A 263,816-nucleotide genomic window follows, 5' to 3' on the forward strand; every position below is an offset into this window, starting at 1 on the left:
TAGACTTGGAGCCCTATGTGCTCTCATATTTTAAGGCTCTTCCTCTGGCATGTGAGGCTTTAGATTTCACAATTGACCTGTGCACAGACTGCCCAAAACTTCGTAATCTCCCGGCTACGGATGTTATAGTCCGGCTGCATTTCTTTAAGACAAAGAATGCCATAATGGGGGCGCTATGACAAAAGCAGAAAGTCCCTAAGGAGTTCCAAGTTCCAACACATTTCCCTGTTTGCTGATCACTCTGCCTACACACTCTCCGGGAGGAGAAGTTTTAAACCAGTCTTGGAATCCTTACAAAAAAACAAGATCCCCAATAAATGGGGTTGCCCCACAAAATTGTTGGTTGTGGTCAATGGCAATACGCATATGCTGCATTCTCCCTCGGAATGCTTAGAGAAACTGCATGCCTGGGGTGTTCAGTTGCCTGGCGATGGGACTCAGTGGATTTATCCTCGGACAGCTGTACTTTTATGTCCAGGATCTGTTTGTTTTTTTCTGGATGGTGGGGTTAACCCTGGGTCGGCTCGAAGATTGCCTCGCCATGGAACGTGGATATCCACGTGGAGTCATCGCGCCCTGGACAGCTGAGCATTCACTGGGCTACTGGTGATACTGTTCTGCTGGACATTGTTGTGGGGTTCCGTGGAATGGGAAAGCTGTTGTGATCGGTGACTGTGAGTTAATCTGCCTGATGGGTGTGTGGGTACATAGTGAGGTAAAGTCCTGCAAGCACTTTATACATACCTCAATTCGCTATGTTGGTTATTTCAGATACACCCGGTTTGGTTCTGTGTTCAAGGGGGAGGGTATGACCTTCCGGCTACCTTTATCCGAGCTGTTTTGGCCCTTTATTCCCTCCCTAGGACTAGGGTCTCATATTCTGGGTTTCACTCTGCCCCCTTTGTCATAACTAACGTTATGAGAAAGGGCTGCCTATTGTCTCCTCTTATTGTGTGTACTTGCTTTGGAACCCCTTGCCATCGCTATCAGGAGCTCCCCTGTCATACGCGGCTTTCGCACCAAATCTTTGGAGCATAAACTAGGGTTATTTGCTGACAACATTCTCTTAGCCATTTTTAACCCAGGCAAGGCCATCCTCCCCTTTCAGAAGTTGCTGGAGGACTATGGCTGGTGTTCTTATTACAAGAATAACACTACTAAAACGCAGGCTCTACCCATAGGGTTCCCTGCTGATGAGCTTGCTTCCCTTACAGCGACCTTCTCCTTTCAGAGGAGTAGTTCGCACAGGGCGCCAGAACACCTAAGGCCGGCTCTGTCTCCTTTGATTGGCAAAGGGAATCGATCCTGTATTCGCGCATTTATCTGACAAACTCCATGTAAAACCTAGTGCAGTATAACTATAAAAAATGATGGGCCAGTCTGCTGAAAGATATTTACAAATGAGGTAAATTTGAAATCTCATGGTGGGGGCATGTCGTCTCCCTAAAAAAAAAAACTATGACAGTAACAGTTCTGTGCTTTAACCATTAGCAGTGCCCTCTAGTGGTTTTATAACAGGCTGACAGGAGCATTTGCAGAAAAGTTATGGTTTCAACTCTCTCACTTAACCATACATTATAGTCAACCCTAAGCTAGGCTGTTAGTGAGATTTCCTACATTCTCCTTAAACACCAAATTATGTGTTACACAGGGCCATCTCAGAATTAGGTTAGGTAAAAGGCTTGAACTTGATAGACTTAAGTCTTTTTTCAACTGTGTTCCTATGAAAAAAGGTCTCCCTGTATAGGACCCAATCTTTCTAAGAAACCCTTGCAACGGCTCAACCGATCTGCTGGGATGTTGTCCTTCTCTTGTATATGTATAGCTGAAATCTGTTCCAGTGAACGTTCGGCCCAATTCAGAAACCTTGTACAAAGTCTGAGTAAAAGATGGTAGCCTGTACCTCCCTGTCTGTTAATATATATTATCTGATTAAATCTGCACTGCTCTTCCTTGCAGACTTTTTGCAAAGTGATTGAGAGCTTTCATTTCCCTGATGTTTGATGACATGACTTGGTTCCTGTGATCTTCTGATTCTCCATATGGGGAATCATATGGGGCCCCAGCCGAAAATGGATGGATCTGTGGGATGTAACAGGCTCTGCCCTCTTGTTAGGTTGTGGAGATCATCCACTATCTTAACCCTAAACAAACCTCTTGGGGAGTATGCATATCTGTGTCCAAGATGTTTTGTGATCTGTCCCACTGTAGTTATACCATCTCATATGCAGATAGGCCCATGGAACAGCTGGGATGGTGGAGGTGAGATAGTCCGGGATCCTCAATGTCCTGACTTTCTTAAGACCTTCAACTTTCTTTGAATTAGATATACTTTTGTCTTTGGTAACATGATTTCCATGCCTAGGGATTGAGTTTCTATGGCAGGATAGAGGCGAGATTTGGTATAATTTATCATCCAGCCATGACACTGTAAATCACTCTTTTTTTGGAATTTGCCTTGAGGAACCAGTCATCCAGATAAGGAATAATGAAAATTCCTTCCTGCCAGAATAGGGAGGCCAAGGTAACAATTAGTTTGGTGAATACCTAGGGTTCTGAGGAGAGGCCAAATTGTAGAGCTCTTGTTGTGTTGCAGACTATCGTCTGGTTTGCCAGACGCAGAATCTTCTGTTGTACTCCTGAATTGGTATGTGTAAATTGGCATCCTTTTGATCTAGAAGCACCATCCAGTTGTCCTTGTTTAGAATCTGGACCACAGATAAGATGGATTTCATTCAAACATTTTCTTTTGTCGCAAAGTGATTTACAAATCAGGGATCCAATACAGGTCTGAAATTTCCATCTGTCTTGGAAACCAGGAATGGCAGATAATAAGTACCTTGGAATTTCAACTCCTCTGGTACTGGTATATCTTCTGGTCTATTCATTGTTCTGTAAGAACAAACAAAATGTGCAATTCCAATACCTGTTCTATTTTTGTGGAAGGGCTTTCTCTCTGACAGATTCTTTAGGGGAGTATCTAGGTGGGATCGAAATAATTTCCTTTGTTCAGAAGGAATAGCACAGAAGCTGCTCTTTGGAGTACTGCTACCGTGGTAAGGCCTATATTCCTGGCTGCTAATTTCAATTCTTCAACCATAGGGTCACACATGAAATTGGAAGACATGAATCTCGGGTAGCATCTGAATACATTTTTCCCTAGGTGTCTTATTTTTTATTGCATCTTCCAGTAGATCAACCAAGATATTATTAGCTCTGGCAACAGTAGCTGCTGTAAGAAGCACTTTGCATTGGAAATCCGAAGCTAAATATGCTCATCTGCAGCCTTCTGCCCTTCAATCCATTGGAGCTTTTAGGCTAGAGGGATATTCTACTGGTATTGTAGTATGCTTCCCTAGTAAGGCAATATCTGTGTGATCCTTCGGTATAACACTCAGTTCTTCCTCTTCATTTCTTTCCAGGGGAAACAGCACCGGAAACTTCTTAGATAAACAAGGTGTTTTCTCAGGCTCTTTCCATCCCTCCTTCATAAGCCCCTTAAACACCGAGTGGACCGGAAAAGCTCTTCTATAATGTAACATAGGATCCCAAACAGACGATGTGACTAGGTACCTCAATCAATAGCTGCTTTTTAGCTCTTTAAAAAACTGTATAGGGGCACAGTCCAAAGCACAGACTCTCCAGTCACCCAAATCACTAGCCAAAGCTTAATGCAGGGTGAAGTATAAGAACTGTTTATTCAGCGTCACACATTGGGTTTTTAATACACGCATGGTGGAATACAATGGAGGGGAGGGATGGGGAAAGACTGATTTAAACAACACAACATCTTAGTTATGACGTACAATAAATAACTGCAAAACATCATCTGTGTTGGCAAAGTACAGGAGCAATCCCAAATCAATATCAGTGCTCCAAAGTCCTGAGAGCCTCTAATATTTAGGAAATATGGTTAAACCTTTACTGGGGAAATCAGTAGAAATTGACCCCCTGTACCTACACAAATACATTTTTACAAGGCCAGGGCCCATAGTCATTAGCATACCTGGGAACTCTCTGTGTTTGCCCAGAGATTGCCGGGTGAAGCACCACTTCTCCAGGTCAATACCCGAATCCTCTGGGACACGGGAGCGGGGTCTTGACATGCCCTGCTCACCGCCCATTTTCCCTTTAAATGGGGGTGTTTCCCGCTGCCGTCGGCAGGAACACCCCTGACGTCAGCGGGAACTCCCACTGACGTCAGTGGGCAGTCCTGGCCGAATCCCGCAAGCGAAGGCTCCGGGTAGCCAGAGCCCAGAAGTTCCCAGTTATGGTCATTAGGGAGGAGGCTGGCTCTCAGGCCTCTCCAGGGGCCCCAGTGATGGAGGGTTCCATCACAAATTCTTTTGAGCCTGATTCTTCCATAAACCTTTTTACTGCTTTTATCAGCTTAGGCACATCATCTAGTTGACAGACATTTCTTCCGGCTCTAGCTTCTAGCTCTTTCTCTTATGATCCCACGCAATCCAGTGCAATATAATCTTATTTTCAGGAACTTTGTTCCGAGGAGAACTCCTCCATGAATCCTTCATGGAAGTCCAAGAGTCCTTTTTGGAGTGCTGAGCATCCTGTAAAGTCCTTGGTATGCTGCCTTGTAGACAGGATACAAATTGCTTTGACCTCTGATTAACCATTTGAAGTTTCTCTAATGCAATTTGTATTTATCTGGCATGGGTTGTTCACATGCTTGACATACTAGATGTTTTGTTTTAACCAGCCTCTTCCTGTTACTGGAAGGTGGGGGCCAGGAGGAGGATTTTGAGCTTCAGACATTCTAAAAGAACAAATGTAGTCCATAAAACAAGAAACTTTTGTGCAAACGAGGTGTAGAAGCTGCATAACCAATGCAGATACCCAGGAGGCAAGAAATGTCAATGGACATACATAGTATGTGCAGAAAGCAATGTACCTGGACTTGCAGCAATCATCCAGCAGCTATGGATCAAAAAATACCACCAAACTGGTTTAACTTACCCCAGGTGCTTTAAATTGTTTAATTTCCCTCCAACGCTGAAACGTTGAACACGTCGTTGCATTGCAGCATGGATATCTGCATACCTGGGAACTTCTGGGCTCCGGCAACCCGGAGCCTTCCCTTGCGGGACGCTGCTAGAACTGCAAACCAACATCAGCGGGCGGTCCCGCTGATGTTAGCGGGCGGTCCCGCTGATGTTAGTGGGCGGTCCCGCTGATGTCAGGGGCATTCCAATCTAAAGGAAAAATGGGCAGGAGTGTGGCGGGTCAAGACCCTCCTCCGGCGAGTTCCCATGTATGGATTCTGACTTCCGTTCCTGAACCTCCGGTATTGCGTCTGACTCGCTGAAGTCTCTAGCAACTGCCAAACTCTTAAGCAGGCCCACAAGAAGCAGGACTGCCTCGCTGACACCCATCCTCCTCCTTGAATTCAAGTGTTTCAATCAGACACATTGCCACAGGTGTATAAAATCAAGCACCTAGCCATGCAGTTTGCATTTACAAACATTTCTATTTCTGCATATATTTTTAAAAGAGCTCATCAGTTCATGAAATGTCATCACTCCTAGATATTCCACGGTCAACTGAAACTGGTATTATTGGAAAGAGGCAGTGTTTAGGAATAGCAGCAACTCGAAGTAGAAGACCACATAAAGTCACAGTGCGTGGTCACCAAGTGCTGAGGTGCATGGTGCGTAAAAGTAATATCAGTATAAAAACTGTGCAGCATGAGCTTAATGGAATGGATTTCCATTGCCAAGCACCTGCATGCAAGTCTCATATCACCAAGTACAATGCCAAGCATTGGATCGAGTGGCGTAAAGCACACTACCACTGGACTCTGGATCAGTGGAAACGTGTTCTGTGGACTGATGAATCATACTAAATTTTTCAGGGCTTGGGCTAGGCCCCTTACTTCCAGTGAAGGAAAATCTTAATGCTTCAGCATATCTACCCTTCCTCTCCCTCAGTCCGTGCCGCCCCCCCCATTATCTACCCTTCCCCTCCCTATTACCCCCCCTGCCCTTGTACCTACCTTTCAGCAGTCCTGCGGCGAGTCTCGCTGTTCGGTCTCGGTGCCGGCTTGTAATCCTGAGCGCCGGGTAATCTTCCGGCACTCAGCATTACAAGCCGGCACCAAGACCGAACAGGGAGACTCGCCGCAGAGGAGAGAGAGACTGTTTCTCTCTCTTTCGCTTTAAAAAAAAAAAAAAGGGGTTGCCCCACTCGGCTCCATTGTCAGGCCGGCCCTGATTATATTTATTTAATGTTGTAGTGCTACCCTACCCAGCTATACCTACCTACATGCATTAGCATACCTAGTTTAGCTAAATTTGATGGGACAGGACTGGAAAAAAGCAGGACTGTCCCTGAAAAAGTTGGGTCTGATGGCAGGTATGTGGATGGAAAAATGTTATAGGGTGAAGTGTGAGTTATAGCGTTAATGCTAGTGAGTGTAGAAGTGAAGGCCAGGGCAAATAACAGGAGGAAAGATCCTTGTGATTTGTGAATTGTATGTGTGTGTTATGTGTTATATGTGTCATTGTGTGTGTTATGTTTGGTTGGTTGTGTATAAGACGGAAAAAATGAAATGGAAATGAAAAAGGCGAATGAGTGGGCAATTGGCGACCCACTCGGCCTTCCAGAGCTCAGACACTAGGCCCTAGCGTAAGCTGGCTACACCCGTGGAGGTAGCAGGCGTTGCCACACCGCAAACAGACGCAGCCAGGGGGGAGAAACTACCCTTACCATTAGGGACGTTTTGGGCATGACTGTAGCCAGGAAGCGAACTGACAGAGAAGAGACGCTGGCACCACTACCAGAATTGAAAAATGGAAAAGGCGAATGAGTGGGCAATTGGCGACCCACTCACCTGTTTCACCCCAGGGCAAAGCATCCAAACAACTGTCAGTCCTAGACGTTTGGCAGCGGACTTCCAGAGCTCAGACACTAGGCCCTACTCTGGCGGAGGTAGCAGGCGTTGCCACACTGCAAACAGATGCAGCCAGGGGGGGAGAAACTACCCTTACCATTAGGGACATTTTGGGCATGACTCTAGCCAAGAAGCGAACTGGCAGAGAAGAGACGCTGGCACCACCACCACCACCAGCATTGAAAAATGGAAAAGGCGAATGAGTGGGCAATTTGCGACCCGCTCACCTGTTTCACCCCAGGGCAAAGCATCCAAACACTGTCAGTCCTTGACGTTTGGCAGCAGACTTCCAGAGCTCAGACACTGGGCCCTAGCGTAAATTAGCTACACCGGCGGAGGTAGCAGACATTGCCACACCGCAAACAAGTGCAACCAGGGGGGAGAAACTACCTTGAAGATTTTGGACATTTGAGGCATGATTTCAGCCAGGAAGCGAACTGGCAAAAGATGCTGGCACCACCACCAGCAGCAGCATTGGGAAAGGCGAATGAGTGGGCAATTGACGACCCACTCATCCGTTTCACCCCAGGGCAAAGCATCCAAAGACTGTCAGTCCTAGACGTTTGGGAGCGGACTTCCAGAACTCAGACACTAGGCCCTAGCGTAAATTGGCTACACCGGCGGAGGTAGCAGGCGTTGCCACACCGCAAACACGTGCAACCAGGGGGTGAAACTACCTTGAACATTAGAGAAAGAAAATTAACTTTCCAAGCTAAGAGCTGGGTAACCCAACTTGGGCAGATTGAATTTAAGAAAGGCAATCTGCTCCATCAGATGAGGTGCCATGCGTGAGCGCTGTGAACTCAGTATGTTTCCAGTCATAGAAAACACGTGCTCACTTTGAACAGTGGACATGATAGTAGCTGCTGCGCAACCCATGAGAGTGCAGGCCACACACTCTTCTTTTCATCCCAGTAGCTAAGAGGATCAACATTAGGCGCAGAAGGAACTTCACAGAGGTAAAGTTTGACCATTTCAGCAGCACTACTCTCCTTTCTGCTGCTAGCTCTGTCAGATGGTCCAACTATACTCCCAAGTGCCTCTTCCCAAAACTCAGCTGTATTGTGCTGCTTGTGGTACTGCTGCGGATGCTGCTTCTAGGAGTTGCAGACCACATCATCTCTTCCTCCTCCTGCACCTCTCCCTCCTCGTACAGCATTCCCATTTTACGCTGCCAGTCACGCACCTTTTGAACCAATTGCTCCTGGTAGCTACTGAGAACATTGAATTTCATTGCTAGCTTTCCCTTAATCCTTGGATCGCAAAGGCACGCTACCATCATTTCGGGACTTTCTTCCATGCGTTTGCGAAGCATACTTTTAGCAGATCCTTCAGCTTCCTGACTATGGCTGCTACGTCAGGATCTAGAGTGCCACCTTGAACAGCCTCACGGTTTTCAAGGAACACATCCATCTTGCTGCCTAGATGGGAGAACACTGGGATTACCTGGGCCAGACTAGCAGTGTTTGAGCTTATATTTTCTGTGGCATCCCTGAATGATTTAAGGACTGCAACTAGCTGGGCGATCACTGTCCAATCCTCCCTATTCAATGGAGATGTAATCCCAATATTATGCTCTGAGGCAAGATTATGGATTGCCCTCTGCTGCTCCAAAATCCTCTCCAGCATCTCTAAAGTGGAGTTCCACCGCATACTGACATCCTGTCATAGGCGGTGTACGGGAAGACCTGCCCTCTCTTGCTCTTCCCTCAAAAGTTCGCTAGCCTTTACACTATGGTGAAAGTGCCCAGTGATCTTTCTGCATTGGGACAGAACTACTGCTGCTACATTAGTTCCTCCTGACATTGCTGCCTTCACTACAAGATGGATGATGTGGGCTGCACAGCGCACACCAACAATAAGACCATCTCGCAGTGCTTTCACCATATTGGCACCTCTGTCAGTTACCACAAAACCAACTTTAACATTGGTGCCCGCCTCTGCTCCCACCCAAAGGCTAAACATTTTCCTCATTACATGCAGAATATTTACGGAAAAGTGTGCTTTTGATCCATCACTTCTGCATGGAGAAGGAATGATCGGTAGCCTGCTGCAGCAGCTTCCTTAGACACACAGGGCTGCCACCAGTGTGCTGTCAAAGAAAGAAAGGCATGCTGCCCACTAGGTGCACTCTACAAATCTGTAGTGAAATGAACAGACTGACCAGCAGCCTTGGAAAGCTCCTCTTTCACTGCTGAAACACAGGACCGATACAATGAGGGGACAATGTTCCTACTGAAAGTGGAACGTGACGGATCTGTGTATTGTGGAGCCACAGCCGCCATCAACTGTTTGAAAGGCTCTCCTTCAATCATGGAGAAGGATGCCCCTCCAACAGCAATGAACTGACCAATAAGTCGCGTTACTTTATTGGCCTGCTGTTTGGGCATTGATCTCTTGGAGTGGAATGCCCCAAATTGTTCAAGGGTGGGCTGGACAAGCAGTGCTCCAACCTGCCTTGGTCTCTGGCTGCTGCTGCTATTGGCTCAGAAGCAGCTGTTGGGGTTTTTCCGCTCTCTCTGGAGATGGTACTAGTTGTTGTTGTAGTACCACGGCTACCAGCTATGCTGCCTGCACTACGTTTTTCTTCTGCATCTTTCCCCAATAGCACAGCCATGTGTTGAGTGCTGAGGTGATGCTCCATGCTAGCACTGGTAAAATGTCCAGACACTTTCCCTCTGCTTATTAGCTTCCCACAATGTTTGCACTTTCCATAGTGCCCTTCTTCGACATTTTCAAAGTGCTCCCCAATTGGGGCGCTACTGCTCGGGGTGGATGAACAGTGGCAGAACTAGTGGTGGTGGCACTGGTGGTACCAGTACTGGCCATAGTGGGACAGCTAATTGCTTTAACTCTATCAGATTTGGTAGGTTTTGCTGCTGGTGGTGGTGATGATCGTAGCGGAGAAGGTGGAGGCTCAGGGGAAAATTGTGCACTAGTCATTTGTACACTGCTCCCTGTGGAATCTGATTCCTGACCACTCATCTCCTCTACTTCCTCTGGCTCATAGTCTAGTTCTTCACTAGCCAGATCAAATGGAATTCCTGCTAGGCTGGAGCTAAGACTGATATCATGACTTGTAGTGCGAGCAGGAAGAACAGACTCTGCACTTGGCCTCTCAGTCTCAGGCTCCTCTGGTACCTCGCTTGGTGGAGTTCCACTATGTGTAGCCCTAACTCTAACTGTCTTTACAAAAATATTGTAAGGACTTGGTGGCTTGCTAGAGGTGCTAGGAGGACATGGCGTGGCAGTACCGGTGGGAACAGCAGGCGCAGTACTAGTGGTAGTAGAGGTGGGGGTGGTTTTTCTTACGAAGGAATGAGATCGCTTTGGTTTGGGAAAACCCCTCTGAGTCTTGCTGCTAATTTGGCTCTGCTTGGTACCTTGCATGCTGCTTGTGGATGGGGAAGATGCTGCTTGGGGCAAATGGCACTTCTTTTTACTCACTGGGCTAGTAGAAGTACTAGTTGTGCTACCCTTTAACTTTGAACGTGCTTCTGGTGCTTTAGGCTTTCAGTAAAAAACCATAGAGCTTGTGGGCCTAGCAGCACTACTACTGCCTGCTTTTAGTGCCGTTCCTTTACTTGATGATCCTTCAAGCAATGCTTCCCCATATGATAAGCGAGAGCTTGGCCTACTTGGCCGACTAGACTGACGCAAAGGCTGCATTTTAGAACTGGTGGTGGTGCTGCTGGTGGTGGTGGTAGATGGAACTTGTCCCTCCTTAGTCCCAAAAGGAGGATCCATTTCAAATTTTGTGTTGTGTGTGTAGTGTAATTAAAAAAAAAATTTAAAAAAAAGGAAAAAAAATTAAAGACAAAAAAATTAGCGGAAGTTTCTCTTCAGTGCTACTGTTGAAAAAGTAAAACTATGCACAACTGCACTGTGCTGTTGTGTGCAATCTGCCAAAGTGCTCAAGTTATTTAAATTATTAACTCAAGATTAACTATTTATATTAACTAGCAGTATTTTATTTTTAATTTGAAATTACACGGGCCTAAGAGCCCAGCCTACTATTAATTAAGAAAAATTGACTTGGTCTCTTGCTGTTGCGAAAACAAAGAACAAACTAAAGAGCTGCAGCACCAGTACTAATAAGATTAGCTGAACTAGAAAGGTATTAAATTATTAACTAAGTTATTATTATTAATTTGTACAGGAATCCATCGGGAGAATATCTCATCTCTTATAATGTGAAAGGCCCATGGCCTGAACAAAGACACTTCAATCTGCGTTAGAAGATGACAGCTCAGGTGCAAGAACATTTTTATAATATTAACAAGCAAATTGAGTCTTGGGGCATTGTTGTTACATAGGGTCCCTTGCAATGTATTAAAGGAGAACCTTTTTAATTTTTTATTCTTAATATCATTAAAAAAATATGTTTTCTAAAATATTGCTCTGTTTTCATTTTTTAAATCAGATGTTTTTTCCACATAAAATTATTAACAAACACCCAGACTCCTTATTATACTGCCTGAGGGAGGCAACAGAAGGACTCAGTCTTAATAACTCAGCTGGACACTCTGACTAATGAAAATCTATGGATAAATTGCATTGCTATGTATGGCATATAATTGTTTCCATTAAGATGGTTTCATGTCCAATTCTCCTTTTTTTGTAATTACTAATAAACACACCTGTCCTAAACCTATAGCAGGGTTCAGGCTGGTTTCAACATCCGTTACTATGTCCGTATGTAAGTTCTGGAAAACATAACAATTAATACATCACAGATGTCCAAGTCCACCCTGAGCCTCATAGCTAATCATACTTAACCATTTCTACATTGTGATCTCTGGTTAAACAGTCAATCTCAACTTCAGAGCAGGCCACACCATAACTAAAATAACTACTTACATTGCCTTCATTCTTCACAGGGTCATATCTAGTATCAAGAGTTCTGTAAGAGGCAACATCGGGAACAAAATTACCTCCATAACTTGCAGCTTGCAAAGAAGGGCTAGTAATGATCACAAAAGCAAGACCCTCTTCTCTTGTTTTAACGTTATGTCTTAATGTGTTAATCTTATTGCCAATTCTAGTTATATTGATAATTTTCACTCTTGCACATTGTAATTGCGCTACAGAATCTTGTACTTTATAAATAAAATGTAACTTAACTCTTATGTCAGGGACCTCATGTTAAGGGGAAGAAGGTTTGCCCACGAAGAACTCTATAAAAACCACATTCAATCTTTATGAAGACCATTGATGATTTTGATGGTCATCAAAGTTCTGGTGTAAAATATACTAATAACACATGGTCTAAAAGCAGAGAATACATTTTTTTGTATTTATTTATTTTTTTATTCTCAGATCCACATTTCTCTTTTTTTATTTTGAGATATTAATTACACAATGAGTGACTAGCAAACTGATGTTAACATACAAACGTATGCATTCTTGCTAACATAGAAACAAACATACACCTTCATGCTGTCACACACACAAACACACATACCCATGCTCACATACATTCACTCTCACACTAACATAATATACATACTCATTCACTCCCTCTCTCATCCCTTTACTTACCTGAAGCTTTATTTCCCACCACTCTCACAGTGCTCAAACTTTTACTGCAGGGTTGCAGTTCCAATTTTGGAACTCATAGCTTACCAAAAACATGCCTGAACTATGCATGTGAGGTATTGTTGTACTCAGGGGGATGTTGGTGAACACAACTCAGTGTTTTATAAATTATTCATGAAAAATGCGAAAAAGTGTCAACATTGCCCTAGCTGAACACCTTGACTGGTCTACTGTTTGTAAATATATACTTTTATGGGGGGTAATTTGAAATGGGGACTGCCAAACTGTCGCAAATGGGATATGGGCCCAGCAAACCAATTACTGAACATTCCAATTTTGAAAACTCATGTTCCAGTGGCATCATAGCTTCCCGAAGACATGGATGTAAGGCATCCTTGTAGGTGGGGGATGTTGGTAAACACAATTTGGTGTTCCACATACACCAATCAGCCATAACATTATGACCACTGACAGGTAAAGTGTGCAACACTGATAATCTTGTTATCATGCTGTTAGGGACCAGGAACCAGACAGACACAAAACGTATAGTGCAAAACACCTTTATTGTAAAAACCAAGCAAACAAATCGTGATTCAGAAGCAGATACCAAAAGACAAGCCAGGGCAAGAACCAAAGCGGGTAGTCAGCATGGGAACTCTCCAGGCTTGATTCGAGAGATCTCTGGGTGAAGCACCGGTTCACCGGTTCTCCAGGTCAAGAGTCAAATCCTCTGGGTCATGGGAGCAGGGTCTTTACACTCCCCATTTTCCCTTTAATTGAGGATTGTTTCCTGCTGACATCAGCAGGAACGCACCTGGCGTCAGCGGGACCGCCCACCGACATCGTCGGGAACATCCACCAACGTCATCGTGACTGCATCCCTCAAGGGAAGGCTCCGGGTAGCCAGAGCTCAAAAGTCATGTGAATGCCAGGATTTAGCAGCCAGGAGGGTAGTCACATGAAGCCAGGTCATACACACTTACAAAGGAATGGACTTGGTAGCAAACCACAAGGGCAAAGGAATAATGCAGAATAATAGGCCAGAGCAAGGTGAAGCTTTCAAAGAACCATCCACAACACACAGTGGAAAAGGCAGAGAGCTCACAACACTAGAGAAATCTCAAGTGGCTGTGAAACCATGACACATGGCACATGCCAGTGGGTGAGATATATTAGGGAGCAAATGAACAGTTTGTCCTCAAAGTTGATGTGCTCAAAGATTGACAAGGGCCAAATTGTAATGGCTAGCCAACTGGTTCTAAGCATCTTCAAAACTGCCGCTCTTGTGCGGTATTCCCAGTCTGCAGTGGTCAGTACATTTCGAAAGTGGTCCATGGATGGAAAAGCAGTGAACAGGCAACAGGGTCATGATGAACCTGGGGTGCGAAGGCTGGCCCGTGTGGCCAAATCTATCAAACAAGCTACCGTAGTTCAAATTGCTGAAAAAGTTAATGCTGGTTCTGATAGAAAGCTGTCAGAATACACAGTGCATCGCAGTTTGTTGCCTATGCTGATCCCTGTTCACTGCCAAAAGCGCCTAGAATGGGCACGTCAGCATAAAAACTGGACCACGGAGCCCGCTTACCTGGAGAACACATGGCACCAGGATGCATCCATGGAGTCCCCACCTCCGCAACTTACAGGATATAAAGGATCTGCTGCACACCTTCAGAAGTCTAGTGGAGTCCATGCCTCAATGGGTCAGGGCTGTTTTGGCATCAAAAGGGGGACCTATACAATATTGGGTAGGTCTTCATAATGTTGTGGCTGATCAGTGCATGATGTGCATGAAATTCAACACAACGTTTACAAATATGCAAAGTTAAAATAAAAAAGTGATATGTGCACTTTAGTGATACCGCTGATAAATCGGAACTTATACAATGTCTCAGCTGCATACTTAGCTTCTGCAATATGTAAACGAGGGAGAAGAACAATATAGTGTAGCAATCTTTGTAAATAATGGTGTCAGTAACCAGTATATATCATTAATAGATATCCTTACATTAAGTAGTAAAAACAGCAATAGACAGCTCTTCTACCAGACATGTCTAAGAGCTGCAATCTTCTACTTTAAATATCCAGTTTTTTCCAGTATCCCGTTATTCAAATTACTTCTGCATCAAGTCTCTTGCGAGAACTTAATTTCATCATGACGCAGATCTACAACTATAGCCGTGCCCTAAAATCCTCCTCTCTGGCAGCTGGTGAACATCTGGGCAATGCGTGGAGACAACCACCGCTGCTACCCAACATTTCAGCCACTGGAAGGAGCCCCTGCGTGATATGACCTTCCGGTGCTCAGTCATAGAAGCCCCGGCGGAAGTGTCGGGTAGCAGCGGAGGTTGTCTGCGAGCAGACGTCCACTGACTGCCCCCACTTGACACCAGGGAGTCTGGAGAATGGGGGACAAGTCTAGGGATGAATCAGTAAGTTGGGGGGCAAATGGGGAATAAAGCATATCTGGGGGGGGCATAGTGGCACATAGGGGGTATAAGGCATATCAGGGAGGCAGAGTGGCATATAGGGGGTATAAGGCATATCTGGGAGGCAGAATGGCATATAGGGGGTATAAGGCATATCTGGGGGGCAGATCAATCATAGTTTTTATTAAATATGAAAAAATAGTTTACATGTGAATTCATATTTACTAATAAAACTTGTTCTTATAGGGTAGTCTATATTCCTTTTTTTCTAAATTAATATTCAAATTTTGGGGGTCTCTTATAATCAGGGTGGTCTTATAATCAATCAAATATGGTACTTTTATTAAAAGAAGTGCAATATATGCAAAAAAATACCAAATGAACACAAAAAGGTAACAATTGGTGATAAAATGCGTGCCTGAAAAGTGTCATAATGGTCCTGGTGAAATACCCTGGAATACCCTGGTGAACTACTTTTTTTAGCAACACTACTGACAGCCTGGACTCCTTCTGTCAGCAGAAGCCAGCATCACAATCTCCCTGAAACATATTTCCATGCATACTAACTAAATATACAATTTATAAAAAAATATCTGTAGAAATATTCTTTCTACTAAGGTCTCTCAGCAGTTGTGAAAGACAATTCAGACCAAGTAGTATTGTGTTGTATCACATACTTAATGGTATACTGCGAAATAACAGTAACCATAGCTGTTACCTAACACAAGCAACTGTAACAGTATATTACTGTTTCAAAATTAACCACAAACATTGAGATGCAATAGCACAGAATGTATGTTTCATATGCTGATTTCCTATTTTAATAATCACCCGAATGTTGGTCACTATTACATATGAATGTGTTATTCATAAGTATGTGTGTAAAGCAACGCTTTGAGAAGAAGTGGTAAAAGTAATTGCTGATAAAGGGTTCCATATTGCATGAGACCAAACCTGCAGAGACATTTCTCAGAAAATGTCTAATGCACAAAACACTGTGACAAAGTGAACTGAAGCATCACATTCTAGACATACCGTATTTGCTCGATTATAAGACGAGGTTTTTTTCAGAGCAAATGCTCTGAAAAATACCCCTCGTCTTCTAATCGGGGTTGTCTTCTAATCAGACCTCAAATAGAGGTCTGATTATGAGACTAAGATCCAGATCCCCCGCACCACTGCAGGGGACCTGGATCCTCCTGCCCCCCCCCCATTTAACACCCCCCCACACACACACACTTACCGGTGCTTCCTGCTGTATTGCCGGGGCAGCGGGTTGACGTCTACGCAATCCGCGTAGACAACGTCCGCTGCAGCCGGAAGGAGGTGTGGCTAGCAGCGGGGGTTGTCTGCGTCCGTCGCACATACCTTCTGGTGCCGCACCGGTGCGGGGAACTCTGATCTCTGACAGCCGGGTAAGGTATGCGCGACGGGCGCAGACAAACCCCCGCTGCCAACTCCACCTCCTTCCGGCTGCAGCGGAAGGAGACGTCAACCCGCTGCCCAGCAATACAGCAGGAAATTGGAAGCACCGGTAAGTATGTGTGTGTGTGTGTTAAATCGGGGCATAGGGCATTTCTGGAATGCCTTATACCCCTATATGCCACTCTGGCACTTAGGGGGTTAAAAGGCATATTATGGGGCAGAGTGGCATATAGGGAGGTATAAGGCATTTCAGGAGGCAGAGTGGCGTTAATAGAGCACTCTGCCTCCTGAAATGCCTTATACCTCCCTATATGCCACTCTGCCCCATAATATGCCTTTTAACCCCCTAAATGCCAGAGTGGCATATAGGGGTATAAGGCATTTCTGGAGGCAGAGTGCTCTATACAATGCCTTTTAACTCCCTTAATGCCACTCTGCCTCCTGGAATGCCTTATACCTCCCTATATGCCACTCTGCCCCATAATATGCATTTTAACCCCCTAAATGCCAGAATGGGATATAGGGGTATAAGGCATTTCTGGAGGCAGAGTGGCACATGGGGGGTCAAAAGGCATACCATGGGGCACAGTGGCATATAGAGGATTAAAAGGCATATGATGGGCCACAGTGCCATATTGGTGTGGCAAGCCTGGGGGCAGATGTGCGTAACTGGGGGACAGGTTGGAAAATACAAGGAAATAAAACAAAAAAAATATTTTTCTCAATCATAGCTTTTATTAAAAAAAATAGTTTACATGAATTAACATTTACTGGTAAAACTTTTTTCCTTTAGGGTCGTCTTATATTCAGGCTTTTTTTTTTTTTCCTAAGTTAATATTCAGATTTTGGGGGGGTCATCTTATAATCGAGCAAATACGGTATATTTAGACCTTTTTATGTCAAATGGATGGTGTACCTCTCACCAAACAGTCACGTGAAAGCCCAGATCAGACCTTCTTTGAGGGCTCTGAAGCACATTGGGCTAGAGGATCAAGTTTTCCCTCTCTCATAGGCACTACATTTTATCTTAGGCAAAAGGCTACATATAATTCCCTCTTCTTTGCCCGATGATCACTCATGCATTATTAGTGACCTACGTAATACCTACCAGGTTCATTGGGATTTGTATTCATTGAGGCTGACAGGGGGCTTTATACAAAAATACAATACACTTTCAGCAACGGATGTGACACATTGGTTCCAACAGAGTACATTACTGAATCCAGCTACAAGTGGAAAAAGCACCCTGACATATATATTTACACACACATTCTCTCTAACACGCACTTATACACCAATGCTAACTTACACATACACGCTCATGTTAGCACACACTCATGCTAACACATGATTACACATACACAATTACTCTCACACTTGCACACATACAGTACGAGCACACATACTAATACCAGTACACACTTCTTCTAATACACATACACACTTATGCTAACACACACTCTAACATACCTGCATACATACGAACTCTTTCAGGCTCTTAACTTGCCAACACCTATTTTAATACCTGCTCACACATTGTGCAAGCAGCTAGACATTTACTGCAGGTATTAAAATGGGCCCTGGCCTTGGAAGGGGTTCTGTTATTTGTATGGTGGGCACAAGGGGTCCATTGGAACTACTTCTTTCCCTGGACAAGGTAGGACAAGATTCAGGGAGAGTGGATTAGTGAGTGTGTGAGAGTGATGGGTGTTATGCTGAATGTTTGTGAATGAGGGTTTCAGATAGCATGGATGTGTAAGTGTGGGGGATAGCATGGCATAGGGAGGCTGTAATCACATTCCTTTCATGCCCAGATTCCAGCATGTAGTGGCTGCCTAGGCCTGATAGGAGTGTGATTGCTGTCATCAATAATTTTTTTGGTCCACTTTTATTGGACAGAATAATTCAATAAAAGTATTAATAAATATATACCGTATTTGCTCGATTATAAGACGACCCCGATTATAAGACGACCCCCCAAAATCAAAATATTAATTTAGGAAAAAAACAAAAAGCCTGAATATAAGACGACCCTATAGGAAAAAAAGTTTTACCAGTAAATATTAATTCATGTAAATATATTTTTTAAATTTCCTTTTATTTGCCAACCTGCCCCCCCCCAGTTATGCCACTCTGCCCCCAGAAATGCTTTATACCCCTATTTGCCACTCTGCCCCATGATATGCCTTATACCCCTATATGCCACTCTGGCATATAGGGGGTTAAAAGGCATATCATGGGGCTGAGTGGCATATAGGGGGTTAAAATGCATTTCTGGAGGTATATATGCATATCATGGGGCTGAGTGGCATATAGGGGGTTAAAATGCATTTCTGGAGGTCCAGAAATGCATTTTAACCCCCTATATGCCACTCAGCCCCATGATATGCCTTTTAACCCAGCATGTACTGGCTGCCTTGGCTTGATAGGAGTGTGATTGCTGCTAACAGCAATCACACTCCTATCAAGCCAAGGCAGCCAGTACATGCTGGAACCTGGGGATGATAGTAGTGGGATTACAGCCTCCCTATGCCATGCTACAACCCCCACCCCCCTTACACATCCATGCTATCACACACAAACACACATTCACAAACATTTAAATACTCATTCATTCCATTAATCACACATACTTCACACATTAATCACACATACTTACCCAAAAACCCTCCCCCACCCCCTTACCTGAACTGCAGATCTCTCACTCGAAGACTTCTGCAGGGGACCGGCTGTACCAGCAACTTCTCTGGCCCCGCCCCCAGAGGAGGGAGGGGGAGATAGAGTTCTGTGAGGAAGCTACAAGCTTCCTGTCCTCCTGCTTCTAACGGAAGAGACGCTGCTCGCGACCGGTAAGCAGCATGGCCCCAGCCATTTTTTTGGGGTCTGATTAGAAGACGACCCCGATTATAAGACGAGGGGTATTTTTCAGAGCATTTGCTCTGGAAAAAACCTCGTCTTATAATCGAGCAAATACGTATATAATTGCAAACAGCAATCACACTCCTATCATGCTAAGTCAGCCAGCACATGCTAGAACCTGAGTATGATAGGATTATGATTGTTGTTATATATATATATATGTATGTATATATATATATATATATATATATATATATATATATATATATATTAATATTGTTATTGATTTTTTTGTCTAATTTTGGTGTTACTTTTAATAAAGTATTTTAAAGTTGTTGTTTTTTGGGGGTTTTTTCGGTTTTGGCCAAGTGAATGCTGAATTTTCAGTTTCAGTCCAGAATTTTCATTTCGGTGTATCCCTACTATATATTATGCCAGTCACTAAAGTCGTAAGCCTACATCAATGTTTGGCTTAGTATATAGTGATATGGGTTGTACTGCAGTATTGTCAGTGTCTGGCTCAATGTTTAGGCACACATTGACGGTGGTACCGCATAATCCCTAAGTATATAATGATAACAATTATGCTGTACCACTGTCAATGTTTGCCTAACCATAGAAACTATACTGTTTTAAAGTGTGTATGTGTGTGGGGGTGCCACATACAGGATCTGCCACAGGTGCCAAATACTCTTGGTACGCCCCTGCATCGTGCGGCAGTCAGACCCAATGGCCATGCCTCAGCTCTTCGTCCCACGTCTTAAAAGGGGTGGGATGAAGAGCTGAGGCACGGCCATTGGGCGGCGCAGTGCGTGCACGCCGGCCGCTTTAATTTCATTAGGCGCTGGTGGAGTGACTGCCGTATGGCGGTCGCTTTCAATGACGCTCACAGCCGCTTTGATGGCGCAATGGGCCAGTTGACTTGACTTGCCCCCAGGCCTTAGGCTGCCAGCCCTCCCCTGGACGCGGAGGAGAGAGAGGCGCCGAGCGGTTGCTGATGAATACGTTTTCAGCAACCATTCGGCACCTCTCACTGTTCCCCGCGAGGCCTCTGCCTTGGTCGCGGTGCCGGCATTTCAAGCTGAGCGCCAGAATATGATGTCATATTCAGCGCTCAGCAGTGAAGTCGCGCACACTGCGGTAGAACAGGGAGACGGAGGCCTCGCGATCCCACCACTGAACTTCTACAAGGTAAGTGAACTTCAAAGGGGGGAGAGGGTAGAAAGTTAGGAGGGGGTAGATAGAGAGTGAGAAGAGGTAGATAGGGAGTGAGAAGAGGTAGATAGGTTGTTGCTAACCCATTTTCCATTTGCGACGCTTCCAGACAGGCATGCAAGACTATATCCTTTCTGTGCCCCATTGTGGGGGACTTTGTATTCATTTTCTGAACAGGGTTGGATGGTGCACATTGAACATGTCGGTCATACTTGTCCTCTGTGCTGTAATGACCCTCCAGTGCTAGTTATTGACCTTCTTTATCTAGTGTTTGTGTAGTTGCTGAAGCAAGTACAATATATGTATCACTAGAGCAAAAGCTGATATTAGAGCCCCTTAGTGCAGGTCATACAAACTCTAAATTCTAAGAAGTAAACTCTAAATTCCCTAGATGGGAGGGAGGGAGAGAGGGTAGATAGGGAGAGAGGGTAGATAGGGAGGGAGGGAGGGAGGGAGGAAGGGAGGGAGGGAGAGGGGGTAGATAGGGAGGGAGGGAGAAGGGGGAAATAGGGAGGGAGGGAGAGGGGGTAGATAGGGAGAAGGGAGGGTGGCAAGAATATTGAAATAAAGAGTCAGGATGAGAGAGAGAATGAGTGGATTAATGTGTGGATGCATTAATGAATATGTGTAAATAATTTGTGTGAAAGAATAAATGATTGAATGAAAGTGAATTAGTGAGTGACTGTAAAAGTGTTTGTGTGAATCATAGCTGTATTATTGATTTGTCATAAAAGCAAAGGTGGTATAAGGGTGTTTAAGCACTGGGGACAAAGATGGCACAGGTAGTGTGTTTATGGGACAAACATGGCGTACGTTCAGCTGTTTGGGGACAATGTTGACTCATGCTGGGCTGTTTGGCGACAAATATGGCATGTCCTATGTATGTGTAATTTAGGTGCTGGTCAGGTTCTATGTGGGCAATGTGGATGCCAGGGTTGGCTTTGGGGTGTGCGACCAGTGATCTATGCCTGTAATTTAGGGGGGTTTATACCTTTTAATGCAGAGTTCACATGTAATTTCCAATTGATATATACCTGCAAAGCTGGGTTTTGTGTTATTCTGTTGATCTGTATCGGCTATGTTTCCATACATGTATGTCTTATTCAGTTGATCAATACCTGGAGTGCTGCTTCCATGTGTTGTTTATTTGATCTATACCTTCAGTGCTGAGGTTGTGTGTTCTGTTGGTTTATACCTGCAATGCTATGTTTCCATACATTATTTATGTATACCTGCAAATACAAGTTTTTTTTTATCTTATTCAGTTGCATGTGCTGTTTCCATGTGTTGTTTATTTGATCTATACCTGAACTACAGGGTGTAAGTAAAAGAGCGGTATGGTTTAGTGAATGAGGGGACAAAGGGACTCTGGGGATGATTACAGGGGAGAGGACCTCCCGGTGCAAGAATGACTCTCACAGTCTTCCCCTGATCTGCAGTCAGTGTGGCAAATATTTTTTTTTTGGTGTGGTAGCGGAGGGAGTGATTGCATGCAAGAGAGCGTTGAGCGGGGCCCAAGGAAATGCTTGGGTAGGGTCCAATTTTTTCACTATAAAATATATTGGCAACCGGGTGTAATATTTATATATATTGACAGCAGGGGCAAATATTTATATGTTTTGGCAGCAGGGGCTAATATTTTATATATTGGCAGCAGGGTCTAATATTAATATATATCAGCAGCAGGTGATAATATTAATATATATCAGCAGCAGGGGCTAATATATATATATATATATATATATTGGCAGCAAGAGCTAATATTAACATATATTGGCAGCAGGGGCTAATAATATTTATTGGCAGCAGGGTCTAGTATTTATATTCATATTGGCAGCAGGGGCTTCTATTTATATATATATATATATATCGGCAGCAGGGGCTAATATTAATATATATTGGCTGCAGGGGCTAATATTAATATATATTGGCTGCAGGGACTTATAATATATATATATCGGCAGTAGGGGCTAATATTAATATATATTGGCAGCAAGGTCAAATATTAGTATATATCGGAAGCAGGATATAATTTGTATGTATATCGGCAGCAGGGTATAATATAAGTATTTATCTGCAGCAGGGGCTAATATCAATATATATCCGCAGCAGGGGTTAATATTAATATATATCGGAAGCAGGGTGTAGTATTTCTATATATCGGCAGCAGGGTCTAATATTTATATATATATATATATATATATATATTGTCAGCACGGGCTAATATTAAAGATTATTAAAAATAACTAAGTACATATTATGTAGTTAAAAATGCATGTCTAACGTGTGTGTGTGTGTGTGTATATATCTATATATATTTATCTATCTATATCTATCTATATCTATCTATATATATATATATATATATATATATATATATATATATATATATAGTGTATATGTACCGTTTATAATCGGCCCCCCTACTTTGGTCCCTGGCCCCCCATGTCCCCCCCCTAAATATGAAAGCTGGAGACGCCACTGGCCCTACACAGCAAACATGAAAACAACCTACCTACCCGAATCACCCGAAGCACCCAAACAACGACTGCAGCACCCATAAAGTAACCTTTTTAGAAGACCGCACAGCACCCACATCCGCCGGCCAACTTATCAGCCGGCAGCTGGCACACCCCATGGACTGAATCAATCTCCAGCCCTAGAAAGCTAAAACAGGTAGTAGGCCCCTCCGTCTTATCCGGGGCCAACGGAATGCCAAAAGAGGCCGCCACCCCCTGCAATGTGCGCAACAGGCGCAAACACCCATCCAAATCCCCGGACCCCACGCACAGAAAGTGGCAGCCCACCCCTAGAATCAGACAGCACCAATGTTGAGGTGAAAACAGGTATGAGTTTTATTGAAAACACACCAGCATTTAAACAGTACAAGGGGGTAATTAACATACACAGCAAACCACACATAGTTCTCCATCAGGCTCTCCTTTGCACATGTCTCAGTATTTGCACTCGCCTCACCTCAGCCCAGTAGAGGGTTGCTATTTTAGTCTGTGGGAAAGATAGTAAACACGGGGGGTTTCCTGACTTCTGGCCGAAACCAGCTGGACATCAGATCTTGGTGGAAATACTGGCCATGGAGGTCTCTGTCCTGTAAGTCCTCACCGGATGGAGAGGAACACACCACACATAAAACTCTCTCCCAAAATGCAGATGCCCTACATCTGTCTGAGCGCTACAATCTTTGTACCGGGGGGGGGGGTAGTTCCAATGGCCCCTCAAAAACAGAAGCCTTTCCAAGGTCAGTGCCCATAGTCTGTAGGGAAGAGGCTGACCCCCAGGCCTCTCCAGGAGACCAGGGCACAGATGCTTCTATGACACATGGGTCTCATGCTGCCTGACTATAAAACTGTAACTTGCTGGATATACTTAGGCGCATGTACTTCATTTCATAGCCGGTGGCCTTGGGGTGCCAGGGCTCTTTAATCATCCCCAGTCCAGCCCAGGTCTATTTCAATTACCTACATCTTTTTGCCTTGCTTGCCTATTTTTTTTTTGATTTACGTTACTGTAAATATCCTAAAAATATTCTTAGTAATAGTTGGTATGGTAATTTATGACAAATTATCACCACACTTAATAATATTAGTAATATTTACTCACAAAGTAACTACCCCATTTTTGGGAGAAGTTAAAGTTGTGTCACTGTTTGATGACATGAGCCCAATGGGAAGTCAGTTTTTAGTTGAGTAATACTGACGGTTGAGGTTCATATATAAAAATGTGCAGAACCTCTGCTTTAGGATACAGTGCAAAGAGCCAAATGGAGCTGGTAGTGACAATCGTGTCACTACTCATGGCAGGCCATGTATATGGGGGTGAGTGTTTAAGTAAATAAAATTCAAAAAAATGATGTCTTCATAATAATTGAGGAAATTAATAAACCCCACAATAAAGTATTGCAGATACTACAAAATCAGTCAAGCAGAGTTCTGACAGGCATCTAGTCTATATTGTAAATGACAGATTGATGTTAATCATTCAAATACTAATTCACTTACCTGTACTCATGCAGAGACTTCATTCAATTCTGAGCTAACATTGACTGGTTTGCACAATTTCTGAAGATTTCTATGCATTGTAATATGCCTGTGATATTGTGGTTCTATTAGTTATGAATGCACTTTCTTTCTCAGGTTCCTTACGAACAGGAATTGTGGGTGGCAGAGAAGCTGTTCCTAATTCTCACCCTTACATAGCTTCCTTGCAATTGAGACGCCAGCACTTCTGCGGGGGGTCGCTGATTGCTCGTCAGTTTCTCATGACTGCTGCTCACTGCTTAAGTGAAATGTGAGTATGTCTACTTCACGGATGTGTGATGCTAGATAGTACTATGTAGTATGTGTAGTTTGTACCATGGTAAAGCAAATGTGGACCTCTAAAATTGCAATTTAAAAAAGACTAACACCTTCACAAATACCTATATATTTTGCTTTTTATTTTCAAATGGTACAACTGCCTTGGATTTATTTCGTTTTAGATTCTAGTTATATCCCAAAAGTTGCAACTCAACAAAATTGGAACAATAACAAATATTTTATGAACAATTATTTCACATTGTTGCTTATGTGGTATACATATAAGATGGGGTTCTAGTACCTGTATTAATTATTCTAAAGCAAATATCTTCACACAAATATCAAAGATATCAATTAATAATGTTTAACATCCTTAAAATATGACTGAAGTACCCTCAATCTCCGGGCCAGGCCCCCCCACCCAATTTACCTTAACCCAATAATGACAGACACATGACACTTGGGTTGAAAAAGCCAGAGCCTATTTTATTTATTAACAAGTCATTGCCACACAGCCTTAGGCTCGACACCTCATTGCGTTAACCGGGCAAGAACACATAAATATAACAAATAACATCAATAAACATAAATAATTAACAAAAAACATAAAGCCAACCAGGCAAACTAGTAACCACCACACAGGGCCAGACATACCAAGATGCCCAAACCTGAGGCTCCCAACACCACCTACCAGGAACCTCCCATCAAATGCTCTCCCCCAGTGCATTCACACCCCCTAAATGCCTGGTAAGATGCCCACCCGGCTGTGACAGCAGAAATATCCCAACAGAACACAATAAACAGGGAGGGAGGGTGGGACAAACAACACCGGGTAAGGTGACTACAAAATGTCCCTAAACCTCGTGTCACAGCCACATAAATAACCTACCCAAACTGGTGCCAAAGCCGCGCCCTACTCGGGAACCCATTCAGGGCCCATTCTGGCCATGCTGGCCCCCATGGGCATAGAAAAAAATGCAATAGCCTTTTCACAACAATTCATCAAGATTGCAAAAAGGAAACAATTAAGTAAACAGCTATACAGTCCAACAACAAGTGGGAGTTTTTTCCTTACTTTTTCACACCTACCATACTGCAAGTTAATTAATAGTTTCTTTTAGTGCAGAAAATATACTGTTGTGGAGTGGACTGCAGCAGACATTTTCCCCCTGTTCCTGTGCAGAGTTTTGACTGTCTTTACTCTGGTGGTACATTGTTTTCTAAATTTCTATAATATTGTGGTGGAAAATCAGCCCTGCCCCACCGGGCTGCATGCCCATATCATCTGCCAGTATATGCCTGCTCAGTGCTCTACTACTGCTGCACCCCTTTGCCCGTCCTTACTCCAGGGAAACCTTTTATTTATTTTTTTTAGTATCTGATATTGTGGAAATTCAGTCCTGCTCTGTGGGGTTGCATGTGCCTATCATAATTAATATAACAAATATTAATGATTGTATTTTTTAATAAAGTGTTTGTATTAACATTACCTATCTTATGTCACCATTTTTATTGTCTATGATTGTATGCTCAATCTTCTCCATTCTTTCTGTTGACTGATGTGCTCACAGAAACCCAACCTTGGTGACAGTAGTGTTGGGGGCTCATTCGCTTCAAAGCAATGAAGCATCCAAGCAAACCTATAGAATTGCACAAGTTTTTGAGAACGGCTTCAATCCCCAAACCTTAGAAAATGACATCCTTATACTAAAGGTGAGAAAATGAACTATTACATTTTATGCCTGGCCAGTCAGAGTTGCATATTGTTGTTCTTTCTTATGCTTGCTTGTATCTCCACAGCTTAACCGACCTGTCTCCATAAACAATCAAGTACAGATAGTCAGGCTACCTCGTGTCAATGAAACTGTCCCTGCAGGCACCCGGTGCATAACTGCAGGCTGGGGGCGGCTTGGCACCCAGAGTAGAATACCTGACCGTCTGCAAGAACTTAATGTCACGGTGACCAGCAGAGATTTGTGTCGTCCCAACAATATATGTACTGGTGTCTTCATGCGGCAGGCTGGAATTTGCTTTGTGAGTTAAGACCTCAACAGAGAGATTGTAGTATTTCAGAGGAAGGAAATGTACTTGCAATGTAGCATGCTGGGATAAAGGTTATGAAAACAAGTGCACATTTTATAATACATCTGTCAGAACCCTTTCCCAAAATGGTTGCAGAATTATCAATTATAGAGAACTGGAGGCTTACGAAATGGTGGCAAAATTCCCATAGGGATTAATGCTCCATCTTGATTTTTTACTTTTTTACATCTGCATGGAAGGGAAAATATCCAGATGTGAAGGCAATTTAGAATTCCCCTTACTTAGATTTACTAAAAAAAACAACCATCTGGATAAGTAATTAACTGAGGTGAGAATTTTTTTATAGATAAACAAAGGTGAGGGACACTTATGATTATGTAAACAACTTTTTATGTTACAAAATGATGGTGGACAGAAGATAAAAAAATATATATATTTAGTATCGAAATAGAAAAATGATTTGTTGCATGAAATGTATAGGCTATTACTAAGCTCTATGTGGGTGTTACAGAAATTCAGCAATGGGCCTACAGTGTCTTAGAGACATTAAGAGACTAGGTTGTAACAAAGTAAATACTGACTGATCATTTGGTAACAATAAGCTTTTTTTTTAGTAACTACTGAAATGCAATGTATTGATAATGTCTTTGTTTTCCCCAGGGTGATTCAGGTGGCCCTCTTGTGTGCAATGGGGTGATCCAGGGGATCTCATCCTTTATTATCCAGAGTTGTGGAAGTGGAGTGGCCCCCGATTTCTTTTCACGGGTTTCTCTGTTTCGAACCTTTATTGACAATGCACTTAACAACTGATAGAGAGGAGAGTGATTAACTGCTCAAATTCTTTCGGCGCCCTTTCACTTGCTTCCATAATAATCTTCATTAAACATTTACACATCCCTTCATAATCCTCATTCTTCATATCTGGGAACTTGCTGTATATCACACAGAGCTCCCATGTGAAGTTCTGCACCCTCATGGCTATGTTTATTCTCTGGGCAGTGGATTGGTCTATTGATAACACTCACTCCTCACCCAAGTTCCATCCACCTCAGCCTTTGAAAACTTAACTGGGACTAGCCCTGCCCCCTTATTGCAGCCACACTCCATGGTGAGAAGGAGCTCATGGCAGCCAACTCTGTGAAGTACCCATGCATGCTCACTTTTCATTAGGTTAAGAAATGCTGAGGCAAAATAAATTGTGGTCTACAACTTTTTGTTTTTTGTAGAAGTGAAATTCCTATACATTTTTATTCGCATACCTTCCAACATTACTGTTTCATTCTTTATCTCAGGTCTGTTCTCCAGCCAACTAGGCCAAAAGTTGCTTTTGACAAACACTTTATTACATTGGGACATAGGTCTCGTTAGGTAGGCAGGGCTTTCCATTTGAAGCCACCTCAAACCAACTGATACGGCTCTCTGTGATATATCTGGGTGCCTCACTTCAGTAGTCGCAAGATGGCAATATAGGAGCTGTAATGTAAGTCTGTACTACTAAAGAGCCTCTCCCCATTTGGTTTATGATTACCACTTACTGCAACAGCTTGGGAAGTATGTTTATGGAAGTTTAGATGAACACTTATAGTGTGAACACACAGAAATCAGAGACAGAAGTATAAATCAGGGGAGAGTCCCATAGGAAATCGGACATTTGTTTACCCTAGACCAAGCATCCTGGTCCATGGTTCTATAACGGGCTTAGCGCCCAAATTCCTCCAGTATTACAAAATATGACCCTATTATATAATACATAGTACTAACAGAGTGAAAACATAAAGTGAAAAGATTTTTATTCTGTTCTTCTATTCACTTTCTAATAAATCTGCTTCAGAAATAAAACCTTGTAGATCCAGTTTATTTTATTACAAGCTGAGTATTATTGAGTATTATATTATTATAGTATTTTTGTGTTATTGCAATGCATTTCACTCCATTGGATATTACTTGTGATCACATAGGTGGGGCAGTTGTGGTATGCAGAAGAGTTGTATTATAGATGGCCTCTTGTATCCATGTTTTGTAGGGAGCGATGCGTGTATAGATACCTGGCTTTTTGGCGTTGCCACACTTTCGATGTCCTCCAGACACAATTCCTTCGGCAATTCCATTACATACTAGAGGTCCCCCAGAGTCTCCCTAGCACACAATGAATTATTAGTAACAATTAATCTGAGTGATTGCACACATTTCATTTTGCCTCTACCATTTTTTTTCTGTTCCACTGTATCTTGCCCCTTCTAAAGCCACATAGCTAATACATTTCATAAAAAAAAGGTTTGTCTGTAAGCCTACAGCATTCATTCTAGTACGTATTACAAGGGGCTCGATGATAACAATACATTTCAATATCTGCACCCCTATGTTGGTATCCATTTCTCACCTCGCAGGAGTCTTTCTTGTTTTCCCCAGCGCACATCATAAATTCGGTAATCTCATCATCATAGTAATCACGCCGGTTACACCTCTCATTGCTTATCACAGGGACTTCCAACTCCTGCAACATGTCAGGTCTTTTGCCTGTGAGCTTGATCTGTCCCCAGCCAGCCACTAAGCAACGCGTACCCTCCGGAATATCAATGTCCTCCATCTGATAAGGCAGGGGTTTCACTGCATTGCTCAGGGGAATCGTTTGGGGGAGCTGGGAGTCAAAGAAAAAGGCAGTAATTCTCTCAGAATTCTTTTTTTTTCATCCAAAAATGACAAAATTGGATATTACTCTGCGTGGTATGCTTAGGAAAATAGGTTTGATATACACATAACAATCAAGTTTATCAATTTGCCTACTGCTTGAAACAAATGCATGCTTTAAATTCACAATATTATATGGAATTCCTACTATAAACAAGCATTTAAGTCATGTAATGATATTTTATATATATATACATATATAAAGCGTTTCTGTATATTGGGAACAAAAAGAAAGGAGAATGATAGAACACAAAAATACTTCAAGCACTGCTTAAAAATTGTCTTCTGATGTATAACATTTCTGGAAAACAGAATGGGGCAATCTATATATTAACACCCAGAATGGGGTGTTAATATATTTGATAGGTCTGCCCTTCTTACCTGCAGGAGCAATAGGTCATGTTTACGCGAACTGTTGTATAGTGGATAGACAATCTGGGTTTTGACATCATATTCCAGTTTGTATTTGCTGGATTCCTTTAGAGAGTTGGAGCCCAACATTACACGTAGTGTCTTATTACTAAAAATCAAGGGAAAGGAAATCAATTAATATGGATGGTAAACTAATCAAGCAGACTTTCCAAGGGAAACACCACTTGGTGTTTGCCTCTCTCATTCATTTCTCCTGTATGAGTATATATATATATGTTAACCTTATCTGCATGCGCCTACCCAGAATCCCTTGTGGTTGTGGAAGCACCATGAGATTTCTGAGGGAAAAACAAGCCTTCTGGCTTGTCTGGTGTCTGTGGATGAGTGTTTAATAATACTTCTACTACCCCTTAAATTTAAGTGAAAGGGTTTCCATCAGTGGCGGAACTACCGGGGTCGCAGGGGTCGCGACTGCGACCGGGCCCTGGAGTTCTGCCAGTCAGGGGGGCCCAAGGGGTGCCGAGCGGTTGCTGAAAACGACCGCTCGGCAACTCTTGGGCCCCCCTCACTGACAGAAATCCAGGATGCCTCCGCTCCCCGCCGCTGCCGCCGTCGCCGCTGCTGCCGCCGTCGCTGCCGCCTGCCTCAGCGCTGCCCAGAGTGCAGTGTTGGGAGCGTGAGGCGTTTGTCTTGGGTGCCGGCGAGACGGGGGCCCTTAACAGATTCTCGCACCGGAGCCCTGAGGTTTCTAGTTACGCCCCTGGTTTCCATCACCTTTTACCCACCATAACTTATGTAATGGTATATATATATATATATATATGTATATATATGTATGTATACACATTTTGAGTATCTGGGAAATTATCGCTGCTAGGAAATGAAGATCATGTACTTTAACCCTTGAAGATTTTCACTGCACAATAACTTCTCCAGGCCCACATTCTCACCTCAATCTATGCTTTGGAATTTGAGTATTTGCTATCTCATACCTGGGGTATACAAGTTAGGGATCTTGCTTAATCCTACCTGGGGGGTATACAAGTGTACAAGTGTATCTCGTGTATATGATTGTGAATGCTATCCAGTCTTTTATGAAAATGTATCTTTACCTGGGAGCAGCACAGTGTGCTGCGCTGAGTACCCACTGGTCAGAGATTAATAACCCACCACAGTGGTGGGCTCCATCCAGCTGCACAGATACCATGTACGGCCTGTCATTAGAAGAAGAATCCCTCCCTCCTAGGATACGACCTCGGGGGGCGCACTCTGAAAAACAAGAGATGACGCCAAATGTCTGATTTATCCACACAAACCTATACATGAATACACATGCTAAAATGTAAATTTGTAGTGTTTTGTAAAGGTAGATTTTTGCAAAATATGTAAAGTTTAACACTAAATTATGTGTAACAGTTGGATTTTTGTACTCTCAAAACAGCATATATATCCCAAAAGAACATTTAATTTTTGAGTGCCTAGTGAGTATAGGTGGTCAAGGCCTTAGTAAAACAAACCTTTGTGGTCTTGTAACAAGATTATATCTATTTCTGTAATTAATAAGGCATTTAGGAGGCAAATAATATGTTCTGCGACTGTACTGTACTGTACTGAAACTGGGCAAGATGTCTGGATTATTCTCAAAAGGACCTTTAGAAATATACATGTTAGTTGCAACATCAGTCATAAGACACAAAATGATACACATGCAGAGAAATGAGGAAGGAGAACAAACAACATTAAAAAAAAAAAAGAAAACCAATTATGCTTCAGTGAACTAAAATAATTCTTTAATCAGCTTAAGATAACGAGGTTACTGAATGGAATATCATCGCAAGAAACAACCAAGCTTTATCCTAAATTTTAGAGTTTGTTCTTTTATTAATGTGATGCAGACTTTTGAATGTATTCATTTGATAACGGATACTAGGGATCATGCCTGTGTGTAAAATAAACTTGATATTCCAGGGTCGTCATTAGGCAGAGAATGTCTAAAATTCATGGCCTGTTTATTTTAGGAGTTATTACATCATTCAACCAAGAGAAGGCAGCAAAGAACATCAGATGCAAGAATGAAAATTCAGTAACTTGTGATTGTCACTATTTTGATAATCAATTAAGGTGTAGTTCGGTATCCCTTTGTATGAGAGTTTTGTGTATGTGAGATCCTTTTCAGCAATTAAAGCAAACTTTGATAATCGTAAGCAAATATCTAAATATTTTCTAAAGACTTTACAGTCCAATATATCAATTTACATCTTGGGGAGCATGAACTGAGATATGCAGATATTAGATGATAGATTAAATAAAAAGCAACATGGTAGATAGTAATAGAAAGACAGTAAATAGATGGATGGTAGATAAATATGTAGTTTACTATATTTCTAAGGAACAATCATAAGAACTTTTTTCTGCAGTTATATAAGTATTATTATAAATTAATGTGGATAGGAAGATGTGGTGTTCGATCCACATTATTTAACAGTGGGAAAGTATACATCAATATCTGTTTTTTTCTCAAATTCAACATTTTTACTATATGATGGTAATATTTGTTTAGTGGGGATTTTTATAATGATGTTGATCATAGTAGATAAATTTAATGCAATTTAAAGCATATTTACTTGCTTTGAATTGAAATGTATCATGCAGTGGACTCCATATATGCTTAAAATAAAAAAAAATCTCTTAGATTTACCATATGTCAGTGTATATGCAATGCACTGCAATTTAGTTTAAGGTACCCTGATGCTTCACATCAAAATAGGCATTAACTATTTTTCTCTCTTTTTCTTTTTGTGTTGATATATGTTTTAAAAATGTAATAAAGAAATAATAATATAAAAACAAGAAGGTATCTCCAAGAAAGAAGAGGCTGTTTATAGCAATTATAATTTATGCTTTGTTGTCAATTAAATCCAGTAGAAAATTGGAAAAAAAAAAGGCATTAACTAAAACATTTTTTTACAAATAGCATAAATAACCACATTTAGAAGAGGCGATTTAGAAGCTATCAGACAATACATTGTAGCAATAGGAAAAATCTCTATATAAATTCACTCTCCTGTGTAACACTCACCAACAGCTATCACACTCAAAAACGCAAACAAGAGAGACCAAGGAGAAAGGACGTTCATGGTTTTGCTGATCTGTCTCATTCGCAACCCTTCTATAGTGTTTTGGAGAATTCTTTCAAATATATATCTGAAGCAGCTCCCCCAACGAAGCCAAGAGGCACATAATCCCCAATGTAAACAGGAAGAATAACAATAAGGTGGTTGATGGTTAAGAGAGGGGGAGTAAAGTTTTCCCAACAATTGGCAATGGCTCAGTTTCAAACCACATTACAGGAAAATATCATACAAATAATAGATTAACCCCTTCATGATCTAGGATAGTTTGTAGCTATGAAAACCTTCTGGCTAAAGTGGTAGAGGTTAACAAAGTGAGCGAAGAATGCATGGATTATATTATATATAGGACAAAACCACAAATAAGCCGCAGACTCTACAGGCGTCAAAACTTTTATTGTGTTTGTATTTCCTTGCTTCCTTAGTAAGTGTCTTGTGTTGCTAACAACAAATGGAATGTTAACATATGTTTAATCATGAGAGTTACACAGGGCTTTAATTTGCTGCACACCCTCTGACACTACAGGAATTACCGGTAAAATGCGTAAAGTGCATGCTATGATCCCTATCTCACAGCATTAACCTTTACAGCTCACAACCTTCTGTTCCTGAGAATTCTCTTTTATGGGATCAGCTTCAGTCTGCCTCAATCATGTCTGAAAATATGCTATTTTAATGCTCTCTCTCTTTTTTCCCTTTTGTTTTGAAACCAACAAAATAAAAAGGTTCGGTTCCACTTTGTGTTCATATTGTGTTTTTGCAGGATTTGGCAAATAATGGCAGTCTAAATCTCTGTACGATAGATCTGTACCTGTTGTGTATTATATTACTCAAAATTAGTATTTTCATTATTATAATACTTTAGATAATGCACAATAACGTTGCTTATTTATAAAAGTGAAGTGGAGGCGTAAATAGCATGCAGTATTGAAATACTTGGTACAACAGTGCCATATTTTATGCTGAAAAAAGCTTTACAGTATGAGAAATACCATAAAATTCACTGGAGTAAATAGAAAAAGATCTAGAGGCAAGTTGAAAATACTGTTTGTTTTACTTCTGTAGCATGTGATCTTGCATACAGCTATATTGTTTGGTATAATTTAGCGGCAGAACATTTCAATATATATATAAAATATATATCTTTAAAATCCAATCAGCTGGCGGTCTTTCAGAAAAGCCCTGGACTGGAATGTTCCGTCAGTACAGGAAACAGATACAGAAAATGTTCCATTTCATAAATTTTTTTGGCAGATATATGGCAGAGGCAGTGTTATGTAAGAGAGTTGCTTAGTTATTTCACCAATGCTTTATGCCACCACCATTGATAGTTTAGGGTATAAACACTTATGTGTGAGAGCATTGTTTTGTTATGTTCTTGGTGTGGCAGGGGGTCCCTCAGGGTCTGGCGTTAGTGCGGGAGTTGGCCATCTGAGGCATGGTAACTCGGGTGGCATTAGCCGGACGGCTACATGCAGGACACCCCATGGGATGGCCCTGGGGAGTTCGTATGGGTTTTGCTACCGTGCAGGGAGGACACTTGCGCCAGCATTCCCAAGGTATCCCGTCCTAGTAAGATAGGACGTTCATTGGTTACGCACTTAAATGAGGATGTGATTGGCTGAGGCTAATTGCGGGTTATGAGTATATGTTTACATGTTTGAATTTTACGTTTATGAATGTGGTAGGTGTTTAATAAAATCTGTGACCGTATTAAAATCCAGGTCTCTTTTTCTTTATTGGGTGATTGGTGATCGGCCATGCCCATGTCAAGGGATGGCACTTACCACTATATGGGGTTTATTTACTACAGCAGGAGTTTTCACAAGAGGTGCTTTTCTATGTTTTCACATTAACTATGCAATATAGCAACACCAATGGGCTCTTCTTATATGATTTACGTGGCCAATGAATAACTAAGAATATTGTGTTCTTTACAAGAAGAATATTATGTTTTATTGACACAAATTAAATATATTTATTGAATGAATCTTTTTGCACATTAAGGAATTTGCAGGAGCCAGCTTTGGTTTCCGTGTCACACTGCTGCATTATTTGAATGCCCAATCACCCAAGATAGTTTTTTGCAGGATTTGTGCCCTGTTAGAATAAACTGAATCAGCAGGAAACATCTGTTTAAACAAAACGTTTCTTGTCATTAAGTTTTCTTTTCTGTGCTGACTGTAGTTTCCATTGACATTTCCTTGTTTTGGGCCCACGTCTAAGGACTCATTGTCCTGTTGTCCTCATTTTGTTGGTAAATGTTTGTGTGCATCTCCCACTGCTTAATACTTAATGCTGTTTATTTCTGGTTTTATCTTTGTGACAGGGTCACTCTTTTTCAGGACTGCATCCATACATGGGTAACTTGAGAAACTTAAAATATTGTTTATGAGCCAATTACAAATATTATATGACAGGAACTTGATACTAATGGCAACCAAATAGTTCTATCGTTTGTCCTTATTACTTGTCAGATAAAGAGCTAAGTAAGCTGTATTCAAGATGGAATTTCAAGTAACCAGTGTGAAAAGCACCAACTGTGATGCCCAGATGACTGCTGAATACCGTATTTGCTTGATGATTATAAGACGACCCCCCAAATCTGAATATTAATTTAGGAAAAAAAGAAAAAGCCTGAATATAAGACGACCCTATAGGAAAAAAGTTTTACCAGTAAATGTTAATTCATCTAAACTATTTTTTTAATAAAAGCTATGATTGATAAAAATATTTTGGTTTTATTTCCTTCTATTTTCCAACCTGCCCCCACCCCCAGTTATGCACATCTGCCCCAGAAATGCCTTATACCCCCTATATGCCACTGTGCCCCATGATATGCCTTTTAACCCTCCAAATGCCACTGTGCCCCATGATATGCCTTTTAACCCTATATACCACTGTGCCCCATGATATGCCTTTTGACCCCCTATGTGCCACTCTGCCTCCAGAAATGCCTTATACCCCTATATGCCACTCTGGCATTAAGGGGGTTAAAAGGCATATTATGGGGCAGAGTGGCATATAGGGAGGTTTAAGGCATTTCAGGAGGCAGAGTGGCGTATAGAGAGTTAAAAAGGCATTTCTGGAAGCAAAGTGGCATTAAGGGGGTTAAAAGGCATTTCATAGAGCACTCCAGAAATGCCTTATGCCCCCCATTTAACCCCCCCCAAACTTACCGGTGCTTCTGAGTCCACCGTCATGTAGCCGGGGCAGCGTGTAGATGTTTACGCGATTCGCGTAGACAACTTACGCTGCAGCCGGAAGGAGGTGTGGCTAGCAGCGGGGGTTGTGTGTCCATCGCGCAGGCCTTCCCCGACTGTCAGAGAGAATTCCCCGCACCAGAACTCTGATCTCTGACAGCGGGGGAAGGTCTGCACGATGGACGCAGACAACCCCTGCTGCTAGCCACACCTCCTTCCGGCTGCAGCGTAAGTTGTCTACGCGAATCGAGTAGACATCTACACGCTGCCCCGGCTACACACCGGGGACTCAGAAGCACCGGTAAGTGTGTGTGGGGGGGGAGACAGGAGGATCCAGGTCCCCTGCAGCTGCGGGGGATCTGGATCTTAGTCATCTCATAGTCAGACCTATTTGAGGTCTGATTATAAGACGACACTGATTATAAGACGAGGGGTATTTTTCAGAGCATTTGCTCTGAAAAAAACCTTGTCTTATAATCGGGCAAATACGGTATTTCTTTTCAATATATCATAGCAGCAATGTCTATAATGTATGAAATGTACTGCAACGCAGCGCAGAAGCAAAATCATCATCAGTACAGACATTTGCAAAAGCTGAAATACTATAGGAACAGGGCTGTCTTTAATATTAACAGGACCACCCCACTCTCCCCAGCATGCAGTCACACCCTCCATCCAAACACCAAAAAAAAAAAACACAAAAAGAATGTACTGACTTTGCAGAGGAGACTGTCAAGAGTCAGTGCGGTTTTCTATCCTTCTGATCCTGGCGTGATTCCGGGTCAGGGGTCCTAACACCACACGTGCAGGGCAAGAGCACAATAATATGTTGATCGCTTAGTAAATGAATGGTGTGGGTCTGGAGTGACCCGAAACCGATGTACGAGTTGCCCTGTGGCATCCCGCATCATAGTGCCTTGGACCCCTACATCACTGTAGTTCAGGTATAGATCAAATAAGCAATACATGGAAACACAGCATTGCAGGCATAGATCAACTGAATAAGACACACAACCCCTTTATTTGCAGTATACATTAAATAAGTAACACATAAACCCAGCCTTGCAGGTATAGATCAATTGAAAAATCACATGCAAACGCAACATTGAAGGTATAGATCAAAATACAATCATGGAAAGCCTAAATTGCAGGCACATATCACAGAGCATACACCTTAAAGGCCAGCCCTGGCACCCAGATTGCACAGATATGACTTGCCCCAGCATCCAGGTTGCACACAGAGACAGGATTTACCCAGATTGCATTCACAGGATTTACCCAGCACCTAGATTACATCCACAGTGGTCTCTTTTCAGGGTCTCAGGTTTTCTCAGTCAGGGCTCTTCTCAGTCTGGCTCTTTTGCAGTGATGCTCCCTGAGCTCTCTGGAGTCTGTGCGCCAGGAGGTCACGTCAACCCCAACGATCTGACTTCCGCATAGGTGTGTGGAGGGCAAGAGGCCGCTTGCCTGCCCCCCCCCCAAGAGAGAAGGCTGGTGATGGGAAATTTGTTGACGTCACCTCTCAGGTGTTGTTGCTAGGGTTGCCATCTTTTCCCCCAAAAAGTACCAGCCTCTCAACCAGCAGGGCCACTCAATGTTACATGACCCTATGAGATTGAGCTTTAGGTTCCTCAGTGCAGATACTCCCTGATATATATTATATAGCGAACCAGACACAGACAGTGGAACAACGTGAATCATATTACTATATAATGATGCAGACAGTATAATTCCTGTCATTATGTAATGATCCAGACACTAACAGGAGTATAACTCCAATCTCCCATCATAAAACACACACTCTAATTCACTCGTACTAATGCTCTTGTATTCTTGGTCACTTTCTCACAGTAGCTTACTCCCTCTCTCTCTCAAAGTCTCCCTAAATTCTCCACAAAAAAATAATATCCCTGTCTCCTTTCTCACAGATCTGCTTCTTTTTTTGCCTCTTCTTCTTCTGTCTTCTTCTTTAAGGGTTCCCTTTTCTTTCTTTAGGGTTATCATTTGCACAGCCTCCATATATTAAATAGACCGTTTAGAGAGAACAAAGCTCTCCCCTGTAGCCAGCCCATTAAGCAGCGGGAGATCAGGGGTCCTGATCACCCATGAGGGTGATCTGCCCTCAGTTTTGCAGCAGGGTGACTGTCCCCCTAGGCCAGGATATGTCACTGGTGGTGACCACAAATCTGGTTTAACTCCCATTTTCTGGCTATCCAACTTTTCCCCCTTGAGTTGCCATGATCTGTCTCATTGCTGTATATGACACCTGACTTTAGGCTTGTTCACTTCTAGGGTGAAACTTTTTCTAAGAAGATTGTCAAAACCTGAACTTCAATACATAGGTTAATGAAAACTGGAGATAAAACCCGAATTATGGACATTGCATTTTATCTCTTTTTATATACAAAATGGTTTACATGTTTCCAATTAGAAAATCCAATGGAAAAAAAATTCTACTGGGGAGAAATCAGGGAACATTACCAGTGTATTTTTCAGTGCTAACAATGCCATTTTGTCTGGTATACAGGGATATAGAGAAACCACATCAACTGTAAACCACAAATAACTTGCTTGACATTTCTGATTTTTCAGAATTCGTAATCAACACTTAGTATCTCTAAGGTATCCTGGCAACTCTCCAGGGTAAATCAATGGGGGCCAGCATGGGCTATAGTGGGCCCTGACTGTTGTGCAGAGGAGAGGAAGGCTTTTTGATGGGAAATTTGCGGGTGGAGTTGGGGGTAGATTATTTAAGTGGCTGCTTTCCTGGGCTTAGGAACCATTCTTGTGGTTAGCTTACCTGGTTGTGTGTCCCACCCTCCCTCCTTTTATATTTGTATTTTGGGTTTGTGTTGTTTTGTCACAGTCTGTGGTGCGGCAGCTTGCCAGGTATACAGGGGGTTAATGTGGTGGTAAGTGAATTGTTGGTAACAAATGGTGGGAGCTTCTTGGCTGTAAGTGCTGGGAACCTCATGTCAGGGTGTTTATTGTATATATTTACATGTTTGTGTTTTGAGTCCTTGTCCTTGTTAACAAACCTATGTTTATTGTTTTCAGGTTTATTGTGATGAGTCTAATAAAAAAAATGCGCAAGCCATCGGCAAGCAGGAGATGTATTCTGTCAAGCGTAGGAGCTAGAGCGGGAAAAGAGGCAAATGCATAGTGTGTAGTCTGTTAAATCTTTCTATACATTTGCAATATGTCCCTTTAAAGAGTTAACTGTGAAAGATACAGTAAATTCTTTTTATCTTATCTCTAGAGATGGTCAGATATCAAAGCCCTTTTTATAACACTTTAGCAACACAGAAATTTCATAAACAAAAATGGCACTACACCGACCACTCATCTTGCTGGAGGCACTTTTATACTTATATACTTTTATAATTGAGTCCCACGAAGGTAGGCTGACAGGGTGTGCAACATATCCGGCTAGCTAAGCAGTATCAGGGGCACTTTTCTCACTGAGTGTCAGAGAATATTTCCTTAATATAGCTATTTTTCTTGCAGGACCATTAAATGATCGGATTATTGGTGGTCACGAAGTTGCCCCCCACTCCAAGCCTTGGATGGCATATATCACCTACACCAACGATGCTGGCGAGAGACTTGTGTGTGGTGGATTCCTAATCAGCAGGGATTTGGTGATGACAGCTGCACACTGTGCAGGAAGGTAAGAACATCTGCAGAGCCTGTTGATTGGAAGAGAAAAAAAAATGACAAACATTTAAGTACATAAAGAAATCTAACAAAGTACAGTAGGTTTATTTTTACTTTACTGAGAGGGTGGTAGATAAGTGTAATGACCACCAAGTGGTAGATGCTACAAATGTGAATTTAATCACACATGTGATAAGGCATAAGGCTCCTGAAACTAACATCAGGGAAACTGGTGGGCAGTCTAGATTCTTATCGTCCATCAAATTCTATGATTCTAAAAAGGGGGAACACACATTGCCCTGTCAGTGTCCAGGGAAACGGACCAGATGAGTACCATACAAAAAGAAGATAATGAGAGGTTTTTATGTCGTGCATATATTTTATGTACAGCTTGAAAATGTGTTAGTCGGTTTCCTAAACTTTCAGGAAGCAACTACATTCACATTTTTGTCATGTTTCTTTCTTTAGCAATATCAAGGTTTCTTTGGGACTGCATTATCTCAGGGATAGGAATGATCAGAACACATTCCCTGTATATAAAATCTACCGTCACAACAACTATGACAGCAAAACCCATGATAGTGACATCATGATACTACGGGTTAGTAAAGAAATATGACTCTTTGATGATGCCACCTGTTCTACATTCTAAACGCCATTCCCTGCCAATGTATGGTATAAGCAAACTGAATTTGTTTTAAATCCCTAAAAACACTCCTGCAAGCCTCCCTGATAACATCTGCTGTCACATGAATGTATGGGTATTACAAGGTCCTCCTAAGGGGAAGGGCTGCTGTTAAAAACGGGCAGCCTAGATGGGCTGAATGGTTCTTATCTGCCGTCAAATTCTGTTTCTATGTCAAACAATGCAGCATTATCTCACTGTTCTAGCACATCTCCATCTGTCACATCTTGTTTCCTCTTTTCACTTTATGTGCAAGATAGCAGACAAGCACCTTCCTTATCATTACTGTTCTCAAGAACCACATGGTAGTGTATTTTAATCGCTTTAAAGGGGAAATGTTGTAAAGCCTTTAAGCTTACTACATTATTTAACAAAAACAATGCCTGTGTTTTTTGTTTGTCCGTATGTATTACACTTATACTGTTTCAATATCCAAAATAAGTTCAGGCATTTGTTTCCGGCGGTGTCACACATTGGTAAACATAAGACAAGGTAAAAAGACCCTCTCTACAGACACCCTTCCTGATGATTACAAAAAAAGTGAAACAAAAATAGTAATGTATAAGACAAAACATGAAAAACCATAATGTCACTATGACCTCCTTTGAGGTACCTGCTAGTCATGTTACATTACTTTCTGATGAGGGCAGAAAAATTAAAATAAGGAATAAAAAGTGAAAAATAAAACAGTTTCTCAACCTCGCATTCCCCCTCATAGAATAAAAAATGGGCAAACTCCAAAAAATAGTCTTTAAACAAAAAATTGTGGGTTAAGGGAGTGTTTTGGTCCTCCCTAACATCCAAAAACATGTTTATTGCAGTTGTCTAGGAATATAACTTAACATAAATTGTGAATTTGTTCAGCAGCGGCTCCATTATTGTAGAAAAAAAAACCTTGCAAAGTGATAAAAAAAAAAAAAACTCCAAAAATAAAAAAATCCATAAGCATTAAAAACAGGTTGCATTTAGGTGGGAGCCTTCTAAACAGCTGACATTTGACTTTGATAAATCTATTTATATACAAATGTTAGAAAGTTTACCTTTAAATGTTTAAGACTCCTCCTTAAGGTAAGGGATGTGGCCACCAATTGGCATCTCTACTACACATAAAAAAAACTGTTTTCTACAATTGGTTTTAGTGATAGCAAACACTAGAACTCAGAGTGCCACCACATATGGGATGTGCTTGCTGTCCAGGGGTACACTTAACTAACCACATATCACATACTACCTATTCAGGAGAGCTGAAATAGACAGCTTTGTGTAAGTAATTTAACAAAAGAAAGGTGAGAAATTAATACAAGCATATTATCGTGAAGAAGTAAGTAAAAGGGACAGTTTAATGATATAATAATCATTATATTTCATTCATGGAAAGAGGCAGCCAAAGGAAGTTTTACACAAGCATGAGGGGCCGAGATTAGAGCTGAGGACAGGTAATGATCATCTGGGAATGATCAAAGAGGCTGGGAAGCTGTATATTTGGAGATAAGCGAAGAGATGTAGCTAGGGGATTTCCTATAAATAACTTTGTAGGTGAGTATCAGGATGTTTAATTGAATCCTGAAGTGTGCAATGAACCATTGAAGAGTTGACAGAGGAGCAAGGTATGAGTAAAGGGACTGGTATGGAAAAAAACTCTAGCAGTAGCATTCACAGTGGACTGTAAGGGGGCAGGATTGGTATAGGAGAGACCATTCTAGGTTGCAGTAGTAAAGATAGAAGATGTTGAGTGCATGAACAAGAGCTTTAGTTGTATCATGGGTTTTGTTTTTTTGGGGAAATAGTTAGACCCAATGTGAGGGGTGAATGAGATGACTGTAATCTCAGTTGGGATATAGCCCTGGGCCTTTGTGTTTTTGATACCTGCACTTGTTCTGCTCACCACCTGAGGGCTTGGTTTTCAGACTTACACTGTTGTAGTCAACCTTCTGTCTGTACCTAGATATCTGCTCTGGTGTTTCTAGTTCTTGTTATTCCGTTGTTATAAAACACCTCCTACCAGAACAATCTGCTGGGGCATTTCCCCTGCCCACCCATCTTTTGCTCTCAAGTGTTGCTCTCACTTCTCTGATTGTTCCCGATTCATTGACATTTATGTGGCTTGTCTATCCTGTGGTGCTCTCTCGTGCTCTGACCTTTGGCTTGTGACTCTAGCTTTGATACCTGCTGTTGCTCTTGGGTTCCTGTCTACCCATTATTAAAAAAGGCTACGACCCCTGTATGTTTCCACTCAAAGCCTGGGGCTCCACCCCTGGGGAGTGGGTTATCCTGTTCATGGTTCTATACCTGTTCCTGCACATCACACACATGAGCAGCAAGTGTTTGGGGCAGAGATAATGGTTGCTTTATTGGCATTAAGGAAGATTGTCAAATGAATGTTAGCAATGGAGGGAGGGGAAATAAAGCAAATTAGCCAAAGGTTAAAACTAGTTTGCCAAGGGAGGCAGTGTAAATAGAACAGAAGTGGGTCCTAGAACTGACCCCCCATGGTACACTGAGAAGGGAAGCAGATGAGTTTCTGGAGAAAACAGAAAGGGTGATCACGGCAAAAAATAATGTGAATGGCTTGAAGAAGAAGGTGGTTAATAGTGCCAAAAGAGGCACAAAGGTCTAGAAGGTTTGGCAAAAAGTAGTGACTCAGCGTGTAGACAGCAGAATTCAAATTGAAGGGGACCCAGTAAAATCAAGAAATCAAGAAAGTTAGCCAGTCATGTATATACATGTCTTCCAAGAAGCTTGGAGTAAGTAGAGAGATGGAGTGCATGCTAGAGAAAAGACTGTATCCGATGTTATCAGTGACTTTACTTGCAATATGCTTATCATCAAATCAGAGTGCCTGTATTTCATGGATGCTCACTTCACTAAAAATACCGGACATTTAGTAACAAATATGGCTCAGTCAAAGTCACTGATCAAGTATCAGTGAGGGTAAACCACTTTATACATTTTTTAAGAGAGAAAGGAAAGACTCAATGAAGAAGAGAAGTAGGACAGAGAAAATAGTAAAATAAGTATATTTACTGCATATAAGCTGCAATGCCAAGGACTTGTGTGGTGAATAAATACATTTCTTTTAAAAAATAATAAATACATAATAAAAAAATTGAAACAGAGGTCCCAGGAATGGAGAGCGTATGGGAGAGGGTTACAATTTATAAAAATACCCTAAAAGAGGCAAACACCCCAGTTTGGTCAGTCGAGTAAACCCTTAACTTGACTGACTGTTCAAACGTCTTAGTAGATAGGTCCAAATAAGGAGAGAAATGAGAGGAGAGTGAAAAGAGGTAGAATTTAGAGGAAAGATGAATGAGAGAGAAGAGAAATAAAAGAGAATAAATAAGCAAAGGGCAAAGTGATAAGAGATAAGCAAAACTAGAGCAGAAAAGACAAAGAAAGATCCTTTGAGAGTAATGGATTTTGAACAACACAGCAGCTGCATCACAAAAATAGAAAATGTACCTGTTAAAATTCTTGAAAAGTTTGGTACCTTACTTTGATTGTCTGGGTATTCAAAGTAAGGTACCAAAAAAAACAAAGTCTTTGTTCAAAAGATGTCTTACCTTAGGTATTGTTTTATTGTTTATTTCATGTAGATATAAATATGTGACTTACACATCTCTTACATTATCCTAGATAAACCAGGAGGTTACTTTAAGTGATGCCATTCAAGTCATTACTCTCCCAAAGAAGAACAAACGAGTGGCAGTGGGTACAGTGTGTAATGTTGCAGGCTGGGGGCAGGCAGGAGAAGATTCAATGTCTCAAGTTCTTATGGAAGTTAATGTGACCGTTGTGGGAAACAAGAAATGTGAAGAACTTCTGTCAGTGCCCATCAGCAGTGCCATGATGTGTGCAGGCCAGCCTGGCACCACAGGGGATGCCGCACAGGTCAGAAAATTCCCATACAGATCATTTTCAATTTCCTTTCCTTCCGAATTTCAGCCATTTCTAACACTGAACAAATGATATGATCGGCACAGTGTTTTCATGGTGAAATTATGAAATCAGTAGGTGTATTTTTTAAATGGTGTGCAGCATGCATGAGAAAAAGAACGCTGCACAAAACACGTTCCCTGTCTGGTTTCAAACCAGGGACCTTTTGCGTGTAAAGCAAATGGCATAACCGCTACACTACAGAAACCTGATATTACTCCTATTTTCACCTCTCTGACAGTACTCTTTATGTGGAAACTTAGCTCAAAAAATATAATAGATTTTGAGCCAAGGTGCCACTTTTGGAAAATAAACACTATGCCAATAATATTATATTATATATAAAAGGTGCCAACCATAGGTTTTCTTACATCCTAAAACTGTCTTGGTACCTCCCGCCTACAGGCACTTCCGTCTAGGTTGCCTGTATGGTAAGGCATGCTCTAAATAATTTAGGATGGGGCTAATCCAGAGGGGATATTTGCTATGCTGCACACGCACACACACAAAGTATCGCACCAAGAGTTGTGATAGAGAAGCATAGAGCAAATGTATTTACAATTGTCTCATATTTTTTTTTTATTTCAGGGTGACTCTGGATCCCCTCTGGTTTGTGGAGGCGTGCCCATAGGTATTGTGTCCTTTGGGCATGAGAAACCACCTGGGGCATACACCCATATCCCAAGCTTCTTGCCATGGATCAGAAAGATCATAGTACCGTTCTCCAAACCTGCTCTAACAAGCAAAGCTCATCTCTATTAATAAGAGGGTTCTCAGCTGCAAGGTACCTGCATTAGCCCAACAGTGGTGATAATCTTATCATACCCTAAACGGAACAAGGCAAGAGCATAGTATGCTTAACATATTTGTATCTGAATCATTTATTGCATGCCAGCACAGGCCATGTTCTGCAGAAACAGAAAGCTAACTCCCCTTGCTAAAAATATGTGTGTGTATATATATATATATATATATATATAATTTCTCTCCTTGTTTTTCTCAAACCTCCAATGACCTCCCTTGCCTCTACCCCCTAACCCTACTCACTCCCAAGAAAAATGCTACCTTATGTTGATTGTAAATTTATTGTTGATCCTTTCCTAACCCCTTTACTATTGAAAATCAATAAACATTGATTTACCAATAAAGAAAGCTAAATTTCTGCCTATGCTCTTCAACTGTCACCATTGGTCCTTTGGAGTTCAACGCCCAGTCACCAGCTTATGTAGCTTCCTGTATAGATAAAAGTCAATCAATTATTTATTGGCTATTATTTGATTTTATTTGATTTCCGTATGCATTTATTTATTCAAAATTAAAATTTTAACTTAAGTTGCAGGTAAGTGGCCTTTATGTGGAACCTGGACCTCTGTTATAAACTGAGGAGCATAGTACTTACAAAATATTACCAACACCATTCCACTTTTAAAATAACTCCTAGGTTATTGACAGTTCCCATAATATTTCATTTTGTTTTCTTTAACACAGTCTTGTGCTGGTTAGAAAAGAATGTTCTGTGACCTTTACAAACTTAACTTTAATTTAATCCTTTAATTGAAACTAGAGGAAAGTAGTGAATTATATATAGATACACTACCATTTACAAAATGGCTTTTTTAGAAACCTCTGGTCAAAGAATGTATACATAATAGACACTCTACACAGGGCCGCCTTTAATATTGATTGGACCCTGGGGAAGCATTTGTTTGGGGGCCCCTACTGTGCTGTATATATGGTTGAGGTCATTGCATATGTGGCAGTATAGTAGAATGGAAGAGGAAAACACAGAAGAAAATAGGAAAATAAGTCAATATACATATAGCAAAATAAACTGTACAAGAATCAAATACACAGAAAATGGACTTCTTGAAGGCTATTTTCCCTTTGTTTCTGTCTCTTCGATTCCTGCATGAGAACAAGGCAGAAAACCAGGGCCTCAAGTGAGATAAAGGACAGAAAATGGGAGTGGGGATTTAAAAAAAAAAACACCAAAAAAAAAAAACAAACACCAAAAAAAAAAAAAAACAAACACCAAAAAAAAAAGAAATTTTTTTTTTCCAGTGGTCCAAGTGTCAGACACCAGAATTCTTTGTGGCAGACACAGGTCCATGTAAGGACCTCTTCGTTAACATGTACCAGTCTGGAGGAGAGATGCTGAATTTATTTTCTTTGCAGATAAATCTTCAATAATCATGCTATTTTACAAATGAATGTAATAATTAATTTAGCAGTTTGATCAGTCATCACCGCTAATTAAAATGTATGAGCATACAACACCAGAACAATATACATCATCTGCTTCTCTAAGGTACAAAATGATTATAACCATAGTAACAGAACAACATTTGTGATACATAAGAGCAGGCTTTAAGATACATATATATGGTGTAAGAAAATAAAGTGATTAAATAACTATAATTTTAAAGCCACTTTCCATAAACAGTACATGTAAAAGGTGTGTTCTTTGCCGTGTTATTCTTGGTGAATGCAAAGCTATGTTGTTTTTTTTTTTTACGTCAAACCAAGAAAGATCAATAAATTAAAAATGCAACATCAATGCTAATAGAGTACACCACAGGCAGTGAAATGGTAGTATGCGGCAGCCCGCATACATTTGTTAGCCCCCTTTTTTAACTTCCATGTAACAACTGTACATCTTCTATTATAGAATATAGTAATCTATGGAATACTTATAGTAAAACCATGCAATCAATCTACACAGATTAAAGTTATAATTTGATAGGAAGCAGCTAGTAGAGAGGTGAAGAAATTCAACTCATCATAAGAACTTGGTTGCTCCCATCCTTTAAACCCAAGGTTCTTAACCTGTGGAGTAAGCCTCCCCTTCGGAGCTTTGCTCTCCAGGGGAGTTGTGAGTAGCATCTGGCCTATAAATTGTCTGACGCAAACTCATCATCCCAAGCTCCACAGTCCTTAGAGTTTCTGGCATTTGGGGAAAAAAAGCACTTTGGCAAAGGGGAAGTAGTCGTCCCAAGGGATCCCTTGCACCCACAGTCTAGGGCCCATAGTCTATAGGGAGGAGGCTGGCCCCCTCCAGGAGCCCAGTGCATGTAGGCTTCCGTGACAGTGGCTTCACAAGGGCACAGGGCTAGCTAGCTTTCTATGCAAGGATAGTCATGTGTGGGGCAGGATTAGCAGTGTACAGGGGTGGGGCTACTGCCAAACAACATTAAGTAGGAGGGAAAGTGGGTGGGGTTTAATGACACTCCACCTGGAGAAAGAGAGAAGTTACCCCGTAGACCGTTGGAAGCAGTGCTTCCCCAAGTTATACTTGTTTTGTTCCATTTACCCATTGTACAGCACTGCAGAATGAGATGGCACTATATAAATCAATAAACAATAACATTCACAATACAATCATTTGTACATGGCAGGCCTACATTTACCCTACAGGGGGTTTGTAAACAAAATAAACTTCTATCTTTCATGATCTGGCACACACACGTCTTTGCAGAATTCAATCCCTAACCCTGTTGCTAGGGGAGAATGCACTCATCGCATCTACAAATACTGCTCTCGCCTACCAGAAGACAGAAATCAGCTATCATTAAAACAAAGAAACGGTTTAACCGCTTAAGGACCAGAGTTATTTTATGATGTTTGCTCTAGGACCAGAGCAATTTCTTTGTTTTGCTTCTTCAACTGTAATTTCTCTCATTCTCAATTACAGTTTTCACACAAATTATATATTGTTTTTTTTCAGCACGAGTATGGCTTTCTTTTGAAACCAGATGTGTAATAAATTGTTTGGTGCAAATTAAACATGGGGAAAATCAAGAAGAAAAATAAAAAACCATCCTACATACCTAGTATTTTCATCTATTTTGACCATTATAGGGCAAAATATTACACATTTTTCAAATTGGCATGGTGGGCCTCTAACTGCAGGATCAAAACAACCCCATAAAAGTAGATATTGCTGAACATATAAGCGGCAATATTTTCACTAATCTCTGTCAAAGCTTGCGGTATCTATACTTTTTTATTTTTTATGCACACATTGAAATTATGGTTTGGATTATCTGCAACACATCAAAACCCCCTAAGTACAGAGATGGATCACATGCATATGGCTTGTTTTGGGGATGCTATGGAGCCAAAACTAGAACATGCAGTTTTCAAACGTGGAATTTTCAGAAATTAGTTTGCTCGGCCCATATCCCATTTTTGACAGTATAGCAGTCCCCCAATTCAAATTACCCCTTAAAAAGTACATGGTTACGAAGAGTAGACAACCCAAGGTATTGAAATAGGGTAATTTTTTACACTTTTCAGGCAGCCACTTCAACATCAATCTCCGCCAAGTTTTGCGGGAATTTTTTTTGTTGCTTTCTATGCATGAAATGCTTTCAAATAGTCCAAAAACCCACCAAGTTTTGTTCACTTACATAGGCCTGAGTTGATTTGGAAAAAGAAGGAACACAAACTAAATGAAATGTTCATTTTTGGTAAACTACAACTGTTTGGTACTCCTTAACCCCTTCAAGTCCCAGGGGTTTTTGGTACCTCAAGTCCTGGAGCAATTTTGTCATTTTTGCGGTATGTGGGTTCCCCTTTCCTGCAAATAGTGTACCCATATGTTATATATACCCATATATACTGTTTTTTCAAGAAGAGGGCTTTATTTTGATACCATAGTTAGATAATTAGCTGAAAACCTTAGTAAAAACTAGTGAAAATTAGAAAAGAATATATACATATTGTGACAGGCTGTTAGGGATATTAATGAGACAAAATAGGTAAAACCAATATTTTATCACACACGCAAAATAACGACGCTACCAAATATTGTAGTACCACATCCACAATATAAATTTAAGGAGATACCCTATATTTTATCTCCGATCCTAAATCCTTTCAGATCGCCGAAAATTATAATTCAAATTAGATATATATCACGAAGATAATCAATCAAAAATATTATTTATTGTGAATACAATTTATAAAATCTATATATAAGTCACACAGTGCAGAATACAAAATACAAAGTTCTTAAACATGTCAAATTGCAGTATCTCCAAATACGGTATATTATCGAAAGTTATCAATATGAATTAATACTTTATGAGTCTAACACACACAATTAATTTCCATCCCACTCAGCAACCAAAAATGATAATCAGGGCGGTAATAAAAAGATCACTAACTCTATTATATTAGTTTAACTAATATGACAATTAAAAATAATTTAATAATGTCTAAGAGTGTTTAGTGAAATTCCTAATAGATGCAAATAATGTCAAACTTCATCTACAGGTAAAAATACCTTTTCATTATTGTTATTATCACGGGTTATAAGCTGCAGTCTCACAAGCCGTCATATACAATAATGCAATATACTACTTCCCAGAAACAGGGAATTCTATATGAAGAAGACAAAATTCACCACTATTTAGAATAATAAAATTATATTTACCACCACTTGTTGCTGTTGTCCAACTGGTCCTTGTAGAAGTTAATCCAGGTTCAGTGGCAAGAAATTAAGTGGAAAGAAATATAACTTACTAAAAGTTATATAGGTTGGGACTCAAAGTAATTCTAAGAGTAAGATTATGGTGCCAGGATCTTGAGATTCCAATTCTTTGGGGTAAATTAAATGAGTCCGTCAGGGTCTGTCTGTTTCAGAGTGCGTTTCTCAGGTGAGCCCCTTTTTTTTTAAGGTGAGTCCCTAAATTATTAAAGACATAAGCTTTTAAAGACAGAGCTCATTATCATAGCCTCCACCTCTTGATTGGAATTCTCCAATCATAACAGTGGGTTTTACCCATTATAATTAGGACTTCTACTCATATTTACATCCTTGTAATTTCTTAATTTACCTGCGAGAGACGCTCTGGTCTAAGAAATAACTTAAGACCATTACATATGTGTTAGGAATTCATTCATGGTCACCCTTATCTTTAGATGTTACCTCCTATATAGTAAATCAGGTCTTTGTAGTCACCCATATCTCCAGATGTTGCCTCCTAGGTAGTAAATTAGGTTTTGGTGGTCTTACGACGTATCCCCCATTCCAATTTACATTCCTAAGGATATGCAGTGTGTACTCCTTAACTTTCTCATGGAAGATAACATTAATTGGATCATATATACGCTGAAACATCATTATACATGAATACTCCTTTGTTCTCAATTATAGAGGGAACAAGGACAAAAAGAAATAATCATTATATGATTAAATAAAATGGCTCTGACTCCATTTTGTGCTCATGTAAATACAGAATATATAGAATACATGTTTTCTAGCATAAAATATCTGACATAATCCCCCCTTTAGATTATGACAAAGCAAAATCCAGTTTGCTTTAGAATGATCTAAACAAGCGTCAGATACGTATTAACGACTTCAAATCATATTGTCCGACATGGGACTTGCAGGGGTATAATGCACAGATTGGAACACCTTTGCTCCTGTAAGAGAAGTCATTAATGAAAACTTTCTGTATTGACATTCATTTCAGTAATCATTTTACGAACGATGTCTCTGAAACAAAATATAAAGAATTGTGTCCTCTGGTTAAATCAGTCATTCCAGATTGCACTTCATCCAAAAATGAATTTGTGTGGAATATTATCGGGTCGTGCATAAACAAAAGTTCACGTTTGAATTGTTCATGACTTTGGTGCAGATTAATGGAGTGAGAGATTAATTTGGAATGCATATTTGTGGTTACAATGGTATCATTTACCATAACCATTAAATCGACTAAATACTCTCGTTGTCGTTCCATTTCCCGATGAATAGCATTGATTTCTCTTTTTAAGCCTCGAATTTCGTTCTCCAAAGTTTGAACAGAAACAGAGTTTGCGGCAGACATACCGGTTGCAACGACTGCACCTATGGCTGTACATACCAAGGCGACAATTAAGGCAACAAGGAATCTTTTAGCTCGATGATTCATTGTGATGGAGCTCGATACAAACGGCTTCCTGGCTTGTTCCAAAATTTCTTGAACGCGTCTTTGTGCTCTTTCAAGATGCATCTGGTACCAGGCCTTTAATTTAGGGAGCTGCATCGATGAAACGTTGTACTGTTTTTCGATGGAGATCTTCGGGTCTAAGCTGACAAACACACGTTGTGTTAGGATCCTCTTTTCTGTAAGGATGAATCCAGGAGTCTCTTGGATCATGATGCCAGAGGATGGTCCAGGCTCTGCGATCGGTTCCATCCGCATCTCGTGACACAGGAGTAATACGATCCAGATGATCGCCACATCCTTCTTGGACATCTTTCAGGACTTGAATCCTTGTCTTAATATTCAAAAAGAAGAATAGTATGAGTATACGTACTTGTAATATCACTTGACATTAAAACATAGCTATCCAATCTACCTATCAATCTTAAAATAGTTGCTGGATGGTATGGAAATCAATGATATGGATATACATTATCACATAACATAACCACATGTCAAGTTGTATACAATACCACATTGTTGACTTGGATATTCTGATTCCACACAGGTGTTCAGTCTTCTATTTCCGAATCATTATCTATAATTCTTAACTGAGATCTAGGATGACAAACACGCAACTGGTTAATGTGAACCCATTTTTCAACAAAATCACCATCTTTAGGAATCTTGATCTTATAGGCTACTGGTGAAATCTTGTCAATTATGACATATGGACCCTTCCAAGAAGGTAGAAACTTCTTTTCCTTCACTTGGTTTCGTGCAAAGTTATACAGATAAACTTGGTCGGAGATTTCATATTCTTTCTTAGTAGTCTTCAGATCATAGTAGGTTTTAGCACTGATCGCTGCTTTTCCTAGATTCTTTTGTGCAAAAGCAAATGCATGTTGAAGATGTTTACGTAGATTTTCAACATACTGATGGGTTGTTGCAGCGTTGATCAAATTATGATCAGATGTACGATATAGCAAATGTTGTGGTAAAACCATCTTCCTGCCTGTCATCGATTCAAAAGGTGACATCTTAGTAGCAGTACTAGGTGTAGCTCTAATAGCCATTAGAACTAAAGGCAATTTAACATCCCAGTCCTTGCCAGATTCTTTCACATACTTTTTGAGTATATTTACTATGGACTGGTTATAACGCTCTACCCCTCCGCTAGAAGCTGCACGGTAGGCGATATGTAACTTGCGTTTCACACCTAGGATTTTCCACATTTTTGTCATCACTTCACTTGTGAAATGACTTCCACGATCTGACTCGATTCTCTGAGGAAGGCCAAATCTGGAAAATACATGATTAATTAGTAATGCTGCACATACAGAACTAGTGTTCTCTCTGCATGGAATACATTCTACCCATTTGGTGAACATACATGTAACAGTTAACATATACTTGTTACCTCTTGAGGATCTAGTTACAGGTCCTATGAAATCGATTTGTATGTCAGACCAAGGTAGAGACATTCCTCGTTTTTGAAGTGGTGCACGATGAGTTGGAGCATGAGGTTGGAATTGCGGACAAATCAATCATCCTCGACAATAAGTTTGCACATCTCTTAGCATATGTGGCCAATAGGCATAATCACGCAATATTTCGTAGGTAATCTTATCCCCACGATGACCAGAAGTAGGTGCATCATGTGCGTGTTGCAACATTAGACCTCTAAAGGTGGTAGGAACTACCCATTGTTGTATGCCATGTTTGGATGTTCTGATCAGCAATCCATCCATCAAGTTGAATTGGACTTTATATCTCATCAAGATTCGCAAGTCTTCATTATCCTTACAATCATCATCAGTGATAGGATTGGCAATAGGATCTTTAATATATTCATAAAATCGACCAATAACGGGATCGTTCTTTTGACTAGTGATCAGATCCTCATTGGGAAATTCTTGACTCCATTGTGCAGTATTAAGGTCCACTTCATTTCTAGCTTGCTGTCTAGTTATGGCTTCAATCTGAATTGATCCAGTAAGATCATCAATGTCAAAAAGTTCTCCATTGATGGCTGCCTGTTTTGCTAATGAATCAGCCAAATCATTACCTTCTTTATCGATATTTTGTATCTTAGAATGGCCTTTGGTTTTCTTCCAGTAAATGGTCGAACCATGTTTGATTACCAATTCATCAATCTTACAAAACAGCTTACCATGTTTCACAGGTTTATTGTTACTTCTCAGCATTTGGTTACGTTTCCAGCTAGGCAGATACTCGACAAAACTGTTGCGCACGTAGTTAGAATCGGTTATGATAACAAATTCTTTAACACCATATTCAATTGCCATTTGAATGGTTTTATATACGGCACAAAGTTCAGCTATCTGACTGCTTTTAGGACCAATGCTGTATCCTACAGATATCTTTGGATAATCACCTGTCCAGGTGATTCCAATACCTGCAACCAATTTTCGTTCATTATCAACAGTGATATGATATGAACAACCATCTACATGATAGTGGTCGACAATATTCCTCGTCATAAGCTTTATACGGAGAAAGTAATTGTTCCTCTAGGAAATCATCTCCGGTAGAGTTATCATCCAGAGGTAGAGCAGCACAATCATGTAGATCTGCTAGTCCTTGGGCAACTACATTCCTCTTGTTTTGATTATAACGGACTTCTAACGGCCATCCCTGTAAGAATAAAGTCCATGCAGTAATTCTACTGTTAGAAAGATTACCGTCTCGTATCCTGTCGCTCTGCAAATATTGTAGAGGTTGGTGAGCAGTTTCTACAATAATCTTCTCGCCGTGGATATAGCTCCGAAAATTCTGTAATGCCCATACCGTAGACAATAAAGCTTTCTCACAGTTGTTGAATTTCATTTCAACCGGTGACAAGGTTTTGCTTGCATATGCGATGACCTTGTTCAGATTGTCCTGTTTTTGATACAAAACCGCACTTATGCTTAAGTTAGTAAATCCTGTTTCCAGATAGAAAGGCTTACCTCCCTCCGGATATGCCAAACAGGGTGCCTGAGTGAGTTTTCTCCTCAGCTCAGCTATGGCTTTGTCCTGGGCTTCCCCCCAGTTCCATCTTACATCTTTCTTAAGCAGCTGTAAAAGAGGTTTTGTTATTTCTGCATAGTTGTCAATAAACTTACGGGAATAATTAATCATTCCTAAGAACGATCTTAATTCTTTGACATTGGTAGGAGTTTTAGCATTCAGAACAGCTTCAACTTTCTTCTTCTGTGGACTTAATCCTTCAGAAGTTACCTCGTGTCCAAGGAAGTTGACTTTGGTACGACACCATTGGGCTTTCTGCAATGAGAGTTTAACTCCTGCCTCTCTTAATTGATTAAGAACATGTCGGATCTCCAGAATATGTTTATCAAAAGAAGTACTTTTGAGTAAAATATCATCCACGTAGGCCAAGGTTCCCCTTTCAAATGCACCAGGCATAACTTTATGCATGAATCCAGCAAATTCATGACCAGAATTTATGTAACCAAAAGGCATCCGGGTCCAAGTATACTGCTGTTTTCCAAATGTAAAGGCCAACTTGTATTGGTCCTCCTTGTGTACCGGAATAGTCCAGTATCCCTGGGCACAATCTAGGGCAGTGAATATTTTGGATCCTTGCATTTGTACCAAGTATTGGTCTATGTAGGGTACAGGCCATCCAGACATATACACACGTTTATTTAGCTGTCTTAAATCAGCACACAAACGCCATTGACCATTAGGCTTCAGAATTCCTAGGATGGGATTATTATACGAACTGTGTACAGAACGGATAATACCTCAGTCCTTTAAATTCCGAATGATATCCTGTAGCGCATCATAGGACGCTAAAGGTAGTCTATATTGCTTGATACATACGGGTGGAAGATCGGGATCAGTCTGGATCCTAGCGACATGAAGGTTAGTAAAACCGCAATCATAAGAATCTTTGGCAAAGATCTCTTGGAACTCCATTAGGATTTCCCTTAGCTGTTGACGTTCACTGTCATTAGCGCAAGCATCAGCCATGGATATCTGTTCTTCCACCCTTTCCTGAAATCCAGGAAAAACTTCAGGTTGACCTATTTCAAAGGATTCCTCAAGTTTAGAGGTTAGATCCTCTCGAGGTAGATTGATTTTCTTTTGGTCATGATATTCTTGTTCATCAATTAGGTGGTCAAAGACGATGGAGGATTCTTCAATCCTGCACGAACCTTCACCTATACTGAAAGGATAAACAGATTGGATAGTGAATAAACCTTCTGGAATAGAATTAAACGTTTGTTCCACTATTTGTTCTTCTGTCAGATATTCTTCAGGAATGAGACCTATAACATGATTTTGAAATCCAAAAGTATAATATTCTGAATCCAATGCCAAACCTACAACAGTACCTTTGGATAAGGTAATATTATGAGGTGCAATGTTGTTTATAACAACATAAATAGGGTTTCCATGAATATTTACCATTGGTGTAGGTGTTACCATGACACCGAGCTGCTGCATCCGGTTGGATAAACAGATAAATGCATTAGGATTTCTCAATCTCTGGCCTTTCTTAACCTGTATGGGTAGAAGAAAGTTACTGCTCCCTTGTGGAATGGTTACATCTTCAGGAACTTGAACACTGACTGCATATGGCAATAACTGTGCCGATTTCAGTGCTTCATCTTCATCCTGAAATTCACAAGGATCGCCTTTTAACCTGGTCCAAAGATTAGAATTAATCAGATCCAAATTCATAGCAAAGCGATGTATAATATCATTGCCCACATAAATCTGGTAACGAGGTTCATCCAACACCAGAAACAAATGTTTGGCTGTCTTATTTCCGATAGAAATGGATAATAAACATTTTGCAATAATATTATGGCTATCCGATTCGCCATCCAGATTATGGATCCACCTGTCTTGGGGAGAAAGATACCGGATCATTTTAGGATTAGCGATCTGTTTTAACAGACTTTTGCTGATATAGCTGTTTTCAATCTCCAAGTTTAGCTTGGCATTCTTACTTCTCCCTAGATCATTCACTTGAACAGGAAAAAATAAATTGTTATTAACCCTTTCAAGTTTGTCAAGGAATTGAACATGACCTGCTGATTCCACAGATTCCACATAATTCCTGTGAAGAGAAATGGTTAAAACATCGCCTTCCAGAGATACATTTCGGATCCTCTCTGGTTGAACGTTTATGGAATGATCATCTGCAGGGGAAATAAAATCATTAACCTGCAAAACAGTAACATCAGATGACTGACTATTCCTAAAATAAATTTCAATTGAGTCCGGCCTTTCCTCAATCACATGGCAATTACGCCTGGATTGCTGATGAGACTTATCATATGGAATGGGTACTTTGGTTTGTGACCATATAATCCCATTCACACAATCTATGATTACATTAAGTCTTCTGAGTATATCTATACCCAGAATCAATCGGTCATAGGGGAGAGTTACCACTATTACCGGGTGTCTCAAGGTCTTATTACCTATGGTAAACTTTAGCCAGGTAGAACCTACGACATGAAGGGAATTACCTCCAACACTCAGTAGAGTATTTGGAAAGTCTCTTAGCTTCGGCTTTTCTGTTGCTAAGTCCATTACCTTCTGAAAGTACACATTTGACAATATAGTTGCCTGTGACCCAGTGTCAATTAACCCCATGAAGGGTTGTGGTAATGAATCCTGTACATTTACAGAGACATAATATCTTCCTTCATATTCTTCTAGTTCACATAAGAATTTAGAATGTGTCAGCATATCACTTGTCTTCCATACGTTACCTGTCACGGCAGTAGTTCCAACCTTTACTGATGTGTGCACACTCTTACCCACTAGTTCTTCCTTCTCAGGAATGTCTTGAGCATTCAAGCTGTTACTAGCGGTCGGCATCTCATCGGTTAACTCCTTCAGAGCCGGTTCCTGGGAACTAGGTGCTTTTAAAGACAAGTTAGCTTGTGGACTCATTTGGTCTGGCTGCAATATAGAAGACAAAGTTACAGACACGTCCCCCCTAGCCAAAAGTGGAGGGACCACATAGGTTTTACCATCATTATTAACATAATCATCTGATACATGATGAGGATCTGCAAGTAAAACAGGGTTAGGAATTATATCATCTGATAACCATCCCTGTATTGCCACATCGGCTTTAACTTCGTTATGATCTATTGCGGGGGAGCTGGCATTGTGGCAGGACCTGCCCCTAAAAAAGGATTGGTGGTCGCTGTAGCCATAGTTTGACTTAATTTAGTCATTTGCTCCGTTAACAATTTCATTTGGTCACTCATTTGATTGACATGATGACGAAAATTGTTTTTCCCATTCCTGTACTGTCTGTTAGGTTTGGGGTTATTTGGCTGAGGCTGTTGGGAGTTATCAGACTCAGACTGACTGGATCTGTCCCTATTAGTCCTGTAAAATTTCCTCCTTGCCTGAGGGTTTTTATTCCACTGGGAATTACCCTTCCTCCACTGTGGATTCTTTTTGGCAGTAGGACTTTTTCCTTTGTTATCCTGGGATTCCACATTGGGAGTTTTAGGCCTGACAACAGGTGAGGCTGTAGCCGATTCCTGTTTCTGAGGTTTTGAGGATTTAACCACCTCAGCATAGCTTCTCTTTTTCTGAGATTCTAATCCCAGATGGGCTTGGGTTTCTGCCACCTCTTGTCCATGAAATTTCTGACTCTTTTTATCAGGCAAATCATCATTGGCATGCAATACTGTATACAGCGTCATGCACTCATTAACAAGCCAATCTAACGGGCAATCGCTATCATAATCTCTAGCAAGAATTGTCCGAATTGGAGAAGGCATTGCATAGAAGAAAAGATCTCGGAATTCTCGAGAATCATATCTGGGCTTACGTTCTGTAAGAGAATAAGCGTTCTTTAGAACAGTTAAAAACTCTCTAGGACTTTGGTGAGGCCTACATTTCAGATTATACACAGCCTTCTTAGCAGCTGAGACAGTTTTATACTGTCCAAACTCAATCTTAATCTCATATTTCATTTTAGACCAAGAAAGGGTTCGCATACTTTGTAAACCTTCAAAGTAATGTCTGTGATGACTTGAAAAAGTCCACGACACATAGTGCTTCTTGTGGATATCATCATCCATTCCCAAAAACTGCATTGCCCTTTCAAATGATTCTAAATGGTCAGCAATATTAGCTGCGCCTTTTTTAGAAAATTCAGCAACAGTCTCCTTAAGGAATTTAATTACCTTAGGGGCATCATAGACAGGTACGGGTAATTTCTTAGTACCCTTTACCACTCCTTTAAAGTTACGGGAGCGCCCGTCTGATCTGTGTGTTCTGGCCGTATTGGCACCTTGTAACATCACAGAGGGTTCACCTGAAACACCTTCTGAATAAACGGAAGATTCACAATCACTTTCATCACTACTCTGATTCTCATCAGAGTCAGAGGAATCGCGTGTATCAGAACATTTAACCTTCTGATTCCGCTGTGATTGGACAGAAGCCACCTGATTAACCTGTTCTTGTAGAGTTTGTAATTGCTTACTTACACTCAGAACAGCAGACTCTGTTACGGTGGTGTGGGTTTTAACCCCTTCATCACCTTCACCATACAAAGATAGCTTAGGCATTTGCACACTATCCTGGTTAGACAATTTGGCTTGGAGTTCTCGTATCTCCCCACGACAATTAACAAGATCATACTGACAATCAGTTACCCTGCTCTTAGCATCAAAGTACTGGCCATGAAGTGCCAAATGCTTATCAGTCAAATCATCAAACTTTAGTCTCAACTGTTTGTACTCCGCCTGGGTATCATTTAACTGATCCAGGGCTGCTTTAGAAGCATTCACCTCTTTCTGGAGACTAGACACTTCTTTTTGGAGACTAGACACTTCTTTTTCTCTAGTTTCACGATCTCGCAACAACCGAGAAGCCAATACAAAGAAATAGGGCCAGGATGATAAGATTAACCCTTCTCTCTCCTTTAAATCAGATGTTTGAACAATAGCATTCAAATTTCCAACCAAGGGTGATCCTTCAGACCATTCATTTATTAGGGTCATTTGTACTTCATCCTTAAGGGATTGGAGCCACTCTCCATAAGTCTCTTTGATTTTCATATTTTTATGATAACCTCTCATAATATCCTGTTTAATGTTATTAACATGTACCAGCATTTGTGCTTTATACATCAAAACATCTTCATCAGAAGTAGCACTCGATTTGCTAGATACAGACATGTTTTATGCACTGATCAGTATGCAATACACAGTACCAAAAATATACTATGTGAAACAACCGAAAATGACAACAACTACCGTATATCAATAATTTGAATTATTCTTTTACGTGAAATATCTCAGCAGTGCCTCCAAGTATGTTAGGGATATTAATGAGACAAAATAGGTAAAACCAATATTTTATCACACACGCAAAATAACGACGCTACCAAATATTGTAGTACCACATCCACAATATAAATTTAAGGAGATACCCTATATTTTATCTCCGATCCTAAATCCTTTCAGATCGCCGAAAATTATAATTCAAATTAGATATATATCACGAAGATAATCAATCAAAAATATTATTTATTGTGAATACAATTTATAAAATCTATATATAAGTCACACAGTGCAGAATACAAAATACAAAGTTCTTAAACATGTCAAATTGCAGTATCTCCAAATACGGTATATTATCGAAAGTTATCAATATGAATTAATACTTTATGAGTCTAACACACACAATTAATTTCCATCCCACTCAGCAACCAAAAATGATAATCAGGGCGGTAATAAAAAGATCAGATCACTAACTCTATTATATTAGTTTAACTAATATGACAATTAAAAATAATTTAATAATGTCTAAGAGTGTTTAGTGAAATTCCTAATAGATGCAAATAATGTCAAACTTCATCTACAGGTAAAAATACCTTTTCATTATTGTTATTATCACGGGTTATAAGCTGCAGTCTCACAAGCCGTCACATACAATAATGCAATATACTACTTCCCAGAAACAGGGAATTCTATATGAAGAAGACAAAATTCACCACTATTTAGAATAATAAAATTATATTTACCACCACTTGTTGCTGTTGTCCAACTGGTCCTTGTAGAAGTTAATCCAGGTTCAGTGGCAAGAAATTAAGTGGAAAGAAATATAACTTACTAAAAGTTATATAGGTTGGGACTCAAAGTAATTCTAAGAGTAAGATTATGGTGCCAGGATCTTGAGATTCCAATTCTTTGGGGTAAATTAAATGAGTCCGTCAGGGTCTGTCTGTTTCAGAGTGCGTTTCTCAGGTGAGCCCCTTTTTTTTTTTAAGGCGAGTCCCTAAATTATTAAAGACATAAGCTTTTAAAGACAGAGCTTATTATCATAGCCTCCACCTCTTGATTGGAATTCTCCAATCATAACGGTGGGTTTTACCCATTATAATTAGGACTTCTACTCATATTTACATCCTTGTAATTTCTTAATTTACCTGCGAGAGACGCTCTGGTCTAAGAAATAACTTAAGACCATTACATATGTGTTAGGAATTCATTCATGGTCACCCTTATCTTTAGATGTTACCTCCTATATAGTAAATCAGGTCTTTGTAGTCACCCATATCTCCAGATGTTGCCTCCTAGGTAGTAAATTAGGTTTTGGTGGTCTTACGACGTATCCCCCATTCCAATTTACATTCCTAAGGATATGCAGTGTCTACTCCTTAACTTTCTCATGGAAGATAACATTAATTGGATCATATATACGCTGAAACATCATTATACATGAATACTCCTTTGTTCTCAATTATAGAGGGAACAAGGACAAAAAGAAATAATCATTATATGATTAAATAAAATAAAATGGCTCTGACTCCATTTTGTGCTCATGTAAATACAGAATATATAGAATACATGTTTTCTAGCATAAAATATCTGACAAGGCCTCCCTTTTCCTTGGGATTTTTGTCAAGGATCTTGGCTGTAACCACAGTCTTCTAGGGTAAATGAAGTCCAGGACACATCCAGCTCAGCTTCAATGTTTATTTTAGAGGAATAAACAGCAGCAGTTATAAGTAGAATAACAGTCTTTTGCTTTAGCACTTGCTTAGGACAAAACAGGTCACAAGTTACCATCAATACAGCTTTGCAGAGAGAAACCACCCCTCAGTTCATCAGCTCTCCTAGCTGGCATAACAGTGGCTTTTTCGTCTGAATCAGGCTCAATCCCTTTTACCTTCTGCCTGCTAATTAATCAGCCACAGCTGAGCTGCTACTTAGTCCACACCTGTGGAGCTCCTGTCCAGAATGCAGGCTCTGGACTGGATCAAAACAGCAATTAGTGCTGTTGGAGCAGGCTACTATTGACCAAGGCTGGTCTAATATACCTGCCATCTATCACTTTACCACAGCTTTTGTCACAATATATATATATATTTTCCCCTTTGAATCCTCACAAAATTGACAGAAAATAGTGACAGAAAAAAGTGACAGAAAAAAGTGACAGAAAATACCCTCCAAATTTATCAATTCAGGTTTCCTGATTTCAGAAATACCTCATTTATATAGAATTTCCATACTTTCCCAGCACTTATAGGGAACATACTATAAAAGGTATACATTATATTTTTCAAAGCTGTAAAATTTTTACATTAGGTATGATGGGATTTTCTCACTCTCCTCCCTGCACCGATCACACTGTGATCTCCACAGACTTGCATGGGGTTCACAGTGTCCGTGATCAGTGCATCATCGGAGCGATCGGATATCCCAGCAGGTTCTAGACAGACCCTGCAGGGAATATCCAGCCCTCCGATGACCTTCCGGGTGACATCAGCAGTGGCATATAGGGGGGCATAAGGCATATATAAGGCATCAGATGAGCATAACTGGCGGCAGGTTGTCAAATAAAAAGCAAATAAAAAACAAGAAATGCATTTTTCGCAATCATAGTTTTTATTAACCCCTTCAGTCCCCTATGGACGTACCGGTAAGTCCAAAAAAGCTGTAACAGCTTTCTGACCGGGCGCTAGAAAGCCGTTACAATTAGAATGCCTGATTGCGCGATCAGGCATTCCCTTCCGGGTCACATCAGTGCTGACGTCACCCGAAAGTTCACGGGAGGACAGGATATACCTTGCAGGGTCTATCTAGACCCTGCTGGGATATCCAATCACTCCGATGTGCACCTGTAACAGTTTACGGCATGAACGCTGGAAAACTGTTACAGTTTGAAATGCCTGATCGGGCATTCCCTTCTGTCCATGGAGGACAGGATATCCCCAGCTGGGTCTGTGTAGACCCCTGATGGGATATTCGATCACGCCGATGAGGGGGGTGTCTGTGTGTGTGTGTGTGTGTGTGTGTGTACACGTGCGCTCCCGGTAGTATGTGCCTAGTTGTATAGTGCTTAACTTGTACACACAATTAGATTTTTGCATATAAGCAAGATTTTACTAAACATTGTCTCTAAAGTCTGCCTTTATAATATGTACCCTAAAAAAGTCCTTACTGAACAGTTGAGAAGGAATAAACATTTAGAAAACGCATGCATTTAAAAAACAATTTTATTCTTTTGTACAGAAATCTCCACAAAATATATTTACATAATAATAAACAGTCCAACTACCTTCAGTTTACAGACACGTGAATGCAAAAATTGTTTTCTCTGGAATACAGTCATGTGATACATGACTGCTACGCAATTATCCATGTATTGAATGAAGCAGGATTTAAAAGACAGTCAGGATTTTACTTATTTCCTATTTGCCTTTAAATAAAGCCTAAAATATTGTAAAATAATCACGAAATTAACAAGGCCTTAACAAATCTCAAGCAAGTAAACCTAAAACTGGAAAAGGCATGGTAAGCATTACAATATATAAAATTCTACAGACATGTACTTGCTGACATTGACTCACAATTCAGATTGCATCTGAAGAGAAGACCTCTGATGTCTCAAAAGATTATGTAACTTTACATCTTTACAGATATAAAAATGGTAAACTCAGGGGTGTAGGTACACAGTACACAAGCATCCAACCTTGTAGACACTAAAAGCTGAAAGTAAAAAGTCCACTAGGGGGCGCTCGTGTGTTCCATTCAATGAAAAATAAAACAGAGAAAAAATATATAGTGTAGGAGTAAAACAGTGTATAATGCCCTGCGTATCGCAGATTTCCCACTCACAGTGTGTTGATGGGGTTCAGTGCGTCGTAGAGATGGCCTTGAGGTCCATATACAGGGATATATACCGAGGAAACAAACCAGAAAAGAATCCAATAGTGTATTATGTATATAGCGCTAGATACGCAACAAGTGGAGATATACTTACACTTAAATAAGTGTCAAGATGCCCGTAATTTCTGGCGATGATCTGGTCACATCCGTGTATTCTTCTGGTTTGAGGGGTCCAATAGTTGGATACCAATGTGTGTGTGGTGTATAGAAACCGCCACTATCCACATAGAAGGTATGTAAAAAGAAATATTTATTCTTAATTAGCAGCCAGCTGGATCCATCTCAGCTGCAGCTTTAAAAAGTTTTTTAAAATAACATAAAAAGTACTGGTACAAATAAAAATACTGATACAAATAAAAAATATATCATAAAAGTCCTTAAAAAAAGTCACTCTACGCGTTTCGCCGTGTGCGGCTTCATCAGGAGTATTTTCTTCTCGTATGTGGAGGTCTTTTTAAATGTGCAGCACCATCTGTTGTGGCGTCTGACGTCAGTCCAGTAATTGCTTCCGGATTCCATTCGTTTGTCTGCCTGTAGAGGTCACTGTCTTCAGCATAACAGATGTCTGCCTGTAGAGGTCACTGTCTTCAGCATAACAGATGTCCCGGTTGGAAGTTTCGTTTCACCATAAAATTAAGGTAAGTGAAAATAATGTTTGTCTCAATCATACTAATAGATTTTTTCGTTTTTTTAGGTTAGAAGGTCACTAGAAGACAGGGCAGATTTATCAGAACAAGAAGAGAAATGGAAAGAGCCGTCACCGTGTAGAATGTGTATTCTCCCTGGCCTGCTTGCCGGTGTATAGATCAGAGACGGGGGGAGGAGGGGAGGGGGACATGGGTCTCTGCAAGAATGTCTGACAACATTTATGGCTTCCAGAGGACGTGGGCAGAAGAACTCTTTAAGGGGTTACAGCCAGAGTACTGGATGTGCTGCTGATAAGGTGAATCATGTGGATCATAAAAAAATTTTTTGTAGATAAATAGAAAATCAAGTAAAGTAAGGTTAAATAGAAATGAAATGAATATCTTGTTGTATAATCATCCAAATCATGTTGGTGGGAAAATCTTTTCAATGAGTGTAATGAAATGGAATAATGCAAATAAATAAATAGCTGATTCTATTGTTATGTTATAGTATGATCTATATTTTGTGAATACATCCATGATGAATGTTAATAAAACCAATAAAATACTCTTTGAAGAGGTTCTTCAAAGAGTATTTTATTGGTTTTATTAACATTCATCATGGATGTATTCACAAAATATAGATCATACTATAACATAACAATAGAATCAGCTATTTATTTAATTGCATTATTCCATTTCATTACACTCATTGAAAAGATTTTCCCACCAACATGATTTGGATGATTATACAACAAGATATTCATTTCATTTCTATTTAACCTTACTTTACTTGATTTTCTATTTATCTACAAAAAATTTTTTTATGATCCACATGATTCACCTTATCAGCAGCACATCCAGTACTCTGGCTGTAACCCCTTAAAGAGTTCTTCTGCCCACGTCCTCTGGAAGCCATAAATGTTGTCAGACATTCTTGCAGAGACCCATGTCCCCCTCCCCTCCTCCCCCCGTCTCTGATCTATACACCGGCAAGCAGGCCAGGGAGAATACACATTCTACACGGTGACGGCTCTTTCCATTTCTCTTCTTGTTCTGATAAATCTGCCCTGTCTTCTAGTGACCTTCTAACCTAAAAAAACGAAAAAATCTATTAGTATGATTGAGACAAACATTATTTTCACTTACCTTAATTTTATGGTGAAACGAAACTTCCAACCGGGACATCTGTTATGCTGAAGACAGTGACCTCTACAGGCAGACATCTGTTATGCTGAAGACAGTGACCTCTACAGGCAGACAAACGAATGGAATCCGGAAGCAATTACTGGACTGACGTCAGACGCCACAACAGATGGTGCTGCACATTTAAAAAGACCTCCACATACGAGAAGAAAATACTCCTGATGAAGCCGCACACGGCGAAACGCGTAGAGTGACTTTTTTTAAGGACTTTTATGATATATTTTTTATTTGTATCAGTATTTTTATTTGTACCAGTACTTTTTATGTTATTTTAAAAAACTTTTTAAAGCTGCAGCTGAGATGGATCCAGCTGGCTGCTAATTAAGAATAAATATTTCTTTTTACATACCTTCTATGTGGATAGTGGCGGTTTCTATACACCACACACACATTGGTATCCAACTATTGGACCCCTCAAACCAGAAGAATACACGGATGTGACCAGATCATCGCCAGAAATTACGGGCATCTTGACACTTATTTAAGTGTAAGTATATCTCCACTTGTTGCGTATCTAGCGCTATATACATAATACACTATTGGATTCTTTTCTGGTTTGTTTCCTCGGTATATATCCCTGTATATGGACCTCAAGGCCATCTCTACGACGCACTGAACCCCATCAACACACTGTGAGTGGGAAATCTGCGATACGCAGGGCATTATACACTGTTTTACTCCTACACTATATATTTTTTCTCTGTTTTATTTTTCATTGAATGGAACACACGAGCGCCCCCTAGTGGACTTTTTGCTGTATTACTTCAACACCCGGAGAGTGTTGCTTAAGGGTTGCAGCTGTGGTTCCAGATACACAAGGAAAGCCATTAAGGTTGATTATTCCTACCATTCACTATCCTATTCCCTATACTGGTTTTTCTCACTTTTTTTACACAGACACTAAAAGCTGGCAAGTTAAAGTTGCTGTGTGCAAAATATGAGCAGAAGGATCATTTGTACCATACATACAAGTCAAATCAGTAGATTCCAGAGAAGATACATTAATGGAATCCGAAAACCAATACAGCGCCCAAACTAAATCAGCAACACCTTCAAAATGTATTTGTTTTATTTTTGCAGGTTTTAGGATAATGGACATTTTAAACAATTTGATACCTATTCAGTATAAAGATCCTATGTAAGTTTCCTTGGTTAAACTAAATAAATTAAAAAAAAAAATGCAGGGATGCATAATATGAACATGAGCAAGATTGTCACTTACTTCGAAGCCACTGGAAATATAATATTAACTTTTCCATTAACCATTTTTCCAATACAAACCGTATCCGTGTATGTGACCTTGGTGGTCAAAACGTGCCCAATATATGGGGGATTACACAATACATTCAAATGTGTGAGGAAAATTGTCTGCATCTTCCGTTTGCCTCCACATGTAGGCGCGGGAGTCACTAGGGACGATTCCCTCTACCCTCCAGACTTTCTTACTCATTAAGTAAATAATGATCTAAGTTGTTTGGCAGTCATGAGTAGGTATGGGGCATCTTTCTCCATAATCCACCACAAAGACAAGTCTTAATCCACCGTTGCTCCCACTGTTTCACAGCTGTGGCCTTGTTTGGGGATTTAAGCATAGTAACACACCCACAACTGAAAAGAGATGGAGAGAAACCAGAAGACAATTCATTTTAAGGACACACTATGTTCAACCAATATTTTTGTTTTTCATTTAAAATTTCCTCAAACCCCCAGTGATATGATAAACCCAAAACCCCAAAAAGTAATTTACCTAGGCGCTACCCATTCCAATGTCTCACAAATCCTTAGCTTGTTAACAAAAGCAGTTTGTGATCCATTCTTACCGAGTACAGGACTTGCATGGTTCTGTAGGGAATGTCCCCAAGTGAAGGCGTCTCAGGTGGTCAATTTTTGGCTGAGTAGGTGATCTGTAGGTTGATACAACAGGTTACACACACCACAACACGAAGTAGTTAGACACATCCAGAACACAAGTGCCTAAAAGAATATTCTGCAATTCAAAGACAGGATGAGCTTACCGTGTGTAGGCATCGTATTGAACCGAGGCATGGCTGGGTGCTCCAGGAGGTTTCCCAAACTGCAGACGCAGTGGAAGCTTGCTTTGTAACCTGCTGATCAGTCCATTCCCAAGAGGAAGCCAGTCCATGGTGGGTATGAGAAGCTGGCTAGGAAGCAGGCAGCACTCATCAATCAATGCCTCATCTGGCTCACATGGGTGAGACTCATCACGGCCTAAAGAAGAGGTGGTACAAATTACATGTAAACTCTAGTGTACGTACTTATCCTAATATGTACAACAGTTTTAGAACCTTACTTTCAACTAGGTTGTAGTTTCAGCAGCCTAACTGGTAAGGGGAAGTTCCAAACTAGTTCTTTGGGGTCTTGAATTGATGATTTATTTATTCTTTACATGGGTTAGCTGTAGGTACAGCCGTGACCACTCTCAATAAACTGCCTAATTATTTTAACTGGTGGGAACCTAGACGCAACATAGAAAATGCTACTGAAAGTCGATGCATGTTCGGTTCGGTTACATGTCTAGACACAATGAGTGACATTTCTATAAAAGTTATTTTGTACTACAGTCAATACTTTGTGCCAAGTAGTTTTTCCCTGGCAGATAACACTTACAGCACAACCAAAGACGGGTGAGTAGGCGAAAGAGCAGGGACATGCTGTCCTGTGTATCTGATGTAGCCGTGTACACAGGGAGACAACTGGGTTTCAGAAGACCCCAAATTCGGATCATCACCATCATTTCCCGTAAAGTACCCAGGGAGCTACCATCACGGAGGAAACTTTGTCCAGGTCGAACTGAGGAGCCCTATGATACAAAAAAGGATTGGTACCAACACAAATGTATCTAGGATACACATATTTGCAAGCAATAGAGTTTAAGCAATTTGGTGGACAAAATGTACTAGTAACCTAGCATTTGCTAAATGAAGTTAGAGAGTAGCATTAAACAAAAGATTGTTAAGATAACTCATTGAGAAGTGCTGTGCAGGAGTCTGTCCAGCAGGGTGGGTATCCCTACACATATTCTGATAACTTCCCCATGGGGCAATCCAGCAGTGTTTCGGGAATAAATAGGTTACAGATTTTGATACCTGGTTTGGAAGGCTGGCAAGCAGATACAGTACAAAGTCGCCAATCCACTGAATTAACTGCTGCAGGGACTGAAGTGTCGGCATATCCAGCACAAACTCTTCAGTCTTCAAATTAATCATCACTTTGTCAATATCTGAGAAAAGAAAACATTACTTAGACCAACCCTAAAACTAGTTCAACCTAACCATAAAAAAAATACAGGGCACGAACTCACCAACATCTGTGAATTTGTTGCAGATCTCAGTGAGCCGATCCCCAGGACTTTTGTCAGGTGTGTTTAGAAAGTGGGGACGGAGCAAGGATTTTAAGGTGCAACTGATGGATATGAGGAAGAGCTTGGCATGGTAGTCACACACTCTAGTAACAGTACTTGGGGAAAGCTTGCAGAGGGATGCTTTCATTGCAAGGATTCTAGTGGAGAGGACCTGAAAACCAAAATATAGGGAAATTATTGCTTACATGGAAAGCCCTTTTCCACTACATAGAATGTTTTCTAACTTTGTGACCCTCAGTGGTCAAAACATTGTAAATAATAGCCACTGACATCTCACCTGTTGAAGGGCTGCATTCTGCCGGGTGTACTCCTCATGCAACTTTTCTACAAGATTGTGCACCATACTTGGCTGAACGTGGAGCAGGATGTCCCACCAGTCGTATCCAGTGACCATACAGTATTCCAAGAGGAAAAGCAAGTGACGCAGAGAGGTGGTCATATCCAGAGGGTGTCCCATTGAGGGGGAGACTCGAAGCATGCTTAACTAGGAAGATTAAGGTCCGGAAAATTACCCAAATGTATATAAAGCCAACAGCATTATATTTTTCTGTGACCTTCTGTGGATTTACAACAAAGCCTACAAATACTTTGTATATACTTGAGTTTTATGACATTAAATGCATGTCTCTGTATGTCTCAAAATGCAACATAACATACGGGGCTGCAAGCGTCCCGAGCTTCAGGTATGTTTTATACTGCCATCAGTATTGTTAATTACATCTACCAATCTGCTGTGTCACAAGTGGCATTTTGAACTAAAGTCATAACTACTCAATAGGCAGTTGCTTTTCTCCACTTACCTTTCCTTGGGTGTCCAGTCCAACCAAAGCCAATGAAGTCCAAGACATTTGCAAAGCTTTAAAGTGAACACAAGGGGTGGGTGAACGCTGGCGTTTCAGGCTAGGCTCCTCAGATGGCCGCATGGAGGAGCCAAATAAGACTGCCATTGTCTGCAGAGACAGTCTGTGTACAATATGCACGTTGCCATCATGGAAAGCCAGCGCCAAGCCTAAGGACATGCAGTAATACAATAATTTACAGTAACAAAATAAAAATAAAATGTAAACGTTTTAATTCAACACAAACCTTTTCTCCAAGTTTATTTTGAGTCATCTATTTTGGGCTTTATAATTATATTGATCTGCTAGTTAATCATGCAATATGTGACTGCGTATTCTCTTCCAAAACTACAACTGAGATTTCATTTCATGAACTCTGTAGGGGTGTTTCAGATATAAGCCACTAAAATATATTCTGAATTACTGTTTTTGGATAGTATAATGAAAAGATGTTCTTTAATAATATAAGGCTATGGTTAAACTTAATTAGGACAATATATGTTCTACTATTTTTACAAATAGATACCAGCAAAATAACGCGCCAAGTAATTGTGAAAAGTAAAACAAAGTCTTCAGAACTTTTTTTCCTGTGTTTTTTTACATTTCTAGTTATACTGTAGATCCTGCAGAGTACATATGAGAAATATATTTCAATGGACCCGTTATATACCTTAAGACAGAAACCAGAACTATAGGTAAACAATTAAGCGCTAAAAATAGTTAGCTGGACAACATAGTCATTGACAACAACTATCTGGATTATTCTAAAACACCACAACCATCTTCAAACATCAACATTTTCTAGCAGACTATAATTGCCAAGACAGTAGTAGTAGTAGAAGTACACCAGTAATGTAAGCGTAATTAAACCAAGGATCATCGAGTTATGCATCCACATGTAATCCTGTTGATGGGAAAAAAAAGGTCTAGTAATTTCTATATGAAAAAATATAATAGAAGATATTTTGTGCCCATGAAATATTAGGTAGTTAACCTTTTTTATTTTTGGACATAGTTTTTCTTGAGCACTCAAAGGCTTGTGCTGAAAAGAAGGCAGAGAACATAATACGGCATAATATATAACTCACCTAACCCAGGGTAGAACTTGGTCTCATTAGCCACCTTAATGTCAGTGTTGGTGAGGGAGATAGGCAACTTTGGAAGTGCCACAGCAGACACACGTTCCAGCTCATTGGTAGCTGACAAAATACGCCATTTCAGGATCATTGGCTGCTTATCACTTACTAGAAGAGACAAGGGGTAGACAGGGAGTCACAAAAATAAACTATTGGCACTTCTGTCAACAGAGGAGACACAGAAATCAGACATTGGACAGTAATATGGCAGGTAAGGCCAATTACTTACCTCCTGGGGACAACTGCTGAAAGATGTTATTAAGGGGCAAACCCTCTTTGCGCAAGGACCAACACTCTGCTACACTGGAACACTGATTAGAGGCACAAAGGAGAACCTGCAAAAAGCAAGGGAATTTGTGGCAATCTGCACCATGGGGATATTACAAACATTATTCTAAAATGACCAATGCTACACTTCTAAATTGAGATTTATTATGTCTGTACCACCCTCTTTACATTTACACGCATTTCCCTTACAATGACCGTAGTGTTCAAAAAGATATCGAGAAACCAGGCTCATTTCTGCAGCTGGGTAAATCTTTTGAGACTTTTTCCTCGTACCCTTACTGACCTGTTCAGACATATCTCGGGCAAGGAATTTCAGATGAGTTACAGCTGGGAACTTGTCCTTGCGTGCAGGATCTGTAGTACAACGCATGAAGAGCGAAGGCAGGATCTCTGTGTCAATTTTGCACTTTTCGCTCACGACAGAAACACACACTTTATAGAACTGCACTGGGGATGTGCTGCTCCCATCACAAGTGGCCACAACAATGTTTCCACCACCAGTGAAAGCAATATCAGCCAGCGCCACACGACAACGAAGTCGACACAGGCTTTCTGTGGCTGTAAGCACCTGTCCATTGGGCTTTAGCAGAGATACTGTGACAAGGCCACTAACAGTCACTGCAATCCAGCCTTCCATAGGTTTCCCTCCAAATAGTGTAAGTGATGGGGAAAACTTTACACGTGAGAACTTCTCCCCAAAACTGGAGACACCTGACTGCAAAGGAAAGAAAAAATATAAAAGAGGCTGTAGGGGGGAGAAAAGGGGAAAATATGCAGACAATGTGTGAGGATGAGACATTTAGTAAGTGACAAATAATTGCCATGACATTTGAGGGAAAGACCAAATGGAAATTCACACTGGCTAGTACTGGTACCCATAGAGCCTCCCCACTCACCTTCTCAACATGTAGGGCAAGCTTAACTCCATTATGCAACCATGACAAAGCCACAATGGGGTCCCCATCAACTTCACTACCAACCAGGCTCTGCCAGCTGTTAGCCAAATGATCAGTCATGCCCCAACACTTAATATGTCCATCTGCATCAGCAGAAAGCAAACGGGATCCTAAGGTACCAATGAAAAACAGGGAACAAAAGAAGAGTTAAAGACAACCACACTATGATGCATTTCTTGTAAACTAAGTCATTTGTTTAAATAACACCCCCCACACACTACATCCAACTAGGGGTAGCTGAATTTCTTACCAGATTGGTCCCACTCTAAGCTGGTGATCACCTCCTGATGGCCTGAGTTGATAGAGTAAATGTCCCAAGGATGTTCTGTATCCAGGATGTGAATCATGTATGTGAGATCTGAAATAAAATGAGCCACAACCCACTGGTGTTTGATTTATAAGTGCAGAATTACTTAAATGTTATTATGTACATCAGAAAGATGCAAGTAGCAACTGGAAGACTGCTTCACAAAAGCCACCATGATAATTGCAAAAAAAATCTAAAATTTTACAAATGTGAGCTGGCTACAGAAGATGACATTTGTAACCTAAAATATATACAAATCGCAGGGCTCGACAAATTTGGCTTGGATCTAGGATCTTGGATTTTCATATAGTACCCAACCTGACGCCCAGGGCTTGTCGAGCCTTGCCATACACTAGAATACATTAACACCGTACAGTAACAGACACACGCATAACACTCTTATGCTCACAAACACTAACAAACTACAGTAACACATACACTCTCTGACATTATATGCTGACATACACACTCTACACTAATGCCATAGTGTAACAAAAACACCATACGCAGTAACATCCCCTGAGATTCACATGTGTATGGCCAAAAAGCTCCCTTACACACGTTTTTGTTTCCTTAAATTATTTCTGGGCTGTGCGCAATAAAGAAAATTATCTATTTCACCCACAGGAATGAGTACAAGATATTGAATTATTTTATTTTATAACTTTTTCAATTTTTATTATTTTTCTTTATTTTTCCCCAACTTGTTCACTGCGGCATGGCTAGTGCTTTACTTGGGGTATCCCTAAATCATTTTGTGTTTTCTTACAATTTTTAATTATTCGAAATTATGTTTTTCACCCTTTTTTTTTTTTTTTTTCTTTCTTTAAGACAATATTTGGTTTTATAACCCTCCTTACATATCACAGTAATTACGAAACATACAAAATATTCTAGTTAGGACCCCAAATTTTCACGCTACAGTAAAGCTGTGGGCAACTTTGCCCAACAGAAAAAAATGCATATAAAAAGGCACAACACTTTCCTTTCAGAAAAGGGTATTAGACACAATGACACAAAAGACTAAGTAAAAGAATTTTAGAATTAAATGGCATTACATAAAAAGGTAGTCCAGGTAGTAGTAATTAACAAGGTCACCCCCATCATGGCCATGACTAAGATTTTAGGACATTTATAAAACGGGTTACCTTTGTCCTCCTCATTGCGCTGATCAGAGGTAAATGCAATTAGGTTTCTGCAAGACCAGGCACACACCAGTGGGATGGATGGACAATGAGTGGCCCGAGGTCTCCGGTCCCATTCACATATATATGCCACATCCATTGTGGCTGAAGTTTAGAAAATACTATGTAATGAAGACTGTTTTCTGAAAGCAAAAATGAATGAGAACGTAAAGAACTGCAGAAGGAATGTCTTCCTGTGCAATTTAAACATTCGCTACGATCCAATAGAACGATTAATGAATGAGATACAACAATATACATTCATTTAAAATAAACAGTGAAGCACGAAGAAAACGAAGGATCAACCGATAATTAGGAAGGGGGAAATACTAACATATACAACCACAACTAGTCTGCGTCTCACACGAACCACCACGGCGCACTCTGATGATCTCATGAATAATTTGCATAGCTGACTTTCCCGACATGCATTGGTACGGTAACGTGTATTGCTCGGATCGAAATTATGATAATCTTGTTAAATACCGAATTTATTTAATTGACGTGAGTGCTAAAGTCGATATTTTATAAAGTAAAATATAATTATGCGGTTCAAGATATTACATTGATCACACAAACTGTAAAAGATTTTCGTTAGTGAACTATTTATAGCGAGTGGGCGACCGTTGTAGACGTGCTCGCTTCGGCAGCACATATACTAAAATTGGAACGATACAGAGAAGATTAGCATGGCCCCTGCGCAAGGATGACACGCAAATTCGTGAAGCGTTCCATATTTTTCACAAACTTTTTCCTCAAAAATTTAATTAAGTATGGTCGCAACCTCGCTGACACTATAAAAGCTTTCTGTGACTCATTTCCAAGTGCTCAAATTCTATTTGGTGTATTACAGCGCTCCATAGTAATATTTGTCCCAATAATAAACATGAAAATATAATAGGCATTTGCATCAATAACTCACTTGACCTTGTCTTAAATAATTGCTCAGTTCCACAAACCATCTCTCCTCACTCGTTTAGTGAACCCACACAAATTATATATTTTTTTTTCAGGACAAGAAGGACTTTCTTCAGATACCATAGTTTTGATCATATTATCTAATTGTCCATAAAAAAAATTATAAAAGAAGATGAAAAATGTAAAAAAAACCCCCCACATTTTCTGACTTTGACCCCAAAAATCTTTTACTCATCCAAAAAAGCGAATGAAAAAACCTACTAAATAGATTCTACTATTTGTCCTGAGTTTAGAAATACCCAATGTTTTTAAGTTTTTTTTTTTTGCTTTTTTCTGCACGCTATTACTAAATCTGGTAATTCTTCCCCCCATGTGCCATTTTGGGTATCTTTGAAGCTGGCCAACGCAATTTACCCCATCAAATCATATATTTTTGAAAATTAGACACCCCAGGGTATTTCAAATTCTAGAATTTTAACTCTTTCCATGCACTAATTCTACCACCAGTCTTTGTCAAACTTTGTGGTAGTAATTTATTTTGTGTTTTTTATCACTAAAATTGAGCTTCAGGTATGGATTTACAGCTCCTGGTATATGGCACACACCCCAAAATGTGTTCAGCAACATCTCCCAAGTACAGTGATACCCCCCATGCGTGGGGTTGTTTGGGAGGTAAAATGCCACATTTAGGAAGTGCACATTTTTTAACTTGGAACTTTTACATCTGGTCCTACTGCCCCCATGTCCTAATAGGACCATCTTTGAAGCCGGTTATTTCAATTTACCCCATCAAACCATATATTTTTGAAAACTAGACACCTCACGGTATTTCAAATGCTAGTATTTTAACCCTTTCCATGCATGAGATTCTACCACCGGCCTTTGCCACACTTTGTGGTAGTATTTTTTATTGGTATGTTTTTCACACAAATTGTACTTTGGGTATACATTTATAGCTCCAGGTATATGTCACTATCAAACAACACCCCAATGTGTGGTCAGCAACATCTCCCGAGTACAGTCATACCCCACATGCATGGGTTTGTCTGGTGTTTGGAAGTGAGCTTTCCCCCCCCCCATTTTGGTCAGTCTGTGTCTATGCCCTATCTTTGCGCACAGCCACTCCAATTTACCCCATAAAACCATTCATTTTTTAAAAAAATTAGACACCCCTTGGGTAATTGAAATGCTTTTATTTAAATGTGTCCATGTCAGGATTTTTGTGAAGATACAGCGCTAATTTTAGCACTTGCACATAATAATAAACTTTATTTTTTTATTTTATTTATTTTATTCTTTTTGGACTTTTTTTTACATTTTGCTGGAACTGGATGGTTCCTCTGATGCATAATAATTTTTAAATGTTACCATTTTTTAAGCTTTTTTTTCCTTTTTTTATTTTTTTTTAAATATTTTACTTATCACATGGTGATTAGAAAGCTGGGCTCCATTGACTTGTATGGTTGAATGCAGTACCTGTATTCAACCTGCAAGTGGATCTAGAGTTCTCTAGAGAGACCATCTAGCAAACTTTTTCAACTTCATGTTTTTTTTACAGGACGGCCGCCATCTTGCGGATGGCGAAGATCACTTGCAGTAGCGGATGTGACCGCTCTCCGGAGCGGTCACAGCCCGTCCTGGGGTAAGTGTTTGGTGTCGCTGAATGCCTCCTGATCGAGGCATTCCAGCGACACCATTGAAGTTTAGGAGGTGATCGTTGATCGCCTCCTAAACTCTTTTAAAACGGGCGTCCTCCGCCATACAATGTATGGTGGATGTTGACGCCCCGGGGAGGGGCCAGACATGGCCCCTGATGCCGATCTCGGCGTTACTGAATGCCTCGACATCGAGGCATTACAGCAACGCCGTTCAAGCGAAGAAAGTGATCGTCATAAGGCACGTCATAGATCGTTAACTGATCGTTTTGCATGAAATGCCTGACCCGGCAATGGACGTTAAGGGGTTAATGTCTAAACCTTGGCAACAAAAGTGAGTACACCCCTAAGTGGTAATGTATATATATAATATCCAACAATAGTTACTGGCACTCCAGGGACTTCTTCAAATAACTACACGAGAAACTCTCGTTCTAATCAACGTTTCAGTCTATTTATTGTAGACTTTCATCAACTGGAGTTTCCTGTGTAGTTATTTGAAGAAGTCCCTGGAGTGCCGGTAACTATTGTTGGATATTATATGATTTGCTGTTACAGCTACTTGGCACCGGGCAGAAAAAGTGGTGTTTGGAGTCCAATTGTTAATCTTGCCTGGGACAGTCCGGCAAAGGAACTTTAGATCCCAGACAGCCTCATTGAAAGCGCTGTTTTTTTTTAATATATATATATATATCTTTTTTTTGATGCAGAGGAGAGAGAGGGGGGCCTAGCCAACTGGGGCACTGGGGCACAGTCACAGATCTTTAACTAGCTTCTTTTGCACCCAGAGGCAAGAATGGAAAATTGCGCCCCCACGGCTATTTTAACAGAGGCTATTTTAGTTACACTGCCTTTACACACAAAAGCTAGCCTTGTCCCCACTTGAAGCCACTCCCCAGGAGTGGGAGTGATCTCAGTTGCTCTTCTCATAAGGCTGTTGGGGTAGCTTTTCCTGGGACGTAAAGTCATACATATTTACATACACTCTTACACATACATATATGTACAATCGCTACCCATACTTACACTAACACACATATACACACATACATACTCCCTCACTCATTCCTTTACCTTCCCCATGGTAAGCAGTCTCACTTTCACTGTGACTGTGGTGTCTTGTACCATAATTTCCTGAAGAAGAATTTTTGACTAGCCCAGATATCCCAGGTTATGGTATCCCTTTACAGACATGAAAAGGATATGCTTAATAGTAAAGTGAAGGGCGACTATGAAAAGGACAATATCTATATCAATAGTGTGAAGAAACCTCCTTGTACCCTGGCTGGGTACCTCAGTCAGTGTGGGGAAGATGGTAAACACGAGCAGTTCCCTGACCGAAAACCTGCTGGATATCAGATCTTAGTGCAAATACTGGCTATGGAGGTTTGTCCTGAAAGTCCTCACCTGATGGAGAGTAACACCACACATAAACCCCCTCCCAAAATGCAGGTGTCTCATATCTGCGTCCGAGCCTTTAGGTTCTCTGATACTTGTGGCACTCTTTTCCATGGGCAAGAAGTAGTCCCAATTGACTCTCTGCACCCACCTCCCCAAAAACAGAACCCCTTCCAAGGCTCATAGTCTGTAGGTAGGAGGCTGGCCCTGAGGCCCCTCCACAGAGGCTTCTGTGACAAATAGTGGTTGAGTGTTCTTGTAGTTGTAATGGTATTACAGTTTGACCAACCCCTGACTGAAATAAGTGATTATTGTTAAAATATAACAATATAACAATATTAGCTTATTAAATCACGCATAAAATGCATTTTCTTTGTAGTGGATTCTTTCAAATTACCATCTCCTTTTTGGTATTATTTAATGCTACAGAAGAATCAGGTTAGAATGTTTTATGCTTTCTTTTGCGTGCTTTTCATGACTTTTCGTATTTGCTCTGAATGTAAGGCAAAATGTATCTTTTTACTTGTACAACTTTAATCAGTTTGAGGGAGTAACCTAATGGGAAATAACCAGGTATTATATGGTGATGGTTGGTCTCCAGGGCTGGACAGGGGCTAAAAAAGTAGCTCTGGCACTAAAGGCCAGTCAGTGCACGATAAAATGATATAAGTGTTACCATCTGCTGGATGCGTGTGGCTACCGTCGGCTGTATACTTAAAGAAGGAATGTGCTGTACAAGTGTCAATAAAGATATATTGGAGGGACCACTGTTCCGAGTAATTCTCCTGGAGGTATTTAGTATAAAGGGACACTCTACCAATTGTGTACTTATTAAGTATATTAATATTTATGTCTATTGATGGCATCTGAGGCAGTAAACTGTCCCTTCATTTCTGCAGCAACCAGCTAAATTAGATAAGATACAATGGTGGGAAGTAACTCGGCTCTGGCATGAGTAGATGAATTTCAATCTGTAATTTTCACAGCAGTTGGCTTAACAATTACTTTTTCAGGCTGTGCCAGTTAGAGTACTCCATCTGTCAGCAGGCATTCATTTTTGTACCCAGACAGTATCACTTAGTGCAAAGCTGTATGCTTGCCAAGTTTTTATTTGTAAAGGGTCAATGCAAAATTACATCAATTTATTGAAATTACATTTTCCAAAATTATTTCTTATAAAAATCTAATAACCTCCTTCCAAGGATGATCACTTCAAGTTAGATAGATGTCATAACCACAAAAACATGAAATCAGAAAATTTACTGTGTCTAATACAAATTATTATTTTCATAAAGGTTAAGTTAAACGGACACAAGCATGTAGCTCATCATAAACTAAGTATATCAAAATTTAGAAACAATTTCTTTAATCTCCACTTTTTCAATTTAAATCTCAAAGGACTACATACTTAATTTGTGGACAGTTTTATTGTGTTCATTTTGGTTACGCAATATAGGACACAATGCTGATCATGTCTACATCATGGGGCAAAGGGGCAGCTCCAAAACTTTACAGCCGTCAGACAAGGTATTGAGGCCATCTCTTATGCCATTGATTGATTTTAGACTTGGATCTAGGAACAAAAGGTGCAATTGTTAAACTAGTCATGTCTCACTTGTAAACGTCTCACCTCTTCGTTCGTTGATGGGGTTTCCATAGGTCACAGCAGTCCCTAAAAAGCTTCTTAATATGGTAGTACCATCTCTGATGTGAACTGATAGTGTTTTTAGGCCATAATGCTACACCGTGGTAGGAATTACTTCAGAAGTTAATGGCAGAACGAGTGCTCAGCAAATTCAGACACTGTGATTCTTTAAATTTAGATCCAAGAGACTGATTTACCCAGCCCTTCTGAATGCTTCACAGAATACAGTTAGATGGTAATCATTGGAGATGATTCTCAAGATGATGCATTTATCAACATACCTTTTTCCGTGAGAAAAAGTTTCAAGTTTATGCAATATTCACACGATGAATAATGCCTCCAGTTTATTATATAGACATTTTCTAAATAATTGAACATTGCCTTTATTCAGTAATATAAGCTTATTTGAGCAAGTCCCTCCTTACCTTTTGTTTATGTAAGTGCAAATTATGTTGTGTACGTTACATTTATTTATATAGCACCAGCAGATTCCGCAGCAACAACTAGATTTGTCACCCCGCTGGTAATCATTCCCTTGAAGCTGGTGCTGGCATAAGTAAAATACCAGCAATGCGACACATTTTTTGTGTGACAGAGAAGCAGGAAGCAGACTTACGCAAAATCCGTCAGCAGGCATTCATTTTTGTACCCAGACAGTATTACTTAGCGCAAAGCTGTATCTGCTTGCCAAGTATATATTTGTAAAGTCAATGCAAAATTACAACAATTTGTTGAAATTACATTTTCCAACTGCTCCAAAAAATATTTCTGATAAAAATCTATTACCTCCCTCTAAGGATAATCACTTCAAGTTAGATGAATCTCATAACCACAAAAACGGGAAATCAGAAAATGTACTGTGTCTAATACAAATGATTATTTTCATAAAGGTAAAGTTAAAAGGACACAAGCATGTAGCACATCAGAAACTAAGTATATCAAAATTTATATATATTTAAAAAAAAAATTCTTTAATCTCCACTTTTTCAACTTAAATCTCAAAGGACTACATACTTAATTTGTGGACAGTTTTATTGTGTTCATTTTGGTTACACAATATAGGACACAATGCTGATCATGTCTACATCATGGGGCAAAGGGGCAGCTCCAAAACTTTACAACCCTCAGACAAGGTATTGAGGCCATCTCTTATGCAATTGATTGCTTTTATACTCCGGTCTAGGAACAAAAGGTGCAATTGTTAAACTAGTCATGTCTCACTTGTAAACGTCTCACTTGTAAACGTCTCACCTCTTCGTTCGTTGATAGAGTTTCCATAGGTCACAGCAATCCCTAAAAAGCTTCTTAATATGGTAGTACCATCTCTGGTGTGAACTGAGTGTTTTTAGGCCATAAGGTTACACCGTGGCAGGAATTAATTCAGAAGTTAATGGAAGAACGAGTGCTCAGCAAATTCAGACACTGTGATTCTTTAAATTTAGATCCAAGAGATTAATTTACACAGCCCTTCTGAATGCTTTACAGAATACAGTTAGATGGCAATCATTGGAGATGATTCTCAAGATGATGCATTTATCAACAGACCTTTTCCCTTGAGGAAAAAGTTTCAAGTTCATGCAATATTCACAGGATGAATAATGCCTCCAGTCTATATATAGGCATTTTCTAAATAATTGAACATTGCCTTTATTTGAATTACAATAATTCAGTAATATAAGCTTATTTGAGCAAGTCCCTCCTTACCTTTTGTTTATGTAAGTGGAAATTATGTTGTGTACGTTACATTTATTTATATAGCACCAGCAGATTCCGCAGCAACAACTAGGTTTGCCACCCCGCTGGTAATCATTCCCTTGAAGCTGGTGCTGGCCAGCAATACAAAGCATTATTTTTTGTGTGACAGAGAAGCAGGAAGCAGACTTATGCAAAATGGCAGAGCTTCCTCTTCAGCAGTCAGCACCAATAGAGAGACAGGTGAGGGACTATGAAGCCATCTACCACCTCTCTCTTCCCAGCTACTGCATGCCATTCCTCTGAGTGTCTTTGTTTTGACACACTGTCCCCGCTTTCTCTGGTCTGGCCCACCCCAAGTTGCATCTGCTGGTGATCCTAGCTCTGTCCACGGTAGAACTAGATGGGAGTGAGTGGTTGTAATGAGAGTAAGGTGTAATGTGTGAGTGAGCATGAGAGTGATTGAGAGTGTGAGAGAGTGTGAGAGTGTAAAAAAAAAAAAAAAAAAAAAAATGCGAAATGGGAGGTATGATGTACCACCGTACCGTCCGTGTCTGGCTTTCTATATAATGATAGGAATTATAGTGTACCACCCTCAGTGTCTGGATGACTATATAATAATAGGAGTCATGCTGTACCACCGCCTGTGTCTAGTTAAAAATGTAATGATAGGAGCTGTGGTGTACCTCTGTCAGGGAATACCTGTGCTGAGGAACATGAAGCTCCATCTCATAAGGTCACGCAACATTGAATGTATGTCCCTTTTGCTGCTCCACCCTCGCAGACCCACAACTATAGCCAGTATCTCCCCTCACAGCCATCTCTGCAGCCTCTTGTGCGCCTGCATGTATGCAGAAGCATCGGGGGTGACATGACCTCCTGGAGCTCAGACTCCAGAAAATGTTGTTGAGCAAGAGCCTTACCGAGAGGAGACCAAGTGTTTAATCTTGGAGCTGGGTAAATCCGGTGGATAAAATCTAGGCTTATCCTGTGTCTGTGTGTAATCTGGGTGCTAAGGCAAATCCTGTGGGGGCAAATCCTACGTGTGCAATCTGAGTGCCAGAGTTGGCCCTTTACGTCCCGTAACCTATGCCTGTAATCCAGGGTTTCCATGCATTATTTATCTCATCCATACCTTTTATGTTGAATTTGTATGTGATCTTCAGTTGCTCCCCTTATATGCCACTCCTATATGCCACTCTGCCTCCCTGATATGCCTTATACCCTCCTATATGCCACTCTGGCATAAAGGGGGTTAAAAGACACGGGGCACACTGCCTCCAGAAAAGCCTTATGCTACCCATGCAACACCCCCCCCCCCAGACTTACCAGTGCTTGTGACTCCCTAGTGTCTGGTGGGGGCAGTGGGTGCTCCGCCGGAACTTCTATGAGCACAGGAAGGTCATGCATCATAGAAGCTACAGCAGACGCACAAGCAGTAGCAGGGGTTGCCCGTGTTCATCGAGCAGACGTTCGCCGGCTGGCAGAGAAGAGAATTCCCTGCACCACTGCGGGGAATTCTCTTCTCTGGCATCTTGGGAAGGTATGCGCGTAGACAACCTCGGGCTGGCGGCGCTTGGTGATAGACGCTCGGTGTAAGTGTTGGCAGCAGCTGATGATATTACCAGACAGGAGGATCCAGGTCCTCTGCAGCGCTGCAGGGGATCTGGATCTTAGTCAGACCTCTTTTGAGGTCTGATTAGAAGATGACCTCGATTATAAGACGAGGGGTATTTTTCATAGCATTTGCTCTGAAAAAAAACCTTGTCTTATAATCAAGCAAATACGGTATTTAAATTTGGTTGGTACAATTTATATTGAATGTTTTACTGTTACTTATACGGTAACTTGTGTAGGTACACTTAATACGGTATAACTGACTGACATTTACACTCCTGCCAGTGTCTTACTAAAGTAAGAGTAGCACAGGGTGTCCTAAGTGTCTAAGAAAAGCAGGATGGAGAGCATAGGGATTCATGTAAACAGCTGGCCTGCTGGGTGTTAGATGTACTGCAATAGCAGTCAATATCAGCTTTTTGTGAGGCAGTGTAATGATATGATGATCTGTATAAAGTTCAGAAAATTCTCCTTATAAATAAAGGTATTTTATTCATTTCATACCATTCTAATCAAACTCCACAGAGAGATTCACAGAATTGTCAATACTCATAACATGATTTAAGTATTTTATTATACAAATATGACAATGTTCTACAACTGCTTGTACTGTCACCAAGTATAGAAATTAATTAGCACCTGCTGACTGTGCATAAGATTCCACTAAAAAAACAATATAATAAGATGTGTGAGGTCATGATGCATCCTAAGCACATCTAAAGGCCTAAATATAGACCTTGTGAATAAACAGGATACAAATTTTCTTTAAGTACCATAAGAGGTAGCCTGCTCAGAGATACCAACATTTGGTAAAGGGAGGGAACGCGAGCTATACAAATGACACCCACTGACAATATACAGCGGACAATTTTTTTTCCAGCTCAAGTGCAAAGTTCAATAACAGGACAAATGTGATACACAGTTTTTTTTGTAAAGCTTATAATTCATCAATATCCAATCTATAGTTATCTTGTTTAACCAGGACCCCATTGTACAAGAGAAGTCTTAATTTTTTGTACAGTCAGCATTACATTCACATATGTACAATTTTACATAAACACATTTACTTCAGCACACCTGCCAGACAACTCTGCACAGCCTTCTATTACTGGTTATTGGGCTTAAGCAACAGCAAACAAGATACATTTCCACAAGGACATTCTACTAGGCACAGAGAACATTAACTATAGGTTAATCACCAGGTAATAAAGATACATTGAAGCAGCGCGTGTAATAACGCTGTGCAGAGTAACAAGGACAGGGAGCAACTGCCAACAATGGTTTAAAAAGCCATTGGATAACTCCTTGTGCTGAATACCCAGAAGGGTCAGCACTTCATCTGGAGGTAAGAGGACAGCAGCAGCTCAGGAGGACAGAATACCCGGTGTCTATTCATTACACGTATCTGCCGTTTGCCCTTAAAGTCAGAACCTAAAAAAAAAAAAAAAAAAAAAAAAAAAAAGTTATACTTTCAATACATATGCGATAAGAGACTATATTCTTCAAACGTATCACATCCATTTGGATTTTATTGAATGCCTATTTAAATATAAACTATAGGTTTTGCCAAACCTTATGGGCAGGGCACATTGAATGCACATAGACTTAAAGTATGTAAGAACCAACCCTGGCTCTTGTTGCAAGGCAAGACAAACTAAGCAAGGTTCACGCATGTCATAATGCATTTTTTTCCTCAAAGTTGTTGCAGCTCCTCTACAAATTCATCAGCAAAAACAGCAGATCATTCAAATAAAACTGCAATCATACACACAAGTAAGGCTGAATGAAAAGATGCAATAGGCCATATATAAGGCAGTCCCAATCAGGGGACTACTCCTCTGCTTTCCATCGTGATTGCCCCACATTTAGAACTTTACCCAACAATTTCTCTATTTATATTGCCTTGTGTCGCAAATACAAATTTGAAGATTTGTGGCGCTGTTTATGAGCCAGCAATATTTTCCCCCAATGTGACATCTTACTTGCAGAGACCAGATCCATGTATTGACACACAGCGTGCAACAGGAGGCGCTGGTAACTGGGAGAACCAGAAAAGAGAATGAGTGTGTAAACTCAACACATGATTTAAGGTGTATTAACTATGATCATAGCAGGGCTGCTTTTCCTCAAATATGTTCATGTTGCTTCCGATTCCAATCTGCTCAAGTATTGAACAAAGTGAAAGTCGCTAGCTGAAGAGATCTTGAAAGCTGTTTTATATGACTTTTTGGAATTAATATTCATTCATGCTGCATACATAATTTATGGATAGTGTATTTTTACAGATACAAGATACTTTCCCGCATTCACAAGTGGAAAACAGGCTGGACCAAGATTATAGTTAGAAATCTCTAAGACTTACATACTTTCTTCTAAAACACAGTGCCAAGCAAAGGAATATACTATACTATATATACATATACATAATTTTTCCCCCCAGGCTGAATGTGTCCTGGACAGAAATTCAGAAAAGGCACTTAATGACGTACCTGTTTTCCATCAAGGCAATGTAAACCGATTCAGGGGTGATTGAGAAGAAAGAGAGCATCTCTTCTTCCAAACATTCCAGGGTTCCCTGCGAGAAAATGTATCAATCGTAATGATTAAACCAGAAAACCATGAACATTATTTGTATGCATTACATTATATATGCAAAAGCACTGAACCAGTATGGTATATCTGTTAGCATTATATTGGCCTGCTTGCTAAGTTGCAGTAGGTACATAGTTAACAGCTGACTCACAAGCCATGCCTTTATCAGCCTTTAGCAGCAAGAGAACAGGGTGGAGGTAAAACAGTGGACAGTTCCAGGAAGAAGCATGCCACACAAGGTCAATCTGACCCAGAAAATTAACAAGGAAAAATATATATCCTTGGAGAAACAACATCTGCACTAGCATAGATAATGCTTAATTTCTCATCTTAACCCTTCATAACATTTCATGTCAGCATCAAACACTGGGCTTTAAGTGTCTGCTTTGATGGTTCAGAATGCCAGTAGCAGTGAGCATTCCAGTGCTGGCAACTAGCATTATGGCACCAATTAAACACAAAGCAAAGGGGGGAGGTGCAGGGACTTGCACCCACCATGAAGAAAAAGGGCCTGACAACATATAGCCATGTGGGTTCTCATGCGAGGTTGGGGCTGAACATATTCCACTCAATCAAAACAAAAACAAAAAAAAGTGCACTACTCGTTATAAATTAATTAAATAAAATAAGTCTTGTTTCTCTTTTTGAATTTTAACTTTAAAAAGCAGGAACTGTTCAGGCTTAAGTATCCCAGCATGCAGTTAACTGCTCTTCCTGATTGACATACAATATATGATCAAATGTATGTGGACCGCCTCCTAAATATTGAGCTTTGCTGTACCCATTGGTGTATACAATGAAGCACATTGGTATTCCATAACTATAAACAAACACTAAGGGTAGAATGGCACCGTCATTCGATGCCACAAGTTAGTTCATGACATTTCGGCTCACAGTCACAGAAGTAGTGCTGCCAAATGTCAGCTGGAGTGGTGTAAACCACATCGCCCCTGGACTCTAAATCAGTGGAAATGTGGTTTCTCGAACGATGAATCACATGTCTGATGGACAAATTTGGTGGAGGAGGGATAATTGTTATGGTTTGTGATTTTAAAGTTAATTCTACAGAATCTGCTGGCGCTATATGAATGTAATGTAATACGTCTGGGGCTCTTTTTCAGTGTTTGAGCTAGGCACCTTAGTTTCATTGACGGGCAATGTTAATGCTACATTAGTGTGGCACCAGTTCAGGGACGGTCTTCTCCCATTCCAAAGAGAAGGCCCATTTGACAAGTCTGGTGTGGAGGAACTTGAGTGGCCTTTACAAAGCCTGGACCTTAACCCCATTAAACACCTTTGGAATGAAATGGAACGCTAATTGCAAGAAAGGGCTTCTCATCCAACATCAGTGCCTGACCTCACAAGTGCACCTTTGGCTGAATGAGCACATTCCCACTGCACAATCTTGTGGAAGCCTTTACAGGAGAGTTGAGGTTGTTATAGTTGCATAGAGGCCCAACACCATACGCCCATGGTTTTGGAAAGGGATGTCCAGCAAGATCATATAGGTGTGATGGTGAGGTGTCCACATACATTACATGACCAAAAGTACTGTAATAGGTTTACTTAAAGCTTTGAACCATTACATAACTGGTACATGGAGAAGATACAATAGATGCGCTTAGATGAAGGTCTTAATTAACAGGAATATTTTATTACAGATTTCTTAACCTGCATATAGTGTCAAAAATGTGTGTCAAAATACAAAGACGTTCTACCGAAAGAAATTACTTTCATATCTGCACTATACAGTGGTACTTACCGTATTTGCCCAAATATAGGCCGCACTTTTTTCCCCCACTTTAAGTCTTTAAAGTGGGGGTGCGGCCTATATTCAGGGTCTAGCACCCGACATGCCCACAGCGGAAGTGCCGGCACCGGAAGTTGAATACGCGTTATGCGTAGAGGTCACCCGCTGGCCCCGCAAGACCCCGTGGAGTCTGCACCAGTAAGCCGGGGGGGGGGAATGGGGGTTTGGGTGACCAGAAATTTTTTTCTTTAAAAAAAGGCACCTAACTTTTAGGGTGCGGCCTAAATTCGGGAGCAGCCTATATTCGAGCCAATACGGTATTTTTATTTTCTGATTTGCTCAGATTGCTGTTAAACGGCTAATGTTTGTCATATGTTTATGGGATAGTAAACAAACCCCTAAAGCCTTTTTGGCTGAAGCACAAAAGGAGCCTCCACCTTACCATGGGAATCTGACGTTTTCTCAGGGTGCCACGAAGGCTGCGGTTAATTCGTTGGTAACACTCTTCAGCAGTATGCGCAGGATGGTCTAGAAGAAAGAATGGCAGAATACTCCTTCTATAAAGATAAGTTAGCGGGATCTTGCAAACCACTTCACAGAAAGAAACAGCACAGTAATGTAAATTGTAACGACAAACCCCAGCATGAAGAGTTTAGTCGAAGGTAACAAAATATTCTACAGTGACTACAGTAGTTGCTACATCCGATTTACATAACACCTTAGTGACAATGGCTGATTTTATTTACCGTAACTTTCGTGACAATGGCCATGTTAACATTTCTGCGGTGCTCGTGTTTAGCTGCAGTCTACTTTCCCATTTACTGAAGCTATTTCAAAACCATTTTTCCAAATCTGGTAATTCTGCCCCCATGTGGTAGTAATTTTTTGTGGAAGTCTTGGTACCTGTTCTTATGTCTCTTGTCTTGTTAGCCCTCTCTCTGGGTCTTTGCCGTATTTCATGTTCCAGGTATATCAAGACTTTCTCCTGTTCCTCGCCTGTGCGGTTCATGAAGTCATTCCATATCTACCAACATAATAACAGTAATAAAGACCACATCTGAACTTAACCACTTCAGGTTCGCTTATTTTTTAAAATATTTTAATTCCGTGCTCGTTCTAGATGTCCCCCTCTTACCTCATTATATGTCTCATTGTTACAGGCCTCAGTAAATATGCTAGGTGATGCGGATGTACGGGTATCCATCTCATCCGTAGCACATTCTTCCCTCTCCAGCAGCGTCATCAGGTAGCGTGCTAAGGCAGAGTAACCAGTTTGTGAGGGACATACCATTATAATCCAAAATGTCTGCCTTAAATACCCAAGGTCTCAATGGCAGGGAGACTAAAATATGAAGCTAGCAGCTTGAAACATAGCTTCCTCACATGTCTGCTATATATAAAGCGTTTCATACTATGATCTGTTACCCCATATGCAAAGCTAGAAACGAGTCATGTAAAGGAGTAACAAATCAGCATCCACCACCTTATTTATCCATCTGATCACATCTTGCAATATTACCCCTATATACCCTACACCACTCAAAACTGCTAATAAATCAGGATTAGGTAAGCAGACAGAAAGTGTCAGTCTCCCTTGCAGATGTATACCAGATTTTTCTATAGCGAGACACTGATTTAGAAACTATGTCTGCTTTAGGCAGTCCATGAACCAGGTGATACACTGAATGGGCAGCATTCTGGAAGATACCCAGTCCTTTTTAATCTCACTGTTCTCTAGCCGGCGTAGACTCTTGCGTCCCTTGGCTTTAGGTGTCAGTTCAGAGTTACGGATGGCGCGGTTAATGTAGTACTGCTTGCGTTTGGCTGGCGAGGTCTTTTTTCCAGGAGAGCTGGGCAGTGGAGTGAGGCAGTCTTCTATTAATCTATGGGGTTAATCCATGAAAAGATGTCAAAGCATTACAACGCATTTTATTTCTCTCTAGGAATTTCACATTAACCCCTTCATTCCCCTATAGACGTACCGGGACGTCCAAAAAACGCCCACAAAGAAACCCCTATGGACGTCCCGGTACGTCCAGCCCTTCGTGCAGAGTCAGGGACACATCCCTGCCGCTGCACAGGAGACCAGGCTGCCGTTTGACAGCCTGGACTCCCCCCTGGCAGCAGAAGCCGGCATCGCCGGCTTTCTGCTGCCCGATCTCCCGTAACAGCTACCGGCATGAAAGCCGGTAAGCTGTTACGGTTGAAAGTGCGCGATCGCGCAGTTGCAAACGCGCGATCGGGCATTCCCTTCCGGGTTGCGTCACTGCTGACGTTTTTACTAAATTTCTCATTCTCAATTTTCAGCTAATCATCCAACTATGGTATCAACCGAAAGCTCTATCTCTCCTTGAAAAAACAATATATAGTTTATATGGGTACACTATTCACAGGAAAAGAGAATCATCGCTAAACCGACATACCCCAAAAATGGCAAAATTGCTCTGGGCTTTGAGGTACCAAAAACCCCTGGGACTGAAGGGGTTAAACTAAAATAAAGCGCCTTTCCACATTTTACACGTGTGGAGTGTGCCTTCTATTGGAATGTAGCCAGTCTTTGAGTTTTTAATTGGTAGTGGCTGCTTGGTTGATACTTTTGTATCAAATTCTGGACCAAACTCCTTGGACACATTTAGTTCAGTGTGAATGATATGCTTGCCATTATTCACACGTAAGTGGAGCTTCTCTACATATATTCCCCAAGTGTTATTTGCTGATATTAAAGTGTCCTGTGGGAGATATACAGTACTATTTTATACAACTGTTTATTTATACTGAAGATATAAAGAAAACTCACAAATGGTCATTGAGGTCACCGTAAAAATATGTATACATTCTAGATGATGTTTCAAATGTGTGTGTAAATATATACATACACACACACACACACACACACAGATCAGCCATGACATTACGATCACCTACCTAATATCGTAGGCGCTTTTGGCAGTGGTCAACCTGGGCACCCTGACTGGTCTGCGGCTACGAGGCCCCATACACAAACTGTGATGCCCTGCGTGTTCTGACACTTTTCTATCAGAACCACCATTAACTTTTTAAGCAACGTGAGCTACAGTAGCTCGAGGGATTTGACCACATGGCCTAGACCCAGTTGTCTAGCCATCGTAATTCGGCCCTTCTCAAAGTCGCTCAAATACTTACACTTGCCCATTTTTCCTACTTCTAACACATCAGCTTTCAGAACGAAATGTTCACTTGCTGCCTAATATATCCCACCTACTCACAGGACGCCATATATGATCGGCATCGTATTCATATTGACATACTATAGCGGTTATATTTGATAAAACGTCAGACTAACTATACAGTGGATACAAAAAGTCTATACACCCCTATTAAAGTGCCAGGTTCTTGTGATGTTAAAGAATGAGAAAGAAATCATGTCTGAAATTTTTCTACCTTTAATGTGACCCGTAACATGAACAGTTAAATGGGAAAACAAACTGAAATCTTTGAAGGGGGGGGGGGATTAAATAAAACAAAACAATAACTTGGTTGCACACCCTTAAATATCTTGTTGAAGCGCCTTTTGATTTTATTACAGCAGTCAGTCTTTTTGGGTAGGAGTCTATCAGCATGGCACATCTTGACGTGGTAATATTTGCCCACTCTTTGCAAAAGCGCTCCAAATCTGTCAGATTGCGAGGATATCTCCTGTGCACAGCCCTCTTCAGATCACCCCACAGATGGTCAATTGAATTCAGGTCTGGGCTCTGGCTGGGCCATTCCAAAACGTTAATCTTCTTCTGGTGAAGCCATGCTTTTGTGGATTCTTAACATGTGCTTTGGGTCATTGTCATGCTGAATTGTGAACTTCCTCTTCCTAACGGACGCATGAAGGTTTTGTGCCAGAATTTCCTGGTATTTGGAACTGTTCATAATTCCCTCCACCCAGTTCCAGCTGAAGAAAAATAGCCCTAAAACACAATGCTGCCACCACAATGCTTCACGGTGGGTATGGTTTTTTTGGGTGATGTGCAGTGTTTTTGCGCCAAACATACCTTTTGGAACTATGGCCAAAAATTTCAACCACAACACATTTACCCTACCCCATTAATATGACGAATACGGGAGATTGTTGTCACATGCGGCACACAGCCTGTATTTGCCAGAAATTCCATCAGTTCCTTTAATGTAGCAGTAGGCCTCTTTGTAAACCTCCCTGACCAGTTTTCTTCTCATCTTTTCATTAATTTTGGAGGGACGTCCAGTTCTTGGTAATGCCATATTGTCTCCACTTGATGATGACTGTCTTCACTGTGTTTCATGGCATATCTAAGGCTTTGGAAGTTATTTTGTACCCTTCTTCTGACCGACATCTTTCAACAATGAGATGCCTCTGATGCTTTGGAAAGCCTCTGCGGACCACAGCTTCTCCTCTGAGATGCAACTAAGCAAATGTCAGGTAAATCCTACTAGAACAGCTCAACTTTATTTGTGATTAATCAGAGTCACTTTAAATGATGGCAGGTGTCAATGATGACATCTATTTAACATGAGTTTGAATGTGATTGGTTAATTCTGAACACAGCCACAGCCCCAGTTATAAGAGGGTGTGCACACTTATGCAGATTATTGTGAGACCCCACTCCCCCAAAGATTTCAGTGTGTTTTGCGAACGAATTGTTCACGTTATAGGTCACATTAAAAGTGGAAAAAGCTCTGACATTATTTAACATCACATAACCCTGCATTTTAACAGGGGTGAGTAGACTTTATATCCACTGTATATAGTATTTTCCTTTAAATCATAACCTTTCAAGGGTTATATTTGGACAGGAGATCCCTTGAATGACAAGCAGAAGTCAGCTGTAACACAAAAAGCAACATAAGCTGCCCCACTACCTAAACATAGCAAGTCAGGGGACCAGACCCATAGCCATGAAATCACCCACTTGTAGCAAAACAGCATCTACTAATCCTTTTCAATAAACACTTAAAGTCTGATTACCAGGTACGCTAAGATCTAGCAGTACAGGGATGGCACTTAAATGCAGCATATCAGATGTGCTCTGCATACAAAACAAACCCTGAACATAATGGGCACAACTCAATGGGCAGAATTGTATTTATTATCCACTCCCAACATATAATTATACCTTTCAATAGCACAACACTGTTTCTTAAGCAGATACTCTGCTGTGCTTTAGCCGTCTACATACTTTCCAAAATCGTTTTTCTTACAAAACAAAAAAGCAACAGGCTTATTCAAAGTCTGTGTTCATTCTTCAAGCTGGAAATCTCACAAATCATCTCAGATTTAGTAAGGTGAACTTCAGTATTTGACAATTGAAGTGATTAGGATTAATCAAGCACAAATCACCAAATTCTATATTGGGCGTTCTTATGTGTTATATATTTATGCAAACTTTCAGTAATGAGCCAGTCACATGTGGGATTCTGCTGGCTAATACATTCACTTTCCACATTTTCCAAGATGTCACTGTTGACACTGGTATTTGCTATCAGTCTAATGGAAGGGTTGGTTCCTAAAATAGTAAGTGGATTCTAAATTCAGCAGATGCATAAAACTGTTGCTATCAAAGAATATAGCTGCTGTGGCCTCTTCAAAAGTGGTCTCATCATAAGTGGATAGTTAAGAGTTACACTGGACTATCCAGACACCCATCCCTGGTCTTCATGCATTCATCCAACTACTCCTCTGGCAATCACTAATGTCTGCTATTTCTCCTTCTCTTACAGCTATGAATATACCATTTCATTTGAACCCCTCATCTCCTGCTGTTACCCCTGTTTTCCACCCGGTATGTCTGTATCCTGCTGCTCTTAAAGGGTTAAATCTGGTGCCCTCTAGTCTAGCTTAATTGCATTTGTTAGCCAAGGTGTGAAACATCTGATCCTGTATGCAATCACCTTATCTGACCACTTGTGAGGCAGACCCTATAAATTCTGAGGCTTCACTTGGAAATGTAGCTGCTGTGGCCTCTTCCCAAGTGGATAGTAAAAGGTGTTACACTGGAGTTAAAATGGAGGGAAACGACATACCAAGTACCACTGCAGAAAGCAGCCTCAACACATCAACGGAACCAGATCAACTCATCCCCATCCAAGCAGTCCTCTCCTATTGTCTCAGTTCCCCTTCAACCACCAGCTAGATTGTAAGCTCTCAAGATCATCTTTTCCTTTGCACTAGTTTGTTATTGTATGTGTTTTTGTATGTGAAATTGTTCTACTGACTAACAGCACTGCAGAATATGCCGGCACTTTATAAATAAATGTAATGTAATGAGGAGATCTGAAAAATGGAATAAGTAAGGACTGTGTTAATGAATAGGGCCTGCTTTCTGTTTGAGGCCATTTTTGTATATATTAGTTCTCCACTGAAGTTTTCTGTGTAAAAGCAGGTAATGACACCTCATTACAAGTCTTAAACATAAAAAAACAGCAAATGGCTCTTTTTGGTCCATTGACAAAACAAACTTGACAAAATAAGGCCTCACAGCATGTAAAACGGAATAGAAATGACCTTGGTTTACATACAATGAACAGAATAGAGGGTAAAGAATTAAACAAAAATGCCTGGGCCAAGCACAGGAGTGCTTTAAAGCAGCTCTTATGCATATAAATAGGAGTCTTACAGAGAACTGCATACCTGTCAAGAAATTTTTATTACTATGAAAATGCTCCAAATCAAATAGTGTTCCAAGTGACAAATGTCTGCATCTCCTGCTGTGTGTTCCTTTTAACTCCTCCTCATTTCTCCGCTATCATCATCTGCACTTTTCCACCCACTCATGCTTTCCCCTCCATCAATAAAGCACACATTCTCATTTAACAACTAACGCATAGAAATGATCTGCTACTTTGTAAGTTTTCATAGTACCAGACATGAAAAAAATGGGACCTATTCACTAAAGACAGAGTTGTAGTTTTACTTCCTCCATTGAACTATGCATTATGAAGGCTCATCCCAAGTAAGCTTCTGCTGCAGGAAGGCAACTGTGCGATGCATAGTCAACGCAGCAATACTTATTCAAAGTCCCCTCACATATTGAGTTATACATCTAACACGATGCCCACGTTGGCCCATGAATATATTGAATAGTGAGGCACGGAAATTAAAGGTTACACCCCTGCTGCAAACGTTCCCTTTAGTGACTAGACCCCAATTTATCTGACTGCTAAAGAAACAGGAAGTACCCAACTTCTGCTAAATAGCTTTAGTAGTAAACATAACCTATTATATGAATAATAAAAGAACTCTCTACTTGTTGAAGCATGCGGGCATTCCAATATACATTTATGTACACACAAGCCTAGCGGCAATGCCTTATCTTCCAAATATATTGACAGGAAGAGAAGACTGGACTGATAATGAGTTTAAACAAACCCTTATCAAACACACAAAAACGCTAACAATGAACGGAATATATTTGACGGTGGAGAGCTAATGGCGTTGCTATACTAAAAATTTGCTTAATTGGTAACAGTGTTTATCTACCACTTCCGCCAGCTGTCAAAGACTCTCACTCCGCTCTAACGTCTCCAGTTTTTGACTCTCACACGCCTGTTCTTTTCCCCTCACCGATAAGCCTCAACGTCCCCTTCTTCAGTTTCGGGGCACCGGGTGGTCACCATTTCGGTATTTGCTCGGTGGATCGAATAACTCGAACCTGACGGAAGTGACGTCACGGAATAATGGCGGATGAGTGATATCACACTTATTAACGTACTTCGGACTGACAGCTGGTCTGTAGGCGTGGCAATTATAGGGCTTTGCTCACCGTAGAGTAGATAATGGCAACGACGGTAGACATTAAACGTGATGTTAATCATCAATCTACAATGATGTAGCGATTAGACCACATTTTAGATATCGCACAATAATATAATTTGTATGTAAATCTTACATAGGCTACGTAGAGGCATTGTATGACTCATACAAAATCTCTATTTAACACGAGCTTAATATTACTGTCTTCCTGCAACTATCATTGTATCTCAATGACGTGTACTCATTTGGGTGCATTGGGGGTTCTACAGAGCCTTAATTTAGTATGTTGAAAACAGCTATTAAGTGATACAATTTTGAGGCAAAGGTTAGTTGTTTGACAGAATCTGTTTGTAGTGAGTTAGAAACACTGCTGTGCTAGGATTGACCACCAGGCGTGGAGTCCTCCTTAGATGCTCTTCCTGCCCCACTAATTTTATGATAGGGTTTGGCCAGGAATTTAGATAAGATTTATGGTAGGATGTGGCCTAAGAAAAACTATTTTTTTCATGTAAGATGCCTTGTTAACCCTTTAACGTAAGCATTTTGCATGACAACAACATATGAATATTTTCCCCAAACAGAAGCATAATCCCTGAATTTAGATCTTGCTCTGGGTGACCCAATTGCAGGACCAACACAATTCCCAAGATAAATGAGTATGCGTGATTGAGGGAATGAATCTGTGAATTAATGAGTATGTGAATCACTGTGTGTGTGTGATAGCATGGATGCGTAAGTGGGGGCCATGGCACAGAGTGGCTGTAAGTGATGTGCCAACCCCATACTGCTGGCAGCATCAATACACAAGGGGGGCAGCTAGCCAGGTTTCAGCATATACTGGCTGACTTGGCATGATAGGAGTGTGATTGCTAACAGCAATCACAGTGCTATCATGAACAGGTTCCAGCATTTACTGGTTGACTGAGCAAGTCAGCCAGTACATGCTGGAACCTGGGTATGCCTGATCACGATAAGAGCGTGATTGCTATAAACAATATATATATATATATATATATATATATATATATACACTGCTCAAAATAATAAAGGGAACACTAAGATTACACATCCCAGATCTGAATGAATGAACTAATCGTATAACATACTTTCGTCTTTACATAGTTGAATGTGCTGACAACAAAATCACACAAAAATTCTCAATGGAAATCAAATTTATCAACCCATGGAGGTCTGGATATGGAGTCACACTCAAAATCAAAATGGAAAACCACACTACAGGCTGATCCAGCTTTGATGTAATGTCCTTAAAACAAGTCACAATGAGGCTCAGTAGTGTGTGTGGCCTCCACGTGTCCGTATGACCTCCCTACAACGCCTGGGCATGCTCCTGATGAGGTTGCGGATGGTCTCCTGAGGGATGTCCTCCCAGACCTGGACTAAAGCATCCGCCAACTCCTGGACAGTCTGTGGTGCAACGTGACGTTGGTGGATGGAGCGAGACATGATGTCCCAGATGAGCTCAATCGAATTCAGGTCTGGAGAACGGACAGGCCAGTCCATAGCATCAATGCCTTCCTCTTGCAGGAACTGCTGACACACTCCAGCCACATGAGGTCTAGCATTATCTTGTATTAGGAGGAACCTAGGGCCAACCGCACCAGCATATGGTCTCACAAGGGGTCTGAGGATCTCATCTCGGTACCTAATGGCAGTCAGGCTACCTTTGGCAAGCACATGGAGGGCTGTGCGGCCCCCCAAAGAAATGCCACCCCACACCATTACTGACCCACCGCCAAACCAGTCATGCTGGAGGATGTTGCAGGCAGCAGAACGTTCTCCACGGCGTCTCCAGACTCTGTCACGTCTGTCACATGTGCTCAGTGTGAACCTGCTTTCATCTGTGAAGAGCACAGGACGCCAGTGGCGAATATGCCAATCCTGGTGTTCTCTGGCTAATGCCAAACGTCCTGCACGGTGTTGGGCTGTAAGCACAACCCCCACCTGTGGACGTCGGGCCCTCATACCACCCTCATGGAGTCTGTTTCTGACCGTTTAAGTGGACACATGCACATTTGTGGCCTGCTGGAGGTCATTTTGCAGGGCTCTGGCAGTGCTCCTCCTGACACAAAGGCGGAGGTAGCGGTCCTGCTGCTGGGTTGTTGCCCTCCTACGGCCTCCTCCACGTCTCCTGATGTACTGGCCTGTCTCCTGGTAGCGCCTCCATGCTCTGGACACTACGCTGACAGACACAGCAAACCTTCTTGCCACAGCTCACATTGATGTGCCATCTTGGATGAGCTGCACTACCTGAGCCACTTGTGTGGGTTGTAGACTCCGTTTCATGCTACCACTAGAGTGAAAGCACCGCCAGCATTCAAAAGTTACTAGTTGTACCACCAGCCTTTGTCAAAGTTTTTGGTTGTAATATTTTTTTACATGCATTGTGTTTCAGGGATTACTCCTGGTATACATCACTACCAAAAAAACCACAATATGTGTTCAGCACCATCTGAGTACAGTGATTCCACTCATGCATGTTTCTGGGGGGTGTTTTTGGAAGGGAAAAGGCCACATTTGAGAAGTACACATATTTGAACTTGGAACTTTGATATTTTGTCATCCTGTGCCCATCTCCTATTTAGGACATCTTTGAAGCCAGCTTATTCAATTTATCCCATCAATCCATGTATTTTTGAAAACTAGACACCCCAGAGTATTTTAACTTTTTCCATGCAATTATTCTACCACCAACCTTTGTCAAAGTTTGTGATAGAATGTTGTGTGGTTTTCACGTACATTCTACTTTAGGTATGAATTTACAGCTTCTGGTATGTGTCACTGCCAGGCACCACCTCAAATGTGTTCAGCAATAGCTCCTGAGTACAGTGATACCACCCACTGTTTTTTTTTTAACTCTTTCCACGTCAATTTTAGGACATGCTCATAAAATAAACATTAAAAACAAATTGGACGTATTTTGAACTGGGAGGTTTCCCTTATGATGTCATGGCAACATCACTGGGGTCTTTATTATTTTTACATTTTATTACTTTTATTACTTTACATTTTATTACTTATTTATTATATTTATTTATATCACTGGGGTCTTTATTATTTTTACATTTTATTACTTATTTATTATATTTATTTTGTAACTATTTTTATTTTTTAAATTTTTTATATTTTCTTTATTGTGTTTTACTAATCACATAGAGATTAGTGAGCTGGGCTCTACTGACCTGCATGGTTAGCTGCAGTACCTCTGAACAGACCCCCTGGAAATGCTTATTTTGAATTATTGCTGCCATCTTGTTAGAGGCAGCGTGTTTTTCATGTTGCGTTTTAAACGCTCCTAGGAGCAAGCAAACTGGGCCCCTTACTTTTTTGTGTTGCTGAATACCTGTTAGGTACCAGGAACCAAACAGACACAAAATGTATAGTGCAAAACACCTTTATTGTAAAAAGCAAGCAAACAAAGCCAAATCGTAATCCAGGAGCGTATGCCAATTAGACAAGTCGGGGCAGGAACCAAAGCCAGTTTCTGGGAGATTTCTGTAGGACCACCAGACCCTCTCCCCGACCTGGTAGGAAGAAACAGGTAGGTGCTTTTGATTGGCCTGGAGCTCCTGAGAACACTGTGAGCGTTGCAGCGCAACTTGGACCTGCACCCATGTGGAAGGATTTGCTGGAGATGATCCTCCAGCGACGGAATCCCCTGGGAAGTGAAAGTATCGGGAATCATGAAGGGCTGATACTTGTAATTCACCATGAAAGGGGAGAGGGCTGATACTTGTAATTCACCATGCTGAGTGGAGACCGGAACAGCACTGCTATGAACAAATTATGCTCAGGGTAGCAGATCTGACCAGTTGTTTTGATGGTCCGAGATGTAGCACCGTAGGAATAGCTCCAAGGCCTGATTGTCCCTTTCCGCAGCCCTATTCGATTGCGGGTGGTGGGCAGAGGAGAAGTAGAGTTAGATACCAAGTTGCCCACAGAAGGCCTTCCAGAATTTCTAGACAAACCGGCTACCGGGGTCAAAAATTATGACTTTGGGAACCCTGCGTAGCCGATAGACCTCTTTGATAAAGAGTGTAGCCAACTCTTTAGCGGATGAGAGCTGTGTGAATGGTATGCAGTGGATCATATTAGACAATCGGTTGACAACCATGAGGATAATCATGTTACTGATGGATTGTGAAAGATCGACTGTGAAGTCCATGGCAAGATGTGACCAAGGCCTATCACCATTGAGTATATGTATATGTTGGTACATATGGTGGCCAGTACTTGGCCTGGGGGAATAATCAGACTAGGAGGGCTCTCCCTTAGTATTTGAGAACTGCATAGACAAGGCATAAGTCTGGACATTTTTGCCCCCCGGCAGGTATGAGACCACATAATAAGGCCCATCAAGCGCTTAGCCTCGGACAGGTATGTGGGTTTTTTTAAGATCTGTGTGGATCAGCATATGTGTAGAAATTCCTTCAAGCAAATGCCTCCATTATTTGAGAGCAAGTATTATGGCCACGGTCACCAATTTCATAGTTGCATTCCTCAGGACTTTTTGGAGAAATACCCACATGGGTGCAACTGGCTTTGAGGAGTAGGACGTTGAGACAGAAGAGCACCTACCCGGGTCTCTTGCACATCCAGTCAGCTCCAATACTGGTTCCCTGAATGCCACATGTAGGTGTTTGTTTACATTGCTGCCACTGTGATGCCAATTAGTGATGGGAAAATTCTCTTATTGATTTCAACGGAAGTACTTCCCTACCACTGATTAACAACTTCAAGTAGCCAATCAGTGGCAAGAAAATTGGGTCAGGGACAAAGAATAAACATTTTGCAGTATGGTTATGTCTGGGTACGTGCATTAGTTTTTTTTATTTTTTTAGTTTGAAGGAATGCATATTTAAGGTAGACCTTAGATCGTTATTGTACAAAAGAGGTTTTTTTGCAGTTGGTTTGCAATATTGTAGTTTTTATGATACCAATACCTGTTGTCTTGCAATTGGTAGGTTTGTGCTGTTCTGATTCTGAGGTTTTTGAGGTTTTAGAGTTCCATTTTCATTTTCATTTTGGAGCACTCAACATGGGAGAATTTGATTTTTCTGCCTCTAGCCACCCAGGGGGTTTGATGGATACAGATATAGTGGTGAGGCAAGACTTGGCTGAGGTGTTTATTAGGCAATCTAAAAAGGATCAGATGTGTTGTGAATCAAGGGTGATGGTTAGCAGGATTGGGGGCTGACGGTCTCCAGTTAGTCTGGTAGTAGCCTTCTTAGGTCTGTTTTTTGGTGCACTAAGATGGTTGCCCCCTTACTCACTACCTGTTCTCTAGCATTTTTTGCCTTTGCGTGGTTAGAATCCAAAGAACTTTTCAACACACTTGTTAAGAATAGCTAGAGGCTTTCAGAGGGGGTTGTCTACTGAGCAAATTAGGGAATTGGCAGATGGACCGTTTTAAGATGCCTGACCGCATTTACTGTAATGACAATCTTCTGTTTTAGGTGTGTGTGTGTCCTGGTGGCTTGTGTGGATTTGGGGACTTTTTGAGTCCAGGGTGTACAGAAATGAATCTTGGTTTCCACCAGAGAGAATGTGGATCCAGTGCCAGGTGCTGCGTGGCATGCATTGAGGGCAGGTTTACCCAAATGTTGTGCTTTTTGTGCTTTTGGCCAGGTTTGTTCCACTTTGGTTGATCTAATTCTAGATTTGGATAGCTCATGTGTGGTATGGAGGGATTTACTGAACCTTAGGACACCAGAGAGCTGGCGTAGGAAGATTGGGAGTGTGACCATCATGCACAAGGAACTGGAGGGAGATAACAATAATGTAATGCAGGAGGATAGTGTTCACCTATCTGCCATCGGGTTAGATATTTTCATCATGAGTTTGCAGGCAGGTATCATGAAGGCGCCAGCCTTGGGGGAGGGTGCATCCCGTGACCAGTTGAGCTGGCTGAGGGCTGTGGTGGTGGAAGAGTTCCCCTTTGGCCAGTGTTGAATGATTAATACATGTCTTCCTGGCATTTTATGGCACCGATGGACCATAACTCTTGGTTTTGCCACATGGAAACCACCTGCTGGGCTCAAAAGGCCAGGTTGTTTAGGTCTGTTATTGTTGTATGCGTTAGTGTGGCATGGAAAGTTGATAAAGCTGTGGCCGAAGCCCTAAACAACAATAATTCTTGTCTTCTTCTAAGGTGGGTGGTTAAAGGAGTTGGGGTAAGGAGTCTGTAGGCCTAAGCAGCCATGTAGTTAGGGTGACCACACGTCCAGGGAAGCCTCAGTCTAGGACAATGCATTGTCCCGGAATTGAAGTGCCATTTTTTCTTCTTTTTTTCGATGCGGAGGAGAGAGAGGGGCTCCGTCTCTTGGTTGCGGTGCCGGCATGTCATGCTGACTGACAGAGTATGATGTCATATTCTGGCGCTCAGCAGTGAAGCAGCACGCACCACAGCAGAGCAGGGAGGCAGAGGTCTCGCGCTCTCACCATAGGACTTCTGGAAGGTAAGTGAACTACAAAGGGGGGAGAAGACAGATATTGAGAAGGGAGGGAGAGGGCAGTGGCGGAACTACCGGGGTCGCAGAGGTCGCGACTGCGACTGGGCCCTGGAGTTCTGCCAGTCAGGGGGGGCCCAAGGGGTGCCGAGCGGTTGCTGAAAACGACCGCTCGGCAACTCTTGGGCCCCCCTGACTGACAGAAATCCAGGATGCCTCTGCTCGCCTCTGCTCCCCGCCGCTGCTGCCGCCGTCATCGTCGCTGCTGCCGCCGTCGCCGCGCTGCCCAGAGTGCAGTGTTGGGAGCATGAGGTGTTTGTCTCGGGTGCCGGCGCTTCACGCTGAACGCCGGCATATGACGTCATACAAACGCCTCACGCTCCCAACACAGGAGTTGACGGTAAGTGACCTACAAAGGGGGGGGTAGGGAGGGAGTAGGTAGATCGTGAGAAGGGGGTGGGTAGGCAGGGAGAGGGTAGATCGTGAGAAGGGGGGGTAGGGAGGGAGAGGGTAGATCTTGAGAAGGGGGGTAGGGAGGGAGAGGGTAGATCGTGAGAAGAGGGGGTAGGGAGGGAGAGGGTAGATCTTGAGAAGGGGGGGTAGGGAGGGAGAGGGTAGATCTTGAGAAGGGGGGGTAGGGAGGGAGAGGGTAGATCTTGAGAAGGGGGGTAGGGAGGGAGAGGGTAGATCTTGAGAAGGGGGGATAGGGGGGGAGAGGGTAGATCGTGAGAAGGGGGTAGGGAGGGAGAGGGGAGATAGTGAGAAAGGGATAGATGGGTTGGGGGTTGGGGGGGCCCTTAACAGATTCTCGCACCGGGGCCCTGAGGTTTCTAGTTACGCCCCTGGGAGAGGGGGAAAGGTTATGAGAAGGGAGGGAGAGGGGGGTAGATAGTGAGAAAGGGGGAGAGGGGGGTAGATAGTGAAAAAGGGGGTTGTAAGAATATTGAAATAAATAAAGAGTGAGACTGAGTGAGAGGAGAAATTAATTTGTGTGTGGATAAATTGTGTAAATGAAGGAGAGAATTAATGAATTCATGTGTGGATAAATTGTCTGAATGAGGGAGTATGAATTAATGTGTGGATGAGTTGTCTGAATGAGGGAGAGTGTAAGGTTTGTGGGGTTGGAGCACGGCGCAGAAAGACACCAGGTGAAGCAGTAGACACAAAAACCAGTAGATAATGCAACAGCAAAGGTTTATTCACTGAAGCAAAAGGAATAGGCAAAAAGCAGTACCGTAGTGCAATCTGTGGTCAGGGGTAGAGAGAATCAGCAAAGTCTGTATAATCAAGCCAAGGTCAAAGTCCGTAGAATCCAAAAAACAAGTGTCCAGCAATAAGGTAAAGGGATATAGCAGGTAACCAGAACAATCAAGTAATGAATGTACAGGGCTGCAGGTTTAAATAGCCCGCCAAAGCCTGACTCCTCCCATAAGCCCTCCTTCCCCCTTTATACCAAATTACTGGTGACTCTCTGTGCTTTGTACCGCCTCCCTGCCTGCCCACCTGCATCACTAGACCGTAGGACACGCCTCCCCGCTGTCACTCCTCTTCTGGTGTCCGCCCTGCACGGCGTGTGGCGTAACCGAGGTTGGGGATGTGGCCTAACTGCCGGGGATGGGGTCCGCGACCGCGTGGTCCGCGGCCCAGGAGGTCCCCGTCGGACGAGGACACATGCAGAACGGTAAGTTCCTGAAAGAGAGTATGATTTAGTGTGTGGTTGAATTGTCTGAATGAGGGAGAGGATAAATGATTATGTGAATTAATTATGTGAATGAAAGTTTGAATCAGTGACTGTAAAAGTATTTGTGTGTATGGTGCTTGAGCCTTGGGAACCAAGCAGGGTGCTTGAGCCTTGGGAACCAAGATGGCGCAGGCAGGGTGTTTATGGGACAAAGTTGGCATGGGATGGACTGTTTGGGGACAAAGATGGCAAGTGTTATGTGTGTTATCTGGGTGCTGGTCAGGTTCTATGTGGGCAGTGTGAACGCCATGGCTGGCTTTGGGGTGTACAACCTGTGATATATGCCTGTAATTTAGGTTTTTTTATCTACACCTTTATTGCTGAGTTCTGCTGTTTCCATGTGTTTTTTGATCTATACCATCAGTGCTGAGTTTACATGTGATTTCCAGTTGATCTATACCTGCAATGCTGGGCTTGTCTGTTCTGTTGATCTATACCTATAATGCTATGTCTCCAGACATTATTATTGTATACCTGCAAATACAGGATTTGTTTGTCTGATTCTATGCCTTCAGTGCTGAGTTCACATGTGAATTTCAATTGATCTATACATGCAAAGCTGGGTTTGTATGTCAATGTGTTGATCTATCCCTGCTATGCGATTTCAATACAGTATTTATTTATGTAGTTATGTAGATTTGTATGTCTTATTCAGTTGATCTGTACATGCAAGTGCTGTTTTATGTGTTGTTTATTTGATCTATACATTTTGTGGTGCAGGAGTGGAGGAACTGATTGCATACTAGGGAGCGTGGAGCGGGGCCCAAGGAAATGCTTGTGTAGGATCCAATTTTTTTCAATATAAAATGTATTGGCAGCAGGGTCTAATATTTATATATATTGACAGCATGGGTTAATATTAAAGAAACTGCCACTGTTATTTTGAAGTCATATTTGAATCATAGTCTTTACTTCAAAGAGATAAGTACATATTATGTAGTTAAAAATGCATGTCTAATGAATATATATATATATATATATATATATACATCTGTGTGTGTCATCTCATGGGCTTCATAGTGTGTCGTGTCCCTGAATGACAGAAATAAAATGTGGTCACCCTACATGTAGTATGATGCACATTTTGCCATAAATAGCTTAACCTGTTTTGGAAAAAAAAAATGTTTGACCTATGTAAAGTGTAATCTGTTTATAATGTTGTTAAATATTACTATTGTAACAATAAAATTAGGAAAATTAGTTTTGACCACCAATACTTAAAAGGTTGAAAGGATACCTGTTTAATTGGAAAAGTGGAGCAAATCACTATAGAAAGTGTAAAAATGAAAACAATGAAGAAAATGAATTCCAGAACAAATCAGAAGACTACTTGAAAACAATTGAAGGCACTAACCATTTTTAAGATAAAACACTGAGAAGGCTGGGGACTTCCAACAAGGTATTTATAAAAAAATAATTTGATTGGTAAATGGTATCACTAATTTGAAGCGTGTCGCACATGTGTACCTCAGATGCAGCATTACTTTACTCCATTATTCAAAGCTGTGTTTCTCTTACAAACAAGAGGGTTGGCCTTCCTGTTAAAATGCATGCATATGTCAGTCATGCTTAAAATTACTGACTTAAACATGTAACAATAGTGGACCTGCAATGGCTATAACAAAATATTATTTTTTGTTATTAGTCATATTGTGTGCATTGCCTTGGAAATGTCATAATGTCAGAGGTCCTGATGCTAATGGATTTATCTTTTCAATGATTGTGTGACAGCTGCACTAGTCTAAAAATTATATATGAATTTTCTGTTTCAGAGTTTTCACTTATTAACATGAATGTGTCATGATTATGCTCCAATTTCCACTTCTCTGGTTGCTTTAAATGTATTAAAATTGAACACCAATTAGGTACTCATTTAGCTGCTTTCAGTATAGTCAGTCTGAGTTATTTTCATTAGTGAGGCACAGAGACAAGAGTGCTAGTTTGAATAGGAATAATGACTTTAATCTATAGGCTAGACAAGTTTAGTTAAAGATGTACAGTAAACTGGACTGGGTACTTGTTTTGTAAAGAAAGGTCAGTTGATCATTAAGAATCAGTTTAGAAGGGGGCGTGGCCTGGTGCTTGGAGAAGATGGACGCACTTTCAGCTAGCTCCTGCTCAACCTCTGGCAACTCCAGCTTTCACAGCCGTTCCACCCGCATTCTGGGGGCTCTCTTTCGGTGCCTGACGAGATGTCATCCCGTAGGGCCGGCAAGCCGGGCCTTACCTCCGAGGTGCCGGACTATTTTAAGAAAAAAGATACCACTCGCGGCGACGGCCTAGAGGGACCAGATGAAGCGGGGCCTTGCACGAGGAGTGACATTGCTGACCTCAAGGCATGTGTCCTCTCCGTTAAAAAAGAGCTGCAGTCAGACCTTAAGGCAGGTCTTTCCGCAATATCGGCGGACCTCACGGCATTGGCTACCAGGACGGTTCACCTGGAACAAGCGGTCGACGAACTTACCTCCGCTAAACGGGACCGAGATGTGGACATGGTGAGGCTGGAGGCCACGTGCGCTGCTCTCCAGGAGACCGTGGAAGACCTTGACAACCGTTCCCGCCGGGCTAACCTGAGAGTCTGAGGTGTCCCGGAATCCCTGGTCGACCTGAGACCTTTTTTCCACCGCTACCTGCGGCAACTCCTCCCGGACTTACCTGAGGCCGAACTCCATCTTGAGCAGATCCACCGGGCTCTCCGACCGAGGCCGGGTAATGGCGGCCCTCCCAGGGACAACATCCTGAAGTGTCATTATTGGATGGAGCCGCTTCCTCCGGCGCTTAGGTCTCCAGGTTCCCAGCGCTCTGGATCCACGGCTCGGCGAGACTCCGCATCCTGCAAAGCCATGGGATCGATCTCCGCACCGCCCGGACTCTCCAAGATCATCGCCCCGGACGGAGGCTGGCCCGGCACCGTCTCCGGACATTGCCTGATGTTCCTGCCCTCTTTTGACTCCGCGAGTCATACTGTTTTCCCCCTTGTTTGGGTGTGGCGGACCATTGCCCATACCACTGACTGAGTTCCGTCCGTTGGACAGCTAAGTGTCTCGGTTATATTGGGCTCCTCTGTGGGTTGTTATTATGCCTGCTTTATCTGTTATTCCTGTTGTGTTTGCCGTTAACGATGGGGGCAGTGTGCTACCTATTCCGTGGCCAGTGTGGCACTGGGGCCTACTTTTCATATATATGCTTACCCCATCTCTAAACATTGGCGCCTCTGTGGTCCATTTAGGTGTACCCACGGGTCCACATGTAAGTTGGCGCTTCGCACCTCACTTACACACACATACTGATCATGCGACCTTACACAACACCACACACGGTTATTATTTTTGTTATTTTTATTTTTTTTTTTTTTTTTTTTTTTTTTTTTTTCCTTTCGCGTTTTCTGCTGGGTGCGATAACTGCGGGTGCCTTGCCATCTTTGTTGCCCTTGCAGCGCCTCCCTCTCGCCTTTATTTTTTATTATTATCCTGTCAATGATGAGTTCTTTTTGTTGGGCCGTGCTTTGTCCGCCCTGTCCTTTGTGCTCCTCCTGTGGTGCTAGCCTTTCCCGTACGGGCTAGTAGCTGTTACTCTATTTGCGCTGGGCGGGCCACACTACACGTGAGGTAGTTGCCTCTTTGATACTCATCACATACATCCACACTTGCGCGCCTTCGTGGGCTGTACCCTCCTACACGTTGGTCGTCTGGCCATGCACTTCTTCACATCAGCGGGGTTCCCCACCTAGGGCCATATCGTGTGTACCTTGCCCTTTACGCTACTCGGATAGTTGACACGTTACCTGTGATGGGCTGGCCACTCTCTACTCCTGGCCGTTGTCCCCTTGCCCTTGGTGCTTACTTCACACATTTATGTACACTCTTTTGGGGGTCGTGCCTGGATCTCCACACACACATACACTCCTCCACACACAGATTTTTTTTTTTTATTATTTTATTTATTTTATTGTTTCTTGCTGCTCTCTCTCTCACTCCATTAGAGGGCCGGCATGTGGGCACGTAAGCATGGTGTACTTTTTTAATGCTCCAATTTCCTCTGGGCTGTCCGCCAGGGCTCTCGCACTCCTGGTTCTACGTATCGGCCCCAGTTTCGGGGGATCTGTAGGATGTGTTTGTATTGCATTATATGGTTGTTGCCGGGGGGAGCCTGTTCCGTTTCTCCACCTGGTACCCCCTGGGTGTTCTGTTGTAGACGTGGTTGTTCCCGTCTATTGTATTTCCATTGTTTTCTCTCTCTCCTGGTGGTCTGTCCCATCAGTGTTCTTCCCTTCTCTCTTTTCCATCTCTCTTCTTCCCTCCCCCTTCCGTTTTCTTTTGCCCCCCTCTCCTGATTTGTTTTATTTTCTGTCTCTATGGCGACTCCGGCCTCTCCTGCACTGAAGATCATATCTCATAACGTCAAGGGCTTGATGTCTCCGCAGAAACGTAGGATGGCGATTCGACACTATCTTAGATCCAAAGCCGACATTGTCCTTCTGCAAGAGACTCATTTTTCTAAAGCGAACGTTCCCAAGTTCTGGGATCCACGGTTCCCCCTACATTTCCATTCCGCTGCGCCGGACAAGCACAATGGTGTATTTATCCTTATTCACAAGAATCTGCACTTACGAGTTCTTAATTCCATCTCGGACTCTGAGGGCCGCTTCCTCCGCCTGGACGGCTTGATTCATGACCAACCGGTCACGATTGCGAATGTGTATGCTCCAACTCCACCAACTCCTGCGTTCTTCGATGAACTTGCCCGCTCGCTCTTCACGGCACCGCCCGGAGGCCTTATCATCGGTGGGGACTGTAACTCTGTGATGGACCCGTATCTGGATCGAACCTTGTCAGTGGCTCGCACTTGCCCGAAGCATCTTTTTAAACCTCTACAACATTTTGTTAAATCAATGGGGCTGTTCGATGCCTGGCGTCTTCTCCATCCGTCGGACAGGGACTACTCTTTTTATTCTCATCCACATGCAATGTATTCAAGACTCGATTATTTTTTTCTTAATCAAGGCCTGCTTCCGTCTCTCCTGAGCTCATCAATGCACGAGATATCCTGGTCTGACCATGCTATGATAGCTATCACTCTGTCTGCCTTACAACCTCCCAACCTATGACCTCTTTGGCGTCTGAATGATGCTATACTCCTTGACCCGGAGATTAGAGGGACTATCACACAGACTCTTTCTGATTACTTCAAGGAGAATCTGACTCCTGATGTCTCCCTGGGCACCGTCTGGGACGCGCACAAGGCGGTCCTTCGAGGCCAATTCATAGCGATTGCATCTGCTAAACGGAAGCAACATCTCTCGCAGATTACGGCTCTCACAGATACACTGTCTAAACTACAAGCGGACCATAAACGCTCTGGCGATCGGGGTCTCCTCCGAGACATTGTCACAACTCAGGGACAATTGAACGTGTTGTTATCCACTGACTCCATCAGAGCAATTCTCCGGACTCGACAGAAATTTTTCGAAAAGGCGAATAAACCGGATACTATGATGGTGCGTAGACTCCGGGACCTTACAGGCTCCAGGTCTGTGCGGGCTATTAAGACCAGAGCGGGCTCCCTGTCGTCTGACCCAGCAGCTATAGCTGACCGGTTTGCTGAATATTATTCCTACCTTTATGACGGCAAAAAAACCTCCGGCTCCTCGTCTCTCTCGTCCGATACCCAACGATTTCTCGCCTCCTGTCAGCTCCCCTCCGTCACCGCGGAGATGCTGGATAGCGTTAATGCGCCCATCACCTTGGATGAGGCTTCGGCGGCTCTGAAGCTGTTCAAGAATTCGAAAGCCCCAGGTCCCGATGGCCTGACGACCAAATACTACAAATCCTTTGCCGCGTCTCTCCTCCCTCACCTGACGTCCTTGTTTAACTCTTTCCTGGTGGGCATCTCCGGACATGCAGAGGGCCAAGATTGTGATCCCTAAAGACGGGAAATACCCTTCTCTCTGCACGAGCTATAGGCCGATTTCCCTCATCAATGTTGATTTGAAAATTTTCGCCAAAATCCTTGCCCTTAGACTGAACGTGCTCCTCCCTAGCTTAATTCACCCCGACCAAGTTGGCTTCATCCCTGGTAGGGAGGCCCCAGACAATATCCGCAGGACATTGAATCTGCTCCACTCGTGTCGTAGGTCAGGGACGCCACTGATGCTCTTGTCCCTAGACGCTGAGAAGGCTTTCGACCGAATGGACTGGGGATACCTGTGGTCCACTATGCGAACCTTCGGTTTCGCTGGTGCCTTTCTGCGGGGCGTACAGGCCCTCTACTCTCGTCCCTCAGCTGTCGTCGACATTGGCACCTTCCGGTCCAGGCCTTTTTCGATTCTGGGCGGGACGCTCCAGGGTTGCCCGTTATCACCCCTCCTATTTGCTTTGGGCATTGAGCCTCTTGCCCAAGCTATTCGACAGCATCCCGATATTAAGGGTCTCACGGTGGGCCGTAACGTTTATAAACTTAGCTTATTTGCGGATGACGTCCTGTTGTCCTTGACGTCCCCTCTTACCTCTTTGCCTAATTTGTACCAACTGTTAGAGAGGTTCGGAAAATTGTCTGGTTATAAAATTAATTCTGATTAATGTGAAGCTCTGAATGTCACCCTCCCTGTCCACACAGTTAAGCTTTTATCCCTTAATTTCGACTTCAAATGGCAGCCGATTTCTATCCGTTCTCTCGGCATCCAAATTACCCCTTCGCATTTGCAGATGTATGAGGCCAACTACCCTCCTATTCTCCTGCGCCTGAAGCGTGATCTAGTGACATGGTCGTCCTATGCTCTGTCTTTCATGGGTCGGATTTACGCGGTGAAAATGACACTACTGCCCAGGCTTCTATACTTATTTCGCTCTATCTCCTTGCCTGTCCGGAGGAAAGACATCACTAGTCTCCAGAGAGTGATTGAGCGGTTCGTCTGGCAGGGCCGCAGGAGTCGACTCGCTAAAGCCACCCTCTACAAGCCGAAGTCTGCTGGTGGGCTGTCGGCCCCTCTGCTCCAAGAATATTACGTCGCTGCACAATTGGCGATGCTGCTGTCTCTCTCGTGGTCCCCCTCCCCCCCCGCTGGGTCCAACTGGAGTCGGATCTCTGGGGCCTGGACTGGCTTATGTGGCATTCGTCTCTCGACAAGTCGCTTATATCCGCCAGCCCCACTCTGTCGCACTCTCTTCTCCTGTGGTACCGTCTGCGGTATAAGTTCCGACTTACCAGCCCTAGCTCCCGGATGACGCCGCTCTTTCAAAATAGAGACTTTCCCACTGGGGGTCTTGTCCGCCCATTCCACTGGTGGATCGCGAAGGGTGTCGTCACAGTGGGGGATATGCTCCTGAACAATAAGCCCTGTTCCTACCAACATCTCCTCTCTCGCTATGAACTCCCGGCTACAGAAATTTTCCGGTTTCATCAGCTTTCCCATTTTGTTCGCCTTTTTTTGCTGCATCATCCAGATCATGCCCCAACGTTCTATGAGCAAACGGCCCGGCTTCCACACAAGCCGCGTGGAGCGATTTCTCATCTCTACAATCACATGTTGGGGGTCAAGTTTCCGTCTTCGCCTCTGTTCGAACAGCGCTGGGAGGAGGACATGGGGCAATCCCTTGAGTCCGCGGAATGGGGAGAGATATACAAGAACATCTGGAAGGTCACAGCATGTACTCTGGTTCAGGAGAATTGCTACAAAGTCCTCTCGCGATGGCATCTGACACCGTCCAGACTTCACCGTATGTTCCCGATACTCTCGCCCCTTTGCTTTAGGGGTTGTGACGAGGAAGGGACCTTTTTGCATACGTGGTGGACCTGCCCTCAGGTAGCGCCTCTCTGGTCCCACTTCTTTGACAGTCTGAATGCAGCCCTTGGTGTACGCCTGACTCCTGACCCTTGGACGGCCCTTCTCTGCAGAAACTATCCACTGGATACACTGTCCAAACCGGCTCATCGTTTAATCTTCTGCATTTGTACGGCGGTCCGTCTGACCATTGCTAAAATCTGGAAGTCGGGTGCTCCCGCCATCCCATTTATCGAGGCCAAAATATGGGACATTCTCAAGCTGGAAAAAATCACCGCGTATCTGCATGGAACGTCACACCTCTTTTACCTCACATGGGACCCGTGGCTAGAAAAATTTACGCCGCCCCACGTTGCTGTAGCTTGGCTGTGAGGGTCGTCATTTCCTCCTCCCCCTCCCTCCTTTCTTCTTCCTTTTTCTTTCTTTCTCTTTCTTTCTTTCTTTTTTTTCTATCTCCATGGATTTCCGTAGCTGTGTTACGGTCTGTACAGGCGCTAGATAGGGAGAGCATTTTAGTGGCATTCTTGTTTCGGCTCAATCTTGTGCGCTCAATGCCTATGTATTATGTGTTTCATCAATCTGTGATTGTTTTATTGTGAGCTGTGCCTGCCCTTGCTATATGGCTCTTGATTGTTCGCCATCTATGTAACATGGTTTTGTATACTCACCTCCTGTCACCTAAGTGCTTCTGACAATAGCTACATTGGAAATCCTGCCTTGTTTTTCTGTTATATTTTGAAAAATACAATAAATTACTTCTTAAAAAAAAAAAGAATCAGTTTAGAAAACATGCATTAACCCCTTAAAGACCATATACATACAGGGTATAACATAAAAATGGTTTCTCATATATCATTGTGCAGCTAAACTTGGGGGTTACTGCTGAACGTTAAAGACAATAAATACAAAGCAAAAAAATGGAATCTATGTGTGAAAAATACAAAAGGATTTGTGGTAAAACATGTACAAAACAAAAATGAACAGAAGAAAAAGCTAAATCAAATCAATATTTGGTGCAATACTGAGCATCATTGGAGAAGAACTAAGACAATTTGTTATGTATCAATTTTTTTTGTATTTAAAATTTATATTAATATAAAAAACAGGTTGATGCCTGTTTTTCACATATTCAATGTTACAGGAATTCGTAAAACCAGATGATAAGCAGTACTGCGATACAGCTCAGGGCAATACACGTACAGTACACCTTCAGTTAACGGAAAGCTCAACAATATAGTAAAAGCAGTGTACGATTACAATTCCAGACATGGCACAAATGGTAAGCACATTCGTGGAAACAGCCTGGGGAAATGGGGTAGCAGAGTGGAGGTTGGGTGAGGGGAAGAGTAGAGGGGGTTGAGGGAGATGGGACTAGTCCTCAGCCTCTAGACTGTCCAAAGGAAGAGTAGTCTCTCAGAAGGCTGTGGATAAGCCTGCGGCAGTCACAGACTGAGACCTGCTCCCTCATTAACACCAGTCGCTCCCTGGCAAACCATAGAGCGTCCTTTACATGGCATATGAGGTGCCAAGCATCGTCAATGCTGCCCTCCATGTGTGTTCCTGGAAAAAGTCCATATACAGAGTGGTAGGATAAGTACCTTCTCTCAATACAGTCCTTGAGTTCCAACTCCAGGGTTCCGAACAAAGCCCGTTCAAACCGGCACTGCCAGTACAAGTGAAGGGCATTTTCCTCCTCCACAATGCCCTTCACTTTTTCTGGCAGTGCCCCCTGGAATGCATAAATATCCTTAGGGGAGGCCTCCTTGAATGGCCATCCATGCAATGTATACAGTATAGTGTGTCCCTGAATGGCAGAAGAATCTTTCCCTTCCACGGTAAGGTCTCTGAGGCTCCACAATCCAAATTTCTGTGTTACTTTAGCGAGTCTCTCCTCCCAGCTCTTCAGGGCCATGCCGTATCTGCCAAACCAGACTCACAGGATCTTTAGAAAGTCAGTCTTGATGGGAAACCGGAGCGGGTCGGAAGTCAGGTCCCACTGGCCGAACAGCATGGTCTTCCCGCAGTTGACCTTTACGCCTGAAGTTCTGCTGAAGTCCTCATACATCTGGACTAGTGCTCTCACCAGAAGATGGTCACGCCATCCATGTAGGGCGAGCATTCTTGTCTCTGCCCGGTGTGGTGATCCCTCTGATCTCTGGATTCCGTCTGATGCATTCGGCGAAGAGCTATATACAACAGTTATATTGTTATATATCAATATTAGTAGAAAATCCATCTGATTAGTGGTGTGTTAAATTAATATATAACCCCTGCTCACCCTATATTGAAGCATTTTTTTTCGATTTGATTGCTTTTTACAGTGAAGGGGAAAGTTACTGTTAAGGGTTTGTAGTATGTATATTGCACAGAGCTTATTTTCGGTTTTCTTCTATTTACGTACAACTTACATCTGATTTTTTTTCTGCAGTTTCTTATGATCGACACCAGATTAACTGCAGGAGATCTAGAAATGTACATTGAAAATGTTGTGCTTGGACAAAGCCTAGCTAATAACTACACAACTTATATAGTCCCGTAACATTCCACCTACTACTTAGCAATACAGTAGCCAACACCTCCTGACTCCAAACTTTTCTGACCTAATCAAGAATTCTAATGAAGGCTTTACACTTGTCTTGTAGCAGAATCTCAGAAGTAGACTCTTACCTGTGGTTGAGAAGAGGTTATATCCGTTGGACAAGTGCTGCCCAGCTAATAATAAAATATTAGTATAAGTGTTGGGGTTTGTATGTTATAGTGAGTGTCAGTGTGCATGTTAGTGTGTGATTGACAGTGTCTGTGACTGTGTAAGTGTTTGTGTATATGTTAGTGACTGGCTGTATGTGTGAGTGCCTGAGTGTGTGTTATTGACTGGGTATGTATGTGTTATTGTGAGTGTCAAGGTCTGGCTGGGTGTGTCTTAGAGTCTGTGTGTGTATCTGTGTTTCTCCCTTTCCCCTCACTCTTTTATTTATCGATTCTTCTATCCCCTTGCATTCCTCCTTTCACTTATGCAACAATTATTTACAGTCACGTCTACCTGCAGCCACTAGTGGCCACACTTGACTCTGTGGAGCACCTATATCCAATTACGTGGGACAGCTGAGCCTTGTTACCTGAGTTGAGCCCTGCCTGTATATACCTGCTCTGCCGTTCAGTCTGGTCCGGTGCTTGATAGTCTGCTAGCAGCAACAGATACCTTGCCTTTGCATTGCAGTGTGTTTGGGCACTGATTGTGTTAAAACAGTAATTTAAGGCAGCAGGCTGCTTACCTTAAGCCTGAGTAATTTTATTGCTCTGGTAAAAGGATAAATCCCTGCAACCATCAACTTTGCGTCTGTTAAGGACAGAAGACTCAGAAATTTGATTGAAGTCCCTGAGAGAGAGAAGGAAGTATGTTGTAGAGGAGGTGCTAATTAAAACACTTGGACTGGATCTTAAAGACATCTACTGCCTGGAAGACCAAGTGAAAGGACATGTAGTAACACTACTTGAACATCGGTGCATGTCTGTCAGGACCCAGGCAAGCAGGTCGGGTAGGAACCAGGTGCAGGGGATACTAGGGGTTCTATCTGTACCCCTTGATGCAGCCTGATAGGTAGGTAAGTACACACAGGCATATAACAGATGGAATAGCAGGACTGGAAGCAGAATATAAGGGAGCTGCAGATGGCAGGAAGCCTGCTGGCAGGGCAGACGGCAGGAAGCAAGGCAAGGTCAAAAGGTAATCTGGGTCGTATGCAGGCAGTGGTCCTCTAAGCAGAGGCAAAAGAGCAGTCCAGGTCAGCAGCCAAAGATAAGAAACAGGATACCAGGAATAAACCAGCACCAGGTACAGAGATTTTTATTTTACTATAACTATATGTTACAGTACAATAAATAAATACTTTAAAACAGGTTAAAGGACATAATGGAACATTTAACATGATAAAATGAATTAAAACATTTTACATAAAATTAGAATAAATACATAAAACCAGTCTTGGGATGTTCATGCAAGTAAAATGTTTCACATATTAAGGCACCAAAGTCTTTTTGCATTTATTGAACCCATGCCTTTGCAATCCTTTAAAAAGTTTTAGTATAGACAAATGGAAGGGTCTATATATTCTTTATGAAACTGGGCCTGCCTTTTTCCAAATGTCCTGTGCATAAAAGCAGTTCCAAAATATACGCAACACTGTCTCATCTTGGCTACACTGATCTCTGAGGCACTTAGTGGCGGCACCAAGACCTCTCCTGTGCTGAAATTGCCTAGTTGGCAAACATTCGTGCACTACCTGCCATGCAAGATCTCTCTCAGAGTTGGCTAGAAAGTGGCGACATACATTTTGCCAAACTCTTCTGGACTCTAAATCAGCTGAGTCTTGTTACCCGAGAGGAGGCCTGCCTTTATATACCTGCTCAGCCCCTCAGACAGAGCCTTTGCATTACAGTGTCAGCAACCTATTGCTTTACTGTGTGGTGTGTTTGGCGTCCCCATCCTGAGGGGGACTGGGGTACAGGTGAAAGCTCTGGGCTACATGGATGAAGTTAGTGTATTTTGCACAATCCCAGAGTCCTTGAAAAGAACAGTATTTTACATGTGCCTCTGGTTTTAAGCTGAATCTTAACAAATGTGACTGTTTTACTAGTGGCGATTGTGATGGCAGTCAGACACCTACTGGCAAGACCCAAGGTGACAATATTAAAATTCTGGAGTGGTTTTTGATTACGCAACTAACGTCGAGAGATCATGGGATATTGTTTTAGAGAAATTAAGCCGTAAAATAGAATTATGGCAAACCCGAAAGCTGACAATGGAAGGGAGAATTTTAATCATCAAGGCAATACTCTTACCAATAATAAAGTATTTGAGTGGTATTTCCTTCTTCTGACTTGTATGCAAATAAACCTATGCGTGTTTGTTTAATGTTTTTCTGGAACTCCAGAAGTGAGAAACTTAAAAGAGGGAAAGCGTGCAAACAAAACATGAATGGTGGTAAGGGGATGCCTGATGTGAAGCGTATTTTAGTTTAGTTTAGTTTTTTACTATGTGTTTTTCTTTTTACAAAGAATGTACTTTTGCTTACTTTTTACACTATGCGGCTGGTCATATTTTTAGGAAATATAACTTTTACTCGCTGTCTCTTAACTCTCCTGTGCTTTTAAATCCACCAAAGCAGTATGTCTTTTTAAGGAAAGCAATACAATTTTATCACCTCCAAGATTTTAGCCCGGATATTTTATCAAATCCAAAGAAGTTGACTGCTGCTGTATTATCAAAGGAACAAATGGAAAAAGTGGCACAATACTCTCTCAGAATAATTTGGCAGAATGTATGTCGCCACTTTCTAGCCAACTCTGAGAGAGATCTTGCATTGCAGGTAGTGCACGAATGTTTGCCAACTAGGCAATTTCAGCACAGGAGAGGTCTTGGTGCCGCCACTAAGTGCCCCAGAGATCAGTGTAGCCAAGATGAGACAGTATTGCACATATTTTGGAAATGCTTTTATGCACAGGACATATGGGAAAAGGCAGGCCCACTTTTAAAATGGATTTGTGGGCTTTGGTTTTTAAACTATACAGTTGACTTATATGGCCTTTTTACCTGTCTTACAGCTGACCAGTCGGATGTTTTAAGGATTATGATAAATTGTATAAAAGAAGCAATTTGGAAGACCAGGATAATTTTATTGCTTCATAAGGAATATAGACCCTTCTGTTTGTCTTAAGATAGCTTTAAGTGCTATGTAGATGCACTTTTTAAAGGATTGTAAAGGCATGGGTTCAATGAACACAAAGAGACTTTGGTGCCTTTATATGTGGAACATTCTACTTGCATGAACGTCCCAAACACTGGTTATATGTATTTATTGTAATTTTATGTTAAATGATCCATTAATCCTTTAACCTGTTTTAAAGTATTTATTTATTGTACTGTAGCATATAGTTAATAAAATTTGCTGCTTAATTTCCTGTGTATGACCTTGGCTTTGTTCTCGATCCTGATTCGTGTACCAGACCCCGGCGTGTCCCAAACTTACCTATCTTTCAAGCCGCGTGCCCTTTCAAGCCGCGTGCCCTTACTGAGGGGCTGCGTGCCCTCCATGAGGGCTTTCAAGCCGCGTGCCCTGCCTTTGCTACAGTTACCCTGGGCTTTCTTCCATCTGCCCTGCCAGTGGGCTTCCTTCCGTCTGCCCTGCCAGTAGGCTTCCAGTTCCAGGCCTGTCCAGGAAGACTTTCTACTCCACTGTACATACCAGTTCTGTTCCTGTTCAGCAATACAAATCTATTCTTGTATATCAGCCTGGTCTGAGACTTATCTCATTTGAGATATCCCCTGCAATTAGGCTCTTACCCAACCTGCTGGCCCGGGTCCTGACACTCTCTCTTTTCTCTTGTTCCTTTCCTTTCTCTCCTTCATCTCTTCTTTGTATCTCTTTTTTTTCTCTTGTCTCCCTCTTTCTTCTCACATGCATTTAATTCTTTTATTTTCTCTGTCCTTTCTGTTGATCAAAATTTGAAAACATTTTTGTTCACTAAATGATAAAACCACACCCTTGCCCCCCCAACACTACCTGGCTGCTTCACATCACACTCTACATGAGCATTAAGCCCTACCACACACAACACTATTCAGCAGCCCCACCATCAGTGTACAAATTCTCCGTCACACTGAGTGAGGCATATAACCCGTGGTGAAACAGAGGCTGCTCGCCCAGTGTGCACGAGCAGCTGGATCGCAAGCTGCAGGAGCGGTGAGAGGTAAGCGGGGACAGAAGGAAAGGAGGTGGGATGTATGTATATGTGTTTGTGTGTGTGATAGATATATGTATATGTGTACGTGTGTGAGCATGGATGTGTGATTGTATGTATGTGTGAGGGTTGGGAGGATAGATCCGTACAGCGAGGTCCGGTAAACTAAGACAATGGTCAGGGTTAGAGAGATCAGCAAAGTCAATAACGATAGCCAGGGTTCAGCAACAAGAATCAATCAGCAATAAATAATAGCAGGAAAAACACAGTAGGCACAATATCTGAGCACTGAGTACAACTGGTTTTTAAATCCACCGCCAGAGGACGTCCCGCCTCTGTGATCAGCGTCATCAGTGCGCGTTCAATGCCATTCCTGCATAGGAAGAGTTAAATGGAGGTGGGGGTGTGCGCCCGCCAAGAAAAGACGGCTGACGGAGTGGGAGCAGCATCGGCAGTGTCGTACCCGGCACTCGCAAGTGCCAGGTACTCTGGTGTGTCATTGTGTATGTGTGTAAGCATAGATGTGTAATTGTGTATGTGTGTGAGCATGAATGTGTAATTGTGTATGTGTGTGAGCATGAATGTGTAATTGTGTGTATGAGCATGGGCTTGTGTGTGTGTGTTTGAGCATAGGTGTGTAAGTAGGGTAAGATGGAGTGTGTGTTAGTGAGTGTGTGTTTACACTGTGTTTTATGTTGGAAGGGGGGGCAAGGGATAATGATGGCACAGACTAGCTGTTGAAGTTGGGGGGCCTGGGGGGGGATTTTTGCCTCAGGGCCCGGTGGTTTATAGTTACGCCCCTTGACTCAACTATCCTGCAGTAAGCGAGGGCACATGTGATTTTGACTTAGTATTTTTTTAGCCAAATACTATGTAATAGACATGTTTTGCCTTAATGAGAGGATGGTAGATATGCGGAACAGCCTGCCAGCAGACATGGTAGAGGCTAATACAGTAAGAGAATTTAAATATGCACGGGGTAGTCATAATGATTTCCTGAATTTAAAACCAAGGACTGTTTTTTTATATCAGGAAAAATGGGCAGACCATATTGACAACTCTTGTTTAGTCCTTTACAGCCATCAAATTCTGTTTCTAAAAGGGGTTGCAGCAGAGGTGAAAAGACATCCATATTAGTGAAAATGTATATGAGAAATATGTTCTCAAAGGATTTTAAAAAAAGGCAATAGTTGAAAAAGAGATGATTTCCCTAGCTGTTTAATTGACCTTTTATGAAGGTCATCTATGTCCACAGCCTCACTTTGTCTTTGATGTGAAAAAGCAGAGCAGGAGTTCAAAAGTAAGGGTCTAAATTAGGTCATGTAAAATCAATGGTAAATACACAGGAGGGACATAGTAAATACCTGGAGACAAATGGGCAGTATTAAGGAGACTGAAAAAAATTATTGTTTGGTTTTCTTTCAGGATGAGAAGAACTGATCTAAAACATAACTGTGGGCACTAGTACAGTTTCCTTGGAAACAAGATAATTGTGGGAACCAGTCATATGTCTCTAAAGCATAGATGCTCATACGTGACTAATAGGTACAGAGAGGATATCTCTCTGTACCATATTCTTTTGAAGGTCCCTCATTGTGATCCAAATTCCTCTGCCAATCTTTCCTTTCCTTATTTTCTCTGAAGAAAGGTGGTTGGGACTGTATCACAGTGTCCTATTGCCTTAGAAGTGACAATATTGTAGAAACAGCAGAAAATCTGTTTACAAATTGTTTTGTGTAAATAAAATATATATAAATAGAGATCATCAATAGGTCACAAGGTCAAATCAAAAGTGTTAGCAAAGTCTTGTAGCCACACATCTAACCACAGCTCTGAAAACAAAAGTTGACTTCCTTGGCCATTTGAGATGTTGTGAAGCACAAAAGAGCTAACCATATACATAGAAGAACAGACCTCTGGGAGCTCTTTCTGCTCCTAAAAGAATTTGCCTCTATCCTTAAATAGATGGCCCTCTGTAACCAGTGAAAACCCTATGTTTATCCCTAGAGTAAGCAAAGCACAGCGTGTGTGTGTGGAGGGGCACGGTTGTTGTAGAGTTTTTTGTGGAGGGCTGTCATACGGTCCCCACATCATTTCATCCGACTGTCGGCTGCTCATAAGGCAGATGTGAGGGTATGGGAGACATTTTTGTGTGAGTACAATGGTAAGTTGTTATGGTTGGGAAGAGTGTCATCTAATGACGCTTTGTCTCTCTGGACTGATGCTTCGGGGGCAATCGTATATGGTGCTTTTTTCCAGGGAGCGTGGTTTGCAGGTGTCTGGCCCCAGCTCTGGCAGAAGTATGGTTTGACTAAAAACTTAACATTGCTGGAATTATTCCCCATAGTTGCGGCACTTGAGGTTTGGGGTGTAAAATTGCATAATGCAAAGATAATTTTTCAATGCGATAATATGAGCGATGTTCAGGCGATTCATCATTTAACATCAGCATCTAAACCAGTTTTGAGCTTGTTGCGGCATTTAGTGTTGCGATGCCTACAATTGAATGTGTGGGTTCGGGCAAGTCATGTTGCCGGTGTGTCTAATGTTATTGCAGATGCTTTATCCCGACAGCAATGGCAATGTTTTCGGGAGGCCGCGCCTGCTGCGAACAAGTTGGGAGCAGACGTCCCTACGTGGATATGGAATCTAGTAGACATCACGTCATGAAACAGATTGGCAAGTCTTTTGCTTCGGCAACCTGGGCATCATACAGGGCAGTATGGAAAGGTTGGGTGGGGTTTTTGGATGAAGCAGGTAACCCATGCTCTGAGGATGACCTGGGAAATGAATTTGCCAAGGGGACGTCTGTTGCTGGTATGGATAAGCGGCTGGCGACAACAAGGATAAAAAATGTGATATTTTGAGATTGCGGGCAGCTTTTCCGGGTGTTGTTTTTGTTTGGACCCGCATAATTCGGCAGTCATTCTGGCGAGGTGCTTGGTCATTAGCAGGGGTGGATAGGGCCAGGCGTAGGGTCATTTCTAGATTTGTGGTGTATAACGGAGGCATAGTGGTTAAGCACACAGAAATTTAGGAGGACCCTTCTGGGATGTTATTTGGATTTGTGGTGCTTGGAGGTGGCCGATGGAGTGGCTAGAGCAGTTAAGGTGTGGCGAGGGCAACGTGCTTAAGGGGGTCAAGCACGTTGGCCCGTAGTGGAGTGATCCGGATGTTTTTTAGACCTTGATCTAGTTTGTCGCCATAAGGGTGTGGGCATACATTCCTGTTGTGGGTTAGATGCCCATACGGTCATACATTCAAGCTGTTTATTGCCCCGACCCATCGTGTCCTGAGTATTATACTGACTGGTGGTATTTGGCAGGGCTAGTGGTCGTCAATAGGACGATTAAGTTATGATCGGTTCAGTTTTAAATTAGGAATTTAGTATGTGTAAATTTCTATAATGCTGTAAAATTTGGTGTAATAAACAATGTTGTGGCATTTCTTAAATAAATGCCGCGGCCAATTCTAAATCCAATCTGCCTCAGTGTCTTTTTTCTGTGTTTTTGTAATGTTAAATACACACAATTCACGCATGGCACCTCATCTGATGGAGCAGATTACCTTTCTTAAATTCAATCTGCCCAAGTTGGGGTACCCAGCTCTTAGTTTGGAAAGGTAGTTTCTCCCCCTGGCTGCGTCTGTTTGCGGTGTGGCAACGCCTGCTACCTCCGCCGGTGTAAGCTTACGATTGGGCCAAGTGTTTTTGAGCTCTGGAACTCTGCTCCCAAATGTTAAGGACTGAGTTCTTGGAAACGGGTGAGCAGGTCATCAATTACCCACTCACCTTTTCCGTTTCCAATGCTGCTTCTGCTGGTGGTGGTGCCGGTGTATTTTGCTTGCTTCCTGGCTAAAGTCATGCCTAAAAGGTAGTTTCTCCCCCCTGGCTGCGTCTGTTTGCGGTGTGGACTGACAGTGTTTGCATGCTTTGCCCTGTGGGTGGAACAGGTGAGTGGGTCGCCAATTGCCCACTCATTCACCTTTTCCATTTTTCAAACATCTACTTTTTCTTTGTAAATCTTGCTTTTTCCTTCCTTTCATTTCATTTTTTTCCATCTGATTCACAACCAACCAAACATAACACACATATACACAATTCACAAGGATCTTTCCTGTTATTTGCACTAGCCTTTACTTCTGCACTCATTAGTCTACAATTAATAGTATAACTTACACTTCATCCTATAACCCTAAGATAATATTTGGACTTTTTTGGCCCTCTTTCTTCTATCAAATACCTTCTAACGGTTCCGTATTTTCCGACAGTACCGTTGTTTGCATCCTGTCAACTTCTGCCCCCAGGCTTGTCACTCTGCCCCATAAATGCCTTAAACCCCGTATATGCCACTGTGCCCCATGATATGCCTTTTAACCCTAAATGCCACTGTGCCCCATGATATGCCTTTTGACCCTCTATGTCCCACTCTGCCTCCAGAAATGCCTTATACCCCTATATGCCACTCTGGCATTTAGGGGGTTAAAAGGCATATTATGGGGCAGAGTGGCATATAGGGAGGTATAAGGCATTTCAGGAGGCAGAGTGGCGTATAGAGGGTTAAAAGGCATTTCTGGAGGCAGAGTGGCATTAAGGGGGTTAAAAGGCATTTCATAGAGCACTCTGCCTACAGAAATGCCTTATGCCCCCCATTAACCCCCCCTCAAAAAAAAAACTTACCGGTGCTTCTGACTCCCGGTGTGTTGTCCAGGCAGCATGTAGACGTCTACGCGATTCGCAACTTTTTTATTTTAACCCCTGCTAGGAAACTGGTGAAAACGAAGATGAAAATGAACAAGAACGTATACGAATATTCGCCTGAACCAAACACAGGAATGGGCGAATATTCGTAGAATACGAAGTTTTTTTTTCCCCCGAAGACGAACATGAAGTCTTCGCCGGCGCCCGAGTCTACTTACTACAAGTGTACTTCATTGATTGATGGCAGAGGAGGCCTCAGCAAGCGACCAATAGAGTTGCTCGTACGGACATATAGACTCCTGGAGCCAAAGCTGCTGCGTAGTCCGTACCGTGTTAACCTTGTATTAACCCCTTATAAAAAAACTGGAAAAAACAAAGAAAAAACGAACACGAATACCGAACACAAATATTTGCCAGAACAGAAGACAGGAACTGGCGAATATTCGCGGAATACAAAGATTTTTTACCCCACGAAGACGACGAAGAAGAGTTGGCCGGCGCCCAAATCTATTAATTTGTATCTATGAAGATTGTATGCAATCTTTAAATAGTTTTTCATGGTAATTCATCCCTTAGATATGTAACCATGTTTGAATACTTAAGAGAAAAAAATGCAATAATGTTGGGTAAATAACGATCAATAACATCATAAATGAGCGATGAGTGTTAACAGAGGGTTATTACTCTTATGAGAAGGTACACTATATGGACACTGGAGTACTGGGGCACCTGGCCATTACACCAATAGGGACTTTGATGACATTGCATTCCAAATAGATAGACATAAATATGTAGTTAATCCTCCCATTTGTAGCTATAACAGCTTCCACTCTTCTGGAGAGGATTTCCACAAGATTTTGGAGCATTTCTGTGGGGATTTTTGCAACCATGTCTTTGTTTTGTGCACTGTATATGCTAGAGTATATACCACAAAGTTGGAGATTCCCACAGAAACTCACAAAGAAAAAGAAAGCCTCCGAACACAGATGGACCCCACTTGACACGGCCACATAGACTACTATGATAAATTGAGGGAACCATCCAAGACTCCTGCCACGTCAAACATATGGTCACACACACCCATGCACACAGGCAGAGCCGGCCTTAGGTGTTCTGGCGCCCTGTGCGCACTACTCCTCTGGCGCCCCCCCATCCCAAAACAAGAAAGGAATAAAAACTTGTAACAAAACCCCAATCACTATATTCTGCGCCAAACATTGATGTGGTGTAGGCCTACCACTTCATTGTCTGGCTTAGTAGTAGGGATGCACCGAAACGAATTCTGGACTGAAACCGAAAGTGCAGCATTTACCTGGCCAAAACTGAATATGACCCCCCCACACCATAAAAAATCTAAAACTTTTATTTAAAGTAAGTAACACACCAAAATAGGACAAAACAATTAAATAACAATAATATATATATAATTAATTAACAGCAATCACATTCCTATCATGCCCAGGCATACCCAGATTCCAGGATGTACTTGCAGACTTGGCATGATAGGAGTATGATTGCCCTATCTACCCCTTCTCACTCCCTTCTCCCTATCTACCCCCTTTCCCCTGTCTCACTCCCTTCTCCCTATCTACCCCCTCCTAACTATCTACCCTTTCCCTCTTTGAAGGTCACTTACCTTTCAGGAGTCCTGCGGTGGGGGTGCAAGGCCTCTGCCTCCCAGCTCTGCCACTGTATGGAACAGTATAGAATGATGGGAGTTATGATGTACTTTTAGAGCATATTTAGATCATGAAAAAGACATTGGAAATGGTACAGCATAACACCCATCACTCTCACACACTTACCAATCCACACATATACTAATCCCCACATATACCAATCCACACGCATACCAATCCACACGCATACCAATCCACACGCATACACTAATCCACACATACACCAATCCACACATATACCAATCCACACACATACCAATCCACACATACACCAATCCACACATACACAAATCCACTCTCACTCTCACTGAATGCTTTCCTACCTTTCCTCTTTTCTCCTTACAGCTCCTTTTCCTTCTCTTCGCTCCTCTTCTTCAGTTCTTTTGTCTTCTTCCGGGTCAGAGGGCACGGAGAGCGGTGGGCGCGGCTTCAGTGTTGTGTTCCGGGATCTAACAACAAACCCCGGCGCACAGCAGCTGTTGCCGCGCGGATCACAAGGGAGCGATATCGGAGGTCTTTAACAGACCTCCGGCTCCCTTGAGTGATTTTAAGCCGGGTTCAAGGGAGATCCTTGAACCGGCTTAAAATCACTCAAGGGAGCCGGAGGTCTGTTAAAGACCTCCGATACCGCTCCCTTGCGAGCCTGCTCCTCCACCGGCGGACATTACTGGAGGGGTGCCGGGTGCCCCCCTGATGAGCGGCACCCGGTGCGTACCGCCCACCACCCCCCCGCCCGGTACGCTGCTGGCTGCAGCGGTACGCTGCCGTGGCGTAGGACCCCGCGGCGGCGCCCCCTGGAGTGTGGCGCCCTGTGCGGTCGCACAGGTCGCACACCCCAAAGGCCGGCCCTGCACACAGGAACATATCCACACACTAATATACCTAGACATACTGTAAGCCTACAAACACACACCTGGAAACACACTAACATACCCACAAACATACACTATCATACTTAGACACATTGAAACACACATTATTCAATTGCCCTACCTATCCCTAGATTTAACGCCGGGCCTTGGGCATTTCTAATACCTAGACCAAGTGGCACCCCGGCAATATTCTCTTATACCAAAATGCCGCATACAGTGACACACACGCACTCCTTTTTATCAGGAATATGCCTGTAGATATTCAATGGAGGACATTTTCACAGCTGCTAGACTCGACTAAGGACATTATCATTTTTAAAACCATAATAATACTCCCCCTGGGTTAAATGTGTGCACATGCCTACTCAGACATATACAGTATAAGATATAGACACTCCTCATATACACACATATACACTGCCCCTCCACACACATATACACATACTCTTACACACTGCTTTTATACACACCTGCGCTACACACACATAAACATTGCCTCACCAAATGTATATGCACACACATACTGGCTTGCATGTAGGCGTAAAGCACTCCTTTTTTCCTTATCATGTATCCCCCTTTCTTCCCATCAGATACCACCTCCTTTTTCCACATCAGATACCCTCTCCTTTCTCCCAATCAGATACATCTTGCTTCATGTCCATCAGATACACCCTGCTTTCTCCCCATCAGATACTTTTTTCCTCATTGTCCTCTACCCCACTATCTCCTCATCTCTTTCCTTTCTCTTCTTCCTTTCTGCGCACAGTGATAGGGAGCAAACTCACCTGTGCTGCCTTAATATTGGGCTGGTTACTGAGATCCGTACAAATACCGATAGTTGACATGTAACAGAGCAAGAATTTCATTTAAAATTATTATTTTTACCCTCCGGTATATAAATAAGCAAAAAAAAAAAACAATTACACTGTATATAAAGTTGTGTTGTAACACTGCAAAGTAAAAAATAATATGTGAAGACCTCCTGTATGTAGCTAACATAGCAGATGCCATCAAAATATGAGACTTTGTTATTTTTCTGGGTTTTTTCTGTAAATGAAAAGCACAAAAAAAAAACATATGAGATTTGGGCACATAGCTCAGTAGATTTGATATGTTTACAGTAGCCTTAATGCATCTCTTAAGATGTCTTAACCAAAAGGTATTCTACTTATAGTGGGATGTGTAGTGCCTCTGCCTGATCTGTTGCAGTAAATTGCTGTTTTGCCATGCATCCTATATCGGATACCCAAACAAGGAATGCTCAGGCACTCAAATATGTCTAATATTCTGTAAACATATAAATGAATCCATCTCAAACCTTTACACTATGACAGTTAAGTAATCTTAACACTGTTTCCATAGCAGCAAATCCACAGGTTATTGAAACACAGAGGCAACACACTTTTCAACACTGGAAATTGGTTTGAATAACAGATAGAAGTAGTGAAGAGGAAGTGCCATGCAGTGCATTCACATATGGAACACTACAAGGATGCCTCAAGTCTGCCACAGTGGCCTTGCACAGTCCAAAAACTAAGTTGCCCATTCATTTCAGTGGGAGAAATAATAATAATATATATATATATCTATATATATATATATATATCTATATATATATATATATATATATATATATATATATATATATATATATATATATGTGACAGTGTGAACCCCAGGGAGATGATTAGCATGGCATCTGAGTACAGCTGCTATGCAGATTATACATATGGGTCCCTGGGGTGGAGCAATTGGAGAGCAGGGTGGGCCAATGCTCCATTTCCCCATTTTGTGGAAATTCCATGATGGGTTTTACAGGAGGCAAGAAGTCCACAGGATCCAGTCCGGGATTCCTATGGGGCCAGCATCAGGCACAGGTGCTGGACATTAAAAACCCCTGGAGCCTGATACTCAGAGAGACTGTTGGGGGAAGAGGAAGTTCCCTGTGCTCCCAGGGCAAGGAGAGGCCCTGAAGAAGACCATCCCTGAGCCAAGTGAGGCAATACCTGCCTGGACATTTTGTGTGCTGTCTGGGGGAGGTTTTCCAGAGCCTGGCGTAGCTGGGTCTGGCTGGGAGGTTGAGTTAGTGGGTGATTAGGCTGGTCAGTTTAGACCAGCATAGTTAAGTTAGAGAGGGCTCCAATTGGGAGCTAGGTTTTCGTTTTATGATTTGGTTTTGGGGTTTGAGCGATTAAAAATAAAGCGCTATTTTGTTCAAAGCTGCTGTTCCTGACTCTGATTGCCCTAGAGGACTGTGCTTAGGACCCCTAAAAAGTGACATGTGTGGCCCTCATGCTACAGGGTTTGTCACATATGGGGGAGAATGCGGGCAAAGCACTGCTATGGTCTGTGGGCAGAAAGCAGGAACCAAGTGAACAACTGAGTGGATGCTGGTGACGAGTGCTACACTGGATCCAGGAACCCCAAGTGTTGTGCGGCCTGAAGCTACCAAGCTGCAGTGGATGTGCCAGAAGGGAGTACAGTTTAAACCAGAGGATTGAGTGGAAACTCTGCAAAGACTGTTGCATGGTATGTGCCCTTGTATATTGCTGGCTGAAATACATATGCTTATGGAGGATGGCCTTGATGTGTTTGTGACGACTTATTGATGATCCGGACTTGGTTTCTTTTTGCTGGATAAAAGTATTGCATATCTGTGAAACCTGCAAACGAAAAGCATTTTGTCGCTATGGCCTGCTGGTAATTACATACTGCAGAGGGAGCGATTAAAGACCTGGAGTACAATCTCTGGGATTTGTGTATTGCACTGACTGTTGGTCTAATGCAAGATGGGAAAAGGACAGCAAAGCGGAAATAAAATGTCCTTTCCATGTTTCACTCGCCAGCCAACCTGCAGTGGATATGTGGAACCACTGAAACTGGCACAAAAGGCATATATAAACTGTGCAGGGTCCTGTGTTGAGGCTCAAGAGTTAAAGGAGGAAATTGAATCCTTAAAGTGGCTGCACCAGGGTAAAGTCTCTGATTTGAACTTGCAGCTGAAAGAAGTAACAGATCAACTAAATGCTGCAGGAAATAAAGTGGGAATGCTACCTATGTCTTCCAAATGTGCACATGGGGACAAAATAGACTTTACAGTAGCTAGAGAAAGTCTTTCACCGGTTTTTCTTCAGCTTCAGGAGGAGAAACACAAATTACAGAAAGAGTTTGTCTTCAACAAACAAAGGTTTGATGATGCTATCAAACAGAGGGACTGTGAAATTAAGAGACTGACAGCGTTAAATGCTTCCTATGACAAACAGAGTCGTGGTGAAGGTAACAATGTGGCATGGACTACCAAGCTCAGGAAAGTGGAAGCTATGCCCAGAGATGAGCTGAATCAGTATGTGCTTGAGCAGTCAGAGTATGTTGGGAAACAGATCTGCAAGAACAAAAAGCTGACTGATGAGTGTTTGCTAAAAGAACATGAATTAATAAAGGTTAAAAACCAAGCAGCACAATCACAGGAGGAATTGCACCGAACTATTGGCCAGCTTGAGGGAGAGAACCTCACTTTGCAAAATGAAATGGCTGCTTCTAGAGAAAAGCATTGTGTTGACCTGTCAACAAAACTGCAAGAGATGCAACAGTTGCAGGAACAGTTGCTGGTGGTTGAAAAACGTCTCGCGGAGGTGTCCCAGAAAGGTAAAGAGGATGCAGAGCGTGTATTCGAGCTCCTGTCTCAGAATAGCAGTGTGAATTTAACACTTGCAGTTGAGCGTCTAGAAAAAGTAAAGCTGCAGGAGACCGTAAAACCACTACAAGATGAAATCCAGGTCTTATCTACAGCCAGTAAAGAGAACACTGAACTTCATAAGGCCAACGTAGCACTAAAAGACAACTGGAATCTTGCAAGGAACAGCTACAAGCCACAGAAGCCCAGCTAAAGCAAATGGAGGCAGTTATGCTTCTAAAAGAGGAGGAGTTAGCATTGGCTATCCGCTCCAGAGATCAAGCTTTAAGGGAAAGGGATACGGTCCAATGTAAGCTGGAAGCAATACTGACTAACACAGAGCGGGACAAGCAAACTTTATTGAGGCAGGTTGCTGATATCCAGGCTGAGAGAGACAAAATGGCAGAGAGTCTGGAGAACGCCAAGACTTCGAATGAAAAGCTGCAACAAGTTGGACTTGAACTGCAGAAAGAGAATATATCCCTCAGGCATCGACTGGAGGTATCAACCTTAGAGCTGAGTGAGGTGAAAATAACCCTTGAGGAACAAAGGGTTACTGCAGTAGAAAAACATGGACTACTACAACTCCGGATAGATGAACTGGGTATACAGCTAGCTGAAGAAAGGGAGGCCAAGCTAGCTCTACAGAAACAGATTAAGGTCCAAGAGGAAATGGACCCAGTATCTAAAATGTTACAAATTGTACAAGCAGCAAGTGAGCAGATACCGTACAAAAGAAGCTGTCTGGAGGAAAAGACTGTGATGAAGAATGGCATGGAAAATAACCGTTATGGCCTAAGTGACGGAGGGACTATTCATGGTGCTGGAAGTACGGGCCAACTAGTAGAGCAACATGGCAGTAAGCTGCTCCAGGGAGCAGGTGGTCCCAGTTCCAGTAGAAACTCTACTTCACAGATGGAACCTTCTACAGGCGACAGTAAGGTACACCGTTTACATGCATCTAGGGTAAATGGCCATAAACATGGGCTTGGTATTAAATGGACTGATGGTGAACAAGCTACAGGGAAACAGCTTGAAGATGGTGTGCACTTGGCTGTATCGTGGAGACCACACAGGGTAAAACTTTTGGATGAGCAAGCTACAATGGTGTTCATTTGTACAGAGAAGAGACGTGGCTATGCAGTGTGTTTCCCATTCACTGATGGTTGCAGAAACCCAGAAGGGCAGACGGATACAAGGAGAAGGTCTCCAATCCTGGGACACGTTTATGGTGTGTGGAAAGGAAAGCCTCCTGATGCCCACCTAAGAGGGACGTCATCAGCAGAGCTGCTTAGTCCCATGGTCGCTCAGCCCCATGGTTCTGAGCTGGTGGGGAGGATATGTGACAGTGTGAACCCCAGGGAGATGATTAGCATGGCATCTGAGTACAGCTGCTATGCAGATTATACATATGGGTCCCTGGGGTGGAGCAATTGGAGAGCAGGGTGGGCCAATGCTCCATTTCCCCATTTTGTGGAAATTCCATGCTGGGTTTTACAGGAGGCAAGAAGTCCACAGGATCCAGTCCGGGATTCCTATGGGGCCAGCATCAGGCACAGGTGCTGGACATTAAAAACCCCTGGAGCCTGATACTCAGAGAGACTGTTGGGGGAAGAGGAAGTTCCCTGTGCTCCCAGGGCAAGGAGAGGCCCTGAAGAAGACCATCCCTGAGCCAAGTGAGGCAATACCTGCCTGGACATTTTGTGTGCTGTCTGGGGGAGGTTTTCCAGAGCCTGGCGTAGCTGGGTCTGGCTGGGAGGTTGAGTTAGTGGGTGATTAGGCTGGTCAGTTTAGACCAGCATAGTTAAGTTAGAGAGGGCTCCAATTGGGAGCTAGGTTTTCGTTTTATGATTTGGTTTTGGGGTTTGAGCGATTAAAAATAAAGCGCTATTTTGTTCAAAGCTGCTGTTCCTGACTCTGATTGCCCTAGAGGACTGTGCTTAGGACCCCTAAAAAGTGACATGTGTGGCCCTCATGCTACAGGGTTTGTCACAATATATACCCAAATATGTACACAGTGCTTTGCATTATTGTATATATAGACAATTTTTTATTCAAAGTTTTTTTTTCTTTCCAGTCACTGTTGTTGTTTCATAGATAAAGTGATCGAACTTCATTCCATATCGACTTTGTAGTAGTACCGAAACCAAGTATGATTTCTATACAATGTATACGTTCAAGGTCACAATTTATTCCTTAAACATGAATAGTAAAATTGTTAAAAAATAGAGTTACGGTTAAAACTTGATAGTCACCAAGTTTTTTCAATTCAGGTTTGAATACACTGGTGGAAGATAACTTGCACAACCCACCACTTTGCCTGATGGCTTCTTCAGAGGTATATGTATAACATATAAATTAATGGAAACTTGTTAAACTTCTCAAAAAATGTGGTTAAAAGATTTTTGTCAGGTCCAATTTCTATTTATCTACTTTTTGAAAGTATTCTCTGAGCTGTTTATGCTCCTAGGGTGATCCGGTATTGGTACGTTTGTAGACGTTAGCCTAAAGCTTGTCTCCCTGACGTGTAGTCACTCAAGGTGTCAGTGCTATCTTAACCACACTTTTTTCTATTCTTTAAACTTATTTCTGCTTCTGGTCTACAGACGATTTTCTAACATACACCATTCGCACCAATCGGTTAAAATCTGCATCCACCATTCAGGGGGGAAATTACAGCGTAATACATGGACAGATCTGACAGGTCAATACTTCTCATTTGTAACACAAAGAAGCTATCTGATCAGGTCCTGCAATGTGTGGCAATCATTCTCCCTCACTGACACTGAGTGACTGGAAATGACATCACTTCTTGGGGTGCACTGGCAGTGAGGGAGGATTAATGACGCACGTCGTGGAACCTAATCTGGTCGCCGCTCAGTGAGGGAGCTACAGGCATCAAGGAACATACAGAAGGGAGAATGCCATACACGATGTGTGTATGATTGTGTATATATGTGTATGTGTGTATACACTGTTAAGCCATAACATTATGACTACTGGCAGGTGAAGTGAATAATACTGATAATCTTATTATGGCTGCTGTCAGTGGATGGGATATGTTAGGCAGCAAGTGAACATTTCAGCCTTAAAGTTGAAGAAGTTTAGGAGCGCAAATAATGGGCAGGTGTAAGGATCTGAGCCCTTTTGACATGGGCCATGCACACACAATTACACATCCACGCTCACACACACACACAGTTACACATACATGCTCACATACATACATACAGTTGTGCTCAAAAGTTCACATACCATGGCAGAAATTGTGAAATGTTGGCATTGATTTTAAGAATATAACTGATTGTGCCATTTATGTAAGGCTAGTGATCATATGAAGCAATTTATTATAGCATAGTTGTTTGGCTCCTTTTTAAATCATACTTATAACAGATATCACCCAAATGGACAAATGGTCCTGATCCAAAGTTTACATACCCTTGAATGTTTGGCCTTATTACAGGCACAAAATGTCACACACACACAGGTTAAAATGGCAATAAAGGTTAATTCCCCACCCCTGGGGCTTTTTAAATTACAATTACTGTCTGAGTATAAATAGTCATTCGGTTTGTTAGCTCTCATGTTGATCCACTGAGCAGGCTAGATATTGAGCCATGGGGAGCCGAAAAGGATATCCAAAGCCTTGGAAATGCAAGTCAGTACAGTTCAATCACTTATTAAGAAGTGTAAAATTTTAGGAATCTCAAGTCAAGGTCAGGTAGACCAAGAAAGATTTCAGCCACAACTGCCAGAAGAATTGTTCAGCAGACAAAGAAAAAAACACAGGTAACCTCAGGAGAAACACAGGCTGTTCTGGGAAAAAAAGTGCGGTTGTTTCTAGGAGCACAATATGACAATACTTTAAACAAAAATGAGCTGCAAGGTCAGGTTGCCAAAAAGATGCCAGGTTACAATATGCCTGACAACACCGTGACACACCCCACGGTTTCAGGCACACTGTAATTTGGAGTGATGCGACCAAAATATAGCTTTATGGTCACAATCATAAGCGCTATGTTTGCAGAGGAGTCACTGATGTTTTTGGGGTGTGTAAGCTCTAACGCCACAGGGAATCTTGTGAACATTGATGACAAGATGAATGCAACATATTATCAGAAAACCCTGGAAGGCTTGGACTTTTCACCATGACAACTACCCTAAGCACAAGGTCAAGTTGACCCTCCAGTGGTTACAGCAGAAAAAGGTTCTGGAGTGGCCATCACAGTATCCTGGCCTTAAATCATCGAGTCACTCTTGGGAGATCTCAAACGTGCGGTTCATGCAAGACAACCAAAGACTTTGCATGATCTGGAGGCATTTTGCCATGACGAATGGGCAGCTATACCACCAGCAAGAATTTGTGACCTCATAGGCAACTATTACTATACAGAACCATTTCATTTTTTTTGTTTTGTTTTGTTTTATGATTGTGCCATTCTGTTATAACCTACAGTTAAAAACAGATTATTTTTATAATTTACACCAGGACATGCTCTGCCACACTGGCACCCGCATCCGGACAGGCTAACCTAACAATATTTTTTTTTATTTTTCACACTGCTTATGTTGTGTTTTGCCCCCTTGTGTATCGCCCCCTTGTGTATCGCCCCAGCCACTCATTCACACATATTATTCATTCACATATACTTATTAATTCCCTCAGATACTCATTTACATATACTCATTCACAAATATTCATTCACTCCTCCACAGATACTCATTCATTCCCTCATTTAGAGTGATTAATTTACTCATTCATTCACTCAATCTCACATATTCCTTCATACAGCCTCCCCCACCCCCTTACTTAAACTGCAGATGTCTCTGTGCCACTCGCAGACCTCCACAGGGGTCCGCAGCTTCCTTCTGTGCTGCTCGCACTCTGTTGTGAACAACTTCTGTTTTACCGCCCAGGCGAAACAGACGCACAGCAGGGTCATGTGACGTATGTGACCTGACTTTGCTGGGTTCCTGCATTCTCTTGGTGGTACAAGAGACATTGCTCGCACAAGTGCGAGCAACGCACAGGCAAGTAGCGAGCTCCTGCGGAAGTGATCGCAGGGGTTCACCCGTGCCCCCTAGAGTGCCCTGCTTTAAAGATGGCCCTGGTGGCCACATCGGCCACGCATAGGCCCAGTAAGTCTGCCCCTGTACCTCCTTAAACCTAGGATCCTTCTTGAGACTTATGCTACAATACATTACACTGTGAAAAGATCTGTTGCACTGTTATTAATTTAAAACTCTCCTGGAATGCCTGACTGCATAATGGCTAATGCTGACAAGGACTTCCCCTTGTTATTAAACTTACTGAAGCTAAATTAATTCTTTTGACATAGTAAATCACATTTAATTGTAAGAACATTTGTCTCAAGTTATGTTATTTCGAAATCTGAACTAGCTTGCTAATTTAAGGTATTTATTAGACTTGGGCGCCAGCCAACTCTTCGTGTTCGTCTTAGTGGGGGAAAAAATCATGTACATTCTTCGTGTTCATTTTTTTCCCTTCGTTTTCTGTAGAAGGGGTTAATACGGGGTTAACGTGGTATGCACTAGGCAGCAGCTTTGGCGCCCGGATTTTAAATGTCTGTACTAGCAACTCCTCTGCCATCAACCAATGAAGTGCACCTGCAAGGACCTTATAAATCAGTGAGTGCAGCCCAGTCAGAGGAACAAGTTGAAAGCAACCCTTCTTAAACACTGTCATATCGGTCAGAAGTGGAACCATGCATTGCAGAGAGTCAATCTAATGAGTCAGTTGGCGATATGTGAACCTGGGACATTACTGTTTTAATTGCAACCATGTATGTAGCACATGGCTAGAAAAGCTTGCACACTAACTATGTAATAAAAAAAATTAAAACGGAAAGTTAATGCCACTTAAACACCCACATCACTATACGCCAAAATATGGGTGGCATTTATGGCATATCTGCCCCTCAGGGTGTTTTTATTATGTTCCCCAGGTACATGTTTTACCAGATTTCCCACTCAGAGTCTCAAAACTGTAAATGTCAGCTGGACATCCTGTTGTAGGAAGAAGATTGTCTTTGCATTGTGTGCATTGTTGATTGTATAGGTGTGAAGTGTTTCCTTGTCATTGTGTGAGTTAGCCCTTCTCTTGGTGCCCCTTGTAGGTATGACTAGGTGTCACTGCTTTATATCAAACACAACAGGTAGCTGTTAATCCCGTGAGCTCATGTTAGCTCTGTGTCCTAGCCATTCTCTGATTTAAACCAATTATATGTCTGTCATAATTATATGCCTTTCTTACTTGTATATATAGTTGGTTCAAATAAAGCAGTTCGTGTTTTACCTCAATACGAGTTCTGTCTTGTTATTGGGATAAGCCTCGGTGCTGTCCTTGTCAGGACAGTAAAGCACTGTATCGCTATGTTACAATGCCACTGAGGATTCCTGAGAGGCTGTATTTCCTACTGCCTTCGACACTATTTCCACCTGATGATCCAAGTCTTGTATTCCTGGTGCCTATGGGCAGAAGGAAGCAACGTCTGGCAGGTGTACCTAGTTGGGGTTGTTTCCGTCACACCCCTTATTTTATGAACAGTGGGGTTAGGCGTAATCATGAGCTTGTCATTAAACTCTGTGCATGTCCTTCTTCTAGTGAACAATTAAAAAGTACAGTATTGCCATTAAATATGTATAAACCAATTCATCCTCTTCCATTGACATTCTTTTGTTGTCCTATGACTAATCTTCTGGAATCTATTTTCTTTAATATTTTATTATTTATTCTCATGAAGGCCGTATATTTGTCTAACCTTCTACTCACACCATGTACCTCTGTAATAGTCCTTAGTGTTTGAACACCTCAATGCAATCCATAGATGTAGTTATGTCTTTGCATTTTAATATTTCTTTTTAGAATTAACAAGCGCAATACACCAGCAGTGGTTGAAACTGTATAAAAAGTAATTAGTAAGTAAACAAAATCAATAAAATATCTGTGAAATTCTAATCATATGCTTAAGGGTAAATTTTTTGTTCCCAATTCTGCTAGAAAATATGATTACAAACATTATATCACCTTGAATCCAACACAGGGTTTCTATATTATATGTTACATAGTTTCCTTATTTACAATTACTTAATAGGTTCTGCCCACCCAACCTATATCAATGAATAGTATGCTGCCTTCTATGTTAAAAAGTTAGACGACACAGTTACATGTTAAAAACAAAAGAAGGCTTTGTGATTTGAATGTTGACATCATGAGTTTTCATAGGGCTACCAATGTTTACAAAGGGATCTTTTTGTCATTTAGATCAGGGGCAGGCTGGCCCACAGCGAAAGCGAGGCTGCTCGTCCTTTGTGAAAGAGAAAGCTGCCAATGAGGTTAGAGGGGTGTGAGATGGAGTAAGTGCGCAAGAGGGTAAGAGGAGTATGTATATATGTATGTTAGAATGAGAATTAATGTATAAGTGTGTGTTATCATGAATGTAGACATACAGGGGTAATTCCCGAGTAAATACAGACTTGCCTCTTAATTCCTCTAATTTCAAGGAGGAGGGGAAATTGAGGGGGCTCACCTCACATTGCATGACCTTGCGGCAGTCTCTGGGCGGTTCTTACTGGGGGCTGCGTTGAGGACAGTCTGAGGCTTCACAATGGTAAGTGAGTTGCGTGTCTGGGTATTTTAGTGTAGTGACTGTGTGAGTCTGTGTTTGTTACTGTCTATGTGTGTCATGTCCTTAGCTGCCTTACCTCCGTCAATGGCTAGGAGACTTCTGAAGGGCTCCTAAGACTGAAAAGCCTGAGCTTGCCACCATCCAAGACGGTGGGTGCAACCTCACTCTTACCCGTCTCCTGGGAGTGTTGTTCATCATGGGAGCACAACCACTGTCACTGCGGCGGTACCGGCTGTGGATCCTCACTGCAGAAATTGGAAAAGGCACCCACTAGAGGAGATGGAGAGCTCAGCAACCAGTGCAATGGAGACGTTAGCAGAGAACAGCAGAATTCGCAACGTAGAAGGGTTCAGATAGTAGAGGAACAAAAAAAAATAAATTCCAGGGGTCAGGCAAAAGAGTAGTTGGGGTCACAAGCAAAGGTCAGGGCAGGTGACAAACAACGTAGGTTAAGAACAAGCCGAAATCAAAGAACCAATAGATACAAGCAGGTCAAAACACTAGTGTAGGCAATAAGGCACTATCACGGGCAAAGGTGTAGTGCCAACTGGAGGTTTCAATATCCCTCCGCACAACTGGATCCTCCTACCCACCTAATTAGGAGGAGGAGGAAAAAAGATAAATGTCGATTTAAGAAGCGACATGAATATTCATGACTTAGCCGTTCGCGCATACTCTCATGGCGTTGAGACGCGCGCCCCGTCAAGATCTCTCGATCTTCGCGGGGATGCGCATCTAGCAGCAGAACGGACCTGATGGTGGCTCCCGCAGACGGAACGAGCAGGGGGCTGAACGCACGGGTTGCGTCTCAGCTCCCCTGCCCGTGGAAGAGACGGAGCTACGGAGGAGGTAACACCCACAGTATGCAAGACAGCATTCCCCTATGCTGCCAAACTCAGGTTGCTGCAGGGGGTGTGTGACCTGGCTCCTACCACCATACAGGGCATTAAAGTTGCCATGGAGACACCACAGTAATGCAGTAACAGATAAAAAGATCTTCGCCAGGTGTGAAATACCTATCCTGATGCCTATATATAGCCACACCTCCTTCCCTTCCCTGCTTAGTTATTTTATATTAAAACAAATGTCATAAACAATGTTCATTGTGATTTGGTGCCTGTTTTGTGAAGTTTGCTGTGCTTTGATTCTTGGCTTGTTTTTGACCTCCTTTTTTCTGACGATTTGGTATCTTACATCCAGCTCTATGTATGACCTTGGCTTGTCTGCTTACCTGTTCAGTGTATGATCCCAGGTTGACTGCTTACCTGTTCCTTGTATGGTCTCGGCTTATCTGTTGACCAGTTTTGGAGTTCCACCCTGATTTTTGGAAATAATTTATTTAGTGCCTTAACCCAAAGTTTTCTACTAACTATTAGATTTGCCTGGTCTGCCAGTCTACTCAAGGACTACTATCTATTTCTATCTATGTTTTATAATCTGTAGCAGTGACCTAATTCAATTTCAATATATGCTTTTCGATACACTTTGTGTTTTATTCGTTACACATTCTCAAAAAGAATAACCCTGTAAGAGGGTCGTAATTTCTTATACTTTAATTTCTACTTTGTCTTTGATGATTAAAATTGGGACATGATCAGGCCATGAAATAGTGCCTATAGCACAAGATAACACATCCAGGGTTAAACTATTGACTAAAAACACTATATCTATAACACAAAAATCTAACACTATATCTATAACACAAAAATCTACAAGTATGTATGAATTCTGAACATTAGTGCTTTGATTGGGAAATCTACCTTGGAAAAAAACATGAATGTTACATGCACCTCTAACGATCATAGTTTGGATAGCTGGCTACAAAAAGCCCATATATAGTTTTCTTAGTGAAAAGCAATTTTCAGAAAACAAATGGTTTGATTCAATGACTTGACTAAACCTTAATTCCTTTAACAAAAGCAAAGCAATTCAGCGGCTTGACTATACGTTCTACAGTATGACTGCATGTACAATTCTACATTAAAACCATAGAAACCCCTTCCCTTAAAGTGATTCAATGAGGTGCACAGTAAGTCCAAGCATTTAAAACCCGCATTTATAGCTTAGCTATGCTACTGGTTCACCAATATGCACCGGCACCACTAACACCACTACCTTACTCTGAGGTGCATTGCTGGATCTTGGCCCAGACCTAGGGAAGCACTTTACAGGGGCAACATAAAAAGCTGGCCCCACCCTCCTGCTAAGATGCCCCCACTTGCTCAAAGCAGAATTGAGCCTACCCTCTCAATAATTTTATTTATGGCATTGTTGCTCTGGAAGAGACATGGAAGAGGCAAGCTATTTGGGCACAAAATTATCACTGCAAAGCTGTTTGGGCGCAAAGATGGCACTGATATGCTGGTCGTGGGCAAGCTGCTTGTGGACAAGTATGACACTGTTACGGTGTAAATATAGCACTGATAAGCTGTTTGTGGACAAAGATGGCACTGGCAAGTGACAGGGTTTCATTAACAGATTACTGCCACATATGCACAGCGCTATGAACAACGTAGATTGAGTGTAAACTATGGATGTTGACATACACTGACTAAACGGGCAAGATTTGGGCTTCAGACACCTGTCACCTGTAACGGGGGGCTGCGGCTCAATCTTGAGGGGGAACTTAATGTCGAGTGACTCTGTCCCTTTTTGGCTCCACCCCTGTGGACTGATCATAACCCATTACTATGGCAGATTTTTTTTTAAAGAAAAATTGGCAACCCTAATGGCTAACTTTGACACTCCGGCTCCTGTGGACTACAGTTCCCATCATGCTGAGCAAGCCACTTAGTATAAAAAGACTTTATGTATTTATGACTTTATGTACACTGGCGCTGGTTTGGCTGTACAGTGGTGGCCAAAAGTTTTGAGAATGACCCAAGTATTCACAAAGTTTGCTGCTTCAGTATGCTTAGATATTTTGTCAAATGTAACTATGGTATACTGAAGCATAATTAGAAGCATCTTATAAGTGTCAAAGGCTTTTATTGACAATTATATTAAGTTTATAGAAAGGGTCAATATTTGCAGTGTTGACCCCTCTTTTGAAAGACCTCTGCAATCTGCCCTGGCATGCTGTCAATTAACTTCTGGGACACATGCTGACTGATGGCAGTCCATTCTTGCATAATCAATGCTTGGAGTTTGTCAGAATTTGTGAGTTTTTGTTTGTCCACCCGTCTCTTGAGGATTGACCACAAGTTTTCAATGGGATTAATGTCTGGGGAGTTTTCTGGCCATGGACCCAACATTTCAATGTTTTGTTCCCTGAGCCACTTAGTTATCACTTTTGCCTTATGGCAAGGTGCTCCATCATGCTGGAAAAGTTGCTCTTGAAGGATGTGTTGGTAACATTCTTTAATCGTAGCTGTGTGCCCCTTGGCTGAAAAGCAACCCCACACATTAATGGTCTCAGGATGCTTTACTGTTGTCATGATGACACAGGACTGATGGTAGCGCTCACCTTGTCTTCTAAGCTTTTTTTGGGGGAAGGGGATTAAGTTAATTTTCATGGCAAAGAGGGACTTTGCAATTGATTGCAATTCATCTCATCACTCTTCATAACATTCTGGAGTATATGCAAATTGCCATCATCTAAACTGAGGCAGCAGTCTTTGTGAAAACTAACATTTGTGTCATTCTAAAACTTTTGATCACGACTGTGGTGCAAATGTTGTGTGAATGTACAGTACAACTGTTAAAGCCTTGGTGTGGTGTTTGTTGACTGACCACGTGCTAATTCAGCCAATTTGGTTGTCTGTGATCCTTCTTGTATAGTTGACATGGGTGACTAATCTTGGTGAAAATGGTTGAATTTACATTTTGCATTATTTTATTTTAATCATCAATTAAAATAATAGATAAAACATTTGAAATGGTGCACAAGAAAACAAAAAAACAGTAGGTACTCCCACACTTAATATACAGAGAGGAAGAGGTGGAGCTCAAAGAGTAAGAGGTGGAGGCTCCAAAGGGGTGGAACCAAATAAGAAAGGGTTGGAGTTTACAGAGGAAACATAATAGTAAGAAAGAGGGAGAACGGCCTAGACAGGAAGGGGTCAAGATCACAGGGGTGTGTGAGTGTAATCAGGGACCCACAAAATCTAAATAGCCCACTGCTGAGGTGATCAATTATTATGTTTTTTAATATTGCCCTGCACCAAGGGGCCGCATATGCTCCCCAGGTCAAATGCTTTACTAGTGCTGCTGCTCGTTTCTTTCCTTACTCTAGGGTGTTTCTTTCTTTGCTCTTCTCTGTTTCTTCTGTGGCTGAATCTCATTCCTTACTTTGAAGGATCATTTCTTTTTTTTATATTGGGGAAATTCCTGTGCTAAATGGCTGGATGCGTCTGTCTGCCTGTACTTGCAATGCCTATGTTGTTACTGCCAGGGCCGGACTGGGAATGGAAAGCAGCCCTGGAAACATTTGGAGACCAGTCCCATCTCACGGTCGAGCTCTTGTACTCACACGCACCCCTTATACATACCCAAGTCACACTATTTGACGTACAAATAACTATAAATCATTTTTTTATCACATTATTTGTATTAAAATGTCAGAAAGCAAAAGTGGTAAAAGGCCCTGATACATTAAATACGTTAGACATAATGGAATCAAAACATTTGCTACTGCAAAAATTTTTAGATGAAAAAGTTCCATTTTATTCAGTGGAACAAACAGTGATCACCTTATTCTTCACTATATTTTTGTAAGAAAAGGCATTTCATGGGACAGAGTGGTATATAGAGGGGTATAAGGCATTTCTGGAGGCAGAGTGGCATATAGGGGGTTAAAAGGCATTTCTAGTGGCAGAGTGGCATAAAGGGGGTTAAAAGCCATATCATGGGGCACTCTGCCTTCAGAAATGCCTTATGCCCCCCCATATAACACTCCCCCCCCCGACTTACCACTGCTTCTGACTCCCTGGTGTCCGGTGAGGGCAGCGGGTGGAGGCCGGCATTCATGAAATTAAATGGGCTGGCGTGCACGCACCGCAATGCCCCAATTTTGGAACAATTTAGTCGTGCACCAAGGGACCTATTGGGAAAAATTCCGTCTTGTGCCATATGGCTGGATGTTTCTGTCTGCCAGTGCCTGCACTGTATCCTGCCCAGCCTCTGCACCGCAATGGCCTTCCTTAACCTCATTTTTTGTAGGGGGACATTTAGTCTTGTACAACACTGTTCAATCTGGATGTGTCTATCTAGCAGTGGTTGCCTTGTGCCCTGACTCTGCTGCTGCAGTTCAGTCTCCTTCCACATGGTGGGGAATCTACTTTTCTTTTTTTCTAGCATTGGACGAAATTTAGTCCTGTACAACCTGGACACGTGTCTGGCAGTGGCTGCCCTGTGCCCAGTCCTCCCTCTGTGCCTCAATGCCCCTCCTTACGCTCTGGGATCAATTCTTGTTCTTTTTTTCAAATATGACAAAGGGCATTCAGCATGGCAGAGACTAGGGTCACTGATGCCTGGGTGCAAAAAAATGTCCTCCTCCTAACAAACATAAGTCTCTACCACATCAATTTTCTATGGTGACCACTTCGTCGCTTTGGGCCCCCACCTTCACTATGTAACATGTCACTCACTTCCCACAGTGCCAACTTTGCCCTCAAACAGTTCATTAGTGCCTTTTTGCCCCCAAACCATTTTGGGCCCAAACGTCTGTGACATCTTTTGTGCCCCCAAACAGCATTACACTAATTGTGTCCGTCACATCTGGTGCTCTGACTTTAAAGAAGCAAGAGGGGTAAAGTGCCAGAGGCAAGAACAAAAGATTGTGCCCCCCAATATATATTTAGCGAGGCTATTTTGAGGAAAGTAGATAAATATATAAGAAGGAAATGCATAATATCAGAACTGCAAAGAGTAAAAAATAATAGTAAAGGAATTTTTCCCAAAACCAGTGATTTATTCACAGTTTGCCATTAAGGGTGGTAGAACATAACTCCCATTGATATATACTGTGCAAGATACTGATGAAGGTACAGCATAACCCCCAATATCACATTGGAATATTATTATTATCACATTTAATTATATGTGGTGAGCCCTTGGTGCAAGCGTTCCTAGTTTTTACACAAAGTAGTTGTAGGATGTCCAATACTTATGTGTTATGAAGGGCCAGTTAAATATATAAAAGGACCAGCTACATCACGTAGAAGAAACTATAAAATGTTGGCCCATCAGAATGCACAATTAGGAATATGTTCCTGACTCCTCTTGCCAGTTCAGAATTGTTTGGAAAGGGCCCTTCTGACCTGGGCCGCATGTATCAATACATACATTTTTTATGATGTTAACAAAGTTAGAATAACAAAAAATGAAAACTACCAAAGTGTGATCAAGTGAAAAATACACATTAGTATTCATTGACCCAAATAGAAGGTATAGATCACAGGTCATACACCTGAAAGGTTCATCTGCAGGACTTGTCCAGCACCCAAGTTGCATCCACAGGAATTGCCCAGCACCCAAGTTGCATACATAGGACTTGCCACAGCACCCAAATTGCACTCATAGGAGTTGCCCAGCGCCAAGGTTGCATACACAGAACATACCGTAGCACCCAGATTGCATACATAGGACTTGCACAGCACTCAGATTGTACACATAAGATTTGCCAAGCACCTAGATTGCACACCACAGGACTTGTCAAGCACGCAGATTGCACTCATAATATTTGCCAAGCACCCAGATTGCACTCCGCAGGATTTGCCAAGCACCCAGATTACACACATAGAACCAGTCACCATTCTTTTTCCTCCTCATTGTCTCTCCCCTATATGTTTCTCTTATTTATGTATATATGGATGTATTGTTTTTTATGTTTTTGTATGCTGTGTGGCCATAATGCCTCCCAAGCCAAAATATGCTTCCTAATGAAAATCATCAATGTTTATGCTAGATTTTGTGGGAACACACCAGGGGCATTCAGAATGGTGCGCTCAGTGGAGCTCGATACTGGGTATATAGGAATACCCAGGGCCGGCCCAAGACTTAATGCCGCCTGGGGCGAAAGTTTAAAATGCCGCCCCCCCCCCCGCCGGGGGGCGGCATTTTAAACTTCGCCGACGTCATTATATACTACCCCCCCCCCCCCGGTACTCACCTTTAAACAGTCCGGTGGCGAGTCTCCTTGCTCTGCCACGGTGCCGGCTTGCAATGCTGAGCGCCGTAAATTGACGTCACTTCCGGCGCTCAGCATTACAAGCCGGCACCGTGGCAGAGCACGGAGACTCGCCGCGGAGGAGAGAGAGAGGGGCGCCGAGCGGGTAAGCGAAAACCACTCGGCGCCCCTCTCTCTCCTCCGTTTAAAAAAAAAAAGTGCTTGGGGCGGCAAAGTGCCCCAGTCGGCTCCATTGTAGGGCCGGCCCTGGGAATACCAACATGTCATTGCATAGGTTGTGCACAGAGGAATCACACTGGTATGCATTTATTTGGTGACGAGAACTGTAAAGTGAAAAAGCATCATATCCACATTAAATGTATGTTGTTTGCTGCCCCGGCCTTGCCTGTGATGTTTGTACCCCTGTGAAAAAGAAAATAAAGAGATGTTTTAGATAACATTGAATTTAGACATTCAATTTTCGTTTAGCCAAAGTGGTTTACCTTTCTTCACAGAAAAAATATATTTTTTTCAAGGGTAGAAATTTTTTCAAAGAAAAAAGAATGCCTTTTTATAGTTCTATGCACAACCACTTGAATTGTGAGTCATTTTAATTGGACAATGCAGTGCCAGAAAGAACATTTTCTTTGCCTACTGCAGCAGGTTCAACCTTTTAATTCATTCAAATTTGTTCTTGTGCTACATTTTGGGTAAATAAGAGCAGGAAAGAGCCCCCTGGAGACGTATAGGCAGAAAGGGTTACATCACCCAGCCATGCACTCAGGAAGGAACTGGGGGAGGATTTGGGGTCAAACATCGGTCAGCTACTCAGTATCACCTGGGTGGGATTTATTCTGGCTGGAAAATATACTGTATAAATTTATGTGAACATAACCATATTTATTATTTCAACTGATATACAGAGAAGAGAAGATTTCTGCCCTCCCTCCCCAAGTCTAGGAGTACAGCGGAGGAATCCTGCATTGGATGTTGGGATCTTGCGGAGTGATCCAGAGGTTTTTAGACCTTGATCTAGCCCATACGGGTTTTCTACATTCAAGGTGTTTATTGCCCCGACCCATTGTGTCCTGAGTATTTCAAGGACCGGTGGTATCTGGCGGGGCTGGTGGTCGTCAATAGGACGATTAAATTATGGTCGGTTCAGTTTTAAATTCGGAATTTTAGGATGTGTAAATTTCTTTAATACCGTTAAATTTGGAGTAATAAAGTCGCGGCATTTAGTAAATAAATGCCGTGGCCAATTCTAAATCCGATTTGCCTCCGTGTCATTTTTTCGGTGCTTTGAACGGTTAATACACAGTGCCGTAATGATAATTTGAAGTGCATGGGTCATGTCATGTAGATAACACAACATTTGTCACAACCAAAGAGGGTAGAAAAATTGTATTTGTTAAGGGTTCTTTCTCAATCGAATTGGGGTGGCTTTTAAACATATTGAAACATAGAATATAATGGTAACTAAAAGCCGTGTGGCCTATCTAGTACTTTGGCTATTGCTTTTGTCTTATGTTCTATATCAAACGAACCAAACAATAATGGGGCGCAGATGCATATAAGGGAAAAAACAAACAAAACCAACAGTGTAGAGTGTAAAACCAATGGTATGTGCGAATTAAATGTTGCACTCACAAAGAAAATGGATGATTCAGACCCCTCTAAGTTGAATGCAAAGTGTCTTTAATATTCTTCGTTGATTCTAAAAGATAAACTTAAAATAGTGCAGTATCCGAGAAAATGGTTAAAATCGCCAGTAGAAGATACACTCACATTTAGTTTGTGCACCCAGAGTGCTTGAAGAGTGTCAATAAAAAGTCCACCGGTTTTGAAATGTAGAGTAGTCCAAGAAATATCCTTCTAAACGCGTTTCGCCGACTTGGCTTCTTCAGTAGAAGTGTAATCGATCAAATTATTTGAATAATCAACGAAGAATATTAAAGACACTTTGCATTCAACTTAGAATGGTCTGAATCATCCATTTTCTTTGTGAGTGCAACATTTAATTCGCACATACTATTGGTTTTACACTCTACACTATTGGTTTTGTTTGTTTTTTTCTCTTATATGCATCTGCGCCCCATTATTGTTTGGTTCGTTTGAATTTCTACACCCTGAGGAGGAGTGTTCGTTTTTGGGCTGCTGCAGTCTTATTAGGGAAGTATTATTTGTATTACTTGTTTATTTTACACACAGCACGTGATTTTAGGTCTATTCACGTTCTTCATATATGTTCTATATCATACATACATTCCCTACCAGGCATTTCTCAGATCCAAAAATCAACTTCCCTTATGTTGTCTAACCTTCTTATACAGGGGCATAAGTAAAAACCACAGGGCCCTAGAGCAAAATTTCCCCCGGGGCCCCCAACTTCACCAAGCAAGTGAGCACCACCTTTGCTCCAAACAGCTTGTAAGTGCCTTTTCCCCAAGCACCTTATCATCCTAACCCCCAAACAGCCTGTTTGTGCCATCTTTGCCCCAGCTTATCAGTGCCCCCAAACAGCTTATCTGTACTATCTTTGCCCCAAACAACTGGTCTGTGCCATTAACACGTGCGGTCCAGGTCAGATGGGCCCTTTCTAAAAAATTATGAACTGGCAAGAGGAGACAGGAACACATGGTCGTAGAGGTCACCCCGGGCCCGTAGAGGCGCGGGCCCAGTCGCACTTGTGACTGCTGCGACCCCTGTAGTTTTGCCACTGTCTTTATTCATTTAAGTATTTCTATCACATCCACCTCTGTCTTCTTTCCTCTTAGTTATACATGTTTAAATCCATTGGTCTTTCCTGATAATATTTATTACAAATATATTATATATAACATACGATAACGCCTACAAAAACTGATTATGTACTGTAGGGGACAGCTCACACATGGGGCGGCAATGACAGTATTCACACAGGTTTCAAAAGTCAAGCGTGTTTATTTAGATCATGTAGGCACAGAGCCAGGGCCGGCCCGACAATGGAGCCTTGTGGGGCAACCGCTCCAGGCGGCACTTTTGAAGGGACGGCACTTCGCCGCCCCAAGCCCTTTTTTTTTTTTTTTTTTTTTTTTTTTTAAAGAAGCGAAAGAGAGAGAAAGGGGCGACGAGTGGTCAGTACCCGCTCCGCGCCCCTCTCTCCTCTGTGGCGAGTCTCCCTGTTCGGTCTCGGTGCCGGCTTGTAATGCTGAGTGCCGGATGATTTCCGGCACTCAGCATTACAAGCCGGCACCAAGACCAAACAGGGAGACTCGCCGCAGGACTGCTGAAAGGTAAGTACAAGGGGGGGAGGAAGGGATGGAGGGAGAGGAAGGGTAGATAAGGGGGGGCGGCATTTTAAAATTCGCCCCAGGCGGCATTTTGCCTTGGGCCGGCCCTGCACAGAGCCCCTTGCAAATAAAACAAACTCTAAGCCTGTCCGGCTCTAACTAAACATCCGGATACCTCTCTACAAGCCTACGGTCTGGCACAAAGCAAAGTAACAGGTTGTCCATTGGTAAAGCTTCATACCTGGTGGGCTGCAGCGCTGGCCGTAGCTGCTCCCTGCCTCAGTCCCTCCTCCACCCTGCAGTAATGAGTATAGGAAGCCTCACCTGAGGGCTCCTGGGTTTGCTACCGTGCCTGGCTGAGGAAACCAGGTGAGATATATACCCCATCCCCCACTTTCCCATACACTTTACCACAGTACAATATGTACAGTATACTGTGTGCGCATCATAATGTCCATGAATGACATAAATGACCCACATTTTTAAGCCATCACTCTAACCTCTAATCCCTCCATTCCTTCGGCACGCTTACAATTGTTTTTTCTTTCATACTTTTGCTCATCTATTTTATCACCCTCTCTACTTTTTTAACCCATTTAATCTTTCTTATTTTCAGATATCTTCTCTTTGTCACATTTACATCTCTTTATATTTCCTGACATGCATTTTACTTGGAGGATGGTATATACACTGCTCAAAAAATTAAAGAGAACACTAAGATTACACATCCTAGATCTGAATGAATGAACTAATCGTATGACATACTTTCGTCTTTACATAGTTGAATGTGCTGACAACAAAATCACACAAAAATTCTCAATGGAAATCAAATTTATTAACCCATGGAGGTCTGGATATGGAGTCACACTCAAAATCAAAATGGAAAACCACACTACAGACTGATCCAACTTTGATGTAATGTCCTTAAAACAAGTCACAATGAGGCTCAGTAGTGTGTGTGGCCTCCACGTGTCCGTATGACCTCCCTACAACGCCTGGGCATGCTCCTGATGAGGTTGCGGATGGTCTCCTGAGGGATGTCCTCCCAGACCTGGACAAAAGCATCCACCAACTCCTGGACAGTCTGTGGTGCAACATGGCGTTGGTGGATGGAGCGAGACATGATGTCCCAGATGTGCTCAATCGGATTCAGGTCTGGGGAACGGGCGGGCCAGTCCATAGCATCAATGCCTTCCTCTTGCAGGAACTGCTGACACACTCCAGCCACATGAGGTCTAGCATTGTCTTGCATTAGGAGGAACCCAGGGTCAACCGCACCAGCATATGGTCTCACAAGGGGTCTGAGAATCTCATCTCGGTACCTAATGGCAGTCAGGCTACCGCTGGCAAGCACATGGAGGGTTGTGCGGCCCCCCAAAGAAATGCCACCCCACACCATTACTGACCCACCGCCAAACCGGTCATGCTGGAGGATGTTGCAGGAAGCAGAATGTTCTCCACGGCGTCTCCAGACTCTGTCACGTATGTCACATGTGCTCAGTGTGAACCTGCTTTCATCTGTGAAGAGCACAGGGTGCCAGTGGTGAATATGCCAATCCTGGTGTTCTCTGGCAAATGCCAAACGTCCTGCACGGTCTTGGGCTGTAAGCACCCTCGGACCCTCATACCACCCTCATGCAGTCTGTTTCTGACCGTTTGAGTGGACACATGCACATTTGTGGCCTGCTGGAGGTCATTTTGCAGGGCTCTGGCAGTGCTCCTCCTGCTCCTACTTGCACAAAGGCGGAGGCAGCGGTCCTGCTGCTGGGTTGTTGCCCTCCTACGGCCTCCTCCACGTCTCCTGATGTACTGGCCTGTCTCCTGGTAACGCCTCCATGCTCTGGACGCTACGCTGACAGACACAGCAAACCTTCTTGCCACAGCTGGCATTGATGTGCCATCCTGGATGAGCTGCACTACCTGAGCCACTTGTGTGGGTTGTAGACTCCGTCTCATGCTACCACTAGAGTGAAAGCACCGCCAGCATTCAAAAGTGACCAAAATATCAGCCAGGAAGCATAGGAACTGAGAAGTGGTCTGTGGTCACCACCTGCAGAACCACTCCTTTATTGGGGGTGTCTTGCTAATTGCCTATAATCTCCACCTGTTGTCTTTTGTTGATATATTAACCCCTGGTGGGGCAGACAGAATTTTTTTGTGATCTATTAATTATGTCTGTGCATTCTTTAATTTGTGTTTTTTTATTTTTTGATTGCTGTAATATATAATTTGTTGTTTGTATTGTCAATATATTTATATATATATTTATATTGTATTGTGTATTATCTATTCTTTTTTGTCTATATTTATTCAAGCATATATTTTATGCCTATTTTAGTGCTGTCAGTTTTTTTTATATCAGAGGGGCACAGTGGCATAAAGGGGCTATGAGGCATATCAGGAGGCACAGTGGGATATCGGAGATGTAAGGAATATCAGGGGGCATGGTGGCATATAGGGGGTATAAGGCATATCGGGGCACAGTGTCATATCGGGGCATGGTGGCATATTGGGGGTGTAAGGCATATCAGGGGGCATGGTGGCATATAGGGGGCTATAAGGCATATCGGGGCACAGTGGCATATCGAGGGACAGTGGTATATTGGGAGTATAAGGCATATCAGGGGCCATGGTGGCATATAGGGGGGTATAAGGCAAATTGGGGCACAGTGGCATATCAGGGAGGCACACTGGCATATAGGGGGCTATAAGGCATATCGGGGCAGAATGGCATGTTAGTGGCATATAGGAGGTATAAGGCATATATGGGCCAGAGTTGCAAGCTGGGAGTGAGATGTGCATAACTGGGGGGCAGGTTGGCAAATAAAAGAAAATATAAACAAGAGGCATTTTTCTTATAGTTTTTATTAAATATGAAAAAATAGTTTACATGAATTAATATTTACTAGAAAAACTTTTTTGGTATTAAAACTTAGAGAAATAGTGTGTTTGGGTTCCTTTAAAATATAGCTTTATTATTATGTCAATGTTAATGACATCTCAATATAAATTATACGTTTTTATTTTAAATAAACGAAAAAATGTGCATATTGGTTTTTTTTATCCGATTAATCAATTAATCCAAAAATCATAAATTATGAAAATAATCGTTAGTTGCAGCCCTAATATATATATATATATATATATACACTTTTATATATGTCTTTGAACGCTGCTTGATTATCATAGGTTTCCACATATATTACTGTTTTATGTAAGCTGACCTCACAAATGCTATTTTGGCTGAATGGGCACACAGCCCCACAGAGAATATGCATACAATATCACAAGATTTGGTTTGTGGTTGGTGTCATGGGTGGTTCAATGAATCAGGTATCCAAAATGGCTGCTTGCTACCACATTATGTGATACCACCCAGTGATTAGATATTGTGACATCACAGGTGATGCCACATTTTTTTTAATACTTGTTTTATTTTTTATTATTTTACCAAACAAGACTGATGAAATTGTATAGACTACAACTCCCATCACCTTCAGCCAGGCTGATGACAAAGGTGATGGGAGTTGGCAGTGGTGCAAAAAGGTTGCCGCCCTTGTGACACTGTAAGCCTCGGGGTGATTGGGTTTTTTTTTGCGTGCACTGGTGCTGTGCAAATTATGTATATGGGTCTGCGGGGCGGAGCAATTGGAGAGCAGGGTGGGACATTGCTCCATTCCCCATCACAGTGAAACATCCATGCCCTATTTTGACTATCCATTCCAGTGTTTTCATGAAGCCCGCAACAGGTACAGGACATGGACATTTAAAACTCATAAAGCCTCACAACCATAAACTATTGAGAGGAGAATGAGTCCTCCTGTGCTTGTTTGTTTGCTTTGGATTATTGTCCTGCTAGAGAACCCAATTGAGCTTGAGTTTTAGGTCACGAATTGAAGGCCGGACATTCTCCTTCAGGATTATCTGGTAGAGAGCAGAATTCATGATTCCATAATTTATGGCAGCTCACTCAGGTCCTGATGCAGCAATGCAACCCTGGTATGGGGTTCTTATTGTGGAATGGTGTGTTAGCTAACATCAGATGTAACAGGACCCATGTTTTCCACAAAGTTCCACTTTTGACTCAGACCACAGAATATTACCAAAATGTTTTTTAGGCAAATGTGAGAAACCTTTTTGTGGTTTTTGGTCAGCAGTGGTTTTCGCTTTGCAACTCGCCCACCGATGCCATTTTTGCATGGTTTCTTTCTTAGTGTGGAATTACTAACCTTAACCCCTTAAGGACCAGACTGTTTTTTATTGTTGTACCCTCTTTAGTACACCCACACAAGAAGGGCTTTCTTTGAATACAATTTTTGATCAAATCATCTAATTTCCTATAAAAAAAAAAATATAAAACATGGTGAATAAAAGGCCACATTGTTTTCTATTTTCCCATCTGGTCAGTCTGTGCCCGCGTTCTATTTGGGACATCTTTGACCATGGCCAATTAAATTTACGCCATCAAACCATTTTTTAACCATTTTTTTCAGTTCAAACAGTACCACATTTTAATTTTTTTAACAATTTTTATTTATTTATTTTTTAACATTGTTTTATATTTTACTAATTGCATTATAATTAGAAAGCTGGGCTCCATTGACTTTCATGGTTGAATGCAAACTCTTGGAAACTTGTTTATTTTTTAATGGGCGTCACCATCTTGCAAAAGGCAATATTTGTCACAATTGCGCTTGCGACCGCTCTCTGGAGCGGTCACTGTGCCTCCAGGGGTGGGTTTTATCACTGAATGCATCTATATAATTGATTGCTTCCTAAGCTCTTTAAAATCAAGCATCTGCAGCCATATTACATATGGCAGACGTTGACGCCCGGGGGAAGGGGCCACACTGGACCCCTGCTGCAGTTTTCATGGTTGCTAAATGCCTCAAGGCATTACAGCAACATTGTTTCAGCGAAGAAACCGAGCTAAGATAATTTTCTAAGCTAATTTAGTACCATGACGTGCTAGGCACGTTGTTTTTTTAACTGACTGTTTTTCGGGTCTGGGGTTGAGCATCTGAGTATGTCCTCCCCTGTGTAGGTGGTGTGACAGAACCCTCCATCACTGGGGCCCCTGGAGAGGCCTGAGAGCCAGCCTCCTCCCTATCGACTATGGGCCCAGGCCTTGTAGAGACTTCTGTGTGTGAATGCAGGGGTTACTTGTTGGTGTCCCGGCAGGAGGAAGCAACGTTTGGTGGGAGTACGCAGTCAGGGTACAGGTCGGTCCCGTCACATTGGTTGCATGTCTGTGGGACACTTCCTTTGCACCAGGATCTATCTCCAGGAAAGAGAATGGAAGTCAGCTACACAGGGCTGATCCAGAGGAATTGTACCCGCCTGAAGCTCTGGAGGGAGGTTCTCCACTTGGAAATTAAGTACAAGGGGAAAAGCCTCCCAACCTTTGAGGAAAGGTTTTGGCTCCAGCGGAAGTTGCGGATGCCGTTCTTGGGGAAGCAGCCCAAAGAGGAATGGGTGGCTGAGCTGAAGGTGCTGGTCCAGACAGAGCTGAGGTTGGACGATGGATTACTTGTTGGTGTCCCGGCAGGAGGAAGCAACATTTGGCGGGAGTACCCGGTTGGGGTACAGGTCGGTCCCGTCACAGGTGGTACCAGGATAGCCTGGTAAGCTTATGGAAGTTTTTGTTTTGTTATTTATTTATGTTAATTATTTTTGTTTATTTGTGTTCAGTTTTTTGGTAGTCATTGCCCTGTTAACGTACCTAGTTTTGGTTAAGGTTGCTTTGCAATGGCTAGGTTAAATAAATACATTGGCAGTGGCCTTTTTAATCCCACTTTTGGTGCCTTTTCATTATTGGGTAGTTAAATTGGTTGGGGCACCTGGTCCGGACATCGAGAATCAGTCTTTTACATGTTAGTCTGGGTTCTTTTGTGAGCTCCTGGATGAGTTATCAACATGCGATTGGAAACATTTTGGTAGGCAACTCACTCTAGGTCTGTAACAGCCCCGTCAAACATGGCATGTGTGGGGATACAGCCTAGCATGGAGGACTGTGGGTCTGAAGGGACCAGCCTGAGGTAGGTGATTGGACCTCGGGGCCTGGCAGCCAGCCTCTCCTAAGAAAGTTCACCACTGTTCCAAGTTGTCTTCATTTGTAGACAATGGCTCTCACCATTTTTAGCCCTTAACCTTAGAAATTTTTTTAACCATTTTTCTACTTGTAGACGGGGGTGTAAATAGAAGCCTCAGGGCCCCGGTGAGAGAATCTGTTAAGCCCCCCCCCCAAAACCATGATTTTTACACAGCAATTTTTTGTTGCAATGTCCTTAGTCTTCTTTGCTTACTACTTTTTTTTTCTCCCCATGTCTTCTTAGTGAACCTGGCCTCCCAGATCCTATTTTTAGGCACCCCCATAACTCAGATACATACTCACTTACACCCTATACACATACACATGCATTCCTTCACACATACACATCCATGCTCATACACAAATTCTTAGACATTCATGCTCACACACAAACATATCCAGGCTCACACACACTTGTCACACACTTGCACATCGATGCTCAAACACACATACACATCCATGCATGCATACTTATTCACCCCCTTACTTCAACCACAGCTTTCCTTGCAGCTGTGAGCAGCCTCGCATTTAATCACAAGGTCACAGAACCTCTACGTTCCTGTTTCCCTGATCCCCTGCCATTAAGCCACTGCTCCTGATGCACCTACATTAAAGGGTGGAGGTTCTCGGCACACCCTCTCCTCTGATTGGAGGAATGGGGGAGAAGCAGTCCCCATTGCCACTCCTTTCTATTTATAAAAGTATGGTGTCAGTGATATTCTCTGAATGATTCGAATCTCTGTAAGATTCGAATCCCTTTAAGATTTGGCTCTCTGTAAGATTCAAATCTTTGAATGATTCGAATCTTTCAATGATTCGAATCTTTGAAAGATTTGAATCTTTGAACGACTCTCTGAATCTATGAGTCAGGTTCCTCTGTGAATTAATGAGCTGTAACCTGATCCTGGAGTCTGTGTCTGATTGCTCTGCAGATGACTTGCTCTAGGATCAGGTTACAACTGCATGGTTCACAGACTGAACTGCTACAAATGAATCGTTCAGTCTACTGAACCAATTCACCCGGATCACTGAAAAAAATCGGATCAAAAGAATGGACATCACTACAGAGAAAGAGAGGTTCAGAAATGCTGCTCTTTCTCCACACATCTACTCAGAAAGAATATATCTTGGGGCAGCAATTTGCTGTCTCTGTCAAAGTACAGCCTAGGTTCCATGTAAGGGCCAGCTTTGCAGAATGCCAACTGCACAGTGACCAACTGAATATGTTTCAATGAGAATACACCTTAAATCTATAAGTGTATAAACTTTCAATATATTTGTCCGGATAGCACTGCATTCTGATGCACTTAATTTAATCATATATGAATCCCCAGCCTGATGAAATGCATTCATAAAGCTTGCAATCTAAAAGTAACCTGGTTATTCTACCATGCTCATTGTTTGTGCAACTTTTGGCCAATAATGACCGAAATTCAAGAGACTACTCGTTTACAGTAAAAAAAAAATGGATTGCATGTGCATCCACGTACAGGAATCCTACTACATTTTATATAACTGTGATATGGTTTGAAGGGTACTTGCTGAAACAGCCCATGCAGGGATTACAGGAGCATATATCGCATGTCTGACAGCCTGCAGGTGTCTAAAATATAAGCGCTTGTTAAGGGTCTTTATTAATCTGCATTCTATGAAGACCAATGGCCAATTAGGATAAATATTGTAAATGATCAACTGAGATTATGTGGAAAAGGATTTTAGTCAGGCAGCTGGGAATGTTTTTTTGTGCTTGAGTAGCTTGCAGCTGCTTATTGTTATTTGACTGGTGTGCCAGATGACCAGTCCGGGCCTGTCACTATATGACATCTCTTATTCTTCACAAAGATTTATATTTTTAAGTTACATTTCTTACTCCATACCTAGGCATCATTGCCTTTGGGGATGCTTGTGGAAGTAAATGTTGGTTATGGGTTATTTAGTCAGATGTAGTTCAGAAAGTCTACGCCTGTGTCTGTCTATTTCTGTTTAGTCTTTTCTTCGTTATTTAATAAAAGCTGGAATTTTGTGTGGAGAAGGAATGCACCTCAAGGTCATTTGATAATTTTGGTAAGCAATTAAGCAGTTTATAGCCACCATGTCACTACTTCTGTGTACAGATTGCAAAAAAAATGTTTTCAACAACCCTAGGTAATTTTTCTCACTAAAATATCAATGACAAGGTAAAAAAAAAATACTTGAGAGTGTGTATAATATATAATTGCAAAGGTTTATAATAGCAGGTATCATTAGTTACACCACTTAGTGCTCACTTGTACACCAAGAAGCACTAAGAAGTAATTTAGATGGAGTTCTCCTTTTCCTTGAACCACATGTGTTACATAGATCTACCTTACGCCCTTGGGGGGGCTGTGAGCATATATGGGTTCATTGTTTACCCTATAGAGTCTATCCATGGCATTTAGTCCAACATATGTACTTTTATGACAAAAAAGCATACATACTGGGGATTCAGTCACAGTATATGGCCATATATTGCTTAGCTTGCCTCTATATGAAAGTACCACAAGTTTGAAGAATCCCATCTAATTTGTCATGGCTACATTCCTCACCAAGGAAATGAATCACTGAATGGCACTGCTAAGCTCTAAGGTTTCCCGAATCTGGAAATATGGCAGCCCCTGAGCTAAATGACAAAAAGATCCCCTTTTTAATTCATCTCAATAAAACCCCATCCAAAGTTTAAACCAAATAGAGGATTTGAAGAATACGTTCTGCCTATTGGTTACTTTGATGTTTTCCTATAGCCTTACTATGTATTTACTGCTTTTGTGAAACAATAGCAATGTGCATTGTTTTTTATGGGTTTAGGGACCGACCATTGTCCTTAAGGGGTTAAGAAGCTTCCTGAAGAGCAATGGGGCATTTTGGTTGGGCAGGTTTGTTTTTACCTATATTGCAAGGTAAGCAATACAAAATATTACAAAATGTGCAATGTATTCTAGTTCTACTGTAAACTATTGCTAATTTGGGTATTACCCCTTGTAGTTGGATCATTACATTCAAAAGAGGGCGAACAGGACATTTGCCCCAAGGCTTTGTATGCAGCTTGGGTACGATGTACCTTAACTGAGAATACAGGTTCTCCCATTAAGCTGTAAACAGTTGTAGCCCTGTGAAAATTATGCTAAGAGAGCCGTTAATGAAATAATGAGGCATAATGTGATAGATCTATTTTTTCCCAATGCTATTGCTTTATTCATGTCAATTTTCAAATATCCCAAAGCCTTTTGTGTTTAGCATGGCAATGTGATGTCCAACTTTGTAGCATGAAAAGCATCATACCATTCATAGATATAGGTTGGGTGGGCAAACCATATTAAGTAATTTATGCTAAGTAAGAAAACTATGTAACATATTTTTAAGAAGAATTAACAATAAACATTTTGACTTTACTGTCGTATTGTTTTACTGTGTAAATTGTTTATTTACTCATGACATTTTTTACAGTTTCAACCACTGCTAGTGTATTGTGATTGTGCTCATTTTTTTTTTAAAATAAATGCAATAAAAATGCAATGACATAACTACAACTATGGATTTCATTAAGATGTTCAAACGCTAAGGACTGTTACAGAGGCTCACAGCGTTAACAGAAAGTATGTGGCCTTGATGAGAATAAATAATAAAATCATAAAGAAAATAGGTTCCAGAAGCGTAGTCATAGAACAACAAAAGAATGTCAATGGAAGAGGGTGAATTGGTTTATACATATTTAATGGTAACATTGTACTTTTTAATTGTTTACTGGAAGAAGAGTATTGATATGCACAGAGTTTAATGACAAGCCTATGAGCGGCACATATTGTATGCATGTTTACCCTAACCACGCTGTTCTTAAAATGAGGGGATTAAACATATGCCACATATGCCCCCTATAGGCTTGTGGGTGTTAAAGTGGCATTAACGTTCAGTTTTATATTTTTTTGTTAAATAGTGTGCACACTTTTCCAGCCATGTGCTACATACATGGTTGACATTAAAACAGTAATGTCACATCAGGTTCCATAGCACTATTACATTAGGGGGCAGTGGAAATTAACAAGAACATTAAAACTGACACTATACAAAATTGACTAATATTAATACACATTAAATCATTCTGGCACAGAAGACCAAGAAGAGGGTCCTGCTCTCCCCAGCTTACATAAAGCAACTTATATACTTTTGCTTGCCATTCAACATAATTTTGTTGGCAATATTTAGCTTCATTTCACAAAATTAATTTCACGGACACTGAGATGGGGAACAAACTGTGGCAGGACCATTATTATCTGTTCAATTTCCTGTCGTGAAGTCTTCTCCCTTCTCCTAACTCATCCTTACAAACGCAGTGTCATGAAGATCGGGGATCACTCTGTGATGGTCACCCCTGAGAACATTGGAAACTGTCTTGAATGTTTTCCACTTTTGAATAATCTTTCTCACTGTATAATGATGGACTGTAAATTGTTTGGAAATGGTATTATAACCATTGATAGGCAGCAACAACTGCTTTTTTGTTGAATAAATCATGACATTGTGCAATAGGTCACGTGTTGTTGTTCATCTGAGGTTGTATTTACCTAATTTTTAGACTTGGGCACCAGGGGGCTCTTTGTGTTCGTCTTCGTGCTCGTCTTCGGCAAAAAAAAAAACTTCGTATTCCGCGAATATTCGCCTGGTCCTGTCTTCTCTTCGGGCGAATATTCGCGGACATTCTTCGTGTTCGGGTTTTCTTCGTTTTCCCCGGTTAAGGGGTTAAAACGGGGTTAAAGCCGCTCTGGCGCCAGGAGTTTAAATGTCCGTATGAGCAACTCTATTGGTCGTCAGCAGGGGGCTCGTCTGCCATTGGTTGATGGCAGACGAGCCCCCTGCTGGCGACCAATAGGGTCGCTCGTACAGACTGTTATACTCCTGGTGCCGTAATTGTTCGGCAGATCCCGCTGGTCTCCCTGTTCTATCATTTATTAACTGATAGAACAGGGAGACCAGCGGGATCTGCTGGGTAAGTTGCAGCATTGGGATTTTAAAAGTCTGCACGAGCGACTCTGTTGGTCGCTCGTGCAGACTTTTAAAACCCCAATGCTAGAACTTACCCGGCACATCCCACTGGTCTCCCTCCCTGTTCAATTAATTAAATGTCCGTACGAGCGAACAATAAAGTCGCCCGTACGGACATTTAACTATCTGTACAGGGAGGGAGACCAGTGGCATCGGCAGGGTAAATTGCAGCATTGGGGGTTTAAAATCCCAATGCTGCAACTTGCCCTGCCGGTGCCACTGGTCTTTAACTAATTGAACAGGGAGGGAGACCGATGCCACTGGTCTCCCTCCCTGTTCAATTAGTTAGTCTGTGCCGGGTTAAATGTCCGTACGAGCGACCAATAAAGTCGCTCGTACGGACATTTAACTAATTGAACAGGGAGGGAGACCAGTGGCATCGGCACTGCCGATGCCACTGGTCTCCCTCCCTGTTCAATTAGTTAGGGGTTAACTTTTTTAAAGGGTTAAGGGGCCGTGCAAGTGAGCCTATTGGTCGCTTGCACGGCCCTTTAACCTATGGATTTCCGCTCCCGTTAACCCCTTCGATGCTGCGTTAGATAACGCAGCATCGAAGGGGTTAACGGGAGCGGAAATCCATAGGTTCACTGTCAGGGGCTACAAAGACCGTGCGAGTGAGCCTATTGGTCACCTGCAGGGTCTTTCTCTGGCATCAACCAATTGGTTGATGCCAGAGGAGGTCCCTGTAGGCGACCAATAGGCTCATTCGCACTGCCCTGTAACCCGTGACGGCGAACCTGCGGATTTCCACTTCCAGGAACTGCCGCGATGCCGCGAAGCCAAGACAAGGTAAGATGAAGGGGGGGAATGGTAGACGAAGACAATCACGAAGATCTTCGTGGTGTGTGTCTTCGTCTTCACCTACGTTTTACTGCCGCCGTCTTCTCTTCGGCGTGTCTTCGGAACGAACACGAAAACGCACTCTTCGTGTTCGTTTCCATGTTCGCCCGAAGACGAATGCACAAGTCTACTAATTTTTAGACCTGCTAGAAACAGATGATTGTTATTATGTCTTTATATGTAAAAACCATAGAATTCAGAGAGGGTATACTTTTTCCCACAACTGTATATGCTTCATCTCTGGCTTATGTCATTTGTTAGGTATATGTGGGTGTGTATACACTGATCATCTATAACATTATGACCACTTGCCTAATATTGTGTAGGTCCCCCTTTTGCAGCCAAAACAGACCAAACCCGTCAAGGCATGTACTCCACTGGACCTCTGAATGTGTAATGTGGTATCTGACATGAAGACATTAGAACCTTGAACTTGTTGTGTTCCTCAGACCATTCCTGATGCATCTTTGCTTTTTGGCTAGGTGTATTATCTTGCTGAAAGAGGCCAATTAGAGCTATTGTAAAATAATGAGTCATTCTTGGCTTGGGCCCTCCCTGTGATGGCAGATTGGGCTGCAGGGTTTAATCCCAGGAAACATAGAAACATAGAACCTACACCTGTTGGCTACTCCCCCAAAACTAAAGGGCCCTCTTCATTGGAAAGCCCTAGGGGTGCAGTAGCAAGTCCTTCCGGTGCAATGGCAAGTCCATGGAGTGTAATGGCAAGTAAATTTGTGAATTTTGTGATATAATCTGCACCATAATGACTAGGTCCAGCTAAATTATTCTGATTTTGTGGGTTGGGCAGAGTGGGTGGGGCTTTGGGCAGTAGGTGTGGTACATTTTCAAGTAATAACTGTATGTGTAACATTCTTTTAAAATGTTGCAAATACTTTAATACTATTTCTTCTTTCTGACGCTACCTGGTACATTAAACAGCCCTTTTAATCGATTCAGTATTTCACATTCAGACATGTGTTTAGTTTATTGTGTATCTGTTCAAGTTTATATTGTCAATAAACATTGAAATGTGTCTCCTTTAACAACCAATGATGCAGGTCATTAAATAAGATTAAACAGTTGCTGTAATTCCTTGATGTCAAGGTATTCAGCAACACCGAAAACTGCAGAAGAAGCCCCACTTGGCCCCTCCCTGGGGCGTCAACATCCACCATTTACAATATGGCATCGGTCCCCCAATTTAAAAGCGCTAAGCAGGCAATCAATGTTCACCTCCTGTGTTGCAGAAATGCCTTGATAACAAGGCATTCAGCGACACCAAAAACACACCCCAAGGCACAGTGTTACACTCTGGAGGGCGGCCACTGCAAGAGATTGGTAGTGTCTATTAAAAATTAAATGTGTTTCCTGAGAACTCCATGCAAGTCAATGAAGACCAGCTTTCTAATCACAATGTGATTAGTAAAATATAAAAAAAGAATAGTTAAAAAAATAAAAAGTGTATTTGATGAGCACATGCCAAAATTAGTGCTGTACCTTCCCAAAATTCCTGCCACTAGCATTTCAAATAACCACTGAGTGTCTAGTTTAGAAAAAAAGTATCCTTTCATAGGGTAAATTGAATTGTCCAGGCCCAAATAGGACATGGATGCAGGAAGACCAGATGTACAAATTACAAACTAAAATATACACACCTGCCAAATGTGGCATTGTAGCCCCCAAATAACCTGACAAACCCGTGCATAGGTATGCATGGGTAGGCAATTTACTGGGGAGATGTTGTTGGACATAATTTGGTTGTCATTGTGAAGTGACATATATACAAAGGATGACAGTAAATTGAGAACATTACCAGCATTTGAAATACCTTGGGGTGTCTAATTTTCAAAATATGGTGTGATGGGGTGAATTAAATTGCCCCCTTCAAAGATGTCCCAAATAGGACATGAGGGCAGGATTACCAGATTTGGGGAAAAAATGGTTTGAAATAGCAAAAAAAACCCATAAAAAAACATTTAAAGATTGTGTATTTCTAAACTCAGGACAAATAGTACAATCCAGTTAGGTTTTTTCATTAGCCTAACATACATATACTGGTATATTTTCTCTACACATGTTTAATTCTTTTTTCCTTATCTCCTTTAGGCATTGTTATAGTCATTGTATCTATATTGTAATTCAAAGTTGTGTTTTAAAGGGAACACATTTCAATGTTTATTTACAATGAAAGTTGGGTTAACCCCTACTGAGCCCCTGACGGGCAATCTCTTCCCTTATCCTTTTAGATTACAATGTAGGGTGGACTTTCAGTCGTAATTTACATCTCCAGGTCTAATATGCCCACAGCAGTTGTGACGACAGCGCCACGGTTTATGGAAGCGGGGGTATGATTAGCTCTTGCAAAGGCAAGGGGCTCCTCTCCCTCTCTGTCCATAGACTTAGCATGTGGTGCTGAAAGGACAGCTCCACGTTGCCAGCGTCTCGCTACGGCTGTATATTAGTAAAAAGAAGCACAAATTGCTGGAACCCGAGCTGCCTCTTTTTCTGATGGTATCACCTTACACCATGGGCTCCCTCTTCTCCTGGACCATCGGTGCTTTAGCCAGAATCTCGATCTCAGTGTTATAATGAACATATCGTGACCATATTACGTGATAGGTTTAATGCCTTTAGTACATAGTAACTCCTACAAAGTATGAAAATTACAGCTTTTCCACACTTTTTCATAGCAGTTCCCCGGCGCCCAAGCTCCCGATTTAAGTGCAGAAAAACACCCAACGTCCAATTCTTATTAAGTCCTAACAGCCAGCATCCGTCGCATTACCCAGCAGCTGCAATCGCCCGACATCCATGAGAGTACCAGCTCACGATCCATAGCACGATTACACAGAATCCATCATCTACACTCATCGTCGTATTCTTGAAGCCTTCATCCTTTACTATACCCATTCATCTCCCAGTAGAATGGCTCGTAATAATAGGATTCGGTAAACTAAGCGGTAAGCACAACTCCCAATACTCTGAAGAAGGATCACATCATTCCCAGCCTGACAGTCCGCTTCAATTCTCAGGCTCATGCACATTTCGGATTCCAATCATAAGAATGCGAAGATTATGATCAGGAGTCGTCTGTGATCAACTCACTCTTTTTAAAAGCGCTCTAAGAAGCACATGGTTATAGGACAATGACTGGCGATCAACGGGTTATTTTCAAGAGGACTATACGCTCTGAGACTTTTTTTCCACCAAAGAGGGGGCGTTTATTAAGCTCTCTTTAGAGCGTTCCCAAGAGAGTTCACATCATTCGTCCTGGTCAGCTTGAAGGACTTTGGGAAAAGGAAGCCCTGGACCTAATGTTTGAGAAGTCATCGAGTACTACCCCGACCTGTCTCTGGATCTGCAGCAGGTAGCAGCCGAACCGTGTTAAGAACCAGTATCCCCTTTGACTCTCAGTGCTAAAGACCATCACAGAAGACACCCCTGACATGGATAATTACTCCATGCTGGTATTTAATGACTCGTGCATTGAGGGGACATCCTACATCTGCAGGAATCACTCAGAGTATTTTAGGGATCCTCCAAGACCTCCTCAGCTGGTGGACGCCTGGCTAGTACCTCTGTTCTTTGCTATACTAATGCTGGTGGGGCTGGCTGGAAACTCTTTGGTTATCTACGTGATCTCCAAGCATAAGCAAATGAGAACAGTTACCAACTTCTATATAGGTAAGAGAAAGGATTTTTAGAAGGACACTATGCTTGCTTGTTTAATTTCTTTAATTCTTCTGCATCACTGCCCTTCTTTATCTGCCCTCCTCTCTTGCCTGACATCACTTTCCTATGCTTTTGAGACATTTCCGCTTGAAGTCTCAACGAGGCACACACTAACACGGACTAACTAACATCTTTAGAATTGATATATCTGCATGACTTCTGAATGACTTTTATATATTTTTCAATATTGCCTTTACCAAGCCAGAGACTATTACTGTATGTATGTGCATCCATGTAATGGTAGTTTCTCACAGAGAAGTCATAGAGCAGGAGAGAAGTGTCTATATAGAAAATATGGCTGGGTGAGGAGGAAGGAATGGTGGGAGTTGGAAAATAATTTGAAAGCAGTTGAGCAAACCTAAATATTCTAACATATACTTCTGCATTGTGCTGCAGGTGATCAGATTGTTATAGTTTCACCTGTAAAGGGTTTTTTTTAATTATATTCTTAACTACTGCATGAGTAACATAATTTCTATTATTGGTGGATGCCCAAACTCATCCCTCCAAAAAATATTCCATCATGTAAAATATTGTCTCATTCATATTTTTGCACAGAACATTTGCAAAATGGTATGTGAAACAAAAGCAGACATTTCTAGGCAGTTGTCATGCCAACTTAAGGTTTCAGTATTGTTTTTAAGTAATTAAACCTCTAGGGGAGAGAATAAAATGATGGTTAGCATGCTGCATCTTTAAATAAAACCTTTAATGAATGATTTTATGGCTTTCTGCCAAGAAATCCCAATCATTGGCAAGCTCAAGCCATTTTATGCACTTTAATGCATGTGATAACAATGTCCTTTAAATTAACATTTCCTGCATGCAAATACGGTAAATAGTGTGAATACGCAGAAATCACTTTATGAATCTGTGTGAATGCGCGGGATACTCACCACCAAGCAGCCAAGCTAATGGGAAATGCTGCAGCCAAGGGGGGCATTTGGCTGCAGCCCTCGGAGTTTTTTTAAATTGATTAAGAATGATTATTAAAGTACTTCCAAAGCACTTTAATATGAATTTTTCCTTAGTGGGGATGTATGAGGCATTAGTGACTGCATGACTGTGCTGCTTCACCTGTTACTAAATATAGGTCTCATGAAATGTAAATAAAATGTATCACAACTGAAACATATAGAGACATGTCTGACTGATTAATTTAGGGGTGTTATATTTTTCATGTATTATACCTTGTGCTGAATTCCAGTGGTTTCTTCTGCATAATAAGTAGTAATCAGCTTGTTATTCACTATGCAGAGTTACTGCTTCAACAAAATGTAACTTAATTGTGTACATGAAAAGCTGGATTAGTAATAATCAAATATCTATAGCAAAATTAAGAGTGTTTTGTTTCAAGAAGGTGTCTCGCCTTCTCAGCTTGTTCTAGTGATGTATAAATATAAACGTTTAGGGGCTCTAAGACACCTGACCATCGTACACCAGTGTTGTGAAAAAGTATTTGGCCCTGTCTATTTCTTTTATTTTTGCCATTTTTGAATGTTTCAGATGATGCAACCACTTGTAATATAACGGAAAGGCAATGTCAGTAACCATAAAGGGCAGCTTTTAAATGATCATTTACTTTATTGAAGGTAAAGCGTTAATCAAAACCTATACAGATTCACACAAAGGGGGAGCCAATTCCATATTGATGCCCATGATTTCAGAATGGGATGTGCAACAAAGCGATGGTCTGGTGTTCAGACAAACACAGATATATTTTCAATGTCAAAACACTTTTGTTAATGCTAAACTTAATACAAAATTAAGTTTGCTTCCCTATGTGCTTTTGACATGACATCACAAATGGCATCACCAATGACATAATGATGACATCATAGTGATTGCATTACAAATGATATACTCAATAGCACTGAAAGATGATGTTGAATGTTGAATTATGTGATTATTTACTTCTAGCATGTCGGTGTGCTGCTGAACTCCCAGGAGAGCATTATTATGACAGAGGGCTATCAGGAGCACTGTTCTGATATTAGATTACACGGATTATTATGTTAAATTAAACCCATTTTTTTTTACCATTGACTGGTTATTGTGCATCATTACAAACATGAGGGTACCTATGTAGGTTGATGCGCTGCCATTCTCTGAGGTGTTGTGAAGTACAATTTTAAAACTGAATGTGCATTTACATCATTGGTACACTATCAGTGCTCCGGATTGAACAGAAGTGCTACAATAGCTTTAAATAAGTGTAAAGGTAGTGTTGCCAGATGATGTGTGGTACTAGGTGAGAGTACTTGTGCTGGATCTTTGATGTTACTAGTGGTGCCACTGATAAGGTGATTTGTGATAAAATGTATTGTGTTATTTATGCTGTCACCAGTAATGCCATTTGTAAGACAATTGATTATGTTATTTATGGTCTCATCTCTATGCCTACATGATGCCATGTCTTATATCATTAGCAAGCTTAGTTTAAAAAACATTTTGTATTTCCTAGCTTTTTTCCATGAAAGCGAGAAACTCCGTTTCTTGTTTTTTTGCCATTTAATTTCCCTTAGTTTTTTTTTTGTTTTGTTTTTTAAGATATACGTAGACTAAAATTATAAGTCCAATCTAATTGCATGTAAGAAATGTAGGGAGGTTTCCCATCACTAAGGTGCAAAGTAAGTGGGTTGGACACATGACATCTTTTAAAATATCAATTTTGACAATAAATGAACACTTCATACACTACACATATGCGATGACACACGTATCCTGGAACTTGTTAAGCCCTGCCATGTGCTGTGCTCTAACCAAAACTGATCATCACATACATTGAAATAAAGACTGCCCATCACATATGCTGTGGTATGTACACATATACTTTTACACACACATCCATCCATATATACAATTCCATACCATATACATTTATACACTTCTAATAACTCATGACTTACCTTTGTTAAATCTTGTCTGGGAATCCTCTTCAACCACCTATGCCCTCATCTTTCGCCTCACCTCCTACTAGCCCCTGTCAGCCACCTCACCCCAAGGTCTGCTCATTTTAGCCACCCCATGTGAACTCCTTTAGCCCCATTCCACCCCCTCAGTCTCCCATCTCCACTCTTTAGCCACCTCAGCCCCTATGTCTCCACCCTCACTTGCCTTCTTTAGCCCCATTCTGCCTCCTGACCGCCAGCTGCACCTCAGGCTTCAACTGCCCCATTCAACCACCTCAGCCCCCATATGCCTGCTTAAGCCACCTCAACTTCCCCTCCCCCTCTCATCTGCCCTCTGACCCCTCACCGACAACTACCATCTTCAGCCCACCACTTGCACCAGAAACATCTAGGGAATTAAGTGATATTAAGAGGGTAGGTTATGGGGCTGATGTTGCTGAAGGTTGGTGAGGGAGCAGATAGGGGGCTGAGGCAACTGAAAGGGCAGTTGAGGAGATGAGAGGGAGGTAGAGGGGATGAGGTAGCTTGTCCTCTCCACAAATTGTAAGTAGGTCAGATTAAAAAAACAAACAAACCCTGCAGTGCCAGAGTAGTAATTTCAGCTCTCTGGTACTGTGTGTGTTAATGGATGGAATTCCGAGCCAATTTTAAGTCTGAGCCAAATCTGAGCAGCCTCTAGGATGCATGCACAGCTAACATGTTAACTGAAGTAAAAACCTTTTTTTTTTCGAGCTTAAACTACAGCTCAGATTCACTAGCTTAAAAAAGCAATTAGTGCTCAACCTAGTCCTTCTATGTGGTGATTTTGGTGACAATCTGTCCACAGTGTGGTTGCCATGCTTTCAATAACACTGGGAACAGAATGTTAGGGACTGCTTGGGTGAAGATGATTTGATTGTGGTAAAGCATCAATTAAATTGTTAGAGGCGCACACCTGGCAAAAAAAAAAAAACATATCTGGGTATCCCTATTTGTTGTGTGATTTGTGTGACTTTTTTTTTACCTCCTGAGGAAGCCGGTACAGGCGAAGTGCGTTGAGGTTTTGCACATTGAGAAAAGGACTCTTATCTGAACTTTTAATTTTTTATATATATTTATATATTTGTTTTTTATTTATTGTCCATACCTACATTTATATAACAGTTTTTTTAACCATTTAAGGGCTAGTCCCACAATAAATTTACCAGTACATAATTATTTTCCATCTATGGCATTAGCACTTTATTAAGGGTATATCCCTCATTCCTGTTTTTTTGGCAAGCCTATGAGAATTTGTATTTTTGGGACTTAACCCTTTCTGTTCTCTTACTGGACGGGCACTTTTACTCAACCAAGTTTTGTGCTTGGAGACCAAATAGCAACACCAATTAACAACACCTGAGGATTATCCAGATATCCTGGGAGACGCCGGTTTTACATCTTCACTGAAAGCGCATAAGCAATTTTATCATTTAATTACACATCAGAGAGAAAGTATTGCACAATTTTTTTCTCTTTTCGTTTTGTCATTTTCTACTCAGATTCCAAGTAACTGAGAAGAGCAAGAATATCACTCTACTGGGAGTGCTATAATTACCATACTAACTAGATTGATCGGTTACTACAGGCTATACTATTATTGTTGTTTTTTGTTTTTGTTTCCTATATACATACCTCACATAAGCGCCCCTAAGCGGAAGTGATTTGTGTGATATAAATAAATATGTGAATTATTGTTTTAGAAAGCTTATATGACCTTATGATTTTCTTTCAATGTTGAATAAAAAGTTGAATACAAAGTATCAACTTTGACTCCATTATCTTTACAACCGATTCAGCTATATTAATGTTCAGGCCATACAATTTTAAGAATGCCTAATGCATTTTATTCACTCCACTCATTGTGTACTTTATATTAATGCTGTATGGTCTTTATTTGCATGTAATGTAAACTGTTTTGAACTGGCACCGGGAGACAGGAAGGTATCCGGGTCACGTAACCCTGCGGTGAAACCGAGGCTGCTTGCACACTGTGTGGGAGCACCCAGACAGGATGCTGCTGGAGAGGGGAGAGGTATGCGAGGGCGGGTGGAAATTTATGTATATATGTATGTATGTATGTATAATTTCATGTATAATTGGGTGTGTGAGCATGGATGTGTAATTGGGTGTGTGAGCATGAGCATGCATGTGTAGATGTGTGTGTGAGCATGTATGTGTAAGTTGGCTGAGATGGAGTGTGCGTTAGAATGAATGTGTATGTGTGTGTTAGTGAGTAAGAGTGTGTGTGCAATATGTGTAAATGTGCTTACATATGTGTGCCAGAGTGTATGTTGAAAGAGGCACTAGGGGCAATGATGGCACAGACCAGCTGTTGAAGTTGGGGGGCCCTGGAGCAATTTTCGCACAAGGGCCCAGTGGTTTCTAGTTATGCCCCTGTTAACTGTATATTAACTGTATATTATAGAAAATAACATGAGAAAAAATAGATAAATGGAAAGCAAGATATATAAGTTTCCCCAACTTCCTAAGTATTCACAATAGAAGGCAGTTACATGGATTTTCTAGTAGGAATACGAAAAAACAGACCACTGAAATTATCACTACTATGAAAAATACACATGTGAATATTGTGTTTTAAAATCCACCCTTTTCATGCTTTATTTATATAATGCCTGTTAACTAATACATGAACTGTATTTGCATTATCTCTGCTTGCCTACAGCTAAATCTCATTTTATGGCTCCATGTCTTTCTAGAGTCCAATTTCTAGTTTTCTTATTACATCTGAAGAAGAGATCGCTAAGGTCTTGGAAGCTTATGTTACCCTACATTTTGCTCTATATTATGGTTTGTTCACTATCTTCTCTGAGACCAATACTGTAATATCCACTTTCTGTTACAAAGTCCATTGAATTCCCTTTTGATGTCTTTCTACAGAGGTAGTTTTTCATTAGGCCTTATCTATCTGTTGTTTAAAACATAATAGTCACCTACAGTTTGAGTGTTTTTCTTCTTTCTTAGCAAACTAAAGGAGACATGTGAATTTTAAGTTTGTAAATAAAAAAAACTTCAAAATGTTATAGTGAAATCTAGTTTGAGCAGCGTCATTGATCTACAATTTAGCCTGTACTAAACACTTTTGTGTGCATTGGGTTTGGGTTCTCTGTGAATAAATGGGCAAAATTCGATTATATTCACTTCAATCTTAGTACTTCTTAATATGTAGTATGCAGAATCTTTAGTTGTGTATGGCATGGTTAAACCACTCCAACTTAATGATTATTATTAAACATAGAAACATTTAGCTAATATATAATTTCATTACTGTACAGCATACACAAATAATAGATTATTACAATACCTTTTTTATGTGTTTTTATGTATTATATATGTACTGTACAAATGATCATGTATCATTACATATGTACAATAACTCCTATTTCAGCAAACTATTGTTTATTATTTAGTTTTTGTTTTTCCGATGATTACAGTTCTCATTATTTGGATATTTGTTTTCTATACCCTTAGATATGGAAATGGCAATCTATAGCATTTATCTAACATTGAACAGGAATAAACAGGCCAGGAGGTCTGGGGGCCTCTGACTTCTGCCATCCTATTAGCTATTATATAGATGTGAACAAACTTTTTTAAAAGACTGCCAAAGTGGGGTCTCTTCCACCTTAGAAGCTTCTGTGCTTGGCAGTGGTTTATTACTGTTGAGAGAACGAGAGACAATATGTTATTGTCTCTATTATCACCGCAGCCAAAGTGATTTCATTTGATTTTAGAAAAGGGTTAAGAGAAATAAATTGCTTATTAGATTTAGGAAATTTGGTTTAGAAATCAATTGGTACTTTATGTTACCTCTAGCACTTATATGTATGGTTAGACAAGCCCTCTAACCTATGTTGTTATAATAGGGCATATAGAGCCGTGTATCTGGCATTCTGCACCAGTAACATTACAGTAAGTATTTAGAAACCACTAATAATTTGTATCTTGGCATCTAGCCCAATAGTATGGGTTTACTGTACTATTTTAATAAAAATATAATAACATTTTAGTTTTTATCAGACATATAAATATATTTTTTTCACCCCCCCCCGCTTGCATATTGTATGTAAAAGCACCACCTTGTTTCTTTTCTTGATTTGCTATGTTGTATAAACAAACATTCACTTTCATGTTAGTATGTTCATTACACAAGTTCAAAAAACAACAAAGCAGTATTTTTAACTACACACTAAATTGTCTCTGTTATTACAGTCTTTTCTTCACTTTACAGCCAGAAATTAAATACAAATCATGATCTGTAGAACTGAAACATCATCTTTACTATGAACGTTACTATAATCCAGTTAAAAAAAAAACAATGCCCTAACACAAAAAGCTGAGCCCTACCCAAACTCTGTCAAGTGCCCCCATTCCCTATTTATATGTCTTGGCGATCTAAACATACTTGTCTTATGTCATTGTAACTAATAAAATACCAGAAGAAACAAACAAATCTACAGAGTGATACAGAATCACTGAAATATTTAAATAAAACATAAAACTAGCATAGTGTAGTATATCATTCAAATAAAAAAATATGATCTGTAATGCACAAACAAACACAATGTGGTAAGGAAAGCTTGCAAACCGCTTCAGGGTCAAATCTTCATTAAAAAAAAATCTAAAAATATATAAAACAAGAAGTACACATGTAGCAAAGGATCAATAATACATAGAAAGTCCTCCTAATATTGGAATCACTCACAAGATGTTTCACACTTAGTTTAATAAATGTAATAAAAAGTGCATCAATTTTTTTCTAAGATTTGACCCCATCTGAAATTTTAAAGGCTTCATTTTCACATTGTGTTTGTGAGTGCATTACAGATAATTTATATTTATTTTTTATTTCATTAATATACTACACTATGGTGGTTTTATGTTTTCGGTGAGTCTGTGCCGCTCTGTTTCTATATTTGTTTCTCCTGTCACTGCTCAGCCGGCATGGGTGTGCTATCTGGGTGCTGGCTGGGGCATTGCCTGGATGGGCAATTGCAATCAGGTACTGTGGGTGTAAGGGATGTGGGGGCAATAATGTAAGGAAAGCAGGAGAATTCAAGTGAAGGGCTCTGATATAGAAAATGCATGTTACTGTGTGATATTACCTGGCTGTGGCTCTGATATAGACAATGCATGTTACTGTGTGATATTACCTGGCTGGGGCTCTGATATAGACAATGCATGTTACTGTGTGATATTACCTGGCTAGGGCTCTGATATAGATAATGCATGTTACTGTGTGATATTACCTGGCTGGGGCTCTGATATAGATAATGCATGTTACTGTGTGATATTACCTGGCTGGGGCTCTGATATAGACAATGCATGTTACTGTGTGATATTACCTGGCTAGGGCTCTGATATAGATAATGCATGTTACTGTGTGATATTACCTGGCTGGGGCTCTGATATAGATAATGCATGTTACTGTGTGATATTACCTGGCTGGGGCTCTGATATAGACAATGCATGTTACTGTGTGATATTACCTGGCTGGGGCTCTGATATAGATAATGCATGTTACTGTGTGATATTACCTGGCTGGGGCTCTGATATAGATAATGCATGTTACTGTGTGATATTACCTGGCTGGGGCTCTGATATAGATAATGCATGTTACTGTGTGATATTACCTGGCTGGGGCTCTGATATAGATAATGCATGTTACTGTGTGATATTACCTGGCTGGGGCTCTGATATAGACAATGCATGTTACTGTGCGATATTACCCGGCTGGGGCTCTGATATAGACAATGCATGTTACTGTGCGATATTACCCGGCTGGGGCTCTGATATAGATAATGCATGTTACTGTGTGATATTACCTGGCTGGGGCTCTGATATAGATAATGCATGTTACTGTGTGATATTACCTGGCTGGGGCTCTGATATAGCTAATGCATGTTACTGTGTGATATTAGCTGGCTGGGGCTCTGATATATGATAATGCATGTTGCTGAGAAATATTTTCAGCGTAAGTAGCATGGATTAGTACCAGTGTTAAGGCTGAGCTGTTGTATTAGGTTATTTTTTTTTAGTAAATTGATTTGGTTGAATGTGTTGGTTATTTTTAATTATGCATGACTGTGCGGACAAAAATGAAGCGTGGCGATGCGAGCGCGACATTGTAAAGTGCAATTGTATCGGTGAGTTCCGCGAGAGCGATTTAAAAAAAAAAAAGGGTCCCTCTTTCACACAATCTTTTGGGTAAACAGAAAGCATTTGCCACAAAAGCTATTAGTATCAGCTGCACTTATGTACAAAGAAACCATGGATGCCCCCTAAGACCCATGCTATACCAAAATTACATCCCTGTCCAAGAAACCGCTCTGTCCCTGTCAACTCTGTCAACTGCTCTTGAAAACATTGTTTTCCTGCACTCCTGGCAGCTGCTTCCTGACGTCAAATTTCAGCTAACATCATTTCATTAGCCCAAGGCATTACTCCAGTTTGTTGTTTCATCTGACATCTTCTTACTGAAGCATTTCATATGTATCTCGAGTAGATGTGCAGAATGCACAGCTCATTATTTTGATAAAGAGATAATGAAGCTTTAAGCTCTTAGCGTGACAGAATAAAGTCTTTTGGGTAATTTGTCTTTTTAGCCCTAGATTAGATAGGTGCAAGTGACAAATATGGTTGTTTTATTAAGTGCATTCAAATCTGAGCAAATCCAAATGCACAAGTCTAGTTTTAATACTGTTATCATAAATTCCCGTGAACGCTTCATAGGTTGAATATACAGTATCTATATATATGTCTTGAAAGAAATATTGTACTTGTTTATATTTTATCAGGACAGTATATATACTGTATTTGCTCGATTATAAGACAACCTCCCAAAATCTGAATATTAATTTAGGAAAAAAAGAAAAAGCCTGAATATAAGATGACCAGTAAATGTTAATTCATGTAAACTATGTAAAATATATTTTTTTTTAATAAAAGCTATGATTGAGAAAAATATTTTGTTTTTATTTCCTTTTATTTTCTAACCTGCCCCCCCCAGTTATGCACATCTGCCCCCAGGCTTACCACTCTGCCCCAGAAATGCCTTATACACCCTATATGCCACTGTGCCCCATGATATGCCTTTTAACCCTCTATATGCCATTGTGCCCCATGATATGCCTTTTAACCCTCTATATGCCACTGTGTCCCATGATATGCCTTTTGACCCCCTATGTGCCACTCTGCCTCCAGAATATGCCACTCTGGCATTTAGGGGGTTAAAAGTGGCATATAGGGAGGTATAAGCATTTCAGGAGGCAGATGGCATATAGAGGGTTAAAAGGCATTTCTGAAGGCAGAGTGGCATTAAGGGGGTTAAAAGGCATTTCATAGAGCACTCTGCCTACAGAAATGCCTTAAGCCCCCCATTTAACACCCCCCCAAAAAAAAACTTACTGCTGCTTCTGACTCCCGGTGTGTCGTCCAGGCAGCAGGTAGACGTCTACGCGTTTCGCGTAGACAACTTCTGCTGCAGCCAGAAGGAGGTGCGGTTAGCAGCGGGGCTTCTCTGTGTCCATCGTGCACCCCCCCCCCAACTTTCGGTGCACGGAACTGATCTCTGACAGCCGGGGAAGGTCTGCGCGATGGACGCAGACAACCCCCGCTGCTAACCGCACCTCCTTCCGGCTGCAGCGGACGTTGTCTACGCGAATCGCGTAGACGTCTACACGCTGCCCCGGCTACACACCAGGGACTCACAGCACCGGTAAGTGGTGGGGGGGAAGTCAGGAGGATCCAGGTTGCCTGCAGCGCTGCAGGGGATGTGGATCTTAGTCTCATAGTCAGACCTATTTGAGGTTTGATTATAAGATGACCCCGACTATAAGACGAGGGGTATTTTTCAGAGCATTTGCTCTGGAAAAAACCTTGTCTTATAATCCAGCAAATACGGTATATACTTCCAGGTATAAATATATTTTCCATGTATAATGCATATGAGTCAGAGAAAAAAACAACAATAAACAAGAAACTAGTTTAATTAGGGTTCATTCTTCACTGGCTAGTTGTCTGATATCATCTCTTAGGGAGGAATATGAATCATTCTAGGGACATACACAACTAGTTTCTAGTTACTTGTTTATTAAAGGGGAACAATGTGATGTTGTTTATATATAGCTCTTCTTGACCCTAGGGGTAGGTAACAACATTCACTGTGGTAGACATTTGACTGAATCTTGCATGTCTCTCCATAAAACAGAACAAATTCTGGGGATACAGCTTTAAAAATACTCTGTAAAGAGAATAAAAACCACAAATGGTGCAATAACGTTTAAAAGGTTTAAAACAGCCCCCACTAGTTGTGCCACACTCACAAGATTGTAGTAGGAACTGCGCCTTAAAGATAGCCTGTATCTTAGGAATCCTGAAGATTTACTGGAACTTTTTAAAACCACCTCAAAGTTTTAAAAACCGGTCATCTGCTGGATACAAACGGATGATAGGCAGGCAGGGTATCTTCCAAAAGTTCTTTATTTAAAATAGCCCATTAAAAATGCTTAATGTTTTAAGAAACTAAGTCCAACGCGTTTCGTCATATGTTGACTTCATCAGGGACTAGTTATAATACATCAAGAAGCATAAGCTAACAAAATATAAACTAAAAACCCTTGCCCGCCCTCTCCTTAAATCATCCAATCTGTTCTTCTATTGGTCTAAAGTCTTCACGCCTCCTTTGTTTCAATTAGATGAACACAAATTTTCTTGTTTCCAGGTAGTAACCCTTTGCGTTCCAAAATATGTTCCAAAGTAGTGTCCATTATTTCTGAATGCCGTCTTTTTTATTGTAAAGTCCAGTTTAAATAGTTAATTGTTTGCACAATACTAGAATCTAAAATAAAGGAGATAGAAATAATAATATACATCCTATAATACATATACATGTTATTTATAGCTTTTGCAAACATCCAGATGCGGAAATTTAACTGAATTACCTAACCATCCCTGGATATTTTAGGGTTAACCACTATTAGTTCTTGACATAGAAAATTCATTGCTTCATTCAGAAATAAGTATCTACACTATTATAATGTATATACATATATAAAAAATATAAACCAAGTTTGTATGTAGATGTTGCATATAGATGTTACATGTTCATATAGTCCTATATTTAATAGTGAGTTACCAGTAAAGTAATTAGTGTGAGTGAAAATGTAAATAATGTGTTGTGTACTACTATATTAATATTATGTGCGTGAGTTACATTGTGGTTACCATTAGTGCGTGAATATATAATAATTAATTGTATATATTCTAAATTAATATAATATATATACTAATATATATACTATTTATAAATAATTATAAAAAAAAAAGAGAATAAGTATGTATACTTATGTGTTAAATACGTGCTGTACTAAGTGTTAATGTATATGTTATATGTGAATTAAAAAATGTGAATAAATATTTTATTTGTATGTTGTATGATATATAAATACATAAATATAATTAAATTAATATAAATTGTGTATTGTGCTGGGTGTATATTATATCATTTAAAATAAAGTGTGATATTTCGTAACTATTTACATTACGTTTTATTAAACTAAATTATTTAGAACTATATAGATGTTATATAACACAGTGTATATAATTACTATTGATATACAAAAAGTGTATGTTTGTTTATATTTATATGTGTATACTTAATTAAGTTTTTACAAAAAACTTACTATGTCAATCTCCGCATTTAAACCCCTTGGTTCCATGGTCTCCAATTTATGGATCCAGTATGACTCTCGTTGTATTAATTTTTTATTCCTATCTCCTCCCCTCCAATGTGCCTTGACTATTTCAATACCAATAAAAACGAAGTCTTTGAAATTGAATTTGGGACAACTTGCACAATGTACAGGTACAGAGTGGTTATTAACTTTTTTTCTAATATTGTTAAGGTGTTCCAAAATTCTTACTTTTAACTTTCTTTTTGTTTTTCCTATATATTGTTTACCACAGGGGCATTGCAGTAAATAAACTACAAATTCTGTATTGCAATCTATATGAGATTTTATCACACAATTCTCCCCTGTGGAAGTACTTGTAAAGCTTTTAATTATTTGGACACCTTTCAGATTACAAGCTTTACATCTACAACAATAGTTAAAACCATCTCGGTGCAAATTATTCTCCTTTTTTTTCTCCTTTGTCACATAACTGGGTGCTAAAATATTTTTTAGGTTTCTTGTTTTCCTAAAAACAATTGGGGGTTTCTCTGGTAAAATGGTTCCTAAAATAGGATCCCTCAACAGGATTGGCCAATGTTTTTTTAAAATTTTTTCTACTTTGTTATATTCTGTGTTGAATTCAGTGATAAAGGCATAACCAAATTTAGAGTTATGGTCTTGTTTGATTTTATTTGAGGTTAAGAGTAAATTTCTATCTTTCTTTGCCATAATTCTAATATCTTTATCGATTGAATTTTTATTGTAACCTTTTTCAATCAATTTTGTTTTAATATGATTGGCCTGTCTTCTATAGTCACTTTCATTGGTGCAATTTCGCCTGACCCGGGCAAGTTGTCCTTTTGCAATGCCTCTGAGCCAGGGCTTATGGTGGCAACTATTTTTATGAACATAGCCATTGCCGTCTGTTTTTTTAAAAAAACACTTTGATTTAATGTTAACGCCTTCCGTAAAAAATGTAACATCTAAAAAATTTATCTCCAATGCACTAAATTCAGGGGTAAAAGACAAATTGGCATCATTAGAATTTAAAAAATTCACATAATCAATAAAATCGTCTTCCGACCCATTCCAAATAAGAATGACATCATCAATATATCTACGCCAGAGGACCAAGTTGTCCCTCCAGCCATGTTCAGACCAAACATAGTCATCTTCCCAATGTCTCATAAAGATATTGGCATAGCTGGGGGCAAACTTAGTCCCCATGGCGGTGCCAGTGGTCTGTAAAAAATATTTACCGTCAAAATAAAAATAGTTGTGGTTTAAAATGAATTCAATACAATCCAATAAAAATCCTTTAAAATTGACGGAAATGTCATCATCATTCTCCAAAAATTTATTAACCGCTTGTAACCCCAGGTTGTGTTTAATAACACTATAAAGAGAAGTTACATCCAAAGTGGCCCATTTAAAACCTTCTTGCCACTCTATATTCTCCATTTCTTTCAAAATCTCCGCTGTATCTTTTATGTAAGACAGCGATTGTTGCGCATATTTTTGTAAAAAACGATCTATAAAAGCTGATAAGTTACTTGTAATGGAATCTATGCCACTTATTATTGGACGTCCTGGGGGTATAGATAAATTCTTGTGAATTTTGGGAATGAAATAGAAAATCGGCGTGATAGGAAATTCTTTAAATAAAAACTGGTAATTTTTTTCCGAGATGATGTCGTCATCCACAGCATTTCTCAAAAGATCTTTTAAAACATTCTGAAAATCATTTGTGGGGTCATTGTCCAATTTGAGGTATGTGTGTGTGTCATCCAATATACGATACGCTTCTTTAAAATAATAATCTTTTGTCATCAACACAATTCCACCTCCTTTATCCGCTTCTTTGATTACGACATTATTTTTTTCTTCCAATTTTTTTAATACATCTCTTTCATTTTTTGTTAAATTATCTTGATGCCATTTGTCTTTCTTTCTACAATTGTTAATTTTCCTAACATCTTCTTGGACCATGTTATTAAAAATCTCTAAGTGGGGACCTCTGTTAAAAACAGGATAAAAATGTGATTTAGGTTTGAAACTTGCTAAATCGTTAAAAATATTTTCTGTATCACCTTGCACTTCTCCCATTGGCTGTTTTAAAAAATGCCTTTTAATTGTTAATTTCCTGATATACTTTTGTAAATCTATAAAAAAGTCAAATTTTTTAAGATTTTGATCAGGTGCAAATTTCAGGCCCTTTGATAAAATTTGTAATTCTTCCTCTTTTAAAACCATGCCTGTTAAATTAAAAATGCCTTTTGCTCTTTCCATATCCTTTGTAATCAATGCCTTCTCCTGTCTTCTTCCTCTGCTCGTTTCCTCTTGTTTTGTGCCGTTAAGTAAGACGTGGTGGGAGACGGTACTTTGGCTTCTTCTCTTGATTCGGTCCTTGGTCTGAAATGATTGCTGTTGCTGTTTGGGCCTTGCCCCCTGTCTAAAAAAACATCAGAATTTTGTTCCCTTTGGACCTGTTTGGAATTAAAGTAAGATGAAGGGTGGATTTCTTTGTGATTATTAACCACTTCAGCATAGGATTTATGGTCATTATAGGATGTATGGTCATTATGTTGCTGATAATAATGATCTTTATAGGACTCTCTCCTCCCTCTATAGGACAGATTCCTCTGCTGATATTCTTTATTGTTAGACGAATAATGGGTTCCTCTAGGTGGAGATCTTTCTCTAAATCTTGGGGGACTAACAATCCTAGATTTATTCACTTGTCTTTCCCTCCAGTTAGGCACTTTTTCTAGGGATTTTTTGATGTAATTATCCCTGTAGTTGTCTTCTTGAAAATTTCTTCTCCATAAACCTTGCTATTGACGGTGATATATGCAAACACTGACCAGGAGGAGGCATAATTATAATTCACTGATGCTACTATAGTGGTCTACCTGCTTTTCTATAAACATCATGGATTGAACTGCTCTCCAGATTCTGCAAAAAAAACAGTCTGCAGTACAAGACAGTACAAAACACATGAAGTCAATTGTAATTCTACATTTCTAATTAATTTGCATAACCTACACTGCAGAAAGCTATTCACAGAATCATTTCTTGTGAGTTGAAAAAGCGAGCTAGAACTTAAGAGCTTACTTATACTCCATGCACCCCCTTTCTTGTAATCTGATGAATAGGGGGGGTTAGAAACATTGCATTTGATGGTAAAAAGGGCTATTCTATTGGAGGAATGGGAGAGAGGCTGTCCATGTGGTATGGGGAGTCTCCACCCTTATGCAGAAGTGCAGAAGAAGAATGCAGAAGAAGAAGAGCTGTGTGAGAAGGACAAGGAAGCCAGGAAGCTAGAGGGACTCGTTCCTGGACACTATATTGTTCGGAAATAAAGGTGCCTGGTATAGTGGTCCCGATACCAGTCCCTGAGGTACCCCCCTAGACCTTTCACTGATTATACAGTAGTAATGCAATAAAAAAAAATCATACATCAAAAATATAAATATGATTAAAAATATAAATATTATAATAAATATATATATAAAATTGTACTTTTTTCTACAATTTAAATTTAGGTTTGTGTAATTATTGTTATGGTGTCTGTATTTTGCTCTTTTCGATTGTGGTATCATTCTATTACCTATTTTGTTTATCTAACCCCATCAATACATTTAGGCCATAAAGGAAAACTGTGACAGAAAAAACATGAAATGACATAAGAAATGTTATTCAGCTATCTTCAATATCTCTGGCCAGCAGTGTCACAAAACGTGCGTTATATTACACTGTGGTAGTAGGGCAGCAGAAGTGCGACAGCTTGCGCAAAGGGTGCGAGCTGCGGTTAAGACGGAACTACCTTTGAGGTAAGAGAGAGGGAGAAATGTGTGAGGTACATTACATTAAGTAACAGTAGGGAGAGAGTGAGTGTATGCGTATGTATGTTTAACCCCTTAACGCCCAATGACGGGCCGCAAAAACGGTCAGGTAACGACCATTGGCGTGCCTGGCACGTTATTTCATTAAACAAGCTTAGAAAGTGATCTATGATTATACAGTAGTAATGCATACATCAAAAATATAAATATATATAAAACTCAAATTGTACGTTTTTTCTACAATTTAAATTTATGTTTGTGTAATTATTGTTATGGTGTCTCCCTAGCTTACATTAAGTAACAGTAAAGGGAGAGAGTGAGTGTATGCGTATATATGTTTAACCCCTTAACATCCAATGACGGGCCACAAAAACGGTCAGGTAACGACCATTGGCGTGCCTGGCACGTTATTTCATTAAACAAGCTTAGAAAGTGATCTATGATCACTTTCTTCGCTTAAATGGTGTTGCTGTAATGGCTCGATGTCGAGGTATTCAGCAACACCGAGATCGGCATCAGGGGCTATGTGTGGCCCCTCCCTGGGGAGTCAATGTCCGCCATACAACTTTAAAAGAGTTTGATGGAATCATAATGCCGTTTTAAAAATGTTGTCGCTGAAATGCCTCGACAGCGAGGCATTGAGATACACCAAACACCGGAGAGCAGTCACAACCACCACAGAGAGAGATTTTGCCACTCGCAAGATGGCGGCGCATCCTTTAAAAAAATAACCAAGTTGTGAAAGTTCAGCAGAGGGTCTCTCCAGACCCTCTTGATAACTCTGGCTCCACTTGCAGGTTGAAAAGAGGTACTGCATTCAAGCATGCAAGTCAATAGAGCCCAGCTTAATAACACAATGTGATTAGTAAAATATAAAAAAAATAATGTAAAAAATTGTGTGTGGGGGGGAAATAGCTAAAAATGTGGTAACATTTAAAAATAATCATGATGTCACCATCATAGGAACCATCCAATTCCGGCAAAATATTTAAAAAAATGTCCAAACAGAATAAAATAAATAAAATAAAAAATAAAGTTTATTATTCTGAGCAAGTGCTAAAATTAGTGCTGTATCTTCCCAAAAATCTTTATATGGAAAGAGTTAAAATAACTACCCAAGGGGTGTCTAATTTAAACAAAATGAATGGTTTGATAGGGTAAATTGGAGTGGCCAGGTTCAAAGATGGGGCATAGGCACAGACTGACCAAAATGGAAAAAAGAGCACTTCCCAAATGTGACCATTTAGCCCCCAGACACCAGGCAAACCCATGCATGGGTGGTATCACTGTAATCAAAAGATGTTGCTGAACACATATTGGGGTATTGTTTGACAGTGACATGTACCTGGAGCTGTAAATTCACACCTGAAGTACAGTTTTCTTTTTCAATTTTTCATCATATTTTATTATTTTTTTTTATAGGAAATTAGATATGATCAAGAAAGTGTTATCTTGTCCTGAAAAAAACATATATAACCATTTAGTGTGGGTACACTAAATGGGTGTGGAGAAAATTGCAGCTAAAGACGAGCACCGCAAGAGTGTTAAAACACTACAAAAAATTTTAATAACGCCTGGTCCGTGTATGTTGTGTGTATGTATGTACGTGTAAATGCATGATGTTAGAGTTGGTGTGCGTGCATGTATGTGTAAGTCTATGGTTTTAAAGTTGGTGTGTGTATTAGTATAGTGCTGGAGTATGATGTTAGTGTGTATGAGCATATGTATGTGTTAGAGTGTGTGTATGTTAGTGTATAGTGTTAAGAGTGCATGATAACATCTGGTGGTAGCAAGTGTATGTGGATGTTAGTATATGGTGTTAGCGTAAGTGTATGTTAGTATTTTGTGTCAGCATGTGTGTGTTTTATTGTATGGTGTTAGCGTGTGTCAGCATATGGTGTAAAGGTTCAGAATATAGGTAGTGGAGCTAGAGAGAGGAGGATGTGTATATATGAATAAAGTGTATGGTGTTAGAGTGTGTGGGTGAGTTTCCATGTTAGTATGTAGATGTGTTTTAGCTTCTGGAGGGCCGGAGAAATAATGCATCACTTACCTTAGGCTCACCCCTGGGAGAAACCGTGGTGGCCACAGTACTGTATGGTAGCTTAGAGCTGCCATGGATCACTACTAGGGCAGTCCCCAACCTAAATACATAACGGTTGCTAAAACTCCCCCTACATCTTTTTCAGGGTTACACTTAATTTGCCTATAGGGTAAACCTTATCAACACGTTTTCTGCTATTTCTATGCACATTGTTGTTCCTTTAGGGCTGTAGAAAATTGCAATATACTGATACCCGGCAAACATGCTAAGTCTAAGAAAAGAAGGACATCATTGGAGGAAAAAGAGACTGATGAATTTAGGTCACAAAGAGAGTATCCCTTCTGAGCAAATGAAATGCAATTCTAGCCTTAAATACAGCATGAATGCTGGACAGCATACTATAATACTTGTCATCATGTACAGACTAATGAGTACTTTTTTATTCTTTTGACAAAACACTGCATATCAAATTATTCTGCACATTATTCAGTCCTGGTTTGGAGCTGCATATTATTCAGTTAGCTATTGGTTAACATAATAATAAAATATTATTCTGTCACTCAGCCATGCGTTATTAAACTCAGTTTACATTAATTATTACTTATATATTCTGTTTACAAAAATGTCTATATGTGAGACTGAAATTTCCAGATGCCATTTCTTTACCCCGTTATCGTTTTGTAAATAAATAAACAGGTGTCCAACCAATCCTTAAAACCTTTCCCCACAAAGAATAATTATACAGGGACACATTCATGTAAATACATATTTCTAAACAAATCAATATGTTTTTGAGAACTACAACTCCCCTTTCAACCAGCATGATTATGAGGATAACAGTTGTAGCTCCCTATAGCAGGTCCATTAGATGTGTGGACATCTGTGTGTTTTGTTTTTTTCACCTATATTTTGTTTGTTTTGTAGGATTATCAAATTTAACTCCTTGTATATGTGTCTAAGATGCATCATATTGTATACCTAGGCTGTGTGTGCAATCTACATATATAATTGGATACATGGATGGGAGCTTTTAAGCAAATAATTGATCTCCCATCACTTTTTCTACTTGGTTTGTCATTTGGAGGGGGGGGGTTAATAGGAAAAAATGTTTTAGGGTTTACCATGATATATTGTTGTGATATTCTTATTATATTTAAAAAAGCTGCAATCATTTATACAGTGTTTCTAACAGTGCATACATTCCAAGGTTAAGACAAAGCGATACATTAGGTAACGAGGGCCTTGTTTGAAAGCTAATATGTAGTTAGCCTCAGAAGTATGTTAGTAGCTTAGTAAATTCATTATGTTATTATTATTATTTATTGTTTTATATAGCGCCATCAAATTCCATAGCGCTGTAGGAATTCCACATTTTTTGCATCAGTAACATTCCTCTTTTTGTCCTTTTATTTGTCTATATTGAATTATTAGTACCTTGTTAGCTATCTTCCCCTCTTCCCATGTGTCCGCCGTTGATGGTCGTTGCTCCTCTACAGTGCGTGCCAGCGTCGTACAACCGTGACGCCACGCGTGTAGCACACACTGACAGTGTTTGATTTAGGTCGCCACGGTGCTATTCGCGTGCGTCAGTCGCGATAACGTCATCTCGCTCCCTATTGGCTTATTGCCTGTTTTCCCGCCACTAATCCTATTTAAACCAGTTGTACTATCCCTGTTCAAAGAGTAACTTTGTGATTTGCTCTGGGTTCTTGTTTTTTGCTTTATTCCTGTTAGACTGACTTCTGTTTACCGAAGTGATCAACCTTGAACCTGCACTACCTGCCCTGACCTCGGATTATCCTGACTTTGATTCTCTGCCGCTGACCCTGTACTGCTTTGTTTGCTTAGGAGAGCTCTACCTGCGCCCACTACCTTGTGAGTCCACTACCGCCTCTGCATCGTGGGTTCATCAACCTGTACTGTCCTAGGCCCTGCATAACAATTGTGGTGTAATTAATCAGTTGATAAATACTAGACATGTGCAAATGGGTCACAAATTTTCCAGTTAGTTTTTGACACATTCATGTTTGGAAAATAAATTCCATTTCCTCCCTGTTCATTTCGGATGAAAATCGGGGCCCATTTTAATTTCGAGAACAAAATTGTCCGACTCCTGTTTTTAAATGGATGTTTTCACGATTCTTAAAACTCAATCTCTTGAAAACCAGACTTCTTATCTTCCCTCCCTTTGATGCTAACATTGCTTCAACACTTTCCCTCAACGTCAATGGGAAAATCATCTCTCTGTCCCCTCACGCTCGCTACCTTAGTGTTACCCTTGACTTTGGTCTTTCAGTTACCCCCCCATTTTCAAAAAATGGCCATCACAAAATGCCACTAAGGCTCTTTTTCATGCCCTCATTACTTATTGCCTTGACCATTGTAATTCATTGTAGCTTATAGCGCCTTTACAATCCACTATGAATGCTGCAGACTTGTCTTCCCTACCCCTCACTTTACTAGTGCCTCTCACTGTTTCTTCTTCCACGCACCCTTTTTATCCTCTGCCTCCATGGCGACAGAAGGACCCGCATTACGTGATGTCACTACCTGGGGGCAGGGGCAGTTGAGCGCGGCAAGTTTAAAACCGAGCACTGACTTCCATTCAGTGCTCAGTTATCGTGTTTGCTGAGCTCACTGCTGTTAGTAGTCTATTGCTAAAACTTCCATTGTAGTTCTGTTATTGTCTCCAGACTGTTTATTTTGTTACTCTGCATTTCTGCCTGACGTACCTGTTCCTCTGAAGGCATGGTTAACTACACGGCGCTCATTATTTCTACCTGGCGTACCTATACTTCTAAAGGCCTGATGTACTACATGGCGCTCATCATTTCTCCAAGGTCTGCTAAAAGCCTTATCGTCTAAGTGGCTCTCTGTATTTCTGTCATATCTATCCTGTCCTGTTGCATAAACCTGATATTGAACGTTATTCTGGGTTCCTTCTCTGTTACCAACATTACACATTGTAGATTTAAATTAATATATTTTCGATTCTGTACTACTAAAGTCTTCAAGGCTACAAAACTTAAATATTGACTCAAAAACAAAAATATCCCAAATCCTTGAGCGCTATTTTCAAATATCTCATAAACAATGGGGATACAACCTTGGAAACGATGATTGTGTTCAGATTCTTGAATAATACAATTCGTGTTTTATGTTTCTTTTTTAATATTCTTGATGTCTCAGCTCTGCACTACCTAATAGCCTTGAAAAGAAAACTGTTAAATGGGTCGATACCAGAGTACATATATAGGTATATTAAATACTTTGTTTTCCATGGCAACAGACTCTAATTGACGCTATACATTATGTGGTTGTGTCTGTCAAACACCTCCTACTTTTTCTTGTAGTTAATGAACCCTCATGTAAAATAGAAATAGTATGCTACACCTGTAGATGCCACTAGCACAGAGACATCATGGAGAGCCCTTGAAGCCATTATAAGGTTATTTAATATAACCAGGACTACGTAGCCTTGATTTGCTCATCAAATTACCATAACTGCTTGAAGGTTAATGTAAATCATCAACTGCTTTGTAGCAGAATCCGATTGACTGTATCCCTTGTGGAACAAGAAAGAAACAGGAGGCAAGTCTATTAGATAATAACATTTACTATCATTAAAAAGACATTTTACTTATGAAATATTTTTGCAATAGCTAGAATGAGTTATTCCACTATATATAAGGATGCCGAAGGAGCAATAATTACTTGGAAAAGGGCTGAGCTTGATGGACGCAAGTCTTTTCTCAACCTAAACTACTATAAACTATACATTTTAATTTTAACCTTTTGACAATGAGTAATATATATAAATATATATATATAAATATATATATATGCTATATTTGCTCGAATATAAGACCACCCAGATTAGAAGATGACCCCCCAGAAGTGGATCCTCGCTGCAGAAACTGGAGAGGGCTGCCCCTACTGGAATACTGGTACACCGCGGGTAACAGAATCACTTGGCAGCTGGCAGCAGAACCAGCACCAATAGTGGTCAGGAGCCAAGCCGAAATCAGGAACAAATAGACAATAATCATGGGTCAGGTAAAAGAGTAGTCGGGGTCACGTAGCACAGTTCAGGGAAAGCGGCAAACAGCGGTAGTCAGGAACAAGCAGAGTTCAAAGACAAAAGTTTCATACATAGTCAAAACACTAGTGAAGTATTGAGGCACTATCACAGGCAATGTGGAATACAAACTGAGGGTTTAAATATCCCTCCAAGCATCTAAACCATCCTACCCATCTAATTAGGGGAGCGGGGAAATAGATAAATGTCCCTATATAATGTCAGCAATATGTGAATATTATATATGTCCTGAAAAACATGGCTGACAGTCAGGGCCAGACTGGCCAGGATACCAGGAGATTTTCGTTTACGAAGCATCCCCTGGAGCTGGTCTTGAGGATGACCATCTAATTATACATGTGGCCAATGAAGCTGTAGGAGCAATACAGAGTTTACCCTTGCAGCTGCATTGGAGCCCAGCTTTTTAATCACAATATGATTAGTAAAAAATAGAAAGAAAATGACAATGGTTAAAAAAAATAATAATAATGTTGTAACATTTAACAATAATTATGCAGTGGTGCCACCATCAGGGGAACTATCTAGTTCCAACAACATGTAAAAAAAAGTTTTTTTTATGAGCAAGTACTAAATTAGTGCTGTATCTTCCCAAAAATCCTGGCATAGAATAAGTTAAAATACTAGCATTTCAAATAGCCATGGGGTGTCTAACTTAAAAAAAATTATGGTTTGATGGATTAAATTGAATTGGCCAGGTTCTAAGATATCCCTATTAGGACTGACCATGTGTCAAAATGAAAAGAAAAAAATGCGCACCTCCCAAATGTGGTCTTTTAGCCCTTAAACAACATGACAAACCTATGCATGGGTGGTATCACTGTACTCAGTAGATGAACACATATTGGGGTGTTGTTTGGCTGTGACATATACCAGGAGCTATAAATGCATACCTGAAGTACAATGTGTGTTAAAAAGAAAAACACACAAAAATGACTACCACAAAATTTGACAAATACTGGTGGGGTGTCTAGTTTTAATGGGGTAAATTGAATTAGCTGGCTTCAAAGATGTTGAAGGGGCATGGGGGCAAGAGGGCCAGATGTCAAAGTTTCAAATGAAAACAAGCGCACTTCCCAAATGTGGCGTTTTACCTTCCAAACAAACTGACAAACCCATGCATTGGTGGTATCACTTTTCTTGGGAGACATTGCTGAACACATATTGTGGTGTTGTTTGTTAATTACATATACCAGGAGCTCTAAATTTATAGCTGAAATACAGTTTATGGGAAAAAACTTTGCAAATTTTGGCAAAGGCTGGTGGTAGAATAAGTGCATGGAAAGGGATAAAATATCAGCATTTAAAATACCTTGGGTTGTCTAGTTTTCAAAAATATATGGTTTGTTGGGGTAAATAGAATTGTCCTGCTTCAAAGATGGCCCAAATAGGACATGGGTGCAGAATGACCAGTTGTCAAAATTCCAAGTTGAACCCCTGAATTGGACTTGTTTGAAATGTAGCCTTTTAGCCCCCAATTAACCTGTCAACCCTATGCATGGGGTTGCCACTGTACACAGGAGATGTTGCTGAACACATATTGCTGCATTGTTTTGAAGTGACATACCAGGAGCTGTAAGTTTATACCTGAATAACAATTTGGGGGGGGGGGCACAAGATAAATAACTACCACAAAGTTTGACAAAGACTGGTAGTAGAATTAATGCATGTACAGGGTTAAAGTACCAGCATTTGAAATACCTTGGGGTATCTAGTTTTTAAAAATATATGGTTCAAGGATGTCCCAGACAGCACATGGGGCAGAATGGCCAGATTAAAAAAAAATGGTTTTGAAATAGCAAAACAGTACGGGTACTTATTCCCCTATAACTTTAAAAAAAAACAAACATAAAAACATTGGGTAACTCAGGACAAATGGTAGAATCTATTTTGCAGGTTTTTTTCAATAGCTTTTGTAGATAAGTAAAAGATTTTTCAAATAAAAATTTGTCGCCATATTTTATTATTTTTGTTTATAGGATATTTGATGATATGATTACCCTAAATGAGAGAGAAGACAATTACAGCTAAACACAAGCACTGCAAAAGTGAATTAATATTTGTGAATGAGTGTATGAATATGTGTATTTGTGTACACAGGGAGGCTGGTTGAGGCAAAGATGGCAAGTCCTATGCATCCAGTCTGGGGGCTAGGCAGCTCCTGTGGATGCAAACTGGGTGCAGGGCTGACATCAGGGGCGTAACTAGAAACCTCAGGGCCCCGGTGCGAGAATCTGTTAAGGCCCCCCCCACCCCCAACCCATCTATCCCTTTCTCACAATCTCCCCTCTCCCTCCCTACCCCCCTTCTCACAATCTCCCCTCTCACTCCCTAACCCCCCTTCTACAGTCTACCCTCTCCCTACCCCTTCTCACAATCTACCCTCTCCCTCCATAACCCCCCTTCTCACAATCTACCCTCTCCCTACCCCCCTTCTCACAATCTACCCTCTCCCTCCCTACCCCCTTCTCACAATCTACCCTCTCCCTCCCTACCCCCCTTTCTCACGATCTACCCTCTCCCTCCCTACTCCCCCTTCTCACGATCTACCCACTCCCCCTATCCCCCCTACCCCCCTTCTCACGATCTACCCACTCCCCCCACTCCCCCCTTCTCACGATCTACCCACTCCCCACCTACCCACGATCTACCCACTCCCTCCCTAAACCCCCCCCCCTTTGTAGGTCACTTACCTTCAACTCCTGTGTTGGGAGCGTGAGGCGTTTGTCTCGGGTGCCGGCGCTTCACTCCTGAGCGCCGGCATATGACGTCATATGCCGGCGCTCAGCGTGAAGTGCCGGCACCCGAGACAAACGCCTCACGCTCCCAACACTGCACTCTGGGCAGCGCTGAGGCAGGCGGCGGCGACTGCGACGGCGGCGGCTGCGACGACGACGGAGGCAGCAGCGGCGACGACGGAGGCAGCAGCGGCGGGGAGCAGAGGCATCCTGGATTTCTGTCAGCCGGGGGGGCCCAAGAGTTGCCGAGCAACCGCTCGGCACCCCTTGGGCCCCCCTGACTGGCAGAACTCCAGGGCCCGGTCGCAGTCGCGACCCCTGCGACCCCGGTAGTTCCGCCACTGGCTGACATAATACTAAGGAGCAGGCTAGGTGGCATAAATACACAATATGGGGGTGGCTGTGAGCAATATGCAAGGTTGTGGAGGCATTAGTTCACAAGGGGGTGCTGGCTGGGGGCATCACAATACTAAAGGGAGGGCTGTCTGTGGGATAATTTTTAAGTTGATCATTTTGTATGGCCTGCAAATGATGTTATAAATATCCAAATGGCTCTTGGCAGAAAAAACTCTGCCTTACAAATTTGTTTCTATTTCTTTATATGTTATTAGGAGTTTTGGTTAATAGTTGATTTTGCTGGTACTCTAGCAGGGCCTTCTTAACGCGGGGCAAAACAGGCAGCTGCCCTGGGTACAATCATTCCTGGGGGCCCAAATCAGCTGCCCATTGATCCTGTAACAACAACACCTGAGAGGATCACGATTCCCCACCCTCTCTTTGCGGGGGCAGGAAGGCAGCCTCACACGCGCCCCACGCGTATGCGGAAGTCAAAGCTTTAAGGTTGACGTGACCTGGCGCTCAAAATCCAGAGAGAATGGCTGCACAAGAGACAGACTGAGAGGGGATCAGAAACACTGAGAAAAGACCACTGTGGGTGCAATCTAGGTGCTGGGGCATGTCCTGTGGGTGCAATCTGAGTACCGGGGCAAGTCCTATTTGTGCAATTTAGGTGCTAGTCCTATGTGTGCAACCTAGGTGATTGATTCCTGAAATTTAGGGCTTCCATGCATTATTTATTTGATCTATAACTAGCTATAACTAACATGCTGAGTTTGCATGTAATTTTCAGCTAATCTATACGTGCAATGCTGTGTTTCTATAAGTATTTATTTGATCTATAGCAGGACTACATAGGGAGGAAAAGAGAGGTGTATCACACCGAAGGAGGAAAAAGGGCACTCTGTGGTTGATGATGGGGTGCACCACAAGAACTTTAATTTCTAAGCCTGGCACTAATTGCTATTTGCTTATCTGTTTTGGGTCAGTTGCCGGAGCATTCATTTACTATGGGATTTGCATAGTATTGTGCTCTTGCCCTGCGCGTGTGGTATAAGGAGGTCTGACCCTGGGTCATACTAGGGTCAAAAGGAGGGAACACCACACTGACTCTGGCAGTCTCCTCCTAATCTGCAGAGTACTTTTTTCTGATTAAGGACATAATTGCATGCCTGGGAACCTGTTGGGGGAGGGTCAAGCAAATGCTTACTGAGGACCCAATAAATATTAAAGACTGACCCCAAGAATCTTTAAAAGATGGTTCACATATGTATGTTATAATTGTGCTAAAATGGTATAGATCTTCATTGATCTCTTCGTCATTCCTTAGATTCAGACCCAGGACAGAAAGTTAATGAAACTGTTTTTTTGTGTTTAAACATTCCAAGCTACCTGCATCATCTGTAATATTGTTCACATAATAAACTTTAAGCTTACACCTTTTTAAACACTTACTAATGATCTCTGTTACACCAAATAATTTGTGGTTAACTCTATTTCCTATTTACTATAGAAGTCACATCCAAATCTTTCACAGAAAGGATATACATTCTTTGTCAACATTACAGCAAATTTTCTCTTTTACCCACAGCTAATCTGGCCACCACAGATATCATTTTCCTGGTGTCCTGTGTTCCTTTTACAGCCGCCTTGTATCCACTTCCTGGATGGATATTTGGAGAGTTCATGTGCAAGTTTGTCAACTATATCCAACAGGTGGGCATACTATATGTTCTATGCTTTTACATGTCAGTATCTTATTGGAAGTCTTTGTTGTCCCCTTATACTACTACATAAGTAGATACCAATAAGTGCTTCTCATTGAAACTTAGATTCTTTTCTATGTTTAGAATTATCCTTACTTGTCCTTGTGACTGTGTTGCCATCATGTTGAGCAACACAGCAAATGCTGAGGCAGCACAATGATTCTTGCTTTGACAGAAAACCCCTGACATTGTATAATATATCATGTTTAATCTAGATTAACACTAATTAAGACCACACAAAATTACGATTTCTGTGTGACCTCATTTCTCAACATCTGATCTCCCCAAATAATACTTTTGTAAACACAGTCTCTTGCAGTTTGATTTACCATTTTGCAAAGTTGTTTTTTCAGTAACCATAGCAAACATTTGTTAAAAAAATAACCCATAGGGTCCCTGGTATTTGAAAAAACACCAATAGATTGAATGAGATGTGGTTTCACAAGAAAGAGCAGAGAGTTTGGCCACCCATCCAGGAGCTGGTAAAGGCAGCTTTACTTAACATTACAAAACTCATAGGATCTTTTCATGTGCTAACATTAATTTGTTCCCTGGATAACTGAACTTTTGCCTTGGCTACCTACTCCTGAACCTCTGCCACCAGCCCAGATCATTGGAGTGTTGTATTGACCCCTGATTATCCCTTTGTACTGCAACTTTGGATTCTAATGTTTGGGGCTCTATAATAGTGTACTGTAATCTGCTGCTGTGCTCCCAATTAACCGTGGGTGAATTGTCACCAAATTTACAGTAGAATATTATGATCTATCCCATCCATGTAACCCGATTTTTATTCTTTGATCTAGATGTGAGAAACTGCAGTTTGCAATTCTAGAGATGAGTAAACTGGAGCTTTATCTCACCTGGTTTGAGCTCAGGCCAGTTTACCTATCTAAATTGCTATATAGCTATAAATGTGCTGTAACCACTTGGATCTTTTAGCTCCTTGCAAGAGATGTGGAGATACTACTACAAATGAGGGCAACCAGGCAAAGAGAGAAAAAAATATATATGCAGAAAAATGCATACAACACCAAAAAGAGAGTAAAGCACACTCATTTAGACAGAATGTCAGTTTGGCAAGTGTGGTTTAAGATTCAAATAGAAGAAATACTTGATGGGTGAAGTGTCAGTATGGTCATTAAATTATCTCAAAATAAAGACACAGAGGCATTGAGATAAAAGGCCACATTGTCATTGATAATAACACAATTTATTTAAAGGCAATTGTGATGGAGACCCGTACTCACACCCGTACTCGAGTAGCTCCGCCATAGAGATAGTGAGAAGGGGGAAGAGCGGGTAGATAGTGACAAGGGGGTAGATCGTGAAAAGGGAGGGAAAGGGGTAGATTGTGAGAAGGGGGTAGGGGGGTAGATAGTGAGAAGGGGTAGAGGGGCTAGATAGTGAGAAGAAGGAGAGAGAGAGGGTAAATCTTTTATTTATATAGCGCCAACAATTTACGCAGCACTTTACAAAACATATATTCAAGTGGTATGACAGGACGAGAATTGACAGACTAAGACAAACCGATACATTAGATGGAGAGGGCTCTGCTCGCAAGCTTACAATCTTGAGGGAATGGGGTGAAAAACTTAAGGCACAGAGAAAAGGTGAGAGGTAGTGTGGTGGTTGTATCAATGACAAGGGGGTTCTAGCAGCTAAGATGGTATGCTTCTCTGAAGAAGTGAGAAATAGCGAGAAGGAGGAGAGAGGAGGTAAATAGTGAGAAGGGGGTAGATAGTGAGAAAAGGTGGGACAGGGTATATAGTGAGTGTGACTGGAGGTCCTGTACCCCGACTGGGTACTCCAGCCAAACATTGCTTCCTCCTGCCGGGACACCAACAATTATAAATAATAGTATAATAAAGGATCATCACAGCCCACCCCAAGCATCAGACCTCATGTTGAGGTGAAAACAGGATTCAGTTTATTTGGAAACACGAGGGTACTTACACAGTACAAGGGGTAATTTACATACAATAGACACAACAAGCCACAAAACGCTCTCCATCAGGTCCTCCTTTGCACACAGCTCAGTATTTGCACTGAGCCCACCTCAGCCCAGTAGTCTGTGGGGAGGATGGTAAACACGGGCGTTTCCCTGACTTCTGGTTGAAACCTGCTGGATATCAGATCCAGGTGCAAATGCTGGTCATAGAGGTCTCTGTCCTGTAAGTCCTGACCCGATGGAGAGTAAAGCCACATGTAAATCCACTCCCAAAATGCAGTAACCCCAAATCTGTGTCCGAGCTCCACAGTCTTTATAGTCTCTTGTACTTTGGGAAACGTGGCACTCTATACCAGGGTCCATAGTCTGTAAGGAGGAGGCTGGCACTCAGTCCCCTCCAGGAGCCCATGGCATGGAAAGGAGGGTAGCAAGAATATTGAAATAAAGAGTCAGAATAAAGAGTCAGAATGAGACAATGAATAGATTAATGTGTGGATGCATTATGTAAATGAGTGAGAGAATAAATGAATTAATGTGTCGATGAATTGTGTGAATGAGTGAGAGAATTAATGAATTTGTGAGAATGCATTAATGAATTTGTACAAATAATTTGTGTGAAAGAGTGAAAGAATAAATGACTGTGTGAATGCATTGTGTGAATGAAAGTGTGAATTAGTGAGTGACTGTAAAAGTGTTTGTGTGAACCATGAGTTTATAATGGATTTGTGGAAAGGCAAAGATGGCATAAGCAGGGTGTTTAAGCCTTGGGAACCAAGATGGCACAGGCAGGGTGTTTATGGGACAAAGATGGCACAGGTAGCATGTTTATGGGACAAAGATGGCACAGGGCAGGCTGTTTGGGGACAAAGGGTGCTCGTCTGCCATCAACCAATGAAGTACAGGTGCGCTTCATTGGTTGATGGCAGAGGAGGCCCATGCCGGCGACCAATAGAGTTGCTCGTACGGACATTTAAAATCCTGGCGCCAAAGCTGCTGCGTAGTGCGTACCACGTTAACTCCGTATTAACCCCTTCTGCAAAAAACGGCAAATAGGCGAAGAAAAAAACCAAACGTAAAGAATGTACACGAATATTCGCAAACTGAACACAGGAATGGGCAAATATTCATGGCATACAAAGATTTTTTCCCCCACAAAGCCGAACACGAACAACATGAAGAGTTGGCCGGCGCCCAAGTCTTATAATTACCCCTAAATCCCTTCTCCCAGATGTTGAGGTTAGGACAGTATCAAGTTTTCTATACTCTGCTCCAGAGACATAGCTATCTCCTTTTGTGCCTGAGGCAAAAATGGAAAATTGTGCCCCCCAGCTATTTTTTTACAGAGTCTTTTTTATTTACACTGCCCTTACACACTTCCTTTACCCATGCTTGCCCATAAACACACATATACACATGACTGCCCACACAAACTGCCTTTACACACACCTGCCCATAAACACATATAGACATACACGTCCCTTACACACGACTGCTCATAAACACCGGTATACACATACACTGCCCTTTTACATGACTGCCCACACACACACTGCCTTTACTAACACCTTCCCATTAACACACATATACACTGCCCTTACACACCCCTGCCTTTACACACACCTGCCCATAAACACACATAGACACATACACTGCCCTTACACACAACTGCTCATATACACTGCCTTTACACATACTTGCCCATAAACACACATATACACACATACACAAACACTACTTTACCCATGCAGCGGGTAGCTGTGCACCCGATGCTCGACGCATCCTCTAGCAACGCAGTCTGCAGCTGTCCCGACGAGTGCTTCGCGCATGCACGGAAAGCCAACACTCTTAAAGGGACTGCGTCACGGATATTGGACACCTTTTACATGGTGCTTAGTTGCTGTTTGGAGTCTCTAAAAGCAACTTGGCGGTTTGTTTCCCTGCTTTCCCCTGAATTTACCTGTTAACCCTTTCCTGCCTGTTGCTGATCCTTCCTGACCCTGTACCCTTTGCTGCCCATCCTCATACCCTCCGGATTGCCTCTACGGCTTTTGACTGGGATTTTGACCTCAACTTCCTTTTGCCTCTTAACCCCTGGTCTGGCGCTTTGGTTTACTTGTGAACTTCCCAACACCTATAAACCCATGGTCTGCTGCTACGGTGTGCCTGTCATCTGACATCCTGCTCAGCGCATCCGTTAACCCTTGGTCTGCTGCTACGGTGTGTCTGACATCCTGCTCAGTGCCTTTGTTAACCCTTGGCCTGCTGCTACGGTGTTCCTGTAGTTTACCATCCAATCCGGTGACTACTGCTCACGTCTCTGGGAACCGTACCTCCTGCCGTTCCGGTGGTCTGCTCATCACCTGCTACACTCCAACACCTGCTCCCCGCTCAGCTCACTACTAGCAGTCCGCCGTTCTGCCTTTTTGTTAGTGGGTAGTGCATAGTAACACATACACTGCCCTTACTCACCTGGAGGTGCCTCTCTCACCCTTCCTACGGCCCTGCTCTACTTAAGGTGCATTTTCTTGCACTTATTCACTTATTCACATTAAACGTCAGCTGCCACAGCTCTGACCATTTTTCCAGTTTACCTAAATTATTTGCTGGGACAGCACAAACATGTTTCACAGTGGACATTTTTAAAACCAAGTATTAAAAAGAATGGATGAGTGGAGGACAGCATAATTTTTTCATTAAAAACAATGCTTCGTAGATTCCCTTGGTGAAAATTCTATTAATTAGCCATTACCCTATTATCCTAAGCTATTAAATGGTTGACTTACCATAAAAAAGGCAAGCAATATATCCAACCCTTCAGAGCCTTTGTCAAAATACAAAAATGTATACATCATGGGCAAACAAAGACAAAGTACCTGTGACTCCTAAAACACAGGTGACCAAAGAAAAGTTGTCGGATAACTCGTATTTTAAAGGACCAGGGACTCTCTTTCTAAGATGGCCTAACCTCCCACTAGCCCGAACAGCGTGCTCTATGAGGACACAAGAACAGGTTTGCATTCGGACCCTGCTTGTCACAGACGCACCAAATGAACGAAGGGATCAGAAATCAAAGCAGATATGCACCAGATTTGAGACCGCATGGCTACCTTGGAAGATTAAAACTCTAAAATCTGCAATACAGTGGATACACTCACTGGCCAGCTCATTGGGCAGGCAAGTATGTTGTTACATCTAACTACACATTTGAAAGATCTAGACAACCAAGGTCGAAAGAATAACCTGAGGGTACCTTGTCTTGGATCAGTGGTCTTGACTCGAGACCACCTACATGTTTTTACAGTTTGTTACGTTAACATTTGCAATATCTGTATTTTTATTTGGACATTTGTCCTCTACTTCGTTTAGTTGGTGTGTTGGACGTGCCTCTAGCTGCCCTCCAGACTCCATTCCTCATGTCCTTAAATCTCACTAAGTTTACATCTCTGAATGACCTCAACAAGCATTATACGTACTGCAGTCCCTGAAAACATGTTGCTTTTATTCAGGAAACTCATTACTCAGTTGTTAAAGAGTTTAGGTTAATAAATATTTCCATACAGTTATCGAGTTCCCCAATTCTAAAACTGAATGCGTTGCAATTATGATTCACAAACCTATTCCCTTTCAACTACTGGGTGTCTGGAGGGATCCCGAGGACAGGGGCAATTTTCTTAAAGGTTTCATGGATCAACAAAAGGTTATGTTAGCCAGTGTCTATGCCCCTAAAAAACAAATCCCTTTTTTGGCCCATCTCCTATAAAAATTGGCTGATTATTGACCATTTTTGGAGGAGATTAAGACATGACATTAGATCCTAGTCTTGGTTGCTCTACTGGAAGGTCCTGCATCCCTTTTGTTAAAATAAAAAAAGTTAAATGTCTACTCCAATTAATAGACACATGGAGAACCCAACACCGTTCTGTTTTAGACTTCACATTTTATTCCCTCACATACAACCGTTATACAATAATTGATGCTCTTTTCTTATCTCGTCATTTACACTCCTGGGACAACAAGGTTATCAGAAGATTACTGTTTCTCTCTTGAGTCAACAGAGGATTAAAAGAAATTGAGACAGCAGCAAAGTCCACCCCACAGGCTAAGTGTCCAGGACCAGATGGGTTCACCTTAGTACAGGGGCATAATTAGAAACCCCAGGGCCCTGGTGCAAAAATTGCCCCAAGACCCCCCAACTTCAACAGCTGGTTTGTGCCATCATTGCCTCCAAACAACTTGTTTGTGCATACACTGGCACACATATGTAAACAAACTGACGAACATACACATGCACACAAACACACTCCTCACCCCACTTACACATATGTGCTAACACGCACACAATTACACATCTTTGCTCACTCATAATTACACATCCATGCTCACACACACAATTACACATCCGTGGCACAGTGAAGAGAGAAGACTGTCTAAAGAGAACATGTCACAGGCCTAGGTAAGGCACGCTTTAATTTTCCCATGGTCCCAGTTGTGGACACCGGAGCTCTTTGTGGCGGACACAGGTGTCCATTTACAGACACCTTGCTGACCACTGATTATTTGCCATTCGTCTTATCCCTCCAGAAACATCAACCCTGTTAAAAATCTTTGTGTCAACAGTAAAAAGACATACCTTACTATCAAGACCTTCTGCAATAGCACTAATAAAAGTATTAAAAAGAATGGATCCAAGTGCAGATCCCTAGGGTACACTAGTGGAAACAAGACTTTGCTTTGAATATACTCCATTGACTACAACCCTATGTTGTCTTTCACTGCCTAATCCATTCAACAATATTTGAATCTAAACTCGGTTTATTAATAAGGCATCTATGTGGGGTAGTTTCAAAAGCCTTACTGAAATCTAGACACATTGTCTACAGCACCACCTTGATCAATTACTTTAGTCACCCAATCAAAAATATTTTTTTTTTAATATAATTAAATAATAAGACCTTCCTGAAGTAAACCCATATTGTTTTTGATCTTGAAACCTTGAGATGCTCAACAATCTTATCCATTACTGATGTAAGACTCACAGGCCTGACTTCTACCTGATGGTAGAATAAATCAGTTAACAGTTTGGCTGGCACACCACTAAGCTATTTTAATAACTTGGGGTGTATCCCATCAGGCCCTATTGACTTATTTGTCTTTAACTTAGACAGCTGAACTACTGTATTAGTCTATTTGTGTAACTGAGGTCCCTTTCCTTCATTTTCAGTAAAAACTGAGTGTGGTTATGTTAGAAAATGTCTGGCTTTGCTGTGTAGCATTGAGCATTTCCACCACAGTTAAGTTAAAATAGGTTGTGTATGCGGTGATGATTTACAGAATGCTGGCAGCCCCCTGGATGTAAATGTTTAAATCTTTTTTAAGCAGGCAGATGTAGTATATACTGATGCAACATAACTACAATAGCCAGTTGTGTATGTAGCTATCCCTGGGCCACAGGGGTGGACCACTTAGAGAGCAGGGTAGGCCAATGCTCTAACTCCAGGATTTTTGCAGACTAGATGCTTTGATTAAGCCTACATTAGGCACAGGTGCTGGGCATTAAACCCCCTGGAACTTGACAATCAAAGAGACTGTTTTGAGGAGAGGAAGTTCTCCTGTGCTCACAGGGAGAGCCCTTGAAGAAGATCCCAGAGCCAAGTGTGGCAAACCTGCCTGAACCCATGTGTTCTGTCCTGGGGAGGTTTCCATAGCCTGGCTTAGCTGGGTCTGGCCAGTCAGGGAAGTGAGTATTTAGGGTGGTCAAACTGGACAAGCAAAGTATAGACAGCAATGGCTCCTATGGAAGCTTGTCTTTACGTTCTGATTTTGTGTTGAACGCACCAGCAAATAAATCACAGTTTGCTGCAAATCAGTGTTCCTGAGCCTTATTGCCATAGAGGCTTAAGATCCCTTAAAGTGAAACGTATGGCCCTCTGGGCAAAATTCCTCCACAGCAACATAAAAGACTCATTGCTAGTTATTGTTTAAGCGTTTGATTGCAGTTGTTGCCACCAAGGGTGATACAACCAGTTATTAGTTTTAGGGGTTTTTTAAATGATAATTTAAAAGCTGCAATTTTTGTGTTTAATAATGTTGTCTTTGTCTTCTATTAACATTTTGGAAGATCTGAAACATTAAAATGGGACAAATAAGTAAAAATAGCATTGTGTATTCTCACATGCTAACACAATGCATCAACACACACTCACTCTAATACCACACACCAGGGGAGGGCTGGTATCTTTGGTATGGGGGGCAGGCAAAGTCAAGTGTCCCCATCAGCCCCTTGTTGTCACCCCCTCCAATAACATACACACTGATACACATTTGACACACTCATGCTTACAAATACACACACATGCTAACACACACACTCATATAAACTTATGCTAATACACGTACACACTTATGCTAACAAACACACATATTACAAAAAGAACATGTGTGTCAGGAACAAGGATGACAGCGGACATGGGCAGACAGTAATCAGACAAGATAATTACTTCCCATGTTCGGGGTCACTGGTTATAATCCTGAGGTTCCTGACAGCTTGCTTCTTTACTTGGGCTAAAAATGAGTGCCAATGAAGTGTTATATTTCCACCAAAAATGCTGGATAGACCTAATCTCGACTTATCTGGGGGACCTAGAGAGAGGAGAGGACTTTATTATTTATTAACAATACCTACACCCTGCAGGTCAGTGATGGGCAGAGGTGAAGAGACATGTGTGTCACTCCAAAGGATGTTTAAGACATTTAGCCCTTCATTGCAGTGGCCAAGGATGCCACCAAAAGCCATTCTGTACATCTTGTTTATCCTACTCTGTTTGTCCTCCTCACCACACATCTTCTTTTTTTGCTGTAAAATGAATGTGATTAACCACAGCCAATCTGCTATATTTTGGTAAATTTACAAATACATTTTCATATCCACAAATTGCTGTTTCATTGTACATTTCAACACTTATCACCATAATTTGATGTGAAACGCCAATCAAAAATTAATTTATCCACTATTTTAGTCTTCATTTTGAAGATATATTAAACTTCATTTTTGAGGATCATTTGCATAAATTGTATATTTTATTGATGTCATCAAACTTTCAGTACTTTATTACATTACCATGGCTAGTAGTGATATTGTGTGCATCAACTGAGAGTCAATCAAGATTTCAGATATGGTTAGGTAATATAATATTATTGGATTTGCTTTCACTCTTCTAGATTAAAAAAATAGGTTTCATGGCAGTACGTTTATTGGATCAATCAATGTTACATGGTTTCTGTGTATATTATATAGTGGGTTCTGTCTTTAAAGAAGAAGTGTATTTTTAATATCTAGAGTATGTTTAAATTATAGCTTAATTGTTTTATTTCCAAAGTGGCTATTGTTTTGTTTTTTGTTTTTTTACATTTTTTACTGATTTGTGTTTAGCGTGGTAATAGTTCATGCAAAATACTAAAGGGCCTCTTATGCTCATTTGCAAGCCCTGTTTCCCTGCAAAAAAAGAAAGCATATTTATATACATATCTGCATTACACTAATAATTCCTCTTACAATTTTTGCAATCTAATGGTAGTGTTCTTCCAGCTAGCATTTTGTAACAAACATAAGGATGAAATGCTTCAATATTGATACACTGTGGACCTACATTCTCTAATCCAGCATTGTTAAAAAATGTTTATAACAAACATGTCTGCTTATAGTGGCATTTTTGCAAGGGAAACCAGACTTGGTTGTTGTCCTGATTATTGGGAATGCTGTTTATATACATGACAGCACTAGCCTCGACTCACGGGCTATGTCATACCCAATTAACCCCCCAAATAAAACACACACACCAATGTGGGATGAAAAGGCCACAGCCGATTTATTAACATCATTGCCACGCAACCTGTGAACATAAAAGAGGTGTGTTAACACGGCAATGACCAAAAACCAAATACAACTGAACACCCCTAAGCTTGCCAGGACCAACCGGGGGCCGAACTGTAAGCATCACTTTATGGGAGGGCATCCCGTGACACCCTGCCCCCACCCGAGGTCCCAGCCAACATGCCCAGCCAGGAACTTCCCACCGACACTTTAACACCAGTGGCAATAACCACATAACACCCCCCAGCTACCTGGCAAGCTACCGCCCCCGGCTGTGACAAAATGCCTAGAACAGAAACAGAGTAAATTACACCAATCAGGAACATAATAACATGAAACATCTCAAAATAAAGGGAGGGACAAAAACACAGGATAAGCTGGCACATCAAACAGCCCAGAACCGCCCTTTCCCCTAACCTTATATACCCCCTCACTCTCCCCACTGAACTTTACTTGACCCCCTGACCTAGCCCTGCTGCATCAGTACACAATACACACATATTTCATACATAATAGTGGTATTCCATGGGCAGACATGCAAGAGAAACATTCTTCAGTCTTCTGGCATTAAGTTACCTGTACGTAAGATGATGCTGTGGTAGGCAAAAGGTGAGTCCAGAAGGTGTTAGGAACCTTCCAATTTGGAATTGCTCCTTGAATGTTGTTTCTGAATCATAAGGCTCCCAATTTTGTCCTAACCGAATGATACAGTATCATGCTACAGTATTTGCTCGATTATAAATTGAGTTTTTTTCAGAGCAAATGCTCTGAAAAATATCCCTCGTCTTAAATTCAAAGTCATCTTATAATCAGACCTTAAAGAGAGGTGTAACTAGAAGACCCAGATCCACCGCAGCGCTGCAGGGGACCTGGATCCTCGTCTCTGGCAGTCGGTGGACATCTGCACGATTCGTGCAGACAACTTAAGCTGCTGTTGACACGAAGCGCCAGCGCAAGATGACCCCCACTGGAAGTACCGGCCAGCAGGAGCCGAGGTTGTCTACTTGCAGCGCGCAGACGTTCACCGGCTGCCAGAGAGGAGGATCCCCCACAGAGCTGCTGGAGACCTGTCTGGCAGCTGGTGAACGTCTGCGTGATGTGCACAGACAACCTCCGTTGATACCCGACACTTCCGCCGGAGGTTGTCTGTGCACATTGTGCAGATGTCCACCGGCTGCCCCTACTTGACACCAGGGAGTCTGGAGCACGGGGAGAAGTCTTGGGATGCATCGGTAAGTTGGGGGGGCATATAGGAAGGTATAAAGCATATCAAGGAGGCAGAGTGGCATATAGGGGGTTTAAGGCATATTAGAGTAGCAAGCCATGGGGCAGATGTGCATAACTGAAGGGGCAGATGTGCATAACTGAAGGGGGCAGGTTGGAAAATAAAAGGTAATAAAAACAAGAAATGCTTTTTTTTATTAAATATGAAAAAATAGTTTGTACTAATAAAATGTTTTATAAGGGTCCTCTTGTATTCAGGCTTTTTCTTTTTTCTAAATATTCAAATTTTGGGGGGTCATCTTATAATCAGGGACTTCTTATAATCAAGCAAATACAGTATATTCATTGCCTGAAAATGAAAAAAAAGAAAATATTTTCTGAATCCATTGTGCTTGTTTACATATTGTCATACCGACAGCAAGACACCTCTACAGCCTCCACATGTACAGGCCCATCTGAAGTTTGCCAATGAACATCTAAATGATTCAGAGGAGAACTGGGTGAAAGTGTTGCGGTCAGATGAGACCAAAATCGAGCTATTTGGCATCAACTCAACTCGCCGTGTTTGGAGGAGGAGGAGGAATGCTGCCCCCAAGAACACCATCCCCACCCTTAAACATGGAGGTGGACACATTATGCTTTGGGGTGTTTTTCTGCTAAGGGTACAGGACAACTTCACAGCATCAAAGGGAAGATGAAAGGGGTCATGTACCGTCAAATCTTGGGTAAGAACCTCCTTCCCTCAGCCAGGGCATTGAAAATGGGTTGTGGATGGGTATTCCAGCATGACAATGACCCAAAACACACGGCCAAGGCAACAAATGAGTGGCTCGAGGAGAAGCACACTGGCCAGTCTCCAGACCTTAATCCCATAGAAAATCTATGGAGGTTTGGCTACTCGAAACCTTAATGACTTGGAGAGGATCTGCAGAGAAGAGTGGGACAAAATCCCTCTTGAGATGTGTGCAAACCTGGCGACCAACTACAAGAAACCTCTATGATTGCCAACAAGGGTTTTGCCACCAAGTCATGTTTTGCAAAGGGGTCAAATACTTATTTTACTGAGTAAAATGCAAGTCAACTCATAACTTATTTGAAATGCGTTATTCTGGATTTTTTGGTTGTTATCCTGTCTATCACTGTTCAAATAAACCTACCATTAAAATTATAGACAGATCATGTCTTTTTCAGTGGTCAAACATACAAAATCAGCAGGGAATGAAATATTTTTTTCCTTCACTGTATGCCCTATGATTTGGGTAATGCCATTGCAACATTCAAACACTTTTTGAACAACATATTATGTGACCCGCTTGATACATTTTTAGTGATCTATCTCAATGATATTCTAATTTTTTTCTACTACTTTTTTCTACCATCACAAACTTGTCTGCCAAGTAGTAGAACGACTACGCACACACCGCTTGTATGCCAGATTAGAAAAGTGTCAATTTAAACGGAGTGAGACTTTCCAGGATTTGCACCCATCTTGGTTCATCATAAACCTGATCTTCCATTTATTGTAGAGGTAGATGCATCAAGCGTCGCAAAGTCAAGGTCCAAGAAACCCAGTCGCCTTCTACTCTTGTAAATGAACACCCCTAGGTGTAGGAGGCCGAAAATTTGTAGCTGTAGAAGAATGGAGACATCATTTGGAAGGGACTCAACATCCATTCCTGATACTCACTGATCAACGTAATTTTGAATATCTGCAAAAAAAGCCAAAAGACTGCAGCCATGTGAAGTACGAGGGGCTCTATACTTCACCTTTTTTTATTCATTTCACCTTACAGACCCGGGAGTCAGAACGGGCAGATGCTCCCTCCAGAAAATTTTCACCTGTGGCAGAGGACCAAGGACCCCACAACATTTTCTAGCTACACAAAAGGATCTTATCAGCCATCTACGAGAATACTACCTCGATCCAGCACACCCCTCTTGAAGAACATGCCAGAATTTCTTGAACCAATGCCCAGGAAGAGAGACTGTATTGGTGGCTCAGGCTCGAGCCACGCCAGGCTGTGCAAAAATCCTGAGCTACAAGTTTTGTGTTTGGTGAAAAAAATCAATTGGTGGCCAAACAGCTGCATGAAAATTGTCCAAATGCACATGAGAACTCTGAATTGTCTGCTTTACAGAAATATATACTTTTATGAGGTCATTTTAAATTAGGGGCATGCTAAACAGGCCCAAATGAGACATAGGGCCACTAAAGCAAAATGTGAAAGCTTCATGTTTGGAATCAGTAACATGCACGCTTCAACTTGTACCCTGTAATGTCCAGAAAACCAAACAAACCTATGCATGTGAGGTATTTCTGTAATCGGGAAATGCAACTGAATCTCTTTGCTATACAAAAAAAAACTCTTAAGCAACACAGGGGTGTTGATGAAAAAAAAGGCTCAGAAAATTACTTCTATGGCCAACTTTGGCAGTGATCGGTGGTCAAACAGCTGCATGAAAATTGTCCAAATGCTCCCGCTGAGATACTCTGGGTTGTCTGCTTTACAGCAATGTATACCTCTTTGCAGAAATTGATTGTTTTAGCTAAAGCCCCCATTTAATAGAAAGTACGTGACTAGGAGTATATGTGTTTCTCATCTAATTTCCATGTCATTGATTCGCTGCCCAGCAGACTCAAAGGAGCACAATACTTTGCCTGGGGAAGCAAATCTAGCTGATGTAACATGAAAAGATTTTGTAGCATGCTGGTATGAAATTTGCAGCAAGGATTTTCTGTCTTAAGGTGAAGGTTGTTTCTGTTCCTAGGGAATGTGAAATATTCTTTTAACGATCATAGATGTGCCTAGGCAGAGAAGTGGTTTGTAGTCTTATAATCTATTCACTGTGCTAGTCATTAAAGGGTTTACATTTTACCAACATTTTTAAGACTCTTTATTTATCATGTTGTGATTCTCTTATGCAGCATTTTGCTTTAGGGTCAATTTAAGGGGTCACAACCTTTTGTTACTAGTATCAGATTAAAAATACATTTTTAAAAACACAGCTGTTTTTTTAATTGCTCTAATTTTTCCATAATATAATGTTTTCAAATAGCTGTATAATAGACATTTGTATTTATACTAGCTGTTATCTCAGCCCACTTTACCAAATGACCTGAGTCTTTGGAGCAACAGAGTTTGTTAAAACAGAATCTTAACCAGTTATAACATGAATATTTTTTTTTCAAGAGACATCCTCTTTGACTTCATAACAATCTTAAGTAACCCCTGCAGTTTTTCTTAACATAAACAATGTTCCTGGTGCCCCAAAAAATATTTTTAACCCCTTAAGGACCGAGCTCATTTTTTCTTTTTGTACCCTGTGGGACCGAGGCTGTTTTAATACTTTTGCAGTGCTTGTGTTCAGCTGTAATTTTCTCCTCACCCATTTAGTGTACCCACATAAGTTATATATTGTTTTTTTCAGGACAAGGTGGGCTTTCAGATACCATTATTTTGATCATATCATCTTATTTACTATAAAAAAAAATAAAAAAAAAACATGGTGAAAAATTGAAAAAACACATTTTATGACTTTTATTTGAAAAATCTTTTACTCACCTAAAAAAGCAAGTAAAAAACTACTACTTGTCCTGAGTTTAGAAATACCCAATGTTTTTATGTTTTTTTTGCTGTTTTTTGTAAGTTATTGGGCAATAAGTACAAGCAGCGTTTTATGATTTCCAAACCTTTTTTAACAAATCTGGTCAGTCTGCCTCCATCTCCTCTTTGGAAGATCTTTGAAGCCGGTTAACTCAATTTAACCCATTCAAACCATATATTTTTGAAAACTAGACACCCCAGGGTATTTCAAATGCTGTTATTTTAACCCTTTCCATGCAATAGTTATACAACCACACTTTGTCAAACTTTGTAATAGTATTTTTTTTTATTTTATTTTTCACACAAATTGTACTTTAGTTATAGATATACCGGTTCTGGTATATGTCACTGTCAAACAACACCCCAATATGTGTTCAGGAATATCTCCTGAGTACAGCGATACTCCACATGCATGGGCTTGTCAGATTGTTTGGCTGGTAAAAGGCTACTTTTGGGGCATGCGTAATTCAGGTGGTCATTTGGTCATTCTGCCTCCATCTCCTCTTTGAAATATCTTTGAAGCCGGTTAACTCAATTTAACCCATTTAACCCCTTAATGACAATTGCCGGTCCTGGCACGGCACGGAAAAGCATGTGCTTTACGACAATTGACGTGCCAGGACCGGCACGTCTTTAAACGGGTGCAGAAAGCGATCTACTATCGCTTTCTGCACCCAAAAAGCGTTGCTGAATGCCTCGACCTCGAGGCATTCAGCAACGCCGCGATCGGCACGAAGGGGCCATCTCTGGCCCCTCCACGGGGCGTCAACATCCGCCATACTTTGTATGGCGGCGGACGCCCGTTTTAAAAGCGTTTAGGAGGCGATCGACGATCGCCTCCTAAACTTAAATGGTGTCGCTGGAATGCCTCGATCAGGAGGCATCCAGCGACACCAAACACTAACCTTTTGATGGGCTGTGACCGCTCCGGAGAGCGGTCACAGCCGCAGCTACCGGCAATCTTCGCCATCAAGGAAGATGGCCGCCGTCCTGTAACAGGAACCAACAAATTTTAAAATTTAGCTAGATGGTCCAGACCATCTAGAGAACTTTGGCTCCACTTGCAGGTTGAATACAGGTACTGCATTCACCATGCAAGTCAATGGAGCCCAGCTTTCTAATCACAGTGTGATTAGTAAAAAATAAATTAAAAAATAAAATAAAATTAATAATAATTAGAAAAAAATAGTAAAAAAACAGTAAAATGTAAAAATCATTTCCCACTGATGTCACTATCAGGGGAACCTCCAAGTTGAAAAAAAATGTTAAAATTTTTTTAAAAAAAAATAATAAAAAAAAATATATATATATAAAAAATATATTTTTGTGAGCAAGTCCTAAAGTTAGCATATTAGCTTAAAACAATTCTCGCATGGAAAGAGTTAAAATACTGGCATATTAAATGCCCGTGGGGTGTCTACTTTTAAAAAATGTATGATTTGATGGGGTAAATTGAATGGGCCAGGTTCAACAACGTCCCAATTAACACGGGGGGAAGGATGGCCACACATCTAATTTCCAATTAGAAAAATGCACACGTACCAAATGTGGCCTTTTAGTTCCCCCAAAAAATGACACACCCATGCATGTGGGGTATCACTGCACTCAGGAGATGTTGCTGAACACATTATGGGGTGTCGTGTGACAGCGGCATATACCAGGAGCTGTAAATTCATACATAAAGTAGGTGTGTGGGGGAAAAATACACACACAAAAATATTACTGCAAACTTTGAAAAAATGCTGGTGGTAAAATGTGTGCATGCAAAGAGTTAAAATACCAGCATTTAAAATACCCTGTGGTGTCTAGTTTTGAAAAATATATGGTTTTGTTGGGCACACTGAAATGGCCTGGCTCAAAGATGTACCAAATAGGGCATGGGCAGTGGATCCAAATGCCAAAGTTCAACATTGAAAAAAGCGCATGCCCCAAATGTGGCCCTTTTGCCCCAAAACAGCCAGGCAAAATCATTCATGTGGGGTATCACTCCGCTCAGGAGATGTTGCTGAACACATATTGGGGTGTTTTGTGATAGTGACATAAACGAGAACATTTTAATTCATACCTGAATTAAAATGTGTGTGGAAAACCAAATGCAAACAAATGACTACCACAAAGTTTGACAAAGACTGGTGGTAGATATGGTGCATGGAAAGAGTTAAAATACTAGCATTTGAAATACCCTGGGGTGTCTAGTTTTCAAAAATATATGGGTTTATTGGGCACACTGAAATGGCCCGGCTCAAAGATGTACCAAATAGGGCATGGGCAGTGGATCCCCAAATGCCAAAGTTCAACATTGAAAAAAGCGCATGCCCCAAATGTGGCCCTTTTGCCCCCAAACAGCCAGGCAAAATCATTCATGTGAGGTATCGCTGTACTCAGGAGATGTTGCTGAACACATATTGGGGTGTTTTGTGATAGTGACATATACGAGAACATTTTAATTCATACCTGAATTAAAATGTGTGTGGAAAACCAAATGCAAAAAAATGACTACCATAAAGTTTGACAAAGACTGGTGGTAGATATGGTGCATGGAAAGAGTTAAAATACTAGCATTTGAAATACCCTGGGCTGTCTAGTTTTCAAAAATATATGACTTGATGGGGTAAATTGCATTGGCCGGGTTCAAAGATACCCGAAATGGCACAAGGGGGGAAGAATTACCTGATTTGGAAAAAATGGTTTTGAAATAGCAAAACGCTACCTGTACTTATTGCCCCATAATGGGTAGAAAAAAGCAAAAAAACATAAAAACATTGGGTATTTCTAAACTCAGGACAAATAGTAGAATCTATTTAGCAGGTTTTTTCATTACCTTTTATAGATGAGTAAAAGATTTTTCAACTAAAAGTTAGAAACAGTAATTTTTTTCTAAATTTTTCACCATATTTTATAATTTTTTTAATAGTAAATAATATGATACAATCAAAACAATGTCATCTAAAGAAAGCCCTTCTTGTCCTGAAAAAAACAATATCTAATGTGTGTGGGTTCAGTAAACGGGAAAGAAGAAAATTACAGCTAAACACGAGCAGCGCAGAAATGTTAAAAAGGCCATTGTCACAAAGGGTACAAAAAGTAAAATCAGCCTTTGTCTCGAAGGGGTTAAACCATATATTTTTGAAAACTAGACACCCCCAGGGTATTCCAAATGCTGTTATTTTAACCATTTCCATGCACCAATTATACAACTACACTTTGTCAAACTTTGTAATAGTAATTTTTTAAATTGTTTTCCACACAAATTGTATTTTAGTTATAGATATACAGGTCCTGGTATATGTCACTGTCAAACAACCCCCCAATATGTGTTCAGGAACATCTCCTGAGTACAGCGATACCCCACATGCATGGGTTTGTTAGATTCCTTGGCTGGTAAAAGGCTACTTTTGAGGCAACACAGACTTTTAGCATCTGGTCATTCTGCCTCCATCTCCTCTTTGGAATATCTTTGAAGCCGGTTAACTCAATTTAACCCCATCAAACCATATATTTTTGAAAACTAGACACCCCAGGGTATTTCAAATGCTGTTATTTTAACCCTTTCCATGCACCCATTATACAACCACACTTTGTCAAACTTTGTAATAGTAATTTTTTTTATAATTTTTTTTCACACAAATTGTATTTTAGTTATAGCTATACAGCTGCTGGTATATGTCACTGTGAAACAACCCCCCAATATGTGTCCTGAGTGCAGTGATACCCCACATTCATGGGTTTGTTGTGTTGTTTGAGATTTAAAATGCCACATTTGGGAAGTGCGCTTTTTTCTCCATTTTGGTCAGTCTGTACCTATGCCCTATCTTTGAGCTCGGCCACTCCAATTTACACCATCAGCCATTTTTTTTTTTATAATAGACACCCCTTGGGTATTTGAAGTGCTTTTATTTTAACTCTTTGTTGAGATTTTTGAGAAATTTTAGCACTTGCTCAAAATAATAAACTTTATTTTTTTATTTTATTATTTTTTTTAATACTTTTTTTATATTTTTTTTTGCACATTTTGCTGGTACTGGATGGTTCCTCTAGTGACATCACTGCATAATTATTTTTAAATGTTAGCACATTTTTTTTAAAATTTGTTTTCCATTTTTTTTATTTATTATTTTTTGAATATTTTACTAATCACATTGTGATTAGAAAGCTGGGCTCCATTGACTTGCATGGTTGAATGCAGTACCTGTATTCAACCTGCAAGTGGAGCCAGAGTTCTCTAGAGGGTCTGGAGACCGTCTAGCGAACTTTTAAAACTTGATTGTTTTTTTTACAGGGCGGCCGCCATCTTGCTGATGGCGAAGATCAGCGGCAGCGGCGGCTGTGACCGCTCTCTGGAGCGGTCACAGTCCATCCAGAGGTAAGTGTTTGGTGTCGCTGGATGCCTCCTGATTGAGGCCTTCCAGCGACACCATTTAAGTTTAGGAAGTGATCGTTGATCGCCTCCTAAACACTTTTAAAACGGGCGTCCGCCGCCATACAATGTATGGCGGCTGTTGACGCCCCGGGGAGGGGCCAGACATGGCCCTCAATGTCGATCTCGGCATTACTGAATGCCTCGACATCGAGGCATTACAGCAACGCCGTTTAAGCGAAGAAAGTGATCGTTGATCGCTTTCTAAGCTTACTTAATTTTTTGACGGTTCAGGACCGTCAAAGGTCGTTAAGTGACCGTTTTTCCGTGACGGTCCTGAACCGGCAAAGGTCGTTAAGGGGTTAATATAAAACAACAAGTGTAAACAGACCTACAATGTTCACTAATTTCCATATTTGGTGGTGCATGTAAGTACCGCTATAAATACCACAAGTGCATGATTAGTAAAGTCACCTAGTAAAGACATCTTTAAATTACTTAACTTTGAGAAACACATTGTAGCTAAAATCTCTAAACATCACTTTTAAATACCTATTAATGGATCTGACATTTACTTAATTTCTTGGTGCTATATTTCTTGGTAACATTTGCATACTGAAACATGTGGCCAGTGTGTGTTAGTGTATGTTGTGTGTGTGTGTGTGTATGTGTGTATGTATGTTAGTGTATTATAGATATGTTTGTTTTGGATTCCATAACATGTTAGCATGTGTGAGCATATGGTTTTTATGTATGAGTATATCCTTATAGTGTATGAATACTTGTTGCTGTATCTTGTTAGGGTGTGTTGTTAGCACATTAACTTTAACATATATTATTAGCATGAGTGTCTATTAGTATTTGGTGTTAGCATATGTATATGTATGTTTTAGTGTATGGTGCTAAAGTGAGTGAATGTTAGATGGAACTCTGTATGGTAGGGGAGCAAGGACACCAGCCTTTGAGGGGGCATACACAAATATTGGCACCCTTGGTAAATATGAGTAAAAAAGAAGACTGAAATTGTCTTTATTGTTTAACCTATTGATCTTTTCTTTAAAAAATACACAAAAATACTCTGCTCTCATGCATGTCAATCAATTGAAAACACAGCACAGATTATACTGTATTTGCTCGATTAGAGTTCTGACTATGAGACTAAGATCCAGATCCCCCGCAGCGCTGCAGGGGACCTGGATCCTCCTGTCTTATCCCCCCCCATTTGACCACCCCAACTTACCGGTGCTTCCGACTCCCTGCTGTGTAGCCGGGGCAGTCGGGGAAAGTCTGCGCGATGGACGCAGACAACCCCCGCTGCTAACCACACCTCCTTCCGGCTGCAGCGGAAGTTGCCTACGCGTTGCCTGGGGGCAGATGTGCATAACTGGAGGGCAAGTTGGAAAATAAAAGGAAATAAAAACAAAAAAAATATTTTTCTCAATCATAGCTTTTATTAAAAAAATAGTTTACATAGTTTACATGAATTAACATTTACTAGTAAAACTTTTTTCCTATAGGGTCATCTGATATTCAGGCATTTTCTTTTTTTCCCTAAATTAATATTCAGATTTTGGGGGATCGTTTTATAATCGAGCAAATACGGTATAACAAAATGTAACAACTTTGCGCTACCTCCCTTTGCCAAGATAACAGCTTTGAGTCTTCTCCTATAATGTCTGATGAGGTCTAAGAATAAATGGCAAGGGATCTGAGACGATTTCTCTATACAGAATCTCTCCAGATCCTTCAAATTTCAAGGTGGACGCTAGTGGACTCTTCTCTTCAGTAACCCCACTATTGAGTTCATTTCAGTGCAGTGGGATTACCATGGTGGGACATTGATTTTATGGTCAGTAAACCATTTTTGTGTTGATTTAGATATATGTTTTGGAACATTGTTCTGCTGAAAGACACAACCATGGCCCATGATGCCATGTATCCTAACAAAATACCCAGGTCCAGAAAAACAGCCCTAAAACATTAAAGAGTCACCATCATTTTTAACAGTTTGCATGAGGTACTTTTTCATATGGCTATCTCTCTGTGTGCGCCAAACCCACCTCTGGTGTTTATTGCCAGAAAGCTCTATTTTGGTTTCATCTGAGCAGTTGAGTTTGTCTTTGGATGCCAGTAGAGGTTTTTTCTTGAAATCAGAAATGTTTTGGAGACTTTCTGACCTCAAGATGCAACTCATTTATGCAGCTTAAGCTGTGGCCCTTGGAGATTTTTGGCCACTCAAATCACCCTCTTCACAGTGAGATGATATAGGCACACATCTTCTTCCAGGCTGATTAATTTCTAGTTGACTGGAACTTCTTAATTATTGCCCTGATGATGGAAATGGGCATTTTCAATGGTTTTGCTATTTTTGCTATGAGCCGCTTCCCCTTTTGCGAAGCTCAACAACCTTTTGCCGCACATCACAGCTGTATTTCTTGGTCTTACCCATTGTGATGAATGGCTAAGGGAATTGGGCCTATGTGCTACCTAATATTTATACCCTTGTGAAACAGGAAATCAGGGTACAACTATTAGTGGAGGGCAGAGTATTTCCAGCTGCTCAGGAAATTGCAACTGCCTTCTTGCCCCCCCATCCTTTACCCCTGCAGGCTGCCTATGATACAATCACTCTGATATAAGAAAGTGAGTTAGGTGGACATAGCCTACATTTTTAGAGTAGACCTACTCTACTAATCTACTTTATATTATATTATATTTATACCTTCCAATTCTGAAGCATAGTGACAACTGGATGTCCTAATTAGTGCTCATATTGAGTAATATGGTTCATTATGCATTAAGAATATGTCAACTGAAATACATGTAGGTATTGCAAACACCTTGCACTATACATAGAATAAAAATACTTTGATTTCTGGTGTGATATTTAAAGAAAGCAGTCTTACAGAGGTGAAGGTGTCTATAACAAGGGTTCTTTTATACGTACAGCCTGAGAAAGTGTTTACATGGAGGTTTGTAATTAATAGTTAATGTTGCAGACAAACATTTGTAGAATTTGTGGCAATACTATCTGCACCCCATCCTCTCTGCCTTCACTACAGCAGCTGAGAGGACTCCAGGGAGACAGGGCTGTTGCTGCTTCTCCCCAGTGGCGGGTATGTTCCGCAGAAGAGGCAGAGGTTCACCTGGTGACTGCGGCTCTTGCATGACCAATTTGTTCATGGTATTGATTTGGGACTGGCATAGGTGAACTGCATGTACTGACTAATTTCAAAGTCAACCCATCTGGGGTCTCCTGCTGTGTTAGGCTCCCTCTGAAATGGGAGAAATGTCAAGGTAACTCCCGAAGACTGAAGACCTGTGGGTGTAGGTTTGAGTTTGGGAGGGGGCCATGGCAGATTCACGGTGAAGTGCCTTTCTCAGCTTCCCAGTCCCCTCTTATGTTTAAGCCACCCTGTGCATATTAGGGGCACGGGATGACTGGGAAACCCAGTTTGGCCCTGCAATCATTTAACATTAAATGACATTAAATTAACAGTCCAATACCGTTCAAGAAAAAATGCTGACGCAGACAGCCCCAAGGACCTGGACAGCCCCAAGGTTTCACATGTCTGCTGAACTATGGAACAAGGAGGGAATCACTTTGACTATACCATCTGCACCCCACCAAAACATCTTGTTCTTCTTCCCCTGCCTGATAAACTGTCAGCCAGACTGAGCTCCCTATTTTCCTTCGACGTTTTATACGTTTGCCCCTTTATGTTCGTCTATCCCACAGTTTTTCAACTCATACCCCTAATGCTGGCTGCGTCAGGAATTGTGGGACACCACAACTTACAACTGACCGCATGACAGCAACATTCCCCTGGAACTCTCTGGCAGACTGTAAATCTTCCGCTGTCTGCTAAAACTTCAAGCAGGTGTCGCGCCCCTGTAAGGCTTCAGATCAATATATTGTTTCAGGACGAGGGAGGCATCCAGGGAGGTTTGAGGTTACCCCACTAGGGGGGCCCGAGGGAAACCTGTTTTCTGTATACAAGCACATCTCACAGCAGAGGAAATGATGCCAGTCAGATGGCCGGAATTTTTACCATGGATGGGACAGGAGGAGTGGAGAATATTGTATTTCAACTAGTTCTCTGTGTATAAATTATCATGGAAAGCTCCATGTCCTGGGCTCCTACAGGGGCCTGGGTGCCAGCCTCCTCCCTACAGACTATGGTACATGGAAGGGGTTCTGGTTTTTTGGAGGTGGGTACAGGGGGTCCATTGGGACTACTTCCTCCTGTTACAGAGTGCCACGTTTCCCCAATTACCAGAGGCTCTAAAAACTGGGGAGCTTGGATGCAGATTTGGGGCACCTGCATTTTTGGGGGTGGTTTATGTGTGGTGTTTTATTCTCCATCAGGTCAGGACTTACAGGACAGAGATCTCCATGGCCAGTATTTGCACCAAGATCTGATATTCAGCAGGTTTCAACCAGAAATCAGGGAACCGCCTGTGTTTACTATCTTCCCTAAAGACTACAATAGAGACCCTCTATTGAGACTGGGCTGAGGTGGGCTGTGTGCAAATACTAAGCTGTGTGCCGCGGGACTGCGTGGGAAATCTGCAGTTCAGGTAAGAGGATGGGCTTGATTGACCACATATGTGGCGGGAGCAGGCAGGATTGACCACATATGTGGCGGGAGCAGGCGGGATTGACCACATATGTGGTGGGAGCAGGCGGGAGTGGTCACAAAATCAGCGGGAGCAGGATTAAAAAAACAGTCCCACGCAGGGCTCTAGTGCCTAGTGAATTCACAGCTAGGAAGACCTACACAGGGGAGCTACTCATCCTTAGTACGGGTCTCCATCACAGAATTATTTTGGTTAGATTTCAGAAATGTATGGGTTCTGACAAGCAGATGAAACCACTATGTATACATTAACTACTGATATACACCTAAACTTGTTATGTTCCTTAGTAATATTTATAATAAAAATAATTAGAGCCCACCCTGTATACGTATACAGTGTGAAGAAATACTATTATGTGTATACATATATATGTATATAGAGAAAGAAATATTTATTTAAACACAGAACTTAGGTACATTTTGAACATGATTAATTATAATTTCCCTAACTATAGTTATTCTTAAACATTTCTCCAGCTAAACATGCTAACAGGCTTACTGCAATACCAAGGGCAATTTTGATATTAAGGAGCCCAGAGCCTTGGCTTTGCCAGCACGGATTTCTGTTACTTCAGCTAAGCACTGAACACCAGATAATTCTACTCAAACAATGCCATTCACAAGACTAATCGTGCCCACATCATAGAATGGAAGTAACATTTGCATAAGGGAAAATAAAGAAAGATGTGGATAGGTGTATGAATATATAGATTGATAGAAATATAGAGAGAGGAAGATAACAAAATGCTATTTTTTATCCAATGCAAGACAATTTAATACACAATTATTTTTATTATTATTATACTGTTTATAGGTTTTTAAAGCTTTTTCCTTCTGTTATAAATCATCATTCTATTTTTTTTTAAAAAGTGAAATCTGAAGGAAAAGAAATGAAAAACAGTATCATCTTAGCAAGTCTAGGATATAGATGACACTAATGAGAAAAATGTGACATTCAGGTGCCAGAGGCTGGGTTGGCTATAGCACCAATATTAATAATACATCACTGTCTACTGACGTACGGTATGGAGTGATTTTAATGTGCAACCTGGTCCCTGAATACCATGAAAATATGAAAACCACTAGCAAGAACCTTTGATGGATTACGGACACAAAGAAGTATGTCCAGTAATCAAAACTTCCAGGATTGTCTCGTTAACTGGGATGGGTGGCAACCCAGCCCCCACTGCACTTCCACCTCTGTTTGATGGCTATTGGACCAGTTAAAAACTGCTGTAGAGCCAATCAAAAGTGGGCTGATGATGATCAGATCACTCCTGGCCAATAGGAGTGATTTGATCATTATGGCAGACCCTGCATGACCCTGCCCTAGAAAGAGAGAAGGGTAATCTAAGGTAATAATGAAAAAATACACAAATGATTAATAAAAAGACATATTTATTACCTGATTACTTGTCAGTGACATTTTAAGTCACTGATTATTGATCAGTCTCCCTGATCAATGTCAGTGGCCTAAACTTGTCATAAGTGACCTTATAGCTATACATATAAAAATATATTAAAAAAGTTTAAAAATTGAAATGTGCATGTTCCAGTTTTGACTCCACAATGTCTGAGAAACATGTGCATGTGGGGTATTGCTGTACTCAGGGGGTATCACTGAAGACAAATCAAGACCTATTTTGTTTCTTCACATATCCACATATCCATATGTTTGAAAACTGTAATGCGCATGTTCCAATTGTGAACCCACAGTGCCAAAGAGACATACCCTACCAATGCATATTGGGTATTTCTGAATACAAATCACAAGTTGTTTTAGTAATTTCACGTAGCTAGGGGAAAAAAACTACTGAAATACTGTGTTTTGGTAGAATGGGTTTGTTAAAATGAAAAAGTGAAATTTTACTGCAATTTTAGGACCGACTGGCACTAAAATGGTTAAAACAAAAGTGTTAAAATGCCCCTAGTAAAATGCTTTAAGATGTCAGCTTTCAAAAAAATATACTTTTGTTTACCAGTTTTTCTTTTTCTGGCCGCTATTGGGGCACCAGTCCCAGCATACTACATTTTAAAAAAAATCTTGTTTAGAAACAGCGATGCGCGTCATTCATATTTAACCCTGTAAGTGTCAGAATAAATGAAAATACCAGGCATATCGGGTGTTTCCAAAAACAGGACAAATACCTAAATACACTTTTGGAGTTTTTTTCCATTTGCAGTTTTTTATAGGTGAAAATAGTTCCTTTTTTCCCAATTTTCCCCACATTTTTAGATATTTTTCATACTAAAAGATGGTTTATATATATATATACCGTATTTCCCCATGTTTTTTAAAAAAATGTGGGGTCTAAAAACTAGGTGCGTCTTATACAGTGGTTGTAGATTGCAGTTACTACTTCCCAGTCCCTCCCTGCAGTCACACTGATTATTGGCCCCGCCCCTTTCCTTATAGTGGCCATTTGGCTAATAAACTCATCTAACAGTACGTAAAAAAATGTATATTTGGGCTGCTGAAAGTTAGGCAAGTAGGGGGTTACTTGAGGGGCAGTTATTGTTAATGGGGTGTTTAGGGTTAATTTAGGGGCAGTTATGGTTAATGGGGTCTTCAGGGTTAATTTAGGGGCAGTTATGATTAATGGGGTCTTTAGGGTTAATTTAGGGGCAGTTATGGTTGATGGGGTCTTTAGGGTTAATTTAGGGGATTTAATGGATGGGAGTGATGAGGATGAGTATACATTTTATGATAAATACAACTTGAGTACAATAACTATGTAATACTTTTTTTCAAGTTTTGGACCCCAAAATTAAGGTGTTATACATGGGAGCGTCTTATTCATTGGGAAATACGGTAATTATTATTTCAAATGAAGGCCCTACTGGTGCTGAAAAAAACTATATATAATGTGTGGGGTACACTAAATGAGTTAGTGGGCAATCAGAGTTGAATAAAGTCATAGCACAAGCACAAAAAACTGCTCTGGTCATTTAGTGCAAACATACAATACAGTGGCAAGAACAAGAAAAAAAAAATACCCCTTTAGAATTAGCTGTTTTTCTCCATTAATTGATCATAAAATGTGATCTGATCTACATCTAGGTTTGTATAGACAAACACAATGTGCTTAAGCTACCGTATTTCCCCATGTATAGGAATTTTGGCTCTCGAAAATTACACTTCTATCATGCCCAGGTTCCAGGATGAGTGTGATGTTAGCTGTGCTGGAATTTGGGTATGTCTGGGCATGATAGGAGTGTTATTGCTGTTAGCAACATGTATATCATGTATATTTAATATATATATATATATATATATATATATATATATAAAACATCATGTATATTTAATATAACAATCACTCTCCTATCATGCACAAGCAGCCAACACATGCACATCACTTTCAGGCTCCCTGTGCCCTCCCCCCCTACTTACACATCCATGCTATCGCACACACACATATTCATTAATTCCCTTATTCAGGCAGACTCATACACCCTCCCCCACCCTTACCTGAACTGCAGTTCTTCTGGTGCCGCTCACAGACTTTGTTTCCCTCTGCGTTGCTCGAACTCTGGGTGAACTTCTCTTGTCCTGCCCAGGGGACCAGGAACAGAGCGGAGTCATGTGATTTGATGTACGTTCACGTGACTCCACGGGTTCCTGTGTCTCCACTGGATTCCTGTGTCTCCTTGACAGAACAAGAGACGCTGCTGAGCAACACAGAGGTAAACAAAATGTCTTATACATGGGGAAATACGGTAATTGCACACAATGATAATCGTTCATGTCTTTATTGAACACACCCATTAAACATTCAAGTGAACCCTTGTATTTAATAACTGCTTGAACCTCCCTTGGCAGCAATAACCTCAAACAAGTGCTTAGAATTTAGCATTTAACTGTTGCTCTATGGTTCTTTTTTACCCCATTGAGTATTCTGTGTTGTGCCCTTAGAGCTATCTGGGCTGGATGAAAGAAGAGCACGCCAACATTTTTTTTTCCGAATAATTACTAGACTTGGGGGCCGGCCAACTCTTCTTGTTTGTCTTCGTGGGGAAAAAATCTTCGTATTCCACAAATATTTGCCCGTTCCTTTGTTCAGTTCGGGCAAATATTCGTCTACATTCTTCGTGTTCGTTTTTTTCTTCTTCTTTTTTTAGAAGGGGTTAATACGGGGGTTAACACGGTATGCAGCAGCTTTGGCGCCAGACCTTTAAAGGTCTGTACAAACAACTATTGGTCGCAGCTGCTCTTCATTGGTTGATGTAAGACGAGCCTCCTGCCCCCGACCAATAGAGTCGCTCAAACGGACCTTTAAAGTACTCCTGGTGCCGAAACTCGGCCTGGAGAGACCATTTTTCTCCCTGCTCCAGCAGTTAATGGTCCGTACAAGCGACCAATAGAGTCGCTCGTACGGACCTTTAACTCCTGATGGTGAAGGAATACAGAGGTAAAGGTCCGTGCAAGCGACTCCTGGCAGAGGAGCTCCCTGCCGGCGACCAATAGAGTAGCTCGTACAGACCTTTAACTCCTGATGGCGAAACTCCGCCTGGGGAGACCATTGGGATACTTTCCAACAACCCAAATTTGACAGGACTGAGGGGAAAAACGGGACTGTCACGAGAAATTAGGGACTGTTGGCAAGTATGCGTATGGAAGAATGTGGGACAAAAACTCAAAATAAGCTTAGACTTATTGGGTTAATGTAAAGTTAAGGATAGTAGTAGTGCACCGGTTTGGTTAAAGATCTATATTATTATCTCATTTTAAATTTAGTGAGTGTTATTAAAAATAAGGGGTTTAATTTCTTATATTTATTTGTATTATATTATTAAAGTTATTTTATTACATTAATTTTTTTACAAACATTTGCATACTTACCGAAGTTGACGGGACAGAATCCAAATAATGGGACATTCAGAAAAAAATCCCCAAAAATCCGGGAAATTCGAGACTGTTGAAAGGTATTTGAGTGTAGAAGGCAGGGGTGGGCTGGGCCGGGGGGCAGGGGGCAATTGCCCCCCAGGCTGCCCGAAATTTAATCTAAACGGCCGCTGGGTGCTGATGCCCCTGGCCGGCGCTACTTTAATACTTTGTTTTAAAATTTAATATGGCAAGCCGGATCTGTCCCCAATCAGTCCCCCATGTCATTGCTGTCCCCATTCAGCTCCCCAGTGTCGCCTCTGTCCCCATTCAGCCCCTCCCAGTGTCACCTCTGTCCCCTTTCAACCCCCCCATGTCATTGCTGTCCCCATTCAGCTCCCCAGTGCATGCAGAATATTTTCGGAAGTATGCTTTTCATCCATCACTTGTGCATGGAGAAGGAATGATCGGTAGCCTGCTGCATCAGCTTCCTTAGACTCACCGGGCTGCCACCAGTGTCAAGGAAAGAAAGGCATGCTGCCCGCTAGGTGCACTCCATAAATCTATTGTGAAATGTACACACTGACCATCAGCCTTGGAAAGCTCCTCTTTCACTGCTGAAACACAGGACCAATACAGTGAGGGGACAATATTCCTACTGAAAGTGGAACGTGAGGGAACTGTGTATTGTGGAGCCACTGCCATCAATCATTGAGAAGGATGTACCTCCAACAGCAATGAACTGACCACTAAGTTGGGTTATTTTATTGGCCTGATGTTTGGGCATTGACCTCCTGGAGTGGAATGCCCCAAATTCTTTCAGGGTGGGCTGGACATGTTGCAGTGCTCCAACCTGCCTTGGTGTTTGGCTGCCAACACTAGCTGTAGATGCTATTGGCTCTGAAGCAGGTCTTGGGATTATTCCACTCTCTCTGGAGATGGTACTAGTTGTTGTAGTAGTACCACGGCCACCAGCTATGCTGCCTGCCCTACGTTTTCTGCCTCTTTCCCCAATAACACAGCATTATGCTTCATCACAGCACTGATGAAATGTCCAGACACCTTCACTCTGCTAATTAGCATCATGTTTTCACTTTCCATAGCGCCCTTCTTCTACACTTTCATAGTGCTCCCAAATTGGACTTTTAGGTGCTGCTTCTACTGCTCTGGGTGGATGAGCAGCAGCAGGACTAGTGCTGTGAACACTGGCAGATGGCACATTAATCGTCTCTAGGCTCTCTACACTAACAGTGGTCGTTCTTCTTATTGGCACAGTTACAGTACTGGTGGTGGCACTGCTAACTGTGCCAATGCAAACAGTAGTACTGGCCATAGAAATGGTAGCAGCACTGCTATTTTTTTTAAATTCTACTAAATTTGGTAGGTTTTGCTGTTGGTGGTGGTGGTGATGATAGTAGTAGCAGAGAAGGTGAAGGCTCAGGGGAAAATCGTGCACTAGTCATTCGTAGACTGCTCCCTGAGGAATCTGATTCCTGACCACTCATCTCCTCTATTCTCTCCTCCACTTCCTAGCCCGATCAAATGAAATACCTGCTAGGCTGGAGCTAAGACTGATATCATGACTACTAATTTAATAGAACTAGCAGGAAGAACAGAGCCTAACTCTGCACTTTGCCTCTCAGTCTCATGCTCCTCTGGTACCTCGCCAGATGGAGTTCCACTACTTGTAGCTCTTTCTCTAACTGTCTTTACAAAAGTATGCCTTTTTAGAGGTGGTGCTAGGATTGAATGATGTGGTGGTAGTGATGGGAACAGCAGGCGCAGCACTAGTGGTGGTGGCCAACTTTCGGCCAAACGTGCTCTGCTTGGCACCTTGCATGCTGCTCGTGGAAGAGGAAGATGCTGCTGTGGGCAAAAGGCACATTTTACTCACTGGGCTAGTAGTAGTACTAGTTGTGCTACCCTTTAACTTCAGTGGTGGTTCTTGTGCTTTCGGCTTTCCGTAAAAAAACATAGAAGCACTACTACTGCCTGCTATTGGTGCCTTTCCTTTACTGGATGACATAGATCATTCAAGCAACGATTCCCCAAATAACAACCGAGAGCTTGACCTACTTGTCTGACTAGACTGACGCAAAGGCTGCATCGTAGAAGAACTGCTGCTGCAAGATTAGCTTAATTTTAAAATTAAAAATGATTAACTAAATTATTAACTAATTAATAATAATTATGAGGGATTTCTTATGTTAATATAATTAATAATTTCTTATCAACTGCTGGCTTAAGCTTAAGGGTAGTAGTGGACTGATGTGGGATAAATTAACTTTATTTTCTACCTGACAGGATGGCTCAAGCACGCTAAGCTAATGTAATACAGCTAATTTAGCTAGCTAAAATGAATTATAATATTATTCATTATAATTTTTAACACACTAGTAGTTGTCTACACTAGTATACTATGATTGATATTTAATATTATATTACTATTAAATTATATTTTTAATTAATGATAACAACAGTTCATCTTAACTTATTGAGTGACTGTCCTGATTTTAGAATACTAAGGGAAGACAGTAGGCAAGCAGTATGCACTGTCCCTTTAAATACGTAAAGGGAAAAAACAAAGTACAGGAGGGAAGTTTATTTCAAGGCAGGAGAAATGTTTTAACAGAGATGTCTAAAACCCCATCTTAAGTCAGGCCATTCGGTGTGTCACTCCTCAATGGGTCAGCTACAAGACAGTTTCTGATCTCCCCAACTGACCAATTTACACTCTGGACAGGGTCAAGTCAGTACAGCCTTAATGGTAGGGCGACCAAACGTCCCAGGTTTATAAGGTGTACATTTTTTGTATAATTTTTATGCCTATGGCTTAATGGGTTTGGGGGTTGTGAACGGGGGCAGGAGGGTTATACTGGCTAGATGTTATGCTAGGGCAATAGGATGTAAGGTTTTATAATTATTTTTATATATATATTTTAATTTTTTTATATTATTTAATTTTTTTTTTACACAAAAATGGTTAGAGGTCCTCTTAGGGATCTCCTGAACATGCCAGTGATGTCACAATGACATCACAGCTCACATTATAATTGTTTTAGTATTATTTTTATTATTATTTTAATGATTTTTTTTACTATTATTTTTAAATGAATTAACATTTTTTTTTCTGCTTTTCTGTTTCAGGACAGGAGGGGGAGTGAGAGACATGGTTTCTCACTCCCCTCCCCGCGATCCCCCTGCACCGATCACACTGTGATCTGTATGCAGGTCCTCACAGACCTGCATACAGATCGCAGCGTCTGTGCCTCATCGGAGGACAGGATATCCCCTGCAGGGCATATCCTGTCCTCCGATGACCTTCCGGGTTACGTCAGCAGTGACGCAACCCGGAAGGGAATGCGCGATCGGGCAGTTTGAAATGTAACAGCTTTCCGGCTTTCATGCCGGAAGCTGTTACATCAGATCAGACAGCAGAAAGCCGGCGATGCCGGCTTCTGCTGTCAGTGGGGAGTCCAGGCTGTCAAACGAAGGGCTGGACATATCGGGACGTTCATAGGGGTTTATTAATAGGCGTTTTTTGGACATCCCGGTACGTCTATAGGAGATTGAAGGGGTTAACTCCACCCAGGGGAAGCTGGAATCCAGAGGAGTCACGTGAATTTACAGTATCTCACAAAAGTGAGTACACCCCTCACATTTTTGTAAATATTTTATTATATCTTTTCGTGTGACAACATTGAAGAAATGACGCTCTGCTACAATGTACAGTCTGTATAACAGTATAAATTTGGTTTTCCCATCAAAATAACTCAACACAGCCATTAATGTCTAAACTTTGGCAACAAAATTGAGTACACTCCTAAGTGAAAATGTCCAGATTGAGCCCAATTAGCCATTTCCCCTCCCCGGTGTCATGTGACTCGTTAGTGTTACAAGGTCTCAGGTGTGAATGGGGAACAGGTATGTTAAATTTGGTGTTATCGCTCTCACACTCTCTCATACTGGTCACTGAAGCACAACATGGCACCTCATGGCAAAGAACTCTCTGAGGATCTGAAAAAAGAAGAATTGTTGCTCTACATAAAGATGCCCTAGGCTATAAGAAGATTGCCAAGACCCTGAAACTGAGCTGCAGCACAGAGGGCAAGACCATACAGCGGTTTCACAGGACAGGTTCCACTCAGAACAGGCCTCGCCATGCTGGACCAAAGAAGTTGAGTGCACGTGCTCAGCGTCATATCCAGAGGTTGTCTTTGGGAAATAGAAGTGTGAGTGCTGCCAGCATTGCTGCAGAGTTGAAGGGGTGGGTGGACAGTCAGTGCTCAGACTATACGCCGCACGCTGTATCAAATTAGTCTGCATGGCTGTTATCCCAGAAGAAAGCCTTTTCTAAAGATGATGCACAAGTTGCTGAAGACAAGCAGACTAAGGACATGTATTACTGGAATCACGACCTGTGGTCTGATGAGACCAAGATAAACTTATTTGGTTCAGATGGTGTCAAGCGTGTGTGGCGGCAACCAGGTGAGGGGTACAAAACAAGTGTGCCTTGCCTACAGTCAAGCATGGTGGTGAGAGTGTAATGGTCTGGGCCTGCGTGAGTGCTGCCGGCACTGGGGAGGTACAATGAATGCCAACATGTACTGTGACATATTGAAGCAGAGCATGATCCCCTCCCTTCGAAGACTGGGCCGCAGGGCAGAATTCCAACATGGTAACGACCCCAAACATACCTCCAAGATGGACTGGCCAAGCATGTCTCCAGACCTAAACTCTATTGAGCATCTGTGGGGCATCCTCAAACATGATGTCATCATGGAGGAGTGGAAGAGGACTCTAGTGGCAACCTGTGAAGCTCTGGTGAACTCTATGCCCAAGATGGTTAAGGCAGTGCTGGAAAATAATGGTCGCCACACAAAATATTGACACTTTGGGCTAAATTTGGACGTTTCCACTTAGGGGAGTACTCAATTTTGTTGCCAAGGTTTAGACATTTTTGGCTGTGTGTTGAGTTATTGTGGTAGGAAAACCAATTTTTCACTGTTATACAGGCTGTACACTCACTACTTTACATTGTAGCAGGGTGTCATTTCTTCAGTGTTGTCACATGAAAAGATATAATCAAATATTTACAAAAATATGAGGGGTGTACTCACTTTTCTGAGATACTGTACGTCACATCACTCCGCTCCATCCTGCTTCCCCTGGGTGATACAAGAGAAGTGCTCATACAGAGTCCGAACAACGCAGAGAGAAGCAGCAGCCCATGCGGAAGCCTGCGAGTGGCACAGAGCGATCTGCAGTTCAGGTAAGGAGGTGGGGGAGGGTGTATGAATGAGTATGCGTGATTGAGGGAATGAATAAGTATCTGTGAATGAGTATATGAATGAGTGGATGAATGTGTTTAAATGAGTAAATGAATGAATATATGGATCATAGCATGGATGTGTAAGTGGGGGGAGGACATGGCACATGGAGGCTGTTTGAGGCTAGGATGGCAAGTCTTATGCTTTAAATCTGGGTGTTGGGCAGGTCCTGCGTGATTGAGGGAATGAATAAGTATCTGTGAATGAGTATATGAATGAGTGGATGAATGTGTTTAAATGAGTAAATGAATGAATATATGGATCATAGCATGGGTGTGTAAGTGGGGGGAGGACATGGCACATGGAGGCTTTTTGAGGCTAGGATGGCAAGTCTTATGCTTTAAATCTGGGTGTTGGGCAGGTCCTGCTTCCAATCTGGGTGCCATGGCTGACATGATACTAAAGGGGGGCAATAAGTAAGGGTATGGGGGAATTAATTCACAAGGGGGTGCTGGCTGGGGGCATCTCATTAATCAATACTAAAGGGGGGCTGGGTGGGATAAGTACACAATGTGGGGCTAGGTGGGGGCAATACATAAGGGTGACCACATTGGCCATGTTTTCCAGGACACATAATTTGTACATATTGCTGACAAGCCCAGATAAAATGCTGCCCTCCACAATGTCGGTGTGCTAAGCTAGTTCCAGGCTCAAATAATACAAATGTGTAAAATGAGGCCTACCAAACAGGTGTAAGCATGCTGCAAATACAGTGGTGTTGTTTGACAGTGACAAATACCAGGAGCTAAACATTTATACCTGAAGTACGACATGTGTGAAAAAAAAACCACAAAATAAATTATTATTATACTTTATTTATAAAGCGGCGACAGATTCCGCAGTGCTGTCCAAGATTAAAATTTTACAGATAACGACAAGTACAATACAATAATTGACATACAAATACAAGAGGAATGAAGGGCCCTGTTCCCGCAGGAACTTACATTCTAGGTGGATAAGGGGTGAGAAACAGGAGGTGAGGACTGCGTGGTAGTGAATGATGTTAATGTAGGGTGGGATAAGGGTTGTAAGTAGGTGAGAGAGAAGTTTTGATGTTTATGTCAGTGGTAGGCTTCCCTTAAAAGAAAAGTTTTTACGGAGCGTTTGAAGGAGGGTAGAGTTGGTGAGAGTTGGACAGCACAGGGAAGAGAGTTCCAGAGGGTTGGTGCTGCACGAGAGAAGTCCTGTAGGCAGGCATGGGAGGAGGTGATAAGTGAAGATGCAAGGAGCAGGTCATTGTTGGATCTTAGAGGGCAGGCTGGAGTAAATTTGCTGATGAGGGAGGATAGGTAGAGGGGAGTGGCGTTAGTGAGAGCTTTGTAGGATTTTGAATTTAACTCTGCTATGGAGGGACTCACAGAGAGGTGTGGCAGATGCAGAGCGTCGGGTGAGATAGATTAGTCTGGCAGTGTCATGAACCTAGTACTCACCTCACTCCATGCTCCCACGCTGAAATGTCTGAGGTCAGCAGGAGGGAGGGGGCGCTTACTGACTCTCTCACTGCAGTCAGAGACCAGCTGAACGCAGGATGCTGTCCCACTTGATGACCTCATTTTGGTGCCAAATTTGAACACATTTAAGTGTACAACTCCCATCAACCCTTGCTGAAGTATCAGTTGAAGTTGTCTCCTTTACCCAAGCGGTCTCTATTGTGTGACCCTTTGTTTACCAGACCCTGCTCCGTGACTTTGTCTATTGATACTCGCAGCCTGCCTTAACCCTTTGATTCGTGACCTGAGCTTGCTTCTGGATTTTCCCTATTGTACCTCGCCTGGATTTTTGGTGTGATTTGATTCCTGCTATTAGTAACCTACTTGCTTACCAGCTCTCGCTCTGACATTACAGGCAGAGGCATTAAGGCCAGATTGGAGGGGGGATAGTCGGGAGAGAGGGAGGCCGGTAAATAGGTTGTTGCAATAGTCTAGACGGCAAATTACGAGGGAGTGGATTAGTAGTTTTGCAGTCAGGAATGGACGAATTTTGGAAATGTTGCGTAGTTGGTTATGACAGGATTTAGAGAGTGATTACTACAACAAAGTTTGACAAAGGCTGGTAGTAGAATTGGTGTTCTGAAAAAAACAATATATAACTTGTGTCGGTACACTACATGAGAGAGCAGAAAATTACAGCTAAACATGACCACACAAAAATGTTAAAACGGACTTGGTCACGTAGGTTACAAACAATCTGGTTCTTAAGGGGTTAATAAGATCACATCTTTTACAATCTGAATTGCCTCTTGTTTGTTTTTTTTGGAGTCTGTAGAGGTGCATCTATTTTCCACTACTATTTTACATTTTTGTCAAACAGTGGAGTCAGTTGAATAGCTATTTTGTGACATTATACTGTTTCCATCACAATGTGCCATATGAGTGTGGACTTACACTTGACAGTTATGTACCATCACTTACATTTTTTCTTGATCCTTTAAGGTATCTGTACAAGCCACCTGTGTGACCCTTACTGCTATGAGCGTGGATCGCTGGTATGTGACTGTGTTCCCACTGCGGTCATTACGCCAGAGAACACCCCGTGTTGCAGCAGCTGTCAGTATTGGAATCTGGATTGGTAAATGAGCCTGCATTCTAATTATATATATTGTTTTATTATTATTTTGATGTTGCAATGCAAAAGAGGATCCTTCAGCTATTCATCACATCTCCCTACCCTTACAAAGAGCAATAAAGCACAACATATGCACTCCATCCCACCAACATCTAGTTTTCCTTATCTGCTGCTGGTGCCTGAATCCTGTAACTTGATGTCAATGTGCAAAGCCACCTATTTTTTAGGTGTTTTAGAGCCTTACATGCTCTCTCATGTCCCATGTGTTCTTATTTCAGATATACCGTATTTGCTCGATTATAAGACGACCCTGATTATAAGACGACCCCCCAAAATCAAAATATTAATTTAGGAAAAAAACAAAAAGCCTGAATATAAGACTACCCTATAGGAAAAAAGTTTTACTAGTAAATATTAATTCATGTAAACTAATTTTCATATTTAATAAAAGCTATGATTGAGAAAAATATATTTTTTATTTTCTTTTATTTGCCAACCTGCCCCCCCCAGTTATGCACATCTGCCCCCAGGCTTGCCACTCTGCCCCCAGAAATGCCTTATACCCCCCTATTTGCCACTCTGCCCCATGATGTGCCTTTTAACCCTCTATATGCCACTCTGCCTCCAGAAATGTCTTATACCTACCTATATGCCACTGTGCCCCATGATATGCCTTTTAACCCCCTATATGCCCCTCTGCCCCATGATATGCCTTTTAACCCCCTATATGCCAGAGTGGCATATAGGGGGTTAAAAGGCATATCATGGGGCTGAGTGGCATATAGGGGGGTTAAAATGCATTTCTGGAGGTATATATATATATATATATATATATATATATATATATATATATATATATATATATATAATCTGCTAACAGCAATCACACTCCTATCAAGCCAAGGCAGCCAGTACATGCTGGAACCTGGGGATGATAGTAGTGTGATTACAGCCTCTCTATGCCATGCTACCACCACCACCCCCCTTACACATCCATGCTATCACACACACACTCATTCACAAACATTTAAATACTCATTCATTCCATTAATCACACATACATCACAAAATCACCGATCAACCATAACATTAATACCGCCTGCCTAATATTGTGTAGGTCCCGCTTTTTTCTGCCAAAACAGCCCTGAACCATGCAGGCATAAACTTCGCTAGACTTCTGAATGGTTTGCTGTGGTATCCGGCACCAAGACATCCGCAGCAGGTCCTTTAACTTCCGAGTTGGGTCCTGGTGCCATGTGTTCTCCTGGTAAGCGACACATACGCACCTGGCCATCCACATGATGTAAAAGAAAAGGCCACCTTCTTCCATAGCTCAGTGGTCCAGTTTTTATGTTCGCATGCCCATTTTGGTCCATATGGACATGATGGCATCCCGTTCCACCACATCCCAAAGGTGCTCTATTGGATTGAGATCTGGTAACTGTGGAGGCCATTGAAGTACAGTGAACTCATTGTGATGTCCAAGAAACCAGTTTGAGAGGATGTAAGCTTTGTGACATGGTGCATTATCCTGCTGGAAGTAGTCATCAAAAAATGGGTACACGGCGATCATAAAGGGACAAAATTGGATAATGGAAGACTGGAAGAACGTTGCCTTGTCTGATGAGTCTTTATTCCAGCTGAATATTCTCTCTTTTTTGGACCATTCTCGAAGATGTGCGTGAAAATCCCAGTAGATCAGCAGTTTCTGAAATACTTAGACCACGGTCAAAGTCGCTTAAATCCCCTTTCTTAACTTCAGCAAGTTGTCTTGACCATGTCTACATGCCTAAATGCATCGAGTTGCTGCCATGTGATTGGCTGGATTAGTTATTTGTGTTAACGGGTGTATCTAATAAAGTGGCCAGTGAGTGTATATGTGTGTATGTGTATTTGTATTTTCTTTTTTAAAACAGTTCTACATTTTGCATAATGTGATCTTTTCAGACATCTGCATATTAGCCATTTGTATGTGTTCTGAGCTCAGGACACATACCCTGACTCCTTATTGTACTTCCTGTGGTGAGCAATAGACTGGTTCAAGTCTTTATCACCCACCTAGACACTTTGACTAATAAAAGTAAGTAGAGGAATTGACCTTGTTAGCACTGCCATAAATTCACTCTGTGTAGTGTTTGAACTAGGGAAGTCCCCCAAAACGTTATGACAACAGTTGTAGCCTTCAGGTCTGCGGATAAAGATGAATTGGAACAAAATGTAATAAAATCAAGTTTTCTTCAACGATCTTCTACATCAGCTTTTACAGTACTGCAATTAATGTTTGAATTATTTTTTTTTCCAAGGGACTTCCCCTTTATATAGGAGGAGCATCTTGCCTGTGTGACTAAACATGAGCTGCCTAAATTTGTGTGAACATTGGCGGAAAAATGTTCTGTTTATGGGTAAATAGATAAGCTTGGCATATCCTTCCAGTGAAATATATATAAATCCACAGTAGAATCTACACAGTGGCACAGAGATCCAAAACGTGCGGCTATTCGAAGGGCCTCAGCTGCCAAGGTATCAATTAAATTTGTGGGTATTGTCCAGCCACCTAGAAGTATTAAAAAAGAAAATTACATGAAGTACCTCGAACCACCATTTGCCATCTAAACATTTTACATCTCTAAACATTACCTCTAAACATCATTAGCCACTGAAGTTACTTCTAATGCAAAATTACTTCTTTACGGATCAGAAAAGATTCGCATAATACTTAAAAACTTTTATGGCAAAATAAGGAAAATATTATTACAGTATCTTCTCTGCCCACTTAATATCCAGATTTTCTTTCCCCTGTTTATCTTCCTCCACAACCTGCACAAAAACAACTATATTTCTGTTGTGCACTTCATGGCAAATTACTAATGCTTCACACTCCCCAAATTCAATTCTTTACTGCTGCTGAGTGATGCCTCTCAGTACAATTCAAAGGGTTTTAAGGGCTCTTCAAGTCAAATAACAGGGAAGGATGGGGAGAGTTGAAGTGGAGCATGGGTATGACAGAATGACTGATGAGCATTAGCAATCCTTAATTAGGAACACAGAGCTACAATTGTCCACTTCAGGATTTCAATTAGTTATCTGCTTATTGGTTTTAGGCTCCTAAAAATACTGCAAAGAATGCATAACAACTTATGTAAGTTAATTGGAAGATGATTACCCCATCAACCAGAAAAATGTCACTAATTATGAATGTGTGCCTCATAACCAGTTAATAATCATATTTACCATAGCCCCCTTAAACAGATGTTCTGTAGTATTCCATATATAGCAAAAGTCATTCTTACTTACCATCATTTTCATTTCCTGGCTATTTCCCATGGCAGCACCACTCATGGGGAGCTTCTACCTTCAGCCAATAGACCATATCTAACTGGATCAATAACCTATAAGATTCATTGGTGATCTGAATTTCTGCAGTCATAGTACCTAGCTTTAGAAGACAAGTATGGGAGGGAAGGAAAGTATGGTGAGTAAGAATCAATTTTGCTATTTCCTTGCTAACCATAGCAGTATTGAATTGGTACAGGAGGTCAGGGATTAGTGGCAACACCTAAGGGGATTCTAGTGACTTCTTCCTGAGGAGGGTCTCGTGGGTCAAAAGGGTAAGATCGTTATAACACTTGCACCTTCTGTCCAAATTTTCCTCAACATCCTGGGAACCAGGGGTATGGGTGGGAAGACTTAAGCCAGCTCAATGTTCAATGGGCATGTTAGCGCCTACATGGCTCAATGGTCAAAGTGTCTTAAGAAAAAGACTAATTCTTATGGCCAAATTATTAATTCTGGAGAGTGTCTACTCACCCTTTTCTACTCTGGATAAGCTCAAGAGGTCCGCCACAATGTTTACCTTCCCTGCGAAGGACATGTATGCCATCTGTAGTGCTGCCTCTGGCACTCTGCTTACCACCCCATTCTACCTTCTGCCATCACATCCCCCCAAATCCCTCTATCGGGCTTCAACTTCCACCTCTTCCTCTGACAGCGGGACCAAAACTCGGGCCCCAGCACCCACCTCCTTGTCCCTCAGCCTACTCCCGCGGCACCCATGCATGCTGCACCCCCGAAGGCAACCCCACCTTCCACGAGTCCACTAAGGCCCGCAACCCATCAAGAATCCCTGCAAAAGAACTACTCCACTCCTGCACCACAGCAATCGCATCCCACTCCCCACCTTAATGGAGAAAGGGACCCAGTCTCATTCCCTCTAAGACCCTGACCCCTACTCTGCATGCCCCCTTTTCCCAGAACCCCCCTCTGCGTCCTTTCATCTCACCCTGACCCCCACCCCAAGCAGCACAAAAGGCAGTGCCCAGACCAGCCCCCCCTTGCACTCGCTTGGATCTTCCAGCGCTGCTCCGTCCTGACTGGGCCCATACAGACCACGGTGCAGGTTCTATCGACCACGCTTCCTCCTTGTGCCGCTTGGGGAAAGCTCCGGATCAACACCCGAGCCCCAACTTGGCCCTCCATCTCTGGGACATAGGCACAATGGTATCTCAACCTGATACCTTGAGCAGAGCTCAGTTAAAATACATTGCCTAAAGTTACATTGCCAATGTCGAGGGTGTCAAGAGTCCTGCAAAGTGCAGGGAGGTGGCAAGTAGGACAAGAGACCTCTGTGCCAATAGAAGCACATATCTTGGCCACCAGATACACTTCTAGCAAATGAGCTTCTCATTTAATACCTTAATGTAAACACTGGGTGAATGGGGGGACCAGATACTACAGATATATACATTAAGTGCATGTTCCTTTGGGTTTGTTTGTTTGGGTCATACCTTGTTATTTCCTCCTTTCCCACAGGTTCCTTCATTGTTTCTATTCCAGTTCCCGTTTACAACAAGCTAACAGAGGGTTACTGGTTCGGACCTCAGATGTATTGCATTGAATCTTTCCCAACAATATCTCATGAGAAGGCTTTCATTCTCTACAACTTTCTGGTAGTGTACTTGCTCCCCCTGCTCACCATTTGCATCTGCTATTCTGCCATGGTCTATCACATGGGGCGACCTTCTGTGGAGCCAGTTGACAACAGTTACCAGGTAATTAGATCATATTCCATTGTAATACCCCACTGCAGAATACACAGTTAACGGGTGCAGACAATTGAAGTGTAAATTATAATATCCCCTAACATTTCAAGGGTTCGAAGCAGGACACCTGTGGTGGGGGATATGGCAAGGGGAAGATCTGGTCCCAGAAATAGGGCGAGGTGGTAGGCGAGACCATCCTACCGCCTTACCTTGCCACATTGTGTTGCTAGCGTTGCCAGGAGGCCACGTCGAGTCAGTGGGACAGCTACCCGGGACAGTGCCTGAAAATTTAGACCATTGGGTGATATGCATCATAATAGGAAGGGAAACTGGGGGTTACTGCTGGAGGAATGCAGGGTACAGCTGATTCTTTAAAAAAAAAAACCAAAAAAAAAAAACCAGCATGCATAGTGAGCTGTGTAATTGCAAGAATCATGTTTGTATTAGAAGTACAGTTCTTTGAGATGTTACATGATATACCCCCATCCCTAAATGACTACCTCACCAATTAATCGTTTTCAACATATGTGTGGGGCAACATCGTAATCTTTTACATAACATACCGGTAATTATTGTATAGAATCATTTTTGAGAATAAAAGAAATATACAGTCATTCTGTGACTAATAAATAAATTAAATATATTAAAAAATAAATAAAAGTATCAAAAGAGAAAGGGAGTCTTCCTTCACGGTGCACAGTTTAAAATTAAACATAAGATTTTCTGCAGAATCCCCCATATGCATTTGCCCCTTTCTCCCCTACCAAGCTAATTGATGTGTTGGCCATATGCATCTCCTGAGATGTGATAGATTAATGACCAACCAGCTCCTGCGCTGGCTTGAGGAACATTGCATAAGTGTGACAGGCACACCCATGGCAGCTGATCAGTGGTGAGAATCATTGAATCACGGAGGAAAAGCTCTTTTTTTTCATATTTTAAAGATTGCATAGTAAAGTGCTTTTAAAGTAATTGAATATGCTTTTTTTGGCTTAGGCTGTCTAGAGCACTAAACTGTCCTGTTAACATTAAGCAAGCTATTATGTGTTGTCAAAAACTGAACTTTTTCATGAACATAAAAAAATCAGGTAGACTAAGTAAAGCAGTATTTGACAGAGGAATCTGGACACATTTTGCTGTAAATTGCCAACGCTTTGAGTTGCTTCTCTGCCTTCCTCTGTCTGCCGTGAGCATTCTGGTCAGTATATATATTTGCTCCTGTGTAACATGATTTGTGTTTGTTTATATCAGCCTATATGTCATGTGGCTCACTGTGTTACAGATTTAACAACATTGAAACAAAGTGCACCAGTCTGAATTTACTGAACCTGTAGAATATTTAAACCTATGTGATAGAAATAAAAAGGCAAATAGCATCCTATTTTCTGCCGGTAATGGTCTCCTTTATTGTAGGTACAACTCTTGGCTGAACGCTCGGAGGTAATGCGCACCAAGATTTCCCGTATGGTAGCCGTCATTGTCCTACTTTTTACTTTCTGCTGGGGCCCAATCCAGCTCTACATCCTTCTACAAGCCTTCAGTCCCACCTTCAAACGTGACTACTACACTTACAAAGTGAAGATTTGGGCCCACTGCATGTCCTATACCAATTCTTCTGTCAACCCTATCGTCTATGCCTTCATGGGTGCTAACTTTCGTAAGGCCTTTAACAAGGTCTTCCCATTTCTCTTTAAACAGAGGGTAGCCACCACTGGGGCAGCCAATGCTAATGTCAACACTGAGATGAATTTTGTATCCTCAGGCACTTAAAAAGCAAATATGTTTTTAGGCTTGTTTTTTGTTTGTTTTTTTTTTTACTGGGGACAATTCTGTAATCGGCTACACAGAAATACAGGTTTACAAAACAATTGTGTTCAAATTCTTGTTCTGCAGAGACCGAAATCAACAGATTTTGTCGCAGGTGAAAGTATAGTATACAAAAAATGAGGTTTCTGTGTCTTGACACATCATTTAGGCTAACAGCCAGTGCTCAGAACAATATTGGGTGAGGACGTCAAAAAGGTATTGAATTTGGGAATGTTTGATCCATATTAGCCAATGTATACATTTCATAACGTATTTATTAGTCAATATTTTTCATCAATACCGCACCCACATCCAAGCCAGTAAGATGCATGCCTAAAGTACGTTTTTATAGACATAAATATGGGTGATACCAAATTGTATATAGGCGTTGCGTAATATAAACAAACAACTGCAATATTTATAGAAAACAAGATTGCAAAAACTAGCAAATATAATCAGCAGCATAATGTTGAGCTCCTGACAGCTTTATAAATATGAAGTCTAAAAAGAAAAAAAAAGGGCTCTTCCCACAGGTCTGTATAATTACAGTATAATTTAATAGTAGATGTGGAACACAAGTGATTCTATCGACAGGATATCTTTATAGATGTTATAAGATTACCTTTTAAAAGGAGTCAGGAAACTATCTCTTGAATTCTTAGTCTACAACCCCTCAAAATGGTGGATAGTGACAGGTGGGCAATATGGTCCTTGCGTCAATTGAAGGAGGATATTCCAAAAAACCACCCGAAACTGCACACTGGATCACCATACTCAAATGGGGGAAAACATGGAGGACATACATTGTGTCGATGTAGATGCATCTGTATAAAGATATTGGTATTGTATTAATTAGGCATCACTTAGGAGATATTCCAGAGAACCTTTCATTCTCTACAAAATCTGTTAAAAGGACAATATGCTGAGAATATGTGTTAAAGTATTATTATCCTGGGAAAAAAACTGCTGACTCTCTCCATGCATTTCCAGGGGGATAAAAATTGTATCATAGCTATCATATGCATTATGCAACTGTATGTAATGACTTGAGTGTCCTTTTATGCATGGGGAAAAAAACCTTTAAACAAGAATAAGGACAACAGATTAGAGTCAGAACAAAATTTAGTGGCAGGGTGTCAGGTACACATAAAGCATTGAAATTGTCTATTATGTTCATATATGGTTTGTGTATCATATTTAAAAGTGATTTTGTAGGTTTAAGTGATTTTAAGCAATAGTTTTAAGCAAATATATCTGATATGTTATAGTGAGTAAACCATATATTTAGGATTTGTTTTACATTACCAATCCAACTAAAAAAAGAATATCAAGCATTTTGTGCCCTGGCAGGTCACCTCTTTCATTGATTGGACATGCTAGCCTGTCTGTTAGGCTAGCACGTCAAATGCACAATTCGCTCGTAAACACAGCCATTACAGCAGTATTAACTCGTAGCTTCTGAACGCGCACTCCCAATGCCTGTTCATGTGCATTTGGTGACATTCATATCTACATATGCCCACCCGTCATGTTGGATAAGCAACTGCCGGGAAAGAAAATAAAACGCTGATTTATTTGCAAAAGGTACAGGCACCATGAATCAAAACAGCATGAATCAGTGATCAGTTAAAAAATAAGGAAGACCAATTGTAGGATTTTAATCGCATTTTAATCACCTTAGCTTATAACTAAAAAATTCACTACAGATTAGTCCTTGCAAAATTATCCCAGCAACATGCAAATTCATTAACTCATGAGTTGCAAATATGAGTTAGAGTTGTCCTCACTAAAACCACTCACCTTAACAAAATCATAAATAATGTTACAGAATGGAGGTTAATGTGATGGGTCAGTGCCTCCCTTAGGGTATTTTATAATAAGTCAACCATGAAAAAGGATAGATGGAGCCTGTACTCTAGACTGTAAGCTCGTTTGAGCAGGGCCCTCCTCACCTGTTAGTCAATTTGTTATGTTACATAGTACTTATGTCCTGTCTACCCATTGTACAGCGCTACGGAATTTGAGGGCGCTATATAAAACAATAAATAATAATAATAATACCTCTAAAGTTTATTACCTCCACCCTGCCACACAGGAGCAATCCCCTTTGCTTGATGTGGTACCCAAATTTTTTTTTTAATTATTTCAATAATTTTTTTTAAATATGTATATATTTATGGGTGTATTTTATTAATATTGCAAATTTCATGCCAGTCCATATACATTTTCATACAACTATAGAAGTTGTGAGCAATTAGCATTCAAGAGCATTCAAACTCAGTTCAGTCTAGTCAGTCAACTCTTAAATGGAATACATACTCTACTTCCTAGTAAAAAAAAAGACTAGTTAGAGCTGCTGATATGCATTTAAGATATTTATCATATGATCCGAGTTATTCATCTGCCTGTCAGTTTGTGTTGTTATTGAAGCAATGTACAGTATATAGAAAGCATAAAGAAACTGCTTAGAAACAAATATAAACACACATGGATTGTACGTGGTTTTTAATCACACAATGACTACTCTATTACATTGTTTAGTACAAACCTGTAAGATTTGACTATACTTTGCACCAGCAAATTCCTTAACACCAGTACAAGGAACAAAAATTACATTAATGTAAGTAAGTATAAAATGTACTGGTGCAGAAATTGTACAGGGTTTGTATATTTAAAAATATTTGCTGCAAAAACACATGATTAAGTCTGAGGATTTACGTATCTAGAAATGATTAAACTCATCAAGATTCCTTGATGTGCCTCTCCAAACCACTGTGTCTCAATAGCAAATCTAAAATGTTTCCAATGACTATACTCTGACTTTGACTCCCACATTGCAACATTTTTTTTATATAAATCAGAAGCACATATAAGGGCTGGCCCCAACACTGCATGTGCTACAATAAACAACTGTAAAAGTCTAATATATGTTCATGGGGAGCCTTGAATTCATTTTCTGAGTTTTATCTGTCATTATGAATGATATGTAATACTTATTTAATAAAGCTGGTATCATATACTTTCAGACATGTTTTGGAAATATATTTTTAAGGGTTTTGACAGGGATAAATGTCTAACTTTTCAACTGCATGTATTTTATATTTTTACCTACACTTTTGATACTAACCCAGGATACTGTCACAAGCAACATGGCATAGAACTATGGAGGACTAAAGCAAAATTGACACATATGATAGATGCAAAATCAACATAGTATTGGGGCAAAGGAAGCTTTTCTTTTCCATTCAACCTACATGTTTGCAATAAATGGACTGCATAGCAAGCAGTGGAGGGCTGGCAGCCTACGGCCATACCTGGGAACGCCTTAGCGCTGGCTACCTAGAGCCTTCCCTTGCAGGATGCGGCCAGGACTGCCCGCTGGCGTCAGTGGCATTCCTGGTGGGCATTGACATTGGTGGGCGGTCCTGTTGACATTGGTGGAAACACCCCCATTTACAGAGGAAATAGGCAGGGAGCGGGGTGTGTCAAGACCCCGCTCCCACAACCCGGAGGGAGTCAGGTGTTGAACTGGAGAAGCGGTGCTACACCTGGAGATTTCCGGGTTTGACCAGGTAGCCAGGTATGCCTACGGCCTGGGGGCAAGTCTAGTAGTGGCCCATTGCGCCACCGAATCTGCCCACCACCCTTGCCCATCTTTTCCTTATTTTCTCACACATATTAATGTGAAGCCACAATTTAGTGCCACTAATCCTTTTTAATGAAATATGCAGATTGAAATAGAGTAAATAACACAAAACCTTTACTTTTCCTCTAACTGAATTCTGGGCCTAGAAAGTTTTGTCCTCAAAGTGACTCCAAATTCAGGAGTGCGTTTTATCTCTGGATAAAACAGTTCAGTTTATTCCTACAGAAAGTAAAGTGACAGGAAACACATGACCAAAAACACACACCAGGACAGGCTCTGCCACACCGATACCCACATCCGGACGGGCTAAGCTACAACATTTTTGTTGTGCACCAAGCCAGCACTATGTGTATTTATGCCCCCAGCCTGCCCATCCCTTTAGTATTGATTTATATAATGGTCCCAGATGCCCCCTTGTGTATTGATACCGCCAGAACAGATAAAATGCTGCCCTGCAGTATGGGGGATGTATATCTGACTAATTGGTTCCCTTTCATGAGTCTATACATCCCCCATACTGCAGGGCAGCCTTTTATCTGGGTTGGTCAGCAATATGTAAAAGTTATATGTGTCCTGGAAAACATGGCTGATGTGGTCACCCTAATGCCCACACATCCTTGTGTATTGCTCCCAGCTAGCCCCACATTGTCTATTTATCCAACCACCTAGCCCTCCCTTTAGTGTTGATCTATGTGATGCCCCCAGCCAGCACCCCCTTGTGATTTAATGCCCCCACACCCTTGCATATTGCCCCCCCCCTTTAGTATCATGTCAGCCCTGGCACCCAGATTTTATCCACAGGACCTCCAAAAAGCATAGGACTTTGCCCCATCTTTGCCCCCAAACAGCCTGCCTGTGGCATCCTAGCCTCAAACAGCTTCCCTGTGCAATGCTTTCCCCTACTTACACATCCATACTATCACACACATATTCATTAATTTACTCATTCACAAACTCATTCATTCACTCATTTACAGATACTCATTCATTCACAGATACTCATTTATTCCCTCAATCACGGATACTCGTTATTATACCCTCTCCCATCCCTGTAGCTGACTATACTGGCAGTTGTGCGGCCGCATCTGCCACTTCAGTGCACAGTCAGCCCACCTGTGGGACAGCCCTATTTTCAGGCAGGGGCCTGGAGCTGCAGCTACATCGGTCCCTACTTTAATCTGGCCCTGACTGCAGATCTCAGGCGGGCAGCACCTCGAGGTCCGACAGGCTCTGGTGGCTGTACGTGGGACTGCAAGTAAATCACATATAAAAGGCTCTGAGCAATACCCAAAAATCTTCAAATTAGAGCATTCCAATGGCCCCATTCCCTTCCATTTCCCTTATCGGTCCTACCATGTCACCAGTCGAGTAATGCAAGTATATGGCTGAACTTGAAATTGCAAATGTAAGACAAAAAAAGTAGCAAGGTGTATTTCTGTTTCATATAATAAAATACATATATTTTCCTGCCTCCAATTACCTGGCAAAGTGCTTCTCCAAACACTATGCATGACCCCTAATCTCTGCCCCTTTTACTGTGATATAATTCTAGCCTGTGTAGTAGGCTTTGGTGTAACGGGCCTGAAATATGGCATAGTTTGGATTTCTTGAACTATGAATGTTTTGCGATTGCATGGATTTGTGCCATCAATGCTTGTGCATGCACATACAGACGAGCCAGCACTAAAGAATCAGGAAAGAAAATGCAGTTTGCTTCAAAGATTGCTGACTGGATGTGATTACTTATTCTCTGGTACCACAGCAAATAAGTGGTCTTCTATTAACTTAATGTGTGGCAGGTAAATCATATTTTTTTCTAACAATGCTTACATTTGTCAGCTTAATTTGCCTTGCAAATACATAGTTTATGTGAGGAGGTACTGTATTTTACGGTTATAGCTTTCTGTTATCCAAAAATGGAATCCAGAATTGGCTGCTAATGAAAATTTGAGAAAACAAGCAAAAACAACAACATAAAAAATTACTTAGTTGTGCATTGTGTGCTGTTTTGTTAGGTTAAGTAAAAACAAAATATAGGCACGTCACATGAAACGAAACAGCAAATATATAAACATGATGTCAGCTAATCTGCTAACTGGTGCTGATTTTAGTATCACACTAGGATGGCAACCTGGCAAGAGATGCAGTTGAAAGTCATACATGTCTACTGCACGCAGCGAAAAATAAATATGCTCTGCAGCAAACATCAGACCTGCAGCAGTGATGAAGCAAGGCACTTACATAACACTGAATTACAGCCCAAAAGCATGTGACATAATGTAGCAACTAAGTTAAGTAAGTTATTTTAGAGAACTGCTAATTCCATAGAAAAAGCATAGCTTGATGCACTACAGGCAAGGGCTTACCTAGAGTATTCAGACCTAGGGCGGATCCTATATTTGGCACCCCCAATTGGCCCCTTGCTCAAACAAAGCCAAACCATCCCCCCCTGGGAAACTCACACATACACTGGCATACATTTTCACACACAAGGGTGTAAAAACTTATTAGAAGACGCCCACTTCTCTCTCCATTATCATTTCAAGAAGAACAGCCTACAACACTCAGGTTCCATCACCCTTTTGCTATTATCTGCCGTTGATTTGTGCTCTATGTATATATACGGTATATGCTCTGTTTAATAAATTAACCAATTTAATTGGAAGTTATGGTTTCGACTGATCTTTGGTCACGGAGATATTTAGATACTTAAGCAAAGCGAATACCTTTACACACAAACATTTACATACCCATGCTCACACACATCCATGCTCACACACACATCCATTCTCACAAACATTTGCACATATGTGCTAACGCACACATATAAACATCCATGCTCACATATACACATTTATTCCACATCCATTCCTACAAACATTTACACATCAATGCTTGCACATACACATCCATGCTCACAAAGTTACAAACACACATTCATGCAGACAAGCACACTGACACACATATACGTATAAACTCTTACTACTTCCTCTGGCAACCCCCTTACCTCACAGGCCGCAACTTTCTTTGTGGTATTCTCACACCTCACATTACGTGACCCTCTGCATTCCTGCTTCCCTGGACTGGTCCAAAATTGTATACAAAGGGCTGGTTAAACCTATGGCCTTTTGTGAACAATTGTAGTCCTACCCCTTATGAGTGGCACCCAGGGCAGATCACACCCTGTAAGTATGTCACTAAGTAGAGTGAATCTTTGCTCATTTGGTAGTCAGTATTTTCCTAATACAATCCAATTTATGTCTTCAGCAGTTTGATGTTGATGCCCACTGGAGAACCAAACTGATATGGTGGTTGAGTACACCAAATAAAGAGAAAGGAAATTGCTTGTTTTCCTTTTAGTAGGTAATAAGTAATAAGATGGAGTGAGCCTGTAAAATGGTAGCATATTAAACTGTTTAACACTGGTGAACAGTCAGAAATAAGCATTAAGTGTCACCTCCTAAGGGAATTCACATTGACCTTTGAGCAGATTTCCAATGTAAAGGGAAGTGACTGCTTTCTCCATCATAGTATAAAGATGGAGCTTGCAGCAAGAAGTGCTTAATATGTAATAATAGGAGCTGGCCTGGGGGAAAGGAGGCAATTGTCCCATGGGTCGATTCTTCAAAGAGGCAGGAGGGTGTAGGTGGATGTGCAATGAGGTTGTATAACACAGTTTTGTGACCTGACAGTAATAAGTGCCAATCCCACAGTGCCTAAGCAGCTAGAATGAAGGGCTCCAGGCAAGCTAAGGGTGTCATGGAGGGAGTGTGAGGGAGAGGTATGATTAGGTGTGTGGTGTGTGCAGGGGCAAGCCTAGGTTTTTAATGATCTGGCAGGGAGGCTGATTTATCAATAGTAAATTATTCTCCTCATGTAGCCTGTGGCCAGGGACATTTGCTCTTTGTGTTCAGGTCAGTCTGGGCGTGAAATAAAATTTTGCACAAATCAGTGTTCCTGGCCATGATTTCCCTAGAGCAGTCTATGGTGTCTATGGTGTTTGCTTTAAGCACCATGCTTTAAGACCCCAGAAGTGACAGACCTCACATAAACAGGGGTTTTTCACTTTATATACATAACATAAAATAATCCATACACTATAGATAAGCGATGGCCGAATTTATGCCACGCACGCCACCTGAAGCCTTTAGTTGAGGCACAAGGCCAGGTTGTTGACTGATTTCAGGCTGAGCGCCAGAATGTGATGTCATATGCCAGCACTCAGCAGTGAAGCAGAGGCCTTACACTCTTACAGCAGAACATCAGCAGGGTAAGTGAACTACAAAGGGGGAGGTAGATAGTGAGAAGGGAATATTGAAATAAACAGAATGAGTGAGAGAATGAATTAATGTCTGGATGATTTGTGTGAATGAATGAGAAAATTAATGTGTGGATGGACTGTGTGAATGAGTGAGAGTGTGAATAAATGTGTGGCTAAATTGTGTGAATGACAGAGAATTAATGAATGAATGTGTGAATTAATTGTGTATGAATGAGAGAATGAATGAAGTAATGTGTGGATGAATTGCTTGAATGATTTTTTTAAATGCATTATGTGATATGTGTAAATGATTTGTGTGAATGAGTGAGAGAATTAATGATTGTGTGAATAAAAGTGAATGAGTGAGTGACTGTATACGTGTTTGTGTGTATAATATGCTGGTCTGTTTGGGGACAAATATTGCTCACGCTGGCCTGTTTGGGGACAAATATGGCTCATGCTGGTCTGGGCACAAATATGGCTCATGCTGGGGTGTTTGGGGACAAAGATGGCAAGTCCTATGTGTGTAATCTGGGTGCTGATCAAGTTCTATGTGGGCAATGTGGACGCTAGCCTTTGGGGTGTGCAAATTGTGATCTATGCCTGTAATTCAGGGGGTTTTATCTATACCGTTAATGCTGAGTTTACATGTGCTTTCCAACTGGTCTATACCCGCAAAGCTGGGTTTGTTTGTTATTCAGTTGATCTATATCCGCTATGCTATGTTTCCATACATTATTTATGTATACTTGCAAATACAGGGTTTTTTATGTCTAATAAAATTGACCCAGGCCTGCAGTGCTGTTTCCAGGTATTTGCATATACAAGTATTTAAGAACTGAGAGTTACGGTATTTAAAATGCATTTTAACTTGTATTATCCCATGAAATCATTTTATAGTGGACAAGGGGATCATCATCTATGGTTCTGATCACTGACTGTGACTTCATCGCTGCTTTCTGTTGAAACCTTATTGAAGCCAGTAAGAGGAAAGTTTAGATTTCAGATAAGTCGGTTAGTTATTTTCTACTTTGTTCATATGTCTCTTTTTACTTTAAGTAGTGTTGCTAAAACCTTTGGTAATCTAAAGTTCTGGATCCTCATGTAAAAGAGTTGGCAGACTATGCAGGACAAGTACTGTGAATTGTTAGGCTCCATTTATTTTTGTTTTATATTGATATAATTTCAGTGCAAATGCCAATGTTATTTAATAAAATCCTTTTCACGAATATATCCTCTGTTCATGTGTTTTTATCTTCTTGGGCCAAATAGTTATTACCTGCAGACACATTCTATGTTTCTATGCTTAAAAAACAAACATAATATATATGGGCAAATTGATGCATGCTGTTGCATAGTTATTCTGCTTATTTTGTAAATTTATACCATCCTTTAACTACTAATTAACTAGTAATTAAATATGCACTTTCATCAGCGGGTGCTTTCTATTAATTAATGCATTGTCAGGAAGAAGGTTAACTAGCCACATCTAATGATGTCAAGTGAAACTGATGTATGGCTGCAAAAGTAGCTTAGATGGATATATTTAAGCCTTCTAGGAAGAGCTTTAGACTAAGGAGTAAGTAAATTAATATAAAAATAGATAGATATGGGAGTATGGGGGTATGCTTAAAAAAGTGATGACACCCTATATAACATATGTCATATACCTTTTAGGGCACTTTATTGACATCCTGGGTAGCTACCCCACTGCCTCACTTTTGTCGGCAGAGGGATCATTGACTATTTGGGGAGATCTTCTGATTTTTAAGAACAGGGAACTATTGTATCACAGACCTCAATTGTGGCTCTGTCATGCCTCATCCAGGCTGCTGGGCTGCATATCTCTGGTTTTTCCTTTTTCGCTACAATCCGTTTCTGTATTTCCTTATGCTATGTTCTGTGCTTCTGATTCCTTGATTCCAGTTCTGCTCTTTGTTATGTTTGTGTCAGTCTAAAGGTATGTCCTTCTTGGTTCTGTGTTCAGGTTCAATGTTTAGTTTCAGTTTATTAATTATTCAGTAAGCAGGATTTAGTGCTAGGAGCCACCGAATACTTTGGCGTAGTTGTGGGCTAAGCATACTATGGCCAAGTGATGTGATGGAATCTCCAATTGTTATCTTATAGTCCTAGGCTAGTTCCTGTATTCATGTTTGTCTGTCTCTTATGAACCTTTGCCCTCCTTTCCCTAAATCACCTGAGGATTTCGGTTCCTCTCTCCCCTCCCCATGTCCCAGTCAAGATGTCCTATCCTTGCTTAAAGGAGAAGCGTTTTCCTTTCCGGCTCCTCACGCCATCCCCTGTGTTCCTTGCCTTGTTCCCTGTCCTTGGTTGTGCCCTGTATCATGTATGTCTTGTCTGGTTATGTTTCTTGCTCGCTCTCCCTGTTCCTTGCTCTGTCCCCCCCTGCTTGCTCTGTTCCCCTTACTCGCTATGTTTCAGCTGTTACTCTGCTTAGCTTCCATACTCCCAGCCTGCAGCATCCTGCACATTCGTTTGTAGAGCTATGTCTCATACCTGCTCCATGGTGCCTGCAGGATATCACCTTGTTTTGTTCTGGACAACATCTGCTGCTATGTCAGGGTGCTGGTATGTTACTGCACAATCCTAGGTGCTTGTAAATATACAATGTGGGGCTAGCTGGGGCAATACACAAGGGTTTTGGGGCATTCGGGTGACCACATCGGCCATGTTTTCCAGGACACAACTTTTACATAATGCTGACCAGCTCAGATAAAATGCTGTCCTGCAGTATGGGGGGTGCATAGACTCATGGAAGGAACACACTATTCAGATATACATCCCTCATACAGCATTCTATCTATCCTGGCAGCATCAATACACAAGGGGGGAAGCTGGAGCCATTACATAAATCAATACTAAAGGGAGGGGCAGGCTGGGGGCAGAAATACACATAGTGCTGGGTGGGGGTGATACACAATGGGCAAAAACACAAATAGGGGGGTCTACGACAAAGCAGTTTTTTTATTGTTGTAGCTTAGCCCGTCCTGTGGGTGTCAGTGTGGCAGAGCCTGTCCTGGTGTGTGTGTGTTTGGGTGGTGGTGTGGCAGAGCCTGTCTTGGTGTGTGTTTGGGAGTTGGCGTGGAAGAGCCTGTCCTGGTGTGTGTTTGGGTGTTGGCATGGCAGAGCCTGTCCTGGTGTGTGTGTGTTGGTGTGGCAGAGCCTGTCCTGGTGTGCGTGTTTGGGTGTCGGTGTGGCAGAGCCTGTCCTGGTGTGTGTATTTGGTCATCTGGTTCCTGGCACTTTACTTACTGTAGTGTGGCAGGATGGCCCGGTAACAAAACAAGAAACTCCAAACACCAGCAAAATAAAAGTAAAACGTGATTGTAGCTTTAAGGTACACAGTGCTGCATTTCACAGTGTAAATAAACAAAAGAAAAACAAAATCCTACTCCATCTTGGAGATGATCTGTACAAAGAATTCCCTTACTAACCAACTGGCCAGCTAGACCAGTTCCCAGTCATAAAAAAAATAGTCACAGCACAACACGCGTTTGTTTTAATTGTACCTTTTTCTTAGAGTCTTAGGGCCTCTGGCTTAACTACCTCTCTCCCTGTTGTTAGACTACTAATGCCTCTAACGGCTGCCCTTTTAAACATCTCAGTGCAGGTTAATTGGATCCACCTGAAAAGGGCTGACTCCCATCTATTAACCCTCTCATGCTGGGACTAGATAGTTCTCCAATCTGCAACTGATATAGACAGACTCTGTTACCTTGCCACGGTAGGAATAAATAGAACTATGTAATTTTTCTTTGTAGTCACTTCAGAGGACAAAACCTTTTAGGACCAGAAATCAGTGACAGGAAAAGTAAAGGTTTTGTGTTATTTACTCTATTTCAATATGCATATCTTATTGAAAAGGATTAATGGCACTAAATTGTGGCTTCAGGCATCCTGTGTATGATTTTTTTTTAGTATACTGATTTACTCCCAATCCCATTACATTAATATGCGTTAGAAAATAAGGAAAAGATGGACGTGGATGGTAGGCTGATTCGGTGGCGCAATGGGCCACTTGATTAGACATGACCCCCAGGCCGTAGGCTGCTAGCCCTCCCCTGGCTTATGTGATCACTCACTCAGACAGCACTGCCAGGTATTGTGTATGTTTGGACAATGCTGAGTTAAACCATTCTGACACAATGGCATGCTAGCTCAATGAAATACTTATTTATAATAAAATCTGGTGGTTAGCTAAGCACTCTACTAATCTAATCCGTTCAATTCTTTATTCTAAAAGAAAAACATAGAAATACAGAATCTAAAGGCAGATAAGAACCATTCAGTCCACTTAGTCTGCCCATTATTCCCACTATACAGACTTTCATGTAAACCCTAATGGACAGCAATATAAACTATACTCTCTGAATAGAATTTATGGCATGATATCTACACAATATCATTCTACTTGGTTGGTGTCTTCATTTAATAGATATTCCAGTAGAGGGTGCTCATATGCAATAAACGCATCTCGTTTACACTCAATAAAGGCATCCACGCCGAAACGTTGGGTAATATCTCACCTGTACAGCCTAATCTGGCCTATTCTATTGATACTTGTATATTTTTGTATTGCAATGCTAATGCATTATGCTAAACAATATCCACTATGAATTGTACTATATTAACAGTATTGGTCTGCTGAACATTCTTTTATTTTGACATACGCAACATACCTGCCATGTTGTGGTGATCTGGCAATTTCTATACACTTGACTTTGGGTGGCATTTTTTTTCAAATGATGCATATTTATTCACTGTGCTGTCATGAGTTCTCCTCTTTTTACACCAACCATACCTTAGTTGGGAAAGTACCAACGTGTACTGACTGCCAGGAAGATAAAGTCATTGTCAGGTGTCTAGGGGTTGGAGCACAGCCAGATAAAGTAGCAGATGCAAAACCAGAGTATAGTGCACTGAGCAATAAGAAAAGGCAAAAAACAGTACCGTACAGCAATCCGTGGTCTGGGGTAGAGAGAATCAGCAAAGTCTGTGAAGCAAGCCAAGGTCAAAGTCCATAGAATCCAAAAAACAAGTATCCAGCAAGGAGGTATGGGATTAAAGGAAGGGACTTGAACAATCAAGCAATGATGGATCAGTGCTGGAGGTTTAACCCCTTCAACACCGGGACGTACCTGGTACTTCCTGGTCAAAGGTCACCGTCAGACCGGGACGTACCAGGTACGTCATCGATGATGCGCGATCCGTCACCGCTTATCCTACCCCTGGTCTGCCTTCCTGCATCATTGGACCACAGTACATAGTACCACTTACAAAGGCAGATAGGTATCATGTATTCACAAATATACATTAAAATAGGTTAAGTATGTCTCAACTTCTGCCTCTGTTGTATCCACAACTGAAGAAGGCTGGTCATTTCAAAATTGCCAGTATACAAATTAGTGCTTGCAGAACCTTTAAACACCACCCTCTATATTTGTTTCCTTGATCTATGTCTTTCATAAAAAAAAACACTGCTTATTTAGCCCACCTCTTGGCAGCTGGGCAATGGGAGTGGAGTCTTCTAAACTGGGATTAGTCTTTGGTAATGCCTTTTTTTTTAATCAGACTAACATTTAGTTTTTACAATGAGCTTTTGAGAGTATAAGATGATAGTAGTGGAGGGCTGGTTAAACATTCACACTGGTGCACATATTTACACATGCTTACACACACTTACACAGATTTACACATACATGCTATATACACATAGTTAAATTAAGACATATGCACACTCATGATATCACACACACACACACTTACACACTCATGCTAACACATATACACACTCATGCTAACACACATTCCAAGCACACACATACACACTCATGCTAACACACACTTACAAATACACACACATGCTAATACACACTTGCACACGCTCACATATACACACAAAAAACATGTTGGCACATACAAAATGATTCTTTCACATATATACACTCTTGCTAACATACAATCCCAGCACATACTTACAAATACACACTCATGCTAACACACACTTATATATTCACACTCACACATACAAGCTTATCAGGGCCGGCCGAAGACTTAACGCCACCTGGGGCGAAGTTTAAAATGACGCCCCCCCCCGCGCCGACGCCGGGGGGGGCGGCATTTTAAACTTCGCCGACGGCCCTGAAGCTTATGGTGACACACACACACTTACATATACACACTAGTGCTAAAATATACACACTAATTCTAACAAATATACATACATGCTCTCTACTTAACTCGTTTACACTCTCACTCCTTCCTTCCATCCTCTCTCCTCTTGCCCATTTACTTTCCCAGAGGTTTCTTTCTAGTCTCTTTTAGATTAAAGAATACAAGGTCAGAGTTGTGTATGTAATGCTGCCTAGTTACTAGTGAAAAGTATTTTATGGGCTTAAAGTTGCCTGGGAACACTTTCAAGGACAAACACTAAGTGGAACAGAAGTCTCAATAAAAACAATTGTCCCCTGACAATACACACATCTGGCCACCATGGTTTTATTTTTCGGGGACCAATCTAAAATTTAAATTCTTGCAGAAAATGAACATTGCATGCTTAAATCATAGTAAGCCATCACACTCAGGGCACAAAATACAAAAGACAGTTGCTTGACAAGCGCTTTGTGCCCAGGATGACCGTACCCTATATCCAATAATGATGCACACTCTTTATTAGGTGCAAATATAATTTCCACAGCTTTATTAACATTTACAATATTTAAACGTCATTGTCAAAACAGACCACCACGGTTAAAACATATATAACAGATTTCCCCTTTATTAACAATGAGCCCCCATAATAAACACATTAACCGTATAACAATGGCACCAACACATACCAGATGCCTCCACATTACCACATTGACCACAGTAGGGGCATACCAAGACACCCCTACCAGACCGTTTAACCAAATAATAAACCATGTAGGGGCATACCGAGACACCCCTACGCCACCAACTTAACCAAACAACCAATGCAGGGGCATACCGAGACACCCCTACACCACCCAAGTTCTGAGCCACAGGCCAGCTCAAAACCTGCCAAACTAACTTGAACCAAGTAAAATTAGTAAACCAAACCAAAAATTCACGTACGAAACAATAATCCCCAACTATCCCCGTCGCTGTGAAAAAAACGGGGTAGTCACCCCCACAACCTACTAGTAAAGGGAGGGAGGGTGGGACAACTAGGATTTGGAAAAGTGGCCGTTTACAAAATGGTTGCCACTTATATACCCTTGATATCGAGCCCACCCATAACAGATTTGAACCAATTAAATTAAATCACTCCTTATGCACACCACCTAGCTCTGTCAAGGCCCACTCCACCTAAGCTGCGCTGTTCCATGGGCTTCATTATTGAATCTCTAAGAAGAGGTTGTTTTCTACCTATTTCAATGTAGCATTTTTATGGTCACAGTCTTGAATCAATGATCAATATTTTGTGATTAGTCAGTGAGTGGAATCCTAAACCATGGATTTTCGAACACCAATTACAAGGTTTACGGCCTCAACCGGTTTCACCAAATATTAATCTATATCAAATAACTTAGAAAATACTAGAATTGGGCATTACGGACTCGTATGATTTGCACATTTACCGAATGTGGGCAAATTCTTAGATTTTGCTGATAACATGACGTAAAGTCATGATTTATAAAGACACGTAGGTGAGCATTATGCATATCTCTTTCTTTTATTCCCACAGCAGCAAAGAGAGAACATTATTTAACCATTCATAATAAACCTCTCAGTAAACACTCCTCCCTTGTCAATAACACTGACTGTACCAATACACTCCTCCTCTTTCTTTGTTGTAACAAAGTGCAAATCAACTCAAAATATCCAATCTGAAGAAAATAAAGTTCAACAAGAATCCAAACGAAAGACGGAGAACAGAAACTGAATAACTTCGGAAAACATCTCCCAATTATCGTTTGACGGAAAGTCCCCAGATAGAAGTCCAGATTCATACTAGAAGGGAAAGAAAATGAATATATGGTCATATCATGTTCAAATACTTCACATCATTTGCATTATATTATCATGAATTAGCACAAATTGAAGTAATATACCCATATATTCAGTTAATACTCAGGTGGCTATATACAAAAACACACACAGAAAATTAGTATATGGTGAAATCATGTTGAAATACTTAGCATCATTTGCATTGCATTATCGTGAATATACAGTTAACACTCAGGTGGGTATATGCAAAAACACACATTAAAACATATAAAGGGTAGGGAATAATACTCGCCTTCGTGTCTTTATAAATCATGACTTTATGTCATGTTATTAGCAAAATCTAAGAATATATATAGACAAGGAGGCTCATATTATGCAAGTTCAAAGTTGGGACATAACTGTAGGAGAGAAATTATATTTGGTCGAAAATAAAACTCAAGAAATGTGGACTAGATCAATCACCCCTGCTTCTGTCAAAATCCATTTTACCCATCTGGCTAAAGAAGCAGTTGCGGTAAGTGCGGTCTCCGAATCGCTAGGAAAAGTTCAGGCCGAGAACCATCTCGAAAACCCGCCTGTCACGGAAGCCTCCATGCCATGGGCTCCAGGAGGGGACTGAGTGCCAGCCTCCTTCCTACAGACAGGGCCGGACTGGCCCACTGGGATACCGGGCCGGCAGACCAACATTCAAAACAGCCACTAAGCGGGATTGAAAGCCTCCTCCGGCCGCCGGCGCCTAATGAAATTAAAGGGGCTGGTGTGCACGCACTGCGCCGCCCCACATCTTTAAAGGGGTGGGACAAAGAGCTGAGCACGCCAGCCCCTTTAATTTCATGAATGCCGGCCTCCACCAGCTGCCCCCACCAGGCACCAGAGAGTCAGAAGCACTGGTAAGTCGGGGGGTTATATGGGGGGGCATAAGGCTTTTCTGGAGTGCCCCATGATATGCCTTTTAACTCCCTTTATACCACTCTGCCTCTAGAAATGCCTTAAACCCCCCCTATATGCCACAGCAGTATGGAACATGTTGATGAATGTTGAGTAAAACTTCGAAAAGCAAAGGCGCAGATTATGTGCAGACCTTGCTCTTGGCGAGACCATCTCCCTCCGGTGGAGAGGCCCCAGCATTGAGTACCCCAACAGAGTAGGCTGGCATCCGAATCTATGACCAGATCTCGAGCCGTGACAAAAATTGCCCAGCCATTCCATCTGTCTATGGGGTGTAGCCACCAAGAGAGCTCCTCTGTCGCCTCATAGTCTATCGGGATGATATGATCGGATAGTGAATTCCAAAATCAGATCAACAGGTATCTCCCGTGAGATGGCGTTTTCCACCATCTCAAAGACTTTTGTACAGGGCCCCAGGATGTCTAAGACTTTATCCTGGCAACTCTTGAGGGAAAAATCTAAGCCATTTCTATGTTTCCACCCAGTTTTTCCCAACAATTGGCTGATCTTGGGATCAACCTCTGGTGTGTTACACACCCTGTCTGGGACGGTAGGCTGTGGGCATTCCGCCAATTGTTTGGTAGTGGTCTGGCAGCCAAGTACTGCGCAACATGGTCGATTGGGAACCAATCTGCTGAACGTGGGTGTTGGAGATTGTCCGGATCGAACAATGGTTCATCCTGGGGATCAAGCAATGTGTGCTTGTCTATCAAGTGGGGCGCACCATCATGTGTGATTGGACAAAACTCTGAGGTATCCTTGTCCAACTATAAGTATGGGAAGAGGTCCTCTGACCACACTGAAGCCTCCTCTGAATCTCAGTCAGAATCCGAGTCATCAATAAAGGCTCTTGCCTTTTTCCAATTACTTACCGTTACCCAGTACTGGGCTCTCTTGTGCGGAGGTAGTGCGCCATCTGTGACATGACTAGACATGTCTACCGAATTATTTTTGGAGGCAGTGGGTACAATATGTTTAGCCTTATTTGAGGCCTTATGGCTGGGTTCCTTGTCTGGGGCTACAGCACCTCTGGGTTTCTTAGCACCCTTCATTTCAACATCCTGGACTGCTCTTAGGGCAGATGAAATAGACTCCGCAAAATTAGAAGACATGCGTCCCATGGCAGTCTCAATAGCCTGTGTAAACAGGGAAAAGAAAAAATGTCGGTGCGCTAAGCTAGTCACAGGCTCAAATAATACAAATGTATAATACGAGGCCTACCAAACAGGTGTAAGCATGCTGCAAAAACAGTGTATTGGCTGTACAATGTATACAAAAAACAAAAACTGTCTGCGCTTCTTACCCTAATAAAGTTGGCAACAAATATATAAACATAATATAAATGAGAGGTTTTGGTTATATGAATTGGCCAAAGCATAATTAAGCTCACCCGCCACGTCAAGGCACACTCTCAATAGGGTGAGAACCTACTCTCACCTCCTACGTAGTGGACACACAAAGCAGTTTATACTGCTACCAAAACCTTATTAATGTGTTGGGGGAGGTGCAATTAAACCTCCTCCCTATTAAAATCCTGGCCCAGCAACTTGGCCGACAGAGACCACTGGTCTCCCTGCTACAACACTTAAAGGTCTGTACAAGCGACTTTATTGGTCGTTCTTACGGACTTTTAACTGTTGGAGCAGGGAGACCAGTGGTCTCTGCCGGCCAAGTTAACCACTGACGGCGAACCTATGGATTTCCGCTCCCATTATCTCCGCAGCAGTTAAAAAGTCTGCGCGAGTGAGCCTATTGGTTGCCTGCAGGGTCCTCCTCTTGCATCAACCAATAGAGTCGTTCGCACGGGCCCTTAACCCCTAATGGCGAACCTACGGATTTCCGCTTCAATCAATACCTGCGATGCTGCAGAGATAAGGTAAGCTAGGTGGGGAAGGGACCAGGGAGATTAGTAGACAAAGACAAACACGAAGATTCTTCATGTAGTGTGTCTTCGTCTTTGTGTACGTTTTACCGCCGCTATCTTTGCTTCTTCGTTTCTTCGGAACAAAGAGAAAAACGCACTCTTCGTGTTCTTTTAATGTTCGCCCAAAGAGGAAATGCACAAGTCTACAAAAAACCCAACAAACCCATGCATGGGGGGTTATCGCTGTACTCAGGAGATGTCGCTGAACACATATTGGGGTGTTGTTTGGCAGGGCCTAAAGAGCCTGCAGTAACAAACACCTCGCCAAACAACCAAGTAATGTTCCGGTGTTTTTTTAGTCACCAGTTAAATAAGTCATCTAGGGTGCACCAGACGCACCCTTCAGGGACCCAGCAGGTTCTTTGTCAGATAATGGTAGCTACATTTTTTCTGAAAGAACACACACCATGCATTTGCTGCCATCGGGTTGTCATTGGTCTTTCATTATCATACTTACCAAGACCACGTTTGTTGCGGGACAATCCCGAAATTTGGGCACTATTCCGCTTTATTAGCAGGTGAACTTAAAATGCTGGGCTGATTTGAATCTTAAATCCACCTTTTAGTCTACTGGTTACCTTATGATAAACAAAGAGGGCTCTCCACAATACACATAGGGACACAGGTGTGAAACTGGTAGTCCCTTATATACGGTAACATTACAGAGCAAATAAAGACACAGTGACAGAAAAATGAGAAATGAGCCAGTGACATGATAACAATCACCTCATACATGACTAATAATAACTACATCAGTCATTTTAACAGATGTCTTCATTGCCACCTTCGAATATATCTTATTTGAGCACCTAGATGCCTTCCAGAAAGTGTGATACCTGACTTAAGTCAACTGTTTTTTAACTGTAGCACCATCAAGTGTCGGATGAGTGTCAAGTGTTGGATGAGTGTATAGATCCACCAATAAGGTGGATCTGTCATACATAGTTACATAGTTATATAGGCTGAAAAAAGACATGCGTCCATCAAGTTCAGCATTTCCTATATCGGTTAATTTGTTGCTGTTGATCTGTTGAGTACTGCCGTACTCCTACTACCTGATCTTACTGTTATGATGAAAGTAAGTACTTAATGATGCACCAGAGGTGCTTCAGCATTAGCTATCATGCTGGAATTTCAACTTCCAGACCTAGGTGCGGGATGGTTCAATTGCCCATATTGATATCTTTCACGGATGAGCATAATGCCAGTCATCACTCAAGTCACAAAGAGAGACGAATGCCACAGAGAGGACGTTATGTTCTGCAGCCATGCACAGCCACTCCTGGGAACCTTCATAGGGAAAGCCTACTATATTTTTATACAAATTATGTTTTGTTACCTGTGTGTTTCCAATAAAATAGTTCACTACCTACCGAGAGCGTGTTATCATATGTATTTTTAAAACAGTGGCATATTACATGTAATAATCTGCTGCTTTTCAAAAATTCCATGTTCGTTGAGCAAGCCAGTATGGCCTTGAGTTCAAAGCTTGGCTCAGCCCTACACGCCACAGGGAGCGCAAACTGGACTTAGGCGCTGGGCCAACTCTTCGTGTTCGTTTTTATGTGGGGAAAAATCTTCGTATTCCACGAATATTCACCCGTTCCTGTGTTCGGTTCAGGTGAATATTCGTGTACATGCCGTTTTTTTTGTAGAAGGGATTAATACTGGGTTAACGCGGTGTGCACTACGCAGCAGCTTTGGCGCCAGGATCTTAAATGTCCGTACGAGCAACTCTATTGGTCGCCGTCATCTGTACTTCATTGGTTGATGGCAGATGAGCCCCCTGCTGGAGACCAATAGAGTCGCTCGTACATACTTTTAAAATCCTAGTGCCGCACGAACGACCAATATGGACCTTTGTACGGACCTTTGTACGGACCATGGTCTCCTCAGGCCAAGTTGCACCGTCAGGAGTTAAAGGGCCATGCAAGTGAGTCTATTGGTCGGCGAGTGAGTCTATTGGTTGATGCCAGAGGAGGCCCCTGCAGGCGACCAATAGAGTCGATTGCATGGCCCTTTAACGCCTGCTAGAGAACTTGGCCTGTCTCCCTGCTCCAAGAGTTAAAGGTCTTTAACTCCTGATGGCGAACCTACGGATTTCCGCTTCCGTTATCTAAACAGCATCGCAGGGGTTAACAGGAGCTTTTGTATATATATATATATATATATATATATATATATATATACACACAAAATTATTTATGCATTTTAAACCACGCTGTTACAACTTAAGGGAAATAAGGATATGTGCCAGTTCTCACAAGAAATCCTTTCTGAATAAATACAAATATACTTAATATATGGAAGCCCCTCTGGGAATATTCACATTTAATTCTATCTACTACTGTCATTTAACTATTCAAATAACAATTATTCAGAATCTGCTTTTTCCATATTTTTATAAAAGATCTGGAGGCTTAATACTTTTATACCCTTAATACTTTTATACCCTAGTATTTAAAACCAATCCTCTGTTTATACTGAGTTATAAGGACTTATTGATATAACTTGTTGATATGAACCATATTGTGCTTGTTTGCTTTATCACTGCTTCGTCATATTTGAAGTAGCAGAACAAAAAAAATGCAAAATTCATCAAAAATCCATTTTAATCTAAATTATTTTTTTTTCCTTTGCGCTTGGGGGTTCAAGTGCCATGAAGCCTCCTGTCCCTTGATGTAGTTTGCCTATGCCTATCGTGCGATAGGAAGAGACCCTATCTGGCTCAATTGGTGCCACTGCTGAGCCGCCCATTTGAACCCTGTTCGCATAGTAAAAGCTGTGTGATCGGGGCAGGAGCTCCCAGCCGTCAGCTCCCATCCAACACACTCCCTGTCCAGCTCAGAGTCTCACCACCCTCCCCAGTGATTGACTGCAATCCTGCAGTCACACTGATGATTGGCCCCACCCATTTCTGATTCCCAGTCCCTCCCTGCAGTCACACTGATTGGCCCCGCCCCTTTTTCCGTATAGCGTCCACACTGCACAGCAACTCATCTAACAGTAAGTATAAAATTAATATTTGGGCTGCTGAAAGTTGGGGGAGGTTAGGGTTAATTTAGGGGCAGTTATGGTTAATGAGGGTGTTTAGGGTTAATTTAGGGGCAGTTATGGTTGATGGGGTGTTTAGGGTTAATTTAGGGGCAGTTATGGTTTATTGATTATTTTACCGATTGATCTCCTGAAGAAGCCCAAGGGGCGAAACGCGTCGAAGGATCCAATTGGACTTTATTACATCCTACCTTGTGGTGGACTATTATATCAAACGCCTGCATATGCACTTTTGTGCATGAAAAATTGTGAGTGCATCCTTATTGGTACATTTATAATTTACCTTGAGATATTGCACCATTTTTAGTTTGTTTTTTAGATTTTATATGAAGAACTATTAAAGAACTTTACATATTCCATGCTGATGGGTTTGAATCACCTTCTTTATTTGCAACATATCACTTTATCACCATATTGAACATACCATCTACACTATATTGTGTTGTTTCTTTCTTCCCTCTTATATGTACCTGCGCCCCATCCATTTTTGGTTTGTTCACATTAATGGCTATGTGTTGAGTTATTTTGAGGGGACAGCAAATTTACACTGTTATACAGGCTGTACACTCACTACTTTACATTGTAGCAGAGTGTCATTTCTTCAGTGTTGTCACATGAAACGATATAATCAAATATTTACAAAAATGTGAGGGGTGTACCCACTTTTGTGAGATACTGTATATATTTAATACAGGACTCCTTTTAAACCTGAAAATAGCTTTATCTGAGCCCTTGACTAAGTCCCATGTCTGTGTGTTACAGAAAATATCAAGCATTTAGAACCTATGGCGGTGTCTATCGCACTTAACATTTCATGGATCACTTTGGCTTTTATGTGTTTCAAAGAAAATGAGTTTAAGTTTGCAAATACAGTGGTCCAGTTGTGCAAGAATGCCAGCTGTCACTGCTCATATCAGGAAATACTTGTACATCCAGTAACAGACCATGACATTCCCAGTAAGCATATCTGTATGTCCCAGGGATGGTACAACAAAATATTAACCGCAGGTACAAGGGAAATCGCACTTGAACCAGCTAGAAATATGGATTACTAAATGTGCACACTAAAGGCGTACAGATGAACAGTGATATTGCAGACACAACTTTTAAACACCTTTACTCTTCTTTAAACATCAGACTAGATCAAAATCCCTTCTTAAAAATAGTTCTGTGTATCATAGCTGATCTGTAATACACTGACAGTTTTCGAAAGCAAATAGAATCTTTATCCAAGCGATAATTCATAAATAAATAATAAATTCCCCAAATTACAGGGCTCAGGGGAGGGCTCGCAATAAATGAGGAAGTGCTTCTTTGTAACCATGCATGAAAAATGCAAAGAGGAAATAAGATGTAACAGTTGAAAAAGCAATATAATTATCAAATATTCAATGTATACTGATCAGATTACATTACATGGTCAGCAGCTCTTCCTCTTAGGAAATCCCAGTATTATCTACAGGGTCATGTGACAGGGAAAGGATGTCAGGGGTGTTTCTGGGAGTATTGATTGGGACTTAAGTACTTTCCAATAGTTTTTCTTCAACACTATTTGCAGTCTATTCTTTTTTTTTTCTTCTCCAAATTACTTAACTCCATAAAATCTCTTTCCCCGTCCATGCTGCCATGCTGCAGCATACATTTGGAGCCAATCAAATGCCTCTCTGATGGTATTGTACAATGAATTAAAATCTGCCTGTAATGAACATTGCGGAGACCATGAATTATGATTTTCATCTCCATTTACAGAAATACAGCCACAAACTTGTAAGGAACTTCCACTATGCTTCACTGTTGCCTACAAATACTCTTTCTTGTACTGATCTCCACTCCCTTGGTGAACAAACTGTCTTCTACTACAGCCTAATATTTCAAATATTTTGACTCATTGGTCCAAAACACCTGTTGCCATTTTTCTGCACTCCAGTTCCTGTGTTTTGGTGAATAGTTGAGCCGCTTGGCCTTGTTTCCATGGCTTTTTGGCCGCTTCTAACTTCTAACCAAAATTCTCCAGACAGTAGATGGGTGTATGAATGCGAAGGAAACTAAACGTGTCTTTCATCTACTGCACTGATTTTCCCTGGGCCACCATTGCATCCATGGTCCTCAACATTGTCCATTTTTTGTGCTTTTTCAAGAAAAACAGAACATCTGGAAACTCCTGTCTGCTTTGACATTTGTGTCTGGGAGAGACCTGTTCTCCACCCAGTTGTATTCCTCATACATAGCTATTTCATTTAATGATTGTGTTTCAACCTACATATTAAATTGATGATCATTAGCTGTTTGGTATAATTGTTTAATCATACGCTTAACTATATGTCTATTAAAAATCTTGGATTTTGCAAGAGTTCTATAAGAATTTAAAGGCAAAGGTTGGTCACACCAAATATTAACTGAAATCAATTTTTTTTCTGTTCACTCACTTTGCAGGCTGTTACATGATAAGAAAAAAAAGCATTTTTACACCAAAGCATTCTTACTTTACACCAATATTCACACCTTCCTAAAACATTTGCACAGCATTGTAAGTATAAGAATAAAACTCTACTTAACACTATTTAATATTTTACTGTGCTTGAAAAATATGTACCAGGAGTAGTTTTGCATCCTGTGAAAAATGTTAGGCCAATAGGGTATTTGGGATAGGGGGCAATACTAGATCCTGCCTTTAGAGATAAGGGGCAGTTAGCAGATATACACATAAGTAGCATATCATTGTAAATCCTGTATAAGCTAATTACCGTACAAGAGGCAACAAAATCCCTTCTGTTTGCTGGAATGACGTTGGAAATGCAGGATCTAGCCATGACTCATCTCTGTGTCACTGTGTTAAACAGTAAACATAATTTCAGAAACAGTTGAGTTCCCGCTGCTGACTACAAAGTCAATATACCATGCCTCCCTACATCATGCTGTGCCCCCCGTGTGACCCCCCTCAATTGAAATGCTGTACTGTAATTTTTTTGTGCAGCCGCAAGGGAGCACTGAATGACGCGTAGGAGAGAGGGGTGCCAAGTGGTCGCTCATTTTCAGCAACCGTTTGGCATCCCTCAGTCTCCCCCACAAGGCCTCTGTCTCAGTCGCGGTGCCATCGCTTCATGCTGAGCACCAGAATATGATGTCATATACTGGCGCTTAGCAGTGAAGTTGCACGCACCACGGCAGAGCAGCACAACAGAGGCCTTGCGCTCCAACCACAGGACTACAGCCAGGTAAGTGAACTGCAAAGAGAGGGGGGATGGAAAAAGAGGGTAGATAGTGAGAAGGGGGAGAGGGGGTAGATAGTAAGAAGGGAGGAGAGGGGGTAGATAGTGAGAATGAATGCGTGTCTGAAATTTGTAAATGAATGAGAGAAAATGAATGAATTAACTAATGTGTGGATGGGTGGAATTGCTTGTGGAATGGTTTGTGAGAATGCATTAATAAAAAGATTTGTGTGCATGAGTAAGAGAATAAATGATTGTGTGAATGAAAGTGTGAATTAGTGAGTGACTGTATAAGTGTTTATGTGTATCAAAGATGGCACAACCAGGGTGTTTGCGCCTTGGGGACCAAGATGGTACAGGGAGTGTATTTATGAGACAAAGATGGCACAGGGCAGGCTGTTTGGGGACAAAGATGGAAAGTCCTATGTGTGTAATTTGGGGGCTGGTCAGGTTCTATGTGGTCAGTGTGGACACCAGGGCTGGCCTTTGGGGTGTGCAACCTGTGATGTAATTTAGGGGGTTTATCTGTACCTTTTAATGCTGAGTTTTTATGTGACTTCCAGTTGATCTATAGAGCTGGGTTTTTGTGTTATTCTGTTGATCTATATCTGCTATTCTATGTTTCCATACATTATTTATGTATACCTGAAAATACAGGGTATGTATGTCTTATCCAGTTGATCAATACCTGCAGTGCAGTTTCAATGTGTTGTTTGTTTGATCTATACCTTCAGTGCTGAGTTCACATGGGAACTGTAATTGATCTATATATGCAAAGCTGGGTTTCTGTATTATTCTGTTGAGCTATTCCTGCTATGCTATGTTTTCATAATTTTTTTGTACCTGCAAATATAGGGTTTGTTTGTCTTATTCAGTTGATATATACATACAAATACTGTTTACATGTGTTTATTTGATTTATACCTGAACTACAGGGCTCGGTTATATATGCGATTATATGGGCTTTGAATAAGCCCCATCAAACTTAAGAGTGAATTCTTTCTTACAATTTGAATATTTCTCTTGACGTATTACACTATTTTATTTTTTCTTTCCATGTCTGTGCCTGACATACTATTTGGATCTTTTTGAGGCTACATCCTGTCGGTATTATAAATTTTATTTGTCACACTCACCTGGTGTGAGGGGCGTGGTCACCTATGTATGTTAAGTTTTTTTTTAAGATAAACAAAGTGGGGTTTTGTTTTAAGGTGAACCAGCAGCATTTTCACGAAGCCAATTTGTTTGAAACATGGTTCTTTTTATATGTACGGTACTTTTATATCTTTGCGCACTACTCATTTCATATTCATATAGTAAGTAAAAGAAAGGTGTGGTTTAGTGGATGAGGGGACACAGGGTCTCTGGGGATGATAACGGGGGAGAGGACCTCTCAAAGTCACGGTGGAGTCAGAAGGAGGGAAGACATTGATTCTCACAGTCTTCCCCTAATCTTCAGTCAGTGTGGGAAATATTTTTTTTTAGTGTAGAATCGGCAGCAGTGATTGCATGCTAGGGAGCATGGAGGGGGGCCCAAGGAAATGCTTGCCTAGGGTCCAATATAAAATATGTTGGCAGCAGGGTCTAATAATATCTATAGGCAACAGGGTCTAATATTAATATCTAATGGCAGCAGGGGTTAATATTAATATATGTTGGCAGCAAGGACTAATAAAAAGATATATTGGCAGCAGGGGCTAATAATAAATATTTGCAGCAGTGTCTAATATTAATAAATAGTCTGGGGGCAAGGTCTAATATTAATATATATTGGCAGCAGGGTCTAATATTAAAGGATGAAAAATAACTGCCATTTCAGCTGTTATAACTTTGAAATCATACTTCAATCACGGTCTTTACTTCAAAGAGATAGGTACATATTATGTAGTTAAAAATGCATGTCTAATGCATATATATATATATATATATATATATATATATATATATATATATATATATTATGTAGTATATTATAATAGCCCTGCTCACACACACACTTTGGTCCCTTTCCCCCCGGGCGCTCCCACTAAATATGAAAGCTGGAGACGCCACTGCATCAGATCAATGTAAAGTATCAAAAAGTCAGCTCCAGACTGTGTAACATTTTGCCCCTTTGCTCCGAGATTGGGGCAAAACCCCAGAGTTCCCAGGTATGGCACCCAATTGTTGAGGTACAACATCTATGAACCTAAGTTTGGCCCGACAGTAGCTAAATTTGGTCTGAGAGTAGCTAAGGAATATGGGGATGTAGGTCAAAAGGAGCTCCCTAGGGACAATAACAAAAATGTGTAAGGGAATTATAAGTTAAAAAGAACATCTAAACAGTATACATTTCCTGTTTTATGAGTATTGTAAAGACTCCTAGTTTTCAGACAATCTTGAACCAATTAGACATTTTTGGTTACATACTGTCTCTTCAGAATGAATGTTTAGATTGTTCTTTGAAAAGGGGTAGGCAAATATTATCCTGCAGCAACAGTGTTTATGAGCATCAATGTTAAATGGGAAGAATTGATTTATTTGCTACAATATATACAGGGCATGATTTTTCATCATTTTATTGGCCAGATGATGAAAGAAAAGGTGAAGCAAGTTCATTTTATTGTTTGGGTTCCTTTTCTCAATATGTCTACGCTAGCCAGGACTTAATGTAGTGGTAAAACAGAACTCTCTTTATTGAGGACAGCACAGATATTTATACAGCAAACATGATGGGATTAAAGGTATAATCTCATCAACCACCAGATGTCTGCATGACAGCATCAAAAACATCTCAGGGAGAAGTCGGCGTGCAAGTCGGGCCGGTTCATCTGCGTTGGCGCTCTGTTTTCCAGGACGGTATTGGAGGGTTGAAATGCCAAGCTCCAACGTAATAGTCGGGCGTTATCTCCAGATACTCGGTTCAGCCATACAAGGGGGTTGTGGTCCGTGAGGACAGTAAAAGAATGTCTGTATCGGTAGGGTTGTAGCTTCCGGGGGCCCATACCAAAGCCAGACATTCTTTCTCAACAGCGGCATAGGTACAGCCTGATATACCTCCACAGCAAATCGGGTCAGCTTACCCACAAGAAAAGGGACCCAGTCTGTCGATGCTGTGTATCCTGCATTGGCATTCGAAATTCTGCAGGAAACCGTCAATATCCACATCTGTCTCTGTGAAAGTTCGGAAAGCAGAGTATGGTACTTTCCCGCTTACTTGTGGTGCTGGTGGTGACCGGGGATACAGTGCCGGATGAGCACTGTTGTATCTCAGCTACCTGTAGCTTGGTAGTCTCGGTCAGGACAAGCGAGAAAGCCTCTGGTGGGGGAGTGGCCCTGTACAGTGCCATCCGCCACTGAACCTCCCGCTGAAAATCATTCACATCCAAAGCCTCAGACGTTATGTTGCTGGTCCTATCGTCCTCCATAAACTCTGCAATGAGGGCGGCTTTAGGCTTGTTGCTAGCGACTTTACCACGGGTTTCCCGCAGATTCTTCAGAGCTGTCTGCTTGAGCTTTCCATAAAACTGTTCCATCGGCTGCAATTCAATGAAAATGAAATTAAAATAAGGGAAAGGAACCTCAGTTAGGAAAAAAGATTGAGTCATTTGATACATGTGAGTTTTTCAAGGTGAGGTTCTACTTCAGTTGTCTAAAGTAAAGACAATTAAGTAGACGGGGCCTGATGGGATACACCTAAGTTAAAAGAGCTTGGTGGTGTAACAGGTAAACCGTTAACAGAATAATTTAACAAATCATTGGTAACGGGAGTCGTCCCAGGGGATTGGAAATTAGCGAATGTTGTGCCCATTCACAACAAAGGCAGTAGGGAGGATTCTGGCAACTACAGGCCAGTAGTGGGGAAATTAATGGAAACTATGTTAAAAGATTGGATTGTTGAAAATCTGAAGTCACATGAGTTTCAAGATCAAAAACAACGTGGATTTACCTCAGGAAGATCATGCCAAACAAATCTTATTGATTTTTTGGATTGGGTGACTAAAATAATTGATTAAGGTGGTGCAGTAGACATTGCGTATCTGGATTTCAGTAAGGCCTTTGAGTTTAGATCCCAATATTGTTGAATGGATTAGGGAGTGGCTGACTGACAGACAACAGAGGGCAGTCAAACCAATTCAAATACTTCTCTTGTTTTTGGGTTTTGGCCCTCCCAAGTGTCCGCACAGATGTTTTCAACCGATTTCCTCTTGTTTCTGGTGTGTCCAACATGCTTTGTGCAAGGCAACAGCTGACCCGCACATCTCCAATACTTACCATACATCCTGAGAACCTAGCGACTGAATGATTTGTTTTCAAAAAGGGACATACCTCCCAAGTGTCCCCCTTAATTTATGATAAAAGCCTATAAATTAAATTAAATCTCCCCACAAAGAAACCTCCCCACAAATCTCCTACAATTGTTTCATCCTTAAGCATAAGGCCTTTATCGGGAAAGGGCTTACAAAATGTCAAACAGCCCCCTTTAGGAGGAACATGCCTTATGTGTCCTATCAGTCCATCTATTATTATTATTATTATTATTTATTGTTTTTTATAGCGCCATCAAATTCCGTAGAGCTGCACAATGGGTTGCTTTTTCCTCCCATGATGTCCTCTTTTGTAGTGGATCAGACTGTTTGTTCAAAATGAGTATTCCACATTGTCGAAAATCTGCTTATAAATGAATTCATCCAAAAACATAAATTTTTCTTCCAAATGCCTCACTCTGTACCATAAACAGCTTTCAGTAGTGAAAAGGCGATGTAAAATTCCGCTCCCTTAACCACTCCTCCTAAAACCATAGTATCCCTCTTTGCTTGTTTGAAGTGTTGAGTTATATGTGTATATATAATGTGTGTGTGTGTGTGTATATATATATATATATATATATATATATATATATATATATATATATATATATATATATATATGTATGTGATCAGTCTTTGCACAGATCATTTTATTGCTATCAATGAAAAGCATTGTATAATGTAGTGTTTAGTGCTGTGTATCAGCACATAATGCATCAAGGGAAACGACCATATTTTAGATTATCCCAAAGCATAATTCCTATACTCATATGCATTATGTTGATCATGTTTTCCCACCGTTTTTAATATAAAAATTACCTCTCATACTTTGTTCTGTGCTCTATGTAAGATCTGACATGTTGCTGCAGACATTTTTAACTGTTGCCTTGGCCTAAAATGTTGGTGACAATAACTTTACAGAGGAACTGTACAAATGTCAACTGTATGCAACGCCTTACAAAATCTTCACTGTGAAATATAGAATATTTTGCACAAAACGCCCTCACTAAAGATTTGCCAAATACTGGGGCTGGGAAATAAAAATGTGAATTATTTCAAACATTAAATAAAATAAATCCTAGAAAGAATGAGGACTTAAATGGTATATTCAGTTATGGTTTTATCTTGGGTGTGACGTCCCCCTTTATTATCTGTAAGGAGCAGTGTAGTTAGACTTTATATCTATATAAATCATCATAATATGGTTGGTTATTTTTTTTTGTTAATTCACCGTTGCAAAACAATCATGTCAGAGCACAAATCATGAAAGCAACAATGTAAAAAAACAAGATACACATGGTACATAGACAGGAGGGTGCACCCCCCACATGGTACAGGCCAGTAAGTTATCAGTACAAACATATGGGTACATTGTCTAGAAAATACAAAGGGATCTGTGCAACATATCAATCATAAGCGACAAACAGTGACTGTAGGCAAAACGTCGCAAAAAACAGCAACAACCAAAGTACCTGGAGGATAAAGACAAGGCAAGTAGGGGAGGGAATCCCGGCCGGATTGCCGGCAATCCCGCCCCGCAGGTAAGTTAGGTACATAACACTTCGTGTAAAAACATACACAACATAAGTGGTAATCAAAAGAAAATCAAAAACATAAAAAGAAAAGAAAAAGAAATGGACTGAGATCGGAGATCCGAAGCGGGGTCAAGAAACAGTGAAGGACTCAAGGCACCAAGGAGGGCAGGCGGTCAGCAAGGGAGGCAACATAGGAGCGCCAGTGGAACCACTGGAGTTCGACAGAGTGCTCTCGGCCCCTAGCGGCCCCCGTGAGGACCTCCATTTGATAAATAAATTCGACGCGCCGGAACCAGGCCGACATAGAGGGAGTACTGGCGGACTTCCAGGATCTGGGAATTGTGGCGAGGGCAGCATTGATTAAATGGAATGTGACGGAGCCTTTATAGGACTTGTAGGGAATAGCAGTATGGTGCAGAAGGACGGATGCCGGGGTAGCTA

The 263,816-nt window shown here is 41.3% G+C and overlaps 6 protein-coding genes, 3 long non-coding RNA genes and 1 other non-coding gene across 11 annotated transcripts; 5 read left to right on the plus strand and 5 right to left on the minus strand.

The window, feature by feature from the left end:
* Positions 1 to 19,441: 19,441 nt before the first annotated feature.
* On the minus strand, positions 19,442 to 156,839 carry LOC128492133 (uncharacterized). The gene is made up of 2 exons (XR_008354065.1): positions 156,806 to 156,839; positions 19,442 to 19,577 (listed from the first exon to the last, which is right to left on the minus strand). It is a non-coding gene; the product is annotated as an uncharacterized LOC128492133 (long non-coding RNA).
* LOC128492118 (myeloblastin-like) lies at positions 24,063 to 28,565 on the plus strand. The gene is made up of 5 exons (XM_053464575.1): positions 24,063 to 24,203; positions 24,522 to 24,675; positions 26,255 to 26,396; positions 26,484 to 26,717; positions 27,387 to 28,565. Exons 1-5 carry the CDS (start codon positions 24,107 to 24,109, stop codon positions 27,534 to 27,536), a joined length of 777 nt encoding a protein of 258 aa, XP_053320550.1. The 5' UTR covers positions 24,063 to 24,106; the 3' UTR covers positions 27,537 to 28,565.
* LOC128492089 (serine protease ami-like) lies at positions 28,500 to 33,021 on the minus strand. Its single transcript, XM_053464529.1, has 5 exons — positions 32,866 to 33,021; positions 30,899 to 31,055; positions 29,796 to 29,934; positions 29,107 to 29,364; positions 28,500 to 28,862 (listed from the first exon to the last, which is right to left on the minus strand). Exons 1-5 carry the CDS (start codon positions 32,942 to 32,944, stop codon positions 28,677 to 28,679), a joined length of 819 nt encoding a protein of 272 aa, XP_053320504.1. The 5' UTR covers positions 32,945 to 33,021; the 3' UTR covers positions 28,500 to 28,676.
* Positions 39,440 to 45,241, plus strand: LOC128492097 (granzyme-like protein 1). The gene is made up of 5 exons (XM_053464541.1): positions 39,440 to 39,519; positions 39,628 to 39,790; positions 40,246 to 40,378; positions 44,099 to 44,353; positions 44,987 to 45,241. Exons 1-5 carry the CDS (start codon positions 39,444 to 39,446, stop codon positions 45,158 to 45,160), a joined length of 801 nt encoding a protein of 266 aa, XP_053320516.1. The 5' UTR covers positions 39,440 to 39,443; the 3' UTR covers positions 45,161 to 45,241.
* MED16 (mediator complex subunit 16) lies at positions 66,715 to 73,813 on the minus strand. The gene is made up of 15 exons (XM_053464516.1): positions 73,774 to 73,813; positions 73,398 to 73,576; positions 72,193 to 72,300; positions 71,883 to 72,052; positions 71,270 to 71,701; positions 70,928 to 71,033; positions 70,651 to 70,806; positions 69,524 to 69,732; positions 69,001 to 69,207; positions 68,664 to 68,874; positions 68,449 to 68,582; positions 67,970 to 68,162; positions 67,357 to 67,570; positions 67,162 to 67,245; positions 66,715 to 66,949 (listed from the first exon to the last, which is right to left on the minus strand). The coding sequence occupies exons 2-15, from the start codon at positions 73,531 to 73,533 to the stop codon at positions 66,823 to 66,825; spliced, it is 2,487 nt and encodes an 828-aa protein (XP_053320491.1). The 5' UTR covers positions 73,534 to 73,576; positions 73,774 to 73,813; the 3' UTR covers positions 66,715 to 66,822.
* On the plus strand, positions 74,068 to 74,174 carry LOC128468791 (U6 spliceosomal RNA). Its single transcript, XR_008345900.1, has one exon. It is a non-coding gene; the product is annotated as a U6 spliceosomal RNA (small nuclear RNA).
* Positions 82,915 to 94,379, minus strand: R3HDM4 (R3H domain containing 4). Of its 2 annotated transcripts, XM_053464553.1 has the most exons (8): positions 94,268 to 94,379; positions 88,429 to 88,583; positions 87,836 to 87,954; positions 87,604 to 87,724; positions 87,143 to 87,228; positions 84,848 to 84,933; positions 84,341 to 84,396; positions 82,915 to 83,789 (listed from the first exon to the last, which is right to left on the minus strand). In XM_053464553.1, exons 1-8 carry the CDS (start codon positions 94,318 to 94,320, stop codon positions 83,686 to 83,688), a joined length of 780 nt encoding a protein of 259 aa, XP_053320528.1. In that variant the 5' UTR covers positions 94,321 to 94,379; the 3' UTR covers positions 82,915 to 83,685. The 2 variants fall into 2 exon arrangements, with proteins under 2 accessions (XP_053320528.1, XP_053320537.1); XM_053464562.1 differs by lacking the exon at positions 84,341 to 84,396.
* On the plus strand, positions 126,365 to 126,803 carry LOC128492126 (uncharacterized). Its single transcript, XR_008354063.1, has 2 exons — positions 126,365 to 126,713; positions 126,755 to 126,803. It is a non-coding gene; the product is annotated as an uncharacterized LOC128492126 (long non-coding RNA).
* Positions 156,840 to 160,649: 3,810 nt separating the features above from the next.
* Positions 160,650 to 232,555, plus strand: KISS1R (KISS1 receptor). Its single transcript, XM_053468507.1, has 6 exons — positions 160,650 to 160,677; positions 161,538 to 161,807; positions 189,131 to 189,255; positions 225,540 to 225,675; positions 230,482 to 230,720; positions 232,125 to 232,555. Exons 1-6 carry the CDS (start codon positions 160,650 to 160,652, stop codon positions 232,479 to 232,481), a joined length of 1,155 nt encoding a protein of 384 aa, XP_053324482.1. The 3' UTR covers positions 232,482 to 232,555.
* On the minus strand, positions 199,098 to 216,488 carry LOC128492140 (uncharacterized). The gene is made up of 2 exons (XR_008354067.1): positions 216,425 to 216,488; positions 199,098 to 199,145 (listed from the first exon to the last, which is right to left on the minus strand). It is a non-coding gene; the product is annotated as an uncharacterized LOC128492140 (long non-coding RNA).
* Positions 232,556 to 263,816: the final 31,261 nt, after the last annotated feature.

Source organism: Spea bombifrons, chromosome 1 (assembly GCF_027358695.1).
Source record: "Spea bombifrons isolate aSpeBom1 chromosome 1, aSpeBom1.2.pri, whole genome shotgun sequence".
Taxonomy (NCBI): Eukaryota; Metazoa; Chordata; class Amphibia; order Anura; family Pelobatidae; genus Spea; species Spea bombifrons.

Bases quoted from the DNA above. Each gene is read 5' to 3' on its own strand.
- MED16 (XM_053464516.1), bottom strand. From the start codon at position 73,533: ATGGATGTGGCATATATATGTGAATGGGACCGGAGACCTCGGGCCACT. The intron at 69,208-69,523 runs GTAAGTGGAGAA...TAATCTTCCTAG, and splicing joins GACTGGACACCCAAGGAAAG to TTAAGCATGCTTCGAGTCTC. The intron at 68,875-69,000 runs GTGAGATGTCAG...TTTGGTTTTCAG, and splicing joins AGAATGCAGCCCTTCAACAG to GTCCTCTCCACTAGAATCCT.
- LOC128492118 (XM_053464575.1), top strand. From the start codon at position 24,107: ATGTGCAGAACCTCTGCTTTAGGATACAGTGCAAAGAGCCAAATGGAG. The intron at 26,397-26,483 runs GTGAGAAAATGA...GTATCTCCACAG, and splicing joins ATGACATCCTTATACTAAAG to CTTAACCGACCTGTCTCCAT. The intron at 26,718-27,386 runs GTGAGTTAAGAC...TGTTTTCCCCAG, and splicing joins GGCAGGCTGGAATTTGCTTT to GGTGATTCAGGTGGCCCTCT.
- LOC128492097 (XM_053464541.1), top strand. From the start codon at position 39,444: ATGGCACTACACCGACCACTCATCTTGCTGGAGGCACTTTTATACTTA. The intron at 39,791-40,245 runs GTAAGAACATCT...TTCTTTCTTTAG, and splicing joins GCTGCACACTGTGCAGGAAG to CAATATCAAGGTTTCTTTGG. The intron at 44,354-44,986 runs GTCAGAAAATTC...TTTTTATTTCAG, and splicing joins CCACAGGGGATGCCGCACAG to GGTGACTCTGGATCCCCTCT.
- KISS1R (XM_053468507.1), top strand. From the start codon at position 160,650: ATGGGCTCCCTCTTCTCCTGGACCATCG. The intron at 160,678-161,537 runs GTGCTTTAGCCA...TTTGACTCTCAG, and splicing joins CCTCTTCTCCTGGACCATCG to TGCTAAAGACCATCACAGAA. The intron at 230,721-232,124 runs GTAATTAGATCA...CCTTTATTGTAG, and splicing joins CAGTTGACAACAGTTACCAG to GTACAACTCTTGGCTGAACG.
- LOC128492089 (XM_053464529.1), bottom strand. From the start codon at position 32,944: ATGAGACAGATCAGCAAAACCATGAACGTCCTTTCTCCTTGGTCTCTC. The intron at 29,935-30,898 runs GTAAAGATACAT...CTTGATTTTTAG, and splicing joins GCACACTGTGCTGCTCCCAG to TAATAAGACACTACGTGTAA. The intron at 28,863-29,106 runs GTGAGAAATGGA...ATTGTGTGCTAG, and splicing joins ACAAGAAAGACTCCTGCGAG to GGAGACTCTGGGGGACCTCT.
- R3HDM4 (XM_053464553.1), bottom strand. From the start codon at position 94,320: ATGGTGACCACCCGGTGCCCCGAAACTGAAGAAGGGGACGTTGAGGCT. The intron at 87,955-88,428 runs GTGAGATTAAAA...ACTCTGCCTTAG, and splicing joins TCTACGCCGGCTAGAGAACA to CACGCTACCTGATGACGCTG. The intron at 84,397-84,847 runs GTACGTCATTAA...TGGTTCTCCCAG, and splicing joins ATTGCCTTGATGGAAAACAG to TTACCAGCGCCTCCTGTTGC.